This window comes from Mobula hypostoma, chromosome 11 (genome assembly GCF_963921235.1).
Source record: "Mobula hypostoma chromosome 11, sMobHyp1.1, whole genome shotgun sequence".
In the NCBI taxonomy this organism is placed as follows: Eukaryota; Metazoa; Chordata; class Chondrichthyes; order Myliobatiformes; family Myliobatidae; genus Mobula; species Mobula hypostoma.
Genome location: NC_086107.1, coordinates 667,607 through 955,964, shown reverse-complemented (window position 1 = coordinate 955,964; position 288,358 = coordinate 667,607). Strand labels below are relative to the sequence as shown.

General features: G+C 47.4%; 3 protein-coding genes across 5 annotated transcripts; 1 reads left to right on the top strand and 2 right to left on the bottom strand.

Moving 5' to 3' along the window:
* Positions 1-1,107: 1,107 nt before the first annotated feature.
* Positions 1,108-60,831, top strand: LOC134353541 (interferon regulatory factor 3-like). 2 transcript variants are annotated; one of them, XM_063061548.1, is made up of 10 exons: positions 1,108-1,313; positions 10,271-10,436; positions 26,177-26,363; positions 26,450-26,565; positions 31,829-31,889; positions 34,343-34,480; positions 37,136-37,261; positions 45,687-46,055; positions 55,688-55,800; positions 58,159-60,831. In XM_063061548.1, exons 2-10 carry the CDS (start codon positions 10,272-10,274, stop codon positions 58,318-58,320), a joined length of 1,437 nt encoding a protein of 478 aa, XP_062917618.1. In that variant the 5' UTR covers positions 1,108-1,313; position 10,271; the 3' UTR covers positions 58,321-60,831. The 2 variants fall into 2 exon arrangements, with proteins under 2 accessions (XP_062917618.1, XP_062917617.1); XM_063061547.1 differs by lacking the exon at positions 1,108-1,313 and adding an exon at positions 6,898-7,639.
* Positions 60,832-76,593: 15,762 nt separating this feature from the next.
* cdhr5b (cadherin-related family member 5b) lies at positions 76,594-200,863 on the bottom strand. 2 transcript variants are annotated; one of them, XM_063061545.1, is made up of 20 exons: positions 200,666-200,863; positions 169,158-169,330; positions 161,220-161,270; positions 133,582-133,671; positions 131,412-131,498; positions 131,022-131,132; positions 117,926-118,090; positions 117,761-117,851; positions 117,004-117,098; positions 114,683-114,889; positions 108,398-108,517; positions 107,524-107,596; positions 98,171-98,422; positions 95,669-95,920; positions 93,168-93,419; positions 90,667-90,918; positions 88,164-88,415; positions 87,083-87,268; positions 83,649-83,812; positions 76,594-78,388 (listed from the first exon to the last, which is right to left on the bottom strand). In XM_063061545.1, the coding sequence occupies exons 1-20, from the start codon at positions 200,769-200,771 to the stop codon at positions 77,927-77,929; spliced, it is 3,441 nt and encodes a 1,146-aa protein (XP_062917615.1). In that variant the 5' UTR covers positions 200,772-200,863; the 3' UTR covers positions 76,594-77,926. The 2 variants fall into 2 exon arrangements, with proteins under 2 accessions (XP_062917615.1, XP_062917616.1); XM_063061546.1 differs by lacking the exon at positions 87,083-87,268.
* Positions 200,864-240,484: 39,621 nt separating this feature from the next.
* On the bottom strand, positions 240,485-278,503 carry LOC134354210 (secretin-like). Its single transcript, XM_063063104.1, has 5 exons — positions 278,449-278,503; positions 270,796-270,887; positions 251,270-251,374; positions 242,160-242,243; positions 240,485-240,795 (listed from the first exon to the last, which is right to left on the bottom strand). Exons 2-5 carry the CDS (start codon positions 270,879-270,881, stop codon positions 240,693-240,695), a joined length of 378 nt encoding a protein of 125 aa, XP_062919174.1. The 5' UTR covers positions 270,882-270,887; positions 278,449-278,503; the 3' UTR covers positions 240,485-240,692.
* Between the last annotated feature and the right edge of the window lie 9,855 nt (positions 278,504-288,358).

Genomic DNA, 288,358 nt, shown 5'->3' with positions numbered 1-288,358 from the left:
TCCTGTTTTCGGGGATGTCTGTGAGGAACAAGAGTTTCGGGTGTATACTGTACACTGTTCTCTGGTTTTATCTGGAACGATGGTGAATTGGCCTGAGATTAGGTTGCTGGGATAGCTGAGCTGTAAGGGCCTGTGCCACACTATCTCTAAATAAAAATAAAATTCACGCTGGTGAGGCTGAATCTGGACAGAACGGCTGAGTTCACTCACTCTGCCATAAGAAAGGTGACGTTAAACTAAAAGGTGCAGGAGAGGTTTTTGCCAGGAATCTCAGATGTAAGGGGATGGATTTGATTCCTTGGAGCAGAGGAGAGGTGATAAAATCACGAGGGGTTTAGGGAGGGGAAATAGGTACAGTCCTTTCCTCAGGGTTGGGGAACGAAGAAGCAGAAAGCACAGGTTTAGGAGATTTAACAGGACCCAGAAGGGCAGCTTTTTCATGCTGGAGGGGCGAATGTATGGATTGAGCTGCCAGAGGAAGTGGTTGAGGCAGGAAATCTAACAACATTTAAAATAAATTCAGATAACTGTATAGATAAGAAAGGTTTAGACAATAGGACTATGAGACATGGGGCAAATTAGGCCATTCAGCCCATCAAGTTGACTTTGCCATTCAATCATGGCTGATTTATTTTCCTTCTCAGTTCCACTCTCCTGCCTTCTTCCTGTAACCTTTGACCTGACTTAGACTATAAGACATAGAAGCAGGATTAGGCCATTTGACCCATCGAGAGTTGGGCCCAGTTTAGAGAGATTATAGTTCAAATGTCAGCAAAAGGGACTAGTTTAGAGAATCGGGTCAGTATGGAGGAATTGGGCCGAAGGGCCTGTATCTGAGCTGTCTGTCTGTATGGCTGCAGAAAGTGTGGTGGAGAGGGCAGGCATCTTCAACCGTCTTTTTGTTCGTTTCAGTAACTTTTCTCGAAGCTGGAGCTATCTCTTATTGCTGGTGGATGGGTGGACAGTCTTGTAGGGTTAATCACACAACTGTGTCTCCTACCGCCAGGAGATAACATTATCTTACACAACACCACATGGTGATTGCCGGAGCAGCTGCTGGGCGAGTAAGAGGTCTTATCTCCAGACCCCCGGCAGGGCAGACCTGTCCCACACACTTTGCTGTACAGCTTCTACCCCGCTGTTTACTGGACTCCTGAACGGACTCCTTGTATGGTAACAGAGAACCATATTTGTTACACGGCAGTGTAGCGGTTAGCGTAACACTGCAGCCTGAGCTCAACTCTACCACCGTCTGTGAGGAGTGTGTACGTTCTTCCTGAGACCACGTGGGTTTGCTCCGGTTTCCTGCCACAGTGAGTTAACTGGTCATATGGGTGTTACTGGGCAGCGGGGGCTCGTTGGGTTGGAGGGCCCGTTACTATGTAGTAGAGAAGTCAAAGCCAGCATAAAAGCCAAAGAGAAGGCATATAATAGTGCAAAAATCAGTGGGAAGTTAGATGCCTGGGAAGCTTTTAAAAACTAACAGAAGGAAACTAAAAACGTCATGAAGAAGGAAAAAAGGGAATTACGAAGTAAGCTAGCCAATAATATGAAAGAGAGTACCAGAAGTTTCTTCAGATGCATAAAGTAAAAGGGAGACGAGAGTGGATATCACACCGCTGGAAAACGATGCTGGAGAGGTGGTAATGGGGGACAAGAAAATGACAGACAAACTGAATAAGTATATTGCATCAGTCTTCACTGTGGAAGACACTTGCATTGTGGTGCGAGTTCCGGGTGTCAGGAGGAAGAAGTGTGTGAAGTTGCCATAACCAGGAAGAAGGTTCTTGGGAAACTGAAAGGTCTGAAGGTAGATAAGTCACCTGGACCAGATGGCGTACAACCCAGAGTTCTGACAGAGGTGACTGAACAGAATGTAAAGGTATTAGTAATGATCTTTTGAGAATCACTAGATTCTGTAATGGTTCTGATGACTGGAAAATTGCTAATGTCACTCCACTCTTCAAGAAGGGAGAGAGGCAGAAGAAAGGAAAATTTTGGCCAGTTATTCTGACTTCAGTGGTTGGGAAGATGTGCTAAGGATAAGGGCTCAGGGCACGTGATAAATAGGCCACAATCAGCACAGTTTCCTCAAAGGAAAATCTTACCTGACAAACCTGTTGGAATTTTTTGAAGAAATAACAAGCGGATAGACAAAGGAGAGTCGGTGGATGTTGTATATTTGGATTTTCAGAAGGCCTGAGCTCATGGTATCACAGGAAAGATTCTAGCATGGGTAAAGCAGTGGCTGATTGGCAGGAAGCAAAGAGTGGGAATAAAGGGAGCCTTTTTGGACTGGCTGCTGGTGACTAGTGGTGTTCCACAGGGGTCTGTGTTGGTACTGATTCTTTCTATGCCAAGTCAAGTCTGTTGCCAATGTGGAAGGTAGGTGGAGGGGCAGGTAGTTTTAAGGAAGTAGAGAGTCTACAGTAGGACTCAGACAGATTAGGAGAATGGGCAAAGAAATGGCAGATGGAATACAGTGTTGGGAAGTGTATGATTATGCACTTTGATAGAAGAACCAAAAGGGTAGCCTATTTTCTAAATGGAAACTAAATTCAAAAATCTGAGGTGCAAATGAGCTTGGGAGTCCTTGTGCAGGATTCCCTAGAGGTTAATTTGCAGGTTGAGCCTGTGGTGAGGAAGGCAGATGCGACGTTAACATTCATTTCAAGAGGACTAGAATATAAAAGCAAGGATGTAGCAAGGGGGCTTTATAAAGCACTTGGTGAAGCCTCAATTTTTAAAATTCATTTATGGGATGTGGGCATCACCAGCTAATCCAGCATTCATTGCCCATCCCTAGTTGCCCTTGAGAAGGTGGTGATGAACTGTCTTCTTGAACCACTGCAGTCCCTGAGGTGTAGGTACACCCACAGTGCTGTTACGGAGGGAATTCCATGATTTTGACCCAGCGACAATGAAGGAACAGTGACATGTTCCAAGTCAGGATGGTGAGTGACTTGGGGGAGGGGGTGGATTTCCAAGTGGTGGTTTTCCCAGGTATCTCCTGTTCTCGTCCTTCTAGATGGTAGTGGTCATGGGTCTGGAAGGTGCTGCCTTTGGGACTTTGCTGTGTTGTTGCAGTGCATCTTGTAGATAGTACACACTGCTGCAACTGTCCGTGGATGGTGGAGGGAGGGATTGGATGCTTCTGGAAGGGGTACCAATCAAGTGAGCTGCCTTGTACTGGATGGTGTCGAGCTTCTCGAGTGTTGATGGAGCTGCTCTCATCCAGGTGAGTGGTGAGTATTCCATTACACTCCTGACCTGAGCCGTGTAGATGGTGGACAGGCTTTGGGGAGTCAGGAGGTGATTTACGTGTCACAGGATTCCTAGCCTTTGACCTGCTCTGGTAGTTTACATGGCTAGACCAGTATTGTGAACTTGGAGTATTGTGAGCAATTTTCGGGCCCCTTATATTAGAAAGGATGTGCTGACACTGGAGAGAGTTCAAAGGAGTTTCACAAAAATGATTCCAGGATAGAAAGGCTTGTCATATGAAGAGTGTTTGATGGCTCTGGGCCTGTATTCACTGGAATTCAGAACAATGAGAGGGACCGCAGCTATTTACAATATACATTAATGATTTAGATGAAGAGATTAAAAGTAACGTTAGCAAATTTGCAGATGTCACAAAGCTGGGTGACAATGTGAAATGTGAAGAGGATGTTATGAAAATGCAGGGTGACTTGGACAGGCTGGGTGAGTGGGCAGATGCATGGCAGATGCAGTTTAATGTGGATAAATGTGAGGTTATCCACTTTGGTGGCAAGTACAGGAAGGCAGATTACTATCTGAATGGTGTCATGTTCGGAAAAGGGGAAGTACAACGAGATCTGGGTGTCCTTGTTCATCAGTCACTGAAAGTAAGCATGCAGGTACAGCAGGCAGTGAAGAAAGCTAATGGCATGTTAGCCTTCATAACATGGGGAGTTGAGTATAAGAGCAAAGAGGTCCTTCTGCAGTTGTACAGGGCCCTAGTGAGACCCCACCTGGAGTATTGTGTACAGTTTTGGTCTCCAAATTTGAGGAAGGACATTCTTGCTATTGAGGGAGTACAGCGGAGGTTCACAAGGTTAATTCCCGGGATAGCGGGACTGTCATGTGTTGAAAGACTGGAGCGACTGGGCTTGTATACACTGGAATTTAGAAGGCTGAGAGGGGATCTTATTGAAACATATAAGATTATTAAGGGATTGGACACGTTAGAGGCAGGAAACATGTTCCTAGTGTTGGGGGAGTCCAGAACCAGAGGCCACAATTTGAGAAAAAGGAGTAGGCCATTTAGAACGGAGTTGAGGAAAAACTTTTTCACCCAGAGAGTTGTGGATCTGTGGAATGCTCTGCCCCAGAAGGCAGTGGAGGCCAATTCTCTGGATGCCTTCAAGAAAGAGTTAGATAGAACTCTTAAAGATAGTGGAATCAAGGGATATGGGGAGAAGGCAGGAATAGGGTACTGATTGTGGATGATCAGCCATGATCACAGTGAATGGTGGTGCTGGCTTGGAGGGCTGAATGGCCTACTCCTGCACCTACTGTCTATTGACTTTATTGAAGCTTATCAAATGGTGAAAGGCCTTGATGAGTGGATGTGGAGAGAATGTTTCCTATCGTGGGAAAATCTGCGACCAGAGGACACAGCTTCAGAATGGAGGGGCGTCCTTTTTAAACTGGAGAAGGGAAGGAATTTCTTTAGCCAGGGAGTGGTGAATCGGTGGAATTCATTGTTACAGGCAGCTGTGGAGGCCAAGTCTTTAAGCATATTTAAGGCAAAGGCAGATAAGATTCTTGATTGGTCAGGGCATGAAGGGATATGGGGAGAAGGCAGGAGAGTGGGGCTGAGAGGGAAAATGGATCAGCCATGATGAGATGGTGGAGCAGACTCGATGGGCCAAATGGCCTAATCCTGCTCCTATTATAACAATTTACAGTAAGAAGCATATATATTTTTTAACATAGTTAAATTAAAAGTAGTGCAAAAAAGAGGAATAAAGAGAAGTAGCGAGGGGGCGTTCAAGAGTTCATTGTCCATTTAGAAATTGGATGGCAGAGGGAACGAAGCTGTTCCTGAATCATTGAGTGTCTGTCTTTAGGCTCGTGTATGTCCTCCCTGGTGCCAGCAGTGAGAAGAGGGCGGGTCTCGGGGTGATGATAAATGCTGCCTTTTTGTGGCATCGCTCCTGGTTACTGGGAGACTAGTATGATGGAGCTGACTGAAGTCTCAAATTTCTACAGCTCGTTTTGACCCTGTGCAGTGCGCCCCCCCCACCCCACCCCACCCCACCCCACCCATACCAGATGGTGATGCAGTCAGTTAGAATGCTCTCCACGGTACATCTGTAGGAATTTGTGAGTGTCTTTGGTGACATACCAAATGTCCTGAAACTCCTGATGAAATTTAGCTGCTGTCATACCTTCTTTGTGGCTGCATCGATACGTTGGGCCCAGGACAGATCCTCAAAGGTGTTGACATCGAGGAGCCTGGAACTGCTCACTCTTCCACTTCTGATTGCTCGATGGGGACTAGAGTGTGTTCCCTCAACTTCCCCTTCCTGAAGTCCACAATCAATTCTTGGTCTGACTGACGTTGAGTGCAGGGTTGTTGCTGCAAAGCCACCTAACTAGCTGGTGGGATACAGTGTACGGAAGTGCACGGTCATGCAATTTGGTAGAACGAATAAAGGCGTAGACTACTTTCTAAATAGGGAGAAAATTCACGAACATGAGATGCAAAGGGAGTCCTTGTGCAGGATTCCCTAAAGGTTGGCTTGCAGTTGGAGTCGCTGGTAAGGAAGGCAAATGTAATGTTAGCATTCATTTCGAAAGGATTAGAACGTAAACGCAAGGATGTAATGCTGGGGCTTTATAAGGCATTGGCCAGACCACACTTGGAGTATTGTGAGCAGTTTTGGGACCCCTATCCAGGGAAAGATGTGCTGACATTAGAGAGGGTCCAGTGGAAGTTCACAGGAATGATTCTGGGAATGAAAGGGTTAGTGTATGAGGAGTATCTGATGACTGTACTTGAGTTTTGACGAATGGGGGGGCATGTATTAAAACCTATTGAATACTGGAAAGCCTACGTAGAGCGGCTGTGGAGAGGATTTTTTTTTCCTCAAACAGGGGAGACTCGGACCAGAAGGATTCAGAATCAACAGATATCCATTTAGAACGAAGATGAGGAGCAATTTCTTTAGCCAGAGGGTGGTGAATCTGTGGACTTCACCATGGAGGCCAAGTCGCTGAGTATTTTTAAAGTGCAGGATGATAGGCTCGCGATTAGTCGGGGTGTCAGAGGTTATGGGGAGATGACAGGAGAATGGGGTTGAGAGGGATTATCAATCAGCCATGATGGAATGGTGGAGCAGACTGGATGGACCATATGGTCTAATTCTGTTCCTATGTCTCATGGTCATAGCCTCTCAATTTACCTTGTTGTGGTCTTGCACTTCATCATCTAACTTTTCTGGCAGGTTTTGCAGTTTATTCTGCGTTGTAACACACAAAATGCTAGAGAAACTCAGCAGGTCAGGCAGAATGTTTACTTCATCCCTCCTCCTCTACCCACCTTGCTTCACCTACGACCTTCTAGTTTGTCTCCTTCCCCTCCCCTCACAGTCTCGTCTCCTTTCCTTTCCAGTAGTGGGGAAGGGTCCCAGTCCGAAAGGTCGATTGTTTATTCGTTTCCCCAGGTGCAGTCGTTCCTGCTTAGTTCCTCCAGCATCTTGTGCCTGTTACTGGAGATGTCCTACATCTGCAAAGCTCCCTATCTTTCTGATTCCTTCTGAAGCCAGGCCAGTTGACGCGTGGCTCCAGTCTGGAGAAGACCAGGTGATAGGGATGTCACCTACCTGAAGAACGTCAGTGTTTTGCCTTCTGTAAATTCCCATATTGCTGTTGTGGGGTTTCCCTCTGCGGCTAATAATAAAGATCTCAGATGGGTTTGGTTAGAAAATTGTGCTCCCCGGAGTGGGTGAAGTTGAGCAGGAAGTAATTTAGAGGGATGCGACCCGCCCTCCCCATCACCTGCCAACTCGTACTCCTTCCCCTCCACAGAAGCTGCCTGACCTGTTGAGTTCCCCAGCATTTTGTGTGCGTTGCTCTGGATTCCCAACATCTGCAGAATCTCTATTGTCTGGCAACGCTTGTTTTCGGAGGGCAGAGTTTCGGGGAAATTTCCAATCACGCATGTGATTGGAGGGATGGATTTCAGTGGAAGCGTGTGATTGGAAGGATGGGTGTTCGAGGAGGCTTGTGATTGGAGGGATGGTTGTACAGGACGCGTGTGATTGGAGAAGAAATAGATTGGTAAACTTGCGATATTATTGCTGAGGTGGTCGTTCGGCCGGGCGATTCTGTCCGGGGGAAGCCCGTGCTCCCTTTACCCTCCTCGACCCGCAGGCCTGGGGCTGGAGGAGACGCTTCGCTCTGATAGGAAATAGAAACCAGACGCGGAGCCTGTGGGCCGGCTCATGTGATTTCCAGGAAAGGGGCGGCGCGGCTGCCCAGAGCGCCGGGGGAGGAATCTCCACCGCCCGCAGACCGAGGCGAGGGAGCCGCCTTTCGAATAAAACCCGCCGCTCGGGGCTGGGCTGCAGACAGAGCTGCTCACACTCTGCTGGATGGGGAAGCAAAGGTAGGGAGAATGAGGGAGTAGCGAGAGGGTTACGTAGTTCAGGACGAGGATCGGACGAGGGGAGCGGAGGAGGGGGTGGATAGGACGAGGGGTGAATAGGAGGAGGGGTGGATAGGACGAGGGGAGAGGAGGAGGGGTGGATAGGACGAGGGGAGAGGAGGAGGGGTTGGATAGGACGCGGGGAGCGGAGGAGTGGAGCGGAGGAGGAGGGGTGGATAGGACGAGGGGAGCGGAGGAGGAGGGGTGGATAGGACGAAGGGAGCAGAGGAGGAGGGGTGGATAGGACGAGGGGGGCGGAGGAGGAGGGGTGGATAGGACGAGGGGAGAGGAGGAGGAGGGGTGGATAGGACGAGGGGGGCGGAGGAGGAGGGGTGGATATGACGAGGGGAGCGGAGGAGGAGGGGTGGATAGGACGAGGGGAGCGGAGGAGGAGGGGGTGGATAGGATGAGGGGAGAGGAGGAGGGGTGGATAGGACCCAGGCAGAGGAGGAGGGGTGGATAGGACGAGGGGAGCGGAGGAGGAGAGGTGGATAGGACGAGGGGAGAGGAGGAGGAGGGGTGGATATGACGAGGGGCGCGGAGGAGGAGGGGGTGGATAGGACGAGGGGAGAGGAGGAGGGGTGGATAGGACGAGGGGAGCGAGGAGGGGGTGGATAGGACGCGGGGAGCGGAGGAGGGGTGGATAGGGAGCGGAGGAGGGGGTGGATAGGACGCGGGGAGCGGAGGAGGGGTGGATAGGACGAAGGGAGCGGAGGAGGAGGGGTGGATAGGACGAGGGGAGCGGAGGAGGAGTGGTGGATAGGACGAGGGGAGCGGAGGAGGAGGGGTGGATAGGACGAGGGGAGAGGAGGAGGAGGAGGGGTGGATAGGACAAGGGGAGCGGAAGAGGAGGGGTGGATATGACGAGGGGAGCGGAGGAGGAGGGGTGGATATGACGAGGGGAGCGGAGGAGGAGGGGTGGATAGGACGAGGGGAGCGGAGGAGGAGGGGGTGGATAGGATGAGGGGAGAGGAGGAGGGGTGGATAGGACCCAGGCAGAGGAGGAGGGGTGGATAGGACGAGGGGAGCGAGGAGGGGGGTGGATAGGACGCGGGGAGCGGAGGAGGGGTGGATAGGACGAAGGGAGCGGAGGAGGAGGGGTGGATAGGACGAAGGGAGCGGAGGAGGAGGGGTGGATATGATGAGGGGAGGGGAGGAGGAGGGGTGGATAGGACGAGGGGAGCAAGGTAGAGGGGGTGGATAGGACGAGGGGAGCGGAGGAGGAGGGGTGGATAGGACGAGGGGAGCGGAGGAGGAGGGGTGGATAGGACGAGGGGAGCGGAAGAGGAGGGGTGGATGTGACGAGGGGAGCGAAGGAGGAGGGGTGGATAGGACGAGGGGAGCGGAGGAGGAGGGGTGGATAGGACGAGGGGAGCGGAAGAGGAGGGGTGGATAGGACGAGGGGAGTGGAGGAGGAGGGGTGGATAGGACGAGGGGAGCGGAGGAGTGGAGCGGAGGAGGAGGGGTGGATAGGACGAGGGGAGCGGAGGAGGAGGGGTGGATAGGACGAGGGGAGCGGAAGAGGAGGGGTGGATAGGACGAGGGGAGTGGAGGAGGAGGGGTGGATAGGACGAGGGGAGCGGAGGAGTGGAGCAGAGGAGGAGGGGTGGATAGGACGAGGGGAGCGGAGGAGGAGGGGTGGATAGGACGAAGGGAGCAGAGGAGGAGGGGTGGATAGGACGAGGGGGCGGAGGAGGAGGGGTGGATAGGACGAGGGGAGCAGAGGAGTGGTGGAAACATGGCTCGTAACTCAGTGCAGCACACACAAAGTGCTGGAGAACCTCAGCATCTGTGAGTAGGAGCATTTCAGTCCGAGACCCTGAGGGGAGGGAGGAGGTGCGGTAATTGCTTGTTCAGTGGACTTTGTACATGTGAAGTGTGTATCTGTCCTCACCTCCCCAAACCACCCCCGACTCTGCCCTCTTCCCCCCCCACTCTACCCCTGACCCCTCTCCCCCCACTCTCCCCTCACCCCTCTCTCCCCTCACCCCTCTCTCCCCTCACCCCTCTCTCCCCTCACCCCTCTCTCCCCTCACCCCTCTCCCCCCCACTCTCCCCCTCACCCCTCTCCCCCCCACTCTATCCCTCACCCCTCTCCCCCCCACTCTCCCCTCACCCCTCTCCCCCCCACTCTACCCCTCACCCCTCTCCCCTCTCCCCCCCACTCTCCCCTCACCCCTCTCCCCTCTCCCCCCCACTCTCCCCTCACCCCTCTCCCCCCACTCTCCCCTCACCCCTCTCCCCCACTCTCCCCTCACCCCTCTCCCCCACTCTCCCCTCACCCCTCACCCCTCTCCCCCCCACTCTCCCCTCACCCCTCTCCCCCCCACTCTACCCCTCACCCCTCTCCCCCCCACTCTACCCCTCACCCCTCTCCCCCCCACTCTCCCCCTCACCCCTCTCCCCCCCACTCTCCCCTCACCCCTCTCCCCCTCACTCTACCCTCACCCCTCTCCCCCCACTCTCCCCTCACCCCTCTCCCCCCCACTCTCCCCTCACCCCTCTCCCCCCCACTCTCCCCTCACCCCTCTCCCCCCACTCTCCCCTCACCCCTCTCCCCCCCACTCTCCCCTCACCCCCCCCCATCCCCAGGATGAGCCAACAGAAGCCGCAGTTGCGACCATGGCTGATTGCGCAGATCGACAGTGGCCGCTACCAGGGTCTTTGCTGGATTAACGAGGAGAGGAACATGTTCCGCATACCCTGGAAACATGCGTCCCGTCACGACCTGTCTGAGCACGACTACCGCATCTTCAAGGTAGGGAGGAGGAGGGCTGGTTACACCTGGACTAGGAGAATGTCCAATGTTCCCCTTGCTGGCTCTCCCTCCCTCCAGCCTGGGGCACCCCCAAGGACGATCATACCTTTTGTGGGGAGCCCACAGATACTGCCCGGTTTATCAGATTAGGAGAGGCACAGACAGAGTAGACACAGTATCAGTTTCCATGGTTGAAATGTCTAATACCAGAGGACGTGTAGTTAAGGTGAAAGAGGGTAATTTCAGAGGAGATGTGTTTTTTACACAGAGTGGTGGGAGCCTGGGATGGTGGTAGAGACAGATACATTGGAGACTTCTAAGAGGTTTAGATAGACTCTTGAATGTGAGGGAAATAGCAGGATATAGTTTAGTTGGCCATTTGATTACTAATTTAATTGATTCGGCACAACATTGTGCAGAAGGGCCTGTTCCTGTACTGTTCTATGTTCCATGCAATTTAAGTTGGTTTATTTCTAAACTTTCCCATTCTGATGCAGAGAAGTTGGTCGCCTTAGCAAACTTCCTTTCCCTCGAGACACTCTTGCATCCACTGAGGTAGGCAGTATTTTCTGTTTCTATCTCTATCTCTCAGCGCAAGTCCCCAAGCCGAGGCATGTTTGTTTGTTGCTGGTGTCATGAGTTGATTTTCCCCAGTGCAGTTCAAGTGCCTGGTGCTTGTCCCAAGAATGAGCGCACTTCCTCTCCAAGCCTGTGGCACAAAGGAGAAGATGCCTTTTGGAAAGTCAAGGCTGCGTAGAACAGGCAGGAGGGGATGCAATGGGCGTAGGTCATAGAACAGTGCAGCACACGGGCAGGTCTTTTGGCCCAAAATGTTGTGTGGCCAACTTCTGCCTACACAATGCCCAGAACCCTCCATTTCCTCCACATTCATGTATCTGTCTAAATGTCTCTTAAAAGTCTTTAATGTTCTTGCCTCCACCACTACCCCAGGATGTGCGTTCCAGCCATCCACCACTCTCTGTATAATTAAACTTGCCCCTCACATCTCCTTTGAACTTCCCCCCTCTCACATTAAATGCATGACCTCTGGTATTAGGCATTTCAACTCTGGGAAAAAGATGCTGTCTACTCTGTCTATGCCTCTCATAATCTTATAAACCCCTATTGGATCTCCCCTCAGTCTCCAACCCTTCTGAGAAAACAACCCACATTTGTCCAGTCTCTCATGATAGCACATGCCCTCTAAACCAGGCAGCATCCTAGTCAACCTCTTCTGCACCCTCTCCAAAGCTCAACATCCTGCCTATAATGGGGTGACCAGAAGTGGATGCAAATGGTCTGACTAGAGTTTTATAAAGAGAGGAGCATAGTTCATTGACAGCAGTGTCACAGCTGGTCCTGACGAAGGATCTCAGCCCGAAAGGTCAACTGTTTGCTCTTGTCTGTAGATGCTACCTGACCTACTGAGTTCCTCCAGCGTTTTGTGTGTGTTGCTCTGGATTTACAGCATCTGCAGATTTTCTTATGTTTGCCGCAGGTAGTCAGGTGGGGAGTAGGCGTTTAGCACATTGACCTTCATCAGCCAGGTGCTGAGTCTAGGATCTGGGACATTATGCTGCTGTTGTACTCGTCACTGATGTGGTTTCACTTGGAGTTTGCACAGTTGTTGTCACCCTGTTGTTGGAAGGATGTGGTTAAACTGAAAAGAGCGTGGAGAAGGTTTATGAGGATGTTGCCAGGACTCAAGGGCCTGAGTTACAGGGAGAGGTTGGCCAGGCTAGGGTTAGGGTCTTTATTCCCTGGAACGTGGGAGAATGGAGGACGACCTTAGAGAAGTGTTTAAAGTTATAAGATGTATCAGTGAGGAGGATGGTAACAGTCTATTCCCCAAGAAGTGTTGTCCAAACCTAGGAAACACAGATTTGAGATGTGTGGGAAAGATTTAAAGCGAACCTGAGGGGCAACTTTTCACACAGTGAGATGGTGAGTGTATGGAACGAGCTTGTTTCGGAGAACTTGGAGGGGTAGGGATTGGACGGATATGGGCTGAACACAGGAAGTTGGAAGTAGCTTGGCACAATGGTCAGTCGGGACTGGTTGGGCCAAAGGGTCTGAAGCTGTGGTATATTGCTCTGTGACTCGAACTGCGTTTATGTCCTTGAGGGCAGATAGGCCATTGCTGGTGATGGGTTGGGCAGTTTTGACAAGCTGCTGGTTTGAGGGAGGGAGGGGTGCCGGGTAGAGGGAGCTCATTCAGTGTATCTGCGCTCTGACCCCATCACCAATCCTGCTCTCTGCTTTTCATTCGCTGCCTTCCCATATCTCCAAGCTTTTCCATACCATTGACATTCCCAGCACAGGGTGACTGCTCCACCAGTATCTCCGGACGGGGGTCACAGTTACCAGAAACTGGATTGGACCCACCATAGAAAGGGTGGTAATGAGGAAGTGAGACTCTATAGACGGCAGGTGAGAACCATGTCTGTGGACCTGGACAGGGCAGTGAGAGATTGTGGCAAGGTTGGGTGATGGAAGAGCTTGCTGATCGACCCCGGAATGAAGGTGGGAAGAGCAGGCATTGTGAGAGCTGACTGGCCTATCCCCGGTGACTAGACTGCCTTGGTCCATGCTCCTTGCATCTCCAGCAACTGCAGCTGAGCCACAGCCTGAGTTTTGGGCGGTGTGATAGGGAGGAGGATTTGGATGGCTTGGGCGAGGGTTTCAGTGAGGCTTGTTTGGGTGGGGGTGTTCGGGACGGTGCGTTCGGTGGGGGGGGTTTGGGACGGTACATTCAGTGAGGGGGGGTTTGGGATGGTGCATTCAGTGTGTGGGGAGTTTGGGACGGTGCGTTCGGTGAGGGGGGTTTGGGACAGTGCGTTCAATGTGGGGGTTCGGGACGGTGTGTTCGGTGGGGGGGGTTTGGGACGGTACGTTCGGTGGGGGGGGTTTCAGGGCTGTGTGTTTGGTGGGGGGGGTTCGGGACGGTGCGTTGGGTGGAGGGGGTTTTGGGGTGCTGCGTTTGGTGGGGGGGTTTGGGGTGACGTGGTCAGGGGAGAGTTTCAGAACACTATTCGGTGGGGGGGTTTAGGGTGACGTGGTCAGGGGAGAGTTTCAGAACATTGTATTCGGTGGGGGGGTTTGGGGTGACGTGGTCGGGGAGAGTTTCAGAATATTCGGTGGGGGGGTTTGGGGTGACGTGGTCAGGGGAGAGTTTCAGAACACTATTCGGTGGGGGGGGTTTGGGGTGACGTGGTCAGGGGAGAGTTTCAGAACATTGTATTCGGTGGGTGGGTTTGGGGTGACGTCAAGGGAGAGTTTCAGAACACTATTCGGTTGGGGGGTTTAGGGTGATGTGGTCAGGGGAGAGTTTCAGAACACTATATTCGGTGGGGGGGGTTTAGGATGACGTGGTCAGGGGAGAGTTTCAGAACATTGTATTCGGTGGGTGGGTTTGGGGTGACGTCAGGGGAGAGTTTCAGAACACTATTCGGTGAGGGGGTTTAGGGTGACGTGGTCAGGGGAGAGTTTCAGAACACTATTCGGTTGGGGGGTTTAGGGTGACGTGGTCAGGGGAGAGTTTCAGAACACTATATTCGGTGGGGGGGTTTAGGGTGACGTGGTCAGGGGAGAGTTTCAGAACACTATTCGGTTGGGGGGTTTAGGGTGACGTGGTCAGGGGAGAGTTTCAGAACACTATATTCGGTGGGGGGGGTTTAGGGTGACGTGGTCAGGGGAGAGTTTCAGAACACTATTCGGTGGGGGGGTTTGGGGTGACGTCAGGGGAGAGTTTCAGAACACTATTCGGTTGGGGGGTTTAGGGTGACGTGGTCAGGGGAGAGTTTCAGAACACTATATTCGGTGGGGGGGTTTAGGGTGGCGTGGTCAGGGGAGAGTTTCAGAACACTATTCGGTGGGGGGGGTTTAGGGTGACGTGGTCAGGGGAGAGTTTCAGAACACTATATTCGGTGGGGGGGTTTGGGGTGACGTGGTCAGGGGAGAGTTTCAGAACACTATATTCGGTGGGGGGGTTTAGGGTGACGTGGTCAGGGGAGAGTTTCAGAACACTATATTCGGTGGGGGGGTTTAGGGTGACGTGGTCAGGGGAGAGTTTCAGAACACTATTCAGTGGGGGGGTTTAGGGTCACGTGGTCAGGGGAAAGTTTCAGATCACTATTCGGTGGGGGGGTTTAGGGTGACGTGGTCAGGGGAGAGTTTCAGAACACTATATTCGGTGGGGGGGTTTAGGGTGACGTGGTCAGGGAGAGTTTCAGAACACTATATTCGGTGGGGGGGTTTGGGGTGACGTCAGGGAAGAGTTTCAGAACACTATTCGGTGGGGGGGTTTGGGGTGACGTGGTCAGGGGAGAGTTTCAGAACACTATATTTGGTGGGGGGGTTTAGGGTGACGTGGTCAGGGGAGAGTTTCAGAACACTATATTCGGTGGGGGGGTTTAGGGTGACGTGGTCAGGGGAGAGTTTCAGAACACTATTCGGTGGGGGGGTGTGGGGTGACGTCTGGGGAGAGTTTCAGAACACTATTCGGTGGGGGGGTTTAGGGTGACGTGGTCAGGGGAGAGTTTCAGAACATTATATTCGGTGGGGGGGTTTAGGGTGACGTGGTCAGGGGAGAGTTTCAGAACACTATATTCGGTTGGGGGGTTTAGGGTGACGTGGTCAGGGGAGAGTTTCAGAACACTATATTCGGTGGGGGAGTTTGGGGTGACGTGGTCAGGGGAGAGTTTCAGAACACTATATTCGGTGGGGGGGTTTAGGGTGACGTGGTCAGGGGAGAGTTTCAGAACACTATTCGGTGGGGGGGTTTGGGGTGACGTGGTCAGGGGAGAGTTTCAGAACACTATTCAGTGGGGGGGTTTAGGGTGACGTGGTCAGGGGAGAGTTTCAGAACACTATATTCAGTGGGGGGGTTTAGGGTGATGTGGTCAGGGGAGAGTTTCAGAACACTATATTCGGTGGGGGGGTTTAGGGTGACGTGGTCAGGGGAGAGTTTCAGAACACTATATTCGGTGGGGGGGTTTGGGGTGACGTGGTCAGGGGAGAGTTTCAGAACACTATATTCGGTGGGGGGGTTTGGGGTGACGTGGTCAGGGGAGAGTTTCAGAACACTATATTCGGTGGGGGGGTTTAGGGTGACGTGGTCAGGGGAGAGTTTCAGAACACTATATTCGGTGGGGGGGTTTAGGGTGACGTGGTCAGGGGAGAGTTTCAGAACACTATTCAGTGGGGGGGTTTAGGGTCACGTGGTCAGGGGAAAGTTTCAGATCACTATTCGGTGGGGGGGTTTAGGGTGACGTGGTCAGGGGAGAGTTTCAGAACACTATTCGGTGGGGGGGTTTGGGGTGACGTGGTCAGGGGAGAGTTTCAGAACACTATATTCGGTGGGGGGGTTTAGGGTGACGTGGTCAGGGGAGAGTTTCAGAACACTATATTCGGTGGGGGGGTTTGGGGTGACGTCAGGGGAGAATTTAAGAACACTATTCGGTGGGGGGGTTTGGGGTGACGTGGTCAGGGGAGAGTTTCAGAACACTATATTCGGTGGGGGGGTTTAGGGTGACGTGGTCAGGGGAGAGTTTCAGAACACTATTCGGTGGGGGGGTTTGGGGTGACGTCAGGGGAGAGTTTCAGAACACTATTCGGTTGGGGGGTTTAGGGTGACGTGGTCAGGGGAGAGTTTCAGAACACTATATTCGGTGGGGGGGTTTAGGGTGACGTGGTCAGGGGAGAGTGTCAGAACACTATTCGGTGGGGGGGTTTGGGGTGACGTCAGGGGAGAGTTTCAGAACACTATTCGGTTGGGGGGTTTAGGGTGACGTGGTCAGGGGAGAGTTTCAGAACACTATTCAGTGGGGGGGTTTAGGGTGACGTGGTCAGGGGAGAGTTTCAGAACACTATATTCAGTGGGGGGGTTTAGGGTGATGTGGTCAGGGGAGAATTTCAGAACACTATATTCGGTGGGGGGGTTTAGGGTGACGTGGTCAGGGGAAAGTTTCAGAACACTATTCGGTGGGGGGGTTTAGGGTGACGTGGTCAGGGGAGAGTTTCAGAACACTATTCGGTGGGGGGGTTTGGGGTGACGTGGTCAGGGGAGAGTTTCAGAACACTATATTCGGTGGGGGGGTTTAGGGTGACGTGGTCAGGGGAGAGTTTCAGAACACTATATTCGGTGGGGGGGTTTAGGGTGACGTGGTCAGGGGAGAGTTTCAGAACACTATATTCGGTGGGGGGGTTTGGGGTGACGTCAGGGGAGAGTTTCAGAACACTATTCGGTGGGGGGGTTTGGGGTGACGTCAGGGGAGAGTTTCAGAACACTATTCGGTTGGGGGGTTTAGGGTGACGTGGTCAGGGGAGAGTTTCAGAACACTATATTCAGTGGGGGGGTTTAGGGTGATGTGGTCAGGGGAGAGTTTCAGAACACTATATTCGGTGGGGGGGTTTAGGGTGACGTGGTCAGGGGAAAGTTTCAGAACACTATTCGGTGGGGGGGTTTAGGGTGACGTGGTCAGGGGAGAGTTTCAGAACACTATTCGGTGGGGGGGTTTGGGGTGACGTGGTCAGGGGAGAGTTTCAGAACACTATATTCGGTGGTGGGGTTTAGGGTGACGTGGTCAGGGGAGAGTTTCAGAACACTATATTCGGTGGGGGGGTTTGGGGTGACGTCAGGGGAGAGTTTCAGAACACTATTCGGTGGGGGGGTTTGGGGTGACGTGGTCAGGGGAGAGTTTCAGAACACTATATTCGGTGGGGGGGTTTAGGGTGACGTGGTCAGGGGAGAGTTTCAGAACACTATATTCGGTGGGGGGGTTTAGGGTGACGTGGTCAGGGGAGAGTTTCAGAACACTATTCAGTGGGGGGGTTTAGGGTCACGTGGTCAGGGGAAAGTTTCAGATCACTATTCGGTGGGGGGGTTTAGGGTGACGTGGTCAGGGGAGAGTTTCAGAACACTATTCGGTGGGGGGGTTTGGGGTGACGTGGTCAGGGGAGAGTTTCAGAACACTATATTCGGTGGGGGGGTTTAGGGTGACGTGGTCAGGGGAGAGTTTCAGAACACTATATTCGGTGGGGGGGTTTGGGGTGACGTCAGGGGAGAATTTAAGAACACTATTCGGTGGGGGGGTTTGGGGTGACGTGGTCAGGGGAGAGTTTCAGAACACTATATTCGGTGGGGGGGTTTAGGGTGACGTGGTCAGGGGAGAGTTTCAGAACACTATTCGGTGGGGGGGTTTGGGGTGACGTCAGGGGAGTGTTTCAGAACACTATTCGGTTGGGGGGTTTAGGGTGACGTGGTCAGGGGAGAGTTTCAGAACACTATATTCGGTGGGGGGGTTTAGGGTGACGTGGTCAGGGGAGAGTTTCAGAACACTATTCGGTGGGGGGGTTTGGGGTGACGTCAGGGGAGAGTTTCAGAACACTATTCGGTTGGGGGGTTTAGGGTGACGTGGTCAGGGGAGAGTTTCAGAACACTATTCAGTGGGGGGGTTTAGGGTGACGTGGTCAGGGGAGAGTTTCAGAACACTATATTCAGTGGGGGGGTTTAGGGTGATGTGGTCAGGGGAGAATTTCAGAACACTATATTCGGTGGGGGGGTTTAGGGTGACGTGGTCAGGGGAGAGTTTCAGAACACTATTCGGTGGGGGGGTTTAGGGTGATGTGGTCAGGGGAGAATTTCAGAACACTATATTCGGTGGGGGGGTTTAGGGTGACGTGGTCAGGGGAGAGTTTCAGAACACTATATTCGGTGGGGGGGTTTGGGGTGACGTCAGGGGAGAGTTTCAGAACACTATTCGGTGGGGGGGTTTGGGGTGACGTCAGGGGAGAGTTTCAGAACACTATTCGGTTGGGGGGTTTAGGGTGACGTGGTCAGGGGAGAGTTTCAGAACACTATATTCAGTGGGGGGGTTTAGGGTGATGTGGTCAGGGGAGAGTTTCAGAACACTATATTCGGTGGGGGGGTTTGGGGTGACGTCAGGGGAGAGTTTCAGAACACTATTCGGTGGGGGGGTTTGGGGTGACGTGGTCAGGGGAGAGTTTCAGAACACTATATTCGGTGGGGGGGTTTAGGGTGACGTGGTCAGGGGAGAGTTTCAGAACACTATATTCGGTGGGGGGGTTTAGGGTGACGTGGTCAGGGGAGAGTTTCAGAAATCTATATTCGGTGGTGGGGTTTAGGGTGACGTGGTCAGGGGAGAGTTTCAGAACACTATTCAGTGGGGGGGTTTAGGGTCACGTGGTCAGGGGAAAGTTTCAGATCACTATTCGGTGGGGGGGTTTAGGGTGACGTGGTCAGGGGAGAGTTTCAGAACACTATTCGGTGGGGGGGTTTGGGGTGACGTGGTCAGGGGAGAGTTTCAGAACACTATATTCGGTGGGGGGGTTTAGGGTGACGTGGTCAGGGGAGAGTTTCAGAACACTATATTCGGTGGGGGGGTTTGGGGTGACGTCAGGGGAGAATTTAAGAACACTATTCGGTGGGGGGGTTTGGGGTGACGTGGTCAGGGGAGAGTTTCAGAACACTATATTCGGTGGGGGGGTTTAGGGTGACGTGGTCAGGGGAGAGTTTCAGAACACTATTCGGTGGGGGGGTTTGGGGTGACGTCAGGGGAGAGTTTCAGAACACTATTCGGTTGGGGGGTTTAGGGTGACGTGGTCAGGGGAGAGTTTCAGAACACTATATTCGGTGGGGGGGTTTAGGGTGACGTGGTCAGGGGAGAGTTTCAGAACACTATTCGGTGGGGGGGTTTGGGGTGACGTCAGGGGAGAGTTTCAGAACACTATTCGGTTGGGGGGTTTAGGGTGACGTGGTCAGGGGAGAGTTTCAGAACACTATTCAGTGGGGGGGTTTAGGGTGACGTGGTCAGGGGAGAGTTTCAGAACACTATATTCAGTGGGGGGGTTTAGGGTGATGTGGTCAGGGGAGAGTTTCAGAACACTATATTCGGTGGGGGGGTTTAGGGTGACGTGGTCAGGGGAGAGTTTCAGAACACTATATTCGGTGGGGGGGTTTAGGGTGACGTGGTCAGGGGAGAGTTTCAGAACACTATATTCGGTGGGGGGGTTTGGGGTGACGTCAGGGGAGAGTTTCAGAACACTATTCGGTGGGGGGGTTTGGGGTGACGTCAGGGGAGAGTTTCAGAACACTATTCGGTTGGGGGGTTTAGGGTGACGTGGTCAGGGGAGAGTTTCAGAACACTATATTCAGTGGGGGGGTTTAGGGTGATGTGGTCAGGGGAGAGTTTCAGAACACTATATTCGGTGGGGGGGTTTAGGGTGACGTGGTCAGGGGAGAGTTTCAGAACACTATTCGGTGGGGGGGTTTAGGGTGACGTGGTCAGGGGAGAGTTTCAGAACACTATTCGGTGGGGGGGTTTGGGGTGACGTGGTCAGGGGAGAGTTTCAGAACACTATATTCGGTGGTGGGGTTTAGGGTGACGTGGTCAGGGGAGAGTTTCAGAACACTATATTCGGTGGGGGGGTTTGGGGTGACGTCAGGGGAGAGTTTCAGAACACTATTCGGTGGGGGGGTTTGGGGTGACGTGGTCAGGGGAGAGTTTCAGAACACTATATTCGGTGGGGGGGTTTAGGGTGACGTGGTCAGGGGAGAGTTTCAGAACACTATATTCGGTGGGGGGGTTTAGGGTGACGTGGTCAGGGGAGAGTTTCAGAACACTATTCAGTGGGGGGGTTTAGGGTCACGTGGTCAGGGGAAAGTTTCAGATCACTATTCGGTGGGGGGGTTTAGGGTGACGTGGTCAGGGGAGAGTTTCAGAACACTATTTGGTGGGGGGGTTTGGGGTGACGTGGTCAGGGGAGAGTTTCAGAACACTATATTCGGTGGGGGGGTTTAGGGTGACGTGGTCAGGGGAGAGTTTCAGAACACTATATTCGGTGGGGGGGTTTGGGGTGACGTCAGGGGAGAATTTAAGAACACTATTCGGTGGGGGGGTTTGGGGTGACGTGGTCAGGGGAGAGTTTCAGAACACTATATTCGGTGGGGGGGTTTAGGGTGACGTGGTCAGGGGAGAGTTTCAGAACACTATTCGGTGGGGTGGTTTGGGGTGACGTCAGGGGGGAGTTTCAGAACACTATTCGGTTGGGGGGTTTAGGGTGACGTGGTCAGGGGAGAGTTTCAGAACACTATATTCGGTGGGGGGGTTTAGGGTGACGTGGTCAGGGGAGAGTTTCAGAACACTATTCGGTGGGGGGGTTTGGGGTGACGTCAGGGGAGAGTTTCAGAACACTATTCGGTTGGGGGGTTTAGGGTGACGTGGTCAGGGGAGAGTTTCAGAACACTATTCAGTGGGGGGGTTTAGGGTGACGTGGTCAGGGGAGAGTTTCAGAACACTATATTCAGTGGGGGGGTTTAGGGTGATGTGGTCAGGGGAGAATTTCAGAACACTATATTCGGTGGGGGGGTTTAGGGTGACGTGGTCAGGGGAAAGTTTAGAACACTATTCGGTGGGGGGGTTTAGGGTGACGTGGTCAGGGGAGAGTTTCAGAACACTATTCGGTGGGGGGGTTTGGGGTGACGTGGTCAGGGGAGAGTTTCAGAACACTATATTCGGTGGGGGGGTTTAGGGTGACGTGGTCAGGGGAGAGTTTCAGAACACTATATTCGGTGGGGGGGTTTGGGGTGACGTCAGGGGAGAGTTTCAGAACACTATTCGGTGGGGGGGTTTGGGGTGACGTCAGGGGAGAGTTTCAGAACACTATTCAGTGGGGGGGTTTAGGGTGACGTGGTCAGGGGAGAGTTTACACTATATTCAGTGGGGGGGTTTAGGGTGATGTGGTCAGGGGAGAGTTTCAGAACACTATATTCGGTGGGGGGGTTTAGGGTGACGTGGTCAGGGGAGAGTTTCAGAACACTATATTCGGTGGGGGGGTTTAGGGTGACGTGGTCAGGGGAGAGTTTCAGAACACTATATTCGGTGGGGGGGTTTGGGGTGACGTCAGGGGAGAGTTTCAGAACACTATTCGGTGGGGGGGTTTGGGGTGACGTCAGGGGAGAGTTTCAGAACACTATTCGGTTGGGGGGTTTAGGGTGACGTGGTCAGGGGAGAGTTTCAGAACACTATATTCAGTGGGGGGGTTTAGGGTGATGTGGTCAGGGGAGAGTTTCAGAACACTATATTCGGTGGGGGGGTTTAGGGTGACGTGGTCAGGGGAAAGTTTCAGAACACTATTCGGTGGGGGGGTTTAGGGTGACGTGGTCAGGGGAGAGTTTCAGAACACTATTCGGTGGGGGGGTTTGGGGTGACGTGGTCAGGGGAGAGTTTCAGAACACTATATTCGGTGGTGGGGTTTAGGGTGACGTGGTCAGGGGAGAGTTTCAGAACACTATATTCGGTGGGGGGGTTTGGGGTGACGTCAGGGGAGAGTTTCAGAACACTATTCGGTGGGGGGGTTTGGGGTGACGTGGTCAGGGGAGAGTTTCAGAACACTATTCAGTGGGGGGGTTTAGGGTGACGTGGTCAGGGGAGAGTTTCAGAACACTATATTCAGTGGGGGGGTTTAGGGTGATGTGGTCAGGGGAGAGTTTCAGAACACTATATTCGGTGGGGGGGTTTAGGGTGACGTGGTCAGGGGAGAGTTTCAGAACACTATATTCGGTGGGGGGGTTTAGGGTGACGTGGTCAGGGGAGAGTTTCAGAACACTATTCGGTGGGGGGGTTTGGGGTGACGTCAGGGGAGAGTTTCAGAACACTATTCGGTGGGGGGGTTTGGGGTGACGTCAGGGGAGAGTTTCAGAACACTATTCGGTTGGGGGGTTTAGGGTGACGTGGTCAGGGGAGAGTTTCAGAACACTATATTCGGTGGGGGGGTTTAGGGTGACGTGGTCAGGGGAGAGTTTCAGAACACTATTCGTTGGGGGGGTTTGGGGTGACGTCAGGGGAGAGTTTCAGAACACTATTCGGTGGGGGATTTAGGGTGACGTGGTCAGGGGAGAGTTTCAGAACATTATATTCGGTGGGGGGGTTTAGGGTGACGTGGTCAGGGGAGAGTTTCAGAACACTATATTCGGTTGGGGGGTTTAGGGTGACGTGGTCAGGGGAGAGTTTCAGAACACTATATTCGGTGGGGGAGTTTGGGGTGACGTGGTCAGGGGAGAGTTTCAGAAATCTATATTCGGTGGGGGGGTTTAGGGTGACGTGGTCAGGGGAGAGTTTCAGAAATCTATATTCGGTGGGGGGGTTTAGGGTGACGTGGTCAGGGGAGAGTTTCAGAACACTATTCGGTGGGGGGATTCAGGGTGGCATGTTCGGCGGCGTGGTCGGGATGATTTCAGTGTGGTGCGTTCATTGGGTTTTTAGGGTTTGCTGGAGGGTGGTGCAGGCTGGCGCGGGTGGGGGTGTGTGGGTGGGCTTCAGGAGGCGTGATTGATCAGTTACGTTATCTGAGTGCTGCAAGAACCGCAGGATTGGTCATGGGGGGTGAGGGTGTGACATCGACCCCTACACCGTCCAGGAGGTTTACAGTTCTGGCTGTGGGAGGTGCTGACTGCAGGGAAGATGAGCAAGCTGACCCCAGCACTGTAGGAGCCGGAGGAGTCCATTTGGCCCATCATACTCTGTCCTGCTAGTCTTCTACCTGACACCAGCCCCACAATACCCAGCATGCATGTGTCTTTATATACAGTATAGTATATATATGCATATGTATTTTATATCATTGTAATTAGTACTGTATATTTTACGTACTGTACTGTTGCTGCAAAAGAGGAGCTGAGGAGCAATGTTTTCACACAGATGAGAGAGACATCGAGCAATACAGCAATGATACAGGCCCGTGGCCCAGCTGGACTTTGCTGACCCCAGGGTCCACCCATATAATGCCTCTTGATCCCATTTCCTGTGTTCAGCCCATATCCCGCTTGGCCCTGTCTTAAATTAGACTATCGTGTCTGCCTCGTTCCATACATGCGCTACGCTCTGAGTGAAAAAGTTTTCATCAGGGCTCAGTTTTGTTCCCTATAAACATTTACATGGATTAGGAATTTGCTGAGGTGTGTTGGTCAGGGTGTGACATGCAACAAACAGCAATATTCAACGATGATAGAGAATTATTTAAAAAAAGTAGTTAGAGGTTAAAGTACAGATCTGGTTGCCGTTTCTATAGCTTTTGGTTTTTACAGGATGGCCTTGCTGGCCCCATGTCCAACCCTCCTCCTTCCACAGCCGGGCTTGGCGGAGTTATAAATACCAGCAGGTGTTTACAATGTCAACCGTGTTATAAAAAGTAATTTAAAGTGACAGAGGGAACCAGCAGAGGCCCCCACCCCTGTGATAGTGTCTCCCTGTGCGACCACACCTGGACCTGGTCAGGTCTGTACTGGAGCCATTGTCAGTTGAACATGCAGGTACAGGTTGTTATGAAGAAGTCAGGTAGCTGAGTGGAAGGGTTATAAGACCATATGATATAGGAGCAGAAGTAGTCCATTCGGCCCATCGAGTCTGCTCTGCCATTCAATCATGGGCTGATCCAATTCTTCCAGTCATCCCCACTCCTCTGCTTTCACCCCATACCCTTTGATGCCCTGGCTAATCAAGAACCTATCTATCTCTGCCTTAAATGCACCCAATGACTTAGCCACCACAGCCTCTCGTGGCAACAAATTCCACAGATTTACCACCCTCGACTAAAGTAATTTCTCTTCATATCAGTTCTAAATGGACGTCCTTCAATCCTGAAGTCTGGGCCTAGACTCCCCTACCATGGGAAATAACTTTGCCATATGTAATCTGTTCAGGCCTTGTAACTTTCAGAATGTTTCTGTGAGATCCTCCCTCATTCTCCTGAACTCCAGGGAATACAGCCCAAGAGCTGCCAGACGTTCCTCATATGGTAACCCTTTCATTCCTGGATCTTCTCTGAACCCTCTCCAATGTCAGTATATCCTCACCCAACAGGACAAACAACCAATGTGTAAAAGACAATGAACTGTGCAAATACAACAAGAAATAAGTAAGCAATAAATATGGAGAGCTGAGATGAGAAGGCCTAATTTGGAGTATTGTGTGCAGTTCTGGGCACCTCCCTACAGGAAAGATGAAAATCAGGTTGAAAGAGTTCAGAGAAATTTTACAAGGACGTTGCCGGAACTTGAGTGATAGGGAAAGATTGAATCAGTTGTGCTCCTGGAGCAAAGGAGAATGAGAGGAAATTTGATAGAGGTATACGAAATTATCAGGGGTGTAGATAGGGTAAATGCAAGCAGACTTTTTCCACTGAGGTTGGGTGGGGTACAACTAGAGGTCATGGGTTGGGTGTGAAAAGTGAAATATTTAAGGGGAACCTGAGGGGAAACTTCTTCCCTCAGAGTGTGGAACCAGCTGCCAGTGCAGGTGATGTATGCAGGTACAACAGCAATATTTCAGAAAAATTGGGATAAGAATCAGATTTATTATCATTATCATACAATATGTTTTGCGACAGCACTGTAGTACAAACACAAACATTGTTATAAGTTATAAAAATGTATGGTGTGGAAGAGCAGTACTGAGGGAGGGTCACACTGTTGGAGCTCTCTCCCTAAAACTGAAAACTTGCTGTAAAATTGCCAAAGAATGGTCTTGGAGACGGCCGGAGGACTTTGAGAGTGTGGAGTATCAGCTTGGCGGTGGACTGAACCAGTTTCTTTGGGAGAGTTTGTTTCGGCGAAGTCGCTCGGTGCTGAGTGGTGAATGCAGCTGGCATTTTGTCAAGGTTCACGTCTGACTTTGCCAGGAGCAGAGACAGATTTATTCCGTTGGTAACGGTGGAAAACCGCTCCGGTTCACAGGGCGGTTAGGTGAAAAGGATTTTGGAGCAGCGGATGGGCCGGGAAAAAGCTTTCGTCTTTTTGCAACTTCCGCGCAGATGGCGCTGAGGGTTCTTCTAACACCGCATGGATTTCCCCGCCTGCCCACTCCCTCTCCCCCTCATCCCACCCCGTTTTGTTCCTGAACCGTTTCTCTTTGACGGTTTGCTGGTATTCTGGTGGGTGTAGACTGTTCGACTGTTTCCCCAGCAGTACTGTTTGAACTGCGCCATGGCCTAGTGCAGTTCCAAGATGGCACGGCCTAAGTCCTGTGCGCAAACTGCGTAGTGAGCCACCTGTTCAAGCTACTGACTTTAAAGAGCACTGTACAGTGTACTGTGCCTACTTCAGTTGGTAGGCATGTCGCCGGAAAGGCCATGGTGGCAGGGACTGTTGGAGGCCGTCAGGGAGATTGCTGCAGTAGCGGATTTGAACGGGAAAACTCTGTTTTATTTGAAGTCACTGCGGGATGTGTTTCCCCTGTACACTGGGGACCTGGGGTGGATGGTGTTACATCGGGCAGTACCGTACAACAGGTTTTTGAGCAGGTTCACTGACACCCTGTCCACCTGTCCATCCTGTGCCCGAGGGGAGTCAGTCTACAGCACTTATACGAAGTGTGAGAGGTTGCAGCCCCTGTCTGAGTGTCTGAAGGGGCTTCTGCTCAGGTTCTGGTTACACTTCAGCCCGCACCCCTCACATACGGGCACCCAGTACGGTGGGGGGTGGAGGGAGCATGCGGTCACAGTGGGTACAGTGGGGGAGCTCCAGGCCAGTGGGTCCCCCAAGGAACTGACCATTTTATAGACAGTAGAAATCAAATTTTAATTTGAATTATGCTTGTTCTTGTCAATACTGCATGTTTGTACTTTGTGTATTTCTTGTGTAAATAAACGTTAATAGTTTTGTGGGGGGGAAAGGGGTGACGCTGAGGATGTGTGGATGCAGAGAATTTCCCTGATCTTCGCAGGACTGGGCTATTGCCAGCGGGAAGTTCACCGGACAGAATGCCAGTGACCCTCCCAAGTGGAAAGCCAACTTCCGATGTGCCCTCAACAGCAACGAGTCGTTCAAGAAGAAGGCTGACAACTCAAATGATTCTTCTGATCCACACAAAATCTACTGTATCGTGAACCACAACCCGGTTATGGCTTCAGGTATGGTCCCCCCCCCACCACCACTTCGACAAGAGTTGACTGGGCTGAGTGGTGGCACCAGGGTGAGCGTTGTGTTCTCGTTACAGGGGTGCGCGTTGGAGCCGCAGAGACAGATGACGAGCTGGACTCGATTCTGTACTTCAGCCCCGGGACGGAGCCTGGGCAGCCTAACTTTAACCTGCTGCCTGACCCCTACGCACAGGTAGGTGCTCGTCACATACTGTCCCGCCCTGTCCACTGCCACTCCCGTTTCACCGCTTCCGTGGCCTGCCCCGCCGCGTCCTCAGCACGGAACTTTCCTGGGTGCCATCCCTCCCACGCGGCGACCCTTCCTCAGAACTGTTCCTTCTTTTCACAAATGTGCAAAACGATATTCAAGTACAAAAGACATACAAAGCTTAGGGTTACCATACGGTTACTGAATTGAAATTAAAATACAGCTATAGGAATCGATAATGCACACAATTCCCTGCTTGGCCACCGTTCTCAGAAATCCCCCATTGAACCCAAATGATCACATGCTCCCTCTCCGAGGCCGCCTTGGCACAGATGTAGAACTGGACGAGGGGCAGAGCATTGGACAGCCCACTGCCTGGACCCACGAAAGGCCATCTTGGCCAGGTCTAAGAGCAAGCCTACCAGGACATCCTCTGAGCGACCCCCCACCCCACCCCACCCCGACTGGGTGACCATAAACCAGGAGCCTGGGACTGAAGTGCAGCCAGAACTTGAGGAGCAGCCCCTTCAGATATTCACACGGGCTGCAACCCCTCACATCCATGGGGGCATGGTACATTGACTCCTCCTTTCCACAGACAAGACAGGTGGACAGAGTAACAGTGAAGCTGCTCGGGAATCTATTACACGGTACTGCCCTGTACAAAACCCCTCCGCCCCAGGTCCCCAATGTACAGGGGAATGACCCCTGCACAGACAGACTTCCGCTGGTGGCCTCCCTCACTGCCTGATGGTAAGCCAGGCTGCCACAGTGTGCCCGGACGGCAGGCGAGGGCACTGAAGTGAGAAATATGCAACGGAAGCCCGTACGAGAACCATCTCGACACATCGTGGAACGGCATGGCGGGCATCTGTGAGACAGCTCACGCTATGTGGGACCAGCTTGCAAAGGAGATCTCGAGGTTTGGGTCCGGCAGAGTGGGGAGCCACCACACACCCCTGAGCTACCCTCCACACCCACTGTGGCAGGATGGGAAACGACCTTCCCTGTGGCATGAGCTCTGCCCCCTGTGGGTGCAGGAGTACTGTGACCAGGAGAGGCCTCGCAGGAGCTCCCAGTAAAAACTCTGGCGCAGTGGAGTGGTGTAGTCACCGCTCATCACCTGACCTTTCTGTGGACCGTAGGAGTCAGTGTACTGTGAGACCTCCCCCACAGGCTACAACCCTGCCACAAGTAACCCCACTCACCAGCATCAATCCCCTCCTCAGCAGATGGACTCTGAGCAGTCAGCTCCCCCCGGGGTGAATCATCCCCCTTAGACAGCCCGCTTGGCAGGGCATCCATCAAACCGGAGGCTACAAGCTCAGGGGATGCACAGAGCAAGTCTCTTTCCATGGCCCCTGAGTAATGAGGCCATCCTCCAGCTCTGGGATGTGCTGGGAAGATATTCTTCCCCTATCTTCGGAATCAGAAGATGCATGTCTCTTCCTTTCTGTAGCTCCGATGTGGGGAGTTCTGCTGACCTCCATTTCGGTGGAACTCTTGGGCCTCATCACCAGATCCTCCCTCCCAGCCTCTCCAGGCCCTTGCTGAGCCACCCAGGCTGGGGCTAAGGGAAGGCCCTGGCTCCTCCTCATGTGGCGGAGAGGCCTAGAGATTTTTCTTCTTCGTCTTCGCTTTCCTGCCCTTTACCTCAACCCATCCCTCCTTGCCAACTGTGCCACACTTGTCCCCAGTGACATTGAGGGAGAGTGCAGAGCGCACACCAGCACGTAGCATGCAGGGTATTGAACTGAACTTTATCAATAACCTTGCTTGTACAGTGTGTGAACTGCTCCCATGTGGGACTGGCTAAATCAATGGCACAGGGTTAACAATATTAACTACTACTACATCTCCCCTTCTTGGGGAAAAAGAAAAGCCAGGTATATACTCCTTGTCCATAGAACAGCATTGAAATTCTAGTCACTGAAATTGAGTGATTCAGCTCACTTCACCCATAGTATGTAACCTGAGCTCCTTACTTAAACAAAAGACATTATAACTCTCTCTCTCTTTGTTTTCATTCCTTTTCACCAATTCCTTTTTTTCCAAGAACAGTCTCATTTTGTGAAAAGTTTTCAAAGTTTAAAACTCTTTTTAAAAAAGCACAGAATCTAATGGAGGTCTGGATAGACTACCTGAACACACCGGCAAAGTGAGAGGATTATTCTGCCGCTTTCGTCACTTGCCCTAAGCCATCAGGCTATGGAGTATATCTCTGTGGCAGAACAGATAAACAACCTGATCTGGTGTAGGTTCCTGGCAGTGTTGGAGCGAATAAAGATTTGTGAACAAGTGTGTCCACCTCAGGTAAGTGGTTCTCGTCATCAGGCCACTCTAATTCTTCCTCTACCTTTCATAGACTTTGAAGACACATGAGCGCACGCCTGTTCCACCTGATGTCACCTCGTGATGTTCTGTGACAAATGATGGTGGTGCATGCTGCCCGACTATTGTTCCTTCGGTGAACTGGTCTGACACCCAAACAGCTTCACCACTCCTGAGCGGCGACAAAGATTTTGGTCTGTGTCTGAGACTGTGCATTCTCTTCATTTTCTCACGTGTGTTGTCTCAAAATGTCTCACTTTGTCTAAGTCTGGTCAGTGAGGTTGGAGAAGGGAAGGGAGAACGGCAGGCTTGATCTCAGTCTCCAGCCCATTGACAGCTCTGATGGACTATAGCTGTTCACAAGAGATGTGGAGCGGTAAGCTTGCAGTGCTTTGTCAGGATCTTTAGCCTTCTGAACAGTTTGCACTGCTTTCTGCTTCTCCATTTGTCTGTGGAGATGTGGACACCTTGTCTGGCATGTCCCGAGTAAAGGCTTTGAGTTCTGAGCAGCTGAGTTGTGGACGTTTGTCTGACACAAGTGTCTCTGGTATTCCATAGCGAGGGAATGCAGCTTTTAGATGCTCTATATCCATGCGGAGGATGTGGGGGACAGCTTGGACACCTCAACATTCTGTTGCTGGTCTACAGTGAGAAGCTATTTCTCTCTTTTCAGCTGCAAAATGTCTGTGCCTGCAACTCGCCATGGAAAGCCTGGGAATTCTGTGGGACAGAGAGGTTCAGCAAGATTGTTGTGCAGTTTTCTGCATGCTTCATGTTGCTTCATGTAATCTCCCAGGCCACCACACGGACTGTCTTGCTCTTAGGCGACACTTTTTGATGCCTTGATGAAATTGGTGGATTTGACTGATGATTTTGGTGTGCACAGAAGCAGGAAAGATGAGTCCAGAGCCCTTTAGCAGCAAACCATCAGGAATGGTGACTGTGTCTCTTTCAAGCCAGTAAGGACCAAGTTTGTGAGCTCCTTTTGAAACAGCTGAACCACCCATGCACACAGTATTGCAAGACCTTGCTGCAATTCTGGTGCTTTTTCAACTCAATGCAAATTTCACTCAGCTTACTTTGTGATGCAGAAAAGCTTTCACATACCTGAGCTAAGTAAATGCTGAGGTCAGAGGCAGCCTCGTCTTGCAGTGGTTAGAGAGTAGGACACCGCTCCCGGCCTCAGCTGGTAAAGTACTCTTCTTTTAGTACCCTGGGCCTGTAGACATCTCCTGTCACTGAGCCTTGTGCAGCGAATCCATCCTTGGATGGAGGAATGCTCTTTACGTGGAATGGAGAGTTGCTGCATCTCCTGCAGTTGGGCATTTTATTTTCCCTGCTCTTTGGTTCACTTGTCTGTTTTATTTGAGTTGAGCTCTACTGTCACCTCGTTCTGACTGCATCCTTCTTTTTGTACAGCTTCTGGCATCGTTTTTGTGCCTGATTCTGCCTGTTGCTGACAAACATTCTCACTCTGCTTGACTTGTAGTACTAGCTTTCTCTAGTGTGAGATTTACCTGCATCTGAAGTCTCTGACAATGTGGTGCGTACTAGCCCAACAACAATCTTATCTCTAATGAGCTCATCTCTCAGAGATTTCCATATGCACAGTTGTCTGACAGGAATACAAAGCTGTGATGAATTCATCTGATTCCTGACTTCCGGAGTTGAACTTTGCCCTCTTGTATATCACATTTTGTTTTTCTGTGAAGTATCACCTCACCCAGAGAATGTAGGTGAGGAAGGAGGTCTACTTCGTGGAGGTGGAGGTGAAGGTGCAATTATGGAAGGCCACTTTCTGTACAGGGCCTGTCACCGGCTCTACTGGCATGAAGATCCCTTCCACAGTTATCCCCCTACTCAGGGCCAGGGACACCTCTCCAGCGGACAGGAGGTAGAAAGGCGACTCTTGCTGCATCTTACCGATCCCAATAATGCTCTCATCCTCACCCACAGACGCAGCCAGGTGAGCCAACTTCTACTCAGCACTCAGGGATGCAGCAATATCACATTGCCCCACACTTCACAGAGTTACCAGTGAAAGGTGGTGGCTCCTCGGGAGCTCGTTCACCAGAAGCTACGGCTCCTGCTACGGAACTTGGTCTCACAATTTTGGAGCTGCAGCCGGCCATGTTAAAGCCCCGGTCAGTCAGAACTTAAACACCACTGAATTAACTCAGTCACAACGCATCAGTCTTACGAAGAACAGTTCTGGGAAGAGAGAAAGGATAGGACTCTCTTCCAGACAGGCAGGGATTCTGTGTGATGAGGCTCCAGTGCAGCAGGGCTAGTCCAGTGTTCCTCAGTCCAAGGATTCAGCACAAAGCTATTCGCCTGGTCATCCCGGGCGCAGTACTCCAAATGTTAGAGGGTTTACCGATGTTAACAGCTAGGGAAGGAAGTCCGTCCCAGCTCCCAGTAAAAGTTGCTTCACACACTTCGGAAGCTACTGGCCACTGTTGCTTCCACAGCCTGAGCACAGACTTGGTGAAGCTGAGCAAAGCAGCCTCCTCCAAGAAGAAACTGCTGTAGTTGGTAATCTGCGGAAGATTAGACACCTCTCTCTGACACCTTCCTCTGTCCTCATCACCGTTCCTCAGGGTTTATTCCCAAAATAAGTCCAGTTCTTTTCCTGAGAGCTCACATACCATAGTCTGTCTCACAGTGTGGCCCTCCCTCAGTCCTCCCCGCCCCCCGGCACCATAAGCGTCATCCCAGGTCTCAATGGTTTAATCGGATCTTGACCCCAGGTTTACGGTGTGAGTGAGTGAATGATGCATCATGCCCTCTCCCTCCTCGTGTCTGGGGAACAGTGGTACTTTGGGGGTGGGGAGCAGTACGTTGCCCTTGTGTTGCGGGCGGGGGGGGGCGTTGTTGGGCACAGACTTCATGGTGACTGCGCCGTCCTGTTGAACAGGAACCTGTGGAAGATGTGATGCCACACTTTGGGTTGATGAGTTTGTCGGACAGTCCTCAAGGTAAGTGTTGCTTTGCTTTACTTGCAGATATGGAAAATGTGCTGAAAGCACCAGCAGTTAATGGGCGGGGGTGACTGGGGCAGAGGGTTTGTACATTTTATTTAGTTAGAGATGCTGTTCAAAACAGGCTGTCACTGACCAGTGTAACCCCAGCCTGATCACAGAACCATTACAGTGACCAATTAACCTTCCAGCTGGACTGTGGGGAGACCGCGGAATACCCGGAGGACCCGCATGCACAATGTGATACATTTCAGTCAGAATGGAGGAGCAGACTCGATGGGTTGAATGGCCTAATTCTGCTCCTGTGTCTTACTTTCTTTCCCAGTGTTTCTGTTTGAGGTTCCTTCCCTGAATGCTGAGTGAGAAAAGGCATCGAGCATACACCCGGCAGCCCCAGAGCTGCCCAGTCTGTCTGTGGTCGCTGGGCTGACAGTGGCTGGGACGGTGGTGTCACTGCCTGGTCTGAGTGAGTGACCGCTACCACGGTCAATCCTACCTGAACTGGAATGAAAGTGGCAAAAGGCAGAGAGGGAGAATGAAGGTGGAATCCATCAGTGGCCTGGCCAGTGTTTATCGCCCTTCCCCAAATGCCCCTGAGGAGGGGGTGGTGAGCCGCCACTCTGATCTGCTGTGTTCTATCTGGGGAAGGAATTTCCGGTGCTGTTGGGGAAGGAGTTCCAGGGATTAGGACCAGTGATGGTGGAATTCTCACCCTTCACCCTGACGGTAATATGCTACCCAGTGTGGGAGTCTGATGTTCTTTCAGATGTCAGGAAAGGGGTACAAAGTATAAAGATGAGGAAATTTGCAGGTGCTGGAAATTCAAGCAACTCACATCAAAGTTGCTGGTGAACGCAACAGGCCAGGCAGCATCTCTAGGAAGAGGTACAGTGGACCCTTCGTCAGGACTAACTGAAGGAAGAGATAGTAAGAGATTTGAAAGTGGGAGGGGGAGGGGAGATCTGAAACGATAGGAGAAGACAGGAGGGGGAGGGATGGAGCCAAGAGCTGGACAGGTGATTGGCAAAAGGGATATGAGGCTGGAGAAGGGAGAGGATCATGGAATGGGAGGCCTAGGGAGAAAGAAAGGGGGAGGGAAGCACAGAGGATGGAGAGCAGGCAAGGAGTTATAGTGAGAGGGACAGAGAGAGAGAAAAAAAAGGGGGGGAGGGAGGAAATAATAAATAAATAAATAAATAAATAAATAAATAAATAAGGGGCGGGTTAAGAAGTTCACCGATGTGTGGAGATCTGTGGGTCAGTGGGACCGGACAGTTTACTGATTTGAGGAGTGTGGAGATCTGTGGGTCAGTGGGACCGGACAGTTTACTGATTTGAGGAGTGTGGAGATCTGTGGGTCAGTGGGACCGGACAGTTTACTGATTTGAGGAGTGTGGAGATCTGTGGGTCAGTGGGACTGGACAGTTTACTGATTTGAGGAGTGTGGAGACCTGTGGGTCAGTGGGACTGGACAGTTTACTGATTTGAGGAGTGTGGAGATCTGTGGGTCAGTGGGACCGGACAGTTTACTGATTTGAGGAGTGTGGAGATCTGTGGGTCAGTGGGACTGGACAGTTTACTGATTTGAGGAGTGTGGAGATCTGTGGGTCAGTGGGACTGGACAGTTTACTGATTTGAGGAGTGTGGAGACCTGTGGGTCAGTGGGACTGGACAGTTTACTGATTTGAGGAGTGTGGAGATCTGTGGGTCAGTGGGACTGGACAGTTTACTGATTTGAGGAGTGTGGAGATCTGTGGGTCAGTGGGACTGGACAGTTTACTGATTTGAGGAGTGTGGAGATCTGTGGGTCAGTGGGACTGGAAAGTTTACTGATTTGAGGAGTGTGGAGATCTGTGGGTCAGTGGGACTGGACAGTTTACTTATTTGAGGAGTGTGGAGACCTGTGGGTCAGTGGGACCGGACACTTTACTGATTTGAGGAGTGTGGAGACCTGTGGGTCAGTGGGACTGGACAGTTTACTGATTTGAGGAGTGTGGAGACCTGTGGGTCAGTGGGACTGGACAGTTCACTGATTTGAGGAGTGTGGAGATCTGTGGGTGAATGGGACCGGATAGTTTACTGATTTGAGGAGTGTGGAGATCTGTGGGTGAATGGGACCGGACAGTTTACTGATTTGAGGAGTGTGGAGATCTGTGGGTGAATGGGACCGGACAGTTTACTGATTTGAGGATTGTGGAGATCTGTGGGTGAATGGGACTGGACAGTTTACTGATTTGAGGAGTGTGGAGATCTGTGGGTCAATGGGACTGGACACTTCACCGAAGCATCTGTGTTGGTGCTCTAATGCTCTTTGACTGTGAGTTTCTGAATGTTTGGCTGTGTGCCTCTGTGCGTTTGTCTGATTTCGGAGACCTGCGTTGCTCTCTGTCAGCTTGTCCTTTCCCACTAGGTAGGTGTAACCTTGTATCCGCTTTGTGTTTCCTGTGCAGACCAGCTGGATCCTGGCACTGGGCACCCACCAAACTTCTACACCCAGACTGCAGATGTTCCTGGCGTCAGTCACCTGCCCCTGGGTGCTGCCCCTCAGGAGGCAGCCAGCCAGATCCCCCCTCATGCCTCCTTACCAGGTGAGGTCACGGCTGGTGGCAGTGGTGGGGCGAGGGTCGGAGATGAATGGGGTCGCCAGATTTGTGGATCCATCGGTGGAGAGTGTCTCACTCTCTGTCCCCTTGCACCTTCTCATCTCTCTGCACCCCACCAAACATCCTTGCCCCACTCAAACCCCTGCCCACATCCCCAGCAACATTGCATTGTCATTGGAGACAGTCCAGAGGAGGTTCACAGGAATGATTCCTGTAATGAAAGGGTTAATGTATGAGGAGCATTTGATGGCTCTGGGCCTGTACTCACTGGAGTTTAGAAGAATGTTGGGGGGGGGGAGATCTCACTAAAACTTATCGAATATCAAAAGGTCTAGATAGAGTGGTTGTGGAGAGGATGTTTCCTATATTGGGTCAGTCTTGGAAAAGAGGGCACAGCCTCAGAATAGAGAGAATCCATTTAGAACAGAAATGAGGAATTTCTTTAGCCAGATGGTCATGAATTTGTGGAATTCATTTCCATGGACAGCTGTAGACACCTAGTCATTGGGTATTTTTAAAGTGGAGGTTGACAGGTTCTTGATTAGTAAGGGCAAAGGTGATAGGGGAGAAGGCAGGAAAATGAAGTGGAAAGGGATAATAAATCAGCCATGATGGAATGGCAGAGCAATTCTGCTCCTCTGCCTTGTGGCCTCATGGACTAACAGAATGTTTGAGGAACTCAGCAGGTCAGGCAGCATCTATGGAGGGGTGTAAAGAGCTAACGTTTTGGGCCGAGAATCTTTGTTAGGACTGAAAACCCACATTGTGTCTCTCACGTTTAATTGGAAAGATAACCAAAAGGTAAAGGTGGTGGGCAAGATCAGCACTAGGTCGTGGGCCGAAGGGCCTGTACTGTGCTTGACTCTTCTGTCAGTCAGTGGTTGGGACTGGAGAGTTGTCATTCAGATCAGAGACCTGCAACCAAGGCCACATGACACGGGTCGCTGCTGGGTCCTCTGGTCAACCAAGGCCACGTGACACGGGTCGCTGCTGCCTCCTCTGGTCAACCAAGGCCACGTGACACGGGTCGCTGCTGGGTCCTCTGGTCAACCAAGGCCACGTGACACGGGTCGCTGCTGGGTCCTCTGGTCAACCAAGGCCACGTGACGTGGGTCGCTGCTGCCTCCTCTGGTCAACCAAGGCCACGTGACACGGGTCGCTGCTGGGTCCTCTGGTCAACCAAGGCCACGTGACACGGGTCGCTGCTGCCTCCTCTGGTCAACCAAGGCCACGTGACACGGGTCGCTGCTGGGTCCTCTGGTCAACCAAGGCCACGTGACACGGGTCGCTGCTGGGTCCTCTGGTCACCTAAAGAATACTAGTGATTGGATGACAACATTGTTAATCTTGTTAGTAAGTTTCTGCGGAGGGTCAGAGGCTGAGGGGAGATCTGACAGAGGTTTATAAGATTATGAGAGTTGACAGACAGTATCCTTTTCCCAGGGTTGAAATGTCTAAACAGAGGTCATGCATTTAAGGTGAGGGGGTAATTTCGATGGAGATGTGAGTGGCGAGATTTTTTACACAGAGTGGTGGGTGTCTGGAATGCACTGCCTGGGGTGGTGGTAGAGCAGATAAGTTAGAGACTTTTTAGAGACCTTTAGATTGGTAGATGAATGTGAGGAAAATGAAAGGATCTGGACATTGTGTAGGCAGAAGAGATTAGTTCAGTTGGCCATTTGATTACTAATTTAATTGGTTTGGCACAACATTGTGGGCCGAAGGACCTGTCCTGGGCTGTAATATTCTATGACCTAAGTTTGCAGGTGACAGACATGGTGTACTGGACAGTGAAGAGGGTTGTCTGAGATTACAACAGGATCTGGCTCAGCTGGGAAAGCGGGCAAGGGGATGGCAATGGAATGTGATACATTTCAGTCAGTTAAATGTACACGTGAACAGCAGGGCTCTGGGGAGTGTTGTAGAACAGGTAGATAAATATATTTTAATTAATATATATTGTATTTTAATATGTTCAATAATGTTTTATTATCTTTGGTTGTATATACGTACAATCAGATAACAAATAGCTTGAACGTGAAAATAGTTCCCTGAATGTAGTGATACAGGCAGACAGGGCAGGGAAGCTGTTTTGGCGTGCTGACCTTCAGTAGTCAAGCAGAATGGTTGGGGTCAGCTGCTGGTGGCAGCACACGGAGACCCTCCAGCTGGGATGGGAGGGGCTGTCGTTTCCTGCCCGCTCACAGGGAGGGAAGATCATCCCCTGCTAGGATGGGAGCGGGAGGGGTGCTTGTCACCTCCTGCCAGGGTGAGGGAGGGGGTATTGTCTCCTGGTGGAGTGGTTTTAGTTGGGGGGGGTAGACGTGGCTGGCTGGAATGGTGTTGGGGAGTGGATTATAGCCAGCCCGAGCAGGCAGGAGCGGGGAGGGTGTGGCATTGTGGGTGGCCAGGGCAGGGTTGGATGTCGCGGCTGGGTTCGTTGGCGGGCAGGATGGCGGCTGAAATTTGCGGGCAGGAGTTGGGGGGGGGAGCTTGCCAGAGCGGGATGGGGTGATGCTGTCGGTGGCTGGGGTAGGGTTGGATGTGGGTGGTGGGGTCGTAGCTGGATGTTTTGGGCAGAAGTGGGGTAGTGTCACCATCTGGAACACACACAGCTGACGTTTGTCTTTTTCATTCCAGAACAGCGATGGGAGCCGGTGCCAAACCTTAGCCAGAACGGACCCCTGCAGGTTCCTGCTCCGGTGGGCAGGCAGCCCCCAAGCCAAGGAGCACCCTCTGGGGCAGAGGGCCATCTGTCTTCTCAGCGTACGTAGAACTCGTCACCGTGCCGACTAAACTGAACCATCAGCCCTGATGGAGTTGTAATGTTACACAGCACAGAAACAGGTCCTTCGGCTCAGCTAGTCCGAGTGGCCAGATATCTGGTCACATTTGACCCATATCCCACTATACGTGGGGTGTCACGGTGGCGTGGCAGCTAGTGTGATGCTATTACAGCTGGAGGAGTAGGAGTTCAGAGTTCAATTCCGGTGCCCTCTGTAAGCAAGTCTGTAAGTTTGTTCCTGTGTGTGTGCGTGTGTGTGTGCGCGCGCACATCTGCTTTCCTCCCACATACCAGTTGGAAGGATAATTGGTGATTTAAATGTCCTGTGATTGAGCCAAGATTAAATAGGTGGGTTGCTGGTCGAGTCGGAGGGGCCTGATCTACACTGTACCACTAAATAAATAAAGTTACAGGCCCTTCGGCCCAACTCAATCATGCCAACCAATTTACCTAACAATTAGCCCCATTCAGAGCCCTTTGGCCCATCTAGTCCATGCTGAAAACCATTTAAACTGTCTACTCACGTGGATCTGCACCAGGACCATAGACCTCCATACTCCTACCATCCATGTACCTATCCAACTCCTCTTGCATGCACCACTTGTGCTGGCTGGCAGTGCATTCCACACTCTCAGGACCCTCTGAGTGAAGAAGTTCCCCTCATGTTCCCTTAAACTTATCATCTTTCCCCTTTAACCCATGACCTCTGGTTGTAGTCCCACCCAATCTCAGTGGAAAAAGCCTGCTTGCATTTACCCTATCTATACCCATCATAATGTTGTACACCTCTATCAAATATCACCTCAATCTTCTGCGTTCTAAAGAACAGAGTCCTAGCCTATTCAATCTGTCCTTGTAACTCAGGTCCTCCACACCAGCAACACCCTTGTAAATTTTCTCTGCACTCTTTCAAGCTTGTTTACATCTTCCTGTAGGTAGGTGACCAAAACTGCACACAATACACCAAACTGGACCTCAGCAACATCTTATACAACTTCAGCATAACGTCCCATCTCCTGTACTCAATACATTCATTTATGAAGTCCAGGTGCCCAGACTTTCTTTATGACCCTATCTATATGTGACACCACTTACAGTGAATTATGCACCCGTATTCCTTGATCCCTTTGTTCTTTCACACTCCTCAGTGCCCTACTGTTCTCTGTATAAGATCTACCCTGGCTGGTACTACCAAAGTGCCACACCTTGTCTGCATTAAATTCCATCTGCCATTTTCCACTAAGTATGTTTTAAATATCTCTGCAATGGCCCTGGCAATTTCTGCACTTGTCTTCCATAGGGTCCGAGGGAATACTTTGTCAGGCCCTGGGGATTTGTCCACCCTGTTTTAACTCGGGGGTAGCAAACAGCACCTCCTCTGTAATCTCTGCAGGGTCCATGAAGTTGCTGCCGCTTTGTCTCACTTCTGTTGACTCTGTGTCCTTCTCCTGAGCAAATACAGATGCAGGGAATTCATTTAAGATCTCCCCCATCTCTTTTGGCCCCACTCATGTATTGCCATTCTGGTCTTCTGGAGGAGCAAATATGTCCCTTGCTTTCTTTTTGACCTTTAGATATTTGTAGAATATCTGAGGATTCTCCTTCACCTTGTTTGTTAAAGCAATTTCATGCCTCCTTTTAACCCTCCTGATTTCTTTCTTAGGTGTTTTCTTGCATTTCTTGTACTCTATAAGCATCTCATTTGTTCCTACTTGCCTACACCTGCTATGCACCTCTTTTTCTCCAAACCAGGGCCTCAATATCTCTTGAAAACCAAGATTCCCGACACTTGTTGTCTTTACCTTTTATTCCTACGTCTTATGGTCTTTTTCTGAAAGGCACATACAAGCTTTGTACTCTCAAAAGTTTGTTCTTGTGAATCTCCTGCATTCCAACTACACCTTTGCCAGAAAACAGCCTGTCCCAGTCCACACTTGCCAGATCCTTTCTGATACTTTCAAAACTGACCTTTCTCTAATTTAGAATCTCAACCTGCTTTTTGTGTATTTATTTGAAACTAATGGTATTGTGGTCACTGGATGAAAAGTGTTCCCCCACACAAACTTCTGTTGCAGATCCAGAATTGCACTCTGTCTCACTGGGACTTCTACCTATTGATGAAGCAATTTCCCTGAACACATCTGACAAAACTCTATTTCATCCAGTCCCTTTGCAGTATGGATAACAATTTGCTGCACATCCCGCTGAAGATTTGCTCTGTGTGTGTGTGTGTGTCCAAGTGTATTATAACTGTTATTATTGTACCTGCCTTGACCACTTCCTCTGGCAGCTCATTCCATACGTGGGCCATCCTCTGAGTGAAAGCCTTGCCCTCAAGTCCCCTTTAAATCTTCCCATTCTCACCTTGTGTCTGTGCTCTCTAGCTCTAGACTCCCCTACCCCGAGGAAGGGATTTTATAAACCTCTAAGGCCACCCCTTGGCCCTCTTCACTCTGGAAAACCTCTCCTTGTAACTCCAGCCCTTCAGTCTGGGCGGTGTGTTGTGAATCTTTTCTGCACTCTTTCCAGCCTAATGATATCCTATCCTCAGCTGGGTTACTAGGAGTACAAAGTTCAGAGTGTTTATAATCAAACTACATATATCTCACCATATACAACCCTGAGATTCATTTTCTTGTGGGCATTCACAGTAAATCCAAGAAGCACAATAGAATCAGTGAAAGACCACACAACAGGACAGACGAACAAATGTGCAAAACACAGCAAACTGCAATTACAAAAAGAACAAGAAAAATTAGTAATAAATAAATAAACAATAAATATGGAGAATCTGAGATGAAGAGTTGTTGAAAGTGGCCCATAGGTTGTGGGAACAGTTCAGTGATGGGGTGAGTGAAATTATCCCCTCTGCTTCAAGAGCCTGATGGTTGAGGGGTAGTGACTGTCCTGAACCTGGTGGTACTGGTTCTGAGGTTCCTATACCTTCTTGCCAATGGCAGAAGTGAGAAGAGAGCATGGCTTGGGTGGTGGGGATCTCTAGAGCTCAGTGGCCAGAACTGTAGACGACATTCCAAATGTAGTCGAACTAATATTTTTGGGACCTTCACATGGTATCCCAATTCCTGCACTTACTGTCAAAGCTGAAGAAGAAACGCATATCAAAAACCTCTTCACTATCCTTCCACCTGGAACTATGTACCTATACCCATAGGTGCCTCAGTTCTACAACCCTTCCGAGAGCCATGCTGTTCCCCGGTTTAGCTCCCATACTTATCCAAGTTAAATTCCTTCTGGTGTTCCTCTTTTCACTTCCCACTTGATCACTATCCCATTTCTAATCTCAGACAGCCACTTTCTCTGCTGACTACACCATCACCTGCAAACTTTCCACATCACCTACGTGCTTATTGTGATTGTTAATGTATATGAGAAACATCAGAGGGCTTGGCACTGATCCCCCATGACACAGCACTGTTTACAGATCTCCAATCTGAAAACACTTCCACACTTGCCCTTCACTCTAACAGGACCATGTGTGTCCAAAACTCTGTGTCTCACTTTAAATATCTCCCACGTTTCCCTTCATCTTCAAAGAGCTTTTCCCAGTTGCCTTTTGTGAGGTTTTTGCATGATATCTCCAAAATTAACCACTTTAGAATTTGAACGTGGACTGGTCTGATCTTTCTCCCCGTAGAGATACTGGAGATAGCAGGGTTGGCATCTGGACCAACAGTCTGAGGGAGGAGCTCAGCTTCTGTGGAGCGGGGTGTGGGGAGAACATTTTGTGTTGGGTTGAAACCCTTTATCGGGAGCCATCCCACCCAGGGGTGGTGGTGAAGTGTATCAGGATATGAACATCCAACATAAAACCATAAGATATAGGAGCAGAAGTAGGCCATTCAGCCCATCGAGTCTGCTCCGCCATTCAATCATGGCTGATCCAATTCTTCCAGTCATCCCCACTCCCCTGCTTTCACCCCATACCCTTTGATGCCCTGGCTAATCAAGAACCTATCTATCTCTGCCTTAAGTACACCCAATGACTTAGCCTCCGCAGCTGCTCGTGGCAACAAATTCTGCAGATTTACCACCATCGGACTAAAGTAATTTTTCCGCATCTCTGTTCTAAATAGACGTCCTTCAATCCTGAAGTCGTGCCCTCTTGTCCTTGAATCCCCTACTATATATCTTTGCCATATCTAATCTTTTCAGGCCTTTAACATTTAGAATGTTTCTATGAGATCCCCCACCCCCCATTCTCCTGACCCCCAGAGAGTACAGCGCAAGAGCTGCCAGACGTTCCCCATACGGTAACCCTTTCATTCTTGGAATCATTCTTGTGAATCTTTTCTGAATCTCTCCAATTTTGATATATCTTTTTTAAAATAAGGAACCCAAAACTGCACACAACACTCCAAGTGTAGTCTCACAAGTGCCTTATAGAGCCTCAACATCACATCCCTGCTCTTATATTCTATACCTCTAGAAATGAATGCCAACATTGCATTCGCCTTCTTCACACCGACTCAACCTGAAGGTTAACCTTTAGGGTATCCTGCACAAGGACTCCCAAGTCCCTTTGCGTCTCTGCATTTGAATTCTCTCCCCATCTAAGTAATAGTTTGGCCGTTTATTTCTTCCACCAAAGCAGATGACCATACAATTTCCAACATTGTATTTTATTTGCCACTTCTTTGCCCATTCCCCTAAACTATCTTAAGTCTCTCTGCAGGCTCTCTGTTTCCTCAACTCTACCTGCTCCTCCACCTATCTTTGTATCATCAGCAAATTTAGCCACAAATCCATTAATCCCATAGCCCAAATCATTGACATACATCGTAAAAAGCAGCGGTCCCAACACCGACCCCTGTGGAACTCCACTGGTAACCGGCAGCCAGCCAGAATAGGATTCCTTTATTCCCACTCTCTGTTTTCTGCCGACCAGCCAATGCTCCACCCATGCTAGTAACTTCCCTGTAATTCTATGGGCTCTTATCTTGCTAAGTAGCCCCCTATGTGGCACCTTGTCAAAGGCCTTCTGAAAATCCAAGTACACCACATCTACTGCATCTCCTTTGTCTACCCTGCTTGTAATTTCCTCAAAGAATTGCAGTAGGTTTGTCAGGCAAGATTTTCCTTTCATGAAACCATGCTGGCTTTGGCCTATCTTGTCATGTGCTTCCAGGTACTCCGTAATCTCATCCCTAACTATCGATTCCAACAACTTCCCAACCACTGATGTCAGGCTAACAGGTCTATAGTTTCCTTTCTGCTGCCTCCCACCCTTCTTAGATAGCGGAGTGTCATTTGCAATTTTCCAGTCATCCGGTACAATGGCAGAATCTATCGATTCTTGAAAGATCAATGTTAATCTCTCCAGCTACTTCCTTCAGAACCCGAGGGTGCATTTCATCAGGTCCAGGAGATTTATCCACCCTCAGACCATTAAGCTTCCTGAGCACCTTCTCAGTTGTAATTTTCACTGCACAAACTTCACTTCCCTGATACTCTTGAATGTCTGGTATACTCCACTGTGAAGACTGATGCAAAGTATGCGTTTCAGTTCCTCTGCCATCTCTGCGTCTCTCATTACAATATCTCCAGCGTCATTTTCTATTGGTCCTCTGTCTATCCTCAAACTCTCTTTTACTCTTTATATACTTAAAAAAGCTTTAAGTAATTTCTTTGATATTAGTCGCCAGCTTCCTTTCATAATTCATCTTTTCCTTCCTACTGACCTTCTTAGTTTCCTCCTGCAAGTTTTTTAAAAGCTTCCCAGTCCTCTGTCTTCCCACTAGCTCTGGCTTCTTTGTATGCCCTCTCTTTTGTTTTCACTTTGACTCTGACTTCACTTGTCAGCCACGGTAGTGTCCTTCTTCCATTCGAAAATGTCTTCTTATTTGGAATAGATAGTCTTACACTTCCCTCATTTTTCACAGAAACTCCAGCCATTGCTGCTCTGCTGTCCTCTTTGCTAGTGTTTCTTTCTTTGTTAGTGTTTCTTTCTAGTCAACTTTGACCAGTTCCCCTCTCATGCTATTGTAATTTCCTTTATTTCACTGAAATACTGACACATTGGAATTTAGCTGCTTCTTTTCAAATTTCAATGTGAACTCGATCATATTGTGATCACTGTTCCCTAAGGGTTCCTTAACCTTAAGCTCTCTTATCACCTCCGGATCATTGCCCAACACCCAATCCAGCACAACCAATCCCCTACTGGGCTCAACAACAAGCTGTTCTAAAAAGCCGTCCCTTAGACATTCTACAAATTCTCTCTCTTGAGGTCCAGTACTGGCCTGGTTTTCCCAATCCACTTTCATGTCAAAATCCCCAACGATTATCATGACATTCCCTTTCTGACATGCCTTTTCTATCGCCTGCTGTAATTTGTAATCCACATCCTGGTTGCTGTTTGGAGGCCTGTATACAACTGCCATTAGGGTCCTTTTACCCTTGCCATTTCTTAACTCAACCCATAGAGACTCTATACCTTCCGATCCTATGTCATCGCTTTCTAATGATTTAATATTATTTCTTATACACAGGGCCACACCACTCCCTCTGCTTACTAACCTATCTTTCCGATACACCGTATATCCTTGGACGTTCAGCTCCCAATGGCAGCCATCCTTTAGACAAGTTTCAGAGATGGCCACAATGTCGTACTGGCCAATCTGTAGCTGAATTTCAAGATCATTCATTTCATTTCTTATGCTGTGTACATTCAAATATAACACTTTCAGTCCAGTATTTGTTGCTTTCTATTTTAACCACATCACACCTCTATTGCCCTGTAACTGATCCCATTGACTGTGATTATGCCTCATCTCCTGCTTGCCCTCTCTATCACCTCTGTTGCACACTATCTTTGATTCATTTCTGTTATCCCCTTCCTCAGCCCTATCACTCAATTTCTAATCCCCCTGCCAAATTAGTTCAAACCCTCCTGAACAGGTCTATTAAACCTGTCTGCTTGGATATTGGACCCCTTTGGGTTCAGGTGTAACCCGTCCTTTCTGTACAGGTTGTACCTCCCCCAGAAGAGGCCCCAATGATCCAGGAATCTGAAGTCCTGTCCCCTACACCAGTCTCTCAGCCACGCATTAATATACCTGATCATGCTATTCTTGCACTCACTAGCACATGGCACAGGCAGCAATCCTGAGATTACTACCCTAGAGGTTCTGCTCTTCACCTTCCTACCTAATTCCCTGAATTCTCTCTTCAGGACCTCCTCCCTTTTTCTACCTATGTCATTGGTAACAATGTGTACCAAGACTTCTGGCTGTTTACCCTCTCCCTTTAGAATACTGTGCACCCAATCCGAGACATCCCGTACCCTGGCACCTGGGAGGCAACACACCATGCGGGTATCTCTATCTGGCTGACAGAACCTCCTGTCTCTTCCCCTCACTATGGAATCCCCTATAACCAGCACATTCCTCATCATCTTCTCTCCCTCCTGCACCATGGAACCAGGCTCAGTGCCAGAGACCTGATCGCCGTAGTCGTCCTCTGTCAGGTCACCCCCCCCCCCCCAACAGCATCCAAAACGAGATGATGATTACTGAGGGGGATGGCCACGGGGGTGCTCTCTACTATCTGAGCTCTTCCCATCCCGTCCCTGACAGTCACCCACTTATCTAACTCCTGCAGCCTTGGGGTGAGTAACTCCCTGTAGCTCCTCTCTATCTCCTGCTCACTCTCCCTAATAAGCTGCAGGTCATCAAGCCGCAGCTCCAGATCCCCAACGCGGTCTCTCAGGAGCTGCATCTTGGTGTGCCTGGTGCAGATGTGGCCATCTGGGTGACTGGAAGATTTCCAGAATTCCCACATCTGTCACCCAGAGCAAAGTACTAACCCTACAGACATGTTCTTTATTCCTCCAAAAAAAATGCAAGGAAAAAAAAAAATGAAGTCCACTTACCCACTTAGCTCGCTGAAGCCTTGGCAGTTACCTATTCACCAGATCACCGTCCGGGAGATGCATCACCGCCAGGACTATACGTCACCTCTGAAGCTCCTTTCCTGTAGCTGTCCAGTTTCTCAACAAAACCCATTTAGGTGTAATATCCTAACGGTCCCTGAAGAGCATCCGTTAAATAGCATCCATTCACGGTCCCTGCAGGGCATCCGTTAAATAGCATCCATTCACGGTCCCTGCAGGGCATCCGTTAAATAGTCTTTCCTGCTGTCCTTCGCCTGTTGATTATTATTGAGTTTCTTCATAGTGCACATTTATTTAAGTCTGATTATTGACAATTGTGCTAATTATCGATGCCTCATGGCTGTTTGTATTATTATTTTGGATATTGTTGGTTGCTATTGTGTTGTTACAGTATTGCCCTGTGTTTTTTGCTTGGCATTGAACCACAGTCAATTCTGGTCTGGTCCGTTTCACGTACTGGCAATAAAGTGTTTCCTCTCTCCCTCTTGTTGCAGTCCCCAGTGACCTGGACATCACTATCTATTACAGAGGCAAGCAGGTCCTCCAGACCACGGTCACCAACAGCGTTGGCTGCCGCCTGTACTTCCAGCAGGAGGATGAGAGTTTTGCTCACTTGCAGCAGATCAAGTTCCCGGGCACGGATGACATTTCTGATTACAAGCAGAAGGACTTCACTGTCCGCCTGCTGACCAACATGGAGGGTGGTGTGCTGCTCTGGCACCGGGCTGGCGATCTGCTGGCCAAACGGCTGGGCAAATGCCAGGTCTTCTGGGCTAACGGGGACGTCGGCACCAACGATGAGTCCCAGAAACTCAACCGCGATGTGACGACCAGGATCTTCTGCCTGAAGGATTTCATTCGGGGTGAGATGTCCACGTGTCCCGGGCCAGGCCGGGAAAGAGTCTTGGCTTCCTCAGTGTTTCTGACGGAGAGGGGAGTGGGTATCTCCGGGAGAGGAGGGAATACAACACTCATTCCCTTTCTTCTTTGGCTTGGGGCACCCCCAGCCCTGAGTATAGAGTGGTGTATCAAAATCAGGTTTATTATCATTGATATATGCTGTGAAATTTGTTGTTTGTGGCAACAGTAGAGTACAAGACTTAAAAAAAATAATCACCACTTCAATTCCAATACCCATGTCCATGGCCTCCTTTTCTGCCAAGATGATGCCGCTGTCACGTTGGAGGAGCAACACCTCATTTTCCCGTCCAGGTAGCCTCCAGCGTGAACATTGATTTCTCTAACCTCTGGTAATCTTTTCCCTCCCCCTCCCCTCTTCTTCAGTTCCCGACTCTGGCCTTCATCTTGCCTCTTCTCCTTACCTAGCTATCACCTCCCCCGGTCCCTCTCCTCTCTACCCTCCTCTCCTATCAGATTCCTTCTTCTTCAGCCCTTTAGCTTTTCCACCTGTCACATCCCAGCTTCTTACTTCAAGCCCCTCCCCCCCCGCCTGACTTCACCTATCACGTTCTAGCTTGTCCGCCTTCTCCTTCCTCCACGACCTTATTCTGGCCTCTTCCCCCTTCCTTTCCCACCCTGACGAAGGGTCTTGGCTCGAGATGTTTATTTTCCCTCCACAGACGCTGCCCGACCTGCTGAGTTCCTCCAGCATTTTGTATGTGGTGGTCTGGATTTCCAGCGTCTGCAGAATCTCTCGTGTTTATAAAAAGTACTGCAAGTTACAGTATGAGAGTGAGATAGTGAGGTGGTCATGGGCTCAGAGATGGGATGGCGGAGAGGAAGAAGCTGTTCCTGAATCGCTGAGTGTGAGTCTCCGCACTCCTGTAACTCCTCCCTGATGCTAGTGATGAGAAGAGGGCATGTCCTGGCGGATGGGGATCCTTAGTGATGGATTCCTGCTCTTCGAGGCATCGCCTTTGGTAGGTGCTGGATGCTGGAGAGGCTAGTGGCCGTGATGGAGCCAGTTGAGTTTACAACCCTCTACGGTAGGAACGTTGCTGGGAATCAATCCTGTCTGTCCGCACGTTCTCCCTGTGACCACGTGGGCTTCCCTTGCATACTCCGGTTTCCCCCCACGTCGGAAAGACATGCTCATTAAACTTCTGCGTAGATGAAAGTGAAAAGGTGTTGTTGGACATGTGTAAGAGAGGAGGATTGGAATTATTACTGTCAGACGTACAGAGATGCAGTGAAAGGATTGTCTCGCACGCAGATCAGATCATTGAGGCAGAGCAAGGGAAAACAACAATGCAGAATAAAGTGTAACAGTTACAGAAAGAGTGCAGTGCAGGCAGGCAATAAGGTGCGGATCAGAAGAGGTGGATTGTGAGGTGGAGTCCATCTTAGCGTACCAGGGAACTGTTCAGACAGTGGGGTAGAACCTGCCCTTCAGTCGGTACGTACTTTCTGCTGATAGGAAAGGGGAGGAGAGGGAATGTTCGGGGTGGGTGGGGTCTTTGATTATGCTGGCTGTTTGAATGGGACTGCGCTGCGACCTGATGGGCCAAATGGCCTCTCTTCACATTGACATCAGTGAGAGAGACGGTGGGGGGGGGTGGGTGGTGTGGTTCATTGACTGATACGCACTGGGATGTAGGAGGTGGGTGGCACCAGTCTAGGCCACGTACCCTTGGTTTATCCAGGAGTTCCTCCCTCTTGCACCCTGGGTATGCTAGGTTGTGGCATAGTCAGGTCACCTGTCAAAAGCTGGAGACACCCCCCAACCCTCCCTACTGGTTGGCTGTGACAATCCTCAGCTGCTCCCACCGCCCTGAACAAAAATAAACCCCAGCACCCCCAACACAGCTGGCCAGAATCCTCCGAGTTGAACCAGCCCTTCATGTTGTCCCCAGGTGTGGCAAATGAAATACAATGTTGGAAAATGCATGGTCGTGCACTGTGGTAGTAGAAGTAAATGTGCGGACTATTTTCTGAACAGGGAGGAAATCCAAAAATCTGAGATGCAAAGGGACTTGGGAGTCCTTGTGCAGAACACCCTAAAGGTTAACTTGCAGGTCGAGTCGGTGGTGAGGAAGGCAAATGCAATGTTAGCATTCGTTTCAAGAAGTCTAGAATACAAGAGCAGGGATGTGATGCTGAGGGTTTGTAGGGCACTGGTGAGGCCTCACCTTGAGTATTGTGATCAATTTTTGGGCTCCTCATCTGAGAAAGGATGTGCTGGCATTGGAGAGGGTCCAGAGGAAGTTCACAAGGATAATTCCAGGAATGAAAGGGATATCATACGAGGAACATTTAATGGTTCTGGGTCTATACTGACTAGAATTTAGAAGAATGAGGGGGGGAATCTCATTGAAACCTTTCAAATGTTGAAAGGCCGAGACAGAGTAGATGTGGAAAGGATGTTTCCCATGGTGGGGGAGTCTAGGACAAGAGGGCACAGCTTCAGGATAGAGGGGTATCCATTTACAACAGAGATACGGAGAAATTTCTTTAGCCAGAGGGTGGTGAATCTGGGAATTTGTTGCCACATGCAGCTGTGGAGGCCAGGTTGTTGGATGTATTTAAGTCAGAGATTGCTAGGTTATTGATTAAACATGGCATTAAAGGATAGGGGGAGAAGGCCGGTAAAATGGGGCTGAGCAGGAGAAAAAAAAGGATCGCCGTGATTGAATGGTGGAGCAGACTCGATGGGCCAAATGGCCTAATTCTGCTCCTATGGCTTCTGGTCTTATTGAGGCTCCAAACAGTCCCAGGGATTGAGGGGACAACCTTGCAGGGATCAGACTGTTCCAAGATACGGTACATAACGTTGTTATAGGAGGTGATTTTAACTTGCCACATATTGATTGGGACTCCTATACTGTAAAAGGACTAGATGGGATTTTTTTCAGCGTGTCGCATCAGGCAGTCAGCCATTCTTGTCTGGTGTGTGGTGTCAGGATTGGTCTCCTTTCGGATTAACCGGGTCACGATATGAACGTTCCTGACTCAACCCTTTTTCTTTTATGAGGCCGAGTGGCTAGCTCGACGCTGAACCCGGCACGGATGGAAAGCGTGCTCAGGGGGTAGCCCGACGTGGATTCGAACTCGGGAGCCTTCGCTCCGGAGTCTGGCGCTGATGCCATTGCGCCACCAGCCGGCCAACTAGATGGGGTAGAATTTGTCAAGTGTGATGAGGAACATTTCCTTGATCAGTACGTAGAAGTCCCAATGAGAGTATACAATACTTGATCTGCTATTAGAGAGTGAGACAGAGCAGATGACAGAAGTTCGAGTCGGGGAACACTTTGCATCCAAGTGATCACAGTGCCATTAGTTTCAAAATAAATCATCATCATCATCAGGTTCCATGCCCAGTTTGAGCTTTGACTGCCATGGCCCACACACTCCTGTTTCGGGTCAAGTGGATCAATTCATTGGTATTCATTTCCAGTTCTCTGGCTGCTGTCTCCATCATCATTTGTCTTTGTCTTCCTCTTGCTTTCTTCCCTTCAATCTTGCCCATAATTACTGTGCATTCTAACTCCTCTTTCCCAATCACATGTCCAATGAAGTTACATTGCCTTTTCATGATCTCATACATTATTTCTCGTTTTGTGTTTGTTCTGCTCATCACATCGTTGTTAGATATTCGTTTTGTCCATGATATTCTTTGCATCCTCCTCAAAAACCACATCTCTGCTGCTTCAATTCGTTTCCTTATGTTACTAGATATTGTCCAACATTCTGAGCCAAATAACATAACTGGATAAACATAACATTTCAGTGCTCTGAGGTGGGTTGTCATGCCTAGTTTAGTATTGGTCAGTATACTCTTCATTCTCGTAAAGGTGTCTTTTGCTATCCCTATTCTTCTTTTGATGTCCAAGTCACACCTGCCATCTGATGTCACCCAGCTTCCTAAGTAGCAAAAGTTCTTTACTTGTTTTATGTCTTCCCCATTTATTCTCAGCCTGCAGATAGGATTCTCCTTCTTTTTGGATATCACCATATCTTTTTGCAATTGATAGACCCATTTTTGCACTTTCTTCAACAATTATATCAATTAAGTTTTGTAGTTCTTCCTCCGTACTTGCAATTAACACAGTGTCATCCGCATATCTAAAATAACTGATGTTTTCACCGCCAACTTTGATTCCCAAGATGTCTCTTATTTTTGTAATATTGTTTCACTGCACACATTAAATAAATCAGGGGAGAAAACACACCCTTGTCTAACACCTCTCTTGATTTTTTGTAAACTGACTCACTTCTCCATCTATTCTTACAGTGGCAGTTTGTTCCCAGTACAGATTTCTGATTAGATGGAGGTCTTTCAAATCTAGATCTAGAGCTTTCTGTAATATTTCAAATAATTTATTGTGCTTCACTTTATAAAATGCTTTTGTGTAGTCGATAAAACAAACAAATCTCTTTGCACTTGAATAGCTCATTCTGATAGTATCCTTAACATCGATATCACATTTCTTGTACCTTTGTCTTTCACAAAACCACATTGTTCTTTACGTATTTCAGCTTGTATCTTACTTTTAGCTCTTGTCATCAACATTCTTTGATATGACTCATTAAACTTACGGTCCTATGTAATTCACATTCTATTGCTCCAGGTTTCTTAGGAAGAGTGATAAATACCGTTTTTTTTCATCTCTTCTGGTATTATTCCAGTTTCATAAATGTCATTAATTAAATCAGTAAGTTTTTCAATTCCATAATCTTCAAGGGCGATAATTTGTTCTGTTACTAATGCATCAGGACCTGCTGCCTTTCCTTTCTTCATATTATTTATTGCATTACAAACTTCAGATTTTAAAATACTTGGACCTTCAATGTTCTTCTTAATTTCTGGTTTTTCGCCCCGATCGTCTTCAAACAATTACTGAATATAGTCAGTCCATCTGATCATAATCTCATCTTTTTCCATGATAATGGTACCGTCCTTTGCTTTCAAACATCCACCTGCAGAACAGAGGAGCTTTTTACTAGTGATATTCTTGATTTGTTGATGTAACCTTTTTGGATCAGTAATAGGGATTCTTTCTATTTGCTCACATTCCTGGTTTAACCATTCTTCTTTGGCTTTTTGACATAAGCTTTTAACTTTTTTATCTAAGGACTTATATTCTATAGGATTTGCTTTCTTTCATCTCCTTTCTTCCATTAGATTGTTGATTTCATCTGTTGTCCATTTATTCTTTGTGCTTTTTTCTTTTTTAAGAATCACTGAGTTTGCTGATTCTACCAAGGGAACTTTCAGAGAGTTAAACTTCATTTCTACATGATTGCTATCATCTTCAACAGATTCTATTTCTAGACTTTGAAATCTATTCCTTACTTTTTCTTAAATTTTTATCTTAAGTTTTCTTCTTAATTGCGAGTAGTCAAGGGATTGTTGAGGTTTTTGCTTCTTTAATTATTTAAGTTTTACTTTTACATGACATATTACTGGGTTATGGTCACTATTACAGTTTGCACCTGGATATGTTTTGCATTGAGTCACTGAGTTTCTAAATCTTTGGTTTATAGTAATAAGGTCAATTTGATTTCTGGTGTTGTCACCTGGAGTTTTCCAGGTCCACAAGTGTCTTGGATGGTTTTTAAAGTAGGTATTCATAACGACCTGATTATTCATCTTGCACCATTCGACCCATTTCTCACCTCATTCATTTCTTTCCCCTCATCCAAATTTTCCTATGGTATTTCCATCAGCACCTTGTCCTAATTTAGCATTTAGATCTCCCATGACAATAACAATATCTTGTGATTTGCATCCATTCAAGCTCTTCATAGAATTTATCTATATCCTCATTTGTTCCATCTGTTGTTGGTGTATATACCTGTATAATTGTTAAATCAAATGGTTGTCCTCTGAACCTAACAAGGAGCACTCTTTCTGATATTGCCCAATGTCCTAAAACACTTTTTGCCATGTTTTCATCCATAAGAATTCCTATTCCATTAGTATGGGATGTTCCACAAGAATAAATCAATGTTTTATTTCTAATCTGACATGTTCCAGCACCTGTCCAACGAACTTCACTAATTCCCATGTTGTTAATCTTTAGTCTTTCCATTTCATTTATCATATCTGTACTGGGATCCCTTTTCATGATTTTTAAAAATGACCTGGATGAGGAAGTGGAGGGATGGGTTAGTAAATTTGCTGATGACACAAAGGTTGGGGGTGTTGTGGATAGTGTGGAGGGCTGTCAGAGGTTACAGTGGGGTATCGATAAGTGGCAGATGGAGTTCAACCCAGATAAGTGTGAGGTGGTTCATTTTGGAGAGTCAAATATGATGGCAGAATATAGCATTAATGATAAGACTCTTGGCAGTGTGGAGGATCAGAGGGATCTTGGGGTCCGAGTCCATAGGACACTCAAAGCAGTTGTGCAGGTTGACTCTGCGGTTAAGAAGGCATACGGTGTATTGGCCTTCATCAATCGTGGGATTGAATTTGGGAGCCGAGAGGTAATGTTACAGCTATATAGGACCCTGGTCAGACCCCACTTGGAGTACTGTGCTCAGTTCTGGTCGCCTCACTACAGGAAGGATGTGGAAACCATAGAAAGGGTGCAGAGGAGACTTATAAGGATGTTGCCTGGATTGGGGCGCATGCCTTATGAAAACAGTTTGAGTGAACTTGGCCTTTTCTCCTTGGAGCGACGGAGGATGAGAGGTGACCTGATAGAGGTGTATAAGATGATGAGAGGCATTGATCGTGTGGATGGTCAGAGGCTTTTTCCCAGGGCTGAAATGGTTACTACAAGAGGCCATAGGTTTAAGGTGCTGGGAGTTAGGGCATAGTTTTAAGGTGCTTGGAAGAAGGTACAGAGGAGATGTCGGGTAAGTTTTTTATGCAGAGAGTGGTGAGTGCATGGAATGGGCTGCTGGCGACGGTGGGGGAGGTGGATACAATAGGGTCTTTTAAGAGACTTTTATATAGGTACATGGAACTTAGAAAAATAGAGGGCTATGGGTAAGCCTAGTAATTTCTAAGGTATGGACATGTTCAGCTCAGTTTTGTGAGCCGAAGGGCCTGTATTGTGCTGTAGGTTTTGTATGTTTCTTTGTAACTAGATCAGCAAATTTGCAGATGACTCCAAGATCGAGGAAGGCTGTAATGGTCTGCAGCAGGATCTGGACCAGCTGGGAAAATGTGCTGAAAAATGGAAGATGGAATTTAATGTAGACAAGTTTGAGGTATTGCATTTTGGTAGGATCAGTCAGGGCAGGTCTTACACAGTGAATACTAGGGCACTGAGGGGTGCTGTAGAGGAAAGGAATCTGGAAGTATTGGTTTATAATTCACTGAAAGCGACATTCCAGACAGACAGGGTCATAAAGAAAGCTTCTGTCACATTGGCCTTCATAAATCAAAGTATCGACTACAAGAGTCGGGATGTCATATTGAAGTTGTATAAGATGTTTGTGAGGCCTAATTTGTTTTTTTTCGGCGTGTGCCTGCGTGCCTGCGAGTTTGTGCATGTGCGCCTGTGAGTCTGTGATGTCTTTTTCATGGCTGTTTTACAAGGCGCAGAGCGAGAGAGAGACTGTGGCGAACCACTCCTCTCACAGACGTTTTCGCAGTATTTTCCCTTTGTTTTACGAGATCTCGACACTCAACCCGGCACGAATGGAAAGCGTACTCTCGAGCGGACCCGACTAATTTCGAACCCGGGAACCTCCGCTCCCGGGTCCGGCGCCGATGCCGTTGCGCCACCAACCAGCCCGCGAGGCCTAATTTGAAGTATTGTGCGCGGCTTTGGTCACCTACCAAAGCCCACACAGAAAATTCACAAGGATGTTGCTGGGTCTGGAGGAGCTGACTAATAAGGAAAGATTGACTAGGTTAGGACTTTATATCTTAGAATGAAGAAGATTGAGAGGAAATTCAGTGGAGATGTACAGAATTATGAGGGGTTAGATAGGATAAATACAAGCAGTTTTTTTTCAACAGAGGTAGGGTAGGACTACAACCAGAGCTCATGGGTTAAGGAGGAAATGTGAGAAGTTTAAGACCATAAAATATAAGAGCAAAATTAGGCCATTTAGCCCATTGAGTCTGCTCCACCATTTCATCATGTTTGATCCAATTTTCCTCTCAGCCCAGATCTCCTGCTTTTACTCTGTACCCTTCCATGTCCCGACCAATAAAGAATCAATCAACCTTTGCCTTCAATGTACATGAAGACTTGGCCTCCACTGCTGCCTGTGGCAAAGAATTTCACAGATTCACCACTCTCTGGCTAAAGATGTTCCTCCTCATCTCTGTTCCAAAATTATACCCCTCTATTCTGAGGCTGTGTCGTCTGGTGTTAGACTCTCCCACCATAGGAAACATCCTCTCCACATCCACTCTATCAAGGCCTTTCACCATTCGATAGGTTTCAATGAGGTCACCTCTCATTCTTCTGAATTCTAGTGAATACAGGCCCAGAGTCATCAAATGTTCTTCATACGACAAGCCATTCAATCCTGAAATCATTTTCATGAACCTTCTTTGAAACCTAATCAGTTTCAGCCCATCTTTTCTAAGATAAGAGGCCCAAAATTGCTCACAATACTGCAAGTGAGGCCTCGCCAGTGCTTTATAAAGTCTCAACATTACATCCTTGCTTTTATATTCTAGTCCTCTTGAAATGAGTGATAACATTGCATTTGGCTTCCTCTCCACAAACTCGACCTGCAAATTAACCTTTAGGGAATCCTGCACAAAGACTCCCAAGTCCCTTTGCACCTCAGTTCTTTGTGTTTTCTGTCCATTTAGAAAATAGTCAACCCTTTCATTTCTTCTACCAAAGTGCATGATCATACATTTCCCGACATTGTATTCCATCTGCCACTTCTTTGCCTATTTTCCTAATCTAAGTCCATTTGTAGCCTCTTTACTTCCTCAAAACTACCTCCCCTCCATCTGCCTTCATATCGTCTGCAAACTCTGCAACAAAGACAAAGTGTTCTCCCAAATAAACAGCTGCCTCAGCTAACCGGAATCTGCTAGATTTAATCTTTAATCTTTAAAAATAAGCCATGATTGAATGGTGGAGAGGACTTAATGGGCTGAGTGGCCTAACTGCTCCTCTGTTTTGTGGTCTGTCGTGATGTCAGGATGTTGGCGTATGAGGTAGAGCTCGGGTACTGCGCGAGGTTGTAATGTACGGATGTCGGGCGTATGGGGTAGAGCTCGGGTACTGCGCGAGGTTGTAATGTACGGATGTCGGGCGTATGGGGACCTCGGGTACTGAGCGAGGTTGTGATGTCAGGATGTTAGGCGTATGGGGACCTCGGGTACTGAGCGAGGTTGTGATATCAGGATGTTGGCGTATGGGGTAGAGCTCGGGTACTGAGCGAGGTTGTGATGTCAGGATGTTGGGCGTATGGGGACCTCGGGTACTGAGCGAGGTTGTGATGTCAGGATGTTGGCGTATGGGGTAGAGCTCGGGTACTGAGCGAGGTTGTGATGTACGGATGTCGGGCGTATGGTGTAGAGCTCGGGAACTGAGTGAGATTGTGATGTCAGGATGTTGGGCGTATGGGGACCTCGGGTACTGAGCGCGGTTGTTTCTCGTTGCAGGCATAGTTCAGTTTACGGAGCATCGAGACAGGGCCCCGCCGTGTGCTATCTTCCTGTGCTTTGGTCAGCACTTTGTGGGGAGCGAGCAGAGCAAGAAACTCATTCTGGTCAAGGTAAGGATGATTTTTACCTATCCATCCATCGGCGATTCTCTGCACAAATTACCATTATAAAATTTACACAGCAAGATCCCACAGAGCAGCTGGGGAGTGATGGATTTGGGATGGGAGGAGTCTTGTGGCACATAAGCATAGTAAGGAGCTTTAAAGGCATCAGTCAGAGTATTGAGAGCAGCTTTGGCCTCCTTATCTAAGAAAAGATGTGCTGCCATTGGAGACGGACCAGAGGGGGTTCGCAAGAATGATTCCAGGAATGAAAGAGTTAACGTGACTCTAGGCCTGTACCTGCTGGAGTAGAGAGAAATGAGGGAGGTTTCACTGAGATTCCATCGAATATTGAAAGGCCTTGATAGAGTGGATAGGAGCAGAATAAGCTCATAGAGTCTGTTCCTCCATTCCATCGTGGCTGATTTATTACCCCTCTCAATCCCATTCTCCCCATAACCTTTGAAGTCCTGCATAATCAAGAACCTATCAGCCTCCACTTTTAAATGGACCCATTGACTTGTTCTCCACAGCCATCTGTGACAATGAATTCCACAGATTCTCCACCCTCAAGATGAAGAAATGGATGTACCTTATTCTGAGGCTGTGCCCTCTGCTCCTAGACTCCCCCACTCGAGGAAGCATCCACTCAATCTCGGCCCCTCAACGTTCAATAGGTTTCAGCGAGGTTTCCCTCCTCGATCTTCTGAACTCCAGCAGGTACAGGCACAGAACCGTCAAACGTTCCTCTTACCACCATTTCCTCTGGCAGCTCATTCCATGTACACACCATCCTCTGGAACCTAGAACACTGCAGGTTCTTCGACCCAAAATGCTGTGCCATCCTTTTAATCTATCCTGAGATCGATCTAATCCTTCTCTCCTACACTACCTTCCATTTTTCTATCATCCATGTGCCATGCCCAAGAGTCTCTTAAATGTCCCTAATGTATCTGCCTTTGGCACTGACCAATCTGAGTATAAAAATATTTGCTATAAGACTATAAAATATGGGAACAGAATTGGGCCGTTTGGCCGATCATGTTTGCTGAATGGCTGATTTATTATCCCTCTCAGCCCCATTACCTCTGATATGCCACCATCCTTCCCTCCATGTCCCCTTGTGACGTCCTTCCCACAGCAGCGTGACTGAATCAGTACATGGTGCTCACCAAAGTCGGTCAGGTTTATTGTCGTATAAAGGAAGGTGAGAGGTCACCTGATAGAGGTGTGCAAGATGACAAGAGGCATAGGATTTGGAAATTTTCAAGAGGGTGCAGACGAGATTTACCAGGAGGCTGCCCAGATGGAATGTGGGGAGTTGCTCCTCAAACCAGTGTCTGTACTCGCCACAGTAGAGGAGACATGTTGGTATAGCAAAGTTACCCAGTTGGAATTGACTGCCCACAGGGATGTGTGGAGTTGGGGTGATTGGGGGTGTGGTGTTGGTATAGGAAAGGTACTGTCATGTACCCCGTGACGGGTTAAAGATCCAGCAGAAATGGAAAACACTTTGGAGTCCGGTATTGCTGTTAACTAATGGTATTTATTAGTAACTACGCCATACAGTAATATAGATGCAGATATATCAAACAGGTTAGCAATGATTTTATATATATATATATGAAAACCAAGCTTCTTCAAGTCTAGGGGTAAATAGATAGTCTTATGATGATGAGTAAAGTTCAGTTCAGTTCGTGGTATTGAGTTGAGTAGTGATGGAGAGAGGGAGAGATCTGAGTCTTCAGGTGAGCTGATGCCATCGATCTTCCTGTGGTCCTCCGAATTCCTTTAGAAGTCACCGACTGTGACCACACCAAAGGGGACCATTCTTCTATGGTGGAATTATCAACTCAGGCGAGGGTCGGACGCACGAATAACTCCCCACCGGTCACGCCCTGTTCACACTGCAAGAGCCACTGATTGATCCGCCTGATCGATCCTCCAAAACCCACCTTTTCCTGGGGGCACAACAAAGCTCATTCAGTGTCCAAAACCATGTGTCTGTAGGTCTATCATCTGACCTATTTATTTCATCGTGCTGAATACCAACTGTCTCTCAAGTAGCTCCTCCCTTCTCTCTCTGTAAAAACTTACAAGCAGGCAACGTCCTTGTAGAAAGTATAAACAAACTGTGAGCAGTCTTCACCTCTCTCTCTCTTTCATTCTCTCTCTCTTTAATAAGGTGTCTGTGTTCCACAACTCTCTCTCTTGCTTTTAAAAGCACAGTTCATAGGGGTAATTCAGGACCCAGTAGGAATTGAGTGCCCACAGGGATGTGTGGAGTTGGGGTGACAGGGTGGGGGTGTTGAGTGTGGGAGGATAACGGTGTCTGATCTTCCCTTTCGGCTGTTGTTGAACTGACAGGTGATCCCCAAAGCTTGTGAGTTCCTCACTGAGCTTGCCCACCAAGGTGGCGCCTCGTCGCTGAACAGCGAGAATGTCAGCCTGCTGATCTCCAACACAGCATCAGGGGACAGCCTGTACGCCCTTCTCCAGGAGATTGAAGATATGGAGGTGGACCTGTAATCAGGTTTGGAACCTGAGCCTGGGGCCACCATTTTGTTACTGGTTCAGTGCTGGCCTCTGCTCTCCGCCAGACTTCTTTCATTCTTGGGCAGGCGGGCAGGCCGAGATGTGAGGTTGTTCTGCCTGATCTATGTTCTGGAGGGTCAGCTCCTGCCCCTCCCCAGTCCCCTGGGCAGGCGGGCAGGTGTGTGAGGGAGCTCTGCGTCCTGCAGAACCTCTGGATCTGCCCCACAGCTCCCTAGGGACCCTTGCAACTCTCAGGCAGTCGGCCTGCGCACGGTCCCCCTCGCACTGCAGCAGTACTGTTCTCTGGCTAGCTATGCAGTGCATTCCGATGGTAAAAAGGGCCGTCTCCCATCCTGGCTTTGACCTGAACTTGCCCAGCTGTGTGTCCTTGGCGACGGCGGTGCAGACATTTTGCGGGAGAGGGGATGGGGGCTGAGAACAGCTCCGTCTCACGTCTGTCTCTCCCGTGGCTGCTCTGGGCAAGAGCTGGAGCCTGGTGAGAGTTGGCTGTCTACTGACACCTGCAGAGATGGAAGTGGACATCTCCGTTCCCATTCCGCCACTTTTGTTACTCAAAACATTTATTAAAATCCAGGAAGCAAAGTTGCCAGCGTCTCTCTAATTCAACCATCTGGTCTAAGGCTCTGAGCCTGCCTCTGTGAGTCAGAGGGGAAGTGGGGAGAAGGGCACACTATGGTGATAAGGGGTTTGTTAGTCGAGCAGACAGGAGGTTCTGTGGGCGAGAACAAGATTCCCGGATGGTATGTTGTCTCCTGGGTGTCAGGGCCTGGGACATCTCAGACCGAGTCCTCATAATTTTCAAATGGGAGGGTGAACAGCCGAGGCTGTGGTCCATGTAGGTACCAAAGACATGGGTAGGAAGAGTGACGAGGTTCTGCTTAGGAGCTAGGTGCTAAATTGAAGGGCAGGACCTTCAGGGTTGTGATCTCAGGATTGCTGCACATGCCACGTGCTGGTGAGGCCAGAACTAGGAAGATTATACAGTTTAATAGGACTCTGGGGAGTTGGTGTAGGAGGGAGGGCATAAGATTTTTGGATCATTGGGCTCTCTTGCAGGGAAGGTGGGACCTGTACAGAAGGGATGGTTTACCCCTGAACTGGGAGAGGACTGATAGCCTAGTGGGAAGGTTTTGTAATGGTGCATGGTGGGGTTTAAACTAGAGTTGCAGGGGGATGGGAACCAGAGTGCCAGAACGGATAGTGGGGAGGTTGAGAAGACAGATTTGGTAGGACTGCAGACAAAGCCAGGAATCAAAAAGTTAAGCATGGTGCGACCAGTGTCCTGAGCTGTGCGTATTTCAATTTGAGGAGTATTTTAGGAAGGGCGGATGAGCTGGGGGCGTGGATTGACATCTGGAATTATGACATTGTAGCTATTAGTAAGACTTGGTTGCAGGAGGGGCCGGACTGGCAGCTCAATATTCCATAGGATCCATAGTTTTAGACATGACAGAGCAGGAGGGATTAAAGGAGAAGGGGTAGTGTTACTAGTCAGGGAAAATGTCACGGCAGTGCTCCATCAGGACAGACTGGAGAACACGACTAGTGAGGCATTTTGGGTGGAACTGAGAAATAAGAATGATATGACCACGTTAATGGGCTACATTACAGACCACCCAACAGTCCTAGGGATTTAGAACAACAAATTTGTAGAGAGTTCGCAGACTGTTGCAAGAAACATAAGGTTGTTATGGTAGGTGATTTTTAACTTTTCACATACTGACTGGGAATCTCGTACTGTATGTAATGCCCTGGTAAAGGTTTCACTGCTAACAGTGTTTAGATTATTGTTAGAGATGAGGGCTGCTTTAGAATGTGGGCCATCCCATCAGGAGAGAAGGCTGGGGGAGCGGGGTTTTTTTTGCCAAACACCGGTGGGATTTTTGATCTTTGTTCAGCAAGAGATGAGAGAACCGGTGGTAGGGTTCGATCCGGAGGGGACCGTGATTCAATGGAGCCAAGGTGCGGGAGTCCGCTGGGGATCAGTGAATATGACTTTTGGAAGATTTAAGGTCCAACCCGTGCAGATTTGACCATTTAATTATAATGTCCTTCTTGTTTTTTTCTTTTCTCTATTTGGTTGTTAATATTCATAAATATATTTCCTTTAATTATGTATGGCGTGCAGTCTGTTATTTCCTGCGACTAGCTGTAACAGGGCAGCAAATCACACAGCATTCACACAAACCGGGATATGCCATTCTCACAGGTTCAGTGGGACTGGTACGTATACCCTAAACATACGAAGCTGGTGAAAGGTGTGTTTCTCGCCATTGAGTTGGGAGACTGCCAGCAAGGGCTAACGAGTCATTTCCTGAGACAGCTTGGAAGAAAGGGAGTTTCATGTAAAAGGACTAGATGGAATAGAGTTTGTCAAAAGTGTTCAGGAAAGTTTCCTTCATCAGTACGTGGAAGTCCCAGTGAGAGAGCATGCAATGCTGGATCTGCTGTGTGGGAATGAGACAGGGCAGATATCAGAATTTTGTGTAGGGGAACATTTTGCATTTAGTGACCACAATGCCATTAGTTTCAAAGTAAAAATGCAAGGTGATAGGTGTGGTCTGCATGTTGAGATTCTAAATTGGAGAAAGACCACACCTATCTTTTTGCATATTTGCTTTGAAGCTAATGGCATTGTGGTCACTAAATGCAAAGTGTCCCCTGCACACCGCTGTCACCTGCCCTGTCTCGGGCTGTAGGAAGGATGGGCAACCTCGCTCTGGCTCCGTGCTTCAGGGAGCCATTTGGGGGGTGGGGGGAAGATTAGATTATGAGGACACACAGTCCTCTTTTATTGTCATTTAGTAATGCATGTATTAAGAAATGATACAATATTCCTCCGGTGTAATATTACAGAAGCACAGGACAGACCATGACTAAAAAACTAACAAAAACCACATACAGTAATTATAACATATAGTTACAACAGTGCAACAATACATAACTTGATGAAGAACAGGCCATGGGCACGGTAAAAGAGTTCAAAGTTTCTCGAAAGTCCCACATCTCACGCAGACGGGAGAAGGAAGAAAACTCTCCCTGCCATGCCGACCACAGTCCGACTCTGAGTCGTCCGAAAACTTCGAGCCTCTGACCAGCCGTCTGACACCGAGTACCGAGCACCATCTCTGCCAAATGCTTCATCCCCAGCCCCGGCTGCCAGCGGCAGGCAAAGCTGGGGATTTTGGGGCCTTCCCTCCGGAGATTCTCAATCGCACAGTAGCAGTGGCAGCGAACTGGACATTTCAGGAGTTTCTCCAGATGTTCCTCTGTGCTTCTCACGTCTGTCTCCATCAAATCAGAATTGTGCATGGCATCCTACTTACAAATACGATATCATTTCACCGGAGAGGTGCGTGCACTGCATCGTGCCACCATCTTCTCCTTCCCCCCTTAAGAGAAGAGAAATGTAGTAGTGATTGGGGTTGGTATAGTTGGGGGAATAGACACTCTGTCGTGAGGATAGAGTGTCCGGGTGCCTGGGTTTGGGACATCTGACGTGCAGAGCAATTTGCAGTGGGAGGGGAAAGATCCAGTTGTCGTCCATGTGGGTACCAACGACATAGGTAGAATGAGGAAAGAGGTTCTGCTGAGGGAATTTGAGCAGCTGAGGACTAAATTAAAGAGCAGAACCAAAAAGGGGAGATAGTAACCTCTGGATTACTACCTGAGCCATGTGCAAATTGGCATAGGGTCAAAAAGATTAGAGAGTTAAATGTGTGGCTCAAGGATTGGTGTGGGAGAAGTGGGTTTGAATTAATGGGAAATTGGCACTAGTATTGGGAAGGAGGGAGCTGTACCAGTGGGACTGGCTCCACCTGAATCGAGATAGGACCTGGATCCTAGGGAATCACATAACTAAGGTTGTGGATAGGGCTTTAAACTAAATAGTAGGGGGGTGGGTTCAACAGATTGGAGAAGTATGGATAAAGTAAAAATAGTGTGGATAAAGATAAAGAAAAAACAAGATGAAAAAGTGAATTAAGAGTGGAGTGAAGAAAAGTCAAGTGCGAAAGAGAGAAAGATTACAAGATATTAAAAGCACAATGAGTGAAAGGGCACTTTGTCTGAATGCCCGTAGTATTAGAAACAAGGTCAGCGAACTTGTGGCACAAATCAGTACAAAGGGCCACTTAGTGGTCATTACAGAAGCGTGGTTGCAGGGTGGAGAGGATTGGGATTTAAATATCCAAGGATATCGGGTAATATGTAAGGAATGGCATTCAGGTGGGGCAGCGCTCTTAAAGATGAGATCGGGGCGATGGTGAGAGACGACATAAGATATAACATGTAAGGGAGTGAACACAGTATGATTGAATTTCTCATACAAATGGAGGGTGCAATAGTTCAATCTAAAACCAGTGTATTGTGCTTAAACAATAGAGACTACAATGGGATGAGGGAGGATTTGGCTAGTGTAGACTGCGAACACAGGCTATATGGCAGGAAGGTTGAGGAACAGTGGAATACTTTCAAAGAGATTTTTCACGATGCTCAACAAAAGTATATTCCAGTTGAAAGCAAAGACAGTAAGGGTGGGGAGTGCCAGCCTTGCGTAACTATGGATATAAAAGAAAGCATCGAACTAAAAGCTCGAGCATACAAAGTCACCAAGAGTAGTGAGAAACTGGGAGATTGGAAAAACTTTAAAAAGTAACAAAGAACCACTAAGTGAGCAATAAAGAAAGGGAAGCTAGATTATGAAAATAAACTAGCACAAAATATAAAAATGGAAAGTAAAAGTTTTTATAATTATATAAAGCGGAAAAGGGTGGCTAAAGTGAACGTAGGTCCCTTGGAGGACGAGAAGGGGGAACTGATATTGGGTAATGAGGAAATGGCCAAGGCTTTGAATGTCTATTTTGTGTCAGTCTTCACGTTGGAGGACACGTCTAACATGCCAAAGAGAGATGTTACGGATGCGATGGGAGCTGAGCACCAAAGAGGCAGTGCTGAGCAAACCGGTGGGCCTGAGGATAGATGAGTCCCCTGGTCCTGATGGAATGCATCTCAGGGCACAGTTTTAAGCTGCTTGGAAGTGGGTACAGAGGAGATGTCAGAGGTAAGTTTTTTTTACTTAATAGTGAGTGCATGGAATCGACTGCCGGCGACCGTGGTGGAGGTGGATACGATAGGGTCTTTTAGGAGACTCCTGGATAGATGCATTGAGCTTAGAAAAATAGAGGGCTATGGGTAACTCTAGGTAATTTCTAAAGTAAGTACATATTCAGCACAGCATTGTGGGCCGAAGGGCCTGTTTTGTGCTGTAGGTTTTCCATGTTTCACTGTACTGAATGAAATGGCAGAAGTTATAGGAGAGGCTTTGCTGATAATTTACCAAAATTCTCTGGACACTGGGCAGGTCCCAACAGATTGGAAGACAGTGAATGTCGCGCCACTGTTCAAACAAAGATGGAGGCAAAAGGCAGGTAACGATAGGCTAGTTAGTTTAACATCAGTAGTTGGGAAAATGAAGCCATCATTAAAGCAGGATGGAGGCACAACTGTACAAGCACGTGGACATCAGCGAGTTAGACCTCCAGGAAGGATTTAAAAGAAGACAGTTTTATAGAGCGGGTGACAGAGTAGGAGGGCTTTGGTTCAACAGGGCTTCGACTATAACAGGTCGAGTTGAGGTAAGCTACTTGTGAGGAATTGGAAGTATGTGTGTGAAGTTGGTGTTTTGTACTGGGTGTCAGATGTGGGACGCCGAGGAGACTCCCAGCCTCCTGGACGGCCACATCAGCGCGAGGTGCGTCGAGCTGCAGCTCCTTAGGGACCGCGTTAGGGAACTGGAGATGCAGCTCGATGACCTTTGACTGGTCAGGGAGAGTGAGGAGGTGAAAGATAGGAGCTATAGGGGCCTGGGGAGACAGATACAGTGGGTAACAGTCGGGAGAGGGAAGGGCAGGAGTCAGATACTAGAGAGTACCCCAGTGGCTGTCCCCCTTGACTATAAGTACTCCTGTTTGAGTATTGTTGGGGGGGACAGGCTACCTGGGGGAAGGAACAGTGGCTGTGCCTCTGGCACAGAGTCTGGCCCTGTGGCTCAGAAGGGTAGGGAAAGGAAAAGGAAGGCAGTAGTGATAAGGGACTCTATAGTTAGGGGGTCAGACAGGTGATTCTGTGGACACAGGAAAGAAGCACAGATGGTAGTTTGCCTCCCAGGTGCCAGGGTCCGGGATGTTTCTGATCGCGTCCACGATATCCTGAAGTGGGAAGGAGAACAGCCAGAGGTCGTGGTACATATTGGTACCAACGACATAGGTAGGAAAAGGGAGGAGGTCCTGAAAACAGACAACGGGGACTTGGGAAGGAAGTTGAGAAGCAGGACCTCAAAGGTAGTAATCTCGGGATTACAGCCTGTGCCATGTGACAGTGGGAATAGGAATGCAATGAGGTGGAGGATGAATGCGTGGCTGAGGGATTGGAGCAGGGGGCAGGGATTCAGATTTCTGGATCATTGGGACCGCTTCTGGGGCAGGTGTGACCTGTACAAAAAGGACGGGTTGCACTTGAATCTGAGGGAGACAAATATCCTGGCAGGGAGGTTTGCTAAGGCTATTGGGAGAGTTTAAATCAGAATTGCTGGGGGGTGGGAACCAAACTGAAATGACAGATGAAAGGGAGGTTGGCTCACAAATAGGGAAAGCTTGGAGACAATGTGAGAGGGAGGATAGGCAGGTGATAGAGAAGGGATGTGCTCAGACTGATGGTTTGAGATGTGTCTATTTTAATGCAAGAAGCATCATGAACAAAGCGGATGAGCTTAGAGCGTGGATCAGTACTTGGAGCTATGATGTTGTGGCCGTAACAGAGACTTGGATGGCTCAGGGGCAGGAATGGTTACTTAAAGTGCCAGGCTTTAGATGTTTTAGAAAGGACAGGGAGGGAGGTAAAAGAGGTGGGGGTGTGGCACTGTTAATCAGAGGTAGTGTCATGACTGCAGAAAAGGAGGAAGTCATGGAGGCATTGTCTACTGAGTCTCTGTGGGTAAAAGTTGGGAACAGGAAGGGGTCAATAACTGTACTGGGTGTTTTTTTATAGACCACCCAGTAGTAACAAGGACATTGAGGAACAGATGGGGAGACAGATTTTGGAAAAGTGTAATAATAACAGGGTTGTTGTGGTGAGAGATTTTAATTTCCCAAATATTGATTGGCATCTTCCCAGAGCTAGGGGTTTAGATGGGGTGGAGTTTGTTAGGTGTGTTCAGGAAGGTTTCTTGTTTAATTGGAGTAAGGGGGAAAATGAGGCTATCAGGCAGGAACTTGGAAGCATAAATTGGGAACAAATGTTCTCAGGGAAATGTACGGAAGAAATGTGGCAACTGTTCAGGGGATACTTGCGTGGAGTTCTGCATAGGTACGTTCCAATGAGATGGAAAGGATAATAGGTACAGGAACTGTGGTGTACAAAGGCCGTTGTAAATCTTGTCAAGAAGAAAAGAAAAGCTGACGAAAGGTTGAAAAAACTATGTAATGATAGAGATCGAGAAAATTATAAGGCCAGCAGGAAAGAGCTTAAGAATGAAATTACGAGAGCCAGAAGGGGACATGAGGAGGCCTTGGCGGGCAGGATTAAAGAAAACCCCAAGGCGTTCTACAAGTATGTGAAGAGCAAGTGGATAAGACGTCACAGAATGGGACCAATCAAGTGTGACAGTGGAAAAGTGTGTATGGAACCGGAGGAGACAGCAGAGGTACTTAATGAATACTTTGCTTCAGTATTCATTACGGAAAAAGATCTTGGTGATTGTAGGGATGACTTACAGCAGACTGAAAAGCTTGAGCATATAGACATTAAGAAAGAGGATGTGCTGGAGCTTTTGGAAAGCATCAAGTTGGATAAGTCACCAGGACTGGATGAGATGTACCCCAGGCTACTGTTGGAGGTGAGGGAGGAGATTACTGAGCCTCTGGCGATGATCTTTGCATCATCAATGGGGACGGGAGAGGTTCCAGAGGATTGGAGGGTTGCAGATGTTGTTCAGTTATTCAAGAAAGGGAGTAGAGATAGCCCAGGGAATGATAGACCAGTGAGTCTTACTTCAGTGGTTGTTAAGTTGATGGAAAAGATCCTGAGAGGCAGGATTTATGAACATTTGGAGAAGTATAATATGATTAGGAATAGTCAGCATGGCTTTGTCAAAGGCAGGTCATGCCTAATGAGCCTGATTGAATTTTTTGAGGATGTGATTAAACACATTGATGAAAGAAGAGTAGTAGATGTAGTGTATATGGATTTCAGCAAGGCATTTGATAAGGTACCCCATGCAAGGCTTATTGAGAAAGTAAGGAGGCATGGGATTCAAGGGAACTTTGCTTTGTGGATCCAGAACTGGCTTGCCCACAGAAGACAAAGAGTGGTAGTAGATGGGTCATATTCTGCATGGAGGTCGGTGACCAGTGGTGTGCCTCTGGGATCTGTTCTGGGACTCCTGCTCTTTGTGATTTTTATAAATGACCTGGGTGAGGAAGTGGAGGGATGGGTTAGTAAATTTGCTGATGACACAAAGGTTGGAGGTATTGTGGATAGTGTGGAGGGCTGTCAGAGGTTACAGTGGGACATTGATAGGATGCAAAATTGGGCTGAGCAGTGGCAGATGGAGTTCAACACAGAGAAGTGAGACTTGGATAGATTGGAAGAATGGGCAAAGAAGTGGCAAATGAAATACAGCGTTGGAAAGTGTATGGTTATGCACTTTGGCAGAAGAAATAATCCGGCAGACTATTATCTAAATGGGGAAAGAATTCAAAGTTCTGAGATGCAACTGGACTTGGGAGTCCTCGTACAGGATACCCTTAAGGTTAACCTCCAGGTTGAGTCGGTAGTGAAGAAGGCGAATGCAATGTTGGCATTCATTTCTAGAGGAATAGAGTATAGGAGCAGGGATGTGATGTTGAGGCTCTATAAGGCGCTGGTGAGACCTCACTTGGAGTACTGTGGGCAGTTTTGGTCTCCTTATTTAAGAAAGGATGTGCTGACGTTGGAGAGGGTACAGAGAAGATTCACTAGAATGATTCTGGGAATGAGAGGGTTAACATATGAGGAACGTTTGTCCGCTCTTGGACTGTATTTTTTGGAGTTTAGAAGAATGAGGGGAGACATCATAGAAACATTTTGAATGTTGAAATGCATGGACAGAGTGGATGTGGCAAAGTTGTTTCCCATGATGGGGGAGTCTAGTACGAGAGGGCATGACTTAAGGATTGAAGGGCGCCCATTCAGAACAGAAATGTGAAGAAATTTTTTAGTCAGGGGGTCGTGAATCTATGGAATTTGTTGCCACAGGCAGCAGTGGAGGCCAAGTCATTGGGTGTATTTAAGGCAGAGATTGATAGGTATCTGAGTAGCCAGGGCATCAAAGGTTATGGTGAGAAGGCGGGGCAGTGGGACTAAATGGGAGAATGGATCAGCTCATGATAAAATGGTGGAGCAGACTCAATGGGCCGAATGGCTGACTTCTGCTCCTTTGTCTTATGGTCTTATGGTCTAAGTGTGAGGTGGTTCATTTTGGTAGGTCAAATATTCTGGCAGAATATAGTATTAATGGTAAGATTCTTGGTAGTGTGGAAGATCGGAGGGATCTTGAGGTCCGAGTCCATAGGACACTCAAAGCAGCTGCGTATGTTGACTCTGTGGTTAAGAAGGTGTACGGTGCATTGGCCTTCATCAACCATGGAATTGAGTTTAAGAGCTGAGAGGTAATGTTGCAGCTATACAGTACCCTGGTCAGACTCCACTTGGAGTACTGTGCTGAGATCTGGTCACCTCACTACAGGAAGGATGTGGAAACTATAGAAAGGGTGCAGAGGAGATTTACAAGGATGTTGCCTGGATTGGGGAGCATGCCCTATGAGAATAGGTTGAATGAACTTGGCCTTTTCTCTTTGGAGCGATGAAGGATGAGAGGTGACCTGATAGAGGTGTACAAGATGATGAGAGACATTGATCGTGTGGATAGTCAGAGGCTTTTTCCCAGGGCTGAAATGGTTAACACGAGAGGGCACAATTTTAATGTGTTTGGAAGTAGGTACAGAGGAGATGTAAATTGCGTGGAAAAGCAAATTGTGCAGAAGATACGGAGAGTCTGCAGAGAGATATAGATAGGTTAAGTGAGTGGGCAAGGGTCTGGGTGATGGAGCATGATGCTGGTAAATGCTAGGTCATCGACTTTGGAAGGAAAAATGAAAGAGCAGATTATTATTTAAATGGTGAAAGATTGCAGCATGCTGCTGTGTAGAGGGACTTGGGAGTGCTTGTGCATGAATCGCAGAAGGTTGGTTTGCAGGTGCAGCAAAGTGGCATCAACTTCATGAACCTGATAGAGGCTACAGAGGAGGAGGTGTTTGCTGTCCTGAGGTGAATCAGGGTGGATAAATGCCCCGGGCCTGTGTGGAAGACAAGTGCAGAAATTACTGGGGCCCTAGCAGAGATTTTGAAATCATCCTTAGTGATAGGAGAAGTGGAGGGTAACATAAGCGGCGGAAGTGTACATAATTCACAACCACCAACATTGAGTTGGGGGTTCATTTTAAGAGAGGCTGGCTGGTGTGATGATGTAATCATGTGAAGAGTTTTTTAGCGCGCTTTGGTGTTCAGGTTTTGGAATTCAGTAAAATGTGTTATGCTTTTTCTAAAACATAAAAAGCTCACTCTGTTTTATTTGTGAAAGCCTACACAGGTACCAGTGTTGTTCCACTGTTTAAAAAGGTCTCCAAACATAAACCAGGAAATAATAGGCCGTGAGTCTGACATCAGTTGTGTGAAAGTTATTGGAAGGTATTCTAAGGGACCGACTATATAAGTATTTGGATACAGAGACTGATTAAGGATGGTCAGCATGGCTTTGTGCATGGTAAATCATATCTAACAAATAGAACATAGAACATCCCGGGAGTTAACCTTGTGAACCTACACTGCACTCCCTCAATAGCAAGAATGTCCTTCCTCAAATTTGGAGACCAAAACTGCACACAGTACTCCAGGTGTGGTCTCACCAGGGCCCTGTACAGCTGCAGAAGGACCTCTTTGCTCTTATACTCAATCTCCCTTGTTATGAAGGCCAGCATGCCATTAGCTTTCTTCACTGCCTGCTGTACTTGCATGCTTGCTTTCAGTGACTGATGTACAAGAACACCTAGATCTCGTTGTGCTTCCCCTTTTCCTAACTTGACTCCATTTAGATAATAATCTGCCTTCCTGTTCTTACCACCAGTGTGGGTAACCTCACATTTATCCACATTAAACTGCATCTGCCATGCATCTGCCCACTCACCCAGCCTGTCCAAGTCGCCCTGCATTCTCATAACATCCTCCTCACATTTCACACTGCCACCCAGCTTTGTGTCATCGGCAAAATTGCTAATGTTACTTTTAATTCCCTCATCTAAATCATGAATATATATTGTAAACAGCTCTGGTCCCAGCACTGAACCCTGCAGTACCCCACTGGTCACCACCTGCCATTCCGAAAGGGACCCGTTAATCGCTACTCTTCGTTTTCTGTCAGCCAGCCAATTTTCAATCCATGACAGTACTCTGCCCCCAATACCATGTTCCCTAATTTTACCCACTAATCTCCTATGTGGGACTTTATCAAAGGCTTTCTGAAAGTCCAGGTACACTACATCCACTGGCTCTCCCTTGTCCATTTTCATAGTTACATCCTCAAAAAATTCCAGAAGATCAGTCAAGCATGATTTCCTCTTCGTAAATCCATGCTGACTCGGAACAATCCTGTTACTGCTATCCAGATGTGTCATAATTTCATCTTTTATAATTGACTCCAGCATCTTTCCCACCACTGACGTCAGGCTAACTGGTCTATAATTCCCTGTTTTCTCTCTTCCTCCCTTCTTGAAGAGAGGGACAACATTAACCACCGTCCAATCCACAGGAACTGATCCTGAATCTATAGAACATTGTAAAATGATTACCAATGCGTCCACGATTTCTAAAGCCACCTCCTTAAGCACCCTGGGATGCAGACCATCAGGTCCCGGGGACTTATCAGCCATCAGACCCAACAGCCTATCCAACACCATTTCCTGCCTAATATAAATTTCCTTCAATTCATCCATTACCCTAGGTCTTTTGGCCACTATTACATCTGAGAGATTGTTTGTGTCTTCCCTAGTGAAGACAGATCCAAAGTACCTGTTCAACTCGTCTGTCATTTCCTTGTTCCCCATAATAAATTCACCCGCTTCTGTCTTCGAGGGCCCAATTTTGGTCTTAACTATTTTTTTCCTTTTCACATACCTAAGGAAGCTTTTACTATCCTCCTTTATATTCTTGGCTAGTTTACCTTTGTACCTCATTTTTTCTCCACGTATTGCCTTTTTAGTTACCTTCTGTTGCTCTTTAAAAGTTTCCCAATCCTCCGGCTTCCCACTCATCTTTGTTATGTTATACTTCTCTTTTATTTTTATACTGTCCATTACTTCCCTTGTCAGCCACGGCCTCCCCTTAGGATCTTTCTTCCTCTTTGGAACCAACTGATCCTGCACCTTCCACATTATTCCCAGAAACACTTGCTATTGCTGCTCCACTGTCATCCCTGCTAGGGTATTGTTCCATTGAACTTTGGCCAGCTCCTCCCTCATAGCACCATAGTTCCCTTTGTTCAACTGTAATACTGACACTTCCGAGTTTCCCTTCTCCCTCTCAAATTGTAGATTAAAACTTATCATATTATGGTCACTACCTCCTAATGGCTCCTTTACCTCGAGGTCCCTGATCAAATCCGAGACATACCAGTCAGGGACTTGGGCTATATATTTCATTCACTTTGAGATTGTATGTTGTTCTGCTATCATAACAGTTTGTGCTATTTGTGCTACGTGCAGTGTGCCGTGTGCTGTTGGTAATGTGTTTTCTAGCTTGGCCCTGATGAACACTGTATGGTTGAATGATGATTAAACCTGAACGTGAACATTCACCCACCACCTTTCCACACAGTTTGGAGCAAGATGCCCTCTGAACTTCCCTTGTTCCCCTCCACTCCCCCTGTTCCCCACCACCCCAACTTCCTCTAAGCAGTGGGGTTGACTATCTCTCAAAAATGTGATGTCCACAGTTCAGGTACGCACTACAGAGCCTGGCTCGAAGCAGGAACCCTAGACTGCCTGGACCTTCCACAGTTGCAGAAAGCTAGACCATGAGGAGTGTGTCAGGTTTCCCATTGACAGCGAGAGACCTGACTCTCACCCACTGTGTTCTTAATGTAGAAATATGTCATCCAATTCCTGCTCCTAGACTGGACAAACTCTCACAACCTTTATGGAACCAATGTGCAGTGTTGAGAAGGTCATTCGTACATCTGATGTGCATAGACACAGACCTCCACCATGGTCAGTCCCAGGCCTGGCTACAGACCTCCACTATGGTCAGTCCCAGGCACGGCTACAGACCTCCACCATGGTCAGTCCCAGGCATGGCTACAGAACTTCACCATGGTCAGTCCCAGGCACGGCTACAGACCTCCACCATGGTCAGTCCCAGGCATGGCTACAGAACTTCACCATGGTCAGTCCCAGGCCCGGATGCAGAACTCCACCATGGACAGTCCCAGGCCTGGTGCAGAACTTCACCATGGACAGTCCCAGGCCCAGCTACAGAACTTCACCATGGTCAGTCCCAGGCCCGGCTACAGACCTCCACCATGGACAGTCCCAGGCCCGGCTACAGAACTTCACCATGGTCAGTCCCAGGCCTGGTACAGAACTTCACCATGGTCAGTCCCAGGCCCGGCTACAGACCTCCACCATGGTCAGTCCCAGGCCCGGCTACAGACCTCCACCATGGTCAGTCCCAGGCCCGGCTACAGACCTCCACCATGGTCAGTCCCAGGTCTGGTACAGAACTCCACCATGGTCAGTCCCAGGCCTGGTACAGAACTTCACCATGGTCAGTCCCAGGCCCGGCTACAGACCTCCACCATGGTCAGTCCCAGGCCCGGCTACAGACCTCCACCATGGTCAGTCCCAGGCCTGGTACAGAACTCCACCATGGTCAGTCCCAGGCCTGGTACAGAACTTCACCATGGACAGTCCCAAGCCCGGCTACAGAACTTCACCATGGACAGTCCCAGGCCTGGTACAGAACTTCACCATGGTCAGTCCCAGGCCCGGCTACAGACCTCCACCATGGTCAGTCCCAGGCCCGGCTACAGAACTTCACCATGGACAGTCCCAGGCCCGGCTACAGAACTTCACCATGGACAGTCCCAGGCCTGGTGCAGAACTCCACCATGGTCAGTCCCAGGCCCGGCTACAGAACTTCACCATGGACAGTCCCAGGCCCGGCTACAGAACTTCACCATGGTCAGTCCCAGGCCCGGCTACAGAACTTCACCATGGACAGTCCCAGGCCTGGTGCGGAACTTCACCATGGACAGTCCCAGGCCTGGTGCGGAACTTCACCATGGTCAGTCCCAGGCCAGGTGAAGAACTTCACCATGGTCAGTCCCAGGCCCGGCTACAGACCTCCACCATGGTCAGTCCCAGGCCTGGTACAGAACTTCACCATGGTCACAGTCCCAGGCCCGGCTACAGAACTCCACCATGGTCACAGTCCCAGGCCTGGTGCAGAACTTCACCATGGTCAGTCCCAGGCCCGGTACAGAACTTCACCATGGTCAGTCCCAGGCCCGGTATAGAACTTCACCATGGTCAGTCCCAGGCCCGGCTACAGAACTTCACCATGGTCACAGTCCCAGGCCTGGTACAGAACTCCACCATGGTCAGTCCCAGGCCCGGTACAGAACTTCACCATGGTCACAGTCCCAGGCCTGGTACAGAACTCCACCATGGTCAGTCCCAGGCCCGGCTACAGAACTTTACCATGGTCAGTCCCAAAACCGGCTACAGACCTCCACCATGGTCAGTCCCAGGCCCGGTACAGAACTCCACCATGGTCAGTCCCAGGCCCGGCTACAGAACTTCACCATGGTCAGTCCCAGGCCCGGTACAGAACTTCACCATGGTCACAGTCCCAGGCCTGGTGCAGAACTTCACCATGGACAGTCCCAGGCCCGGCTACAGAATTTCACCATGGACAGTCCCAGGCCCGGCTACAGACCTCCACCATGGTCAGTCCCAGGCCTGGTACAGAACTTCACCATGGTCACAGTCCCAGGCCCGGCTACAGAACTCCACCATGGTCACAGTCCCAGGCCTGGTGCAGAACTTCACCATGGTCAGTCCCAGGCCCGGTACAGAACTTCACCATGGTCAGTCCCAGGCCCGGCTACAGAACTTCACCATGGTCACAGTCCCAGGCCTGGTACAGAACTCCACCATGGTCAGTCCCAGGCCCGGTACAGAACTTCACCATGGTCACAGTCCCAGGCCTGGTACAGAACTCCACCATGGTCAGTCCCAGGCCCGGCTACAGAACTTTACCATGGTCAGTCCCAAAACCGGCTACAGACCTCCACCATGGTCAGTCCCAGGCCCGGTACAGAACTCCACCATGGTCAGTCCCAGGCCCGGCTACAGAACTTCACCATGGTCAGTCCCAGGCCCGGTACAGAACTTCACCATGGTCACAGTCCCAGGCCTGGTGCAGAACTTCACCATGGACAGTCCCAGGCCCGGCTACAGAATTTCACCATGGACAGTCCCAGGCCCGGCTACAGACCTCCACCATGGTCAGTCCCAGGCCCGGTACAGAACTTCACCATGGTCAGTCCCAGACCCGGCAACAGAACTCCACCATGGTCAGTCCCAGGCCCGGTACAGAACTTCACCATGGTCAGTCCCAGGCCGGGTGAAGAACTTCACCATGGTCAGTCCCAGGCCCGGCTACAGACCTCCACCATGGTCAGTCCCAGGCCTGGTACAGAACTTCATCATGGTCAGTCCCAGGTCCGGTACAGAACTTCACCATGGTCACAGTCCCAGGCCAGGTGAAGAACTTCACCATGGTCAGTCCCAGGCCTGGTACAGAACTTCACCATGGACAGTCCCAGGCCCGGCTACAGACCTCCACCATGGTCAGTCCCAGGCCCGGCTACAGACCTCCACCATGGTCAGTCCCAGGTCTGGTACAGAACTCCACCATGGTCAGTCCCAGGCCTGGTACAGAACTTCACCATGGTCAGTCCCAGGCCCGGCTACAGACCTCCACCATGGTCAGTCCCAGGCCCGGCTACAGACCTCCACCATGGTCAGTCCCAGGCCTGGTACAGAACTCCACCATGGTCAGTCCCAGGCCTGGTACAGAACTTCACCATGGACAGTCCCAAGCCCGGCTACAGAACTTCACCATGGACAGTCCCAGGCCTGGTACAGAACTTCACCATGGTCAGTCCCAGGCCCGGCTACAGACCTCCACCATGGTCAGTCCCAGGCCCGGCTACAGAACTTCACCATGGACAGTCCCAGGCCCGGCTACAGAACTTCACCATGGACAGTCCCAGGCCTGGTGCAGAACTCCACCATGGTCAGTCCCAGGCCCGGCTACAGAACTTCACCATGGACAGTCCCAGGCCCGGCTACAGAACTTCACCATGGTCAGTCCCAGGCCCGGCTACAGAACTTCACCATGGACAGTCCCAGGCCTGGTGCGGAACTTCACCATGGTCAGTCCCAGGCCAGGTGAAGAACTTCACCATGGTCAGTCCCAGGCCCGGCTACAGACCTCCACCATGGTCAGTCCCAGGCCTGGTACAGAACCTCACCATGGTCACAGTCCCAGGCCCGGCTACAGAACTCCACCATGGTCACAGTCCCAGGCCTGGTGCAGAACTTCACCATGGTCAGTCCCAGGCCCGGTACAGAACTTCACCATGGTCAGTCCCAGGCCCGGCTACAGAACTTTACCATGGTCAGTCCCAAAACCGGCTACAGACCTCCACCATGGTCAGTCCCAGGCCCGGTACAGAACTCCACCATGGTCAGTCCCAGGCCCGGCTACAGAACTTCACCATGGTCAGTCCCAGGCCCGGTACAGAACTTCACCATGGTCACAGTCCCAGGCCTGGTGCAGAACTTCACCATGGACAGTCCCAGGCCCGGCTACAGAATTTCACCATGGATAGTCCCAGGCCCGGCTACAGACCTCCACCATGGTCAGTCCCAGGCCCGGTACAGAACTTCACCATGGTCAGTCCCAGACCCGGCTACAGAACTCCACCATGGTCAGTCCCAGGCCCGGTACAGAACTTCACCATGGTCAGTCCCAGGCCGGGTGAAGAACTTCACCATGGTCAGTCCCAGGCCCGGCTACAGACCTCCACCATGGTCAGTCCCAGGCCTGGTACAGAACTTCATCATGGTCAGTCCCAGGTCCGGTACAGAACTTCACCATGGTCACAGTCCCAGGCCAGGTGAAGAACTTCACCATGGTCAGTCCCAGGCCTGGTACAGAACTTCACCATGGACAGTCCCAGGCCCGGCTACAGACCTCCACCATGGTCAGTCCCAGGCCCGGCTACAGACCTCCACCATGGTCAGTCCCAGGCCCGGTACAGAACTTCACCATGGTCAGTCCCAGGCCCGGTACAGAACTTCACCATGGTCAGTCCCAGGCCTGGTGCAGAACTTCACCATGGTCAGTCCCAGGCCTGGTGCAGAACTTCACCATAGTCAGTCCCAGGCCAGTCCGAAAAAGGAGGAGGCTTGACATGGGGTTAGCAAAACCATCGTGTAAAAGCCCAGAGCTACAGAAATGCCAACAGAAGCTCCAAAGACCTCACCCCTGGAAGAGGGAGGATCTTTGCCCAGAAGACGTATGAAGTCATGTGGTGAAAGCAGAAGCCACAGGGCCAATAAACCTTTGGTCCAGGACAGAGGACTCTGGCAAGGTGCTGTTGGTGGCTTTTGCCCAGCAGCAGTGACAGGCTTCAGGAGAAGCTAGAAACACTACAGATGCTGGAAATCCAGAGCAACACACAAAATGCTGGAGGAACTCAGCAGGTCAGGCAGCATCTATGAACAGGAATAAAGAGTTGACGTTTCCGGATGAGACCTGATGATTTTGTGTGTGTGTGTGTGTGTGTGTGGTGGTGCACATATATGTTGCATGTGGGATGCATGTTGAACTGACGTTAGGTCTGAAGCCATGCCAGATCTCAGCTAATCTCAGCTCCTGTTACACAACTAGCAATTCAAGAGGAGAGCTGTCTCATTAGGAGGTTTATTTGAGATTACAATATTCAGTAACCACAAGAACAAGCAGCATGGTGTAAAACCAGAAAGCATAGGATCAGAATTAGACCAATCGGACCATCGATCATTCTCCATCATTCCATCATGGCTGATTTATTTTCTCCCTCAACCCCATCCTCCTGCCTTCTCCCCAAACCTTTGATGCCCTTACTAATCAAGAACACATTAATTTCTGCTTTAAATATATCCAATAACATTGCCTCCACAACCAGCTGTGGCAATTTATTACACAGATTCACTATCTTCTGGGATTAGTGTGGGGACTGACACAGGACTGTGGGGAGAGACGGGACAGTGGGATTAGTGTGGGGACTGACAGGGTTGTGGGGAGAGAGTGGGACAGTGGGATTAGTGTGGGACTGAAACAGGGCTGTGGGGAGAGAGTGGGACAGTGGGATTAGTGTGGGGACTGACACAGGACTGTGGGGAGAGTGGGACAGTGGGATTAGTGTGGGGACTGCACAGGGCTGTGGGGAGACAGGACAGTGGGATTAGTGTGGAGACTGACACAGGGCTGTGGGGAGAGAGTGGGACAGTGGGATTAGTGTGGGGACAGACACGGCTGTGAGGAGAGAGTGGGACAGTGGGATTAGTGTGAGACTGACAGAGGGCTGTGGGGAGAGACGGGGCAGTGGGATTAGTGTGGGGACTGACACAGGGCTGTGCGGAGAGGACAGGGCAGTGGGATTAGTCTAAAACAGGTTTGAATCAGCGGAGTTTATTAAGCTATTGGTCAGTTAAATTTTTGACACCTATGGAATATTTCAGGTCTTTTTTTTTGAATTTCAAAAGCATAATCATTATTGTTGGAGAATCTGTGAGATGGATCACCAGGGGAGTGTGAGTTAGGAGATCAGTGGGGGCCCATTACAGAGTGCAGTGCCCAGAATGTGTATGTCTGTGTGTGAGCACTGTGTCCGTGCCCCATGTCTTTGGGTTAGACCCTGGGCTGACCACGTCTACTGCATCACCATCTGATGTCGAAAGGCACTGGATCAGGAAAAGCTGCAGGAAGCTGTAAGCTCAGCCTGCTCCATCATGGGCAGCAACGTCCCCAGTATCCAGGACACCTGCAAAAGGCGATGCCTCAGAAAGGCAGCGTCCATCACTAAGGACCCCCTCACACAGGACAGACCCCCTTTTCATCGGGGAGCAGCTGCAGGAACCTGAAGGGACACACTCAGTGATTCAGGAACATTTTCTCCCCACTACGATCAGATTTCTGAAATGACAATGAACCCATGAGCCCCTCATTATTTCCCTCTTTTTCCACTAATTAATTTTTGATCTATATTGCATTATTATAATTTATAGTTTTTTATGTTTTGCAATGTACTACTGCCACAAAACAACAAACTTCATGGCATGTCCCAACGATATTCAACCTGATTTTGATTCCATCACAGATTGGAGTATAAGCCATCATCATCATTGTTGGCATCATCATCATTGTCGGAACCATCCACTCCTTCCTTGTCATCCTCTGGGCTCTCGATCACTCGCTCCTCGTTGGCCTGCGGCTCGATGTCCTCTTTGAACCAGACGGCCTTATAGCCCTCTGCGGTCTTCCTCTCTTTGGTGAGGATGGACTTCATCTCGCCTTCCGTCGTGACCTCCTCCAGTGAGTTCTGAGCAGAGTCATGCCCGGGACTACTGCTGTTCGCAATCGCTCCCAACTTCCCCGGGTTGCTGTCCACGGCTGGTTCCAAGATAGAGTCTAGAGCCCTGGCCGTGACCATGGGCGCGCTCTGCTGTGGTAACTGCTCCGTCTTCAGGGACGATTTCAACGTTTCTTTCACCAGGAAGTCCTGGTTTGTGAGCTGCACTGAGTCACTCTCTGATGAGTGCGACTGTCTGGAAAACTGAAAGAATTTCCATGGAAATTAGTGGCTGAGCTTTGTTTGGGCAAGGCCCCCATCTGCATCTACCAGGTTATTACAGGGGCACACGGAGGGTGAGTAGTCAATCTTTTGCCCAGGGTAGTGTAGTCTCAATCAAGAGGATATGGGATTAGGGTGAGAATCATTGAGCAGAAGCAGACCCTTCAGCCCATCTAGTCTATGCTGAACTCTGAGTTCAAAGGCAATTTATTATCAAAATATATATATGTCACCATATATAATGTTGAGATTCATTTTCTTGTGGACATTCACAGTAAATTGAAAGAAACACAATAGAATCAATTAAAACTACACACACAAGACGGACAAACAACCAATGTGTAAAAGCCAACAAACTGCAAATACAAACAGTAATATAATATAGATATAAAGATAATAAATAAATAACTAAGCAATAAATATTGAGAACCTGAGATGAAGAGTCCTTGAAAATGAGTCTATCGGTTGGGGAACAATTGAGTGTTGGGTGAGTGAAGTTACCCACGTTGGTTCAAGTGCCTATTAATCTGCCTTCTCCCATTAACCTTCACCGGGACCACAGCCCCCCATACGCCTCCCACCCATGTACCCACCCAAACTTTGCTTAAATATTGAAATCAAACCTGCATCCGCCACTTCCACCGGCAGCTCATTCCACACTCTCACCACCCTCTGAGTGAAGATGGTCTCCTTAAACATTTCATCTTTCTTCCTTAATCCTTGACCTCTAGTTCTAGTCTCACCCAACTTCAGTGGAAAAATCTGCTTGCTTTTACCCTATCTATACCCCTCAAGATTTTGTATACTTCGATCAAATCTCTCCTCATTCTCTTCTGCTCCCGGGGAATGATCTAATGGGGATCATAATGGTAATTTCTCCCCCATGGGGTAATGACTATATGGAATGATTTAATGGGGATCATAATGGTAATTTCTCCTCCATGGGGTAGTGACTATATGGAACGGGCTGCCAGAGGAAGTGGTTGAAGCAAGTACACCAACAACATTAAAAAGTCACTTGGGCAGGGACATGGATAGGAGCAATTTAGAGGAATATATGAGGTGCCCAGGGAAGGGTAGCACCTCTGGTGAAGGTGCTTGTTGTGTCTTAAACACAAAATAATCTGCAGATGCTGGGGTCAAAGCAACACTCACACCACGCTGGAGGAACTCAGCAGGTCGGACAGCATCCGTGGAAAAGATAGGTCGACGTTTCGGGCCGGAACCCTTCGTCAGGACTGTAGAGGGAAGGGGCGGAGTCCCTATAAAGAAGGTGGGGGGAGGGTGGGAAAGAGAAGGCTGGTAGGTTCCAGGTGAAAAACCAGTAAGGGGAAAGATAAAGAGGTGGGGGAGGGGAAGCAGGGAGGTGATAGGCAGGAAAGGTGAAGAAGGAATAGGGGAAAACACAATGGGTAGTAGAAGGAGGCGGAACCATGAGGGAGGTGATAGGCAGCTGGGGAGGGGGCAGAGTGACATAGGAATAGAGGAAGGGAGGGGGAGGAATTACCAGAAATTGGAGAATTCAATGTTCATACCAAGGGGCTGGAGACTACCTAGACGGTATATGAGGTGTTGCTCCTCCAACCTGAGTTTAGCCTCATCATGGAAGTAGAGGAGGCCACGGATGGACATATCTGAATGGGAGTGGGGAGCAGAGTTGAAGTGGGTGGCTACTGGGAGATCCTGTCTGTTGTGGTGGACGGAGCGGAGGTGCTCGACGAAGCAGTCCCCCAATCTGCGTCGGGTTTCACCGATGTAGAGGAGGCCGCACCGGGAGCACCGGTTGCAATAGATGACCCCAACAGACTCACAAGTGAAGTGTTGCCTCACTTGGAAGGACTGTTTGGGGCCCTAAATGGTGGCAAGAGAGGAGGTGTAGGGACAGGTGTGTGTCTTGTCTATTCTGGGGCAGCTCATTCAACTTTGGTGTCCACCGGATACTCAGCTCTCACCTGTGACTCCAAGTAGCTGCATGTGACAGTGGCCACACCTTGGCACACCACTTTGATAGGCAGGCTACACTAGGTGAGAGTAGCCATTGGGCCTCATACCCCCATGAGATAGGGACATGCCAGTCCTAGCACACAAAGTCAGCTCTGGCAGACTGGGCGGATGAGATCAGCTGCCAGTGCAGATCCATCTGCAACACTCTGTGGAGATCGAAGGGCATGATGAGGCACAGGAGAGTCGTGGTCATCCACTGCAAGGCCCAGTATGTGACAACTACTCATACCACCGGACCTGGACTTCTGAGGTCGAGAGAGTGGAACCGTTCTAGTGCAACAGCTTTTCCACTTTGAAAAATTTCCCCTCCCAGGTTTCCTGTCATCGTCAGATACGATGGACAACTGTAAGGACAGGGGTTCTCAAGCTGAGGTCCACGGACATCTTGGTTCACATCTTCTACAAGTATGTGAAGAGCAAGAGGACAAGATGTGACGGAATAGTACCAATCGAGTGTGACAGTGGAAAAGTGTGTATGGAACTGGAAGAGATAGCTGAGGTACTTAATGAATACTTTGCTTCAGTATTCACTACGGAAATTGTAGGGATGACTTACAGCGGATTGGAAAGCTTGAGCTTATACACGTTAAGAAAGAGGATGTGCTGGAGCTTTTGGAAAGTATCGAGTTGGATAAGTCACTGGGACCAGAAGAGATGTACCCCAGGCTACTGTGGGAAGTGAGGGATGAGATTGTTGAGCCCCTGGCAATGATCTTTGCATCATCAATGGGGACGGGAGAGTTCTAGGGGATTGGGAGGTTGCAGACGTTGTTCCCTTATTCAAGAAAGGGAGTAGAGATAGCCCAGGAAATTATAGGCTAGTGAGTCTTACTTCAGTGGTTGGTAAGTTGATGGAGAAGATCTTGAGAGGCAGGACTTATGAACATTTGGAGAAGCATAATATGATTAGGAATAGTCAGCATGGCTTTGTCAAAGGCAGGTCGTTCGTTATGAGCGTAATTGAATTTTTTGAGGATGTGGCTAAACGCATTGATGAAGGCAAAGCAGTAGATGTAGTGTATATGGATTTCAGCAAGGCATTTGATAAGGTACCCCATACAAGGCTTATTGAGAAAGTAAGGAGGCATGGGATCCAAGGGGACATTGCTTTGTGGATCCAGAATTGGCTTGCTCACAGAGGTGGTTGTAGACGCGTCATATTCTGCATGGAGGTCAGTGACCAGTGGTGTGCCTCAGGGATCTGTTCTGGGACCTCTACTCTTCATGATTTTTATAAATGACCTGGATGAGGAAGTGGAGGGATGGGTTAATAAATTTGCTGATGACACAAAGGTTGGAGGTGTTGTGGATGGTGCGGAGGGCTGTCAGAGGTTACAGCAGGGCATTGATAGGATGCAAAACTGGGCTGGGAAGTGGCAGATGGAGTTCAACCCAGATAAGTGTGAGGTGGTTCATTCTGGTAGGTCAAATATGATGGCAGAATATGGTATTAATGGTAAAACTCTTGGTAGTGTGGAGGATCAGCGGGACCTTGGGGTCCGAGTCCATAGGACACCCAAAGCAGCTGCGCAGGTTGAGTCTGAGGATAAGAAGGCATACGGTGCATTGGCCTTGATCAACCATGGAATTGAGTTTAAGAGTCAAGAGGTAATTTTGCAGCTATATAGGACCCTGGTCAGACCCCACCTGGAGTACTGTGCTCAGTTCTAGTTGCCTCACTACAGGAAGGACATGGAAACCATAGAAAGGGTACAGAGAGAATTACAAGGATGTTGCGTGGATTGGGGAGCATGCCTTATGAGAATAGATTGAGTGAACTTGGCCTTTTCTCCCTGGAGTGACAGAGGAAGAGAGGTGACCTGACAGAGGTGTATAAGATAATGAGAGGCATGGATCGTGTGGATAGTCAGAAGCTTTTTCCCAGGGCTGAAATGGCTAGCACGAGAGGGCACAGTTTTAAGGTGCTTGGAAATAGATTCAGAGGAGACGTCAGGAGTAAGTTTTTTATGCAGAGTGTGGTGAGTATGTGGAATGCGCTGCCGGCGACAGTGGTGGAGGTGGATAAGATAGAGTCTTTTTACAGACTCCTGGATAGGTACATGGAGCTTCGAAAATAGAGGGCTGTGGGCGACCATAGGTAATTTCTAAAGTAAGTACATGTTTGGCACAGCATTGTGGGCCGAAGGGCCTGTACTGTGCCGTAGGTTTTCTATGTTTGTTTTAATGGTTGGGGACAATGGCATTAGAAACCCCTGCATTAGTGGAATATGAAGCAAATGGGGCAAGGTCAGGAAGGCACCATGGTCAGCATTGACCAGTTGGGTGAAAGGGCCTATTTCTGTGCTCTATGGCGATATCACTAAAATGGAAGTGTTCAACTGTGCTGAAGGTGTGGGGTTGGGACCCATATTATCCATTCTGGGACCTTCCAGAGCTGCCAACCATGCACTAAGGTTTGGCCAACCTGTTGCTGGTTTACCTCCAGTTCCCTGCCCCTGACCACATCCTTGTTCTCTCCACTACACCTAGCCCAAGATTGTAGAGAGGTCCTCATTTGGTCGGGGGCGATCATGGATGTTGCAAACTAGCTGTCTAGGCCAGTACGCAAGCCAGGGGAGTACAATATGGAAAATAAGCTATTGTGCATACAGCAGCTCCTCTTCCCCATCTCCACGCAGCTGATGAATGCAAAAGAAAGACAGAGACCGATACAGTGGGTGTTGACAAAGACAAGTCTCAGAGCTGTATATACTTTGATAATAAATGCACCTTGAACCTTGAGTCAGTTACCAGTCAGCATTAAACTCGATATAGGACTGGCTTAGGGCCTTCGGGGTTCACTCCCGAAGCCTTCTCCAGGAGTGGCTACAGCCACAATGCAGTGGGGGTTTGAGATCGGAGTTTTCCTTCTACCAGATGAGTTGCCAACCACAGCTGACAAGCCCCATCTGCCCGAAGCAAACGGTTTTAAGGTGCTGGTAATCCGTCTTTGCCCTTTCTCCTGTCAGTAGAAATGGTTCCACTGGGCTCAGTAGCTAAGCCACACTGAAGGCCAGGAGCTGGACTTGGCTGTCAGAGGCTCTTTGAGATGTGCACCATTGGGAGCATTTAGTAGTTAATGGGAACTTGTCTCCTGATCTCCACTCCTCCAGCTAAGGGCTCAAAAAGTCCCCACTGATTAACCAGACCCGGCTCCTACCTCCCCCGGTTTCCCTTTCGCTAATGGTTCCAAGATCACCCCGTTCCCCCTCAGGCAGGTACAGGATTGATAACTTACACACTTTAACTGTGCTGCAGTCCTCCGCTTGAGCTTTGCCCATCCGCCGTCCTGGAGGAGAATTCCGATCATAATGATACAGATCAGTAGAAGGAGGGAGAGAGGGACGCCGACTGCCACCATGTGTTTGGCGTCATACAGCAACCGCTGGTGCGCCTGGTTGTCTGCAGGACACAACATAAAACCATTAGACATGGCAGCAGAATTAGGCCATTAGGCAAGTCTGCTCTGCAATTTCATCATGGTTAAATTATAATCCAACTCAACCCCATTCTCCTGCCTTATATATAACCATATAACAATTACAACACAGAAACAGGCCATCTCGGCCCTTCTAGTCCAAGCCGAACGCTTACTCTCAACTAGTCCCACCGACCTGCACTCAGCCCATAACCCTCCATTCCTTTCCTGTCCACATATCTATCCAATTTAACTTTAAACGACTGCATCAAACCTACCTCAACCACTTCTGCTGGAAGCTCATTCCACACAGCTACCACTCTCTGAGTAAAGAAGTTCCCCCTCATGTTACTCCTAAGCTTTTGCCCTTTAACTCAACACATGTCCTCTTGTTTGAATCTCCCCCACTCTCAATGGAAAAAGCCTATCCACGTCAACTCTACCTATCCCCCTCATAATTTTAAATACCTCTATCAAGTCACCCGTCAACCTTCTACGCTCCAAAGAATAAAGACGCAACTTGTTCAACCTTTCTCTGTAACTTAGGAGATGAAACCCAGGCAACATTCAAGTAAATCTCCTCTGTACTCTCTCAATTTTATTGACATCTTTCCTATAATTCAGTGACCAGAATTATACACAATACTCCACATCTAGCTTTACCAATGCCTTATACAATTTCAACATTACATCCCAACTCCTATACTCAATGCTCTGATTAATAAAGGCCAGCATACCAAAAGCTTTCTTCACCACCCTATCCACATGAGATTCCACCTTCAGGGAACTATGCATCATTATTCCTAGATCCCTCTGTTCTACTGTTCTCTGTTCTGCCTTCTCCTTGTAACCTTTGATGCCCTGACTAATTAAGAAACTATCAACCTCTGCTTTAAATATACTCAATGACTTGGCCTCCACATCCACTTGTGTGGCAATGAATTTCATAGATTCCCCACTCTCTGGCTAAAGAAATTCCTCCTAATCTGTTTTAAAGGGACGTCCCTCTCTTCTGAGGCTGTGCTCTCTGGTCCTAGACTCCACCACTATTGGATACATCCTCTCTCTCTTGGCCTTTCAGTATTCAATAGGTTTCAATGTGATCTCCCCTCAGTTTTCTAAGCTCCAGAGACTACTGGCCCAGAGCCATCATACATTGACCATTTCATTGACGGGTGCAGTGTGAGCTGTTGCTGCTCTCCATACGTTTCCCAGCCACTGCACACTGGGCAGCTTTGCTGTTTCCTCTGCCCCTAATCCAGAGGGCCATGTGGCCCCCAGCCCCATGCCACCCCTCAGGGCAGAGTTAGGTACCAGACATGGGCGCAGGGGGGTTCCCGGTGGGCTATGGAAGGAAGGGCAGGTGAGTTGCTAGGACCCATGGGTTTTCCTCAGACAGAAATTGGCTGCTGGGTTTACGGCTGAACCATGGCTGCTGGGTGGGAGGGGTACACTGTGGCAGAGAGCAGTACTAAGGTTATTGCAACTGAACCTGTATCTGTCACTTGTGTTGGCAGCCCGTTCCACACTCTCACGACCCTCTTAGTGCAGAAATTCCCCCTAACATTTCACCCTTCACCCTTAACCTGTGACCTCTGGTAGTCTCAGCCAACCTGAGGGGAGGAAGCTGGCTTACATTCGCCCTATCTATACACTTCATAATTTTGTATATCTCTATAAGATCTCCCCTCATTCTCCTATGCTGCAGGAAATAAAGTCTTAGAGTCATAGAATGATAGAAAAGTACAGCAGAGAAACAGGTCCTTTGGCCCATCTTGTCCATGATGAACCATTAAAACTACTTACTCCCATCAACCTGCACGAGGACCATAGCCCTCCATACCCCTAACATCCATCTACTTATCCAATCTTCTCTGAAACATTGGAATCAAGCTTCCAGGCACTACTTGTCAACTCATTCCATGCTCTCATGACCCTCTGAGTAAAGAAGTTTCTCCTCTTGTTCCCCTTAAATTTTTCATCTTTTACCCTTACCCTATGACCTCTGGTTGTAGTCCCACTCATCCTCAGTGGAAAAAGCCTGCTTGCATTTACCCTATCTTCCGATACATAGAGTGTAAAGGAGAGGCGACAGTGGATTTTGGCTGCTGGAAAACGATGCAGGAGAGATAACAATGTGGAGGACAACAAAATAGCAGAGGAACTGAATAAGTGTTTTGCATCAGTCTTCACTGTGGAAGACTGTAGAAGTTCCAGGTACCAGGGGGCATGAAGTGTGTGAAGATATCATAACTAGAGAGAAGGTTCTTGAGCAACTGAAAGGTCTGAAGGTAGGTAAGTCACCTGGACCAGATGGTGTACAGCCCAGAGTTCTGAAAGAGGTGGCTGAAGAGATAATGAGGACTAGAAACGATCTTTCAAGAAGCACTAGATTCTGGAATGAGTCTGGAAGACTGGAAGATTGCAAATGTCACTCCACTCTTCAAGAAGGGAGAGAGGCAGAAGAAAGGAAATATAGGTTAGATAGATAGACCTCAGTGGTTGGGAAGATGTTGGAGTTGATTATTAAGCACGAGGTCTCCAGGTACTTGGAGGCATATGATATAATAGACTATAGTCAACATGGTTTCCTCAAGAGAAAAACTTGCCTGACGAATCTGTTGGAATTCTATGAAGAAGTAACAAGCAGGATAGACAAAGGAGAATCGGTTGATGTTGTGTACTTGGACTTTCAGAAGGCCTTTGACAAGGTTCCGCACATGAGGCTGCTTAACTGACTATGAGCTCATGGTATTACAGGAAAGATTCTTGTTTGGATAAGGCAGTGGCTGATTAGCATGAGGCAAAGTGTGGGAATAAAGGGGTCTGTGTTGGGACCGTTTCTTTTTACATAATATGTCAATGATTGGATGTTGGAATTATTCGCTTTCTTGCAAAGTTTGCAGATGATATGAGGATAGGTGCAGGCGGTTTTGAGGAAGTAGAAAGGCTACCGAAAGACAGACTGATGAGGAGAATGGGCAAAGAAGTGGCAGATGGAATACAGTGTGGGGAAGTGTATGGCCATGCACTTTGGTAGAAGAAGTGAAAGGTTAACAATTTTCTAAATGGAGAGAAAACACAAAAATGTGAGGTCCAGAGGAATTTGGGAGTCCTTGTGCAGGATTCCCTCAAGGTTAAAAGGAAGGCAAGTGCGATGTTAGCATTCATTTCAAGGGAATAGAATATAAAAGCAAGGATGTACATGGGGCACGGAGTGATGAGTTGGCACAGTGTGATCCCAACTAGCTTACTTGTTACTCCTGGTCCGGAGTCAGGGTGTTTGGTTGATGTAGGTTGGGGTCCAGGGGACTGTCCGTCTGTTCCAGGGCTCCTGGGTGGGTCCTTGGACGTGTGAGCTGACACAGTCCTGGCCGTGTGAGTCACTGGTTCCGATGGTTCGGTTCCCAGAGCTGTTGTTGTTTTCATGGACGGTGGAGCTAGTTTAAAAGGAGCTCACTTTAATAAAGGGAGAGGCAGTGGGGACGGTGATCCTAGAATCTAGTGATGGGTCAGGGATACAGTTCCCGTGTGTGTTCAGCTCTTGCACTATGGTGGGATGGTCCGTGGTGGAACAGGTCACAGCTCCCTGTCACGGCATCTCCACACTGCCATCTACCAGCTAGTCTGTGTGGTTCATCCCTCCCCGCATATGCATGGACCCGCCGGCTCCTTTTGATGAAGCGTCACACTGCGGGGGGGGGCGATGGTACTGAGGGAGGGTCACACTGTGGGAGGGGTGGTACTGAGGGAGTGTCACTGTGGATGAGGGAAGGTCACACTGTGGGAGGGGCGGTACTGAGGGAAGGTCACACTGTGGGGGTGGTACTGAGGGAGGGTCACGCTGTGGGAGGGGTGGTACTGAGGGAGGGTCACACTGTGGGGGGGTGGTACTGAGGGAGGGTCACGCTGTGGGAGGGGTGGTACTGAGGGAGGGTAACTGTGGGTGAGGGAGGGTCACACTGGGAGGGGCGGTACTGAGGGAAGATCACACTGTGGGGGTGGTACTGAGGGAACGTCACACTGGGAGGGGTGGTACTGTGGGAGGGTCATACTGTGGGAGGGGTGGTACTGGGGAAGGGTTACACTGTGGGAGGGGTGGTACTGAGGGAGGGGAGAATCTTAGGGAATGTCACACTGTGGAGTGGCAGTACTGCAGAGTGGGACATCTACCTTGGCTGGACTTGTTCACACAGCTGGGAGACGTGGGAGAAAGTTGGGATGAGCATTGCTGCCGAACTGCCGGTTTCTCAGGAAGTGCCAGGGAAAGGGGTGGTGGACTCTACTAGGGACAAGTGGTGGGGGATTAACACAGTGTGATCCCAACTAGCTTACTTGTTACTCCTGGTCCGGGGTCAGGGTGTTTGGACGAAGATGGCCCAGCTCCTGAGGTGCCCAGATTTGGTGTTGTCCCAATGACCGGAGGTTTGGTTGATGTCGGTTGGGGTCCAGGGGACTGTCCGTCTGTTGTTCCAGGGGTCCTGGATGGGTTCTTGGACGTGTGAGCTGACACAGTCCTGGCCGTGTGGGTCACTGGTTCCGATGGTCCGGTTCCCAGAGCTGTTGTTGTCTTCACGGAGGGTGGAGCTGTTTTAAAAGGAGCTCACTTTAATAAAGGGAGAGGCAGCGGGAAGGGTGATCCTAGGATCCAGTGATGGGTCAGGGATACGGTTTCCATGCGCGTTTGGGTACAGACTGGGCTCTCGCTCCACCGTGGGATGGTCTGTGTTAGAACAGGTCACATTTCCTTGTGATGGTGTCTCCTCAGTCCCATATACCTCCTACTGCTTATGGTCCATCCCTTCCTCTGAATACTCCTGGACTCCCATTCCCACTCGTCACATTGTGGAAGGAGTGCTTCTGAGGAATACTCTCTGCATCTTTCTCAATCCCTGCCAAGGTGGTCTTGAAGCTTTCTGCTTCTTTCTCAATAAAAGAACCAACCAGTTCCCCTCCAGTACCACTCCCACACCTACAGTCTGGCAGAAATAGTCTTTACCCTCAACTATTTCTACTTCAGCTCCTCCCACTTTCTCCAGACTCGAGGAGTGGCCATGGGCCCCAGCTATGCCTGCCTCTTCTTTGGCTACTTAGAATAGTCTATCTTCTAAGCCTTCCCCGGTAATGTTTCCCAACTCTTCCTCCACTACACTGACCACTGCAGTGGCGCTGCTTCATGCACCTACGCTGAGCTCTTCAATTTCATCAGCTTTGCCTCTAACTTCCACCTTGCCCTTAAATTCACTTGGTCCATTTCTGACACCTCTCTCACCTTCCTCAAGCTCTCTGTCTCCATCTCTGGAGACAAATAGTCGACCCACATCTTTTATAAACCTACTGATTTTGACGGTTATCTTGAATATACCTCTTCCCACTTTGTCTCCTGTAAAAATGCTATTCCTTTTTCTCAGTTCTTTCATCTTAGCCACATCTATTGCCTGGATATGGTTTCCTTTCCAGGACATCAGAGATGTCCTCCTTCTTCAAAGAACAGGGTTTCTCTTCCTCTACCATTGGCACTGTCCTTATTCGCATCTCCTCCATTTCCCAAACATCTGCACTCGTCCCATCATGCCACCCATCTTACCAGGGATAGAGTTCCTCTTGTCCTCACTTACCACCCCATGAGTTTCTGCATTCAACACATCATTCTCTGTAACTTCTGCCACTCCAAAGGGATCCTACCACCAAAGATATCGTTACCTTCTCCCCCCTCTCCACTTTCTGCAAGGATCGCTCCTTTTGTGATTCCCTTGTCTACTTGTCCCTCCCCACTAATCTTCCTCCCGCCACTTATCCCAGCAAGCAGCCAAAGTGCTACACTTGCCCAGTCACCTCTTCCCTCACCTCCATTCAGGGCCCCAAACAGTCTTTCCAGGTGAGGTAACACTTCACCTGAGAATCTGCTAGGGTTGTCTACTGTATCCGGTGCTCCCGATGCAGCCTCCTCTATATTGGTGAGACTGGTCATAAATTGTAGGATTACATAATTGAGCAGCTCTGCTCTATCTGCCAAAAGTGGAACTTTCCAATGGCCAAGCATTTTAATTCTGATTCCCATTCCCAATCTGACATGTCAGTCAATGGAACCTCTTGTTCCAAGATGTGGCAGCCTTTGGGTGGAGAAGCAACACCTTCTATTCCACCTAGTGGCATTCCTGCGACCTAATGCCATGAATATCACTTTCTCCTTCTGGTAAAAAAAAAATCCTATCCCTTCCCCTCTTCTATTCCCCACTCTGTCCTCTCATCTCTTCTCCCCTGCCCATCACCTCCCCCTGCGTCCTCTCTTCCTTCCCTTTCTCCTATGCTCCACTCTCCTCTCCCATCAGATTCTTTCTTCTCCGGACCTTTACTTTTCCTACTCACCTGGCTTTCCCTTTCACTTTCTAACTGGTCCTCCTCCCCCTCCCCCCCTCCATTTTATTCTGTCATCGTCCTCTCTTCCTTTCCAGTCCTGGGGAAGGGTCTTGGCCAGAAACATTGTCTGCTTCTTCCTGTCCATAGATGCTGAATAACCCTGCTGAGTCCCTTCAGCATTTTGTGTGTGTTGCTCTTGATTTCCAGCATCTGCAGAGTTTCTTGTGATTTTGAGGAATCGTCACACTGTGGGAAGGGACAATCTTAGGGAACGTCACACTGCTGGAGTGGCAGTACTGCAGAGTGGGACATCTACCTTGGCTGGACTTGTTCACTCAGCTGGGAGACGTGGGAGAAAGTTGGGATGAGCATTGCTGCCGAACTGCCGGTTTCTCAGGAAGTGCCAGGGAATGGGGTGGTGGACTCTACTAGGGACATGTGGTGGGGAATTAACACAGTGCAATCCCAACTAGCTTACTTGTTACTCCTGGTCCGGGGTCAGGGTGTTTGGACGAAGATGGCCCAGCTCCTGAGGTGCCCAGATTTGGTGTTGTCCCAATGACCGGAGGTTTGGTTGATGTTGGTTGGGGTCCAGGGGACTGTCCGTCTGTTGTTCCAGGGGTCCTGGATGGGTTCTTGGACGTGTGAGCTGACACAGTCCTGGCCGTGTGGGTCACTGGTTCCGATGGTCCGGTTCCCAGAGCTGTTGTTGTCTTCACGGAGGGTGGAGCTGTTTTAAAAGGAGCTCACTTTAATAAAGGGAGAGGCAGCGGGAAGGGTGATCCTAGGATCCAGTGATGGGTCAGGGATACGGTTTCCATGCGTGTTTGGGTACAGACTGGGCTCTCGCTCCACCGTGGGATGGTCTGTGTTAGAACAGGTCACATTTCCTTGTGATGGTGTCTCCTCAGTCCCATATACCTCCTACTGCTTATGGTCCATCCCTTCCTCTGAATACTCCTGGACTCCCATTCCCACTCGTCACATTGTGGAAGGAGTGCTTCTGAGGAATACTCTCTGCATCTTTCTCAATCCCTGCCAAGGTGGTCTTGAAGCTTTCTGCTTCTTTCTCAATAAAAGAACCAACCAGTTCCCCTCCAGTACCACTCCCACACCTACAGTCTGGCAGAAATAGTCTTTACCCTCAACTATTTCTACTTCAGCTCCTCCCACTTTCTCCAGACTCGAGGAGTGGCCATGGGCCCCAGCTATGCCTGCCTCTTCTTTGGCTACTTAGAATAGTCTATCTTCTAAGCCTTCCCCGGTAATGTTTCCCAACTCTTCCTCCACTACACTGACCACTGCAGTGGCGCTGCTTCATGCACCTACGCTGAGCTCTTCAATTTCATCAGCTTTGCCTCTAACTTCCACCTTGCCCTTAAATTCACTTGGTCCATTTCTGACACCTCTCTCACCTTCCTCAAGCTCTCTGTCTCCATCTCTGGAGACAAATAGTCGACCCACATCTTTTATAAACCTACTGATTTTGACGGTTATCTTGAATATACCTCTTCCCACTTTGTCTCCTGTAAAAATGCTATTCCTTTTTCTCAGTTCTTTCATCTTAGCCACATCTATTGCCTGGATATGGTTTCCTTTCCAGGACATCAGAGATGTCCTCCTTCTTCAAAGAACAGGGTTTCTCTTCCTCTACCATTGGCACTGTCCTTATTCGCATCTCCTCCATTTCCCAAACATCTGCACTCGTCCCATCATGCCACCCATCTTACCAGGGATAGAGTTCCTCTTGTCCTCACTTACCACCCCATGAGTTTCTGCATTCAACACATCATTCTCTGTAACTTCTGCCACTCCAAAGGGATCCTACCACCAAAGATATCGTTACCTTCTCCCCCCTCTCCACTTTCTGCAAGGATCGCTCCTTTTGTGATTCCCTTGTCTACTTGTCCCTCCCCACTAATCTTCCTCCCGCCACTTATCCCAGCAAGCAGCCAAAGTGCTACACTTGCCCAGTCACCTCTTCCCTCACCTCCATTCAGGGCCCCAAACAGTCTTTCCAGGTGAGGTAACACTTCACCTGAGAATCTGCTAGGGTTGTCTACTGTATCCGGTGCTCCCGATGCAGCCTCCTCTATATTGGTGAGACTGGTCATAAATTGTAGGATTACATAATTGAGCAGCTCTGCTCTATCTGCCAAAAGTGGAACTTTCCAATGGCCAAGCATTTTAATTCTGATTCCCATTCCCAATCTGACATGTCAGTCAATGGAACCTCTTGTTCCAAGATGTGGCAGCCTTTGGGTGGAGAAGCAACACCTTCTATTCCACCTAGTGGCATTCCTGCGACCTAATGCCATGAATATCACTTTCTCCTTCTGGTAAAAAAAAAATCCTATCCCTTCCCCTCTTCTATTCCCCACTCTGTCCTCTCATCTCTTCTCCCCTGCCCATCACCTCCCCCTGCGTCCTCTCTTCCTTCCCTTTCTCCTATGCTCCACTCTCCTCTCCCATCAGATTCTTTCTTCTCCGGACCTTTACTTTTCCTACTCACCTGGCTTTCCCTTTCACTTTCTAACTGGTCCTCCTCCCCCTCCCCCCTCCATTTTATTCTGTCATCGTCCTCTCTTCCTTTCCAGTCCTGGGGAAGGGTCTTGGCCAGAAACATTGTCTGCTTCTTCCTGTCCATAGATGCTGAATAACCTGCTGAGTCCCTTCAGCATTTTGTGTGTGTTGCTCTTGATTTCCAGCATCTGCAGAGTTTCTTGTGATTTTGAGGAATCGTCACACTGTGGGAAGGGACAATCTTAGGGAACGTCACACTGCTGGAGTGGCAGTACTGCAGAGTGGGACATCTACCTTGGCTGGACTTGTTCACTCAGCTGGGAGACGTGGGAGAAAGTTGGGATGAGCATTGCTGCCGAACTGCCGGTTTCTCAGGAAGTGCCAGGGAATGGGGTGGTGGACTCTACTAGGGACATGTGGTGGGGAATTAACACAGTGCAATCCCAACTAGCTTACTTGTTACTCCTGGTCCGGGGTCAGGGTGTTTGGACGAAGATGGCCCAGCTCCTGAGGTGCCCAGATTTGGTGTTGTCCCAATGACCGGAGGTTTGGTTGATGTTGGTTGGGGTCCAGGGGACTGTCCGTCTGTTGTTCCAGGGGTCCTGGATGGGTTCTTGGACGTGTGAGCTGACACAGTCCTGGCCGTGTGGGTCACTGGTTCCGATGGTCCGGTTCCCAGAGCTGTTGTTGTCTTCACGGAGGGTGGAGCTGTTTTAAAAGGAGCTCACTTTAATAAAGGGAGAGGCAGCGGGAAGGGTGATCCTAGGATCCAGTGATGGGTCAGGGATACGGTTTCCATGCGTGTTTGGGTACAGACTGGGCTCTCGCTCCACCGTGGGATGGTCTGTGTTAGAACAGGTCACATTTCCTTGTGATGGTGTCTCCTCAGTCCCATATACCTCCTACTGCTTATGGTCCATCCCTTCCTCTGAATACTCCTGGACTCCCATTCCCACTCGTCACATTGTGGAAGGAGTGCTTCTGAGGAATACTCTCTGCATCTTTCTCAATCCCTGCCAAGGTGGTCTTGAAGCTTTCTGCTTCTTTCTCAATAAAAGAACCAACCAGTTCCCCTCCAGTACCACTCCCACACCTACAGTCTGGCAGAAATAGTCTTTACCCTCAACTATTTCTACTTCAGCTCCTCCCACTTTCTCCAGACTCGAGGAGTGGCCATGGGCCCCAGCTATGCCTGCCTCTTCTTTGGCTACTTAGAATAGTCTATCTTCTAAGCCTTCCCCGGTAATGTTTCCCAACTCTTCCTCCACTACACTGACCACTGCAGTGGCGCTGCTTCATGCACCTACGCTGAGCTCTTCAATTTCATCAGCTTTGCCTCTAACTTCCACCTTGCCCTTAAATTCACTTGGTCCATTTCTGACACCTCTCTCACCTTCCTCAAGCTCTCTGTCTCCATCTCTGGAGACAAATAGTCGACCCACATCTTTTATAAACCTACTGATTTTGACGGTTATCTTGAATATACCTCTTCCCACTTTGTCTCCTGTAAAAATGCTATTCCTTTTTCTCAGTTCTTTCATCTTAGCCACATCTATTGCCTGGATATGGTTTCCTTTCCAGGACATCAGAGATGTCCTCCTTCTTCAAAGAACAGGGTTTCTCTTCCTCTACCATTGGCACTGTCCTTATTCGCATCTCCTCCATTTCCCAAACATCTGCACTCGTCCCATCATGCCACCCATCTTACCAGGGATAGAGTTCCTCTTGTCCTCACTTACCACCCCATGAGTTTCTGCATTCAACACATCATTCTCTGTAACTTCTGCCACTCCAAAGGGATCCTACCACCAAAGATATCGTTACCTTCTCCCCCCTCTCCACTTTCTGCAAGGATCGCTCCTTTTGTGATTCCCTTGTCTACTTGTCCCTCCCCACTAATCTTCCTCCCGCCACTTATCCCAGCAAGCAGCCAAAGTGCTACACTTGCCCAGTCACCTCTTCCCTCACCTCCATTCAGGGCCCCAAACAGTCTTTCCAGGTGAGGTAACACTTCACCTGAGAATCTGCTAGGGTTGTCTACTGTATCCGGTGCTCCCGATGCAGCCTCCTCTATATTGGTGAGACTGGTCATAAATTGTAGGATTACATAATTGAGCAGCTCTGCTCTATCTGCCAAAAGTGGAACTTTCCAATGGCCAAGCATTTTAATTCTGATTCCCATTCCCAATCTGACATGTCAGTCAATGGAACCTCTTGTTCCAAGATGTGGCAGCCTTTGGGTGGAGAAGCAACACCTTCTATTCCACCTAGTGGCATTCCTGCGACCTAATGCCATGAATATCACTTTCTCCTTCTGGTAAAAAAAAAATCCTATCCCTTCCCCTCTTCTATTCCCCACTCTGTCCTCTCATCTCTTCTCCCCTGCCCATCACCTCCCCCTGCGTCCTCTCTTCCTTCCCTTTCTCCTATGCTCCACTCTCCTCTCCCATCAGATTCTTTCTTCTCCGGACCTTTACTTTTCCTACTCACCTGGCTTTCCCTTTCACTTTCTAACTGGTCCTCCTCCCCCTCCCCCCTCCATTTTATTCTGTCATCGTCCTCTCTTCCTTTCCAGTCCTGGGGAAGGGTCTTGGCCAGAAACATTGTCTGCTTCTTCCTGTCCATAGATGCTGAATAACCTGCTGAGTCCCTTCAGCATTTTGTGTGTGTTGCTCTTGATTTCCAGCATCTGCAGAGTTTCTTGTGATTTTGAGGAATCGTCACACTGTGGGAAGGGACAATCTTAGGGAACGTCACACTGCTGGAGTGGCAGTACTGCAGAGTGGGACATCTACCTTGGCTGGACTTGTTCACTCAGCTGGGAGACGTGGGAGAAAGTTGGGATGAGCATTGCTGCCGAACTGCCGGTTTCTCAGGAAGTGCCAGGGAATGGGGTGGTGGACTCTACTAGGGACATGTGGTGGGGAATTAACACAGTGCAATCCCAACTAGCTTACTTGTTACTCCTGGTCCGGGGTCAGGGTGTTTGGACGAAGATGGCCCAGCTCCTGAGGTGCCCAGATTTGGTGTTGTCCCAATGACCGGAGGTTTGGTTGATGTTGGTTGGGGTCCAGGGGACTGTCCGTCTGTTGTTCCAGGGGTCCTGGATGGGTTCTTGGACGTGTGAGCTGACACAGTCCTGGCCGTGTGGGTCACTGGTTCCGATGGTCCGGTTCCCAGAGCTGTTGTTGTCTTCACGGAGGGTGGAGCTGTTTTAAAAGGAGCTCACTTTAATAAAGGGAGAGGCAGCGGGAAGGGTGATCCTAGGATCCAGTGATGGGTCAGGGATACGGTTTCCATGCGTGTTTGGGTACAGACTGGGCTCTCGCTCCACCGTGGGATGGTCTGTGTTAGAACAGGTCACATTTCCTTGTGATGGTGTCTCCTCAGTCCCATATACCTCCTACTGCTTATGGTCCATCCCTTCCTCTGAATACTCCTGGACTCCCATTCCCACTCGTCACATTGTGGAAGGAGTGCTTCTGAGGAATACTCTCTGCATCTTTCTCAATCCCTGCCAAGGTGGTCTTGAAGCTTTCTGCTTCTTTCTCAATAAAAGAACCAACCAGTTCCCCTCCAGTACCACTCCCACACCTACAGTCTGGCAGAAATAGTCTTTACCCTCAACTATTTCTACTTCAGCTCCTCCCACTTTCTCCAGACTCGAGGAGTGGCCATGGGCCCCAGCTATGCCTGCCTCTTCTTTGGCTACTTAGAATAGTCTATCTTCTAAGCCTTCCCCGGTAATGTTTCCCAACTCTTCCTCCACTACACTGACCACTGCAGTGGCGCTGCTTCATGCACCTACGCTGAGCTCTTCAATTTCATCAGCTTTGCCTCTAACTTCCACCTTGCCCTTAAATTCACTTGGTCCATTTCTGACACCTCTCTCACCTTCCTCAAGCTCTCTGTCTCCATCTCTGGAGACAAATAGTCGACCCACATCTTTTATAAACCTACTGATTTTGACGGTTATCTTGAATATACCTCTTCCCACTTTGTCTCCTGTAAAAATGCTATTCCTTTTTCTCAGTTCTTTCATCTTAGCCACATCTATTGCCTGGATATGGTTTCCTTTCCAGGACATCAGAGATGTCCTCCTTCTTCAAAGAACAGGGTTTCTCTTCCTCTACCATTGGCACTGTCCTTATTCGCATCTCCTCCATTTCCCAAACATCTGCACTCGTCCCATCATGCCACCCATCTTACCAGGGATAGAGTTCCTCTTGTCCTCACTTACCACCCCATGAGTTTCTGCATTCAACACATCATTCTCTGTAACTTCTGCCACTCCAAAGGGATCCTACCACCAAAGATATCGTTACCTTCTCCCCCCTCTCCACTTTCTGCAAGGATCGCTCCTTTTGTGATTCCCTTGTCTACTTGTCCCTCCCCACTAATCTTCCTCCCGCCACTTATCCCAGCAAGCAGCCAAAGTGCTACACTTGCCCAGTCACCTCTTCCCTCACCTCCATTCAGGGCCCCAAACAGTCTTTCCAGGTGAGGTAACACTTCACCTGAGAATCTGCTAGGGTTGTCTACTGTATCCGGTGCTCCCGATGCAGCCTCCTCTATATTGGTGAGACTGGTCATAAATTGTAGGATTACATAATTGAGCAGCTCTGCTCTATCTGCCAAAAGTGGAACTTTCCAATGGCCAAGCATTTTAATTCTGATTCCCATTCCCAATCTGACATGTCAGTCAATGGAACCTCTTGTTCCAAGATGTGGCAGCCTTTGGGTGGAGAAGCAACACCTTCTATTCCACCTAGTGGCATTCCTGCGACCTAATGCCATGAATATCACTTTCTCCTTCTGGTAAAAAAAAAATCCTATCCCTTCCCCTCTTCTATTCCCCACTCTGTCCTCTCATCTCTTCTCCCCTGCCCATCACCTCCCCCTGCGTCCTCTCTTCCTTCCCTTTCTCCTATGCTCCACTCTCCTCTCCCATCAGATTCTTTCTTCTCCGGACCTTTACTTTTCCTACTCACCTGGCTTTCCCTTTCACTTTCTAACTGGTCCTCCTCCCCCTCCCCCCCTCCATTTTATTCTGTCATCGTCCTCTCTTCCTTTCCAGTCCTGGGGAAGGGTCTTGGCCAGAAACATTGTCTGCTTCTTCCTGTCCATAGATGCTGAATAACCTGCTGAGTCCCTTCAGCATTTTGTGTGTGTTGCTCTTGATTTCCAGCATCTGCAGAGTTTCTTGTGATTTTGAGGAATCGTCACACTGTGGGAAGGGACAATCTTAGGGAACGTCACACTGCTGGAGTGGCAGTACTGCAGAGTGGGACATCTACCTTGGCTGGACTTGTTCACTCAGCTGGGAGACGTGGGAGAAAGTTGGGATGAGCATTGCTGCCGAACTGCCGGTTTCTCAGGAAGTGCCAGGGAATGGGGTGGTGGACTCTACTAGGGACATGTGGTGGGGAATTAACACAGTGCAATCCCAACTAGCTTACTTGTTACTCCTGGTCCGGGGTCAGGGTGTTTGGACGAAGATGGCCCAGCTCCTGAGGTGCCCAGATTTGGTGTTGTCCCAATGACCGGAGGTTTGGTTGATGTTGGTTGGGGTCCAGGGGACTGTCCGTCTGTTGTTCCAGGGGTCCTGGATGGGTTCTTGGACGTGTGAGCTGACACAGTCCTGGCCGTGTGGGTCACTGGTTCCGATGGTCCGGTTCCCAGAGCTGTTGTTGTCTTCACGGAGGGTGGAGCTGTTTTAAAAGGAGCTCACTTTAATAAAGGGAGAGGCAGCGGGAAGGGTGATCCTAGGATCCAGTGATGGGTCAGGGATACGGTTTCCATGCGTGTTTGGGTACAGACTGGGCTCTCGCTCCACCGTGGGATGGTCTGTGTTAGAACAGGTCACATTTCCTTGTGATGGTGTCTCCTCAGTCCCATATACCTCCTACTGCTTATGGTCCATCCCTTCCTCTGAATACTCCTGGACTCCCATTCCCACTCGTCACATTGTGGAAGGAGTGCTTCTGAGGAATACTCTCTGCATCTTTCTCAATCCCTGCCAAGGTGGTCTTGAAGCTTTCTGCTTCTTTCTCAATAAAAGAACCAACCAGTTCCCCTCCAGTACCACTCCCACACCTACAGTCTGGCAGAAATAGTCTTTACCCTCAACTATTTCTACTTCAGCTCCTCCCACTTTCTCCAGACTCGAGGAGTGGCCATGGGCCCCAGCTATGCCTGCCTCTTCTTTGGCTACTTAGAATAGTCTATCTTCTAAGCCTTCCCCGGTAATGTTTCCCAACTCTTCCTCCACTACACTGACCACTGCAGTGGCGCTGCTTCATGCACCTACGCTGAGCTCTTCAATTTCATCAGCTTTGCCTCTAACTTCCACCTTGCCCTTAAATTCACTTGGTCCATTTCTGACACCTCTCTCACCTTCCTCAAGCTCTCTGTCTCCATCTCTGGAGACAAATAGTCGACCCACATCTTTTATAAACCTACTGATTTTGACGGTTATCTTGAATATACCTCTTCCCACTTTGTCTCCTGTAAAAATGCTATTCCTTTTTCTCAGTTCTTTCATCTTAGCCACATCTATTGCCTGGATATGGTTTCCTTTCCAGGACATCAGAGATGTCCTCCTTCTTCAAAGAACAGGGTTTCTCTTCCTCTACCATTGGCACTGTCCTTATTCGCATCTCCTCCATTTCCCAAACATCTGCACTCGTCCCATCAGTGGGGATAGTGATTCTAGGATCCAATGATGGGTCATAGAAACATAGAAAACCTAGAGCAGAATACAAGCCCTCCGGCCCACAAAGCTGTGCCAAACAGGTACTTACTTTAGAAATTACCTAGGGTTACCCATACCCCTCTATTTTCCTAAGCTCCATGTACCTGTCCAGGAGCCTCTTAAAGACCCTATCGTAGCCGTCTCCACCAACGTCGCCAGCAACCTAAAGAAAGGGTGCAAAGGATATTTACAAGGATGTTGCCTGGATTGGGGAGCATGCCTTATGAGAATAGGTTGAGTGAACTCGGCCTTTGCTCCTTGGAGCATAGAAACATAGAAAACCTACAGAACAATACAGGCCCTTTGGCCCACAAAGCTGTGCCGAACATGTCCTTACCTTAGGACTACCTAGGCTTACCTATAGCCCTCTATTTTCCAAGCTCCATGTATCCATCAGAGAGTCTCTTAAAAGACCCTATCATTTCCGCCTCCACCATCGCCACCGGCAGCCCATTCCACACACTCACCACTCTCTGCATTAAAAAAAACTTATCTTATACACCTCTATCAGGTCACCTCTCATCCTCCGTCACTCCAAGGAGAAAAGGCTGAGTTCACTCAGTCTATTCTCATAAGGCATGCTCCCCAATCCAGGCAACATCCTTGTAAATCTCCTCTGCACCCTTTCTATAGTTTCCACATCCTTCCTGTAGTGAGGTGACCAGAACTGAGCACAGTACTCCAAGTGGGGTCTAACCAGGGTCCTATATAGTTGTAACATCTTGGCTCTTAAACTCAATCCCATGGTTGATGAAGGCCAATGCACAGTATGCCCTTTTAACCACAGAGACAACCTGCGCAGCAGCTTTGAGTGTCCTATGGACTCGGACCCCAAGATCCCTCTGATCCTCCACACTGCCAAGAGTCTTACCATTAATACTATTTTCTACCAACATATTTGACCTACCAAAATGAACCATCTCACACTTACCTGGGTTGAATTCCATCTGCCACTTCTCAGCCCAGTTTTGCATTCCATCAATGTCCCACTGTAACCTCTGACAGCCCTCCACACTATACACAACACCCCAAACCTTTATGTTATCAGCAAATTTACTAACACATCCCTCCACTTCCTCATCCAGGTCATTTATAAAAATCACAAAGAGAAAGAGTCCCAGAACAGATCCCTGAGGCACACCACTGGTCACTGACCTCCATGCAGAATATGACCTGTCTATACCCACTCTTTGCCTTTTGTGGGCAAGCCAGTACTTGATCCACAAAGCAAGGTCCCCTGGGATCCCATGCCTCCTTACTTTCTCAATAAGCCTTGCATGGGGTACCTTATCAAATGCCTTGCTGAATTCCATATACACTATATCTACTGCTCTACCTTCATCAACGTGTTTCATCACATCCGCAAAAAATTCAATCAGGCTCGTAAGGCACGACCTGCCTTTAACAAAGCCATTCTGTCTACTCCTAATCATGTTATTCCTCTCCAAATGTTCATAAATCCTGCCTCTCAGGATCTTCTCCATCAACTCACCAACCACTGAAATAAGACTCACTGGTCGATAATTTCCTGGGCTATCTCTACTCCCTTTCTTGAATAAGGGAACAACATCTGCAACCCTCCAATCCTCTGGAACCTCTCCCATCCCCATTGATGATGCAAAGATCATTGCCAGAGGCTCAGCAATCTCCTCCCTTGCCTATAATCCACAGTAGTTTGGGGTACCAGAGACTTATCCAACTTGATGCTTTCCAAAAGCTCCAGCACATCCTTTTATTTAATGTCTATATGCTCAAGCTTTTCAGTCCACTGTAAGTCATCCCTACAATCACCAAGATCTTTTTCCATAGTGAATACTGAAGCAAATTATTCATTAAGTACCTCTGCTATCTCCTCTGGTTCCATACACACTTTTCCACTGTCACACTTGATTGGTCCTATTCTCTCATGTCTTATCCTCTTGCTCTTCACATACTTGTAGAATGCCTTAGGGTTTTCTTTAATCCTGCTCACCAAGGCCTTCTCATGGACCCTCCTGGCTCTCCTAATTTCACTCTTAAAGTCCTTATAATCTTCTGGATCTCTATCATTACCTAATTTTTTGAACCATTCATAAGCTTTTCTTTTCTTCTTGACTGGATTTTCAATAGCCTTTGTACACCACGGTTCCTGTATCCTACCATCCTTTCCCTGTCTCATTGGAACTTATCTATGCAGAACACCACGCAAATATCCCCAAACATTTACCACATTTCTGCCATACATTTCCCTGAGAACATCTATTTCCAATTTTTGCTTCCAAATTCCTGCCTGACAGCTTCTTATTTCCCCTTACTCCAATTAAACGCTTTCCTAACTTGTCTGTTCCTATCCCTCTCCAATGCTATGGTAAAGGAAATAGAATTGTGATCACTATCTCCAAAATGCTCTCCCACTGAGAGATCTGACACCTGACCAGGTTCATTTCCCAATACCAGATCAGGTACAGCTTCTCCTCTTGTAGGCTTATCTACACATTGTGTCAAGAAACCTTCCTGAATACACCTAACAAACTCCACACCATCTCAACTCCTTGCTCTAGGGAGATGACAATCAATATCTGGGAAAATAAAATCTCCCAACACAACAACCCTGTTATTATTACATCTTTCCAGAATCTGTCTCCCTGTGTGCTCCTCAATGTACCTGTTACTATTGGGTGGTCTATAAAAAACAGCCAGTAGAGTTATTGACCCCTTCCTATTTCTAACTTCCACCCACGGAGACTCCGTGGACAATCCCTCCATGAGTTCCTCCTTTTCTGCAGCTGTGACACTATCTCTGATCAGCAGTGCCACACCCCCACCTCTTTTGCGTCCCTCCCTGTCCTTTCTGAAACATCTAAAGACTGGCACTCTAAGTAACCATTCCTGCCCCTAAAGCCCCAAGTCTCTGTAATGGCCACAACATCATAGCTCCAAGTATTGATCCACTCTCTAAGCTCATCTGCTTTGTTCATGATGCTTCTTGCATTAAAATAGACACATCTCAAACCATCGGTCTGAGTGTATCCCTTCTCTATCACCTACCTATCCTCCCTCTCGCACTGTCTCCAAGCTTTCTCTATTTGTGAGTGAACCACCTCTTCCCCAGTCTCTTCAGTTTGGTCCCCCCCCACCCCCCAGCAATTCTAGTTTAAACTCTCTCCACTAGCCTTAGCAAACCTTCCCACCAGGATATTGGTCCCCCTCGGATTCAAGTGCAACCTGTCCTTTTTGTACAGGTCCCGTCTGCCCCAAAAGAGGTCCCAATGATCCAGAAATCTGAATCCCTGCCCCCTGCTCCAATCCCTCAGCCACGCATTTATCTTCCACCTCACTCTATTCCCGAGGTCAGGGATACAGTTCTCGTGTGTGTTTGGGTACACACTAGGCTCTCATTCCACCATGGGATGGTCCATGTTGGAAGAAGTCACAGCTCCCTGTGACAGCATCTCCACACCCCAGTCTACCCCTGGATCTTCCTGCCCTTACTGTCGTTCACCTCCCACCTTCAATATTCCAGGATTTTACCTCTCAAAGACCTCGATGAATATTTCTCCATCCCCTTGGTTTCCACTCATTGGATATTGTCATTGTTCAGCAGAGGCTCTATTTATAGTGTTTATGTCCCTTCAGCCCAACCAGTCATACCAGCCCATTTAATGCCTCTAGTCCTAATTTCTGGCATTCAGCCCATTTCCCTCTAAGCTCCTCCCCTCTTCTCTGATGATACTATTGAACCTGCCTCAACCACTTCCTCTGGCAGCTCATTCCATACACTCATGACCCACTGTGTGAAACATTGTCCCTCAGTTCTCTTTTAAAACTTTTCTCTGAACCAATGTCCTGTTGTTTTTAACTCTATCTACCCTGGGGGAGGTGGGGCTCATCAGCCTAGGACAGCAGCCCGCCTAGGAGAAGGAAAACTCTGATGTTAAACCTCTGCCGCCTTGCAGCCATTTTCACTCATGGGAGAGGCTTTGGGAGTAAACCCAGAGGAAGAAATCTAGAAACACACATCAAAGTTGCTGGTGAACGCAGCAGGCCAAGCAGCATCTGTAGGAAGAGGTGCAGTCGACGTTTTAGGTGCAGTCGGTGTTTCAGGACGAAGGGTCTCGGCCTGAAACGTCGACTGCACCTCTTCCTACAGATGCTGCTTGGCCTGCTGCGTTCACCAGCAACTTTGATGTGTGTTGCTTGAATTTCCAGCATCTGCAGAATTCCTGTTGTTTGGAAGAAATCTAGAGCTGGGATCCCTAAGGCAGTTTGATGTTGTTTACAACTTCACTCTGGCAACCTCTGCGACGACACTGGTGACAAGCGGTATCAGTGCTCGCCCTTCCCTTGTACTACACCAGTGACATTGAGAGGTGGATCCCACTGCATGGGCAACAGCCAGTTCTTCAAATCTTCACACCCAGGCTTGTGCCCTGGAGAGGACACAGTCCATCAGAGGCACTAACCCATGAATCCCTGGGATCAACAGCGGCCTTCTACTACCCTGGGGAGAAGACTGTCATTGTTACCCATCTCTGGCTCTGATAATTTTAAACATTTCTATTTGGTTTCCCCTTGTTCTCTTAGATTACAAGGAATAAAGATCTAGGCTGGACCGTCTCTTGCTAAAGCTCAAGACCTCCAGTCTTGGCAACAACCTTGTTAATCTTTCCAGGTCAACTACATCTTTCCTCCCATATTAGCGTAACACAAATAGTGCGCAGTGTTCCAAGTGTGGCCTCACCAACACAAATAGTACACAGTTGCATGTGTGGCTTCACAACGATTTGTGCGACTAGAACATGATATCTTAACTCCTACACTCAATGCCCTGACTGATGAAGGACAGTGGGCCAAATGCCTTTCTCATCACTTTGTTTCTATGTCATATTGCTTTAGTGAATTATATTTTTGTGATATTGCTTTAGTGATCTTTGTTTCTACGTGATTTGCTTTGGTGAACTTTGTTTCTATGTGATTTGCTTTAGTGAACTTTGTTTCTATGTGATTTGCTTCAGTGAACTATAATTTTGTGATATTGCTTTAGTGAACTGTGCACTTGTAATCTTCAGTGCCTCTGTTCCTTTACACTTTTTACTGCCCTAGACTGGTAGTGTAAGTTCTACACTGGCCTGACTTTCTGAGCAGGTTCTGCAGATGAGGGAACAAGCTCTCCACAGCACGGGCCAGCCAGAGAATGGGACGGGAGGACATGGCAGATTTGTGAGAGGGCACAGTCTCCATGGGGAGGTTCCTGAACCCTGGGGAGGAATGATGCGCCCATTACCTGGGGGGGGGGGGTACTGTTGACATTGGAACCCCAGTAATCAATCTAGAGAATGATGGGTCAGTTCGTGGCTTTGTTGGTGCTTGGGTTGTAGTTGTCACTGTGCCTGGTGATAGGTAAAGATTAGTTAACTAAAGCAGACAGAATCTGGAGAATAAAAAGCAGTTTGCAATGGGAGGGTGAAGAGGCTTGTAACAGAGGGCCTACATAACAGGACGTGAGTAAGTAGGCCTGTGTAATGGAGAACCTGCGAAACTGTGTAATGGATGACCTACATACCAGGGTGGTAGGTGGAGAGGTTTGTAACGGAGACTCTGTGTAACACAGGGACCGTGTCAAGGAGAACTTAGTACTTCATCGGTTGGTCCCTACACCATGTGGTGATGTGACTGGTTTTGGAAGCTGTGTTAACTAAAGAGAATGTCCCCTTTCCCAACCATGGAATTGCACGGCATTGTGGAGAGCGGTTCGCATTCTGGTCTGGTCAGACTACTCCAAAAGGTAGGCAACGCTCCCTCAGTACCACCCCTCTCACAGTGAGACCCTCCCTCAGTACCGCCCCTCTCACAATGTGACCCTCCCTCATTACCACCCTCACACAGTGTGACCCTCCCTCAGTATCACCCCTCCCACAGTGTGACCCGCCCTCAGTACCACCCCCCCACAGTGTGACACTCCCTCAGAACCATCAGTCTACCCTACCCGACCCTCTCTGCAACTGGAAATTAACCTCTGACGAACCGTCTTCTGGAGGAAATGTGGACTCTATTAGTTCGTCTGCAGATGCTGCCCATTTTGATGAGGTTTTCATAGACTCCTCGTCATTGAAACAGGGTCTTTGGCCCTTCTTGTTAATGCCAGCTCTTCCCCAGTGAGCTCGTCCCATTTCATCAAAAGGGCCCTCGTTAAAGACTTCACCAAAGTCCTCTTTGGCAAGATCCTCTACCCTCTCCATATCTGCCTTCTCCTCATCTCTCCTCTTCTACCCTCCCCTCATCTACCTTCTCCTCTTCTACCCTCCCCTCATCTACTCACTCCTCATCTAACCTCTCCTCATCTACCCCTCCTCGTCTACCATCTTCTCATCTGTCCTCTCCTCATCTGCCCTCTCGTCATAACACTCTTATCATCTCTGCTCATCTGCACTCCCTTCAGCTACCCATTTCTCATCTCTCTGCAACTCTCCTCTTCTACCCTCTCCTCACCTCATCTACCCACTCCTCATCTGCCCTCTCCTCATTTCTCCACATCTGCCCTCTCCTCATCTACCTCATCTACCCACTCCTCATCTCTCCTCACCTATCCTCTCCTCATCTGCACTCTCCTCAGATCTCCTCCTCTACCCTCTCCTCTTCTTCCCTCTCCTCATCTACCATCATTATCCTCACTATATCTGCCCTCTCCTCATCTACCCTCTCCTCATCTGCCCTCCCTTCATCTGCCCTCTCCTCATCTACCCTCTCATCTACTGTCTCCTGGTTACCCTCTCCTCATCTACACTCTCCTCATTATCCTCTTCTCATCTATCCTCTTGGTTACCTCCTTGAGGAATGTCAAGAGATTTGTCAGACATGAATTCTCACACACAAAGTTGTGCTGAATGTCCTAAATCTGACCCTGTCTCTCCAAATGTTGGTCGTTCCTCTCCTTCAGAATCCCCTGCAGCAATTTGCCCACCAGTGATGTCAGACTCACTGGTCTGTGGTCTCCTAGATTATTTGTGCTACCCTTTTTGAACAATGGTAACGTTTAGTCACTCTCCATGTCTCTAGAAATTTACCTATGGCCTGTGATGAAAAACTCCCCCATGTGGGGTCCCAAACCCGGCTGTGAAAGGAGGAGGAACGGGTATGAACTCCCCATGGACAGTCCCAAACCTGGCTGTGAAAGGAGGAGAGTTGGGTATGAACTCTCCATGGACAGTCCCAAACCCGGCTGTGAAAGGAGGAGGAACGGGTATGAACTCCCCATGGACAGTCCCAAACCCGGCTGTGAAAGGAGGAGGGTTGGGTACGAACTCCCCAAGGACAGTCCCAAACCCGGCTGTGAAAGGAGAAGGGTTCAGCATGGGGCTAGCAACCCCATCCTGTAAAAACCCAGCACTACAGAAGCACCAATAGAGGTTCCCAAGACCTCATCCCTGGGAGAGGAAGGACCTTCAACGGGCTACACCTTGAATAACTGAAGGACTGTCCCAGGACTCTGGCCAGCTGCTGTTGGCAGCCTATGCCCCAGTAGGGTGATGGCTTATGAAGAAGAAGTGATGAAGCAAGTATCTCTGTAGGGGACTCCATAGTTCCTTCTCTTGCATCCCACAAGGTTTGGGAATGCACCAGGTCACAACCTGGAGATTTTTCCTGCTTAATGCAATTTAAGGCCTTTCTGCTAATTTGTATGTGGTCCATGACATCACCAGTAATTAATCCAATTACCTTTTATGGTAATAGCTTAAGAAAAATATTGATAACAAATCTCCCCACATCCTTTGGTTCCACACAGGCAGTCAGACCAACCTTTATGTGATCCATTCTCTCTCTGCCAACCACTTTCATATCCCTATGGGATTGCCTTTTTCTACCATTGGGTTCTACCCCTTTCTGGCTTTAACTCAGGTTTCTGGTGTCTGCAGGGTCCTGAGGTTCACAATGTTGGTCAATCCCACCATGGCCAGGGCTGGCACACTACCTAAATGTGGGAGGTGCACGTCTAACACCCCAGCCATTCAAAGAGTCAATGAACAGACCAGTCAGAGCCCACCAGTGTGATGCCCCTTGAAGTATAATGAGCCCACTCACCATCAGGACTGGACACCAGCAAGTCAATCATGGCCGAACATTTGTCTCCCTGGGCTACGTCCATTGCAGTCACCTGCAGATACAATACGCCGGGTCACGCAGCACACCAGGGCCATTTGTCAGTAAGGTGAGGGCTGAAGGGTGAGGGGGGTTATGTTTTGTAACCTCTAAAGATTAAATGGAGGAAAATGAGGCTGTAACTCCCGTTTACATGAAGCCAGGCACGCATGTGTAATGTAGAAGTGTGATGACCTATGCAATTCATGTATAACCCATGAATAATTATTTAAAAGATGAAGAATGCTTAATCAAATAACATAGACACAAGAATACTCAAATACCATTGAAATATTAAATACACAGCAAGAGGTGAGGTTGAGTGGTGAGGGGTGGTGTTGAGGGTCAGAGGATGGAGGGGTGGGAGGGAAGAGAAAGAGAGGTGAGTGCTGGAGGAGGGAGGGTTGAGAGGCAGTAGGGAAGTTGGGGGTGGAGGAGAGGTGAAGAGGTAGGGGTAAGGGGTGGAGGAGGGAGGGGGTTGGGGCAGAGAGGAGGGAGGAGGGAAGTGTGATGAGTGGAGGAGGGAGGTGTGAGGGGTCGAGGTGGGTGGAGTGGGGTGTGAAGGATGAGGAGTGGAGGAAGGGGCATTAGCTGGATGGAGGAGGGGGAAGGGAAGGGTGAGAGGTGGAGGAGGGAGGTGGAGGGGTGAGGGTTGGGGCAGTGGGGAGGTGGAAGGGGTGGAGGAGGGAGGGTGTAAGGATTGGGAGGTGGGAGAGGTGAAGGATGGAGGAGGGTAGGGTGAGGGGAGAGGGGCAGTTGTTAGGATTGCTGTAGGAGAGGTGGGGAGACGTTTATGGAAGGGTGGGGACTGTCCTACCGTGATGTTGTACTGGCTCTGCGCTGCTGTCAGGAGGACTTTGGTGAAGATCAGTCCAAATTCAGTGATGGTGAACAGATCAGATGGGCTGAGGGAGTATTTCAGGAATGGGCTTTCCTTCTGTGGAGGGAGAACAACTCAGACTGATGATCCCACAATCCCATGTCAGAATCCCACGATCACACATCACCCATGTCACACGCACACTCACCCCGAGTCCACATCAGAAACTCCTTCACCCCGAGTCCACAGTAGAAATTCCCTCGACCTGTATCCACGTCAGAAACTCCCTCAACCCGGTCCATGTTAGAAACTCCCTCACTCTGGGTCTACACCAGAAACTACCTCACTCCCAGTCCATATCAGAAAGTCCCTCGACCCAGTGCACGTCAGAAACGCCCTCACCCCAGATCCACGTCAAAAACACGTTCACCGCAGGTTCACACCAGAAACACCTTGGTAAAGGTAGATGACAAAAATCTTGAATTTGAAATGTGTCATTTGCATCCATGCCCAACACAGTTAGAGGAATGTGTTGTGTGCAGCCCGCATGTGTCTCCACGCTTCTGGTGCCAACAGAGATGCCCACAACTTACTCACCCTAACTGGCTCATCTTTGGAATGTGGTTTGAGGCAGTAGTGCAGAGAGGAAATCCCTCTGGTGAAGGGGAGACCATACAAAACCCTTCCAGACAACAGCCAGAATGAACCTACACTACTTGTGCTATAACGGCCTCTCACTAATCACTTCGCTAATTTAAAAGCCTCATTTAGAATCTGCTTCCAGCACCTCCCCTGGCATCATGTTGCAGAGACACCTGCAGGCTGAGGTGCTGTTTAAAGAGGTACTGCGGTAAGCAGGGACATGACGAAGCGAAGGTTCTCGTGCCTTGTGTTCATCCTCCCTCATGGGCATCAATGATTATGGGCAGAAGAGAGGAAAATGGGGTTAAAAAGGAAAATACATCTGCCATAATTGAATGGTAGAAAAAAATTCGATGGGCCAAATGGCTGAATTTTGCTCTTATGTCCAATGGTCTCATGGTCTTATAATCTAACTCTCTATCCATCTGTCTCTGCATCTGCAGCAAGTTTGGTCGTAGTCCACACAGTGCGTTCCGTAGCCAGTGTGACAATTGTTCATCAGAATCAGGATTAGTTGAAACTTGTTGTTTTGTGGCTGCAGTACATTACAATGTAGAAAATCAATATAAATTAAATGCAGTATAAATTAGTACATAAAGAGAACAAAAATGTCCATGGGTTCACTGTCCATTCAGAAACCTGATGGCAGAGGGGTTGAAGCTGTTCCTGAAACACTGAGTGTGATTGTTCAGACACCTGAGCCTCCTCCCTAATGGTACAGTGAGAAGAGAGCACTTTCTGGGTGATGGACAACGCCTCGTGAAGATGTTCTTGATGTCAGATCTCAGGCGCTGGTCTAAGTGACATTACACGATTCCCACCCCCCGCCTGTGCCAACACATTTCCCAAACATGGGCTTTCACTGTTCAAAAGAGCACCTTAACCAATGCCTTCAGGCAGTCCCAATACACTACATCTACTGGTTTGCCTCTACACATACTGGTTGTTACGGGGTGTAACTTCAAGCAACTCGAACAAATTGTTCAAAAGCAGTTTCTCTTTTGTTAAGCTATTTCAATTCTGCCTTATTGTTTTTGTCATTTTACAAGCATTCTTCCCTTTTCTGCTCAGCAAGGATTCAAGCAGTTTTCCTGGGGACAGACATTAGGTTAATTGGCCTAACATTCCCTACTCTCCTTCTCTTCTTTCCACCAACAGTAACATAGGAGATTCTGCAGATGCTGGAAATCCAGAGCAGCACACATAAAATGCTGGTGGATCTCAGCAGGTCAGGCAGCATCTATGGAGGGGAATAAACAGTCATCATTTCAGGTTGACAGACTTCCTTTCCAGTCCTGATGTTGCCTGACCTGTTAACATCGAGCATTTCGCGTGTGTGTTGCTCTGACATTTCCAGTTTTCCAATTCCCCAGAATCCAGGGAATTTTGGTACATCAGAGCCAACCCCAAAACCATCACCATAACCACTCCCTGGTTGCAGGCCACTAGGCTGGAGAATTTTTGGGCCTTTGGTCCTGTTACTGTGGCCTGTTTCTGCTCTGTTTGTGATGGAAAGGGTAGAGATCCATCCCTCCCTCCCTCCCTCCCTCCAGCCCTTCACTATTGGGACTGTTCAGTTCCTCTGCTGCCAAATCCAACCCAAGATAATTACTTCAAAACTCTGCCGTTTCTTGGTTTGCCCTCACTAATTCCCTACTCACTCTCTGAAGGAACAGTGTTGATGGGAGCAGGAGCCGGACTGAGATTGGGATCTGATTAGGGCCTGGACTGGGATCAGGATCAGGGTCAGGATCGGAACTGGGATGAGGACGAGCAGCAGGGAAGGAAATAGCATTGCGATTAGAGAGGGTGTTTGAACTGAGACCAGGGTAAAGATCGAAATAAGGATCAGAATCAGGAACAAGGATGGGATCAGGATTGGGAACTGAGTTGGGAAAGGTGTCAGGGTTTGGATCAGGGGAAGGGTTGGGTCTGGAGGGAGTGCAGACTTCGTTAGCTTTCTATAGGGGTGTGGTGGAGACTGCATCACAGCCTGGTATGGAAACACCGATGCCCTTGGATGGAAAACCCTACCGAAAGTAATGGACACAGCCCAGTCAATCATGGGTAAAGCCTCTTCAACATTGAGCACATTCACATGGAGTGTTGTCACAGGAAAACAGAAATCCATCACCAGGGACCCTCGTCACTCAGGACATGCTCTTCTCACTGCTGCCATCAGGAAGAAGGTATAGGAGCCTCAGGACTCGCACCACCAGGTTCAGGAACAGATGTTACCCCTCAACCACCAGGCTTCTGAACCAGAGGGGATAACCTCACTCAACTTCACTCGCCCCATCACTGAACTGTTCCCACAACCTATGTACTCTCGTTCAGGGACTCTTCATCTCATCTTCTCAGTATTTATTGCTTATTTATTTATTTATCTATTTATTCTTTTGCATTTGCAGTTTGATATCTTTTGCATACTGGTTGTGTGTCTGTTCTGTTGGGCCTTTCATTAGTTCTGTTATGGTTATTGGATTTATTGTGAATGCCCACAAGAAAATGAATCTCAGGGTCCTCTGTGGTGACATATATGTGCTTTCATAGAAAATAGGTGCAGGAGTGGCCATTCGGCCCTTCGAGCCTGCACCGCCATTTATTATGATCATGGCTGATCATCCAACTCAGAACCCCGCCCCAGCCTTCCCTCCATACCCCCTGACCCCCGTAGCCACAAGGGCCATATCTAACTCCCTCTTAAACATAGCCAATGAACTGGCCTCAACAGTTTCCTGTGGCAGAGAATTCCACAGATTCACCACTCTCTGTGTGAAGAAGTTTTTCCTAATCTCGGTCCTAAAAGGCTTCCCCTCTATCCTCAAACTGTGACCCCTTGTTCTGGACTTCCCCAACATCGGGAATAATCTTCCTGCATCTAGCCTGTCCAATCCCTTTAGGATCTTATACGTTTCAATCAGATCCCCCCTCAATCTTCTAAATTCCAACGAGTACAAGCCCAGTTCATCCAGTCTTTCTTCATATGAAAGTCCTGCCATCCCAGGAATCAATCTGGTGAACCTTCTTTGTACTCCCTCTATGGCAAAGATGTCTTTCCTCAGATTAGGGGACCAAAACTGCACACAATACTCCAGGTGTGGTCTCACCAAGGCCTTGTACAACTGCAGTAGTACCTCCCTGCTCCTGTACTCGAATCCTCTCGCTATAAATGCCAGCATACCATTCGCCTTTTTCACCGCCTGCTGTACCTGCATGCCCACTTTCAATGACTGGTGTATAATGACACCCAGGTCTCGTTGCACCTCCCCTTTTCCTAATCGGCCACCATTCAGATAATAATCTGTTTTCCTATTTTTGCCACCAAAGTGGATAACTTCACATTTATCCACATTAAATTGCATCTGCCATGAGTTTGCCCACTCACCCAACCTATCCAAGTCACCCTGCATCCTCTTAGCATCCTCCTCACTGCTAACACTGCCACCCAGCTTCGTGTCATCTGCAAACTTGGAGATGCTGCATTTAATTCCCTCATCCAAGTCATTAATATATATTGTAAACAACTGGGGTCCCAGCACTGAGCCTTGCGGTACCCCACTAGTCACCGCCTGCCATTCTGAAAAGGTCCCGTTTATTCCCACTCTTTGCTTCCTGTCTGCCAACCAATTCTCCACCCACACCAATACCTTACCCCCAATACCGTGTGCTTTAAGTTTGCACACTAATCTCCTGTGTGGGACTTTGTCAAAAACCTTTTGAAAATCCAAATATACCACATCCACTGGTTCTCCCCTATCCACTCTACTAGTTACATCCTCAAAAAATTCTATGAGATTCGTCAGACATGATTTTCCTTTCACAAATCCATGCTGACTTTGTCCGATCATTTCACCGCTTTCCAAATGTGCTGTTATCACATCCTTGATAACTGACTCCAGCAGTTTCCCCACCACCGATGTTAGGCTAACTGGTCTATAATTCCCCGGTTTCTCTCTCCCTCCTTTTTTAAAAAGCAGGGTTACATTAGCCACCCTCCAATCCTCAGGAACTAGTCCAGAATCTAACGAGTTTTGAAAAATTATCACTAATGCATCCACTATTTCTTGGGCTACTTCCTTAAGCACTCTAGGATGCAGACCATCTGGCCCTGGGGATTTATCTGCCTTCAATCCCTTCAATTTACCTAACACCACTTCCCTACTAACATGTATTTCACTCAGTTCCTCCATCTCACTGGACCCTCTGTCCCTTACTATTTCTGGAAGATTATTTATGTCCTCCTTAGTGAAGACAGAGCCAAAGTAATTATTCAATTGGTCTTCTATGTCCTTGCTCCCCATAATCAATTCACCTGTTTCTGTCTGCAGGGGACCTACATTTGTCTTTACCAGTCTTTTCCTTTTTACATATCTATAAAAGCTTTTACAGTCCGTTTTTATGTTCCCTGCCAGTTTTCTCTCATAATCTTTTTTCCCCTTCCTAATTAAGCCCTTTGTCCTCCTCTGCTGAACTCTGAATTTCTCCCAGTCCTCAGGTGAGCCACCTTCTCTGGCTAATTTGTATGCTACTTCTTTGGAATTGATACTATCCCTAATTTCTCTTGTCAGCCACGGGTGCACTACCTTCCTTGATTTATTCTTTTGCCAAACTGGGATGAACAATTGTTGTAGTTCATCCATGCAACCTTTAAATGCTTGCCATTGCATATCCACCGTCAATCCTTTAAGTGTCATTTGCCAGTCTATCTTAGCTAATTCACGTCTCATACCTTCAAAGTTACCCCTCTTTAAGTTCAGAACCTTTGTTTCTGAATTAACTATGTCACTCTCCATATTAATGAAGAATTCCACCATATTATGGTCACTCTTACCCAAGGGGCCTCTCACGACAAGATCGCTAATTAACCCTTCCTCATTGCTCAAAACCCAGTCCAGAATAGCCTGCTCTCTAGTTGGTTCCTCGACATGTTGGTTCAAAAAACCATCCCGCATACATTCCAAGAAATCCTCTTCCTCAGCACCTTTACCAATTTGGTTCACCCAGTCTACATGTAGATTGAAGTCACCCATTATAACTGCTGTTCCTTTATTGCACACATTTCTAATTTCCTGTTTAATACCATCTCTGACCTCACTACTACTGTTAGGTGGCCTGTACACAACTCCCACCAGCGTCTTCTGCCCCTTAGTGTTACGCAGCTCTACCCATATCGATTCCACATCTTCCCGGCTTATGTCCTTCCTTTCTATTGCGTTAATCTCTTCTTTAACTAGCAACGCCAGCCCACCTCCCCTTCCTTCATGTCTATCCCTCCTGAATATTAAATATCCCTGAACGTTGAGCTCCCATCCCTGGTCATCCTGGAGCCATGTCTCTGTGATCCCAACTATATCATAATCATTAATAACAATCTGCACTTTCAATTCATCCACCTTATTACGAATGCTCCTTGCATTGACACATAAAGCCTTCAGGCGCTCTTTTACAACTCTCTTAGCCCTTATACAATTATGTTGAAAAGTGGCCCTTTTTAATGCTTGCCCTGGATTTAATCGTAATAAATTTTCTTTGACCTCTGCAGGAGAGCCAGTGTTGCCAAAGTGGTGGCGAGGGCGCCTCAGGGACAGTGTCAGTGGGTAGACAATGGCAGTCGAAAGTTGGCCTCAGTGGACTTACATTGGGATAGTCCTGGTCCTGAGCCTTCACGCTGAGTGGCACGGTGCTGGATCCTCGCTTAGTGATGATGCTCCCCTTCGGTGAGTTGGCTTGGATGGACCCAGAGTACACATTGTGTGGAAACTCGGGTGGGTATCGGTTGACGGGCAACACTGCCAGGGTGACGCTGGTCGTGGTGTATTTGTAGGGGTTGTCCGCCTGCTTGGCCTGGGGAATGGAACAGTATGGTTAGACCTCTGGCGTCACAGTCTGAGAGCCATTCCCCAGATTCCTGCATCCTCCTCCCCGAGCCCGGGCAGACAGTGAGCGCTGGGCGCCATCAGTGAGGCTGGTGTCGGAAACCCAAACAACAGAGCAACTGGTGCACAAGCTCAGTGGATTGGACAGCCTTCGGGAGAGAGGAGGGTCAATGAGTCGGTTCAAGACCCTTTGCCTGGTGTTCTGTACGTCCGCTGGCCAGAGGTAGGACATTAGTATGAGGACTATGTGGTGGCTCTGGGCCTGCACTCATTGGAATTTAGAAGAATGAAAGGGGATCTCATTGAAACCTATCGAATATTGAAAGGCCTAGATAGACTGGATATGGAGAGGATGTTTCCTATAGCTCGGGAGTTAGGACCAAGGGCACAGTCTCAAAATAGAGGGATATCCATTTAGAACAGAGATGAGAAGGAATTTCTTTAGCCCAGAGGGTGGTAAATCTGTGGAATTCATTACTGCAGATGGCTGTGGAGGACAGTCATTGTGTATATTTAAAAAAGATATTGATAGGTTCCTGATTAGTCTGGGCATCAAAGGATATGGGGGGAAGACTGGGAAATAGAGTTGAAGTGGATAAAAAAATCAGCCATGATGGAATGGTGGAGAGTACTGGATGGGCTGAATGGCCCAGTTCTGCTCCTATGTCTTATCAGGCGACCCCTGGAGCTTGGCCAAAGGAGAGATCCCCCAGCTTCAACCGGACAAGGCCAATCACTGAACCTTGACGATCTCAACACACAACTCAGCTGGAGCTTTGCTTACCACTGTGGGGGTCCACTATGAGAATACTTTATACTTTATTGTCGCCAAACAATTGGTACTAGAACGTACAATCATCACAATGATATTTGATTCTGCGCTTCCCACTCCCTGGATTACAAATATTAAATATTAAAAATAGTAAGCATTAGTAAATATTAAAAATTTAAATTATAAATCATAAATAGAAAATAGAAAAATGGAAAGTAAGGTAGTGCAAAAAAACCGAGAGGCAGGTCCGATTATTTGGAGGGTATGGCCCAGATCCGGGTCAGGATCCGTTCAGCAGTCTTATCACAGTTGGAAAGGAGCTGTTCCCAAACCTAGCTGTACGAGTCTTCAAGCTCCTGAGCCTTCTCCCGGAGGGAAGAGGGACAGAAAGTGTGTTGGCTGGGTGGGTCGTGTCCTTGATTATCCTGGCAACACTGCTCCAACAGCGTGCAGTGTAAAGTGAGTCCACAGACGGAAGATTAGTTTGCGTGATGTGTTGCGCCGTGTTCACGATCTTCTGCGGCTTCTTTCGGTCTTGGACAGGACAACTTCCATACCAGGTTGTGATGCACCCTAGAAGAATGCTTTCTACGGTGCATCTATAAAAATTAGTGAGGGTTTTAGAGGACAGGCCAAATTTCTTTAGTTTTCTCAGGAAGTAAAGGCGCTGGTGGGCCTTCTTGGCAGTGAACTCTGCTTGGTGGACCATGTCAGGTCGTTTGTGATATTGACCCTGAGGAACTTAAAGCTTTTGACCTGTTCCACTTGCGCACCACCGATGTAAAATAGAAACTATGGGAACAGCACGAACACAGGGGTGGGACTCAGGGAGTTTGGTTTTCATTTGGTAACTTGAGATGGTGGTGTGTATAGGCCCAATTATTGCAGCATCTTACATCAGTGCAAGGTGTATAAAAGCGATGCGGTTAGAGGGCTTGGTGGTCATTTTTGTTGGGGCTTCTCCGAACTCCGGTTGTGGACAATGCAGAACTTTGGGCCTTCTCACTGCAGCGTTTAGAACAGGAGCGAGTGAGAGGGGCTGTGCACATCCAGGTAAGCATTTTAAAGCTTAGTCTGTTCTGTCTGAATAAATGCTGTTTTGTAATTCAAACTAGATCATTGGTATTTGTGTCCTTCTGTCTGACTGAGTCAGATCTGAGAAACTATTGTATTAACAAAACATTAACTGGAAGAGCCTGAGGATGTGGTTGGGGTTCTGTGACCTGGGAAGGCAAAGACCCTCCAAAGGCCGCAGTTGGCGGAGATTACTAGTGCCCACTGGGTCACTGCAGAGCTGCGCGCTCACCTACCAGGATGGTGAGTGTGACCAGTCCGCTGCTGTTGATAGCTCTGGTCATGGTTAACGTGCCATCATTCGCATTGATCCAGAAGGCGCGGTGGTTATCTGTAAAACAAGGCCAGAGAGTGAGTGAGCTCTGTTGGCAGTGGCCCCAGGCACAAGAGCTCTACCTGCCCAGCCTCCAGGCAGGGAGCTGACCAGCTGACACAACCGTGGGCACCTCATGGTCACATAGGGTGAGCTGCAGTCACACTCTGGTCAGTGGTCGTCACACTCTGGTCAGTAGTGGTCACTTTGTGGTCAGTTGTGGTCATTCTGTGGGGCTTAGTGGTCACCTATGTCACAGCACGGTCTCACAATATGACAGATGTGGGCACACCGGTTATGTGATGTCATCTTCATACACCCCTGGACACACTCGGATAGGTGTGTGCACCCCGAGACAGATGCGGCCCCCCCCAGACAGATGAGGGTACCCCAGGACAGATATGGGCACCCCCCAGACTGATGTGGGTACCCCAGACTCCTCCAGACAGATCTAGGCACTCAGGCAAATGTGGGCACTCCCCAGACAGATGTGGGCACTCCTGGACACACCCGGACAAATGTGGCACCCCTGGAGTGCTGTCATCTCAGCATTTTGACAGTATTGGATAGACAGCCCAGTAAGAGTCAGTGAGAGGCCAATAATTTCAGCAAATAGCAGTGACCTAAAAGACCGAGTGGCCTCATTCTGTGTCCCCGGTTATTGAAGTGTGAGAACTCACCGCTGACAATCTGGTACAGGATGGTGGCATTGATTCCTGTGTCCCCGTCCACAGCCAGGATATTGTGTGGCTTGAGGCTCAGAGGGCTGCTCTGGAACAGAGAGGAGAGGGGAGTGAGTATGATGAGGGGTCAGCAAGATGTGGGGAGTGCAGCGTCAGTAATACCTCTGTCTGGTACTGGTTGATGCTTCCGCTGTACTTTGCGTTCAGGCAGAGGCTGGAATCCGTCAGGGTTTGGCATGGCTGAAACACTGGCGGTTTGTTATCCTTGTCGATGACATGGACTGTAATGGTCACGGAATCACTGATGTTTACGCTGTTGGCCGTTTCCTGTAACAATCAGAAGAAAGTAACCTTCAAATCCCATGGGGGCTTACATCATCAACTACTTGCCCTCGAAAGGGGTTAGTTTTTCAGTTTTTAAAAAATTTACTTTTTAACTGATTCAGCACAACATTGTGGGCCAAAGGACCTGTTTCTATGCTATACTGTTCTATCTTCTAACCCTCCCCACTGTGTGACCCTCCTTCAGTACCACCCCTCCCACAGTGTGACCCTCCCTCGGTACCACCCCTCCCACAGTGTGACCCTCCCTCAGTACCAACCCCCCACAGTGTGACCCTCCCTCAGTACCACCCCTCCCACAGTGTGACCCTCCCTCTGTACCACCGTTCCCTCAGTGACCCTCCCTCAGTACCACCCCTCCCACAGTGTGACCCTCCCTCAGTACCACCCCACCCACAGTGTGACCATCCCTCAGAACCAACCCTCCCTCAGTGTGACCCTCCCTCAGTACCAACCCCCCACAGTGTGACTCTCCCTCTGTACCACCCTTCCCTCAGTGACCCTCCCTCAGTACCACCCCTCCCACAGTGTGACCCTCCCTCTGTACCACCCTTCCCTCAGTGACCCTCCCTCAGTACCACCCCTCCCACAGTGTGACACTCCCTCAGTACCAGCCCTCCCACAGTGTGACCCTCCCTCTGTACCACCATTCCCTCAGTGACCCTCCCTCAGTACCACCCCTCCCACAGTGTGACCCTCCCTCAGTACCACCCCACCCACAGTGTGACCATCCCTCAGAACCAACCCTCCCTCAGTGTGACCCTCCCTCAGTACCAACCCTTCCACAGCGTGACTCTTCCTCAGTATCTCTCATCCCCACGATTTGACCCTCCTTCAGTGTGTCCCTCCCTCAGTATCATCCCTCCCGTAGTTTGACACTCCCAAGCAATGGCCTTAGATCATAAGGACATAGAATAGAATTAGTTCAATCAACCCACGAGCCTGCTCCACCATTTTATCATCGCCGTTTGTTACCCCTTTCAACCCCATTCTCCTGGCTCCTCCCTGTATTCTTTGACATCCTGACTGAGGAGTAACTTGTCACCTCAGATATAAATAAATCCGATGACTGGGCCTTCTCAGCCGACTGCATTAATGACTTCCACACGTTTACCATACTTTGGTGAAAAAAATTCCTCTTCACCTCTGTTCTAAAGGGATGTTATTGTATTCTGACACTTTCCCTTCTGGTCTAAGGTTCCCCCAAGGTAGGTAACATGCTTTTCCATGTTCACTGTATCTAGACCTGAGGAACCAGAGTGGACAGTGGTGCTCAAAGGCCACAATGAAGGACCACTGGTTTTCACAGGGATCGGTGATAGACCAGTGGTGTTCACAGGGATCGAGGATGGGCCCAATCTTGTTTGCCACAGTTATCAATGATGATAATGTAGTTGGTTGTCAGGACGTTTGTTGACACAAGTAAAGTGGAGACACAAGGCTGCAGATACTGATGTAATCCCCTGCTATGCTAAGAAAGGTGGTTTTTTCATAGCAGAGTCCAATAGTTGTTAGCGAGGAGCTAACGGCCCACATTTCCAGAGATGCTCAATAAAAGGTGTTTTATTGAAATGTGAGATAACAGACAATCAGCTGGAAGAACCTGTGGCTCAAGCTGTATCCCATAGATTTTCCACCTGAAACATCAACAGTTCCCTCCCTCGACCTGCTGAGTTCCTAGCAGACTGTTTATTGACGTGAAATTGGTGGTGAGTCAGGCAAAAGTAAACAAATAGGACCAACTGGATTGACATGTTGGCTAGCAGCCAAAAAGGACCGAAGGGCCTGTATCCTCTTTGTATAACTTTATAACACCGAGGTGAACAGAAGAAATAGGAACAGGAGTAGGCCATCTGGCTCATCGAGTCTGCTCCACCATTCCTCAGCACTACCTGCTCCTCCACCTATCTTTGTATCATTGGCAAATTTAGCCACAAATCCATTAATCCCACAGTCCAAATCATTGACATACATCGTAAAAAGCAGCGGTCCCAACACCAACCCCTATGAAACTCCACTGGTAACCGGCAGCCAGCCAGAATAGGATCCCTTTATTCCCACTCTCTGTTTTCTGCTGATCAACCAACGCTCCACTCATGCTGGTAACTTCCCTGTAATTCCATGGGCTCTTATCTTGCTAAGCAGCCTCCTGTGTGGCACCTTGTCAAAGGCCTTCTGAAAATCCAAGTACACCACATCTACTACATCTCTTTTGTCTACCCTGCTTGTAATTTCCTCAAAAAATTGCAGTAGGTTAGTCGGGCAGAACTTTCCTTTCACGAAACCATGCTGGCTTTGGCCTGTCTTCTCATGTGCCTCCAGGTACTCTGTAATCTCATCCCTAACTATCGATTCCAACAACTTCCCAACCACTGATGTCCTCTGCCACTCGCCAGTCTCTGTGTAAAAAACCCTATCCCTGATATGTCCTCTGTACCTACTTCCAAGCATCTTAAACCTGTGCCCTCTCATGCTAGCCATTTTCACCCTGGAAAAATGCTTCTGACTATCCACATGATCAATGCCTCTCATCATCTTATACACCTCTATCAGGTCACCTCTCATCCTCCGTCAGTCTCATAAGGCATGCTCCACAATCCAGACAACATCATTGTAAATCTCCTCTGCACCCTTTCTATGGTTTCCACACCCTTCCTGTAGTGAGGTGACCAGAACTGAGCACAGTACTCCAAGTGGGGTCTGACCAGGGTCCTATATAACTGCAACATTACCTCTCGGCTCTTAAACTCAATCCCATGATTGATGAAGGCCAATGTACAGTATCCTTTCTTAACCACAGAGTCAACCTGCGCAGCAACTTTGAGTGTCCAATGGACTCGGGCCCTAAGATCCCTCTGATCCTCCACACTGCCAAGAGTCATAAGAAATAGGAGCAGGAGTCGGCCATCCGGCCCGTCGAGCCTGCCCTGCCATTCAATAAGATCATGGCTGATCTGTCCGTAAACTCAGCTTCATTTACCTGCCTTTTCCCCATAACTCTTAATTCCCTTACTATGTAAAAACCTATCTAACTGTATCTTAAATATATTTAGTGAAGAAGCCTCAACTGCTTCCCTGGACAGAGAATTCCACAGATTCACCACTCTCTGAGAAAAACAGTTTCTCCTCATGTCCGTCCTAAATCTTCTCCCCTGAATCTTGAGGCAATGTCCCCTAGTTCTAGTCTCACCTACCAATGGAAACAACTTTCCTACTTCTAGTTTATCTATCCCTTTCAAAATTTTGTATGTTTCTATAAGATCCCCTCTCATTCTTCTGAACTCCAGAGAGTATAGTCCCAGGCGACTCAATCTCTGCTCATAGATTAACTCCTTCGTCACTGGAATCAACCTTGTGAACCTCCTCTGCACTGCCTCCAAAGCCAGTATATCCTTCCTCAAGTATGGAGACCAGAACTGCACACAGTACTCCAGGTGCGGCCTCACCAGTACCCTGTATAGTTGCATCATGACCTCCCTGCTCTTGAATTCAATCCCTTTAGCAATGAAGGCCAACATTCTGTTTGCCTTCTTATTAACCTGTTGTACCTGCAAGCCAACTTTTTGCGATTCATGAACAAGCACTCCCAAGTCCCTCTGCACAACAACATACTGCAATCTTTCACCATTTAAATAATAATCTGCTCTTCTATTATTACTTCCAAAGTGGATGATCTCTCATTTACCAACGTTGTATTCCATCTGCCAGACCTTGGCCCACTCACTTAACCTATCTATATCCCTCTGCAGACTCTCCACATCCTCTGTACAATTTGCTTTTCCACTCAGTTTAGTGTCATCAGCAAATTTTGCTATGCTACACTCAGTCCCCTCTTCTAAATCATCAATGTAAATGGTAAACAGCCGTGGGCCCAGCACCGACCCCTGCAGCACCCCATTCACCACTGACTGCCAACTGGAGAAACACCCATTTATACCAACTCTCTGCCTTCTATTGGTTAACCAATTGATTATCCATGCCAATACACTTCCTCCGACTCCATGCATCTGTATCTTATTTATAAGTCTCTTGTGCTGCACCTTCTCGGACGCCTTCTGGAAATCCAAGTATACAACATCCACCTGTTTCCCTCTATCCACTGCACTCATTATGTCTTCAAAGAACTCCAGTGAGTTTGGAAAACAGGACCTGCCCTTTCTGAATCCATGCTGCATCTGTCTAATGGAACCACTCCTTTCTAAATGTTTCACTATTATAGTCATAGTCATAGTCATACTTTATTGATCCCGGGGGAAATTGGTTTTCATTACAGTTGCACCATAAATAATAAATAGTAATAGAACCATAAATAGTTAAATAGTAATATGTAAGTTATGCCAGTAAATTATGAAATAAGTCCAGGACCAGCCTATTGGCTCAGGGTGTCTGACCCTCCAAGGGAGGAGATGTAAAGTTTGATGGCCTCAGGCAGGAATGCCTTCCTATGACGCTCTGTGCTGCATCTCGGTGGAATGAGTCTCTGGCTGAATGTACTCCTGTGCCCACCCAGTACATTATGTAGTGGATGGGAGACATTGCCCAAGATGGCATGCAACTTAGACAGCATCCTCTTTTCAGACACCACCGTGAAAGAGTCCAGTTCCATCCCCACAACATCACTGGCCTTACGAAAGAGTTTGTTGATTCTGTTGGTGTCTGCTACCTTCAGCCTGCTGCCCCAGCACACAACAGCAAACATGATAGCACTGGCCACCACAGACTCGTAGAACATCCTCAGCATCGTCCGGCAGATGTTAAAGGACCTCAGTCTCTTCAGGAAATAGAGATGGCTCTGACCCTTCTTGTAGACAGCCTCAGTGTTCTTTGACCAGTCCAGTTTATTGTCAATTCGTATCCCCAGGTATTTGTAATCCTCCACCATGTCCACACTGACCCCTTGGATGGAAACAGGGGTCACCGGTACCTTCGCTCTCCTCAGGTCTACCACCAGCTCCTTAGTCTTTTTCACATTAAGCTGCAGATAATTCTGCTCACACCATGTGACAAAGTTTCCTACCGTAGCCCTGTACTCAGCCTCATCTCCCTTGCTGATGCATCCAACTATGGCAGAGTCATCCGAAAACTTCTGAAGATGACAAGACTCTGTGCAGTGGTTGAAGTCTGAGGTGTAAATGGTGAAGAGAAAGGGAGACAAGACAGTCCCCTGTGGAGCCCCAGTGCTGCTAATCACTCTGTCGGACACACAGTGTTGCAAGCACATGTACTGTGGTCGGCCAGATAGGTAATCAAGAATCCACGATACCAGGGAAGCATCCACCTGCATCGCACTCAGCTTCTCCCCCAGCAGAGCAGGGCGGATGGTGTTGAACGCACTGGAGAAGTCTAAAAACATGACCCTCACAGTGCTCGCTGGCTTGTCCAGGTGGGCATAGACACAGTTCAGCAGGTAGACGATGGCATCCTCAACTCCTAGTCGGGTTGGTAGGCGAACTGAAGGGGATCTAAGTGTGGTCTGACCATTGACCGGAGCAGCTCCAGAACAAGTTTCTCCAGGGTCTTCATGATGTAGGAGGTCAATGCCACCGGTCTGCAGTCATTGAGGCCGCTGGGGCGCGGCGTCTTCGGCACAGGGACAAGGCAGGACGTCTTCCACAGTACAGGAACCCTCCGGAGCCTCAGGCTCAGGATGAATACATGGCGAAGTACTCCACATAGTTGAGGGGCACAGGCTTTGAGCACCCTGGTACTGACACCATCCAGTCCTGCAGCCCTGCTCGGGTTGAGACATTTCAGTTGTCTTCTCACCTGTAGAGCTGTGAAGCCTACCGTGGTGGTTTCATGTGGGGAAGGGGTATAGTCTTGAGAGCAGGGTGGGGGACTGTGAGGAGGGGTAGGAGGAGAGAGTGGAATATGTGTTGTTTGGGGGCCGAAAACAGATGGCTCATCTGTGGGATGGACAGGGGCCACAATGTCAAATCTGTTAAAGAACAGGTTAAGCAACACACATAAAAGTTGCTGGTGAATGCAGCAGGCCAGGCAGCATTTCTAGGAAGAGGTGCAGTCTATGTTTCAGGCCGAGACCCTTCGTCAGACTTTTATGTGTGTTGCTTGAATTTCTAGCATCTGCAGAATTCCTGTTGTTAAAGAACAGGTTAAGTTCGTTGGCCCTGTCCACACTGCCTTCCGCTCCTCTGTTGCTAGTTTGCTGGAACCCAGTGATGGTCCTCATCCCCCTCTTCCTTAATGACAGCTTCAAGTATTTTCCCGACTACAGATGTTAAGCTAACTGGCCTATAGTTGTCCATCTCTTGCCTACATCCTTTTTTAAAAAGTGGCATGACATTTGCTGTCTTCCAATCTGCCGGGACCTGCCCAGAGTCTAGAGAGTTTTGATAAATGATTACCAACGCATCTACTATAACCTCCACCAATTCCCTCAACACCCTGGGATGCATCCCATCAGGTCCAGGGGACTTATCTACATTCAGGCCCTCTAGTTTGCTCATCATTATCTCTTTAGTGACAGTGATCTTATCGAGGTCCTCACCTCCCATTTCATCCATAACATTCTTTGGCATATTAGACGTGTCCTCTACCATGAAGACCGAAACAAAATAGTCATTCAATGCCTCAGCCATTTCCTTATCACCCAGTATCAATTTCCCCTTCTTGTCTTCCAAGGGACCTACGTTGACTTTAGCCACCCTCTTCCACTTTATATATTTATAAAAACTTTTGCTATCTGTTTTTATATTTTGTGCTAATTTACTTTCATACTTTATCTTCCCTTTCCTTATTTCTTGTTTAGTTGTTCTTTGTTGCTTTTTAAAGTTTTCCCAATCCTCCAGTCTCCCACTACTCTTTGCGACTTTGTACACATGAGCTTTTAATTTGATACTATCTTTTATTTCCTTAGTTATCCAAGGCTAGCTCTTCCCACACTTACTGTCCTTACTTTTGACTGGAATATACCTATGTCGAGCACTATGAAAAATCTCTTTGAAAGTATTCCACTGTTCCTCAACTGTCCTACCAAATAGCCTGTGCTCCCAATCCATATTAGCCAACTCCTCCCTCATCCCATTGTAGTTTGCCCTGTTCAACTATTTCATCCTCCATCTGTATGTGAAATTCAATCATATTATTATCACTCTTTCCAAGAGGATCCCTGACTACAAGATCGTTAATCTTACCTGCCTCATTGCACAGGACTAGATCTAAAATAGCATTTTCCCTTGTGGGTTCACTAACATGCTGCTCAAGAAAGCCATCATGGATGCATTCTATGAAATCCTCCTCAAGACTTCCTTGACCAACCAGATTCACCCAATCTATGTGGAAGTTAAAATCCTCCATGACAACTTTGACAACTGCCATTCCATTCTTACAGGCCTCAGTTACTTCTTGGTTAGTTGCCTCTGCCACGGCAATATTGTAATTAGGTGGCCTATAGACAACTGCCACCAGTTATTTTTTTCCCTTTGCTATTCTTAATTTCTTCCCAGATGGACTCAACATTCTGCTCCGTAGATCTTATATCATCTCTCACAATCGCCCTAATCTTATCCTTAATTAAGAGCGCCACCCCATCTCCTTTGCCTTCCTGCCTATCTTTCCGTATTACCTGATACCCTTGGATATTTAATTCCCAGTCATCTCCACCTTGCAACCAGGTTTCTGTAATGGCTACTAAATCATATGCCTTGGTACTAATCTGTGCCAGAAGTTCACTAACCTTGTTTCTAATACTACGGACATTTAGATAAAGTGCCCTTATGCTCATTGTCCTCCTAGAATCTAGTGACCTATGCGATTTTTGCTTTTTACTTTTATGCACTCTACTCTTACTTTTTTCTTCACTAACTCTAGCTTTGGTCTCTGCATCACTTCCCTCTTCTTTTCTGTGTGGGTTCCATCCCCCTGCCATATTAGTTTAAAACCTTCCCAACAGCACTAGTAAACAATCTCCCTAGGACATTGATCCCAACCCTGCCCAGATGTAGACCGTCCGGATGGTACTGGTCCCACCTCCCCCAGAAGTAGTTTCAATGCCCCAAGAATCTGAAACCCTCCCTCCTGCACCACTGCTCAAGCAACATATTCATTCTAGCTATCCTGCTATTCCAACTCTGGCTAGCACGTGGCACCGGTAATAACCCTGAGATTATTACCTTTGAGGTCCTACTCTTGAGGTGGCTTTCTGAGAGTGTATAACTCGCCCATATCCCCCAAACCTTGCTTATTCATTCAACTCACCAAGTGTCCTAAAGTCTGTGATGGAACCCAATACCTCTGGTAGATCGTCCAAACTGCTCACCTACATCTGGGTGGAACACTTACCCCTCTGTTCCCTTATAAATCTTACCCTCTCAACCTTACCTTAACCCCTCTAGTGTACCCTGGATAACATACTGTAATCATCCATCTTATCTGCGCACCTCATGAGTTTATAAACCTCTCTCATAGAAACATAGAAAATAGGTGCAGGAGTAGTCCATTCGGCCCTTCGAGCCTGCACCGCCATTCAGTATGATCATGGCTGATCATCCAACTCAGAACCCTGTACCTGCCTTCTCTCCACACCCCCTGATTCCTTTAGCCACAAGGCCCATATCTCACTCCCTCTTAAATATAGCCAATGAACTGGCCTCAACTGTTTCCTGTGGCAGAGAATTCCACAGATTCACCACACTCTGTGTGAAGAAGTTTTTCCTCATCTCGGTCCTAAAAGGCTTCCCCTTTATCCTTAAACTGTGACCCCTCGTTCTGGACTTCCCCAACATTGGGAACAATCTTCCTGCATCTAGCCTGTCCAATCCCTTTAGAATTTTATATGTTTCAATAAGATCTCCCGTCAAACTTCTAAATTCCAGTGAGTATAAGCCTAGTCGATCCAATCTTCCATCATATGAAAGTCCTGCCATCCCAGGAATCAATCTGGTGAACCTTCTTTGTACTCCCTCTATGGCAAGTATGTCTTTCCTCAGATTAGGGGACCAAAACTGCACACAATACTCCAGGTGTGGTCTCACCAAGGCCTCGTACAACTGCAGTAGAACCTCCCTGCTCCTGTACTCGAATCCTCTTGCTATGAATGCCAGCATACCATTCGCCTTTTTCACCGCCTGCTGTACCTGCATGCCCACTTTCAATGACTGGTGTACAATGACACCCAGGTCTCGTTGCATCTCCCCTTTTCCTAATCGGCCACCATTCAGATAATAATCTGTTTTCCTGTTCTTGCCACCAAAGTGGATAACCTCAGATTTATCCACATTAAATTGCATCTGCCATGAATTTGCCCACTCACCTAACCTATCCAAGTCACCCTGCAGCCTCTTAGCCTCCTCCTCACAGCTAACACTGCCGCCCAGTTTCGTGCCAGCCGCAAACTTGGAGATGCTGCATTTAATTCCCTCGTCTAAGTCATTAATATATATTGTAAACAACTGGGGTCCCAGCACTGGGCCTTGCGGTACCCCACTAGTCACTGCCTGCCATTCTGAAAAGGTCCCATTTATTCCCACTCTTTGCTTCCTGTCTTCCAACCAATTCTCTATCCACATCAATACCTTACCCCCAATACTGTGTGCTTTAAGTTTGCACATGTTCCTCCTCAGCCTCCTTCGCCCCAAGAAAAATGGTCTCAGCCTTTCCATCTTCCACTATAAAATCAAGTGGCCAATCCCAGCAATATCCAATTAAATCATTCAGTCCCTAAGATATAGGAGCAGAATTAGGTCGTCTGACCCATCAAGTCTACTCCATCATTTCATCATGGCTGATTCAAATACCTTCTCAGCTAAATCTCCTGCCTTCCCCTATATCCCTTCATGCCCTGACTAATCAAGAATCTATCAACCTCTGCTTTAAATGTATCCAAAGACTTGGCCTTCACAGCTGCCAGTGGCAACAGATTCCTCCGATTCACCACTCTCTGGCTAAAGAAATTCCTCCTCATCTCCATTCTAAAAGGATGCCCCTCTATTCTGAGGCTGTGTCCTCTGGTCTTAGACTCTCCCATCATAGGACACATGCTTTCCACATCTGCTTTTTCGAGGTCTTCCAACATTTGATAGGTTTCAATAAGGTTCTCCCTCATTCTTCTGAATTCCAATGAACTCAGGCCCAGAGCCAACAAATGCTCCTCATATGACAAGCCTTTCAATCCCGGAATCATTTTTGTGATGTCAACACATCCTTTCTAAGATAAGGGGACCAAAACAGCTCATAATACTCCAAGTGGGGCGTCACCAGTGCTGTATAAAGTCTCACCATTACAATCTTGCTTTTGTATCCTAGTCCTCTTGAAATGAATGCTAACATTTCAGTACTTTCTCCAGCTTATCACATCCTTCCTACAGCCAGCAAAGGTAAAACTGTGCACGGTACCTGAGGTGTGGTCTCACCAATGTCTTCTACAGGTGTAACATGACTTCCCAGCTCTCATACTCAGTGCCCTGACTGATGAAGGCAAGCACAACAGACACCTTCTTCACCTGTGGCAACACTTTCAGAAACCACGTACCTTTGCCCCGATATTTCTACAACACTCCTCAAGGCCCTCTCATTTATTCTGCAAGTCCTGACTTGGTTTCACTGTACACTGAAAGATATTTGTTGGATGATTAGCTTTCTTTGTCACATGTCCATCGAAACATTGAAATATACAGTACAGTGAAATGTGTCAATGACCATCAGAGTCTGTAAGTGTCCCCATACTTCCGGTGCCAACACACTAACGTTAACCTGTATGTTTTTGGAAAGTGGGAGAAAACTGGAGTACCTGGCGGAAGCCCACGTGGCCACAGAGAGAATGTACGAGCTCCTTACAGGTGGCGGTGGGAATTGAACTCCAGTTGCTGGTACTATAAAGTGTTGTGCTAACCACTACAGTACTGAGCCGCCCACCCACTTGTTTGAGTTAAATTCCATCTGCTGCTTTTTGGTCACTTTCCCTCTTAGCCTAGATTGTGTTGTAACCTCAGACAACCTCCTGCTCTGTCCACTACATCAGCAACTCTGGTGTTATCAGCAAACTTTCCGACACTCTCATCCAGGTAGTCAATATACTGTAGATGGCAAATCAGCCCTGTGGCACAACACTAGTCACAGACTTTCAATCTAAAAAACACTCCACCACCCACTGTCACCCTCTGATATCAGACACCAAGCCGATGACACAAAGCAGGGAGGCAGTGTGAAATGTGAGGAGGATGTTATGAGAATGCAGGGTGACTTGAACAGGCTGGGTGAGTGGGCAGATGCAGTTTAATGAGGATAAATGTGAGGTTATCCACGTTGGTGGTAAGAACAGGAAGGCAGATTATTATCTAAATGGAGTCAAGTTAGGAAAAGGGGAAGCACAACGAGATCTAGGTGTCCTTGTACATCAGTCACTGAAAGCAAGCATGCAAGTACAGCAGGCTGTGAAGAAAGCTAATGGCATGCTGGCCTTCATAACAAGGGAGATTGAGTATAAGAGCAAAGAGGTCCTTCTGCAGCTGTACAGGGCCCTGGTGAGACCACATCTGGAGTACTGTGTGCAGTTTTGGTCTCCAAATTTGAGGAAGGACATTCTTGCTATTGAGAGAGTGCAGCGTAGGTTCACAAGGTTAATTCCCGGGAGGGCAGGACTGTCATATGTCGAAAGATTGGAGCGACTGGGCTTGTATACTCTGGAATTTAGAAGGCTGAGAGGGGATCTTATTGAAGCATATAAGATTATTAAGGGATTGGACACGCTGCAGGCAGGAAGCATGTTCTCGCTGATGGGTGAGTCCAGAACCAAAGGCCACAGTTTAAGAATTAGGGGTCGGCCATTTAGAACGGAGTTGAGGAAAAACTTTTTCACTCAGAGAGTGGTGGATATATGGAATGATCTGCCCCAGAAGGCTGTGGAGGCCAAATCTCTGGATGCTTTCAAAAAAGAGATGGATAGAGCTCTTAAAGATAGTGGAATCAAAGGTTAAGGGGATAAGGCAGGAACTGGATACTGATAGTGGATGATCAGCCATGATCACAGTGAATGGCGGTGCTGGCTCGAAGGGCCGAATGGCCTACTCCTGCACCTATTGTCTATTGTCTATTGTCAAGCCAGTTTTGTATGCAATGACCAGCTGATCTTGGATTCGATGTGGTCTCCCAGTTACAGCCACGGACCCTGCTGCAGCCTTTCAGGTGGACTGCACAGCAAAGCCAGCAAGTGTGCTCGTGAATATGTACGTGTCAGCTAATCATTGCACTATGGCGGTATTTTTCTCCCTTCTCTTTGTTGTAGCGCTTATCATGACTTGAGCAAAGCACAGCAACGTTACACTGCCTGCTTGCATTGGGCTTTGCCTGTGAAGTTGGACTATCGAGTCAACTGATGCTGAAGACTAGCGCTGTTCATTGTATATTTAGATATTCATTTCAGCCGCAATGTCGGCATCTAGTTTATTGTTTGAGAGTCTTAGTTAATGGCTCTGTTTAACTGAGTGTTTATTGTTTTACTTTCCCTTAAAATCCTGTTTGTATTAAAGTCTGTGAACTATCGACCTTCTTTATTCTCTTTCTCTCTGCACTTGGACCATATCCCCCACCCTGTCATCTTGCTAAAGACTACATAGACAATGTCCTCCACCCTGTCATCTTGCTAAGGACTATGTAGACAATATCCTCCACCCTGTCCTATTGCTAAAGACTATGTCCTCGACCATGTCATCTTGCTAACCACTTCAGAACGCTCAGTCATATTTGCGAACACCTTTTCCACACATGCCCCCTAACCAGCCCTTGCCTTTCCAAAATGGAGGTGCAGTAGGTCCTGTTTCGGAATGAGTAAATTTCTCACCAGTACTATCTGGCTTAGCAGCCTGCAATTCCCTGGTGGGTTCTTGGACTTTCCTGAATTAGCCAACTCTTGTCATTTCTCAGACTTCTGGTCACCTGCACCCTAACTCTCAGCTCTCACCTTGGCATTCAGAATCAGTGTCAGCATCGTTTCCTTCTCATAGTCCAAGGCTTTTGCTAAGTAGATCAGAGGCGAGTTCTCTGACTTCAGGAGGAAGAAATTTGCGCCGTCCTGAAGGAGAGGAGGTACGGTATTATGGGATGTAGTGTGTAGGTGAAGGCTGTGAAGGAGAGGAGGTACGGTGTTATAGGATGTGTGTAGATGAGAATTGTGAAGGAGAGGAGGTACGGTATTATGGGATGTGTGTAGGTGAGGATTGTGAGGGAGAGGAGGTATGGTGTTATGGGATGTAGTCTGTAGGTGAGGGTTGTGAAGGAGAGGAGGTACGGTGTTATGGGATGTAGTGTGCAGCGGAGGAGTGGGTTTACATTGGGAGGATGACACACTCACTGTGTTGTTGTCCAGGCTGTAGAAGATAGGGTCCTGGTCCAAATCGATGGCTGTCACATATTTCCAGGACTGACCCACGGGGAACAGCTAGAAGAAGGACAAAAAATGTGTACTACTCTCAGTCTCCATCACCCCCCTCAGCTTCCATTAACCCCTCAGTCTCCATCACCCCCTCAGCTTCCATTAACCCCTCAGCCTCCATCACAGCCCCTGTCCCCCTCACTTACTGATCCCCTCACTCACTGATCCCCCTCACTCACTGATCCCCCTCACTGATCGTCTACACTCATTGTTTCTCTACTCTTTATGATATTTTAGGACCATAACTCCATCAGACATGTGAGGCACACTAGGGCCGTCATTCTATTGAGACAGCACCGCCATTCAATCATGGCTGAACCTTTTTATCCCCTCCTCAGCTGCACTCGTTGCCTCCGCCTTGTAATCTTTGATGGCCTGGCTATCAAGAATGTATTCATTTCTGTTCTAAATCCCCCTGTGACCTGGCATTCAAAGCTTTCTGTGGTTACAAATTCCACAAATCCACCAGCCACTGTCTCAAGGATTTTCTCCACATCTCTGTTTTCAACGGACACCCCCATATCCTGTGAATGTACCCATTTGTCCGAGACTCTCCCACCATGGGAAACATTCTTTCCACATCTACTCTGTCTAGGCCTTTCAACATTTGAAAGGTTTCAATGAGATCCCCCTCATCCTTCTGAATTCCAGCGAGTACAGGCATAGAGCTATCAAACGTGACTTGTATTCTAGATTTGAAACGAATGCTAACATGGCATTTTGCTTTCCTCACCCAGCACCGACTCAATCTGCAAGTTAACCTTCAAGGTGTTCTGTACAAAGACTCCCAAGTCACTCTGCATCTCAGATTTTTGGATTTTCTCTCCTTTTAGAAAATAGTCTGCACATTCATTTCTTCTACCAAAGTGCATGACCATGCATTTTCCAGCATTTAAGACAGATTAGGAGAATGGGCAAGAAATTCGTATTTCATTTGCCAATTTTTTGCCCATTCTCCTAATCTGTCTAAGTCCTTTTGCATCCTACCTGTTTCCTCAACACTACCTGCCCCTCCACCAATCTTTGTATCATCCGCGAACTTGGCAACACAGGCATCTATTCCATCACCTAAATCATTTATATACAGCATAAAAAGAAATGGTCCCAACACCGATCCCTGTGGAACACCACTAGTCGCTGGAAGCCAACCAAAAAAAGGATCCTTTTATTCCCACTCCTTGCCTCCTACCAATCAGCCAATGCTCTAAACATACTCGTAACTTTCCCGTAATACCATGGGTTCTTAACTTGGTAAGCAGCCACATATGTGGCACCTTGTCAAAGGCCTTCTGGAAATCCAAATACACAACATCCCCTTTATCTATCCTACTTGTTATCTCCTCAAAGAATTCCACCAGGGTAGTCAGACAAGATTTTCCCTTAAGGAAACCATGCTCACTTAGTCCTATCTTGTCCTGTGTCACCAAATACTCCATCACCTCATCCTTAACAACTGACTCCAACATCTTCCCAACCACTGAGGTCAGGCTAATTCGTCTATAGTTTCCTTTCTGCTCCCTTCCTCCTTTCTTAAAGAGTGGAGTGACATTTGCAATCTTCCAGTCCTCTGGCACCATGCCAGTCAATTGATTCTTGAAAGATCATTACTAATCCCTCCACAATCTCCTGCACCCTGACACCACCTACCCAATTCACCCACAGATCTCCCTCCACCACAGCAATGCCTACACCCTCACACCACCTACCCAATTCACCCACAGATCAGTCCATCTACATCTGACATTCTATCCTACACATCCCACCACCATACAATGTTTTATCATTCTGCCTTTTCCCACAGTTTGCCAACTCGTCTAAGTCCTGATCATCGATAACCCTCCACTTATACATCAGAACATCCCTCATCCTCTCACTCCCTACAGCACCCCCTTTACATCCCAGGCCCTCATACGCCGCAATTAATACACATCCCGACATTGACAACCCCGCGCACACACACAATTACACCCACTCTGTCGCCCGCACTCCAATAAAAATGCAGACTCCATTTCCCCTGGGAACGCCCTGCCCCACAGTCTTGGTGCTGACCCACGACCCCTGCCCTCAGTGGCACAGAGAGAGGTATTACCTCACTGATGTTTGCATCCAGCTTGTTCTTGGGGAATGTCGGTGTGTTGTCATTGACGTTCGTCACCTCCAGATAGAAAGAGAGCTTGCTCTGTAACAGAGGATGAACTCCCAGTGAGACTGGCGCTCTGTGGGTCAGTGCACAGCCAGAGGGACCCCGGCTGTGGGAAGGATCAGTGGCAGAGCATCCATTTTCACAGCCTGGAATTACAGCTCTGAGGTTGGGGCAGGGAAGGAAATGCCCCCTCACCTCCCATCACTGTGACAGTATTCATTCAGCTCCCCTCTGCACACAGTGTGACTGTCACTCAGCAGCACCCCTCCCACAGTGTGACCCTCCCTCAGTAGCACCCCTCCCTCAGTGTGACCCTCCCTCAGTAGCACCCCTCCCTCAGTGTGACCATCCCTCCCACAGTGTGACTCTCCCTCTGTACCACCCCTCCCACCGTGTGACCCTCCCTCAGTACCACCCTCCCACAGTGTGATCCTCCCTCAGTACCACCCCCTCCCACAGTGTGACCCCCGCCCCCTCTCTCTACACCACTTTCTGTAAAATCCAGAGCTGCAGAAACGCCAAGAGAAGCTCCAAAGACCTTAACCCTGGGGGAGGAAAGATCTTCAGAGCTGGGCGAACCACTGAAGAGTGGACCAAGACAGAGAATTACGGCAAGTGGCTGTCCCTTTCGGGATAACGAGCAGAGAAAGAAGGACAGATAGTAGAAATGCACAGAATCTAATGTCCAGGAGAGGGAACTGAAAACAAGCTCAATATCAGAGGAGAAAAATTGAGTAGGCAGCTGAGATGCGGCTTCTCACAAAGAAGGGCAGTACACTGTATGGAACGAGATTCTCAGATATTGGGGAGGACACTGTATGGAACGAGATTCTCACAGGGAACGAGGAGAACACTGTATGGAACAAGATTCTCAGATATTGGGGAGAACACTGTATGGAACGAGATTCTCAGATATTGGGGAGAACACTGTATGGAACGAGATTCTCACGGGGAACGGGGAGAACACGGTATGGAACGAGATTGTCACAGAGAATGGTGGGTACATTGTATGCAATGAGATTCTCACAGAGAATGGGGAGTTCACTGAATGCAATGAGATTCTCTCTGAAGATGGGAGTACACTGTATGGAACGAGATTCTCACAGGGAATGGAGAGAACACGGTATGGAACGAGCTTAGAAACCATAGAAACCATAGAAAAACTACAGCACAGAAACAGGCCTTTTGGCCCCTCTTGGTTGTGCTGAACCATTTTCTGCCTAGTCCCACTGACCTGCACACGACCATATCCTTCCATACACCTCCCATCCATGTATCTGTCCAATTTATTCTTAAATGTTAAAATAGAACGCACAATTACCACCTCATCTGGCAGCTCATTCCACACTCCCACCACTCTCTGTATGAAGAAGCCCCCCACTAATGTTCCCTTTAAACTTTTCTCCCCTCACGCTTAACCCATGTGCTCTGTTTTTTTTCTCCCCTTGCCTCAGTGGAAAAAAGCCTGCTTTCATTCACTCTATCTATACCCATCATAATTTTATATACCTCTATCAAATCTCCCCTCATTCTTCTACGCTCCAGGGAATAAAGTCCTAATCTATTCAACCTTTCTCTGTAACTGAGTTTCTCAAGTCCCGGCAACATCCTTGTAAACCTTCTCTGCACTCTTTCAACCTTATTAATATCCTTCCTGTAATTTGGTGACCAAAACTGAACATAATACTCGACATTCGGCCTCACCAATGCCTTATACAACCTCATCATAACATTCCAGCTCTTATACTCAATACTTTGATTAATAAAGGCCAATGTACCAAAAGCTCTCTTTACGACCCTATCTACTTGTGATGCCACTTTTAGGGAATTTTGTATCTGTATTCCCAGATCCCTCTGTTCTACTGCTCTCCTCAGTGTCTTACCATTTACCCTGTATGTTCTACCTTGGTTTGTCCTTCCAAAGTGCAATACCTCACACTTGTCTGTATTAAACTCCATCTGCCATTTTTCAGCCCATTTTTCCAGCTGGTCCAAATCCCTCTGCAAGCTTTGAAAACCTTCCTCATTGTCCACTACACCTCCAATCTTTGTATCATCAGCAAATTTGCTGATCCAATTTCCCACATTATCATACAGATCAATGATATAGATGACAAATAACAATGGACCCAGCACTGATCCCTGTGACACATCACTAGTCACAGGCCTCCACTCTGAGAAGCAATCCTCTACTACCACTCTTTGGCTTCTTCCATTGAGCCAATGTCCAATCCAATTTACCACCTTTCCATGTATACCTAGCGACTGAATTTTCCTAACTAACCTCCCATGTGGAACCTTGTCAAAGGCCTTACTGAAGTCCATGTAGACAACATCCACTGTCTTCCCTTCATGCACTTTCCTGGTAACCTCCTCGAAAAACTCCAATAGATTGGTCAAACATGACCTACCATGCACAAAGCCATGTTGACTCTCCCTAATAAGTACCTTTCTATCCAAATGCTTGTAGATTCTGTCTCTTAGTACTCCCTCAAATAACTTACCAACTACCGGCGTCAAACTTACTGGTCTATAATTTCCCGGATTACTTTTTGATCCTTTTTTAAACAATGGATCAACGTGAGCCATTCTCCAATCCTCCGGCACCTCACCCGTAGACACCGACATTTTAAATATTTCTGCCAGGGCCCCTGCAATTTCAACACTAGTCTCCTTCAAGGTCCGAGGGAATACCCTTTCAGGTCTTGGGGATTTATCCACTTTAATTTGCGTCAAGATAGCAAGCACCTCCTCCATTTCAATCTGTACAGTTTCCATGATCTCACTATTTGTTTCCCTTAATTCCATAGACTTCACGAAGTGAAGAAGTGAAGATGCGTCCTGACGAAGGGTCTCGGCCTGAAACGTTGACTGCACCTCTTCCTAGAGATGCTGCCTGGCCTGCTGCATTCACCAGCAACTTTTATGTGTGTTCCATAGACTTCATGCCAGTTTCCCTAGTAAATACAGACGCAAAAAACCCACTTAAGATCTCCCCCATTTGTTTTGGTTCCGCACATAGCCGACCACTCTGATCTTCAAGAGGACCAATTTTATCCCTTACAATCCTTTTTCTCTTAATATACCTGTAAAAGCTCTTTGGATTATCCTTCACTTTGACTGCCAAGGCAACCTCATGTCTTCTTTTAGCCCTCCTGATTTCCTTCTTAAGTATTTTCTTGCACTTTTTATACTCCTCAAGCACTTTATTTACTCCCTGTTTCCTATACATGTCATACAACTCTCTCTTCTTCTTTGTCAGAGTTGCAATATCCCTTGAGACCCAGGGTTCCTTATTCCTATTCAATTTGCCTTTAATCCTGACAGGAACATACAAGCTCTGCACTCTCAAAATTTCTCCTCCTAAGGCTTCCCACTTACCGATCACATCCTTGCCAGAGAACAACCTGTCCCAATCCACGCCTTTTAGATCCTTTCTCATTTCTTCAAACTTGGCCTTCTTCCAGTTCAGAACCTCAACCCTAGGACCAGATCTATCTTTATCCATGATCAAGTTGAAACTAATGGTGTTATGATCACTGGAACCAAAGTGCTCCCCTACACACACTTCTGTCATTTGTCCTAACTCGTTTCCTAATAGGAGATCTAATATTGCATCCCCTCTATATATATTGGTACCTCTATATATTGATTTTGAAAACTTTCCTGAACACATTTCACAAACTCTAACCCATCTAGACCCCTAACAGTATGGGAGTCACAATCAATATGTGGAAAATTAAAATCCCCTACCACCACAACTTTATGTTTCCTGCAGTTGCCTGCTATCTCTCTGCAGATTTGCTCCTCCAATTCTCGCTGACTATTGGGTGGTCTATAATACAACCCCAATAATGTGGCCATACCTTTCCTGTTTTTCAGCTCCACCCATAAGGACTCAGTAGACAAGCCCTCTAATCTGTCCTGCCTGAGCACTGCTGTAACATTTTCCCTGACAAGCAATGCCACCCCCCACCTTTCGTTCCTCTGCCTCTATCACATCTGAAACATCGGAACCCTGGAATATTAAGCTGTCAGTCCTGCCCCTCCTGTAGCCAAATTTCACTAATTGCTATAACGTCATAATTCCACGTGTCAATCCACGCCCTCAACTCGTCTGCCTTCCCCGCAATACTCCTAGCATTGAAATATATACACCTCAGAAGATTTTTACCACCACTCACAACCTTTCTATTTGCTTCTCACAGAGGATGGGGAAAACACTGTATGGATCGAGATTCTCACAGCGGCTGGGGAGAACACTGTATGGAATGAGATTCTCACTGAGAATGGGGCGTACACTGTATGTGTGACAAAAGAACCAGTTATCAGAAGATTGATGCCGATAAGAGGACAATGGGGGAACCTTCAAGAGATGTTAATGAGAGACGAGAGGGATTAACGGAAAGGAGACACAGTTCCGAGTATTGTCAGAGACCGGGGCTTTGAACCCTGAACTGTTCGATGGACAGGCGATACCCCAGCAGGGGGATAAAAAGGGACAGGTTCACTAAGGCAATGGACACACGACTCCACGAGGTAGCGAGACCCTGAAAGCGGTGTGCCCCCCCCCCCCACTAGTTGGTGGGAGTTGTTGGAGGTCTGGCCGCGGAACCAGCCATAGACGCACAGGGTAGAAAGGTACGGATCGGCGGGAACCTGGTGTGTGTGTCCACCCTTGCCTGGGTGCCAGGTTCACCGCAGAAGAACAATCGTATCTGGAATGGAGGGGTCACAGTCGGTGACCTCAGAAGACATTACAAAGGGCTCACCCGAAAGCTGACTGCGAGGAATATCGAAGGTCTGGTTGGAATCCGATTTGAATATTCATTCGTTCTCTCTCTTCCCCCACCCCCCGCCGCCGCCCCCAACGGCATAACAGCGATTACTGTGAACTGAACTGAACTCAATTGAACTGAACTTTGCGTCACTTGAAACTGGTCATTTACCCCTAGACTGCGATAGAGCTTGATTGATCCTATTATCCTAGTTCTGTGTACATGTGTGTTTATCATTGCTGAACTGTTGCATTTATTATCCTTTTGATTAGAGTACTGTGTTGCTTATTTCTTTAATAAAACTTTCTTAGTTCCAGTAATCCAGACTCCAACTAAGTGGCCCATTTCTGCTGGTTTGGCAACCCAGTTACGGGGTACATAACATAATAACATAAGTGGGGGCTCGTCTGGGATTTCCAATGCTAAATTTGGGACGGCGTAAATTGATTGGGTTAAAATTCCCGAAAGAAAGAAAAGGCAAACAGCAGAAATGGAGATTGAGGGATTTCTAAAGGCGCCGATCTTGGAGGCATTAGACGATGCCAGGAAAGTGGAATTGGCAGCTGTGGCCAAACGGTTGAATCTTGTTAAGGGGAAGTCGACAATGAGGAGAGAGGAGATACACAGAGCTATCGTAGAGCACTATGTATCTAAAGGTGTGTTTCCCCAAGGGGAGCTGGAGGTGATATCTATGGGAAAACCTGGTGGAGACGCAGTACAGGTGCAGATTGAAAAACTGAGACTCGAGCACGAGTTCCGGGTACGGCAGCTAGAACACGAAGAAAAACAGTTAGAACGACAACGAGAAGAGAGAGAGAGACAGTTAACGGCAAGAGAGAGAGAGGCACAAACAGTTGGAGCGAGAAGAGAAACAGGGGGAAAGGGAATTCGAGCTGGAGAGGTTAAAGATAAGGGCAGAGCAGGGGCCCATGCCAAACCAAGGTGGAGGGTTCAGGGCGATCCAGGAGGTTAGGCTGGTTCCCCCATTTGACAATACCGATGTGGATCGGTACTTTCTCCATTTCGAAAAAGTTGCTGCAAGTCAGGTCTGGCCGAGGGATAAGTGGTCTGTTTTGCTTCAGAGTGTACTTAAAGGGAAAGCCCAACAAGCTTACTCGGCTTTGTCCGCGGAAGATGCCCAGAGGTATGAGGTGGTGAAAGAGGCCATCCTCAGGATTTATGAGTTGGTCCCGGAGGCATATCGGCAGAGGTTCCGGAATGTGAGGAAGCAGTGGGACCGCACGTATTTAGAGTTTTCCCGTGAGATGCAGACATATTGTGAGCGTTGGTGCGCCTCGAAATGGGTAGATGGGGATTATGACAGACTGCTACAGCTGATCCTGATTGAGCAGTTTAAAGGTTGTGTCCCTGACGGTATGAGACCCTACCTAGATGAGAAAGAGGCAGACACTTTAGCCGCAACTGCTAAGTTAGCGGATGAGTACGCGTTGACACATAAAACGAAGTTTGCCCCGAGTAAAGGCTACCAGAAGGGTAGTCAGGACGGCGGGGAGAGTCCGCCAGAAAAGTCAGAAAGTAAACCGGGGACTAGTGAGAAGGATAAGGTAGACCGGGAGCAGTCTGGTAGGAAGTCTCCTGGGGTGGTTTGTTATAATTGTGGGAAAGTCGGACACTTTGCGTCCAGGTGCTTTGCCCCAAAGAAGGGAGAGGAAAAGGCGGCGTTTCCGACTAGCTGTATTGAGCTGGTAAGCAAACCGCTAGGAGAGGAGAGGGCTAACAAAGTTCCGGAAGGGCGCGAGAGGTTTATCTCGGCCGGATTGGTCTCGGTGAAGGAGGGGTTAAACCCAGTTCCAGTGCGGATCTGGAGAGACACGGGAGCGTGTCAGTCATTGATAGTAAAGAGTGTGTTAGAGTTTAGTTCAGAGACCCAGACTGGGGAGGTCAGGGTTAAAGGCATTGGGCAAGGGACTGAGGCAGTACCCTTGCACCAGATACACCTAAAAAGCGACTTGGTCTCTGGACGGTCATGATAGGGGTGAGGCTCGAACTACCGATGAAAGGCGTGGAGATCTTGCTCGGTAATGACCTCGCCGGCGGGGAAGTGTATCCGGCAGTAAAATTGACAGGCCCGCCTGCCAGCATTGAGGCCCCGCCCATGGACTCACAGGTTTATCCCGTTTGCGCAGTGACTCGGCGCATGTCCAGAAAGACTGCTGAAATAGCTCTAGCTGGGACGTTTCTACCAGCCTTGTACCAGGAGGGAGTGAGGAAATTGAGGTAGATTTATCATTGGAAAGGAGGGAATTTGTGCAGGCGCAGGATCGAGACGAGGAGCTGATGGTTTCGGCGGGGACAGCTCTCTCTGAAGCAGAGTTGAGGGGAGAGCCAGTGGGCTGTTGTGTGGAGGAGGGAGTGCTAAGGAAGAAAGGGAGACCAAGTACAGTGCCCGCAGATGAGAAATGGGGGATGGTACCAAAAATTTATGGGGATGAGATTCTTAACCTGGCCCACAAGATACCCCTCGGTGGACATTTTGGGGGGAGGAAAACAGTCGTCGGAATCATGAAAGAGTTTTACTGGCTGCACAGGAGGAAGGATGTGATTGACTATTGTAGACGTGAGTTAACACAGTTATTGGCTATTAACATGTTAAAAGCTCACCACGATCAGAAAACAGATCTAGCTGGTGATATCACGAAAATAATGAGGCTAGGGTGACACCTGATAAAGGGAGGGCCCATTTTGAAAAGATAAGTGTGGTGCTGACCAGATGGGAGAAGTCTATCGTTTTGGCCAGCTTGGCTGATAAGGTCTCTCCCTTAATCCCCGAACAAAGCGAGCTAGTTAAACGGCACGCACACGGATGTCCGAACGTCACGGTACATGGGATGGTTGTCACGTCAGGTCAGCCTAGTGAGCAACACCCCTATAGAATAATTAATTCAGTGTCAAAAGGGCTAAAGAACACAGAAGTGTATATTGGCGATGTAGTAGTCTGGAGTGACACGTGGGAGGAACACATTATGGCGGTAGAGAAGCTGTTTAAATGGCTGTCTGAAGCCAGCCTGACAGTGAACCTCACAAACAGTGAGTTCGGCCGCCCGAAGGTCACTTATCTAGGATTTGTGGTAGGACAGGGGCAGCTGGCTCCGATGCAAGCTAAGGTGCGGGCTATCTCTGAAGTCCCCACCCGACAGACAAGAGAGCCCTGAGAAGGTTCTTGGAGATGGTGGGGTACTATCGGAAGTTTCGCAGAAAAAAACAACTTTGCAGATGGTACCCACCCTCTTACTAAGCCCTTGCCAAAGAATGCTAAGTTGGTATGGGACGACCCTTGTTATCTGTGTCCAGGGCGAAAACCACCGAGACGTTATACTGATCACAATTCATTAGTGTTTTCGGCCACTATGAAGTTTGCTAAATTGGAGCCTGGTTTAGAGGATTATTAAAATAACGCATATAAAAGGAACAGAAAATGTGATTGCTGACTGTCTGTCAGATGTTGACAACTTAAAAGTCTCTGTATTAGCTGAAAAGCTGATAAACATGTATATTTGTGTTTATCTGATTGTGTATTCATGACTATATTTTTATCCCGGTAAAAATCCTTTGAAGTGTAAGGGGTGTGACAAAAGAACCAGTTATCAGAAGATTGATGCCGATAAGAGGACAATTGGGGGAACCTTCAAGCGATGTTAATGAGAGACGAGAGGGATTAACGGAAAGGAGACACAGTTCCGAGTATTGTCAGAGACCGGGGCTTTGAACCCTGAACTGTTCGATCGACAGGCGATACCCCAGCAGGGGGATAAAAAAGGGACGGGTTCGCGAAGGCAATAGACACACGACTCCACGAGGTAACGAGACCCTGAAAGCGGTGTGCTCCCCCCACTAGTTGGTGGGAGTTTTTGGAGGTCTGGTCGCGGAACCAGCCATAGACGCACAGGGTAGAAAGGTACGGATCGGCGGGAACCTGGTGTGTGTGTCCACCCTTGCCTGGGTGCCGGGTTCACCGCAGAAGAACGATCGTATCTGGAATGGAGGGATCACAGTCGAGGTGACCTCAGAAGACATTACAAAGGGCTCGCCCGAAAGCTGATTGCGAGGAATATCGAAGGTCTGTTTGGAATCCGATTTGAATATTCATTCGTTCTCTCTCTTCTCCCCCCCCCCCCGCCGCCCCCAACGGCATAACAGTGATTACTGTGAACTGAACTGAACTCAATTGAACTGAACTTTGCGTCACTTGAAACTGGTCATTTACCCCTAGACGGCGATAGAGCTTGATTGATCCTATTATCCTAGTTCTGTGTACACGTGTGTTTATCATTGCTGAACTGTTGCATTTATTATCCTTTTAATTAGAGTACTGTGTTGATTATTTCTTTAATAAAACTTTCTTAGTTCCAGTAATCCAGACTCCAACTAAGTGGCCCATTTCTGCTGGTTTGGCAACCTAGTTACGGGGTACGTAACATATGGAATGAGATTCTCACAGAGAATGGGAAGCGCACTGCATGGAACGAGCTGTCACAGAATGGGGTGTACACTGTATGGAATGGGAAGTCTGTCCGGTTTGGGTTTTTTCAGAAGTTAAGTCTGTTAATAAATTTTGTATTATTTCTCTTCTTGGTTGTTCAATTCCTCTATTCTTAACCAATTTAACTGATAATTTTGTAGTTAAACATTCTTTAAGGATTTGGTTACAATTTAGAAAATTCTTTAGGTTATTTGGTTTTTCACTCTCTGGTACCATTTTTTCTAATTTTTTTTAGACAATAGGTGCAGGAGTAGGCCATTCGGCCCTTTGAGCCAGCACCGCCATTCACTGTGATCATGGCTGATCATCCACAATCAGTATCCAGTTCCTGCCTTATCCCTATAACCTTTGATTCCGCTATCTTTAAAAGCTCTATCCATCTCTTTCTTGAAAGCACAGAGACTTCGCCTCCACAGCCTTCTGGGGCAGAGCATTCTATATATCCACCACTCTCTGGGTTAAAAAGTTTTTCCTCAACTCCGTTCTAAATGGCCTACCCCTTATTCTTAAACTGTGGCCTCTGGTCCTGGACTCACCCATCAGCGGGAACATGCTTCCTGCCTCCAGCGTGTCCAATTCCTTAATAATCTTATGTAAGGGGGTTTCGACTTTTATGTTACGGCGGAGGCTAATTAAAATGGCGTCTTTGTTATGTTAATCTGGGGAATGCGGCTTTGTTGTGTTAAACACTGAGAAAGTTTGTGCTAGCAGCTTGTTTTGGTTTAGAGCGTGATAAGAAATATGTTATTAACCAATTGGGATAGTTGTTATGTTTTTGGTGTATTTGTATGCGCAGGGTTTTGGGGGAGAAGGCGGGAGAGCGAGACAGAGGATGGACCAGGTGCTGTGATGTCCGCTAACGGGGTCGGACCCCGAGGATGGTATTCAGCGAGGTGACGGAGACGGACTCGTGTGGAGCGTCTAGTCGATCACCGTTGGTGGTCCCAGGCGGCCGGTCGAGGTAGTCTGTGGGGTCGCAGGGTGAAAAAGAAGGTCCTTGAGCTCCAACTGTTTTGTGCACGAAGAGATTGAACTTTGATGTGTGGCACCTTTTATTTTCCTTTTATATTTTATTCTCTCTTAATTATATAGTTCCAGTAATATCTATAAACTGTAAATCATTTATTTGCACCTGGTGTATTGTCTGTTATTTGGGCAGGGTGGGGGGGGGGAGCTACACTTATATGTTTCAATAAGATCCCCTCTCAGCCTTCTAAATTCCAGAGTATACAAGCCCAGTTGCTCCAATCTTTCGACATACGACAGTCCCGCCATCCCGGGAATTAACCTTGTGAACTTACGCTGCACTCCCTCAATAGCAAGAATGTCCTTCCTCAAATTTGGAGACCAAAACTGCACACAGTACTCCAGGTGTGGTCTCACCAGGGCCCTGTACAGCTGCAGAAGGACCTCTTTGCTCTTATACTCAATTCCCCTTGTTATGAAGGCCAGCATGCCATTAGCTTTCTTCACAGCCTGCTGTACTTGCATGCCTGCTTTCAGTGACTGATGTACAAGAACACCTAGATCTCGTTGTGCTTCCCCTTTTCCTAACTTGACTCCATTTAGATAATAATCTGCCTTCCTGTTCTTACCACCAAAGTGGATAACCTCACATTTATCCACATTAAACTGCATCTGTCATGCATCTGCCCACTCACCCAGCCTGTTCAAGTCACCCTGCATTCTCATAACATTTCACACTGTCACCCAGCTTTGTGTCATTGGCAAATTTGCTAATGTTACTTTTAATTCCCTCATCTAAATCATTAATATATATTGTAAACAGCTGCGGTCCCAGCACTGAACCCTGCGGTACCCCACTGGTCACTGCCTGCCATTCCGAAAGGGACACGTTAATCGCTACTCTTTGTTTTCTGTCAGCCAGCCAATTTTCAATCCATGTCAGTACTCTGCCCCCAATACCATGTGCCCTAATTTTGCCCACTAATCTCCTATGTGGGACTTTATCAAAGGTTTTCTGAAAGTCCAGGTACACTACATCCACTGGCTCTCTCTTGTCCATTTTCATAGTTACATCCTCAAAAAAATTCCAGAAGATTAGTCAAGCACGGTTTCTCCTTCGTAAATCCATGCTGACTCGGACCGATCCAGTTATTGTTATCAAGATGTGTCGTTATTTCATCTTTCATAATTGACTCCAGCATCTTTCCCACCATCTACGTCAGACTAACCGGTCTATAATTCCCTGTTTTCTCTCTTCCTCCCTTCTTGAAGAGAGGGACAACATTAGCCACCCTCCAATCCACAGGAACTGATCCTGAATGTATAGAACATTGGAAAATGATTACCAATGCATCTACGATTTCTAAAGCCACCTCCTTAAGTACCCTGGGATGCAGACCATCAGGTCCTGGGGACTTATCAGCCTTCAGACCCAACAGCCTATCCAACACCATTTCCTGCCTAATATAAATTTCCTTCAATTCATCCATTACCCTAGGTCCTTCGGCCACTATTACATCTGGGAGATTGTTTGTGTCTTCCCTAGTGAAGACAGATCCAAAGTATCTGTTCAACTCATCTGCCATTTCCTTGTTCCCCATAATAAATTCACCCGCTTCTGTCTTCAAGGGCCCAATTTTGGTCTTAACTATTTTTTTCCTTTTCACATACCTAAAGAAACTTTTACTATCCTGCTTTGTATTCTTGGCTAGTTTACCTTCATACCTCATTTTTTTCTCCGCGTATTGCCTTTTTAGTTACCTTCTGTTGCTCTTTAAAAGTTTCCCAATCCTCCGGCTTCCCACTCGTCTTTGCTATGTTATACTTCTTCTCTTTTATTTTTATACTGTCCATTACTTCCCTTGTCAGCCACAGCCTCCCCTTACTCCCCTTAGGATCTTTCTTGCTCTTTGGAACGAACTGATCCTGCACCTTCCGCATTATTCCCAGAAACACTTGCCATTGCTGTTCCACTGTCATCCCTGCTAGGGTATTGTTCCATTGAACTTTGGCCAGCTTCTCCCTCATAGCACCATAGTTCCCTTTGTTCAACTGTAATACTGACACTTCCGAGTTTCCCTTCTCCCTCTCAAATTGTAGATTAAAACTTATCATATTTTAAACCTTTTTTGACTGATGTAGTTTTTAAAGAGTGGAATAGACTATTAAATGTTTTCAAGATCTGTTTGCTGGAAAGTGTCTTTTCTCATTTGATCAACTATATTAAATATAATCTTCGTAAAACTCAGTTTTTTAGATATTTACAAATTAGAGAATTCTTGTGTTCTCAACTTTATACATTTCCTAAATGTCCAGATACAATTTTTACTTTGAAACCTTTTTATAATGGGTCTATTTTTAATATTTATAGTATGTTGTTGGCATTGAGAAACATTCTGTTAGACAAAATTAAAAACCTCTGGGAACATGACCTACAGATTTCAATTGATGAGGATACTTGGAATGAAATTTTTAAACTTGTTCACACCTCTTCATTATGCACGCGTCACTCTCTTTTACAACTTAAAGTGGTTCATAGAGCCTATATGACTAAAGATAAGCTCTCTCGTTTTTACTCAGATTTTTCTCCATACTGTAATAGGTGTAATGTTGAAGAGGCCTCTCTAATTCATATGTTTTGGTCCTGCCCGCGACTTGATAAATTTTGGAAAGAAATATTTCAAACCTTCTCAGAGCTTTTTAAAGTAAACTTTAAACCCAACCCTCTAACTGCCTAGTTTGGCATTGTTGGAGGAAATGATTTTACTCTTAAGCCGAATGATTTGCATATCTTGCCTTTTATTTCTCTTGCAGCCAGAAGAGTTTTGTTGCTTAAATGGAAAGATGCCGCTCCACCTACTCATGCCCATTGGTTGATTGATGTTGTGTCATGTTTAAATCTAGAGAAGATTAGGTGTTCTATTTCTATACCTAGATCAGATTTTTTCACATTATGGGAACCCTTTTGGAACTGCTTTCTCAATTTTCGATTTGGTCAGCAATGATGATGGTTATTATATGTTTGAATTTACGACTATATGTTAGAGATTATTTTTTCTTTTCTTTTAACCAAACAGCTGTTTGTTTTTGTTTTTTTTTCTCTCTTTTCTTTCTATTTTGTTATAGGGTTTTGATTTTGCTTCAGATTAGAATAAAATATACCTTTACAATATTATGATTAATTTACTATACATAGTTATGGGGAAATTCAATCTTGTTTCTGTTCCATAATATCACAATGTATTTTCTATTCGTCTATGCAAGGAATTAATAAAAATATTGAAAAAGAAGAAAGAAAATTGGAGTACACTGTATGGAACGAGATTCTCACAGAGAAAGTATTAATGACGATGCAATAAACACATTTAAAAGGCCTTTCTATAGGTGCATAGATGCGAATTATTTTGAAATATTTGGGCCAAACACGAATAAATTTGATGAGCAATCTTGGTCGGTATTGACCCCAATGGACCGAAGGACCTATTCTGTACTGTTGATGTTGATGTCATCCTCTGTGAAGGAAAGTGACAGGATCTGGGCATTCTTGTGGTAGTCTATGGGTTAATGCTATGCCACTCAGTTAGCCAATCCCTCCTGGGAGGAGTTCACATACTTTACAAGCATGGTTTGCACTAAAGTTCAGTTGAATATCCTGCAGCCTGGCGTCCTGGTTTGTCCTACACTATTCCTCAATAACGAACTGAACTTGATGTCAGAAGTATTTGATCGTCACTGAATTTGGTCCTCTGACCAAATGAAATCCACAACAATGAAATTCTTTATAGTAAGTACAGTATATATCTAGGTAAAATATCCAAAGTCTTATCAACTTAAACCGCCTATGATAATTTGCTCAGTGAGTGACACCTGGCCAGGATTGCTAGGCAATGCCTTTCAGCTTCACTGATACATTGTAATAATCTGTGGGCCACTAGCTCGGGTAATTGCACAGAGTCACAGACACAGCAGAGAAGTCAGTCAAACTCTCAGGGAGTGAAAGGAAGATTTTTATAATGCAAATAAATAAAATAATAGAAAACAAAGAGGCAGGAGAATGTAGTAAACACCTGCGGGTCACAGATCTGTCAGTGGGACAGTGACCACCGCTCCCTGGCCTTTAGCATTATCATGGAAAAGGATAGAGTCAGAGAGGACAGGAAAATTTTTAATTGGGGAAGGGCAAATTATGAGGCTATAGGGCTAGAACTTGCGGGTGTGAATTGGGATGATGTTTTTGCAGGGAAATGTACTATGGACATGTGGTCGATGTTTAGGGATCTCTTGCAGGATGTTAGGGATAAATTTGTCCCGGTGAGGAAGTTAAAGAATGGTAGGGTGAAGTGAGGTGGAAAATCTAGACAGGTGGAAGAAAGCAGCATACATGAGGTTTAGGAAGGAGGGATCAAATGGGTCTATTGAGGAATATAGGGTAGCAAGAAAGGAGCTTAAGAAGGGGCTGAGGAGAGCAAGAAGGGGGCATGAGAAGGCCTTGGCGAGTAGGGCAAAGGAAAACCCCAAGGCGTTCTTCAATTATGTGAAGAACCAAAGGATGACAGGAGTGAAGGTAGGACCTATTAGAGATAAAGGTGGGAAGATGTGCCTGGAGGCTGTGGAAATGAGTGAGGTCCTCAATGAATACTTCTCTTCAGTATTCACCAATGAGAGGGAACTTGATAATGGTGAGGACAATATGAGTGAGGTTGATGTTCTGGAGCATGCTGATGTTAAGGGAGAGGAGGTGTTGGAGTTGTTAAAATACATTAGGACGGATAAGTCCCCGGAATATTCCCCAGGCTGCTCCATGAGGCGAGGGAAGAGATTGCTGAGCCTCCAGCTAGGATCTTTATGTCCTCGTTGTCCACGGGAATGGTACCGGAGGATTGGAGGGAGGCGAATGTTGTTCCCTTGTTCAAAAAAGGTAGGAGGGATAGTCTGGGTAATTATAGACCAGTGAGCTTTACATCTGTGGTGGGAAAGCTGTTGGAAAAGATTCTTAGAGATAGGATCTATAGGCATTTAGAGAATCATGATCTGATGAGGGACAGTCAGCATGGCTTTGTGAAGGGCAGATCGTGTCTAACAAGCCTGATAGAGTTCTTTGAGGAGGTGACCTATAGATGAGGGTAGTGAAGTGGATGTGATCTATATGGATTTTAGTAAGGCATTTGACAAGGTTCCACACAGTAGACTTATTCAGAAAGTCAGAAGGCATGGGATCCAGGGAACTTTGGCCAGGTGGATTCAGAATTCGCTCGCCTACAGAAGACAGAGAGTCATGGTGGAGAGAGTACATTCGGATTGGAGGGTTGTGGCTAGTGTTGTCCCACAAGGATCAGTTCTAGGACCTCTACTTTTCGTGATTTTTATTAACGACCTGGATGTGGGGGTAGAAGAGTGGGTTGGCAAGTTTGCAGACCACACAAAGGTTGGTGATGCTGTGGATAGTGTAGAGGATTGTTGAAGATTGCAGAGAGACATTGATAGGATGCAGAAGTGGGCTGAGAATTGGCAGATGAAGTTCAACCTGGAGAAGTGTGAGGTGGTACACTTTGGAAGGACAAACTCCAAGGCAGAGTACAAAGTAAATGGCAGGATACTTGGTAGTGTGGAGGAGCAGAGGGATCTGGGGTTACATGTCCACAGATCCCTGAAAGTTGCCTCACAGGTAGATAGGGTAGTTAAGAAAGCTTATGGGATGTTAGTTTTCATAAGTCGAGGGCTAGAGTTTAAGAGTCGCAAGGTAATGATGCAGCTCTATAAAACTCTGGTTAGGCCATACTTGGAGTACTGTGTCCAGTTCTGGTCACCTCACTGTAGGAAGGATGTGGAAGCATTGGAAAGGGTACAGAGGAGGTTTACCAGGATGCTGCCTAGTTTAGAGAGTATGGATTATGATCAGAGATTAAGGGAGCTAGGGCTTTACTCTTTGGAGAGAAGGAGGATGAGAGGAGACATGATAGAGGTATACAAGATATTAAGAGGAATAGATAGAGTGGACAGCCAGCGCCTCTTCCCCAGGGCACCACTGCTCATACAAGAGGACATGGCTTTAAGGTAAGGGGTGGGAAGTTCAAGGGGGTTATTAGAGGAAGGTTTTTTACTCAGAGAGTGATTGGTGTGTGGAATGCACTGCCTCAGTCAGTGATGGAGGCAGATACACTGGTGAAATTTAAGAGACTACTAGACCGGTATATGGAGGAATTTAAGGTGGGGGGCGTTATATGGGAGGCAGGGTTTAAGGGTCGGCACAACATTGTGGGCCGAAGGGCCTGTACTGTGCTGTCCTATTCTATGTTCTATGCAGTGCCTACATCTACTTCCCCATTCAGGCCTCCTGCGACATTTGATTTCTCTAAACCAGGGGACTTTGAGAGATGGCTCAGATGCTTTGAGAAATTTAAGGTGGCAAGCAATCTCACTCAGGTTTCAGAAGAGCAGTAAGTAAGCACACTGATATACTGCATGGGGGACAAATGAGATAACATCATGGATGGATTAGGACTGACAAAGGCTCAGGAAAAGGAGTACAAATTCAAAGAGTATTTCACTGCAAAGCAAAATGCAATATATGAGAGGGAACAAGGTGCAGTCAGAAAGTCTTCAGAATGAGGTGACAGTAGAGCTCAGCTAAAGCAAATCAGACAAGTGAACCAAAGAGAAGGGAAAATGTCCAACTGCAGGAGATACAGCAAGTCTCCATTCCACATCAAAGAACTCTGTCCAGCAAAACAAGTGAAACCCTGAATGCCAGTGTCACTCAAAGGCGTTTCTTCAGGAGGTCAAAGAAGACCATGATTCAGATGGAGAGAGAGCTTTCCTTGGGGCTTTAGATTCAAACAGACAAGGCTGGTGTATTATTGTTCAGTTGCAAAATGAAGAAATGATGTTCAAAACTGACACTGGGGCAGACGTCACAGCCATCCCTGAATGTTTGTTCACATAACCTGCAGAGAACGGGCATTATATGAAACCCAACAAAGAACGTGCTGATGGGGCCAGGGAAACATAAGCTCTGAGTGAAAGGAATGTTTACTACTTCCATCCATAAAAATCAGAAACAATTAGAGAGGATGTCTATTTTGTTCAGAATCTCTCCTCACCACCACTGGGATGACATGCCATCAAGAAGCCGAACGTCTTTGCAAGGATGGATTCGCTGCACAATGTTCAGTGGGAAGAGATGTTCACAGGCCCAGGGTACTGAAAGAAAAGTACTTTACCAGCTGAGGCCGGGAGCAGTGTCCTGCTCTCTAACCACTGCAAGGCGTATACCAGTCCTTTGCTAAACAAAGTCAAAACTAAACTCGAGAGAATGGAGGTGCTTGACATCATAAGTAAAGTGAATGGTCCTACTGACATTTTGCAGGCATTGTTCTTGTTCCAAAGCCAGATGGCACAGTGAGGATCTGTGTTGATCTAACAATATTGAATAATGCAGTGAGGTGGGAGAAGCTTATTCTGCCCTCTGTTGAGCACACATTCAGGCAGAGCAAAGTTCTTCACCAAACTAGATGCAAACTCAGGTTTCTGACAGATCTGCTTAGCTCCTGAGTCACAGAAGGTCACAACCTTCATCACACTATATGGATGCTTTGCCTTCAAGAGACTCACTTTTGGTATCTCATCAGCCCCTGCACTCTTTCAGATGAGACCCATTGCCTCAGCTTGTTCATAGAATTTTTTGAGGATGTAATTAGTAGAGTGGATAGGGGAGAACCAGTGGATGTGGTATATTTGAATTTTCAAAAGGCTTTTGACAAGGTCCCACACAGGAGGTTAGTGTGCAAACTTAAAGCACATGGTATTGGGGGTAAGGTATTGATGTGGATAGAGAATGTTACGAGAATACACATAAAATTAAGATGTTTGCTGGCCTGGGCTAGCATCAGTGGCATCAGCAGTTGGTCTGCCACCTGCCCTCAGGGGAAGGAGAGATAAGGAACAATGGAGCAGCGTCTGGAGATGTGTAATGAAGGGACGTGGGAGAGAGAGAGCTGTCTGGAGCGGCTCCCCCTTTGAACCCTGAGCTGTTTGAAGTGATGGACAGGCGATACCCCAGCAGGGGGATAAAAAGGGACAGGTTCGCTAAGACAGACACACACGCCACCCGAGGTAACGAGACCCTGGAAGCGGTACGCCTCTCACGAGTGGGTGAGAAGTATCAGACAACGACCAGGGTGGAAAGGTACGATCAGCGGGAACTCGGTGTGTGTCCGCCCTTGCCTGGGTGCCGGGTTCACTGCAGAGGATCGACCGCATCTGGAGGAGGGGTCACAGTCGGTGACCTCAGGTGACATCACCAAGGACCCGCCCAAAAAGTTGCTTGTGAGCCATCCAGCCGGTCTGTGAGTGAAGCCGTTCTGAATGATCAGTTGTTCCTGTTCTATCTCTCTCTTCCCCCACGTTGTCCATCGCCATGGCAACGATTACTGCAAATTGAACTTTGAGTCACGTTGAAATGTGGTCATTTACCCCTAGACAACGATAGAGCTTGATTGATGCTGTTATCTTAATTCTGTGCACATGTGTGGTTAACATTGCTGAACTGTTGCATTTATTATCCTTTCGATTACTGTGTTGCTTGTTTCTTTAACAAAACTTTCTTAGTTCTAGTACTCCAGACTCCAACTGAGTGATCCATTTCTGCTGGTTTGGCAACCCAGTTACGGGGTACGTATCATAAGTGGGGTTCTCGTCCGCGATTTTGAACGCTAAATTTGGGACGGAGTAAATTGATTGGGTTAAAATTCCCGAAAGAAAGAAAAGACAAACAGCAGAAATAGAGGTTGAGGAATTTATAAAGGCGCCGACCTTGGAGGCATTAGAGGATGCCAGGAAATCGGAATTGATAGCTGTGGCCAAACAGTTGAATCTTGCTAAGGTGAAGTCGACAATGAGGAGAGAGGAGATACACAGAGCTATTGTAGAGCACTATGTATCTAAAGGTGTGTTTCCCCAAGGTGAGCTGGGGGTGGTGTCTATTGAAAAACCTGCTGGAGACGCGGTACAGGTACAGCTTGAAAAACTGAGACTCGAGCACGAGTTCCGGGTACGGCAGTTAGAACACGAAGAGAGAGAAAGACAGTTGGAGAGAGAAGAGAAAGAGAGGGAATGGGAGCGAGAAGAGAGAGGGAAACAGAGGGAAAGGGAATTTGAGCTGGAGAAGTTAAAGATAAGGGCCGAGCAGGGGCTCGTGCCGAACCAAGGTGGAGGGTTCCGGGCGACCCAGGAGGTTAGGCTGGTTCCCCCATTTGACGAAACCGACGTGGATCGGTACTTCCTCCACCTCGAAAAAGTGGCTATAAGTCAAGAATGGCCGAGGGATAAGTGGATTGTTCAGAGTGTACTGAAAGGGAAGGCCCAAGAAGCTTACTCAGCTTTGTCCGCGGAAGATGCCCAGAGGTATGAGGTGGTGAAAGAGGCCATCCTCAGGATTTATGAGTTGGTCCCGGAGGCATACCGGCAGAGGTTCCGGAATGCGAGGAAGCAGTGGGACCGCACGTATTTGGAGTTTGCTCGTGAGATGCAGACATATTGTGAGCGTTGGTGCGCCTCGAAAGGGGTAGAGGGGGATTATGACAGACTGCTACAACTGATCCTGATTGAGCAGTTTAAAGGTTGTGTTCCTGACGGTATGAGACCCTACCTCGATGAGAAAGAGGCAGCCACGTTAGCCGCAACTGCTAAGTTAGCGGATGAGTATGCGTTGACGCATAAAATGAAGTTTGCCCCGAGTAAAGGCTACCAGAAGGGTAGTCAGGACGGAGGGGAGAGTCCGCCGGAAAAGTCAGAAAGTAAGCCGGGGACTAGTGAAAAGGATAAGGTAGAGCGGGAGCAGTCTGATAGGAAGTCTCCTGGGGTCGTCTGTTATAATTGTGGGAAAGTCGGACACTTTGCGTCCTGGTGCTTTGCCCCAAGGAAGGAGACGGGGAAAGGAAAAGCGGAAATTTGGAATGGCTGTATCGAGCTGTTAAGCGAACCGCTAGGGAAGGACAGGTCTGAAAAAGTCCAGGAAGGGCGCGAGAGGTTTATCTCGGCCGGATTGGTGTCAGTGAAGGAGAGGTTAAAACCAGTTCCAGTGCGGATCTGGAGAGACACGGGAGCGTGTCAGTCACTAATACTGAAGAGTGTATTAGAGTTTAGCTCAGAGACCCAGACTGGGGAGGTAGAGGTCAAAGGTGTTGGGGAAGGGACAGAGTCAGTCCCTTTGCACCAGATACACTTACAGAGCAACCTGGTCTCTGGACTAGTCACGATCGGGGTGAGGTCCGAATTACCGATGAAAGACGTGGAAGTCTTGCTCGGTAATGACCTCGCCGGGGGAATCGTGTTCCCAGTCGTGAGATTGACAGGTCAGCCTGCCAGCATTGAGGCCCCGCCCATGGACTCACAGGTTCATCACCGGCCCGCGATGGTGAATTTGGCTGAAACATTTCTGCCAACCTTGTATGAGACAGGGTGTAGTGAGATAAGAGGTAGTGAGGGAGCTGGGACGGACGTAGCAGTAGCCAGGAAAGAATTTGTGCAGACAGAGGAGCGAGACGAGGGGCTGATCGTTTTTGCCGAGACCGCTCTCTCTGACACAGCCTTGACAAGCTATTGTGCGGATGAAGAAGTGCTAAGGAAGAAAGGGAAATCAAGTACAGCATCCGCAGATGAGGAGTGGGGGGTGGTGCAAAAGAGCTATGGGGATGAGGTTTTTAACATGGCCCACGAGGTACCCCCCGGTGGACATTTTGCGGTGCTGGAGGAAACAGTTGGTGGAATCATGAAAGAGATTTACCGGCTGCCCGGGGGAAAAATGTTATTGATCATGACCGACGCGAACTGAGACGGTCACCGGCTTTTGATATGCTAACAAACCTAGTCGGTGTTAGCGTGGAAATCAATGAAGCTAGGGGCCCCCTGATAAGAGGAAAAAACCATTTTGAAAAGATTAGGATGGGATCGGTCAGATGGGAGAAGGCTATTGTTTTGGCCAGGTCTACTGATAAGGTCTCTCCCTTAATCCCCGAGGAGTAATTAAACGACTCGCACCCATGTGTTTGATTGTCCCGAGGAAATGCAAAGAACTGGGACGTTGGGTGATTGTGGTTACAATAGGGCAGCCAAGTAAACAACACCCATATTTTTTGAGTAATTCAGTGACTAAAGGGCTGATGAACACAGAGGTGTGTATTGGCAATTTAATACGGCTGTCTGAAGCCAGTTTGATAGTGAACCTTGAAGAAATGAATTCGGCCACACGAGGGTCACTTACCTGGGAATTGTGGTGACACAGGGGCAGCTGGCAGTGATGCAAGCTACAGTGCAGGCTATCGCTGACCTCCCAACCCCGACAGACAAGAGGGCCCTCAGAAGGCTTTTGGAGATGGTGGGGTACTGCAGGAAGTTTTGCAATAACTCTGCGGTCAATACCCGTCCCCCTCCTACTAAGCCCTTGCGAGAGAAAATTGAGTCGGAATGGGACGACCGTTGTTGTTGTGGTCCGGGACAAAACCAAATGAGAGGTTACATTGGTCGCAATTCATCAGTGTTTTTGGCCACTATGAAGTTTGCTGACAACAGGAATTCTGCAGATGCTGGAAATTCAAGCAACATATATCAAAGTTGCTGGTGAACGCAGCAGGCCAAGCAGCATCTATAGGAAGAGGCGCAGTCGACGTTTCAGGCCGAGACCCTTCGTCAGGACTAACTGAAGGAAGAGTGAGTAAGGGATTTGAAAGCTGGAGGGGGAGGGGGAGATGCAAAATGATAGGAGAAGACAGGAGGGGGAGGGATAGAGCCGAGAGCTGGACAGGTGGTAGGCAAAAGGGGATACGAGAGGATCATGGGACAGGAGGCCTAGGGAGAAAGACGGGGGGGGTGACCCAGAGGATGGGCAAGAGGTATATTCAGAGGGACAGAGGGAGAAAAAGGAGAGTGAGAGAAAGAATGTGTGCATAAAAATGAGTAACAGCTGGGGTACGAGGGGGAGGTGGGGCCTAGCGGAAGTTAGAGAAGTCAGTGTTCATGCCATCAGGTTGGAGGCTACCCAGACGGAATATAAGGTGTTGTTCCTCCAACCTGAGTGTGGCTTCATCTTTACAGTAGAGGAGGCCGTGGATAGACATGTCAGAATGGGAATGGGATGTGGAATTAAAATGTGTGGCCACTGGGAGATCCTGCTTTCTCTGGCGGACAGAGCGTAGATGTTCAGCAAAGCGGTCTCCCAGTCTGCGTCGGGTCTCACCAATATATAAAAGGCCACATCGGGAGCACCGGACGCAGTATATCACCCCAGTCGACTCACAGGTGAAGTGATGCCTCACCTGGAAGGACTGTTTGGGGCCCTGAATGGTGGTAAGGGAGGAAGTGTAAGGGCATGTGTAGCATGCTTTGATGAAGTTTGCTGAGTTGGAGCCTGGTCTAAGGGATTATTAATAACATGTGTAAAAGGAACAGAAAATGTGATGACTGTCTGTCAAGGTGTTGACAGCTTCAAACTCGCTGTGTTAGCCAAATAGCTGATAAAGATGTATATTGTGTATGTATCAAATAATGTAGTCATGTTTGTAATTTTTACCTCCCGGTAAAAATCCTTAAAGGGGGGAAGTGTTACGAGAATACACATAAAATTAAGATGTTTGCTGGCCTGGGCTAGCATCAGTGGCATCAGCAGTTGGTCTGCCACCTGCCCTCAGGGGAAGGAGAGATAAGGAACAATGGAGCAGCGTCTGGAGATGTGTAATGAAGGGACGTGGGAGAGAGAGAGCTGTCTGGAGCGGCTCCCCCTTTGAACCCTGAGCTGTTTGAAGTGATGGACAGGCGATACCCCAGCAGGGGGATAAAAAGGGACAGGTTCGCTAAGACAGACACACACGCCACCCGAGTAACGAGACCCTGGAAGCGGTGCGCCTCTCACGAGTGGGTGAGAAGTATCAGACAACGACCAGGGTGGAAAGGTACGATCAGCGGGAACCCGGTGTGTGTCCGTCCTTGCCTGGGTGCCGGGTTCACTGCAGAGGATCGACCGCATCTGGAGGAGGGGTCACAGTCGGTGACCTCAGGTGACATCACCAAGGACCCGCCCAAAAAGTTGCTTGTGAGCCATTCCGCCGGTCTGTGAGTGAAGCAGTGTTCTGAATGATCAGTTGTTCCTGTTCTATCTCTCTCTTCCCCCACCTTGTCCATCGCCATGGCAACGATTACTGCGAACTGAACTTTGAATCACTTTGAAATTTGGTCATTTACCCCTAGACAACGATAGAGCTTGATTGATGCTGTTATCTTAATTCTGTGCACATGTGTGGTTAACATTGCTGAACTGTTGCATTTATTATCCTTTCGATTACTGTGTTGCTTGTTTCTTTAATAAAACTTTCTTAGTTCTAGTACTCCAGACTCCAACTGAGTGATCCATTTCTGCTGGTTTGGCAACCCAGTTACGGGGTACGTAACAAGAATTGGTTGGCAGACAGGAAGCAAAGAGTGGGAATAAATGGGACCTTTTCAGAATGGCAGGCAGTGACTAGTGGGGTCCGCAAGGCTCAGTGCTGTGACCCCAGTTGTTTACAATATATATTAATGACTTAGATGAGGGAATTAAATGCAGCATTTCCAAGTTTGCGGATGACACGAAGCTGGGCGGCAGTGTTAGCTGTGAGGACGATGCTAAGAGGATGCAGGGTGACTTGGATAGGTTAGGTGAGTGGGCAAATTCATGGCAGATGCAATTTAATGTGGATAAATGTGAGGTTATCCACTTTGGTAGCAAAAACAGGAAAACAAATTATTAACTGAATGGTGGCCGATTAGGAAAAGGGGAGGTGCAACGAGACCTGGGTGTCATTATACACCAGTCATTGAAAGTGGGTATGCAGGTACAGCAGGCGGTGAAAAAGGCAAATGGTATGCTGGCATTCATAGCAAGAGGATTTGAGTACAGGAGCAGGGAGGTACTACTGCAGTTGTACGAGGCCTTGGTGAGAACACACCTGGAGTATTGTGTGCAGTTTTGGTCCCCTAATCTGAGGAAAGACATTCTTGACATAGAGGGAGTACAAAGAAGGTTCACCAGATTGATTCCTGGGATGGCAGGACTTTCATACGATGAAAGACTGGATCGACTAGGCTTATACTTGTTGGAATTTAGAAGATTGAGGGGGGATCTTACTGAAACGTATAAAATCCTAAAGGGATTGGACAGGCTAGATGCAGGAAGATTGTTCCCGATGTTGGGGAAGTCCAGAACGAGGGGTTGCAGTTTGAGGATAAAGGGGAAGCTTTTTAGGACCGAGATGAGGAAAAACTTCTTCACACAGAGAGTGGTGAATCTGTGGAATTCTCTGCCACAGGAAACAGTTGAGGCCAGTTCACTGGATGTATTTAAGAGGGAGTTAGATATGGCCCTTGTGGCTAAAGGGATCGGGGGTATGGAGGGAAGGCTGGTACAGGGTTCTGAGTTGGATGATCAGCCATGATCATACTGAATGGCGGTGCAGGCTCAAAGGGCCGAATGGCCTACTCCTGTACCTATTTTCTATGCCGGCGATATTAAACTTGATTCTATGCTGCCCCACTGAAGTCATATCTGCATACCTCGACTCTGTTTTATCCCCCCGGTTCAGTCCTTTCCTTCCTACATCCACAACACTTCACACACTCTGGATCTTTTCAGTGATTTCAATTCCCTGGTCCGTCATCATCTCAGTTTCACTATGGATGTCCAGTCCTTATACACTTCCATCCCCCACCTGGAAGGCTTCAAAGCTCTCCGTTTCTTACTGGACACCAGACCCAACCAGTTCCCCTCCACCACCACTCTCCTCCACCTAGCAGAACTTATCCTCACTCTAAATAATTTCTCCTTTGACTCCTCCCTTCAGACTATGGGAATTCGCATGGGTTTCAGCTCTGTCTGCCTTTTCGTCGACTACGTGGAACAGTCCACATTCCTAGCCTACACTGGTGACCATCCCGCACTTTTCTTACGCTACATCAATGACTGCATTGGTGCTGCTTCCTGTATCCGTGCTGAACCCATTGACTTCATCCACTTTGCCTCCAACTTCCAACCTGCCCTCAAATTTACCTGGCCCATTTCTGACACCTTCCTCCCCTTTCTCGATCTCACTGTCTCTATCTCTGGATACAGCTTATTCACTGATGTCTATTATAAACCCCAGACTCTCACAGCTTCCTGGACTATACCTCTTCCCACCCAGTTACCTGTAAAAACGTTATCTCCTTCCCTCAATTTCTCTGTCTCCGCAGCATCTACTCTCATGATGAGGCTTTTCATTCCAGAATGAAGGAGATGTACTCCTTTTTCAAAGAAAGGGCCTTTCCTTCCTCCACCATTAACGCTGCCCTCAACCACATCTCCACAGACAAATGGAGAAGCAGAAAGCAGTGCAAACTGTTCAGAAGGCTAAAGATCCTGACAAAGCACTGCAAGCTTACCGCTCCACATCTCTTGTGAACAGCTATAGTCCATCAGAGCTGTCAATGGGCTGGAGACTGAGATCAAGCCTGCCGTTCTCCCTTCCCTTCTCCAACCTCACTGACCAGACTTAGACAAAGTGAGACATTTTGAGACAACACACGTGAGAAAATGAAGAGAATGCACAGTCTCAGACACAGACCAAAATCTTTGTCGCCGCTCAGGAGTGGTGAAGCTGTTTGGGTGTCAGACCAGTTCACCGAAGGAACAATAGTCGGGCAGCATGCACCACCATCATTTGTCACAGAACATCACGAAGTGACATCAGGTGGAACAGGCGTGCGCTCATGTGTCTTCAAAGTTCATGAAAAGTAGAGGAAGAAATAGAGTGGCCTGATGACGAGAACCACTTACCTGAGGTGGACACACTTGTTCACAAATCTTTATTCGCTCCAACACTGCCAGGAACCTACACCAGATCAGGTTGTTTATCTGTTCTGCCACAGAGATATACTCCATAGCCTGATGGCTTAGGGCAAGTGACGAAAGCGGCAGAATAATCCTCTCACTTTGCTGGTGTGTTCAGGTAGTCTATCCAGACCTCCATTAGATTCTGTGCTTTTTTAAAAAGAGTTTTAAACTTTGAAAACTTTTCACAAAATGAAACTGTTCTTGGAAAAAAAGGAATTGGTGAAAAGGAATGAAAACAAAGAGAGAGAGAGTTATAATGTCTTTTGTTTAAGTAAGGAGCTCAGGTTACATACTATGGGTGAAGTGAGCTGAATCACTCAATTTCAGTGACTAGAATTTCAATGCTGTTCTATGGACAAGGAGTATATACCTGGCTTTTCTTTTTCCCCAAGAAGGGGAGATGTAGTAGTAGTTAATATTGTTAACCCTGTGCCATTGATTTAGCCAGTCCCACATGGGAGCAGTTCACACACTGTACAAGCAAGGTTATTGATAAAGTTCAGTTCAATACCCTGCATGCTACGTGCTGGTGTGTGCTCTGCACTCTCCCTCAATATCTGAGCACAACAGGCTTAAATCTCTTGTTTTCACTCAAGGTACAACGTAACATTTATTCAGTTCCAGCCACCTTATTACAGGAAGGAGGTGGAAGTTTTAGAGAGGGTACGGAGGAGATTTACCAGGATGCTGTCCGAATTAATGAGCATGTTTCATGGTGAAAGCTTTTCTCTTTGGGGAGAAGGAGGACGAGAGATGACTTGATGGAGATGTACAAGATGATACGAAGCGTAGATCGAGTGGACAGTTAGAAACTTTTTCCCAGGGTGGAAATGGCTAATATGAGGGTTATAATATTAAGTTGATTGGAGGAATGGGGGGGTGGTGGATGTCAGAGGTAAGTTTTTTACAGTGTGAGTGGTGGGTGTGTGGAATGCTTTGCTGGAGCAGTAGAAGCAGATACATTAGGGATATTTAAGGGACTCTTAGTTAGGCAATGGATGACAGAAAAATGGAAGGCTATGTAGGAGGAAAGAGTTAGATTGATATTGGAGAAGGTTAAAAGTTTAGCATAGAATTGTAACCTGCACTGTTCTATTCTATAACCTCCAGCTCTGCCCCTACCCCAGGATTTGTGTCTGTGTCCCAAGCCCTCTATGTTCTATAACCTCCAGCTCTGCCTCCTACCCCAGGATGTGTCTGTCCCAAGCCCTCTATGTTCTATAACCTCCAGCTCTGCCCCCTACCCCAGGATGTGTCTGTGTCCCAACCCCCCAAACATGTGCTGCCCATCATTTGAATTCACACCACTGAATATCACTCTACTGTTCATCTGTGGTGTTCACGTCTGCAGCCCAGCCAGTAGCGCATATCAATGCTCATGTCATCGTGCCTACCTCTAATTTGGAATTAGATGGTCAGTGACCGAGAACAGAGCTTCCTGTACCTTGTCTGGGCCACACAGCAGTGAGATGATGATCACTGGGTCTTGCATCGCCTGGAGAAGATTAAACACAGGAGAGCAGATCAGAGATGATAGTAAATGTCAGTCACAAACCTACACCACGGCTAACCACAGTTAACCAGGGTTAACCATAGCTAACCACAGTAAACGAGGGCTCACTGCCATTAGCCAGGTCAACTACAGTTAACTGCAGTGGCTAACCACATTAAACTAGGTCTAACCATATTCTTAATTGCTAATTACAGTAAAGCACATCTTACACAGCTCGAGGTGCGTGCTTCACTGCACACTACCCTCTACAGCAGCCACACCTCTCAAACCAGTGAGATCTGAGTATGCAACTCGCTGCTGATATATCATGCACACACACTTGCATGCAGTTATATACACACATGAACAGATGTGCGCACATGCATGCACAGATATACACACATGCACGCACAGATATATACACATACGGCAGCACAACACAGCTTGCAGCGGCCACTCCAGTGAATGATATCTGTTATCTATCAAGTAGGGGGCCGTGCACAATCCTGTTTTGATGGAGACAGATGTGAGAACACGGAGGAACATCTGGTGAAACTTCTGAAATGCTTGTTTCACTGCCACTGCTACTGTGTGTTCCAGAATCTCCGGAGGGGATCCCTCTTGCTATATACACACTTGCATGCACAGATATATATACACATGCATGAACAGATATACATACATGCACAGATAAATACACATGCACAGATATACACACATATAATCACAGATACATATATAGAAACATAGAAAACATAGAAACATAGAAAATAGGTGCAGGAGTAGGCCATTCAGCCCTTCGAGCCTGCACCTCCATTCAGTATGATCACGGCTGATCATCCAACTCAGAACCCTGTACCAGCCTTCCCTCCATACCCCCGATCCCTTTAGCCACAAGGGCCATATCTAACTCCCTCTTAAATATAGCCAATGAACTGGCCTCAACTGTTTCTTGTGGCAGAGAATTCCACAGATTCACCACTCTCTGTGTGAAGAAGTTTTTCCTAATCTCGGTCCTAAAAGGCTTCCCCTTTATCCTCAAACTGTGACCCCTCGTTCTGGACTTCCCCAACATCGGGAACGATCTTCCTGCATCTAGCCTGTCCAATCCCTTTAGGATTTTATAGGTTTCAATCAGATCCCCCCTCAATCTTCTAAATTCCAACGAGTATAAGCCTAGTTCATCTAGTCTTTCATCATATGAAAGTCCTGCCATCCCAGGAATCAATCTGGTGAACCTTCTTTGTACTCTCTCTATGGCAAGTATGTCTTTCCTCAGATTAGGGGACCAAAACTGCACACAATACTCCAGGTGTGGTCTCACCAAGGCCTTGTACAACTGCAGTAGTACCTCCCTGCTCCTGTACTCGAATCCTCTTGCTATAAATGCTAGCATACCATTCGCCTTTTTCACCGCCTGCTGTACCTGCATACCCACTTTCAATGACTGGTGTATAATGACACCCAGGTCTCGTTGCACCTCCCCTTTTCCTAATCGGCCACCATTCAGATAATAATCTGTTTTCCTGTTTTTGCCACCAAAGTGGATAACTTCACATTTATCCACATTAAATTGCATCTGCCATGAATTTGCCCACTCACCTAACCTATCCAAGTCGGCCTGCATCCTCTTAGCATCCTCCTCACAGCTAACACTGCCGCCCAGCTTCGTGTCATCCGCAAACTTGGAGATGCTGCATTTAATTCCCTCATCCAAGTCATTAATATATATTGTAAACAACTGGGGTCCCAGCACTGAGCCTTGCGGTACCCTACTAGTCACTGCCTGCCATTCTGAAAAGGTCCTGTTTATTTCCACTCTTTGCTTCCTGTCTGCCAACCAATTCTCTATCCATATCAATACCATACCGCCAATACTGTGTGCTTTAAGTTTGCACACTAATCTCCTGTGTGGGACCTTGTCAAAGCCTTTTGAAAATCCAAATATACCACATCCACTGGTTCTTCCCTATCCACTCTACTAGTTACATCCTCAAAAAATTCTATGAGATTCGTCAGACATGATTTTCCTTTCACAAATCCATGCTGACTTTGTCCGATGATTTCACCACTTTCCAAATGTGCTGTTATCACATCTTTGATAACTGACTCTAGCAGTTTCCCCACCACCGATGTTAGGCTAACCGGTCTATAATTCCCTGGTTTCTCTCTTCGTCCTTTTTTAAAAAGTGGGGTTACATTAGCCACCCTCCAATCCTCAGGAACTAGTCCAGAATCTAAAGAGTTTTGAAAAATTATCACTAATGCATCCACTATTTCTTGGGCTACTTCCTTAAGCACTCTGGGATGCAGACCATCTGGCCCTGGGGATTTATCTGCCTTTAATTTACCTAACACCACTTCCCTACTAACATGTATTTCCCTCAGTTCCTCCATCTCACTGGACACTCTGTCCCCTACTATTTCTGGAAGATTATTTATGTCCTCCTTAGTGAAGACAGAACCAAAGTAATTATTCAATTGGTCTGCCATGTCCTTGCTCCCCATAATCAATTCAGCTGTTTCTGTCTGTAGGGGACCTACATTTGTCTTAACCAATCTTTTTCTTTTCACATAGCTGTAAAAGCTTTTACAGTCAGTTTTTATGTTCCCTGCCAGTTTTCTCTCATAATCTTTTTTCCACTTCCTAATTAAGCCCTTTGTCCTCCTCTGCTGAACTCTGAATTTCTCCCAGTCCTCAGGTGAGCCACTTTTTCTAGCTAATTTGTATGCTTCTGCACAGATATAAATGCACAGATATATACACACATGCTTGTACAGATATGTACACACATGCATTCACAGATTTGCAAACATGCACAGTTATACACAAATGCATGCAGAGATTTACTCGGAGAGCTTCACAGGTGTTCCATGTCATTCCAGCAGCCCAATAACTGGTGGGAGCAGCGCAGAGAGGAGTAATAAAAGTACAGAAGGGACAAGTGGAGTGGCCATTATTGGGAGTGCTTTGCAGGTGTCTGGTATCACTCCACCAGCCCAAACAGTGGTGGGAGCAGCACACAGTGAGGGAGTTTCCCATAGGTCAGTGGGAGCAGCGCAGAGAGCATTAAATAAAAGTACAGAAGGGACAAGTGGAGCGGCTGTTGTTGGGAGTGGGCCAGTTGTGTGAGTGGGACGGTCAGGCTTTGGCTCAAAGATGGCTTCAGCTTGGAAGAGTTGTTAGCTCTGGGTAAGTTGTCCAGGTAAGATTCTGATAAATTTCCCAGAGGCTCCCAGGGAACTACATCTGTTTGAAGTGCATTCAGCTGCAACTCCTTGAAGACTGTTTTTGGGATCTGGAGCAGCAGATGGATGACCTTCAGTTTGTGCAGGAGACTGAGGAGGTTATTGATCGGAGTTACAGGGAAGTAGTCACCATGGGTCCATGATGCAGAAGGGAAAGAGGGGAGCGGTAGTGATAGGGGACTCAATAGTCAGGCAAGAGATTCAATGGACGTGAACAGGACACCCGGATGGTATGTTGCCTCCCAACTGCCAGGGTCAGGGATGTCTCAGATCAAATCCACAACATTTTAGAGAGGGAGGGAGAGCAGCCCGATGTCGTAGAACATATTGGTACCAACGACATAGGAAGGAAAAGCAATGAGGTCCTGAAAAGTGAATTTCGAGAGCCAGGTAGGAAGCTGAGAAGCAGAACCTCCAGGGTAGTAATTTACGGATTGCTGCCTGTGCCATGTGCCAGTGAGGGTCCTTACTATAGAAATTACCTAGTGTTACCCATAGCCAATAGGCTGGTCCTGGACTTTCCTGGCATAATTTACATATTACTATTTAATTATTTATGGTTTTATTACTACTTAATTATTTATGGTGCAAGTGTAACAAAAACCAATTTCCCTCGGGATCAATAAAGTATGACTATGACTATGCCCTCTACTTTTCTAAGCTCCGTGTACCTGTCCAGGAGTCTCTTAAAAGACCCTATCGTATCTGCCTCCACCATCGTTGCTGGTAGCCCATTCCATGCACTCACCACTCTCTGCATAAAAAACTTACCCCTGACATCTCCTCTGTACCTACTTCCAAGCACCTTAAAACTGTGCCCTCTTGTGTTAGTCATTTCAGCCCTGGGAAAAAGCCTCTGACTATCCACACAATCTATGCCTCTCATCATCTTATACACCTCTGTTAGGTCACCTCTCATCCTCCATCGCTCCAAGGAGAAAAGGCCGAGTTCGCTCCACCTATTCTCATAAGGCATGCTCCCCAATCCAGGCAACATCCTTGTAAGTCTCCTCTGCACCCTTTCTATGGTTTCCACATCCTTCCTGTAGTGAGGTGACCAGAACTGAGCACTTCATGTGGGGTCTGAACAGGGTCCTGTATAGCTGCAACATTACCTCTCGGCTCCTAAACTCAATCCCACGATTGATGAAGGATCTTTCTTAACCATAGAGTCAACCTGCGTAGCAGCTTTGACTGTCCTATGGACTCGGACCACAAGATCCCTCTGATCCTCCACACTGCCAAGAGTCTTACAATTAATACTATATTCTGCTATTATATTTGACCTACCAAAATGAACCACCTCACTTACCTGGGTTGAACTCCATCTGCCACTTCTCAGCTCATTTTTCCATCCTATTGATGTCCCGCTGTAATCTCTGACAGCCCTCCACACTATCCACGTCACCCCCAAACTTTGTGTCATCAGATTATTGGGTATGATGTTGCGACCATCACTGAATTGTGGCTGAAGGATGGTTGTAGTTGGGAGCTGAGTGTCCAAGGTTACACATTGTATCCGAGGGATAGGAAGGTAGGCAGAGGAGGTGGCATGGCTCTGAATGGCATCAAATCAGTGGAAAGATGTGATATAGGACAGAAGATGTTGAATTCTTGTAGGTTGAGTTAAGAAACTGAAAGGGTAAAAGGACACTGATGGCAGTTATATACAGGCCTTCAAACAGTAACTGGAATGTGGACTACAGATTACAATAGGAAATAGAAAAGGCATGTCAAAAGGGCAATATTATGATGGTCATGGGAAATTTTAACATGCAGGTTGATTGGGAAAATCAGGTTTGTAATGGATCTCAAGAAAGTGGATTTGTTGAATGCCTATGAAATGGCTCTTTAGAGCTGTTTATCATTGGGATCAACTATACTGGAGTGAGTGTTATGTAACGAACTGGAGGTGCTTAATGTAAAGGAACCCTTGGGAGACAATGATCACAATATGATTGAGTTCAACTTGAAATTTGATGGGGAGAAAGCAGGGTCTGACGTAGCAGTATTTCAGGAGAATAAAGGAAATTATAGTGGTATGAGAGAGGAGTTGACCAAAGTAAATTGGAACGAGATGCTAGCAGGGATGACAGCAGAGCAACAATGGCTTGAGTTTCTGACAAAAATAAGGAAGGTGCAGGATGGATGTATTCCAAAACCAAAGGAATGCTCAAATGGCAAAATAGTACAACCGTGGCTGACAAGGGAAGTCAAAGTTAACGTACAAATGTAATTGCAAAAGAGAGGGCATACAACAAAGCAAAAATTAATGGGAAGACAAAGGATTAGGAAGCTTTTAAAAACCAACCAAAAGCAACTAAAAGTATCATTAGGAGGGAAAAGATGAAATATGAAAGCAAGCCAGCAACCAATATCAAGGTGGATAGAAAAGGCTTTTTCAAGTATATAAAAAATAAAAGAGAGATGAGAGTGGATATAGGAAATGAGGCTGGAGAAATAGTAATGGGGAACAAGGAGATGGCAGATGAACTAAATTAGTATTTTGCATCAATCTTCACTGGGGAAGACACTAGCATGGTGCCAGATGTTGAAGGGTGCGAGTGAAGAGAAGCGCAGTTACTATTACAAGGGAGAAGGTGCTCAAAAACTGAAAGACCGAAGGGTACATAAGTCACCCAGAGCAGATGAACTGCACCCTAGGGTTCTGAAAGATGCAGGGGTAGAGTTTGTGGAGGCATTAGTAATGCTCTTTCAAGAATCATTGGACTTTGAAATGGTTCCAGAGGACTGGAAAGTTGCAAATGTCACTCTACTCTTTAAGAAAGGAGGGAGGCAGCAGAAAGGAAATTATAGACCAGTTAACCTGATCTCAGTGGTTGGGAAAGTGTTAGAATCAATTGTTAATAATGAGGTTATGGAGTACTTGGTGACACAGGACAAGATAGGACAAAGTCAGCATGGTTTCCTATTGGAAAGATCTTGTGTGAAAAACCTGTTGGAATTTTTTGAGAAGATTACAAGTAGGACAGATAAAGGGAATACAGTGGATGTTGTATATTTGGACTTCCAGAAGGCTTTTGACAAAGTGCCACACATGAGGCTGCTTACCAAGTTAAGAGCCCATGGTATTACAGGAAAGTTACTAACATGGTTAGAGCATTGGCTGATTGGTAGGAGGCAGTGAGTGGGAATAAAAGGATCCTTTTCTGGTTGGCTGCCAGTGACTAGTGGTTTTCCGCAGGGGCAGATGTTGGGACTACTTCTTTTTATGCTGTATATAAATGATTTAGATGATCGAATAGATAGCTTTGTTGCCAAGTTTGCAGATGATACAAAGATTGGTGAAGGGTCAGGTAGTGTTGCGGAAACAGGAAGACTGCAGAAGGACTTAGACAGATTAGGAAAATGGGCAAAAAAGTGGCAAATGAAATACAATGTTGGAAAATGTATGGTCATGCACCTTGGTAGTAGAAATAAATGTGTAGACTAGTTTCCAAACAAGGAGAAAATCCAAAAAATCTGAGATACAGAGGGACTTGGGGGTCCTTGTGCAGAACACTCTAAAGGTTAACTTGCAGGTTGAGTCGGTGGTGAGGAAGACAAATGCAATGTTAGCATTCATTTCAAGCGGTCGAGAATATAAGAGCAGAGATGTGATGCTGAGGTTTTATAAGGCAGTGGTGAGGCCTCACTTTGAGAATTGTGAACAATATTGGGCTCCTTATCGAAGAAAAGATGTGCTGACATTGGAGAGGGTACAAAGGATGATTCCAGGAGTGAAAGGGTTATCATACGAGGAACATTTGATAGCCCTGGGCCTGTACACATTGGAATTTAGAAGGATGAGGGGGGCTCTCATTGAATCCTTTTAAATGGTTAAATGCCAAGACAGAGTAGAAATGGAAAGGATGTTTCTCATGGTGGGGGAGTCCAGAAGCGGATGGCACACCCTCAGGATGGAGGGGTGACCATTTAAAACAGAGTTGTGGAGAAATTTCTTTAGCCAGAGGGTGGTGAATTTGTGGAATTTGTTACCACAGGCAGCTGTGGAGGCCAAGTCATTGGGTGTACTTAATGCAGAGATTGATTGGTTCTTGATTGGCCACTGCATTAAAGGTTACAGGGAGAAGGCCAAGGAGTGGGGCTTAAGAGGAGAAAAATAAAAGGATTAGCCAAGACTGAATAGCGGAGCAGAGTCAATGGGCCAAATGGCCTAATTCTGCTCCTATGTCTTATGGTCTTATGGACAGACAGACAGACACACACACACACATAGAGTCACACACAAACACACATGCACACATACATATTTACACACACACACACACACACAGCAACAGAGACATATACATACAGATACAGACGCACACAGAGAAACATGCATACAGAATCACAAACACTGATACACACATTTCGACACATGCACAGAAACACATGTAGGCACACGTAGACACACAAACTCAAAAACACTCACAATCGTATGGTCTGGTGCCTCACCCTCCTCACCATCTGGACTCCTGTCTGAAGGTCCCTTTCAGAGTTTTTCTCCCCAGATCAGTTTCGGTGCTTGTCAGCGTGGACACTATGCACCTCCCATTTCCCTGTGACTCTCTAGACTGCAACCAAAGCTGTTCATTGTCTGGCATGAGTCTACATTGACTGCTGTTCAGTAACTACCTCGAAGTCCAGAGTTCTTGATAACTGCAATGTGTCTCCATCCACACGAACTATATCAGCGACGCTCTGTGGCAAGATGGAGACGGGCTGTTTCGTTATTGTGATATTACTGATGACTTCTCCTGGTAGGTTATTCTCCTCCATTTTAATCAGAGGCTCAGGAACACAACATTCTGAAGGAGGAGAAACAAATTTTTACAAGTTCCAGTCAGACAAACCACTTCCACTGCAAAGGATGAAAAGCCAGCAGTTGCTGAACATCTGCATAAATAGCTGAAAACACCCAGGAGGTCAGGCAGCATTTGGGGAGACAGAAACAGCTCCCTACCTTCCTCCCTTTCCTCCCTACAGGCTCCACGTTCCAGCAAAAGTCCAGGAGGACAGGCGGCATCTGCAGAGAGAGACAGCTCAACATCTTTCCCTCCCCCCACTCTGCTTTCCACAGGGAGCGCTCCCTACGCGACTCCCTTGTCCATTTGTCCCCCCCATCCCTCCTCACTGATCTCCCTCCTGGCACTTATCCTTATAGGCGGAACAAGGGCTACACATGCCCTTACACTTCCTCCCTTACCACCATTCAGGGCCTCAGGCAGTCCTTCCGGGTGAGGCGACACTTCACCTGTGAGTCGGCTGGGGTGATATACTGCGTCCGGTGCTCCCGATGTGGCCTTTTATATATTGGCGAGACCCGACGCAGACTGGGAGATCGCTTTGCTGAACACCTACACTCTGTCGGTCAGAGAAAGCAGGATCTCCCAGTGGCCACACATTTTAATTCCACATCCCATTCCCATTCTGATATGTCTATCCATGGCCTCCTCTACTGTAAAGATGAAGCCATACTCAGATTGGAGGTACAACAACTTATATTCCATCTGGGTAGCCTCCAACCTGATGGCATGAACATCGACTTCTCTAACTTCCACTAATGCCCCACCTCCCCCTCGTACCCCATCCGTTATTTATTTTTATACACACATTCTTTCTCTCACTCTCCTTTTTCTCCCTCTGTCCCTCTGACTATACCCCTTGCCCATCCTCTGGTCCCCCCCCCATCTTTCTCCCCAGACCTCCTGTCCCATGATCCTCTCATATCCCCTTTCCCAATCACCTGTCCAGCTCTTGGCTCCATCCCTCCCCCTCCTGTCTTCTCCTATCATTTTGGATCTCCCTCTCTCCCTCCCACTTTCAAATCTCTTACTAACTCTTCCTTCAGTTAGTCCTGATGAAGGGTCTCGGCCTGAAACATTGACTGTACCTCTTCCTAGAGATGCTGCCTGGCCTGCTGCGTTCACCAGCAACTTTGATGTGTGCAGCTCCCCAGCTTCCTACTTTCCTCCCTACAGAATCTGAGACACACATCCCCACCCTAGCCACCCCCCATTTCCCTTGCAGCACCACAGCTGCAGAGGGTTTTAACTCAGTCAGATCCATCATGGGCACAACCCCCCAGTTATCAAAGTCGTTTCCATAGGCGAAGGTGGCGTCCATCACTAGCCAGGACACAACCTTTGGTCATTACTCCCATTAGGGTGGATGTACAGGAGCCTGAAGACAAACACCTAATGCTTTAGGAACTGGTTGCATCACTCTCTGGTCTGGATGGACTAATTCACAGGATCTGAAAAAGCTGCAGAGGGTTTTAACTCAGTCACATCTATCATGGTACTAGTCTCCCCAGCATCAAGGACATCTTCAAAAGGCAGTACCTCTAAAAGCTGGAATCAATCAGTGAGCATGCCCATCAACCAGGCCATGCCCTCTTCTCATCAGGAAAGAAGTACAGGAGCTTGGAGACACACACTCGATGGATCAAGAAAAGCTTCTTTCCTTCCACCGTCAAATTTCTGAATGGACAATGAACTCATGAACTACCTCACAATTTTGATCTCTTTTTTCAGTATTTATTTTTATATGTCTTGTTATAACCCGCCCTACTCACTTTACACCTATGACTGTACAGCTCCAACGCCATATACAAGTTTGCTGATGACACTTGAATTCTAGGGGGACCAATACCCTGGCAGGGAGATTTGCGAGGGCTACTGAGGTGACTTTAAACTAGAGTGGTTGGGGGGTGGGAATCAAATTAAAGAGGCCAGGCGAGAGGAGGTTAGTTCACAACAGGGGGATGGGAACAAGTGCAGAGAGACAGAGGGGTGTAAAATGAGGGTAGAGCAAAAAGTAGTAAGGTGAAAAGTAAAAGTGGCAGGCCGGCAAATCCAGGGCAAAAATCAAAAAGGGCCACTTTACAACATAATTGTATAAGGGCTAAGAGTGTTGTAAAAGCAAGCCTGAAGGCTTTGTGTGTCAATGCAAGGAGCATTTTTAACAAGGTGGATGAATTAAAAGCGCAGATTGTTATTACTGAATATGATATAGTTGGAATCACAGAGACATGGCTCCAGGGTGACCAAGAATGGGAGCTCAACATTCAGGGATATTCAATATTCAGGAGGGATAGACATGAAAGGAAAGGAGGTGGGGTAGCATTGCTGGTTAGAGAGGAAATTAACGCAATAGAAAGGAAGTACATTAGCTGGGAGGATGTGGAATCGATATGGGTAGAGCTGCAAAACACTAAGGGGCAGAAAACGCTGGTGGGAGTTGTGTACAGGCCACCTAACAGTGGTAGTGAGGTTGGGGATGGTATTAAACAGGAAATTAGAAATGCGTGCAATAAAGGAACAGCAGTTATAATGGGTGACTTCAATCTACATATAGATTGGGTGAACCAAATTGGTAAGGGTGCTGAGGAAGAGGATTTCTTGGAATGTATGCAGGATGGTTTTTTGAACCAACATGTCGAGGAACCAACTAGAGAGCAGGCTATTCTGGACTGGGTATTGAGCAATGAGGAAGGGTTAATTAGCAATCTTGTCGTGAGAGGTCCCTTGGGTAAGAGTGACCATAATATGGGGGAATTCTTCATTAAGATGGAGAGTGACATAGTTAATTCAGAAACAAAGGTTCTGAACTTAAAGAGGGGTAACTTTGAAAGTATGAGACGTGAATTAGCTAAGATAGACTGGCAAATGACACTTAAAGGGTTGACGGTGGATATGCAATGGCAAGCATTTAAAGATCGCATGGATGAACTACAACAATTGTTCATCCCAGTTTGGCAAAAGAATAAATCAGGGAAGGTAGTGCACCCGTGGCTGACAAGGGAAATTAGGGATAGTATCAATTCCAGAGAAGAAGCATACAAATTAGCCAGAAAAAGTGGCTCACCTGAGGACTGGGAGAAATTCAGAGTCCAGCAGAGGAGGACAAAGGGCTTAATTAGGAAAGGGAAAAAAGATTATGAGAGAAAACTGGCAGGGAACATAAAAACTGACTGTAAAAGCTTTTATAGATATGTGAAAAGAAAAAGATTGGTTAAGACAAACGTAGGTCCCCTACAGACAGAAATGATTATGGGGACCAAGGACATGGCAGACCAATTGAATAATTACTTTGGTTCTGTCTTCACTAAGGAGGACATAAATAATCTTCCAGAAATAGTAGGGGACAGAGGGTCCAGTGAGATGGAGGAACTGAGGGAAATACATGTTAGTAGGGAAGTGGTGTTAGGTAAATTGAAGGGATTAAAGGCAGATAAATCCCCAGGGCCAGATGGTCTGCATCCTAGAGTGCTTAAGGAAGTAGCCCAAGAAATAGTGGATGCATTAGTGATAATTTTTCAAAACTCTTTAGATTCTGGACTAGTTCCTGAGGATTGGAGGGTGGCTAATGTAACCCCACTTTTTAAAAAAGGAGGGAGAGACAAACCGGGGAATTATAGACCGATTAGCCCAACAACGGTGGTGGGGAAAATGCTGGAGTCAGTTATCAAAGATGTGATAACAGCACATTTGGAAAGCGGTGAAATCATCGGACAAAGTCAACATGGATTTGTGAAAGGAAAATCATATCTGACGAATCTCATAGAATTTTTTGAGGATGTAACTAGTAGAGTGGACAGGGGAGAACCAGTGGATGTGGTATATTTGGATTTTCAAAAGGCTTTTGACAAGGTCCCACACAGGAGATTAGTGTGCAAACTTAAAGCACACAGTATTGGGGGTAAGGTATTGATGTGGATAGAGAATTGGTTGGCAGACAGGAAGCAAAGAGTGGGAATAAACGGGACCTTTTCAGAATGGCAGGCAGTGACTAGTGGGGTACCGCAAGGCTCAGTGCTGTGACCCCAGTTGTTTACAATATATATTAATGACTTAGATGAGGGAATTAAATGCAGCATCTCCAAGTTTGCAGATGACACGAAGCTGGGCGGCAGTGAGGTGGATGCTAAGAGGATGCAGGCTGACTTGGATAGGTTAGGTGAGTGGGCAAAGTCATGGCAGATGCAATTTAATGTGGATAAATGTGAGGTTATCCACTTTGGTGGCAAAAACAGGAAAACAGATTATTATCTGAATGGTGGCCGATTAGGAAAAGGGGAGGTGCAACGAGACCTGGGTGTCATTGTACACCAGTCATTGAAAGTGGGTATGCAGGTACAGCAGGCAGTGAAAAAGGCGAATGGTATACTGGCATTCATAGCAAGAGAATTTGAGTACAGGAGCAGGGAGGTACTACTGCAGTTGTACAAGGCCTTGGTGAGACCACACCTGGAGTATTGTGTGCAGTTTTGGTCCCCTAATCTGAGGAAAGACATTCTTGCCATAGAGGGAGTACAAAGAAGGTTCACCAGATTGATTCCTGGGATGGCAGGACTTTCATATGATGAAAGACTGGATCGACTAGGCTTATACTCTCTGGAATTTAGAAGATTGAGGGGGGATCTTATTGAAACGTATAAAATCCTAAAGGGATTGGACAGGCTAGATGCAGAAAGATTGTTCCCGATGTTGGGGAAGTCCAGAACAAGGAGTCACAGTTTGAGAATAAAGGGGAAGCCTTTTAGGACCGAGATTAGGAAAATCTTCTTCACACAGAGTGTGATGAATCTGTGGAATTCTGTGCCAAGGAAACAGTTGAGGCCAGTTCATTGGCTATATTTAAGAGGGAGTTAGATATGGCCCTTGTGGCTACGGGGGTCAGGGGGTATGGAGGGAAGGCTGGTACAGGGTTCTGAGTTGGACGATCAGCCATGATCATACTGAATGGCGGTGCAGGCTCGAAGGGCCGAATGGCCTACTCCTGCACCTATTTTCTATGTTTCTATGTTTTCTATGACACCACTGCTGTGGACTGTATCAAAGCTGGTGATGAATCAGCATAACAGGAGGGAGACTGAAAATTTGGCTGAGTGGAGTAATAACAACAACCTCTCACTAATGTCAATAAGACCAAGAAACTAATTGTAGGCTTCAGGAGAGAGAAACCAGAGTTCCATGAGCCAGTACTCACCGGAGGATCAGAGGTGGAGAATGTCAGTAACTTTAAATTCCCGTATGTTACAATCTTAGAAGAGCTGTCCTAGACCCATCATATAATTGTGAAAAAAGCATGATAGCGCCTCTACTTCCTCAGGAGTCTGCGAAGATTTGGTATGCCATCAAAAACTTTGGCAAACTTCTATAAATGTGCAGTGGAAAATGTGCTGACAGGCTGTATTTCCCCCTGGTATGGGAACTCCAATGCCTTTGAGCAGAAAATCTTACAAAAAGTAGTGGATTCAGCCCAATACATCACGGGTAAAACCCTCCCAACTATTGAGCACGTCTACATGAAAAGCAGCATCCATCATCAAAGATCCTCACCACCCAGACCATATTCTTTTCTTGCTGCTGCCATCAGGTAGAAGGTACAAGAGCCTTAGGACTCACACCACCAGGTTCAAGAACAGTTACTACCTCTCAACCATCAGGCTCTTGAATAAAACAGGATAACTTCACCCATTAATGACATTTTTGTCTTGTTATTTCATGCTCTTGTTATTTTTGCCATCTGATTTCTGAATGGACATTGAACCCATGAAGAATACCTCACTACTCTTCATTTCTGTTTTTACACGATTTCATATATACATACTTACTGTAATTCATAGTTTTTATTCTATATTATCATGTATTGCATTATACTGTTAACAAATTGCAATGTTCACAACATATTCCAGTGATATCAAATCTGATCCTGATCCTGATGATCATGTTACAATGCTTTCTTGTTGCTGTTTGGCATGATTTGTTCGTGTTTTTTGTGTGTGGGGAGCTTGGGGTTTCATGTTTTTCTTTGAATGACTTCCATGCTTTCTGTGTTTCGTGGCTATCTGGAGAACACAAAACTCAGAGATGGATACTGCTACAGGATCAGGTTTAATATCACTGGCATATGTCATGACATTTGTTATCCTTATATTAAATAATTAGTGCAAAAAAAAGGAAATAAGCAAAGTAGTGAGTAATGTTCATTCAGAAATCCGAGGGCAGAGGGGAAGAATCTGTTCTTGAATTGCTGAGTGTGCGCTCGCCATGGTAACAATGCGAAGAGTGCAAGTCCTGGGTGCTGGGGGGGGGGGGGTTCTTTAACGATGGACACCGCCTTTTTGAGGTACCACTCCTTAAATAAGTATTGGATGCTCGGGTTGACTAGTTTAACAACTCTTTGCAGTTTACTTCGATCCTGTGCAGTAGACCCCCTCCCTCCATACCAATAGGTGATGCAGCCTGTCAGAATGCTCTCCACAGTGTAAGTAGAAATTTTAGGTGACAAACCAAATCTCCCCAAAGTCCTGATGAAATATAGCCACTGTCTTGCCTTCTTTATAACCGCATTGATATCTTGGGACCAGGTTAGATCCTCAGAGATATTTATACCCAGGAACTTGAAATTGCTCACTCTCTCCACTTCTGATCCTTCTATGAGGTTTGGTTCATGTTCCCTCATCTTACCCTTCCTGAAGTCCACAATCAGCTCTTTGGTCTTACTGATGTTAAGTGCAAGGGTGTTGCTGCGACACCACTCCAGCAGTTGCCATATCTCTCTCCTGTACGCCCTCTCATCACCATCTGAGATTCTGCCAATAATGGTATCATCAGCAAATTTATAGATGACATTTGATCAGAATTGTTTCTTAGCTGTTGAAATAGCCCTCCACAAGTTATATCTGTTCTTTTTTACAGACCTGGGTTGCCAGACTTGAATCCCACAGATCTCCCTCACAGCAGACTGCAGCCTCCTGATTTATCCATACCTCTTGATTTGGGTAGTACAGTCAGTTCTCATAAGCACACACTCATCCACACAGGTTTTAAAGAAGCTGGTAACAACTGTGACATATTCATTCAGGTCCAAAGATGAATCCCTGAATACAGTCCAGCCCACCAATTCAAAACAGTCCTGTAAGCACTCCTGCACTTCCCTTGTCCAAGCCTTTTTGGTTCCCATTGCTGGTGTTGCAGTCTTCAGTCTCTGCCTTTTCTCAGGGAGTAGAAGCACAGCCAGGTGGTCAGACTTTCCAAACTGGGCATGTGATAGCACAGTAAGCATTTTTGATGTTGGTATAACAGTGGTCCAGTGTGTTGGTTCCTCTAGTCCTACAAGTGATTTGTTGGAAATAATTATTAAGAGACATTTTCAAGCTGGCCTGTTTAAAATCCTGCAGAATGATGGGGAAGGCATCAGGACAGGCAGATAGTCAGATACTTTATTGATCTCAAAGGAAATTACAGTGTCCCAGCGGCATTATAAGTGCACAGATATACAAATAATAGAACAGAAGTAAGAAAGAATGAAAAATAAGTTACCTCAAACAGTCCAACAGGAGGGGCTCATCATTTCCCAGCTATAAGTTAACTGATTATATAGCCTCATGGCTGAGGGTAAGAATGACCTTATATAGCGCCCTTTGGAGCAGCGTTGTTGTCTTAGTCTATTATTGAAATTGCTCCTCTGTTCAGACAAGGTGGCATGCAGAGGGTGAGAAACATTGTCCAGAATTACCAGGATTTTCTGGAGGGTCCCTTGTTCTACCACAGCCTCCAGTGTGTTCAGTTTGACTCCTATAACAGAGCCAGCCTTTCTAATCAGTTTATTGAGCCAGCATAAGAAATAAAATGGACGATCTTGAAATTCAGCTACAGATTGGCAAGTATGATGTTGTGGCCATCTCTGAAACTTGGCTAAAGGATGGCTGCCATTGGGAGCTGAACATCCAAGGATATATGCTGTACCAGAAAGATAGGTTAGTAGGCAGAGATGGTGGTGTGGCCCTGTGTATAAGAAAAAATATTAAATCATTAGAGAAGGATGACATAGGATCAGAAGGTGTAGAGTCTATGGATTGAGTTAAGAGATAGCAAGGGTAAAAGGACCCTAATGGCAGTTGTATACAGGTTTCCAAACAGCAACCAGGATTACAATTACAACAGGAGATAGAAAAGGCGTGTCAGAAGGACAATGTCATGATAATCGTTGGGGATTTTAACATGAAAGTGGATTGGGAAAACCAGGTCAGTACTGAACCTCAAGAGACAGAATTTGTAGAATGTCTAAGGGATGGTTTTTTAGAACAGCTTGTTGAGCCCACTAGGGGAACGGCTGTGCTGGATTGGGTGTTGGGCAATGATCCAGAGGTGATAAGAGAGTTTGTTAAGGAACCCATAGGGAACAGTGATCACCATATGATTGAGTTCACTTTGAAATTTGAGAAGGAGAAGCTAAATTCCAATGTGTCGGTATTTCAGCAGAATAAAGAAAATTACAATGGCATGACAGGGGAACTGGCCAAAGTTGACTGGAAAGGGACACTAGCAGGAAGGACAGCAGAGCAGCAATGGCTGGAGTTTCTGCGAGAAATGACGGAAGTATAAAACAGATCTATTCCAAATAAGAAGAAATTTTTGAATGGAAGAAGGACACTACTGTGGCTGACAAGTGAAGTCAGAGTCAAAGTAAAAGCAAAAGAGAAGGCAAACAAAGAAGCCAAAGCTAGTGGGAAGATAGGGGATTGGGAAGCTTTTAAAAACTTGCAGAAGGAAACTAAGAAGGTCATTAAGAAGGAAAAGATGAATTATGAAAGGAAGCTGGTGACCAATGTCAAAGAACAGAAGGCAAAGAGTGATAGTAGATGTGTCATATTCTGCATGGAGGTCAGTGACCAGTGGTGTACCTCAGGGACAGGGGTGGTGCTAAGGTGGTGCTAGCTGGTGCTGTAGCCCCAGCAGAAATCGCAATAGCACCAGCGTAGCACCACCAAGAAATTAACTGAAATTTCACATACAAATTGCAGCTGCTTTGCTTTCTCTGCATAGTTTTGAATACAGCTTGTTTCTCCAGTTGATCTAGTGAAACAGTGCCCCCAATTACCACAGCACCCACGCAGCAATAAAGTTATAAACTCTGTCAGATCCACCCCACACTTCTGCTTATTCGTTCGTTGTCAGTGTCTTGCCGTTGCTGTCCTCAGATCAGTTAAGCTGATTGAAGATCACTTAAGGTGGTGATGTCACTCACTCTCACTCACGTGAGAGATTGATAGTATACATCCAGACGCAGATCCATGGTCTCGCGAGACTATCGGATGCACCACACACACACACAGACACACACACACACACACACACTGTGATTTTACAAGCTAGCATGGGCCTGGCACATGCATTATTTTGGCCGGCATGAAAAACGGATCTATTTTTAGTGAGTAAGCGACCTCATCCAGAGGAATCAGTGGTGTCTCAGCCTAAGCATGTCTTAATTGAAAGTGACATGCAGAAGGAAGTAAGTGGGGATGAGGATGACAGCGGTTCATCGAAGGAGTGTGAGGGCGAAGTAGAGGAACAAGAAATGGAGCAGGATTCGGAAGAGAACGTGGATGAAGCTGCTCTGAGTGCTAGTGGGAATATTGTTAGCGATGTCAGCCAGCAGCCTGAGGAAGGACCCCGTTGGCCAGCATTGAAAAAGTACCCTTCACTGCTCGCAACAGTTTGGCAATCAGCAAAGGAGTTTTATTCGTGGCTGATTTGACCGACTGGATATTCGATCACGAAAGATCCTACGTTTTGCTTTGCATGCAGGCATTTCCTGTCTAGAGGACATGGGTTCCATTCTGAGTCTACCTTCACTGTCACCGGTTACTGCAACCGGTGGAAAGCTACAACAGCTTTCAAAACCCACCATGAAAATGCAGCTCATAAGTTTGCTATGGAGGCACGGTCCGAATTCAGATTTAGAAAACAAGACAGTTCAAGATTGGGAAATATGCTTGACAAAGGACATGCAAAGATTGTCCAAGAAAATCCTGAGTATATGAGAGCTGTGGTTGAGTCTCTAGCAAGGACAGACAGTGAATGACACAGTGGAATTTCTAGCTCCAATGATACCCTACCGCGATGTATTTATAGATTTATACAAACTAATCTGCATATCACTTACTCTGCCTGTGGCATCTGCCTCATGCGAACGGAGTTTCTCTTGTCTCAGACGCCTCAAAATCTACCTGAGGAATAGCAGCAGCGATGCTCGGAACAGCAACTTGGCTCTGTTGGCCACAAACAGCCGAAGGACCAAAGCACTTGACATCCAGAAAATCATTGATGCTTTCACCACCAATCACAACAACAGAGGGATTGTGCTTCTCTAAAGACATCAATGGTGAGTGCAGTTGATTTTTTTAAAATTTGGGCCAAGACTAATGCTGATTATTATTATTATTTTGTGGTGGATACCCTATAGTCCTTACGTTTCCTGCAAATATTAAAATATTACATTTACTGCTATTAAGCCTACTGGTTTTGCTTAGACTTCCAAGCGGTGATTCTGTTGTTTTTGTTTCAAATTCAGTAGCCAAATTAATTGAGGTATTGCATGGTCAGAGTACGATTTGTCCAACTCCTGGTAAAGCCTTGCATCTATTGTTTGCCTTGTTTAACTTCAATAGCGGTGTATATTTTGGCATTGTCTGTCTATGTAATGTGAATAGCAGTGGACATTGTGGGTTAGTGTTGTGTTTTTCAGTTGAAAAGCACGTATTTGATGCTGATTGCGGGATTGGTGCGTGATTCATGTTGTGCGCTGTGGGTCGGATGCTCTGTTGGTTTGTTTGTTTATGTTCTGTGTAGCCTGGGTTGTCTCCGATGCTGTTGACACTGTCACAGTTCACTTCTATATTATATCTATCAATTGCTGTTGCTTGTGAATCAACAGAGGCATTTATAGTAGGCACATAATGCTTGAAACTGACTTTTGAATGCCACACATCTGACCTTGCGAATACATATTACCATAGGGTACATCCCTCAGCACAATCACTGAATAATTCAGCCCCACTGTAGCACCAGCAAGAAAAAATCTCTGGCGCCACCACTGCTCAGGGATCTGTTCTGGGGCCCCAATTCTTTGTGATTTTTATAAATGACCTGGATGAGGAAGTGGAGGGATGGGTTAGTAGATCTGCTGATGACACAAAGGTTGGGGGTGTTGTGGATAGTGTGGAGGGCTGTCAGAGGTTACAGCGGGACATTGATAGGATACAAAACTGGGCTGAGAAGTGGCAGATGGAGTTCAACCCAGATAAGTGTGAGGTGGTTCATCTTGGTAGGTCAAATATGATGGCAGAATATCATATTAATGGTAAGACTCTTGGCAGTGTGGAGAATCAGAGGAATCTTGGGTCTGAGTCTATAGGACACTCAAAGCTGCTACGTAGGTTGCCTCTGTGGTTAAGAAAGCACACGGTGCATTGGCCTTCACCAATCATGTGATTGAGTTTAGGAGCCAAGAGGTAATGTTGCAGTTATATAGGACCCTGGTCAAACCCCACTTGCAGTACTGTGCTCAGTTCTGGTCACCTCACCGCAGGAAGGATGTGGAAACCATAGAAAGGGTGCGGAAGAGATTTACAAAGATGTTGCCTGGATTGGGGAGCATGCCTTATGAGAATAGTTTGAATGAACTCGGCCTCTTCTCCTTGGAGTGACAGAGGATGAGAAGTGACCTGACAGAGGTGTATAAGATGATGAGAGGCATTGATCATGTGGATAGTCAGAGGCTTTTCCCCAGGGCTGAAATGGCTAACACAAGAGGGCATAGTTTTAAGATGCTTGAAAGTAGGTACAGAGGAGATGTCAGGGATAAATTTTTTATGCAGAGAGTGGTGAGTGCGTGGAACAGGCTGCCGGCGACAGTGGTGGTGTTGGATACGATAGGATCTTTTGAGAGACTCCTGGACAGGAACATGGAGTTTGAAAAATAGAGGGCTATGGGTAACCCTAGGTAACTTCAAAGGCAAGGACATGTTCGGCACATCTTTGTGGGCCGAAAGACCTGTATTGTGCTGGAGGTTTTCTATGATTCTATGTCAAACATACTGAAAGCTTTTTCAAGTATACAAACGGTAAAAGAGAGTTGAAGGTAGATACAGGACCAATAGAAAATGACATTGGAGATATTGCAATGAGAGATGCAGAGGTAACAGAGGAACTGAATATGTATTTTGCATCAGTCTTCTCAGTGGAAGACATCTGCAGTATACCGGACATTCAAGAGTGTCAGGGAAGTGAAGTTTGTACAGTGAAAATTACGACTGAGAAGGTGCTCAGGAAGCTTAATGGTGGATAAATCTCCTGGACCTGATGGAATGCACCCTCAAGTTCTGAAGGAAGTAGCTGGAGAGATTGTGGAGGCATTAACAATGGTCTTTCAAGAATCGATAGATTCTGGCATTGTCCTGGATGACTGGAAAATTGCAAATGTTACTCCTCTATTTAAGAAGGGTGGGAGGCTGTAGAAAGGAATCTATAGACCTGTTAGCCTGACATCAGTGGTTGGGAAGTTTTTGGAATTGATATTTGGGGATGAGATTACAGAGGCACGTAACAAGATAGGCTAAAGCCAGCATGGTTTCCTGAAAGGAAAATCCTGCCTGACTAACCTATAGCAATTTTTGAGGAAATTGCAAGCAGGGTGGACAAAGGAGATGCAGTAGATGTAGTGTACTTGGCTTTTCATAGAAACATAGAAAACTTACAGCACAATACAGGCCCTTTGGCCACAATGATGTGCTAAACATGTACATACTTCAGAAATTACCTGGGGTTACCCATAGCCCTATATTTTTCTAAGCTCCATGTATCTAGGAGTCTCTTAAAAGACCCTATCGTATCTGCCTCCACCACCGTTGCCGGCAGCCCATTCCACACACTCACCACCCTCTGCATAAAAAACTTACCCCTGACATCTCTTCTGTACCTACTTCCTAGCGCCTTAAAACTGTGCCCTCTCGTGTCAGCCATTTCAGCCCTGGGGAAGAAGTCTCTGTCCGTCCACACAATCAATGCCTCTCATCATCTTGTACACCTCTATCAGATCACCTCTCTACACCACTCCAAGGAGAAAAAGCCAAGTTCACTCAAACTATTCTGATAGGGCATGCTCCCTAATCCAGGCAACATCCTTGTAAATCTCCTCTGCACCCTTTCTATAGTTTCCACATCCTTCCTGATGTGAGGTGACCAGAACTGAGCGCAGTCCTCCAAGTGGAATCTGACCAGGGTCCTATACAGCTGTAACATTACCTCTTGGCTCTTAAACTCAATCCCATGGTTGATGAAGGTCAATGCACCGTATGCCTTCTTAACCACAGACTCAACCTGCGTAGCAGCTTTGAGTGTCCTATGGACTCGGACCCCAAGATCCCTCTGATCCTCCACTCTGCCAAGTGTCTTACCATTAATACTATATTCTGCCATCATATCTGACCTACCAAAATGAACCACCTCACACTTATCTGGATTGAACTCCATCTGCCACTTCTCAGCCCAGTTTTGCATGTTATCGATGTCCCGCTGTAACCTCGAACAGGCCTCCACACTATCCACAACATCCCCAACCTTTGTGTCATCAGCAAATTTACTAACCCATCCCTCCATTTCCTCATCCAGGTCATTTATAAAAATCACGAAGAGAAGGGGTCTCAGAACAGATCCCTGAGGCACACCACTGGTCACCGACCTCCATGCAGAATATGACCCATCTACAACCACTCTTTGCCTTCTGTGGGCAAGCCAGCACTTGATCCACAAAGCAACTTCCCCTTGGATCCCATGCCTCCTTACTTTCTTAATAAGCCTTGCATGGGATACCTTATCAAATGCCTTGCTGAATTCTATATACATTACATCTACTGCTCTACCTTCACCAATGTGTTTAGTCACATCCTCAAGAAATTCAATCTGGCTCGTAAGGCACGACCTGCCCTGACAAAGCCATGCTGACTGCTCCTAATTATATTATGCCTCTTCAAATGTTTATAAATCCTGCCTCTCAGGATCTTCTCCATTAACTTACCAACCACTGAAGTAAGTCTCACTGGTCTATAATTTCCTGGGCTATCTCTACTCCATTTCTAGAATAAGGGAACAACATCTGCAACCCTCCAATCCTCCAGAAACTCTTCCATCCCCATTGATGATGCAAAGATCATTGACAGAGGCTCAGTAATCTCCTCCCTCACCTCCCACAGTAGCCTGGAATATAGCTGCCAGAAATAGTGGTTGCAGTGGGCACATTAGCCACATTTGGTGAGTTATCATTTCAGAGTCAGTGACCACAGCTCCCTGGTCCCTACCATAGCCTTGGAGAGAAACAGGAATAGACAGTATGGGAAAGTACTTAATTGTGGGAGGGGGGACAAATTACGATCCTATCAGGCAGGAACTTGGCAGCATAAACCGGAAGTGGATGTCCTCAGGGAAATGCACAATGGAAGTATGGAAATTGTTTTGGGAGCACTTGCATGGAGTTCTGAATGGCATTTTCTATTTGAGGCAGGGAAAGGATGATGGGGAGAAGGCTCAATGGAACAAGAGATGTGGAATATCAATTTAGGAGGAAGAATGAAGCCCACAGTACCTCAGATTTAGCAAGGATCAGACAGGGCTCTTGAGTGTTAAAGGGTAGCCAGGAAGAAGTGCAGAAGTGGACCTAGAAGAGCTAGACGGGAAAATGGGAACGCCTTGGCTCATAGGATTAACAAAACCACAAAGTTGTTTTACACATAGATGAAGAGAGAAAACTAGATTGAGTGTAGGGCCAATCAGGGATAGAAGAGGAAATGCATGCCTGGAGTCAGAGGAGGTAGGGGAGGCCCTTAATGAATACTTTGCTAGTGGCCAGAACATTAATGAATGTGAAGCCAGTGTAGAACAGGCTGATGTGCTGCAACACACAGAGTATGTGTTGGAACTTCTATAAACATTAGAATAGAGAAGGCCCCAGGGTGGGACCGGATACACCCAGGTTACTACAGGAAACAAGGGAAGAGATTGCTGCCTCTTTTTCAATCATCTTTGCACCCTCACTGCCACAGGGGTGATTGGAGAGTGGCAAATGGTACTATTCTGTTTAAGAAAGAGAATAGGGATGTTCCTGGGAATTTGACATCAGTGTGCCTTACTTCAGTGATGGGTAAACTATTGGAGAGGATTCTTTAGACAGCATTTACAAGTATTTGGAGAAGCATAGACCGATAAGGGATAGTTAACATGGCTTTGTGAGGGGCAGGTTGTGTCTTACAAGTCTGAAAAAATACTTTGACCAGCAGCCAAACCAGACATCAGATGATTGGAGAGGAGGGACTTCAGTCAGATCCACTGCTCAAGGCAGGAGTGGGTCGCGACAGAATAACAGAGCTTTGACCTGTGACCAATCGGCATGTGGGATTGATTAGTAAAAGCAAATTAAAGGAAAGCAGGGGCAATCTCAGCGGTCATTGTGCAGTGGCTATCGTCTGGGTGGACAGAATCAGAATGGTGATCTTGAGGCTTTAGGGAAGAGAAGCTTCACTCAGAGAAACCAAAGGAAAGAAAGGCTCAAGTTTTTTTGTTCTCTTCTTCATATCTACTCAACTAGGACAGTGGGGATGCCAGGCAAGATAGCTCCTCTTATGGGATGTGGGAAGGCAGGGAGATGAAATAGTGGACGAACTAAATAAGTATTTTGCAACAGTCTTCACTGTGGAAGACACCAGCAGCATGGCAGAAGTTCCATGTGTCAGGGGTCATGAAGTGTGTGAATTTACCATTACTAGAGAGAAGGTTCTTGGGAAACTGAAAGGTCTGAAGATAAATATGTCACCTAGGCCAGATGGCTACACCCCAGAGTACTGAAAGAGGAGGCTGAAGAGATTATGGAGGCATTAATGATGACTTCCAAACCCAGTCAAGAATCACTAGATTCTGGACTGGGTTTGGAAGACTGGAAAATTGCAAATGTCACTCCACTCTTCAAGAAGGGAGAAAGGCAGAAGAAAGGAAACTATAGGCCAGTTAGTCTGACCTCAGTGGCTGGGAAGATGTTGGAGTCAGCTATCAGGGATGAGGTGCCAAGGTACATGAAGGCACATGATTAATAGGCCACAGTCAGCATGGTTTCCTAAGGGGAAAATCTTGCTTGACAAACCTGTTGGAATTCTCTGAAGAAATAACAAGCAAGATAGACAAAGGAGAATCAGTTGATGTTGTGTACTTGGATTTTTAGAAGGCCTTTGATAAGGTGTCACACATGAGGCTGCATAACAAGCTACAAGCCCTGGTATTAAAGAAAAGATCCTAGCATGGATAAAACAGTGGTTGATTGGCAGGAGACAAAGACTGGGAATAAAGGGAGACTTTTCTGGCTGGCTACCAGTGACTAGTAGTGTTCCACAGGGATCCGTGTTAGGTCTGATTGTTTTTACGTTATACGTCAATGATTTAGATGATGGAATTGATGGCTTTCTTGCAAAGTTTGTAGACAATATCAAGATAGGTGGAGAGGCAGGTAGTTTTGGGGAAAGACCTTATGGTCTTTGAAGCAGTGACGAAGCAGGTTTACGAAGGTCAAGCGGTGGATGTGGTATACATGGATTTCAGTAAGACATAGAACCATAGAAACTACAGTACAGAAACAGGCCTTTTGGCCCTTCTTGGCAGTGCCGAACCATTTTCTGCCTAATCCCACTGACCTGCACACAGACCATATCCCTCCATACACCTCCCATCCATGTATCTGTCCAATTTATTCTTAAATGTTAAAAAGGAACCTGCATTTACCACCTCGTCTGGCAGCTCATTCCATACTCCCACCACTCTCTATGTGAAGAAGCCCCCCCTAATGTTCCCTTTAAACTTTTCCCCCCTCACCCTTAACCCATGTCCTCTGGTTTTTTTCTCCCCTTGCCTCAGTGGAAAAAGCCTGCTTGCATTCACTCTATCTATACCCTTCATAATTTTATATACCTCTATCAAATCTCCCCTCATTCTTCTACGCTCCAGGGAATAAAGTCCTAACCTATTCAACCTTTCTCTGTAATTCAGTTTCTCAAGTCCTGGCAACATCCTTGTAAACCTTCTCTGCACTCTTTCAACCTTATATATATCCTTCCTGTAATTTGGTGACCAAAACTGAACACAATACTCCAGATTCGGCCTCACCAATGCCTTATACAACCTCATCATAACATTCCAGCTCTTATACTCAATACTTTGATTAATAAAGGCCAATGTACCAAAAGCTCTCTTTACGACCCTATCTACCTGTGATACCACTTTTAGGGAATTTTGTATCTGTATTCCCAGATCCCTCTGTTCCACTGCACTCCTCAGTGCCTTACCATTAACCCTGTATGTTCTACCTTGGTTTATTCTTCCAACGTGCAATACCTCACACTTGTCTATATTAAACTCCATCTGCCATTTTTCAGCCCATTTTTCCAGCTGGTCCAAGTCCCTCTGCAGGCTCTGAAAACCTTCCTCACTGTCTACTACACCTCCAATCTTTGTATCATCAGCAAATTTGCTGATCCAATTCACCACATTATCATCCAGATCATTGATATAGATGACAAATAACAACGGACCCAGCACTGATCCCTGTGGCACACCACTAGTCACAGGCCTCCACTCTGAGAAGCAATTCTCTACTACCACTCTTTGGCTTCTTCCATTGAGCCAATGTCTAATCCAATTTACCACCTCTTCATGTATACCTAGCGACTGAATTTTCCTAACTAACCTCCCATGCGGGACCTTGTCAAAGGCCTTACTGAAGTCCATGTAGACAATATCCACTGCCTTCCCTTCATCCACTTTCTTGGTAACCTCCTCGAAAAACTCCAATAGATTGGTCAAACATGACCTACCATGCACAAAGCCATGTTGACTCTCCCTAATAAGTCCCTGTCTATCCAAATGCTTGTAGATTCTGTCTCTTAGTACTCCCTCCAATAATTTACCTACTACTGACATTAAACTTACTGGCCTATAATTTCCCGGATTACTTTTCCATCCTTTTTTAAACAACGGAACAACATGAGCCACTCTCCAATCCTCTGGCACCTCACCTGTAGACAGCGACATTTTAAACATTTCTGCCAGGGCCCCTGCAATTTCAACACTAGTCTCCTTCAAGGTCCGAGGGAACACCCTGTCAAGTCCCGGGGATTTATCCACTTTAATTTTCCTCAAGACAGCAAGGACCTCCTCCTTTTCGATCTGTACAGTTTCCATGATCTCACTACTTGTTTCCCTTAATTCCATAGACTTCATGCCAGTTTCCTTAGTAAATACAGACGCAAAAAACCTATTTAAGATCTCCCCCATTTCCTTTGGTTCCGCACATAGCCGACCACTCTGATCTTCAAGAGGACTAATTTTATCCCTTACAATCCTTTTGCTCTTAACATACCTGTAAAAGCTCTTTGGATTATCCTTCACTTTGACTGCCAAGGCAACCTCATGTCTTCTTTTAGCCCTCTTGATTTCTTTCTTAAGTATTTTCTTGCACTTCTTATACTCCTCAAGCACCTTATTTACTCCCTGATTCCTATACATGTCATAAAACTCCCTCTTCTTCTTTATCAGAGTTGCAATATCCCTTGAGAACCAAGGTTCCTTATTCCTATTCACTTTGCCTATTCCTATTCACATTTGAGAAGGTTTCACGTGATAGGCTCATTCAGAAATTCAGAAGGCATGGGATCCAAGGAAACCTGTCTGTGCGGATTCAGAATCGGTTTGCCCATAGGAGGCAGAGGATGGTTGTAGATGGAGTGTATTCCGCCTGGAGGTCAGTGACCAGTGATGCTTTGCAGGGATCTTCTCTGGGATCTCTGCTGATTGTGATCTTTATAAATGACTTGGGTGAGGAAGTGGAGGGGTGGGTTAATAAGTTTTTAAAGGACATGAAGGTTGGTGGTGTTGTGGATAGTGTAGAAGATGTTGTAGGTTATAATGGGACATGTCAGAATCCAGAGCTGGGCTATGAAGAGGCAGATGGAGTTCAATCTGGAAAAGTGAATCACTTTGGAAGATCAAATATGAATGCAAAGTTTAGGATTAATGGCAGGATTCTCAGCACTGTGGAGGAACAGAGGGATATTAGGATCCCTGTCCATAGATTCCTCAAAATTGATGCACAAGTTGACAGGTTTGTTAAGAAGGCTTATGGTGTGTTGGCCTTACACAAAACCCTGGTCAAAGCACACTTGTAGCATCATGTTGAGTTCTAGTTGCCTCACTATAGGAAGGCCGTGGAAGCTTTAGAGAAGGTACAAAGGAGATTTTCCAGGATGCTGCCTGGATCTGAGAGTATGTCTTATAAGGAAAGGTTGAGTGAGTTAGGGCTTTTCTCCTTAGAACGAAGGAGGATGAGAGGTGACTTGATAGAGGTGTACAAGATAAGAGGCATAGTTGGAGTGTGTATCCAAATGCAGAGGAATGTCTCTAGGGATGGCAAGTAGTAGTTATGAATAGAGTTCCAACAAAATATATGAAATACTTGAATTCAAAATTAGTGCAAAAAGAGAAATAATAATGTTTTTAAAAGTGAGGTTGTGTTCATGGGTTCAATGTCCATTCAGAAATCAAATGGCAAAGGGGAAGAAGCTGTTTCGGAATCAGAGTGTGTGTCTTCTGAAGGTAACAATGAGAAGAGGGTATGTCCTGGTGGTGGGGTCCTTAATAATGAATGCCACCTTTCTAAGGCAGCACTCCTTGAAGATATCTTCAAAACAATGGAGGCCAGTACCCATTGACAGAGCTGACTAATTTTATAATTTTCTGTAGCTTCTTTCAATCTGTGGGGTAGACACCCCCACCCCCAATACCAGACAGTGATGCAGGCAGTCAGATTACTCTCCACTGTACATCTAGAGAAGTTTTCAAGTGTTTTTAGTGACAAACTAAATCTCAAACTCCTAATAAAATACAGTCACTGACTTGCCTTTATTGCTGCAACAATATGTCGGGTCCAGGTTAGATACTCAAGGAAAACCTACAGCACAATACAGACCCTTCGGCCTACAAAGCTGTGCCGAACACGTCCTTACCTCAGAAATTACCTAGGGTTATCCATAACCGTCTATTTTTCTGCGCTCCACATACCTGTCCAGGAGTCTCTTAAAAGACTCAATTGTATCTGCCTCCAGCACGTCACCAGCAGCCCATTCAACGCACTCACCACTATCTGCATAAAAAACTTATCCCTGACATCTCCTCTAATACCTACTTCCAAGCACATTAAAACTGTGCCCTCTCGTGCTTGCCATTTACGCTCTGGGAAAAAGCCTCTAACTATCCAAATGATCAATGCCTCTCATCATCTTATACACCTCTATCAGGTCACCTTTGATCCTCCGTCGCTCCAAGGAGAAAAGGCCGAGTTCACTCAACCTATTCTCATAAGGCATGCTCCCCAATCCAGGCAAATTCCTTGTAAATCTTCTCTGCACCCTTTCTATGTATCCGCCTCCAGTACGTCACCAGCAGCCCATTTAGAGCGATCAGCAGCACTGGGGCTCCACAGGGGACTGTCTCGTCTCCCTTTCTCTTCACCATTTACACATCGGACTTCAACTACTGCACAGAGTCTTGTCATCTTCAGAAGTTTTCGGATGACTCTGCCATAGTTGGATGCATCAGCAAGGGAGATGAGGCTGAGTATAGGGCTACAGTGGGAAACTTTGTCACATGGTGTGAGCAGAATTATCTGCAGCTTAATTTGAAAAAGGCTAAGGAGCTGGTGGTAGACCTGAGGAGAGCTAAGGTACGGTGACCCCTATTTCCATCCAGGGGGTCAGTGTGGACATGGTGGAGGATTACAAATACCTGGGGATACGAATTGACAACAAACTGGACTGGTCTAAGAACACTGAGACTGTCTACAAGAAGGGTCAGAGCTGTCTCAATTTCCTGAGGAGACTGAGGTCCTTTAACATCTGCCAGACGATGCTGAGGATGTTCTATGAGTCTGTGGTGGCCAGTGCTATCATGTTTGCTGTTGTGTGCTAGGTTAGCGGCTGAGAGTAGCAGACACCAACAGAATCAACAAACTCATTCGTAAGGCCAGTGATGTTGTGGGGATGGAACTGGACTCTCTCACGGTGGTGTCTGAAAAGAGGATGCTGTCTAAGTTGCATGCCATCTTGGTCAATGTCTCCCATCCACTACATAATGTACTGGTTGGACACAAGAGTACATTCAGCCAGAGACTCATTCCACCGAGATGCAGCACAGAGCGTCATAGGAAGTCATTCCTGCCTGTGGCCATCAAGCTTTACAACTCCTCCCTTGGAGGGTCAGACACCCTGAACCAATAGGCTGGTCCTGGACTTATTTCATAATTTACTGGCATAATTTATATATTACTATTTAACTATTTATGGTTCTATTACTACTTATTATTTATGGTGCAACTGTAACAAAAACCAGTTTCCCCCGGGATCAATAAAGTATGACTATGACTATGACTATGATTATTCCACGCACTCACCACTCTCTGCATAAAAAACTTATCCCTGACATCCCCTCTGTACCTACTTCCAAGCACATTAAAATTGTGCCCTCTCGTGCTTGCCATTTGCGCTCTAGGGAAAAGCCTCTGACTATCCACATCCTTCCTGTAGTGAGGCGACCAAAATTGAACACAGCACTCCAAGTGGGGTCTGACCAGGGTCCTATATAGCTGCAATATTACCTCTCAGCTCCTAATATCAATCCCATGATTGATGAAGGCCAATGCACCGTATGCTTTCTTAACCACAGAGTCAACCTGCGCAGCAGCTTTGAGTGTCCGATGGGCTCAGATCCCAAGATCCCTCTGATCCTCCACCATTAATACTATATTCTGTTATCATATTTGACCTACCAAAATGAACCACCTCACACTTATCTGGGTTGAACTCCATCTGCCACTTCTCAGCCCAATTTTGCATCCTATCAATGTTCCGCTGTAACATCTGACAGCCCTCCACACTATCCACAACAGCTCCAACCTTTGTGTCATCAGCAAATTTACTAACCCATCCCTCCAATTCTTCATCCAGGTCATTTATAAAAAATCACAAAGAGAAGGGGTTCCAGAACAGATCCCTGAGGCACACCACTGGTCACTGACTTCCATGCAGAATATGACCCATCTACAACCACTCTTTGCCTTCTGTGGGCAAGTCAGTTCTGGATCCATAAAGCAATATCCCCTTGGATCCCATGCCTCCTTACTTTCTCAGTAAGCCTTGCATGGGGTACCTTATCAAATTCCTTGCTGAAATCCATATACACTACATCTACTGCTCTACCTTCATCAATGTGTTTAGTCACATCCTCAAAAAATTCAGTCAAGCTCATAAGGCATAACCTGTCTTTCACAAAGCCATGCTGACTATTCCTAATCATATTATGCCTCTCCAAATGTTCATAAATCCTGTCTCTCAGGATCTTCTCCATCAACTTACAACCACCGAAATAAGACTCAGTGGTCTATAATTTCCAGGGCTATCTCTACTCCCTTTCTTGAATAATGGAGCAGCATTCGCAAACTTCCAATCCTCTGGAACCTCTCCCATCCCCACTGATGATGCAAAGATCATTGCCAGAGGCTCAGCAATCTCCTCCATCGCCTCCCACAGTAGCCTGGGGTACATCTCGTCAGGTCCCGGAGTCTTATCCAGCATGATGCTTTCCAAAAGCTCCAGCACATCCTCTTTTTTAATATCTACATGCTCAAGCTTTTCAGCCCTCTGCAAGTCATCCATACAATTACCAAGATCCTCTTCCATAATGAATACTGAAACAAAGTACTTATTAAGTACCTCTGCTATCTCCTCTGATTCCATACACACTTTTCCAGTGTCACACTTGATTGGTCCTAGTCTCTCACGTCTTATCCTCTTGCTCTTAACAAACTTGTAGAATGTCCTGGAGTTTTCCTTAATCCTGTCCAACAAAGCCTTCTCATGGCCCCTTCTGGCTCTCTTAATTTCTTTCTTGAGTTCCTTACTGTTAGCTCTCTATCATTACCTAGCTTTTTGAACCTTTCATAAGTTCTTCTTTTCTTCTTGACTAGATTTACAACAGCCTTTGTACACCACGGTTCCTGTACCCTACCATCCTTCCCCTGTCTCATTGGAATGTACCTATGCAGAACTCCACGCAAATATCCCCTGAACATTTGCCATACTTCTTCCGTACATTTCCATGAGAACATCTGTTTCCAATTTATGCTTCCAAGTCCTGATGCCTGATAGCTTGATATTTCCCCTTACTCCAATTAAATGCTTTCCTAACTTGTCTGTTCCTATCCCTCTCTAATGCTATGGAAAAGGAGATAGAATTGTGATCACTATCTCCAAAATGCTCTCCCACTGAGAGACCTGATACCTGAACAGGTTCATTTCCCAATACCAGATCAAGTACAGCCTCTCCTCCTGTAGGCTTATCTACATATTGAGGCAGGAGGAGAAGATGGTGGCGCGACGCAGCACGCGCAGCTCTCCGGTGAAATGATATCGTATTTGTAAGTAGGATGCCATGCACAATTCTGATTTGATGGAGACAAACATGAGAAGCACAGAGGAACATCTGGAGAAATTTCTGAAATGCCCAGTTCGCTGCCACTGCTACTGTGCGATTGAGAATCTCCGGAGGGAAGGCCCCAAAATCCACAGCTTTGCCTGCTGCTGGTGACCAAGGCTGGGGTCGAAGCGTTCGGCAGAGATGGTGCTCGGTACTCGGTGTTGGAGGGCTGATTGGAGGCTCGAAGTTTTCGGATGACTCAGAGTTGGACTGTGGTCGGGCATGGCAGGGAAAGGTTTCTTCCTTCTCCCGTCTGCGTGAGATCTGGGACTTTCGAGAGACCTTGAACTTTTTTACTGTGCCCATGGCCTGTTCTTCATTAAGTTATGGTATCGTTGCACTGTTGTAACTGTATGTTATAATTATGTGGTTTTTGTTAGTTTTTCAGTCTTGGCCTGTCCTGTGTTTCTGTGATATCACACCGGAGGAATATTGTATCATTTCTTAATGCATGCATTACTAAAAGACAATAAAAGAGGACTGCGTATCCTCATAGTCTAATGAAACCTTCTTGGACACACCTAACAAACTCTACCCCATCTGAACCCCTTCACTCTAGGGATATGCAATCGATATTTGGGAAATTAAAAACTCCCACCACGACAACCCTGTTATTATTACACCTTTCCAGAATCTGTCTCCCTATCTGTTCCTCGATGTTCCTGTTACTATTGGGTGGTCTACAACAAACACCCAGTCGAGCTATTGACCCCTTCCTGTTCCTAATTTCCACCCGCAGAGACTCCGTAGACAATCCCTCCATGGCGTCCACCTTTTCTGCAGCCGTGATACTATCTCTGATCAACAGTGCCACGCCCTCACCTCTTTTCCCTCTCTCCCTGTCCTTTCTGAAACATCTAAAGCTTGGCACTCAAAGTAACCATTCCTGCCCCTGAGCCATCCAAGTGACAATAGACAATAGACAATAGGTGCAGAAGGAGACCATTCGGCCCTTCGAGCCTGCACCGCCATTCAGAGATCATGGCTGATCATCTACTATCAATACCCGGTTCCTGCCTTGTCCCCATAACCCTTGATTCCCCTATCCATAAGATACCTATCTAGCTCCTTCTTGAAAGCATCCAGAGAATTGGCCTCCACTGCCTTCTCAGGCAGCGCGTTCCACACCTCCACAACTCTCTGGGAGAAGAAGTTCCTCCTCAACTCTGTCCTAAATGACCTACCCCTTATTCTTAAACCATGCCCTCTGGTACTGGACTCTCCCAGCATCTGGAACATATTTCCTGCCTCTATCTTGTCCAATCCCTTAATAATCTTGTATGTCTCAATCAGATCCCCCCTCAATCTCCTTAATTCCAGCATGTACAAGCCCAGTCTCTCTAACCTCTCTGTGTAAGACAGTCCGGACATCCCAGGAATTAACCTAGTGAACCTACGCTGCACCTCCTCCACAGCCAGGATGTCCTTCCTTAACCCTGGAGACCAGAACTGAACACAATACTCCAGGTGTGGTCTCACCAGGGCCCTGTACAAATGCAAAAGGATTTCCTTGCTCTTGTACTCAATTCCCTTTGTAATAAAGGCCAACATTCTATTAGCCTTCTTCACTGTAATGGCCACAACATCGTAGCTCCAGGCACATGAATTGCCACCCAAGAACATGAATTGCCCGCTCTGCCCACTTCTGATCTGTCTATGAGGATTGGTTTGTGTTCTCTCCCTCATCTTACCCTTTCGGGAATCCACTATCAGCTCTTTGGTCTGACTGATATTGAGGGCAAGGTTGTTGCTGCGACACCATTACACACAAGGAATTGCAGAGTTGTGTACACAGCTAAGCAGCCTGCCCTCCATGGAATTTCTCTGCACTTCTCACTGCCTAAGTACTACTACTACTACGTCGACTCAGGCCTAGGGGGCTGGCATCAGGCATGATGATGGACTTTTCACTTCTCCCTCTCCCTCATCAGTGTGTTCACTTCATCTACATTAGCCACACCACTGTCTTCTAGCAGCGTGTTGACCATGGTCTTGGGAGGGCGCCCAGGGTTCATCCTCCCGTCCTTGGGCTCCCATATGATGATTAGGCCGGCAGGTAGCTCGGGGTGGCGTAGACAGTGCCCTGCTAGTTGCAGTCTTCTCACCTCGATTTTAGTGGAGAGCATCATGGAGCTCGACGTTCGTCATGTGCAGTTGCCAACTCACGTAAGAGCCATCCGGAGCATTCGTGTATAGCAACTTGAGATTTTCGCACAGTCTTGGTGAGTGTCCACGTCTCGCATCCATACATGAGAATGGATTCTATGACTGTTATGGAAATTCTCTTTTTAACCCCTCTGGTCAGGTTCGACTTCCAGATTTCCTTCATGTTATTCATAGCCCTGCACGCCAGCGCCTTCCATATCTTTATGTCCTTCTCCGAACTCATCATTCTTGACTCGAGGTACTTGTAGTCAAACACTTTCTGCCTAAGTAAAGCCACCAAAATTATCAAGAAACATTCCCCCCCACCCCCGGACATTCTCTCTTCTCCCCTCTCCCATTGGGCAGAAGAAACAAAAGTCTGAAAGCACGTCCCATCAGGTTCAAGCACCGCTTCTATCCCACTAGTGTCAGATTATTATAATCTTTCACCTTATTACCTTATTGCATTGCACTTTCTCTGTGACTAACACTTCTGGAAGCTTTAGAGACGGTGAAGAGGAGATTTACTAGATGCTGCCTGGATTAGAGAGTATGTCTTATAAAGAAAGATTGAACAAGCTAGGGTTTTTCTCTTTGGGGAGAAGGAGAATGAGGGATGACTTAAAAGAGGTCCACAGGATGATAAGAGGCATAAGTGTGGACAGCCAGAGATTTTTTTCAGCATGGAAATGGTTAATACAAGGGGGCATTATTTTAAGGTAATCAGAGAAAAATATTGGGCAGGGTGATGTCAGAGGTAGGTTTTTTTACACAGAGAGTGGTGGGTGGCCGGAATGTGCTACTAGGGTTGAGGGTAGAGGCAGATACATTAAGGCATCTTTGTTGACTGTACTGACCTTGGAAGCAGTTAACTTTTTAGCTGTATCAGGCTGAACCAAGAATATTTAATAGTAACCATTGAGAGTTCTGCTGCTACACGAGTCGCCCCGAGGGGCCCTAAATGTACGACAACTCTGGCAGGGTTTGCAAGACATTACTTCCTACAAAGCAAAACCTAATAACATGAATGGCAGTGATGCTTCATTATCAGATGAACTCAAAGCTTTCTATGCCCACTTTGAAAGGGAGAATACAACTACAGTTGTGAAGATCCCTTCTTCACCTGATGACCGTGTGATCTCTGTCTCAGAGGCCGACGTTAGGCTGTCTTTAAAGAGGGCAAGGTGGAAGGTCCCGATGGAGAACCTGGTAAGGCTATGAATACTTGTGCCAACCAACTAGCGGGAGTATTCAAGGATATTTTCAAGCTCTCACTGTGAAGGGCGGAAGTCCCCACTTGCTTCAAAAAGGGAACAATTATACCATGCCTAAGAAGAATAATGTGAGTTGCCTTAATGACTATCGCCCGGTAGCACTCACATCTGCAGTGATGAAATGCTTTGAGAGGTTGGTCATGACTAGACTGAACTCCTGCCTCAGCAAGGACCTGGACACATTGCAATTTGCCTATCACAACAATAGGTCAACAGCAGATGCAATCTCAATGGCTCTGCATACGGCTTGAAACCACCTGGACAACACATACACCTATGTCAGGATGCTGTTCATCGACCATAGCTCAGCATTTAATACCATCAATCCTGATTGAGAAGTTACAGAACCTGGGCCTCTGCACCTCCCTCTGTACTTGGATCCTCGACTTCCTAACTGGAAGACCACAATCTGTGCTGATTGGTGATAACATATCCTCCTTGCTGACGATCCACTCTGGTGCACCTCAGGGGTGTGTGCTTAGCCCACTGTTCTACTCTCTATATACCCATGACTGTGTGGCTGGGCATAGCTCAAATACCATCTATAAATTTGCTGACGATACAAACATTGTTGGTACAATCTCAGGTGGTGATGAGAGGGTGTACAGGAGTGAGATATGCCAACTAGTGGAATGGTGCCACAGCAACAACCTGTCACTCAACGTCAGTAAGACGAAAGAGCTGATTATGGACTTCAGGAAGGGTAAGACGAAGGAGCACATACCAATCCTTAAAGAGGGATCAGAAGTGGGGAGAATGAACAGTTTCAAGTTCCTGGGTGTCAAGATCTCTGAAGACCTAACCTGGTCCCAACATATCAATGTAGTTATAAAGAAGGCAGGACAGCAGCTGTATTTTATTAGGAGTTTGAAGAGATGTGGCATGTCAACAAATACACTCAAAAACTTCTATAATGTACTGTGGAGAGCATTCTGACAGGCTGCATCACTGTCTGGTATGGGGAGGGGGTAGCTACTGCACAGAACCGAAAGAAGCTGCAGAGGATTGTAAATCTAGTCAGTTCTATCTTGGGTACTAGCCAACAAAGTACCCAGGAAACCTTCAAGGAGCGGTGTCTCAGAAAGGCAGTGTCCATTATTAAGGACCTCCAGCACCCAGGGCATGCCCTTTTCTCACTGTTACCATCAGGTAGGAGGTACAGAAGCCTGAAGACACACACTCAGCAATTCAGGAACAGCTTCTTCCCCTCTGCCATCCAATTCCTAAATGGACATTGAACTCTTGAACACTACCTCATTTTTTAAATATATATTTCTATTTTTTGCATGATTTTTAATCTATTCAATATACATATACTGTAATTGATTGATTTATTTATTATTTTTTCTTCTAGGTTATGTATTGCATTGAACTGCTGCTACTAAGTTAACAAATTTCATGACACATGCCAGTGATAATAAACCTGATTCTGATTCTGACACAATAGAGCAAAATTTCAGTCCACAGGATGTTGCAATATAAAAGGTGGACAAAATCGAAAAGGATGAATACAGGACTGATGGTATTATATTTTGAATGTACATGGAATTAAGGTCTATGAACGTAGCAGTTACAGATTGTCATGTATGATGTGGGCTTCACTAAATCATGGCGATAAAGGATTATAGCTGGGAGCTTAATGTCCAAGGATACACATTGTATTGAAAGGACAGGCAGGTAGGCGGATGGAGTGGTGTTGTTCTATTGGTAAAAAAAGAGAGCATTGGCTGATTGGCAGAAAGCAAAGAGTGGGACTAAAGGGAGCCTTTTCTGGTTGGGTCTGTATTGGGACCAACTCTTTTTAGGTTATATGTCAATGACTAGGATAATGGAATTGATGGCTTTGTTGCAAAGTTTGCAAACAATATGAAGCTAGGTGGAGAGGCAGGAGGTTTTGAGGAAGTAGAGAGGCTTCAGAAGGACTTAGACAGATTAGGAGAATGGACAAAGAAGTGGCAGATGGATTCGAGCGTTGAGAAGTGTATGGTCACGCACACTGCTGGAAGAAATGAAAAGGTTGACTATTTTCTAAATGAAGATAAAATTCAAAAATCTGAGGTGCAAAGGGACTTAGGAATCCTTGTTCAGGATTCCCTAAAGGTTAATTTGCAAGTTGAGTCACTGGTGAGGAAGGCAAATGCGATGTTAGCATTCATTTCAAAAGGACTAGAAGATAAAAGTAAGGATGTAATGCTGAGGCCTTAATAAGCCTACATCTCACATTAAAACTCCATTACAGACTACAGCACCAATTTGTTAGGGAATATGGTCAAATATTTCCCCCTTTTTATCACCCCATTCCTGTCTACTATAGGCCATCCACTACACAACTAATGCAAACGTAACACACACACACACACACACACACTCACACACACACTGCAGTTGCAAATTAATCGCTCATAAACGGGGAGCTTTTCGACAGGGATATCTGCTGCATTTTAACGTGCAGGCAAAGCACCTTTCATGCGGTTTTCAAACAGCCAGAATGCTACAATTGGCATCTTTACACACTCACTCGCAGGCCTGGACGAAGTACACCTTCTGATCCCACTCGCTTTAACAAAGATTGCTACAATGTTAAAGGGGAGAGGAAAGGGGAAAAGGAGAGGCCTCACAGAGTATTGTGAGCAGTTTGAGTCTCTTATCTTTGAAAGGATGTGCTAACACTGGAGAGGATTCTAAGGAGGTTCTGAAAATGATTCCAGGATTGAACGGGTTGTCATATGAAGAGCGTTTGCTGGCTCTGAACCTGGAATTCAGAAGGATGAGGGGTGAGCTATTTGAAACAATCAAATGTTGAAAGTTCTCGACGGAGAGGATGTTTCCTCTGGTGGGGAGTCTAAGATCAGAGGACAAAGCCTCAGAACAGAGTTTGTCCTTTTAGAACAGAGATGAGATGATGAATCTGTGGAATTCATTGCCACAGTCAGCTGTGGAGGCCAAGCCTTTACATTTATATTAGGCAGAGGTTGATAGATTCTGGATTGGTCAGGTCATGAAGGAATACAGGGAGAAAGCAGGAGACTGGGGCTAGGAGGGAAAATGGATCAGCCAAAATGAAATAGTTGCCAAGAGTGGTGGTTGAGTTACATTAGGGACATTTAAGAAACTATTAGATAGGCACATGGTTGAGAGACAAGCAGAGTGCTGTGGAGAAGCAAGGAGTTAGATCGATTTGAGAGTAGATTAAAAGTTCAGCACTGCAGCTGAGAGGCAGAAGGGTCTGTACTGTGCTCTATTGTTCTATCTTCTATCTTTATTCTGCATTCGGTTGTTATTTCCCGATGCACTGTAGATCTGTATGAACAGTGTGCAAGACAAGATTTTTACTGTATCTCTGTACATGTGACTATCATAAACCAATTCTTATTTCATTAAACTGGGTTTTATGAAACTGTTAGATAACTTCCTGGTCCAAGGACTCAGTGCTTTGCCTTAATAAAGGCAAACATGATGTACCCTTCTTCATCCTTTCCTCCTCCTTACCAGAGAACTGGCTACTTTTGCTGCCATCAGTGTTCCCTTGTATTTTTCAGTCTGCTGTGTGCTCACTGCTCAGGAGACTTCACAATACAATGTTCCATGCACCACTCAACATCAGCGAAGCAATACAGAGGAAAACCAGCTTAATCTGATGTTTGCTTCACTTCCCCATTATTGTCCCCATCACAGAAATTACCCATGTAAAAACAGTAGGGCCAGGTCATTTCTCTCTCCTTCTCCGTCCTGATGGAGGATCCTGGAAACAGAATGCTCCCTCTCTCTCTGTTTCTGTATCTCTCTCTCTCTGACTATATCTCACTCTCGTTGTTTCTCTCTCTCTCTCTCTCTCTTTCTCTCTCACCCTATCCCTCTCTGACCCTGTCTCTCACTCTCTCTCTCTGTTTCTGTCGGTTTCTCTCCCCCTCTCTCTCTCACTCTCTCCCACTCCCACTCTATTACTTCTCACTCTCACTTTCTCCCTCTCTTCCATTATCCCTCTCCCCATCCTTATCACTCCCTCACTGTCATGCTCTCTCTCTCACTCACTCACTCTCTCTCACTTTCTCCCTCTCTCCCATTCTGCATCTCCCTCCATCTCACTCTCTCTCTGCCCCTCTATCCTCCTCCTATGTCACTCTCTGTCTCACTCTCTCCCTCTCTCTCTCTCTCCCTCCATTTCTGTCCCCCTGTTCTTGCTCTTGGTCTCTGTCTCGCTCTCCTTCACTGCCTCTCTCTCACCAGAGACTCCCCCTGAACCGCTGAGTGTTTCCAGCATTTTCTGCTTGTAAATAAAGCACGCCCACGCAAATAAGAGAGTGGAGTTTACCTCTGTACGCAGAGCAGCTTTCCAAAGAGGCAGCCTTCAGCAGAGGGGCTATGAGCAGCAGCAGTACTGAGAGATGGAACCCACGAAGCCTGGGGAACGAGTCCATTTGGACCACCAGGCACTGAGGCACACACCCCAAGCCACTGCTTCGAAAGCTAATCTCTCACTGTGTCTGACGGATCTGGGTGTAGACGCCAATCACAGTACTACTGCAACCTTTGCTTTGTGAGCTCAGAGTTTATTCTGGCTCCTTCCAATGAGCCATGGCTCTGCCATCAGTCATAAAAGCTGATTGCATGTTCCACAGAGACCTTTGACACAGAGCCGATCAGTTTCTGCCTCTCTGAAAATTGACAGATGAACTCCCCTGATAGAAGCTTTACTTCCTCCTCAGAATGTCCAGGTACTGTCTGTAGACAGAGACACTGGACACAGGACTGGGTTTGACCACACCCTCCTCCTGTCCATTGACTCCTGCTCAAGCAACACTTTAACTCTTTCACCCTTGCTTTGGAGTTTATTTATTGAGATACAGCTCAGAACAGACCCTTCCAGCCCTTCGAGCCACACCACCTAGCAATCCTCCAATTTAATTTGAGCCTAATCATGAGACAATTTACAATGACCAAGTTACCTACTAACCAACACATCCTTGGACTGTGGGAGGAAACCAGAGCACCCAGAGGAAACCCATACATCATGGAGAGAATGTACAAGCTCCTTACAGGCAGCGTTGGGACTGAACATTAGTCGCTGGTTCTGTAAGCAGCTCTTTTCCATGGATGCTGCCTGGCCTGTTCAGTTCCTCCAGCATTTTGTGTGTGCCACTCTGGTAATGTAAAATGTTGTGCTCACCACTATGCTACTCTGCCACCCTGTCCTGTCCTGTCCTGTCCTTAAACAAGAAGCCTTCTTTCACGCTGTATCAAACTCAGGAGACATGGGATCTCTATTTGGCCATTCGGTCCATTGAGTCTGTTCCAGCATCCCATCATGCCTGATTTATTATCCCCCTCAAGTCCATTCTCCTGCCTTCTCTCTGTAAACTGTGACGCCCTGAATTATCGGACCCACCGTTGGTCAGCACTGACCATGGATGTTACATGAAGATAGATAGATACTTTATTGATCCCAAAGTGTGACAGCAGCATTACAAGTGCACAGATATACAAATATTAGAAGAGAAGTAGGTTATTATGAATAACTAAGAGATTGTTATTATGAAAAGATATAATGTAATTGGTCATTTTAAAAAATCATTTTTGACCTTTTATATATACTTTCTTGTACTCTGTTTTCTTCTATGTAGAAACTAATAAAAATATTGGAAAGAAGAGAAGTAGGAAAGAATAAAATAAGTTACCTTAGAATTAAGATGTACAAGTTTTACAAGTCAAAGGTTACAAGATCACTTCACCAGCTGTAGGTTGACTCATCATAAAGCCTAATGGCCAAGAGTAAGAATAACCTCATATCGTGCTCTTCAGAGCAGCACAGTTGTCTTAGTCTATAAGTGCTCCTCTGTTTAGCCAACGTGCCAAGCAGAGGATGAGAAATATTATCCAGAATTGCCAGGATTTTCTGGTGTCCTTTATTCTACCACAGTCTCCAAAGTGTCCAGTTTGACTCCCACAACAGAGCCAGGTTTTCTAATCAGCTTATTGAGCCTGTTGGCATCACTCGAGTTGGTGCCATTGCCCCAGGACACCACCACATAGAAGATTGCACTGGCAACAACAGACTGGCAGAACATGTGAAGAAGAGGTCTTCATACTCCAAAGGACCTCAGTCTCCTCAGGAGGTAGAGGCGATTCTGGCCCTTCTTGAACACAGCCTCTATGTTGGTGCTCCACTCAAGTCTTTTGTCCAGGTGCACCCCCAGGTACTTGCAGGTCCTCACCACAAGGGGGATATCAGAGGTAAGTTTTTCACACAGAGACTGATGGGTATGTGGAATTCACTGCCAACGAAGGTGGTTGAGGCGGATACAATAGAGTCTTTTAAGAACCTCTTAGATTGGTACATGGAGCTTAGAAAAATAGAGGGCTATGCAGGAGGAAAATTCTAGGCGGTTTCTAGAGTAGGTTACATGGTCGGCACAACATTGTGGGATGAAGGGCCTGTAATATGCTGTAGATTTATGTTTCTATGTTTAATGAGAGCTGTATGGTATTGAAGGCACTAAAAAAAATCAAAAAACATGGTCCTCACAGTGCTGCCCTGCTTATCCAAATGGGAGTAGGTTCTGTTCAGCAGGTAGATGATAGCATCGTCAACTCCAATGTGCTCCTGGTAAACAAACTGCAGGGGATTGAGAGCTAATCTGACTAGGGACCAGAGGTGAGCCAGGACCAGCCTCTCTAGGGTCTTCATGATGTGTGAGGTCTAGGGCCACTGGACAGTAATCATCCAAGACTTTTGTTTGGCCCTTCTTGGGTATTGGGACCACACATGATGTTTTCCACACAGTCAGGACCCTTTCCAGGCTGAGACTCAGGAGAAGGCCAATGTAAAGAGAGGAGCAAGTGGTGATTGATGGACTGAGGAGGGTATAAGATGACAAGCTAGGGGAGGGAGATGGAGCTGGAAGATAGAGAATAGACAATGAGAAGCAGCAAGGTGGGTTGGGCCAGTGTGAATGTGGAGAGGAGCTGCTGGAGGAACACGATAGACTCCCAGTGCACTACACTGATAAGAAAAGGAGGTGAGAGCGGGAACCATTAGAGGAGAGGTGAGATCAGAACCAGGCAGAGGAGTATAGGGAAGATGGCCGGTAGGATGGAGATGGTGGCGTATTCGAACATAATGGCCACTTGGGGAACAAACAAAGGGTTTTTTCTTTGTTAAATGTCAGGACAATAACAAAGTAATGCTGGACTCCAAGGACTTCAGGTACTGCAGCTCTATCCCAGCAGTGAGCTGCTCATTGGCCGAGGAGCTGGACTGGGTGTCGGAAGAGCTGGATGATTCACACTGTGTTGCTGCCTGCTACAGGAAGGCGTCGAGCGCATTGACATTGGCACGTGAAGATGGCATGCAGTATAACCGTCGGCAACTTCTTGGACATTTCTCTTGCGATTGTAAGACCCTGTTGGACATTGTTGTGTGACAGATGGCAGAGGAGCTGCATGGCGTCAGTTGTAGCAAGGACTAGGTCTCAAGCCGTGGGCTTCCCTGCTGCTGCCATCTAGGAGAGGAGATGCCATGGGCAGTGTAGCATGGTGTCCATGCTTGGTTGGGTGCTGGCCTCTCCTGTCAGTGCTGTCCTCCATTGTTCAATCAGTGGAATGATGGGGTGGAACATGTGTGCCCGCGCACTGCCAGGAACTGTACCATCAATTTGCGGGACATGCTGTTCATTGAGTTGGCTATACATATACTTTTTTGCATTACTATGTTTTTTGCTTGCTGTTTTGAATGTACTGTATATGTTTCGCTCTTGGCCCCAGATTCATTCAGCTGTGGCGATGTATGGTTGAATGATAATTAAAACTTGAATTTGATTTGATTTGATTTCTGGTCTTATGGTCTAATTTACCCCACTCCAACTTAAGACCCTCCTGCAAGGACCATATCTATATCCTTACCTATAGCTGTCCTGAAAGTTAAGGAGCTATGCTCAGTGTTCCTTATCTGCTCACCCATTTTAATGCAAATAAGTGCCAGGTGTTTCACTTTGGTTGGATCAACCAGGGTAGGCCTTACACAGTGAACGGTCGGGCACAGAGGAGTGCTGAAGAACAAAGGGATCTGGGAATACAGGTACATAATTCATAGAAAGTGATGTCACTAGTAGATAGGGCCGTAAAGAGAGCTTTTGGCATGTTGGCCTTCATAAATCAAAGTATTGAGAACAGGAGGTGGAATGTTGTGCTGAAGTTGCATAAAACATTAGTGACGCCTAGTTTCGAGAATTGTGTGTAGTTTTGGTCACCTACTACAGGAAATATGTAAATAAGGTTAAAAGAATATAGAGAAAATTTACAAGGATGTTGCTGGCTTGGAGGATCTAACAAAAGATTGTATAGGTTATAACATTATAGATAAATAGATACTTTATTGAACCCAAAGGAAATTAAAGAGTCACAGTAGCAGTATACCTAACTATTGCTGAATCATCAGAGAATTTCTGCAGATGACATGACTCAGTGTTGTATCTAAAGTCCGAGGTATACAGAGTAAACAGGAAGGGAGCCGATACAGTCCCCTGTGGGGCCACAGTGCTGCTTATAGCCTTGGAACGTAGAAGATTAGAGGGTGATTTGATAGAGGTATATAAAATTATGAGGGGTATACATAGGGTAAAAGCAAGCAGGGTTTTTCCACTGGAAAGAGAAAATTTGCAGATGCTGGAAATCCAAGCAATATAGAACATAGAACATAGAACAGTAAGCACAGTACAGGCCCTTCGGCCCATAACGTTGTGCCGACCCGTAACCCCTGCCTCCCATATAACCCCTGAACTTAAATTCCTCCATTTACCTGTCTAGTAGTCTCTTAAATTTCACTAGTGTATCTGCCTCCACCAGTGACTCAGGCAGTGCATTCCACGCACCAACCACTCTCTGAGTAAAAAACATTCCTCTAATATCCCCCTTGAACTTCCCACCCCTTACCTTAAAGTCATGTCCTCTTGTATTGAGCAGTGGTGTCCTGGCGAAGAGGCGCTGGCTATCCACTCTATCTATTCCTCTTAATATCTTGTATACCTCTATCATGTCTCCTCTCATCCTCCTTCTCTCCAAAGAGTAAAACCCTAGCTCCCTTAATCTCTGATCATAATCCATACTCTCTAAACCAGGCAGCTGTCTGTCTAGGTACCATATCCGATGTGGACTTTGGTGACCATGGTTTTCCATATAGATCTATCCTTCGTTTTTTGGATGACTTCCATTTCCTCGATGTGTAGCCACCTGGCTAGGCTTTTGATGTACATAAACTGAGGTCTTCCTCTAGGTTTGCTCCCCTCAATCTCTCCAGAGAGTATGAGTTTTTCTAGTTCATCTTTCTGCATGATGTGTCCTAGGAATCTGAGTTGTCTTTCTCTTATTGTTGGTAAGAGTGATCGAACTGCTCAGAACTTCTGAGAATTTCTTCATTTGATGTGTGTGTGGTCCATGATATTTTTAACATTCTCCTGTAGAACCATAATTCAGCTGCTTCGAGTCTCTTTTCCATTGCTGGAGAAATGGTCCAGCATTTACTTCCATAAGTCAGGATAGACTAAGTATAGCACTGTAGTAATTTGTTTTTAGTGTATGGGCTCATCTTTCTATCTGTTAATATGGTCTTCATTTTTTGGAAAGCTTCTGTCGCCATTGCTATTCTGTATTTGATATCTGTGTCGCACCTGCCATCACTTGTTATTAGGGTGACAAGATATTTGAATTTGTTGATTTGTTTGCATTTCCGATCTTGATCACACATTGTGGGATGTTTGTCTTTCTGAAGATGACCATGCTTTCTGTCCTCTTGGTGTTGATTGAGAGGCCTCTGCAGTGTAGAGTTCTGGTGCAGTGTGTTGAGACTCTGACTAAACACCAAGTTAGACCGAAGCCAATGAAGACAGAGTCGTAGTAAGGTTAACCATTTACTGTTCACTCTTCCACATTAACATCGTATGGTGAAAATTGTTGATAAAAAAATACAAACATATACAGCGTCTGTTTCATTCTGGAGACCAGGCGCGCTCTCTGCTTTTAGCGAGAGTCTCCAGCCGCCCCGGGTAGCGCGCGAGGGGGTCGCGTCAAATCGCCATCGGGCTCGAGCCGACCGCGCGTTTGAAATTGAAAAGCCGGCACGCGCGCCGCTCCGGGGTCCCGTCAAAGCGCGATCGGGCTCGAGCCCACCCCCAGACATCCCACCTCTCCCGGAACTTCCGGGAGTCTCCCGGATATTAATAGTGGCTCCTTGATGCCCGCAAATTATATACAATATCACGGAAATCAATTTTTTGAGAGAGAGAGAGAGAGGGAGAGAGAGAGAGCGAGAGAGCGAGAGAGAGAGAGAGAGATAGATAGATAGATAGAGATTGCAGAGTGTTCCAGAAGAAAATAAAACGGACGTCACCCCGGACTACACTAAAGTGTACCCCTGCCTAATAGGGGTCAACATAATGACAGTGTTGCTCGCTGCACTGTTTGCAACAGTGACTTTTCTATTGCCCATGGTGGGTTAAGACTGTAAAAGACATGTTGAGGTGAGTTTAACAGGTGTCATTCATTCATTAGCATAGCTAACGTTATTTAAACTAGCTGGCTAGCTGCTAAGGAGCTATTCTATTGCAGACATCCCACCTCTCCCGGAAGTCTCCTGCAAATTGATGGTGCTACCTCCCTGAAATAAGTTTTTGCAGGGTGAGATGTCTGCACCCCGCGTTTGAAATTGAAAAGCCGGCACGCGCGCCGCCCCAACCGCCGCTTTCCTGACAGAAACCACAATAATATTTTTACTTCAGATACTTTCTTATGAACTGACGGCGTTGCTTCCACAATGTTTCTCCGTGGGTAGAGACGGACATGGCGCCCGCCTTCACACCTTCCCGAACCGAGAGGCGGCGACGTCATCGCATGCCGCGATATACCACAGGCAATGAATTTACCTTTGTTATACTACAACCTAATTATCAACCTTTAACTTTAACTAGAAAATAGTTACAAACAAATCATTTAAAACGTAGACCCAACAAAGTCAAATAAATGCCTTAGGGCAACACAATCTCTTCCTGGCCTTTGTAAGGTCACTGTAAACATGGTATAGAACTTTAGTCTCTAGATCAGTCTTTAGGTAGAAGTAGAACGACCTCTGTAACTGGTCTCAGGTTTCCTTTTCAGAGTTCGTTGTAAAGATGTGAACCAGTTGACTGCCTGCTCTTTGTTGTTTGGCGAGCACTGGCATGGTTCTCTGAACGGTAGTGGGGTGACCCAGTTGTTTGTTTCATCTCTAAAGACCTTTGTGTCCATTATTTTTAAGATGATGTTTTCCACCTATGGAGCAAATTTATTATTCTGCTTAGTTTGAGCGAAGACTAACTGTCCCAGTGTCTTCTCAGTTACTTTACTATGTTCGTGCCTTTGTTGTGCTTCCTTGATACATGCAACACTGGTGGAGGGCTGAGAAATTGAATGGTGGCCTCTCTCTAGCATGTTAGTCTTGAGCATGTTAACTGTCGGTTAAACCAGGCAGCATCCTGGTAGATCTCCTCTGTACCCTTTCCAATGCTTCCACATCCTTCCTATAGTGAGGAGACCAGAACTGGACACAGTACTCCAAGTGTGGCCTAACCAGAGTTTTATAGAGCTGCATATACACAAAATGATGGAGGAACTCAGCAGGCCAGGCACCGTCTATAAAAAAGAGTACCATCGATATTTGAATGCTGTCTGCGGAGTTTCTCCAGCATGTTGTGTGTGTTGCTTTTTCCACCCAAGTTGGGTGGAACTACAAGTAGAAGCAGTCCCACCCAACATTTCAAGGATGAAAGGAGGAGAAGATGGCGGTACGACGCAGCTTGCGCGGCCACTCCGGTGGTGATGTCTGTTATCTGTCAAGTAGGGTGCTGTGCACAATCCTGATTTGATGGAGACAGACGTGAGAGAACGGAAGAATATCTGGAGAAACTTCTGAAATGCCTCTTTCGCTGCCACTGTTAGTGTGATCCTGAATCTCCTGAGGGGAAGGCCCCGAGTCCTCGGCTTTGCTTGCTGCTCGGCAGCCAGGATGGGGTTGAAGCGCTCGGCAGAGATGGTGCTCGGTGCTCGGTGTCGAAGGGCTGGTCGGAAGCTTGAAGTTTTCGGACGGACTCAGAGTCGGTTGTGGTCGGGAGCTTCTAATGCATCGGCAAGTTTGTCGGTGCCTGGAGGTTTATGACAAAGAGAGTTTCTCCCTTCTGCCACCTGCTATTGGGGACTATCAGGAGTCGATCGGAGCTTTGAAACTTTTTACTGTTCCCATAGTCTGCTCTTTATCAAATTATGGTATTGCTTTGCACTGCTGTAACTATATGTTATAATTATGTGGTCTTGTCAGTGTTAGTCTTTGGTTTGTCCTTTTTTTTGTGATATCACTCTGGAGGAGCATTGTATCATTTCTTTATGCATGCATGCATTTCTAAATGATAATAAATGAGGACTGAGTGTCCTCATAATCATAATCATATCATAAGTTTAAGGACAATATGAGGGGAAACTTCTGCACTCAGAGGGTGGTGAGAGTGTGGAACGAGCTGTCACTGCAAGGGTGTATACAAGCTCAATTTCAATATTTAAGCAAAGTTTGGATAGGTACATGAACTGTAGGGGTACAGAGGCCAATGCAGGTAGATGGGCGTAGGCAGTTTAAATGGTTTTGTACGGAATAGATGGCCCAAAGGGCCTGCTTCCTGCTGTATTTTATCTGACTGTGACTCCATGACAGACACCAAGAGATTTCCTTCTCGTCAGCTCACAATAAAATGTCAGAAACCAGGTAAATGCTGCTCAGAATCTTCACTGTTTTTGATCAGTAATCAGTAACAAAAACTGAATTACAGAAATATTCTCCTAAATGTGAGCATGAAGTGTGAATTACACAGAGAGATTAAACCACGTAACCCACAGCCAGCAGATTCATAAATGAGAGACAGATGGTGAATGACACAGAAGCTCTCATTACATCGCACCTTTTCTGAAGGAAACTATGGTTTATTAATCGAGTAAAGGTAGAGGATGCCCACCCAGAAGGTTCGAAAGCCATACGAATATGTCCCATTCTGGATAATGTGCCTGTGGAGAAATGAAGATGATTTCGAGCAATATCCAGCACCGATGTACAGATTGTATGTGTCACCGTGGGCAATGTGGACCTCAGCACCCATGGTCTCTCCAACACGTCCATTACACAATGGCAAGGCCAGCATACATCGCCACCCCGATCACTGCCCCTGAGAACGTAGGGGTGTACTGCCTCTTCCATCCACTTCAGTCCTTCTGCTGAAGGCACACCCAATGCCTGTCTCCCCCAACACCTTCCACTTTGACCCCTCATGCCTCCCAACCATCTCCCCTCTCCCAACACCACTCTCCCCTCCATTGCTCTAACCACATTAACCCCCTTCCCCCAACTCTCTCCCCACTCTCAACACCCTCTCACCACCCCTCTGCCCACATTAATATCCATCCCAGACCTTCTCCCCTCTGAGCACATTAACCACCTCCCTCCACCCCTCTCCTCTTTCTCAACACCATTCTACCCTGCCCCTCTGACCACATTAATCCCCTTCTCCGAACCCTCTTTCCTCTCCCAACATCCCTGTGCACACACTAACATCCATCCTGACCCCTCCCCCCATTCTCACCACCGCTCTCCCCATTCTCACCACCCCTCCCCCCGTTCTCACCACCCCTCCCCTTGCTCTTATACAAGGGCTCATAATTTTCATATGATTGGAGAAAAGCCTAGGGGTGGGATGTTTTGTTTTCAGAGGGTGGTGAGTGTATAGAACGAGCTGCCAGGCTTGGTGGTGGAGGCAGATACCACAGGGACATTTAAGTGTCTTAGGTACATGGATGACAGAAAAATGGAGGGCTATGTGGGAGAGAAAGGTTAGATTGGTCTTGGAGTAGTTTAAAAGGTCGGCACAACATTGTGGGTACAGGGGCCTGTACCATTCATTCTATGTTGTAACACACCTGCCGCATGAGTTCATTTAGGAAATCGTGTGTGATTTGGCTGCTCAACTCCTCACTGACATCAGCACAAAGTTTGTACCTGCAGAGAGAACACAGAACACAGAACCCAACAGACACTCTCCAAACAGGCTAAGGACTGGCAGCTCAATATTTAAGGATGCTGATGATCCAGGGGTGACAGGAAAGAGATATGGGTGGAGTGGGGTGTAGCCTTTTTGACAAGGGAGTACCTAACGACAGTACTTAGACATGCAGTCCTTGAGGAATCCTCCTGTGAGTCCATATGGGTAGATTTAGAATGAAGGGTGGGCCTCTCTAAGGGGACTGTTTATAGTCGAGCCGAATTTTAAGAATAATAGGATTGCATTCACGGGAGATTTTAAATTCCTGATATTAAGGCATTCCTGAGTTGAAATCTGTGAGACGTGTCCGGGAAGGTTTCCTGAATCCTGAATCAATATACAGTGGACCCTATGGGGTAAGGGTGCTGACAGAGTACAAGGCAGGGCAAGTAACTGACTCAGGATCAGGATCAGGATCACTGACTTGTTGTGAAATTTGCTGTCTGTCTTGCAGCAGCAGTACAGTGCAATGCGTACAATATACTAAAGTGAGAAATATATATTCAGAATGATAAATAAGTAGTTCAAAATGCGAACAAAAATTGTGAGTTTGTCTGCATTGTCCATTCAGAAATTTGATGGCAGAGGGGAAGGAGCTGTTCCGAAAACGTGGAGTGAGGGTCGTCAGCTTCCTTGCTGATGGTAGGAATGAAGAGAGCATTCCCTGGGTGGTGGGGGTCATTAATAGTAGATGCTACCTTTTGAAAAAGTCCTCGATGCTGACGGGGTGGGGAGAGGTGCTAATGCCCATGTTGGACTGGCTGAGTTTACAGCTTTCTGCAGCTTTTTCCGATCCTCTGCAGTGGCCTCTTCCCTCCCTACCAGACAGCGATGCAAACAGTTAGAACACTCTCCACAGTATGTCTGTACCAGCTGCCGACGGCTCAAGTTGAGATGCTCCCTCAGTACAAACCCTCCCCTAGTGTAACACCTCCACTCTAACCCCTTACCTTGTCTCCTCAGGCTGTGCTTCAGACCCAGCAGTGCAGTCATAATCAAGAGACAGATTCCTGTCAGAACAAGTGTCACCTTCATCCTTCCCTGAAAGGAAGTGCTGAACGCAGGACAGAGTTGGTGCCCCTCCTCTCCTCGGGCTCTCGCTCCACCAGCAGGCACCCCAGTACCAGAGCCAGCCCGGTCCCAGCCTGCACTGTCTGATCAGTAACGAGTAACTAGCAGCCGCCTTCAGTACTGTGAGTGAATGTGTCAAAGGTAAAACACAGGGGATGGTGCAATTGCAGAAAATGTTCAGCAACGCGCTCAAAATGCTGGAGGAACTCAACAGGTCAGGCAGCATCTACGGAGGGAATAAGCGGTTGATGTTTCAGACCTAGGCTCTTCATCAGGACTGGAAAGTAAGGGTAAATGTGTTTGTAAGCAGTAAGCTCTGTAGTAGTATTCAGCACCTGCACACTGATGCTTATATGTTCAACACTTTCAAAATGCTGCAGGAGTTCAGCAAGACCATATGACATAGGAGTAGAATTAGAGAGTGCTCCGCCTAGTCAATTCCTCTCCATAGATACTGCCTAACTTCAGAATCACGTTTATTATCACTAACATATGTCGTGAAAATTGTCATTTTGTGGTCACAGTAAATTGTGGAACATTAAATATATTATAAATTATATGAAATATTTATTAAGCAAGATAAATTAGCGCAAGAGTGAGCAAAAATAGTGAGGTAATGCACCTGGGTCCATTGTCCGTTCAAATATCTGGTGGCAGTGGAGAAGAAGCTGTTCCTAATACGTTGAGTGCATTTTCTTCTGAAGATGTCCTCAGTGCTGTGGAGGCTCGTGACTATAATGGACTGACCATGTATGCAACCTCTGCACCTTTCTCTGACCCTCCATTCCAGTATGGAATGATACAACCAGTCAGAATGCTTTCCAGGGTGCATCTGTAGAAATTTGCTGGAGTCTTTAGTGACATCCCAGATCTCCTCATCTCCTAATGCACCACAGACACTGGCGTTCAGTCTTTGTAATTGCTTCATTATGTTGGCCCAGGGTAGATGTTCACAGACGTTGACACTCCTGCAGCTCTATCTATCCAGAAGACTTGCTGAGTTTCTCCAGCATTTTGAAGTGGGAAATGTCCAGATGCTGACTGTAAAAGGAGCCTCTTGCTCCACAAATACAAATACACACTCAGTAGATGGTAACATCAGTCTGTGAACGAGATGCCTCTCGCTTCTTGCTCAGCCCAGCACAGGCAGCAGAGCATAGAGCATAGAACATAGATCAGTACAGCACAGGAACAGGCTATTTGGCCTGCAATATTGTGCCAACCAGCTAAAAAGCAAATCAAAAACATCCACTTATCCCTCCAACCTACACAATGCCAATATCCCTCCATCTTCCTTTCATCTATGTGCCAACCTGAACATCTCATAAAAGGCTCTAGTGCATTTGTCTCTACCACCATACCAGACTCTCTGAGTAAAAAACGCATCCACGACTCTCTGAGTAAAAAACTTACCCCTCACATGCCCTTTGAACCTACCCATCTCACTTTGTAGTATTAGACATTTCAACCCTGGGAAATAGATACTCCCTGTCTACTCATAATCTTGTAAACCTCTATCAGATCTCTCTTCAGCCTCTGACGCACCAGAGAAAACAACCCTCGCCTTTCTGGCCTCTCATGATAGCACATGCCCTCTAAACCAGGCAGCATCTTCATAAACCTCTTTGGCACCCTCTCCAAAGGCTCAACATCCTTCCTATAGTAAGGCGACAGGAACTGCATGCAGTACTTCAGATGTGGCCTAACCAGAGTTATATAAAATGGCAGCATAATCTCTTGACCTTTTGAATTCAATGCCTCGACTAATGAACGCAAACATTCCATAAGCCTTCTTAAGCACCTTTTTGACCTGTGTAGCCATTTTCAAGGAGATATGAACTTGGACCCCAAGATCTTTTGACCTGCCCCTCCTACTTTAGGCTATTAGACATTTCAACCCTGGGAAATAGATATTCCTTTTTAAACTCTACCTATGCCTCTCATAATCTTATAATTCCTATCCAATGTCCCCTCAGATTCCGCCGCTCCAGAGAACACAATGCAAGTTTATCGAACCTCTCATGATAGTATCCTGAAAAAACGCTTCCACACCTTCTCCAAAGCCTCAACATCCTTCATGGAGTGGGGCGACCAGAAACCTACGCAGTACTCCAGAGGTGGCTTAACCAGAGTTTTATAAATTTGCAAAATAATATCTTAACCTTTGAACTCAATACCTGGACTAACAAAATGCTCATGTATCCTAGCCTTAAGAATTTTCTCCAGCAATTACCCTACAACTGACATGAGACTCACTATCCTATTGTTCCCAGGATTTACCCTTGTTCCCTTCTTAAATAGTGGTACACCATTAGCCAGTCCACTGGCACCTCGCCTGTGGCTAGAGAGGACGTGAAGGTACTGGTTAGGACACAGAAATCTCGTCCCTTGTCTCCTTCAATGACTTGAGGTAAATCCCATCAGGCCCTGGGGACTTACACACCTTAATACTCATTATTGCTCCTTCTTGGCCTCGAAATGCCCAAACTTATTTACACACTCCTTCCTGATCTCCTGGTCCTCCATACCATTTTCCTTGGTAAATACTGAAACAGTGTACTCATTAAGTACCTCACTCAGATTCTCTGCATCCAAGCAGATTGTTCTCCCCCTTTGTCCCACACTCTCTCTAGATATAGAAACATAGAAACATACAGCACATTTCAGGCCCTTCGGCCCACAAAGCTGTGCCAAACATGTCCCTACCTTAGAACTGCCTAGGCTTTACCCATAGCTCTCTATTTTTCTAAGCTCCATGTACCCATCCGGGAGTCTCTTAAAAGACCCTATCGTTTTCACCTCCACCACCGTTGCCAGCAGCCCATTCCACACACTCACCATTCTCTGCGTAAAAAGCTTACTCTGACATCTCCTCTGTACCTACTTCCAAGCACCTTAAAACTACACCCTCTTGTGCTAGCCATTTCAGCCCTGGGGAAAAGCCTCTGACTATCCACACGATCAATGCACGATCAATTATCTTGTACACCTCTATCAAGTCACCTCTCATCCTCCATTGCTCCAAGGAGAAAAAGCCGAGTTCACTCAACCTATTCTCGTAAGGCATGCTCCCCAGTCCAGGCAACATCCTCGTAAATCTCCTCTGCACCCTTTCGATGGCTTTCACATCCTTCCTGTAGTGAGGCGACCAGAACTGAGCACAGTACTCCAAGTGGGGTCTGACCAGGGTCCTATATAGCTGCAACATTACCTCTCGGCTCTTAAATTCAATCCCATGATTGATGAAGGCCAATACACCATATGCCTTCTTAACCACAGAGTCAACCTGCGCAGCAGCTTTGAGTGTCCTATGGACTTGGACCCCAAGATCCCTCTGATCCTCCACACTGCCAAGAGTCTTATCATTAATGCTATATTCTGCCATCATATTTGACCTACCAAAATGAACCACCTCACACTTATCTGGGTTGAACTCCATCTGCCACTTCTCAGCCCAGTTTTGCATCATATCAATGTCCCGTTGTAACCTCTGTCAGCCCTCCACACTATCCACAACACCTCCAATCTTTGTGTCATCAGCAAACTTACTAACCCATCCCTCCACTTCCTCATCCAGGTCATTTATAAAAATCACAAAGAGAAGGAGCCCCAGAACAGATCCCTGAGGCACACCACTAGTCACCGACCTCCATGCAGAATATGACCCGTCTACAACCACTCTTTGCCTTCCGTGGGCAAGCTGGTTCTTTGGTTCTGGATCCACAAAGCAATGTCCCCTTGGATCCCATGCCTCCTTACTCTAATGTATGTATAGAATGCCTTGGGATTCACCTTAATCCTACTTGCCGAGGACTTTTCATGGTCCCGTCCGGCTTTCCTAATTCCCTTCTTTAGTTCTTTTCATCTTCTTTATACTCGTCAAGTGCTTCATTTTATTCTAATTTCTGAAGCTTTATATACTTTTCCTTTTTCATCTTGACTAAATTCATCACCTCTCTGGACAACCAAGGTTCACTTACCTTTCCATCCCTGTCCTTCCCTCTAACAGGAACATACCTTTCCTGTACTCTAAACTCCCTCCACATGTCTGATATGGACTTGTCAGATAAAAGGTGTTTTCAATTAACTCTTCTTAGTTCCTGCCTAATGCCCTTGCAACTTGCCCAATTCTAATTTAAATTTTTCCAGCAAGAACCATACGATCTTTATCTATAACTATTCTGAAGGATAAGGAGTTGTGGTTACTGTTCCCTAATTGCTCACCCACTGGATGGTCAGCCACCTGGCCAGGCTCATTACCCAACACCAGGTCCAGTCCTCTCCTTGGAACATCTACCTATTGATTTAAGAAGCCTTCCTGGATACACTTAACAAATTCTGCCTATCTAAACGCTTTGCACTAGCTCTGTCCTGCCAAAGGGTTTCGGCCCAAAATATCGACTGCACTCTTTTCCATAGATACCACCCGGCCTGCTGAGTTCCTCCAGCATTTTGTGTGTGTTGCTCCACTAAGGAGGTCCCAGTTTATATTAAAGTTGAAATCCCCCATGACAACAACCCTATTATTTTTACACATTGCCTTAATCTGATTACAAATGTTCCCCAGTGTCCCGGTGGCTATTCGTGGGTCTGTAGTACAATCCCATCAGTGTGTTTGCACCCTTCTTATTCTTGAGTTCCACCCAAATAGACTCAGTGTCTGATTCCTCCATCATGTCTCCTCTCGGTGCAGTTGTTGATATTGTCCCTGTTTAGTAGCGCAACTCTCACCCCTTCTTTTACCTCTATCTTTTCTAAAACTTTGAAAACCTGGTACATGAATCGTCCATTCCTGCCCCTCTCTCAACCAAGTTTCAGTAATGGCTACAACATCGTAGTTCCATGTACTGATCCAAGCTCAAATTTCACCACACTTACCCATCATACACCTAGCATTAAAATGTACACTCTTCAAATTATCCAACCTATCATACCAGTTATTTAGATTTTGCCTTTTACTACTTTCCCTGATACCTACCTTCTGGTCTGATCCTTCCATTACAGATCTGGGACTCTGATTCCCAGATCCCTGTAAAACTGGTTTAAACTCTCCCAAGTAGCATTAGTAAACCTTGCGGCCAAGATGTTGGTTCCCTTCCTTTTCAGGTGCAACCTGTCCCTCTTGTACAGGTCACCCCTTCCCCAGAAAAGGTTCCAATGATTTGAGAACTTGAAACCCTGTCCTCTGCACCATCTCAGCAGCAGAGGACTCATTCATCCATACTATCACCCCATTCCTACCTGCACTAGCCCTGCCCGCCACACAGGGAGTAATTCAGAGATTACAACCTTGGACGTCCTTCTCTTCAGCCTCATTCCTAACTCTGTATACTCCTGTGTAGGCCCTCTTCCCCTTCTCTGCCCATGTCACTGGTGCCAATATGCACCACGATCTCTGGCTGTTCAGATTCCCCCCTTGAGAATATCCAACAGCCACTCTGATACATCCTGGACTCGAGCATCCGGGAGGCAACACGTCATCCTGGTGACACTCACAACACGCTGGAGGAACTCAGCAGGTCAGGCAGCATCCGTGGAAAAGATCGGTCAACATTTCGGGCCGGAACCCTTCGTGAGTGTTGCTTTGACCCCAGCGTCTGCAGATTATTTTGTGTTTACATAATCCTGGTGTCTCTTTTGTGGCCACAGAATCTCCTTTTTTTAAATAAAACCTTAGAACATTACAGCACAGAAACAGGCCTTTTGGCCCTTCTTGGCAGTGCCGAACCATTTTTCTGCCCAATCCCACAGACCTGCACCTGGACCATATCCCTCCATACACCTCTCATCCACGTACCTGTCCAAGTTTTTCTTAAATGTTAAAAGTGAGCCCGCATTTACCACCTCATCTGGCAGCTCATTCCACACTCCCACCACTCTCTGTGTGAAGAAGCCCCCCCCCCATGTTCCCTTTAAACTTTTCCCCCTTCACCCTTAGCCCATGTCCCTTGGTTTTTTTCTCCCCTTGCCTCAGTGGAAAAAGCCTGCTTTCATTCACTCTATCTATACCCATCATAATTTTATATACCTCTATCAAATCTCCCCTCATTCTTTTACGCTGTCCCCTTAACTATTAAGTTATTTCTACAGCAGTTTGATCAGGGCACGACTGTGCAAGCGCGTGGATGTCAGCCAGTGAGAACAGCAAGAAGAGTTTAAAAGGAGACAGCTTTATAGAGTGGGTATCTGAGAAGCAGGCGACAGAGTAGGAAGGCTTTGGCCGAATGGGGCTTCAGCAATAAGGGGTCGAGGCGAGGTAGGTTGCCTGTGTAGAATACAAACAGGAAGTATGTGTGTGAGGCTGGTGTTCTGTGTTTGGTGTCAGATGTGGGACGTCTGGGAGACTCCCAGTCTCTCGGATGGCCACATCTGCTCCAGCTGCAGCTCCTTAGGGACCATGTTAGGGAACTGGAGGTGCAGCTCAATGTCCTTCGTCTGGTCAGGGAGAGTGAGGAGGTGATAGAGAGGAGCTATAGGCAGGTAGTTACACCGGGGCCTCGAGAGACAGAGAAGTGGGTAACAGTCAGGAGAGGGAAGGGCAGGAGTCAGATACTAGAGAGTACCCCAGTGGATGTACCCCTGAACAATAAGTACTCTTGCTTGAGTACTGTTGGGGGGAACGGCCTACCTGGGTGCGCCGGTCATGCATGCAGCCTGTTACAGCCGTTCCGACTAGTTTTCTTACTTTTTTCTTCTTACTTTTTAAACTTACGTTATTTGTTGTATTTTTTTCACAGTAACACGTTGAAGCTGCACCCTCTGAAACATGCTGGTAGAGAGAGTTTTCTTTGGGTTTTTAGCGCTGGAAATAGTTACATTCCGACACGTCACATTAGCATGGCAGCAGTATGGTTGCATTGTTTATTCCAGGGACCAGCTGATTGAGCTTACGCTGGCCGGTATAGCAAACAGAGTGGCGGACACCCCGGCTGAAATCTGGAGGAAAACACACAGAGGATGCAGAGGGGGATCAAAAAGATGAGGAAAGAGGACCGGGTTGAGACAACAGAGACTTATGGAGAAGAGGAGTTCTCCACTTGGACTGCACGTGGACATACCCGACCAAAACTTTCCATGGAGGGCTTCCAGACCGTTCGGAAGTACACTGAGAGCGGTAAGCGTAAAGGAGTTGGGGGCTTGCTGTTCTGGCTAACAATAGATGGAGCAATCCTGGTCATATTATGATCGAGGAACGTGTTTGTAGCCCGGATATTGAACTTTTTGCTGTTGGACTCTGGCCATATTTCACCGAGATACAACACTGAACGTCATGGAGGTTGTTCCTGCCTGTGGCCATCGAACTTTGCAGCTCCTCCCATGGAGGGTCAGACATCCTGAGCCATAGGCTGGTCCTGGACTTATTTCCATCTGGCATAGTTTGCATATTGTTGTTTGATTGTTTGTGGTTTTGTATTGCTATACTTATGCTCTATTCTTGGTTGGTGCAGCTGTAACGAAACTCATTTTCCCTCGGGATCAATAAAGTATATCTATGTCTATGTCTATGTCTAAATACTGGCTGAAGGATTGGAGCAGGGGGCAGGGATTCAGATTTCTGGATTATTGGGGCCTCTTCTGGGGCAGGTGTGACCTGTACAAAAAGGATGGGTTGCACTTGAAGCCGAGGGGGACCAATATTCTGGCAGGGAGGTTTACTAAGGCTACTAGGGAGAGTTTAAACTAGGATTGCTGGGGGTGGGAACCAAACTGAAGAGACAGAGGAAGAGAGAAAGCTTGGATACAGTGTGAGAGGGAGGATAGATACTGTGCTCCTGGATAGGTACATGAAGCTCAGAAAAATAGAGGGCTATGGGCAACCCTAGGTAATCTCTAAGGAAAGGACATGTTCAGCACAGCTTTGTGGGCTGAAAGGCCTTTATTGTGCTGTAGGTTTTCTATGTTTCTATGTTCCTAAGTCCCCGATAACTACCGCACAGCGTGGCTTTACCCTTTCTTGTCGTGCCTGGCTGCTATGGGCGTGTTCTGATGAGTCAATACCCCCCAGTAGTATCCAAAGCACTGTGAGGAATGGGCACAAGGAAGCCCTGCCCTGACTTCCTATTCCCCTTACTTCTCCTAGTGGTCACCTATCTACTGCCTGAAACCTGTACTCGGGCTGTGACCACCTTTTTAAAAGTCTCATCTATAACATCTTCCGCCTCTCAAATGACCACTCCCCTCTCAGGCACACTCCCAGGATCCACAGCTGATCTACTCCTGGGAGTCAGTGATGCCTGGCGGTCATTCTGCCGCCGTGGGTGACCGCGGTACTTGAAACCCACAACTGGGCACCAAGTGTACAGGGTCCAACAACAAGGCGGGTCTGGACATCTGTATACAGGCTCAGTATGCATACTCGAATACACACACACACACACACACACATACAAACAAACACACACCACACACACACACACACACACATACATACAAACACACAAACACACACCACACACACATACACACAGAAACACACACACACCCACACACAGGCACAGACACACACACACACACACACACCACACACACACATACACACAAACACACCCCACACACACACACACACACACACACACACACACACACACAAACACACCACACACACACACACACACACACACACACACACAAAAAACACAGAAACACACACACACCCACACACAGGCACAGACACACACACACACACACACCACACACACACATACACACAAACACACCCCACACACACACACACACACACACACACACACACAAACACACCACACACACACACACACACACACACACACACACACAAAAACACAGAAACACACACACACCCACACACAGGCACAGACACACACACAAACACACACCACACACACACACATACATACAAACACACACCACACACACACACATACATACAAACACACACCACACACACACACACACATACACACAAACACACACCATACACACACACACACACACACACACAAACACACACACACCCACACACACGCACACACACAGAGTCCTGAAACACACGGCAGAGTCACAGACAGGGTTATGGTCTGAAACTCTGGAATACCCACTGTTAATCTCACTATCTCCCTGTCAATCTGCCTTTACCTCCCACTGAGCATATTAAAATATCCCCCTCCTGCTTGTTCCCTTACTCACTCTCTCATGCACCCCTCGCATACCTGCCTCAGCACCTGTCACACACACATGTACTCCAGACTCACCTTGTCTCTTGTCACGACAGGTCTGGTATACTGGTTTTCACTGGTGCTTCAGCTCTCATAAGTATTACCTCTTCTCTGGATAATGATTGGCCTCTAGTATTACTAAATGACAATAAAAGAGGACTGCGTGTCCTCATAATCTAACCTAATCTATCTATTAATCTGAGTACAGCAAATAATTCAACTCGGAGATGTTCCAGTGAGTGAATCGCAAAAAGCCAGTCAGCAGGTCCAGCGTGTCTGGCCATCAACAGCATGCACTCTGCTCTACCTCCAATGTGTTTTATCCTTCCTTCGCAAATTCAGCCAGACTCACGAGGCTCGACCTGGCCCTCACAGTGTCATGCTAACTATTCCTAATCAGACCATGCTTCTCCAGATGCTTGTCAGTCCTCTCCCATCACTGATGTGAGACTCACTGGTCTATAATTCCCAGGAAAGATTCTGGATTGGTCAGGGAATGGAGGGATATGGGGAGAAGGCAGAAGATTGGGGCTGAGAGGAAAAATGGATCAGCCATGATGAAATGATGGAGCAGACTTTATGGGCCAAATGGCCTAGTTCTGCTCCTATATCTTATGGTTTCATAGTCTTATAGATGATCCTTGAAAAATGGAACATTTGCCTTCCTTCAATCCTCCTGAGGCCTGTGAGGATGCAAAGAATATTGCGAAAGACACAGCAATCTCCTCTGTCACTTCCCGTACTAACCTGGGGTATATCCTGTCCAGGCCTGTGGATTTATTTATTCAAATATTTTTCAAAAGTTCCAACATGTCCTCTTTCTTATCTTTAACACGTCCCTGCTCAATAGTGTATTTGACATTGACGCCACTTTCATCAGTGTCCCTCTCATTAAAAACTAATATTGCATCTGCCTTCCTTACCACCAACCCAACCTGCAAATTAACCTTTAGGGAATTCTGCACAAGGACTCCCCAGATTCTTTGTAACTCATATTTTTGAGTTTTCTCGTTTAGAAAATAGTCTATGCTTATATTTCTTCTACCAAAGAGCATGAACATGCATTTCCCAACACCCTATTCCAGTTGCCACTTCTTTGCTCATTCTCCTAACTTGTTCAAATCCTTCTGCAGCTTCCCTGCTGCTCTTATAGTCATAGTCATAGTCATACTTTATTGATCCCGGGGGAAAACTGGTTTTCGTTACAGTTGCACCATAAATAATAAATAGTAATAAAACCATAAATAGTTAAATAGTAATATGTAAATTACGCCAGGAAATAAGTCCAGGACCAGCCTGTTGGCTCAGGGTGTCTGACCCTCCAAGGGAGGAGTTGTAAAGTTTGATGGCCACAGGCAGGAATGACTTCCTATGACGCTCTGTGTTGCATCTCGGTGGAATGAGTCTCTGGCTGAATGTACTCCTGTGCCCAACCAGTACATTATGTAGCAGATGGGAGACATTGTCCAAGGTGGCATGCAACTTGGACAGCATCCTCTTTTCAGACACCACCGTGAGAGAGTCCAGTTCCATCCTCAAAACATCACTGGCCTTACGAATGAGTTTGTTGATTCTGTTGGTGTCTGCTACCCTCAGCCTGCTGCCCCAGCACACAACAGCAAACATGATAGCACTGGCCACCACAGACTCGTAGAACATCCTCAGCATCGTCCGGCAGATGTTAAAGGACCTCAGTCTCCTCAGGAAATGGAGACGGCTCTGACCCTTCTTGTAGACAGCCTCAGTGTTCTTAGACCAGTCCAGTTTCTTGTCAATTCGTATCCCCAGGTATTTGTAATCCTCCACCATGTCCACACTGACCCCCTGGATGGGAACAGGGGTCACCGTACCTTAGCTCTCCTCAGGTCTACCACCAGCTCCTTAGTCTTTTTCACATTAAGCTGCAGATAATTCTGCTTACACCATGTGACAAAGTTTCGTACCGTAGCCCTGTACTCAGCCTCATCTCCCTTGCTGATGCATCCAACTATGGCAGAGTCATCAGAAAACTTCTGAAGATGACAAGACTCTGTGCAGTAGTTGAAGTCCAAGGTGTAAATGGTGAACAGAAAGGGAGACAAGACAGTCCCCTGTGGAGCCCCAGTGCTGCTGATTACTTCTTCCTCAACTCTACTTGCCCCCCCCCCCACCTATCTTCTTGTCATTCACAGACTTGGCCACAAAGCTTTTTCTTCCATCATCCAAATCATTGAGATATAACTTAAAAGGAAGTGGTACCAACACCGAGCCCTGTGGATGACGCCAGTCAGCAGCAGCCAATCAGAAAAGGCACCCTTTATTCCCGCTCTTTGCCTCCTGCCTACCAGCCAATATTCCACCCAAGCTGGTACCCTTCCTGTAATGCCACACATCTCTTATGTTGCTAAGCAACCTCATGTGCGACACCTTGTCAAAGGCCTTCTGAAAATCCAAGTACACAACGTCCACTGATTCTCCTTTGTCTGTCCTGATTGTTATTTCCTCAAAGAATTCCAACAGTTTTGTGAGGAAAGATTTTCCCTTCAGGTAACCATGCTGATTACAGACTATTTTACCACGTGCCTCCAATTTCTCCGAAGCCTCATCTTTAACAATCGACTCCAACATCTTCCCAACAATTCTTCTGCCTCCCTCCTTTCTTGAAGAGTACAGTGACATTCGCAATTTTCCAGTCCTCTGGAATCATGCCAGAATCTAGTGATTCTTGAAAGATCATTATTAATGCCTCCACAATCTCTTCTAGAAACCTGGGGTTCTGTCTATCTACTCCAGGTGACTCAACTACCTTAAGTCCTTATTCAGTTCCTCCACCATTTCCTTGTTGCCTATTACTACCTCAATTAAGGAATCATACCTAAAGTGTGCTTCCTCCTTTCTCCTGATTGGATATTCCACTTTGCTTATTTTTCACCCTACAATCCTTTCACTGCCTCAATGCAACAAAACTATCCAGAACACCACAGAAACATAGAAACATAGAAAATAGGTGCAGGAGTAGGCCATTCGACCCTTCGAGCCTGCACCGCCATTCAGTACGATCATGGCTGATCATCCAACTCAGAACCCTGTACCTGCCTTCTCTCTGTACCCCCGATCCCTTTAGCCACAAGGGCCATATCTAACTCCCTCTTAAATATAGCCAATGAACTGGCCTCAACTGTTTCCTGTGGCAGAGAATTCCACAGATTCACCACTCTCTGTGTGAAGAAGTTTTTCCTCATCTCAGTCCTAAAAGGCCTTTATCGTCAAACTGTGACCCTTCGTTCTGAACTTCCCCAACATCGGGAATGATCTTCCTGCATCTAGCCTGTCCAATCTCTTTAGAATTTTATACATTTCAATCAGATCCCCCCTCAATCTTCTAAATTCCAACGAGTATAAGCCTAGTCGATCCAGTTTTTCATCATATGAAAGTCCTGCCATCCCAGGAATCAATCTGGTGAACCTTCTTTGTACTCTTTGTATGGTTTGTATTTGTACTCTTGAACCTTCTTTGTATGGTAAGGATGTCTTTCCTCAGATTAGGGGACGAAAATTGCACTCAATACTCCAGGTGTGGTCTCACCAAGGCCTTGTACAACTGCAGTAGTACCTCCCTGCTCCTGTGCTCGAATTCTGTTGCTATGAATGCCAGCATACCATTCGCCTTTTTCACCGCCTGCTGTACCTGCATGCCCACTTTCAATGACTGGTGTACAGTGACACCCAGGTCTCGTTGCACCTCCCCTTTTCCTAATCGGCCACCATTCAGATAATAATCTGTTTTCCTGTTCTTGCTACCAAAGTGGATAACCTCACATTTATCCATATTAAATTGCATCTGCCATGAATTTGCCCAGTCACCTAACCTATCCAAGTCACCCTGCATCCTCTTAGCATCCTTCTTACAGCTAACACTGCCGCCCAGCTTTGTGTCATCCGCAAACCTGGAGATGCTGCATTTAATTCCCTCGTCTAAGTCATTAATATATATTGTAAACAACTGGGGTCCCAGCACTGAGCCTTGCGGTACCCCACTAGTCACCGCCTGCCATTCTGAAAGGCAGCAACTACGATCTCCCTAAACAAACTCTCCCTAAACAAACTGTATTTCTGATGTGAATTTCTCTGAGAATATCTGGTCACAGTTTAGACCATAAAAGTTTAAGATACAGGAGCAGAATTAGGCCATTTGGCCCATCGAGTTTGCTCTGCCATTTTACCATGGCTGATCCATTTTTCCTCTCAGCCTCCATCTCCTGCCTTCTCCCCATATCCCTTCATACCCTGACCAATCAAGAATCTATCAACCTTTGCCTTAAATATACATAACAACTTGGCCTCCGCAGCTGCCTGTGGCAAAGAATTCACCACTCTCTGGCTAAAGAAATTCCTCTTCATCTCCTTTCTAAAAACATGCCCTTCTATTCTGAGACGGTATCCTCTGGTCTTAGACATTCCCACCATAGGGAACATCTTCTCCACATCCACTCTATCAAGGACTTTCACCATTTGATAGGTTTCAATGAGGTCACCCTCCTTCCTCTGACTTCTGGTGCTGTCAAACGCTCTTCATATGACAAGCCATTTAATCCTGGAATCATTTTTTGTGAACCTCCTTTGAACCCCCTCTAGTTTCAGCACATCCTTTCTAAGATAAAGGGCCCAAACCTGTTCACAATGCTCCAAGTGAGGCCTCACCAGTGCTTTATAAAGTCTCACCATTATATTCTTGCTCTAATAGTCTAGTCCTCTTAAAATGAATGCTAACATTGCATTTGCCTTCCTTACCACAGATTCAACCTAAAAATTAACCTTTAAGAATCCTGCACAAGGACTCCAAAGTTCCTTTTCACCTTAGTCTTTTGTATTTTCTCTCCATTTAGAAAATAATCAACTCTTTCATTTCTTCAACCAAAGTGCATGACCATACACTTCCATTTGCCCATTCTCCTAATATGCCTAAGTCCTTCTGTAGCCCGTCTACTTCCCCTCCACCTATCTTCATATTGTCTGCAAACCTTGCAACAAGCAATTTAATTCCATCATCCAAATCATTGACATATAATGTAAAAAGAATCAGCCCTAGCACACACCCCTGTGGGACAGCACTAGTCACTGGCAGCCAGTCAGAAAAGGCTCCTTTTAGACCATAAGATAGGAGCAGAATTAGGCCATTCAGCCCATCGAGTCCACTCCACCATTCCATCATAGCTGATCCCATTCAACCTCATACACCTGCCCTCTCACCGTATCCCTTGATGCCCCAACCAATCAGGAATCTATCCACTTCTGCTTTAAATATACCCACTGACTTGGCATCTATTGCAGCCTGTAGCAGAGCATTCTGCAGATTCACTACTCTCTGGCTAAAAAAATTCCTCCTTACCTCTGTTGTTAAAAAGTCAGCCCTCAATTTTGAGGCTGTGCCCTCTAGTTCTAGACACCCCCATTACAGGAAACATCTTCTCCACATCCACCCTATCTAGTTCTTTCAATATCTGGTAGGTTTCAATGAGATCCCCACGTATTCTTCTAAATTCCAGTGAGTACAGGCCTAAAGCTACCAAACGCTCCTCATATGTTAACCCTTTCATTCCCAGACTCGTACTTGTAAACCTCCTCTGGATTCTCTCCAATGACAACACATCCCAAAACTGTTGACAATACTCCAAGTGCGGCCTGACTAGTGTCTTATAAAGCTTCAGCATTATTTATTTGTTTTTATATTCTATACCCCTTGAAATAAATGCCAACATTTTATTTGTCTTCTTTACCACAGACTCAAACTGTAAATTAACCTTCTGGGAGTATTGTACGAGGACTCCTAAGTCCCTTTGCGACATTATATGCCCTTTCTTTTGCTTTTATGCAGTCCCTAACTTCCCTTGTCAGCCACGGTTGCCTACCCCTGCCATTTGAGAACTTCTTCCTCTGTGGGACATAGCTATCCAGTGCTTTGTGAACTACTCCCAGAAACTTCCGCCACCTCTGTTCTACTGTCATCCCTACCAGTATCCCCCTCCAATACACTTGGGCAAGCTCCTCTCTCATGCCTCTGTAATTCCCTTTATTCCATTGCAATACTGATACATGTGACTTGTGCTTTTCCCTCTCAAATTTTATTTCCACTTTTTGCCTCCTGCTAATCGGCCACTGTTTTAACCATGCTAGAATCTTTCCTGTAATACCATGGGCTCATAGCTTGTTAAGCAGCCTCATGTGGCAACATTGTCAAAGGCCTTCCGAAAATCTACATACACAACACCAACCGACTCTCCTTTGTCTATCCTGCTTTTTGTTTCTTCAAAGAGTTCCAACAGAATTGTCAGGCAAGATTTTCCCTTGAGGAAACCATGCTGACTATGGCCTATTTTATCATGTGCCTCCAAGTACCCTGAGATCTCATCCTTAATAATGGAGTCCAACATCTTCCCAACCACTGAGGTCAGGCTAACTGGCCTATAGTTTCCTTTTTTCTGCCTCTTTTCTCCTTCAAGAGTGGAATGACATCAGCAATTTTCCAATCTTCCAGAATCATTCCAGAATTTAGTGATTCTTAAAAGATCACTACGAATGTCTCTACAATCACTTCAGCCATGTCTTTCAGAACCCTGGGATACACACCATTTGGTCCAGGTGACTTATCTAACTTCAGGCCTTTCAGTTTCCCAAGAACCTTCTATCTCGTTATGGTAACCTCATGACCCATGACACCTGGAACTTTCACCAAACTGCTAATGTCTTCCCCAGTGAAGACTGATGCAAAATACTTATTCAGTTTGTCTGCCATTTCATGGTTCCCATTACTACCTCTCCAGCATTGTTTCCCAATGGTCCAATTCCACTCTCACTTCTCTTTTACACTGTACGTATCTGAAGAAACTTTTAGTATCCTCTTCAATATTATTGGCTAGCTTACTTTCATGTTACATCTTTACCTTCTTCATGACTTCTTAGTTGCGTTCTGTTGGATTATAAGAGCTTCCCAATCCTCTAACTTCCCACTAATTTTTGCTCTATTATATGCCCTCTCTTTGGCTTTTACGTTGGCTTTGACTTCTCATGTTAGCCACAGTTTTGTTATCTTTCCTTTTGAATTCTTCTTCTTCTTTGGGATGTATACATCCAGTGCTTTCTAAACTACTGCCAGAAGTTCCAGCCATTACTGCTCTGCCGTCATCCCTGCCAGTGTTCTCCTCTGTAATACTGAAACACCTGACTTTAGCTTCACCTCAGGTTTCGGGTGGATTCAATCATATTATGATCACTTATCCCTAAGGTTTCTTCTAACTTAAGCTCTCTAATCAATTCTAGTTCATTGCACAACAGCCAATCCAGAATAGCTGTTCCCCTAGTGGGCTCAACTGCAAGCTGATCTAAAAAGCAGATTCTGGCAGTTTTGGCAGTCGGACTGTGCAATCAAGTCAATCAAGATTTGAATAGCTCAGCAGAAAGCAGTTCTTCTTCTTCTTCTTCTTCTTCTATTTCTGGCAGTTTAGACACAACTAGGCATATTACTGCCCTCTGCAGGACGTATAATTAATTATAGAACTTCAAGGAACTCAAATTCTCGAATACAACCTAGTCTCACGTATGAACTGAATAGTAAACTCTTCAATCAGATATTGGTTCTCTTGATGGCCAAACAAAGATTTAATAGAAGTCGTGATACATGTTGGTACCAATGACATAGGCTGGAAGAGGGATGAGGTCCTGAAGTGTGAGTTTTGGGAACTAGGCAGAAGGCTGAAGAGCAGGACCTCAAGGTTGACGTTCTCAGGATTGCTGCCAGTGCTACGTGACAGTGATGGTAAGAATTGGAGGAGATGGCAGTTGAATGCGTGGCTGAGGAGTTGGTGCAGGGGGCAGGGTTTTAGATTCTTGGACCATTGGAATCTCTCCTGGGGAAGGTGGGACCTATACAGATTGGATGGGTTGCACCTGAACTCAAGGGGGAGCAATATCCTTGCAGGTAGGTTTGCTAGCATGGTTTGGGAGGGTTTAAAATAATTTGCAAGGGGGATGGGACCCAGAGCGATAGAGCAGTGAAAGAAGTGCATAGAGTAATGCCAGATCTAACATACAGAGAGGCTTTGAGGAAAGAGAAGCAGAATAAACGGAATAAAGACAGTAAGGTAGAAGGGCTGAAATGTGTGTACCTCAGTGCAAGAAGCATCAGGAACAAAGGTGATGAACTCACAGCTTGGATACATACATGGAATTATGATGTAGTGGCCATTACAGAGACTTGGCTGGCACCAGGGCAGGAATGGATTCTCAACATTCCTGGATTTCAGTGCTTTAAAAGGGATAGAGAGGGGGAGAAAAGGGGAGGAGGGGTGGTATTACTAGTCAGGGATACTATTACAGCTACAGAAAGGGTGGGTAATGTAGCAGGATCCTCTTTTGAGTCAGTATGGGTGGAAGTCAGGAACAGGAAGGGAGTAGTTGCTCTATTGGGGTATTCTATAGGCCCCCTGATAGCAGCAGAGATACCGAGGAGCAGATCGTGAGGCAGATTTTGGAAAGGTGCAAAAATAACAGGGTTGTTATCATGGGTAACTTTAACTTCCCTAAATATTGATTGGCACTTGATTAGTTCCAAGGGTTTAGATGGAGCAGAGTTTGTTAAGTGTGTCCAGGACAGATTCCTGTCACAGTATGTTGACAGGCCGACTTGGGGGAATGCCGTACTAGATCTAGTACTAGGTAATGAACCGGGTCAGGTCACAGATCTCTCAGTGGGTGAACATCTGGAGGACAGTGACCACTGGCCTTTAGTATTATCAAGGAAAAGGATAGAATCAGAGGGGACAGGAAAATTTTTAATTGGGGAAGGGCAAATTATGAGGCTATAAGGCTAGAACTTGTAGATGTGAATTGGGATGATGTTTTTGCAGGGAAACGTACTATGGACATGTGGTCGATGTTTAGGGATCTCTTGCAGGACGTTAGGGATAAATTTGTCCTGGTGAGGAAGATAAAGAATGGTAGGGTGAAGGAACCATGGGTGACAAGTGAGGTGAAAAATCTAGTCAGGTGGAAGAAGGCTGCATACATGAGGTTTAGGAAGCAAGGATCAGATGGGTCTATTGAGGAATATAGGGTAGCAAGAAGAGAGCTTAAGAAGTGGCATGAGAAGGCCTTGTGAAGAATAAAAGGATGACAGGAGTGAAGGTAGGACCGATTTGAGATAAAGGTGGGAAGATGTGCCTGGAGGCGATGGAAGCGAGCGAGGTCCTCAATGAATACTTCTGTTCGGTATTTGCCAATGAGAGGGAACTTGATGACAGTGAGGACAATATGAGTGAGATTGATGTTTTGGAGCATGTTGATATTAAGGGAGAAGAGGTGTTGGAGTTGTTAAAATACATTAGGACAGAAAAGTCCCCGGGGCCTGACGGAATATTCCCCAGGCTGCTCCACAAGGCGAGGGAAGAGATTGCTGAGCCTCTGGCTAGGATCTTTATGTCCTCGTTGTCCATGGGAATGGTACCGGAGGATTGGAGGGAGGTGAATGTTGTCCCCTTGTTCAAAAAAGGTAGCAGGGATAGTCCGGGTAATTATAGACCAGTGAGCCTTACGTCTGTGGTGGGAAAACTGTGGGAAAAGATTTTTAGAGATAGGATCCATGGGCATTTAGAGAATCATGGTCTGATCAGGGACAGTCAGCATGGCTTTGTGAAGGGCAGATCATATCTAACAAGCCTGATAGAGTTCTTTGAGGAGATGACCAGGCACATAGATGAGGGTAGTGCAGTGGATGTGATCTATATGGATTTTAGTAAGGCATTTGACAAGGTTCCACACGGTAGGCTTATTCAGAAAGTCAGAAGACATGGGATCCAGGGAAATTTGGCCAGTGAGATTCAGAATTGGCTTGCCTGCAGAAGGCAGAGGGTCATGGTGGAGGGAGTACATTCAAATTGGAGGGTCGTGACTAGTGGTGTCCCACAAGGATCTGTTCTGGGACCTCTACTTTTCATGATTTTTATTAACGATCTGGATGTGGGGGTAGAAAGGTGGGTTGGCAAGTTTGCAGACGACACAAAGGTTGGTGGTGTTGTGGATAGTGTAGAAGATTGTCGAAGATTGCAGAGAGACATTGATAGGATGCAGAAGTGGGCTGAGAAGTGGCAGATGGAGTTCAACCCGGAGAAGTGTGAGGTGGTACACTTTGGAAGGACAAACTCCAAGGCAGAGTACAAAGTAAATGGCAGGATACTTGGTAGTGTGGAGGAGCAGAGGGATCTCGGGGTACATGTCCACAGATCCCTGAAAGTTGCCTCACAGGTAGATAGGGTAGTTAAGAAAGCTTATGGGGTGTTAGCTTTCATAAGTAGAGGGATAGAGTTTAAGAGTCGCGATGTAATGATGCAGCTCTATAAAACTCCGGTTAGGCCACACTTGGAGTATTGTGTCCAGTTCTGGTCGCCTCACTATAGGTAGGATGTGGAAGCATTGGAAAGGGTACAGAGGAGATTTACCAGGATGCTGCCTGGTTTAGAGAGTATGCATTATGATCAGAGATTAAGGGAGCTAGGGCTTTACTCTTTGGAGAGAAGGAGGATGAGAGGAGACATGATAGAGGTGTACAGGAGAGACACAGGAGCGTGTCAGTCACTAATACTGAAGAGTGTATTAGAGTTTAGCTCAGAGACCCAGACTGGGGAGGTAGAGGTCAAAGGTGTTGGGGAAGGGACAGAGTCAGTCCCTTTGCACCAGATACACTTACAAAGCAACCTGGTCTCTGGACTAGTCACGATCGGGGTGAGGTCCGAATTACCGATGAAAGACGTGGAAGTCTTGCTCGGTAATGACATCGCCGGAGGAATCGTGTTCCCAGTCGTGAGATTGACAGGTCAGCCTGCCAGCATTGAGGCCCCGCCCATGGACTCACAGGTTCATCACGGGCCCGCGATAGTGAATTTAGCTGAAACATTTCTGCCAACCTTGTACGAGAAGGGGGTAGAAAATGGAAAGAAAAAAGGTAGTGAGACAAGAGGCAGTGAGGGAGCTGGGACAGACGTATCAGTAGCCAGGAAAGAATTTGTGCAGATGCGGGAGCGAGACGAGGGGCTGATGGTTTTGGCAGAGACAGCTCTCTCTGACACAGCCTTGACAAGGGAACTAGTAGGCTATTGTGCAGAGGAGGAAGTGCTAAAAGGGAAATCAAGTACAGTATCCGCAGATGAGGAGTGGGGGGTGGTGCAAAAGAGTTATGGGGATGAGGTTTTTAACATGGCCCACGAGGTACCCCCCGGTGGACATTTTACGGTGCTGGAAGAAACAGTTGGTGGAATCATGAAAGAGATTTACCGGCTGCCCAGGGGGAAGAATGTTATTGATCATGACCGATGGGAACTGAGACGGTCACCGGCTTTTGATATGCTAACAAACCTAGTTGGTGTTAGCGTGGAAATCAATGAAGCTAGGGGCCCCCTGATAAGAGGAAAAAAACATTTTGAAAAGATTAGGATGGGATCGATCAGATGGGAGAAGGCTATTGTTTTGGCCAGGTCTACTGATAAGGTCTCTCCCTTAATCCCCGAACAAAGCGAGTCTTTAGAAGAAGTAATTAAACGACTCGTACCCGTGTGTTTGATTGTCCCGAGGAAATGCAAAGAACTGGGACGTTGGGTGATGTCTGTTACAATAGGTAAACCTAGTAAACAACACCTATATTTAATGAGTAATTCAGTGACTAAAGGGCTGATGAACACAGAGGTGTGTATTGGCAATTTAATACGGCTGTCTGAAGCCAGCTTGATAGTGAACCTTGAAAAAAAATGAATTCGGCCACACGAGGGTCACTTACCTGGGAATTGTGGTAACACAGGGGCAGCTGGCAGCGATGCAAGCTACAGTGCAGGCTATCGCTGACCTCCCAAACCCGACAGACAAGAGGGCCCTCAGAAGGCTCTTGGAGATGGTGGGGTACTGCAGGAAGTTTTGCAATAACTCTGCGGTCAATACCCGTCCCCCTCCTACTAAGCCCTTGCGAGAGAAAACTGAGTCGGAATGGGACGACCCTTGTTATTGTGGTCCGGGAAAAAGCCAAATGGGAGGTTACATTGATCGCAATTCATCAGTGTTTTTGGCCATTATGAAGTTTGCTGAGTTGGAGCCTGGTCTAAGGGATTATTAATAACACGTGTAAAAGGAACAGAAAATTCGATGACTGTCTGTCAAGGTGTTGACAGCTTCAAACTTGCTGTGTTAGCCAAATAGCTGATAAAGATGTATATTTGTGTATGTATCAAATAATGTATTCATGTTTGTAATTTTTACCTCCCGGTAAAAATCCTTAAAGGGGGGAAGTGTGACGAGAATACACATAAAATTAAGATGTTTGCTGGCCTGGGTTAGCATCAGTGACATCAGCAAGTGGTCTGCCACCTGCCCTCAGGGGAAGGAGAGATAAGGAACAATGGAGCAGCGTCTGGAGATGTGTAATGAAGGGACATGGGAGAGAGAGCTGTCTGGAGCGGCTCCCCCTTTGAACCTTGAACTGTTTGAAGTGATGGACAGACGATACCCCAGCAGGGGGATAAAAAGGGACCGGTTCGCTAAGGCAGGACACACGCCACCCGAGGTAACGAGACCCTGGAAGCGGTACGCCTCTCACGAGTTGGTGAGAAGTATCGGACAACGCACAGGGTGGAAAGGTACGATCAGCGGGAACCCGGTGTGTGTCCGCCCTTGCCTGGGTGCCAGGTTCACTGCAGAGGATCGACCGCATCTGGAGGAGGGGTCACAGTCGGTGACCTCAGGTGACATCACCAAGGACCCGCCCAAAAGCTCCTTGTGAGCCATCTCGCCGGTCTGTGAGTGAAGCCGTTCTGAATGATCAGTTGTTCCTGTTCTCTCTCTCTCTCCCCCCACGTTGTCCATCGCCATGGCAACGATTACTGCAAACTGAACTACTAAACTGGACTGAACTTTGAGTCACTTTGAAATTTGGTCATTTACCCCTAGACAACGATAGAGCTTGATTGATGCTGTTATCTTAATTCTGTGCACATGTGTGTTTATCATCGCTGAACTGTTGCATTTATTATCCTTTCGATTACTGTGTTGCTTGTTTCTTTAATAAAACTTTCTTAGTTCTAGTACTCCAGACTCCAACTGAGTGATCCATTTCTGCTGGTTTGGCAACCCAGTTACGGGGTACGTAACAGGGGTTATATGGGAGGTAGAGTTTAAGGGTCGGCACAACATTGTAGGCCGAAGGGCCTGTACTGTGCTGTGCTATTCTATGTTCTATAATGACGGAAAGTTCTTTCTCAGACTGGAGGACTGAGTGTGATGGCGTGTCTCAGGTGTGAGTACTAGGCCTATAGCTGTTCAGTATCTACATCTATGTTGAACATGGTGTGGAGGCTTGTATTGGCTGACCAATAGTGTGTTGGACAGATTGGACTGGCTACCAATAATGCATTGGACAGATTGGATTGGCTGCCTAATGCTGTGGTGGACAGATATACTTTATACTTTATTGTCGCCAAACAATTGGTACTAGAACGTACAATCATCACAGCGATATTTGATTCTGTGCTTCATGCTCCCTTGATCACAAATATTAAATATTAAAAATAGTTTAAATTAGTAAATATTAAAATTTTAAATTATAAATCATAAATAGAAAATAGAAAAATGGGAAGTAAGGTAGTGCAAAAAAACTGAGAGGCAGGTCCGGATATTTGGAGGGTACGGCCCAGATCCGGGTCAGGATCCGTTCAGCAGTCTTATCACAGTTGGAAAGAAGCTGTTCCCAAATCTGGCCGTACGAGTCTTCAAGCTCCTGAACTTTCTCCCAGAGGGAAGAGGTACGAAAAGTGTGTTGGCTGGGTGGGTTGTGTCCTTGATTATCCTGGCAGCACTGCTCCGACAGTGTGCGGTGTAAAGTGAGTCCACGGACGGAAGATTGGTTTGTGTGATGTGCTGCGCCGTGCTCACGATCTTCTGCAGCTTCTTTCGGTCTTGGACAGGACAGCTTCCATACCAGGTTGTGATGCACCCTAGAAGAATGCTTTCTACGGTGCATTTATAAAAATTAGTGAGGGTTTTAGGGGACAGGCCAAATTTCTTTAGTTTTCTCAGGAAGTAAAGGCGCTGGTGGGCCTTCTTGGCAGTGAACTCTGCTTGATTGGACCAAGTCAGGTCATTTGTGATATTGACCCTGAGGAACTTAAAGCTTTTGACCAGTTCCACTTGTGCACCACTGATGTAAATGGGGTCGTGCAGTTCGTTACTCCTTCTGAAGTCAACAACCAATTCCTTCGTCTTGCTGACGTTGAGGGATAGGTTATTGTCTCCGCACCATGCCACCAGGTTCTTAATTTCCTCTCTGTACTCAAACTCATCATTACCCAAGATACTGCCTACAATTGTTGTGTCATCAGCAAACTTATATATTGAGTTTGATGGAAACTTGGCTTCACAGTCATGGGTGTACAGTGAGTACAGCAGGGGGCTGAGTACACAGCCTTGTGGGGCACCGGTGCTCAGAGTGATTGTAGAGGAGAGCTTGTCCCCTATTTTTACAGCCTGGGTCCTGTCTGTGAGGAAGTTGAAGATCCAGCTGCAGATCTGAGTGCTAAGGCCCAGGTTCCGAGGTTAGGAATCAGTTTATTTGGAATGATGGTATTAAAGGCAGAGCTGTAGTCAATGAAAAGGAGCCTTACGTATGCATCTTTATTCTCCAGGTGTTCTAAGGAGGAATGTAGGGCCAGAGAGACGGCATCTGCCATTGACCTGTTGCTCCGGTATGCGAATTGCAAAGTGTCGAGGTTGACCAGTAGGCTGAGGTTGATGTGTGCCATAACCAATCTCTCGAAGCACTTCATAGCAATTGATGTGAGAGCCACAGGTCGATAGTCATTTAGGCATGCCACCTTGCTCTTCTTTGGCACTGGGATTATCGTTGCCTTCTTAAAACACGAGGGGATCTTAGACTGAAGCAAGGAGCAGTTGAAGATATCAGCAAACACTCCAGCTCGCTCGCTTGCACAGGCCCGGAGAACACGTCCTGGGACGCCATCTGGGCCCGTTGCCTTCCTTGGATTTATCTTCAGAAAGGCCCTTCTAACGTCCTCCTCGGTGACGATGAATCTCGATGCCGCCAGGTCCAGTTCATCCGGAGGGAGCAGGACACTCTTCTGTTCGAATCTTGCGTAGAATACGTTAAGTTCGTCAGGAAGAGAAGCGCCACAGTTATTGATATTTCCAACCTTTTCTTTGCGCCCAGTGATCTCATTTAGACCCTGCCATAGTCTACTGGCATCCCTCTGGTTAGCCTGTGCTTCCAACTTAGCTCGGTACTGCCTCTTGGAGCCCTTAATGGCTTTCCAGAGTTCACGCCTGGATTCCGTGTAGCGACTGGTATCCCCGGACCTAAAAGCCGCAGCTCTAGCCTTTAAAAGGGACTTGACCTCATAATTCATCCAAGGTTTCTGGTTAGGGAATACCCGGATCGTCTTGCGAGACACACAGTCCTCCATACATTTCCAAATAAAGTCCATGACAGCTGAGGCATACTCATCGAGGTTAGCTGCTGAATCCTTGAATACTAACCAGTCCACCGATTCAAAGCAGTCACGGAGGACCTCATCCGCTTCCTCCGTCCAACGTGACACCACCTTTGACATCGTGACCACCTGCTTCAGTTTCTGTTTGTAAGCCGGGAGGAGGAATACGGCCTGATGGTCCGATTTTCCGAAGTGAAGTCGTGGGACGGAACGGTAGGCATCCTTGACTGCTGTGTAGCAGTGGTCAAGTATATTCGGGCCTCTAGTGGGGCAGGAGACATGTTGGTATAACTTTGGCAGCACCTTTCTCAGGTTGACCTGGTTAAAGTCCCCGGCTGTAATGAGATTGAATTGGCTGCCTAATGCTGAGGTGGACAGATTGGATTGTGTCAAAGACAGGTTTGGTTACTTTTTTATGTTTTCTGTTACTTCATGTCTGCGCTGGTGTCTCTATGGTGACCTGTGGTTAAAAATTAGATACTCAGTGTCCGTGAGCAAAACTTGCTGTACCTTGTCTGGGTCACAGAATAGTGAGATGATGAACACTGGCTCTGTCATCACCTGGAGAAAATTGGACGCAGGAGAAGGTGGGCAGCCAGAGGTAGTAGTACATGTTGGTATAAATGTCATAGAGAGAGAGAAAGAGAGAGAGGGAATGGATCATGCACACTGAATATCAGGAGGGAAATCAGCACCTGTGGGACAGTAGTCACTGGACTACTCCCTGTGCCACGTGCTGGTGGGCGTAGATGGATTACAGCGTGGGATTTTGTTGTGTTGCTCTGTAAGCCGTTCCCATCTGCGTGTGTTTGACCCACAAACTCTCTCCATATACTTATCTAGATGGCTTTTAAATATCATAAATATTATCGCGTTAACCGGTATTCGTGGTAGACCATTCCAAATACGTACCACCCTTTTTGTGAAGAGCTGCCCCTAATATCCTATTAAATCCCTCACCTCTGATCTTAAGCCTATGTCACCTTGTATATAGCACCCATCCCTGGTAAAAAAAGATGATGTGCTTTCACCCCATGATCTTACACACTTCTCTCACGTCGTCCCTCAATCTCCTACTTTCCATAGAACTAAGTCCTAATCCTTGTCTTCCCCACTGCTTTTCTTTAACTCAGGATCCCAGGACCAGGAAACACCCTGGTAAATCTTTTCTGCACTCTTTCTAGCTTATTAACATCTTTCCTACAACAGGGTGACCAAATCTGTCCACAGAGCTGCAAGTGGGGCCTCACTGATTACTTCTACAACTGCAGCATTACTTCCCGACTCCTACACTTTGTTCCATGACTGATGAAGGGCAGAACAGCTCCCTTACCATCTGTCTACTTGTGACAGCACTTTCAGTCAACTGTACATATGCATTCCTAAGTCCCTGTGTTCCATAAGCCCCCTACCAATCTCTCTACGCAATGGTCTGGTATCCCAAAATGCCACAACTTTAAACAATCTATGGATGTGGACCAAACATCCCTCTGGTCCTCCACACTGCTAAGTATCCTGCCATTAACTTTTGTTTTTGCTGCAAATTCAACCTTCCAAACTGAATCACTCCACACTTTTCTAGATTCAATTCCATCTGACAATTCTCAGCCCAGCTCTGCATTCGGTCAATATCCCATTGTAATCTATGACTATCTTCTGCACTATCCACAACACCACCAATCTTCATATCATCTGCAGATTTACTAACCCACTCTTCCACTTCCTCTTCCAAGTCATACATAAAAATCACGAGGAGCAGGGGTCGCAGAACAGGTCCCTGATCCCTGTGGAACACCACTGTTCACCAACCTCCGGGCCGAAAATGCTCCATCTACAACCACACTATGGGAAAGCCAATTCTGATTCCACACAGCCACATTTCGCTGGATCCCATGAGTCTTGCCTTTCTGAATGAGTCTATCATGAGGAAGTTTATCTAATGCATTGCTAAAGCATTCACTCCTCTACCTTCATTAATATATCTTGTCACATCCTCAAAGAATTTAATCAGAATCATGAGGCTAAACCTCCCCTCGCAATGCTATGCTGACTATACTAATCAAACTGTGTTTCTCTAAATTATCATAAATCTTCTCTCTAGCAACCCTCTCCAATAGTTTGCCCATCACTGATGTAAGACTCACTGGTCTATAATTCCTAGGAAAGATTCTTGATTAGTCAGGGCATGAAGGGATACGGGGAGAAGGCTGGAGATTGGGGCTGAGAGAAAAAATGGATCAGCCATGATGAAACGATGGAGCAGACTTGATGGGCCAAATGGCTTAATTCTGCTCCTATGTCTTATGGTTTCATAGTCTTATAGATTATCCCTATTACCTTTCTTGAAAAATGGAACATTTGCCATCCTCCAATCCCCCTATGAACTGTGAGGATGCAAAGGTTATCATGAAAGGCATGGCCGTCTCCTCCATCACTTTCCGTAGTTACCTGGGGTGTATCCTGTCCTGTCCAGGCCCGTGGATTTATTTATTCAAATACTTTTCAAAAGTTCTAACACATCCTCTTTCTTATCTTTAACATGTTCCTGCTGAATTGTGTACTTGACATTGACGCCACTTTCATCAGTGTCCCTCTCACCAATGAATACTGAAGTACAGTATTTGTTACAAACTCCCTGACCTCCTCTGAATCCAGGGACATGTTTACCTCCTTTACCCATGACTGGTCCTAAACCTCCACTAGTCGTCCTCAAACCTGTCAGAAATGTATAGAAGCCCTTGGTGTTTTTCATAATCCTATTCACCTAGGCCTTGTCATTTCTGGAGAAGGGTTTTGAATCTTTTTTTCCACTCAATTACACCCAGGATAACTTATAGCAATTAAGGCCTCACAATACTCCAAGTGAGATCTCACCAGTTCCTTATAAAGCCTCAATATTATATCTTTTATTTTATACTCTAGTCCTCTTGAAATGAAAGCTAACAATACATCTGCCTTCCTTACCACTGACTCAACCTATTAACCTTTAGAGGATCCTACATGATCACCCAGGTCTCTTGGCACCTCAGTTTTCTCGTGGTTTAGAAAATAATCTATGCTTTTATTCCTTCTACCAAAATGCATGACCGTGCATTTCCCAACAGCCTATTCTATTTGCCATTTCTTTGCCCATTCTCCCAATCTGTCCAAGTCTTTCTGCATCTTCTCTGGTTCCTGAACACCACCTGCCCCTCCGCTTATCTTCATATCATCCACAAACTTGGCCACAAAGATATCAATGCCATTATCCAAGTCATTGAAATATAACATAAAAAGAATCGGTCCCAACACAGACACATAACACCAGAAGAGATAGGAGCAGAATGAGACCATTTGGCCCACGAGTCTGCTCTGCTATTTCTTCATGGCTGATCCAATCATCCTCTCGGCCCCAGTCTCCTGCCTTCTCCCCGTATCCCTTCATGTCCCCAACCAATCTATCAACCTCTACCTTAAATATACATAAAGACTTGGCCTCCACAGCTGCCTGTGGCAAAAAATTCCACAGATTCATCACTCTCTGGCTAAAGAAATTCCTCCTTACCTCTGTTGAAGGTGCAACGGAGGTTTAGAGGAGGTTCACCAGGTTGATTCCAGAGATGAGGGGGTTAGACTATGAGAAGAGATTGAGTCACCTGGGACTGTACTCACTGGAATTCAGAAGAATGAGAGGAGATCTTATAGAAACATAGAAAATTATGAAAGGAATAGATATGGTAGAGACAGGAAAGTTGTTTCCACTGGTAGGTGAGACTAGAACTAGGGGACATAGCCTCAAGATTCGAGGAGTAAATTTAGGATGGAAATGAGGAGGAACTGCTTTTCCCAGAGGGTGGTGAATCTGTGGAATTCTTTGCCCAACGAAGCAGTGGAAACTACCTCAGGAGATATATTTAGACAAGGTTGGACAGATTTTTGGAATCCATTGCGACAGGCGGCTGTGGAGATCAAGTCATTGGGTATATTTAAAGCAGAGGTTGATAGATTCTTGATTAGTCAGGGCACCAAAGATGACGGCCTAATTCTGCTGCTATGTTTTATGGTCTTATTTGGTTGTACGTGGCTTATATGCCTCAAAACCTTCCCCGTTCAGAGGGTCTTGCTGCAATTAGGCACTGGTGCAGATTGAAGTTTGTCACAGGAAATTTGTTGAGATAGATGAGTGTCCATTGCTCAAAGTCTACTGACAGATACCAAGAGATTTCCTTTGTGTAGGCTCACAATAAAATGTCACAATGCAGAAAAATGTTGCTCAGAATCTTTACTGTTTTCTTTCAGTAACATTGCAGGAATATTCCCCTTGACATGACCATTAAGCGTCAGTTACACAGAAAGGTTAGTGTAGAGTTATACAACAAAATCCACAGCCCACTGATTCATAAAGGGGAGACAGATGGTGAATGACACAAATGCTTTCATCTCTGACACCATCTCCAGATCGAATGCTTGCGGTTGGTTAACTAGATGGGGTGGAGTGGGAGCCCATTCTGTCTCATATCGCCCATCATCTGAGTGAAAATGGGACACAGAAGCTGCGCTTCATTCACTTCCGTTTCAGAAAGGCTGTGGAGAAACAAAGATGGTTTAGACCAATGATCAGCACTTGACGTGCAGACAGTGTGAGACACTGTGGGCAGCATGAACCTCACTCACAGGTGAGGGCACCAGCCTCTGGTGCAACTGCTTTCCCCTGGAGTACATGGACCCCAGCCTCCTTTCCCAGTTCACACCAGCCTGCCCCCACACCACAGATAGTTGCCAGCCCACGGTAGGAGAGGGACTCGACTGAAAACCCTGGGCTAGGGCATGGTCTAGGCTGTTTCATTGGGGTGGGCTGGGCTGGGCTGGGGTGTCAAATCCCTCTCCCACCACCTCTAGGAATACCCTGTCTCAGCCTGGCTCACAAGTCCTTTAGCTTGAAAACATTGGGAACTCATGGGTGATCAGAGCAACTGCAGCAACAAGGAGTATCTCCAATTGTCCCATGGTCTCTCCAACATGTCTGTTACACCATGGCATGGCCAAAATCCATTATTCCCCCACTCATAGCCCTAAGAAGGCGAGGGGTGAGCCATCTTGATGATCGACTGACTGCATTCTTTCAGGTGAAGGTACTTTGACTGAGCTGTTGGGTAGGGTGTTCCAGGATTCAGACCCAGTGACGATGAAAAAATGGCGGTATAGTCCCACTTCAGGAGTGCCTTTGCACATCACCCTCAGTGTCATCAAAGCAAGGTGACTGATCATGGTCTTCAGGTTGGGTAGGAAGTACAGCACCCTATCTCTATGAATAGTGCTGAGCTGGAGAAGGTGGGAAGGGGAAGGGGGAACAAGGATGTGCGGAAGCTGGAAAGGGGAAGGGAGGTGGGAATGGGGAAGAGGGAGGTGGAGAAGTTGGGAAGGGGAAGGGGACATGGGGAAGAGGCAGTTGGGAAAGAAGGGATGGGTGAAGGGGGAGTTGTGGAGGGGTTAGCTGGAGAAGTTGAGAAGGGGAATGGGGAGGTGGAAGTGGGAAGGAGGCAGGGGAAGGTGGGAATGGGGAAGTGGAGGTGGGAATGCAAAGGGGAGGTGGAGAATGTGGGAGTGGGGAAGGGGAGGTGAATGTGTGAAGTGGGGGGAATGGGGTACACTGCCCTGCCTGTATTAATGTTGCTGAAGTGGAGTGGATATGGAGCTTTCGGTTCCTGAGTGTAAATCTCACCAAGAATATGTCCTGTTTACACAACATGGACATCACGGCCAAGAAACCTGCAGGTGATAGTGTTTCTATTCTGAACAAAATTGGCACAGGACGGTTGACCCTTTTCCAATGTTTGGCCAGATGGTGGCCGAACAGTCATTACGCAAACTTTCTCCAGATACTGGGGCTGACAACATTTTTCAGTCAAACACATCGGTAGAACTTACTGCACAAGTTTACCCTTTACCTGTTAGTTAATAGTTTTGTGCGGATCCAGTTGAGACAGAACACGTTCCTTCCGTTCTCATCAGCCACGATATTCTGTTCATAACTGCAAATGTTGAGTGCAGATTGCTTAGTGGTTTGGTTGTCACTGGTTGTCTGACCGCTGTTAACTTAACAGCAGTACAGCACAGGAACAGGCCAGCCGGCTCACCGCGTTTGTGCTGTTTATGAAGCCAATCAAAACTAATCCTTTCTGCATGCACATGGCCTATGGTACTGTGCACAAGATGCTGGAATGCTAGAATGCCCAGAACTTTTGCACAGTACTGTAGTAATTTTATGTATTGCACTGTACTACTGCCACAAGAAAAACTAATTTCATGACGTATGTGAGCGATGATAAACCTGATTCTGATATGGATCTCTATTGTGGACCGAGAGTGGGAAGGGGGCAGGGAGAGGGGAATCACATTTAGGAAAAGGCGAAGGGCGAGGGGAGGGAGCGGGAAACACCAGAGAGACATTCTGTAATGATCAATAAACCAATTGTATGGAATCAAGTGACCTTGCCCGGTGTCTCAGGGCTGGGTGTGTCTGCACCCACAGCACCAGACCAACCACTGGAACTCCTTTTCTACCACCTATCCAACACCCCTCCCATGGCACTTCACCCTCACCACTTTCTACCACTTGTCCAACACCCCTCCCATGGCACTTAACCCTCACCATTTTCTACCACTTGTCCAACACCCCTCCCATGGCACTTCACCCTCACCATTTTCTACCACTTGTCCAACACCCCTCCCATGGCACTTCACCCTCACCATTTTCTACCACTTGTCCAACACCCCTCCCATGGCACTTCACCCTCACCATTTTCTACCACTTGTCCAACACTACTCTTGTGGCACCTCACCTCACCATTCCCGTCATCCTTTGCTCCTGCCAGATTTTAAAACTTTCTCTCCACTCCACGTTGACAAGTACAATTCTGTGCAAAAGTCTTAGGCACCTTAGTTATATATGTGTGCCTTTGACTTCCGCGCAGTACTGTAAAATCCCTCCATTGCCTGTCTGTCCATGTGTTTGTCTAAATGCCTCCGAAATGCCACTATCATATCTGCTACCACCACCAACCCTGCAGGACAATTCGAGACACCCATCACAGTCAGTGTGAAAGAAATTTCTTGCACACCTCCTTTGAATATTCTTCCACTCAACAAAAACATTGTCTGTCGACTCTATCTGTGCCTCTCGTAATCGTGTTATCCTCGATCAGGTCTCTCTTCATCCTCCGCCTCTCCGGAGAAAACAACCCAAAATTTGTCAACCCTCTGCTTATAGCTCTTGTCCACTTATCCACATCCAATATCTTACGTACTCTCCCAAAAGGCTCCACATCGTTCCTGTAACAGGGTGACCAGAACTGCACACATTACTCCAGAATGTTCTACGGAGCAGTGTGATTTCTTGCACTTTATATCAGGAATAGAGATGGAATGTGAGGGAAGATGACCAACTTGAAAGAAACAACTGGGGACGCAGTTCTCCTGCCTAGAGTGTCGAACATCGCAGCAGAGACCTGGTCTGGCTCCCAACTCGGTGATGATAACCAAAGGCAGCTATCTGGCTCACTCACATAGAGTGAACTACTTTCAAGTGAAAAAATAAACCTCAGGATCAGCAAAGAAAACAGCTTGTGACCGACTTCAGGAAGGTGGAATGGATCAATGGGGAATGGGACATATTGCTCTGACTATATCAATGGGAATGGGACATACAACTCTGCCTGTATCAGTGGGGAATGGGGCATATTGCTCTGATTGTACCAATGGGAATGGGACATACAACTCTGCCTGTATCAATGGGGATTGGGGTTGACTGCTCTGACTGTATCAACGGGAATGGGGCATACCAGTTTGACTGTATCAATGAGAGTGGGGCATACCACTCTGTCTACATCAATGGGGAATGAGCATACCAGGCTGATTGTATCAATGGGGAATGGGCATACCACTCAGACTGGATCAGTGGGGAATTGGGCATACTGCTCTGAATGGATCCGTATGGTGTGGTGGCGAAGGTGGGAATTGGAAAGGGGAATGTGGAGATTGTGGAATTGGGAAGGGGTGGTAGTGAAGGTGGAAGTAGGGAAGTGAAAGTTGGAGATGTGAACCGGATAGGGGGAGCTGGAGGTGGAGAAGGTGGGATTGTGGAAGGGGGAGGTGAAGAAGCTGGGAAGGAGGAGGAGGTGGAGAAGTTTGGAACATGGAAGGGGAGATGGATAAAGTGGGAATGGGAAGGGAGAGGTGGAGAAGGAGGTAATGGGGAAGGGATGGTGGTTTATTGGATGCGGAAGAGGAGGTGGAGAAGGTGAAAATGAGGAAGGTGGACAGGAAAGGTGGAGAAGGTGTGAAGGGGTAAGACAGAGTTGAAGAAGTTGGGGATGGGAATGGTGAGGTGCTGAAGGTTGGAATGGGGAATGAGAAGGGGAGGTGGAGAAGGTGGAAATGGGGAAGGTGGAGAAGGCAGAGAAGGGCGAAGGGAGAGGTGGTGTCATTGGGGAAAGGGAAGTGGAGAAAGTGGGATTGGGGAAGGGTAATATGCGGAAGGTGGGAATTGGAAAGGGGAGATGGAGAAGGTGGGAAACAGGATGGGGAAGTTGGCAAAAGTGCGAATGTGGAAGGCAAGGGAGAAAGGTGAGAAGTGGAAAGGAGGAGATGGAGAAGTTGGGAAGGGGGAATGGGGAGTTGGAGAAGTTTGCTAGCCTTTGGTTCCTCTGTGGAAGATCACATGGAAATTATGGCTAAGTGAGCGCATTCTACTTCTTCAGAAGCCATAAGACCATAAGATGTAGGAGCAGAAGCAGGCCATTTAACCCATCGAGTCCGCTTCGCTATTCAATCATGGGCTGATCCAATTCTTCCAGACATCCCCATTTCCCTGCCCTCTCCCCATATCCTTTGAATCCCTGGGTATTCAAGAACCTATCTATCTCTGCCTTAAATGCACCCAATGACTTGGCCTCCACAGCCATGGCAACAAATTCCACAGATTTACGACCCTCTGAATAAAGTAATTTTTCCGCATCTCAGTTCTAAATGGACGTCCTTCAATCCTGAAGTCGTTCCTTCTTGTCCTAGAATCCCCTACCATGAGAAATAACTTTGCAATATCTAATCTCTTCAGGCCTTTTAACATTTGGAATGTTTCCATGAGATCCCCCGTCATTCTCCTGAGCTCCAGGGAATACAGCCCAAGAGCTGCCAGACGTTCCTCATATGGTAACCCTTTAATTCCTGGAATCATTCTTATGAATCTTTTCTGAACCCTCTCCAATGTCAGTGTATCCTTCCCAAAATATGGAGCCCAAATCTGCACACAATACTCTAAGTGTGGTCTCACGAGTGCCTTATAGACCCTCAACATCACATCCCTGCTTTTATATTCTATATCTCTAGAAATGAACTGGACAACGGGGTGACCAGTTGACCAACGGGGTGAGAGAAGGGTAGTGCAGTCTGATGTGACCAGAATGAACATTAAATTTTCCTGAATGCTATTGGTATCGCTTTGCTTTGGAAACTGAAGTAGAAAATCTGTTTATTAAAGAAGAACGACGCATAGCAAAGCAGATATAGTTCCTCCTCATTTAATGAAGGACACTTTTGATGGCATCATTTCTGGTTTATCTGCCACCCTTGTGCCTCTCGTTGTCATTCTGGAGGCGTGCAGTCCTTTCATCCCCCGTCTCTTCATCTCTTCTGTTTGTTCTTTGTCTCTGATCCTGGAGACGTGCATACCTCTCCTCCTCTGTCTCTTCTTCTCTCATCTTTCTTTGTCCTGACTCTTTGATCCTGGAGTCATGCGGCCCTGGCCTCATCCGATTCTTGTTCTCTCCCTCTCCTTGCCGCTTCCCGACGATGTTTGGCATCATCTCTTAACCATAATGTCCCCCTTCCCTTTCCATGCAGCATAATTAGGCTGCCTATTTTTTTTACCCTAATGCTGGATAGAAGATACGAAGCAGTGACACAAAAGGATGCTGATTATTCTTGATGATGTGGTTAGCGCTCTCCTAAGTGGACGTGATATAGTCATGCAAACATGAGGAAATCTGCAGACACTGGAAATTCAAGCAACACACTCAAAAAATGCTGGTGAACACAGCAGGCCAGGCAGCATCTATAGGAAGAGGTACAGCTGACGTTTCGGGCCGAGACCCTTTGTCAGGACTAACTGAAAGAGGAGATAGTAAGAGATTTGAAAGTGGGAGGGGGAGGGGAGATCTGAAATAATAGGAGAAGACAGGAGGGGGAGGGATGGAGCCAAGAGCTGGAAAGTTGATTGGCAAAAGGGATTCAAGGCTGGAGAAGGGAGAGGATCACGGGACGGGAAGCATAGGGAGAAAAGGGAGTGGAGCCCAGAGGATGGAGAGCAGGAAAGGAGTAATTGTGAGAGGAACAGAGGGAGCAAAAAGAAAAAGAGAAAAAAAGGGGGGGAAGAGAGAGAGAGAGAGAGAGAGAGGAAGAGGAATAAATAAATAAATAAATAAATAAATAAATAAGGAAGGAAAGAAGGAAGGAAGGGAGGGAGGTGGGGCATTAATGGAAGTTAGAGAAGTCAATGTTCGTGCCATCAGGTTGGAGGCTACCCAAACGGAATACAAGATGTTGTTCTTCCAACCTGAGTGTGGCTTCATCTTTACAGTAGAGGAGGCCGTGGACAGACATATCAGAATGGGAATGGGACGTGGAATTAAAATGTGTGGCCACAGGAAGATCCTGCTTTCTCTGGCAGACAGAGCATAGGTGTTCAGTGAAACGGTCTCCCAGTCTGCGTCGGGTCTCGCCAATACATAGCAGGCTGCACCGGAAGCACCGGACGCAGTATATCACCCCAGCCGACTCATAGGTGACATGTCACCTCACCTGGAAGGACTGTCTGGGGTCCTGAATGGTGGTGAGGGAGGAAGTGTATGTGTAAGCACTTGTTCCGCTTACAAGGATAAGTGCCGGGGGGAGATCAGTGGGAAGGGATGGGGGGGGACGAAGGGACAAGGGAGTCGCGAACGGAGCGATCCCTGCGGAAAGCGGGGGGGGGAGGGAAAGATGTGCTTAGTGGTGGGATCCTGTTGGAGGTGGTGGAAGTAACGGAGAATTATATGTTGGACCCGGAGGCTGGTGGGGTCCGGTATACTGCAGACGTCTTCCACTGTGAAGACTGATGCAAAATACACATTCAGTTTCTCTGCCATCTCTGCATCTCTCATTACAATATCTCCAGTGTCATTTTCTATTGGTCCTATATCTACCCTCAACTCTCTTTTACCCTTTATGTACTTAAAAAAAGATTTTGGTATCTTCTTTAATATTAGCCGCCAGCCTCCTTTCATAATTCATCTTTTCCTTCCTAATGACCTTCTTAGATTCCTTCTGCAAGTTTTTAAAAGCTCTCCAATCTTCTGTCTTCCCACTTGCTCTGGCTTCCTTGTATGCCCTCTCTTTTGCTTTTACTTTGACTCTGACTTCACTTGTCAGCCACGGTAGTGTCCTTCTTCCATTCGAAAATGTCTTCTTATTCGGAATAGATAGTCTTACACTTCCCTCATTTTCTGCAGCAACTCCAGCCATTGCTGCTCTGCTGTCCTTCCTGCAAATGTCCTTTTCTAGTCAACTTCAGCCAGTTCCCCTCTCATGCCATTGTATTTTCCTTTATTCCACTGAAATACCAACACATTGGATTTTATCTTTTCCCTCTCAAATTTCAATGTGATCTCGATCATATTGTGATTACAGTTCCCTAAGGGTTTCTTAACCTTAAGCTGTCTTATCACCTCCGGATCATTGCACAACATTCAATCCAGCACAGCCAATCCCCTAGTGGGCTCAACAAATTCTCTCTCCTGAGGTCCAGTACTGGCCTGGTTATCCCAATCCACACTCATGTTAAAATTCCCAACGATTATCATGACATTGCCCTTCTGACATGTCTTTTCTATCTCCTGCTGTAATTTGTAATCCACATCCCGGCTGCTGTTTGGAGTCCTGTTTACAACTACCATTAGGGTCCTTTTACCCTTGCCATTTCTTAACTCAACACATAGAGACTCTCTCTACACCTTCCAATCCTATGTCATCTCTTTCTAGTGATTTAATATTATTTTTTGTACACGGGGCCACACTACCCCCTCTGCCTACTAACCTATCTTTCCGATACACCGTATATCCTTGGACGTTCAGCTCCCAATGGCAGCCATTCTTTAGCCAAGTTTCAAAGATGGCCAGAATGTCATATTTGCCAATCTATAGCTGAATTTCAAGATCATCCATTTTATTCCTTATGCCGTGTACATTCAAATACAACACTCTCATTACAGTATTTGTTGCTTTCTGATTTAACTGCACCGTGCCTCTATTGCTCTGTAACTCATCCCACTGGTTGTGTTTATGCCTCATCTCCTACCTGTTCTTCCTATCATCCCTGTTGCACACTGTCTTTGATTTATTTCTGTTTTCCCCTTCTTCAGCCATATCACTCTGGTTCCCATCCCGCTGCCAAATTAGCTTAAACCCTCCCTAACAGCTCTATTAAACCTGCCTGCTTGGATATTGGACCCCTTTGGATTCAGGTGTAACCTGTCCTTTTTGTACAGGTCGTACCTCCCTCAGAAGAGGCCCCATGATCCAGGAATCTGAAGTCCTGTCCCCTACACCAGTCCCTCAGCCACACATTAATACGCCTGATCATGCTATTCTTGCACTCACTAGCACATGGCACAGGCAGCAATCCTGAGATTACTACCCTAGAGGTTCTGCTCTTCAACTTCCTACCTAATTCCCTGAACTCTCTCTTCAGGACCTCCTCCCTTTTTCTACCTATGTCATTGGTACCAACGTGTACCAAGACTTCTGGCTGTTCACCCTCTCCCTTCAGAATACTCTGCACCTGATCTGATACATCCCGAACCCTGGCACCTAGCAGGCAACACACCATGCTGGCATCTCTATCAGGCTGACAGAACCTCCTGTCTCTTCCCCTCAGTATGGAATCCCCTATGACTACCATATTCCTCATCTTCCCCTTTCCCGTCTGCAGCACGGAACCAGGCTCACTGCCATGGAAATTTGCCCAGTCCCTGAATCCCCTCAGCAAACTTTGTTGATGCATGATCTATGGTGGTGTATATCACTGAAACGTTCCTCCCTTCCATAGACTTCTTGTATATTTCCTCAGAAATCAACCAAAATAAATGCCTCTCCTTCCTCAAAGAATCTCTTTTCTCCCCCTCACATTGAGCAGAAAATATAAAAGCTGAAAGTAGACACCACCAGACTCAAGGATAAAATTCGCAAAGGGATCAGTTGTACTCTAAAGCTGAACTTGTGATTTCTCTCTGTCTCTCGTCTGTAACGGTATGTGGCCTGCACAGCCCTCTCTGTGTAAGTGTAAAACTAATTCTGCAATCCATTATTTTCCATTTTCTAATACCTCCCATGAGGGGAAGGTACGTAACACCCACACCAGGACCATCAGACTCAAAAACAGTTCCTTTCCCCAAGCAGTAAGGCTGATCAACACCTCCACCCATTAACTTCACACCCCCAACCACCACTACTTTATCATTTCCTGTCAGAGTCTCTTTATGTACAGACACTCCTGTCCTCAGCGTCACTTTATGGACATAAATCAATCTATGTATACAAGCTATCATATGTATTTATTTTTGTTGTATTGTTTATTCTTGTGCTGCATCAGATCCTGAGTAACAATTATTTTGTTCTCCGTTACATTTGTGTGCTGGAAATGATATTGAACAATCATGAATCTTGGTGATTGTACCGACAGAGTATGGCAGGCAAACCAAAGTTTCTCACCGTATCCTCCTACACATGCTAACAATAAACAAGTTCCCAGCAACAACAGACGAGGAATGGACACAAACCCACAGCACTAATGGGGTTTCAATTATAGTCCTGGCAATTCTGCTCAGGAATTAAAGCCACACCCTCCCCTCCACAGGGCAGCTTGTCTGCAGTGGAATACCCAGGTTCCAGTTCCAGTTGCCTCAATACAGGAAGGGTGTGGATCCTATAGGGAGGCTGCAGAGATTTACCAGGATGCTGCCTGGATTAGAGAGCGTGATTTAAGAGAAAATCTTGAGTGAGCTGGGGTTTTTCTCTTTAGAGCAAAGGAGGATAAGAGGCAAGATTGAGTGGACAGTTGGAGAATTTTCTTCTCCCAGAGCACAAATAGCTAATACAAACAGGTATCATTTTCTGGTTATTCAAGGAAAGTATGGAGGGCGGGGTGATATCAGTGATAGTTGTTTTCACACAGAGTGGTGAGTGTGTGAAATTCTCTGCCGGGTGGTAGAGACAGATACACCAGGTTTAGAATCAGAATCAGGTTTATTTTCACTGGCATGTGATGTGAAATTTGTTAACTTAGCAGCAGCAGTTCAATGCAATACATAATATAGAAGAAAGAAAAAACACAAAATAAAATAATAATAAATAAATACATAAATTACAGTGTACATATATTAAATAGTTTTAAATCATGCAAAAAACACAAGTAATGTATATTAAAAGAGTGAGGCAGTGTCAAGGGTTTAATGTCCATTTAGGAATCGGATGACAGAGGGGAAGAAGCTATTTCTGAATTGCTGAGTATGTGCGTTTAGGTTTCTGTACCTCCTACCCGATGGTAACAGTGAGAAACGGGCATTAGCGACATGGAAGAGACACACAGATGATAGAAAGGTGGAGGGCTGTGTGGGAGGGAAGGGTAAGATTGATCTTAGAGCAGGTTAAAGGGTTAGCACAGCATCATGTTACCGTGGTTCCTGAGGTGTTGTCCCTCGCAGTGAGCGGTTGGGCTGGGCACTGAGGTCACTGAGGCTGTGATGGAAGGGGGTTAACTGCTGAGTGTCCTCACTGAAGAAGAGATCCTCACAATCAGGACAGGCATTCCGCACCTCCCCTCCCTCCACCTCGCTCCATCCCCACCTCTCTTCCAACAACTCATTCTAATTCCCCACCCCTCACACAACCGTAACCCCACCCTATGGCTCCACTTCCCTTGCCTGTCATCCCCCCTCACCCCTCCCAGTCTCATTCTCTCGCACACCTTCTCCGAGACACGCCGAGTTTCTTCAGAAACTCTCTGGCAGCGATCTGTAAGCGCATCTTGCTGAGTTCACTGGTGAGGATCCCATCAGCATGCCTCTTGTGTCTGCAGGTAGAACAAAGAACACAGACCACAGGGCATCCTCAGTACTACCAACACAGAGTGTGACCCTCCCTCAGTACCACCCCTCCATCAGTGACCCTCCCTCAGTCCCACCCCTCCCACACTGTGACCCTCCCTCAGTACCACCCCTCCCACAGTGTGACCCTCCCTCAGTGACCATCCCTCAGTACCACCCCTCCCTCAGTGACCCTCCCTCAGTACCGTCCCTCCCTCAGTGACCCTCCCTCACTGACCATCACTCAGTAACATCCTTCCCTCTGTGACCCTCCCTCAGTACAACCCCCTCCCTCAGTAACACCCCCCCACAGTGTGACCCTCCCAGTCTGACCCTCCCTCAGTGACCCTCCATCAATACCATCCCTCCCTCAGTAACACCCCTCCCTCAGTAACACCTCTCCCTCAGTACCAGCCCTCCCTCAGTACTACCCCTCCCTCAGAGCCTCTCCCAGTGTGACCCTCCCTCACTACCCCAATTTTTTTCCAAAACTATAGAGTTCATTCACACAAAAACACACTAAGTACAAACATTCAGTATTTACAAGACAGCAATAAAATTCAAATTAAAATAAATTTATTACTGTCTATAAAACAGTCAATTCCCTGGGAGACCCACCACTCCCAGAAATCTCCCACTGTATCTATGGTGACTGCATGCTCCCTTTCCAAGGGCAATCGGACACAAACATACCCCCTGGAAGAGGGACAGGCTGTCGGCCCTGGCAGAGCCCCTGACTGCCCGCTGCCTGGAACTGTGAGTGGCCATCTTGGCCATGCCCACAGGAGACCCTCCTTGCGATCCACCCCCCACCGTACTGGGTGCCCGTATGTGAGGAGTGCGGGGCTGAAGTGTAACCAGAACCTGAGCAGAAGCCCCTTCAGACACTCAGACAGGGGCTGCAACCTCTCACACTTCGTATAAGTGCGGTAGACTGACTCCCCTCGGGCACAGGATGGACAGGTGGACGGGGTGTCAGTGAACCTGCTCAAAAACCTGTTGTACGGTACTGCCCGATGTAACACCTTCCACCCCAGGTCCTCAGTGTACAGGGGAAGCACCCCTGTATAGAGAGACTTCCACTGGGGACCTCCTCCGCTGCCAGATGGTGAAGCAGACCATCAAAGTGAGTCTGGTCAGCAGATGAAGGCGAGGAAATGGAAGGTGTGCAAGAGAGCCATACAAGAACTGCCTCAGCCTGGCATGGAAGGGCATGGTGGGTATCCCAACAAGATGGCTCACGTTATCCTGAGGCCTGTGTCTGATGTGCATTTCTGGCTGAACAGGTGTTAGCATTAGCTGGTCGGTGGTACAGTGGCTTCAGCACCGGACTTCAAGGCGAGCGGTCCTGGGTTCGAATCCGGCCGAAGCATGCTGTCTCGGAGGCTGGTCACTGTACAGGTATCTCTGCAGGGTCCTGAGGCAGAGAAAGCGCATCACCAGCCCATGCTGTCTCGGAGGCTGGTCACTGTACAGGTATCTCTGCAGGGTCCCCGGCGGAGAGACGTCAGCTGGGTGAGCACACACACCAAAAACTGGCCGCCCTCCACACTCTGGACTGCTGCAGAGACCCAATGCCTCCTGCTTCCCCAGAAGAAGTCCACCAGCCTCTTCTGGATCCTGGAGACAAAAGCAGTGGGCAGGACTAAAGTAGTTAGCCGATACCAGATAATGGAGGTGACCAGCTGATTTATAACTAATGCCCTTCCCTGGAATGAGATTGCACAAAGGAGGCCCAACCAGCATCCCAGCCGAGCAAAGATTTTTGTCTCCAAGTCATGTCAGGTTGCTAGCCAGGCCTGCTCTGTGGAACGTAGGCAGAGGAGATGTGTGTTGCTCTCAACCTCTCTGGTAGGCAGCCCACCTGCCACTGACCCCTCAAGAAGCCCACACTCTTCTCCCAGTTGACCCCTGCAGAGGATGCAGCTGAGTAGATCTGCTGGCAGTCTCACATCCTCTGCAAGTCAACAGGTTTGGTGACCATGAGGAGGAAGTCATTGGTGTAGAACCAGACCTGTTAACCTCTTACAGAGAAGGCACTCATACAAATGGAGGGTGCAGGAGTTTGATCTAACACCAGTGTATTGTGCCTAAACAATGGAGACTACAATGGGATGAGGGAGGATTTGGCTAGTGTAGACTGGGTACACAGGCTATATGGTGGGACAGTTGAGGAAAAGTGGAATACTTTCAAAGAGATTTTTCACGGTCCTCAACAAAAGTACATTCCAGTTAAAAGCAAGGACAGTAAGAGTGGGGAGAGCCAGTCTTGGATAACTAAGGAAGTAAGAGAAGGCATCAAACTAAAAGCTCATGCATACAAAGTCGCCAAGGGTAGTGAGAAAGTGGAAGATTGGGAAGATTTTAAAAAGCAACCAAGAACTGCTAAGTGAGCAATAAAGAAAGGGAAGCTAGTGGTGCAGAAGGAAAGAGAGAGAAGAGGGGAGTGGTAGTGATAGGGGACTCGACAGTGAGGGGAACAGACAGGAGATTCTGTGGACGTGAACGGGACACCCGGATGGTATGTTGCCTCCAAAGTGCCAGGGTCAGGGATGTCTCGAATCGTGTCCACAACATTTTAGAGGGGGAGGGAGAGCAGCCCGATGTCGTAGTATATATTGGTACCAATGACATAGGAAGGAAAAGCAAAGAGGTCCTGAAAAGTGAATTTAGAGAGCCAGGTAGGAAGCTGAGAAGCAGGACCTCCAGGGTAGTAATTTCTGGGTTACTGCCTGTGCCACGTGCCAGTGAGGGCAGAAACACGATGATCTGGCAGATAAATATGTGGCTGAGAAGCTAGTGTAGGGGGCAGGGCTTCAGGTTCTTGGATCATTGAGATCTCTTCTGGGGGAGGTATGACCTGTTCAAAAGTGACGGGTTGCACCTGAACCCGAAGGAGACCAATACTCTCATGGGCAGGTTTGTTACAGCTGTTGGGAGAGTTTAAACTAACTTGGCAGGGGGGGTGGGAACTGGAGTGAAGGGACTCAGGATAGGATGGATGATAAAAAAGTAAAGATAGCGTGCAGTCAGACTGTCAGGAAGGGCAGGCAGGTGATGGGACTTGGTTGCAGCCAACAGGCTGAGTATCAAATCATTAGGGATGCAGTTAGAAAGGACAGCAAATACAGTACTCAAGGTATTTTATCTAAATATGCATAGTATAACAAATAAGGTGGATGATCTTGTTGCAATATTACAGATTGTCAGGTATGATATTGTGGCCATCACTGAATCATGGCTGAAGAATGGTTGTAGCTGGGAGATCAATGTTCAAGGTTGTACATTGTATCGGAGGGATGGGAAGGTAGGCAGAGGGGGTGGCATGGCTCTGCTGGTAAAGAATGGCTTCAAATCAGTAGAAAGATGTGACATGGGATCGGAAGATGTTGAATCCTTGTGGGTTAAGTTAAGAAACTGCAAAGGTAAAAGGACGTTGATGGCAGTTATATACAGGCCTCCCAACAGTAGCTGGGAGGTGAACCACAGGTTACAACAGGAAATAGAAAAGGTGAGTCAAAAGGGCAGTGTTATGGTAGTCATGGGAGATTTTAACATGCAGGTCGATTGGGAAAATCAGGTTGGCAAAGATCTCAAGAGAGTGAGTTTGTTGAATGCCGAAGAGATAGCTTTTTAGAGCAGTTTGTTGTTGAGCCTACTAGGGGATCAGCTATACTGGCCTGAGTGTTATGTAATGAACTGGAGGCACTTAGGAAGTTTAAGGTAAAAGAACTCTTAGGAACCAGTGATCACAACATAATTGAAATCAACTTGAAATTTGATAGGGGGAAAGTAAAGTCTGATGTAGCAGTATTTCAATGGAGTAAGGGAAATTACAGTGGTATGAGAGAGGAGTTGGCCAAAGTAAATTGGAAGGACCTGCTGGCAGGGATGTCAGCAGAGCAACAATGGTGTTAGTTTCTGGGAAAAATGAGGAAGGTGCAGGACATGTGTATTCCAAAAATGAGGAAATACTCAAATAGTAAAGTAGTATAACCGTGGCTGACAAGGGAAGTCAAAGCTAATGTAAAAACAAAAGAGAGGGTATACAACAAAGCAAAAAATAATGGGGAGATAGAGGAATGGGAAGTTTTTAAAAATCTACAGAAAAGCAACTAAAAAAAACATTAGAAGGGAAAAGATGAAATATGAAAGCAAGCTAGCAAATAATATAAAAGTAGATAGTAAAAAATTTTTCAAGTATGTTAAAAATGAAAGAGAAATGAGAATAGGTATAGGACCGCTAGAAAATGAGGCTGAAGAAATAATAACGGGAGACAGGGAGATGGCTGCTGAACTGAATAAGTGTTTTGCGTCAGTCTTCACTGTGGAAGACACTAGCGGTATGTCTGATCTTGCAGTGTGTGAAGGAAGAGAAATGAGTGCAGTTACTATTACAAGAGAGAAGGTGCTCAAAAGGCTAAAAGACCTAAAGATACATTAGTCACCTGGACCAGATGAACTGCATCCTAGGGTTCTGAACGAGGTAGCGTTGGAGATTATGGTGGCATTAGAAATGATCTTTCAAAAATCATTGGATCATGGTGCCAGAGGACTGAAAAATTGCAAATGTCACTCCACTCTTTAAGAAAAGAGGAAGGCAGCAGAAAGGAAATTATAGACCAGTTAGCTTGACCTTGGTGGTTGGGACGATGTTAGAGTCAATTGTTAAGGATGAGATGATGGTGACGCAGAACAAGATAGTACAAAGTCAGCATGGTTTCCTTCAGGGAAAATCCTGCCTGATGAACCTGTTGGAATTCTTTGAAGAGATTACAAGTAAGATAGATAAAGGGGATGCAGTGGATGTTGTGTATTTGGACTTTCAGAAGGCCTTTAACAAGGTGTCACACATGAGGCTGCTTACCAAGTTAAGAGCCCATGGTATTACAGGAAAGTTACTAACATGGCTAGATCATTGGCTGATTGTTAGGAGGCAGTGAGTGGGAATAAAAGGACCCTTTTCTGGTTGGTTGCCAGTGACTAGTCGTGTTCCACAGGGGTCGGTGTTGGGACCACTTCTTTTTATGCTGTATATAAACGATTTAGATGGTGGAATAGATGGCTTTGTTGCCAAGTTTGCAGATGATACATAGATTGGTGGAGGGGCAAATAGTGTTGAGGAAACAGGTAGGATGCAGAAGGACAGACAGATTAGGAGAATGGGCAAGAAAGTGGCCAATGAAATAGAATATTGGAAAATGCATAGTCATGCACTTTGGTAGTAGAAACAAATGTGCAGACTATTTACTAAATGGGGAGAAAATCCAAAAATCTGAGATGCAAAGGGACTTGGGAGTCCTTGTGCAGAACACCTTGAAGGTTAACTTGCAGGTTGAGTCGGCGGTAAGGAAGGCAAATGTCATGTTAGCATTCATTTCAAGAGGTCTAGAATACTAGAGCAAGAATATGATACTGGTAAGGTGCTAAGTGAGGCCTCACCTTGAGTATTGTGAACAATTCTGGCCCCTCATCTTAGAAAATATGTGCTGGCATTGGACAGGGTCCAGAGGAGGTTCACAAGGATGATTCCAGGAATGAAAGGGTTATCATATGAGGAATGTTTGTGGGCACATGGCCAAGTGGTTAAGGCATTGGACTAGCAATCTGAAGGTTGTGAGTTCGAGCCCCAGCCGAGGAGCGTGTTGTGTCCTTGAGCAAGGCACTTAACCACGCAGTGCTCTGCGACGACACTGGTGCCAAACTGTATCAGCCCTTGCCCTTCCCTTGGACAACATCAGTGTCGTGGAGAGGGGAGACGCAGCATGGGCAACTGCCAATCTTCCATACAAACTTGCCCAGGCCTGTGCCCTGGAGAGTGAAGATTTTCCAGGCACAGATTCATGGTCTCACAAGACTAACAGATGCCTTTGAAATTTGAATGTTTGATGGCTCTGGGTCTGTTCTTGCTGGAATTCAGAAAGATGAGGGGGATCTCATTGAAACCTTTCGAATGTTGAAAGGACTAGACAGAGTAGATTTGGAAAGGATGTTTCCCATGGTGGGGGAGTCTAGAACAAGAGGGCACAGCTTCAGGATAGAGGGGCGCCCTTTCAAAACAGAGATGTGGAGAAACTACTTTCGCCAAAGGGTGGTGAATTTGTGGAATTTTTTGCCACATGCAGCTGTGGAGGCCAGGTCACTGGGTGTATTTAAGGCAGAGATTGATAGGTTCTTGATTGGACATGGCATCAAAGGTTACGGGAGAAGGCTGGGAACTGGGGTTGAGGAGGAGATAGAAAAAAGGATCAGACATAATTGTATGCGGAGCAGACTTGATGAGCCAGATGGCCTAATTCTGCTCCTATGTCTTATGGTCTTATGCTATCTTTATGAAAATAAACTAGCACAAAATATAAAAATGGGTAGTAAAAGTTTTCATAATTATATAAAGCTTAAAAGGGTGGCTAAAGTGAATGTAGGTCCCTTGGAAGACGAGAAGGGGGAATTGATATTGGATAATGAGGAAATGGCTGAGGCTTTGAATGACTATTTTGTGTCGGTCTTCATGGTGGAGGACACGTCTAACGTGCCAAAGAGAGATGTTATGGATGAGATGGGAGGTGAGAGGCAGTGCTGAGCCAACTTGTGCGCCTGAAGATAGATAACGCCCCTCATCCTGATAGAATGCATCCCAGGGTACTGAAAGGAATGGCAGAAGTTATAGTAGAGGCTTTGGTGATAACTTACCAAAGTTCTCTGGACTCTGGGCTGATGGCGAATGTCATGCCACTGTTCAAAAGAGGATGTAGACAAAAACAGGTAACTATAGGCAGTTCATTTAACATCTGTAGTTGGGAAAATACTTGAAGCTGTCATTAAAGAAGAAATAGCGAGGCATCTGGAAAGAATTGGATCCATCAGGCAGACCCAGCATGGATTCAGCAAAGGTAGGTCCTGTTTGACAAACTTACTGGAGTTCTTTGAGGACATAACAAGCACAGTAGATAGAGGGGAACAGATGGATATTATTAACTTGAAATTCCAGAAGGCATTCGATAAGGTACCGTATAAAAGACTTATCCATAAGATAAGGATGTATAAAGTTGGGTGTGATGTATCAGCATGGATAGAGAATTGGTTAACCAATACAAAGCAGAGAGTTGGGATACATAGAAACATAGAAACATAGAAAATAGGTGCAGGAGTAGGCCATTCGGCCCTTCAAGCCTGTACCGCCATTTATTATGATCATGGCTGATCATCCAACTCAGAACCCCGCCCCAGCCTTCCCTCCATACCCCCTGATCCCCGTAGCCACAAGGGCCATATCTAACTCCCTCTTAAATATAGCCAATGAACTGGCCTCAACTGTTTCCTGTGGCAGAGAATTCCACAGATTCACCACTCTCTGTGTGAAGAAGTTTTTCCTAATCTCGGTCCTAAAAGGCTTCCCCTCTATCCTCAAACTGTGGCCCCTCGTTCTGGACTTCCCCAACATCGGGAACAATCTTCCTGCATCTAGCCTGTTCAATCCCTTTAGGATCTTATTACGTTTCAATCAGATCCCCCCTCAATCTTCTAAATTCCAACGAGTACAAGCCCAATTCATCCAGTCTTTCTTCATATGAAAGTCCTGCCATCCCAGGAATCAATCTGGTGAACCTTCTTTGTACTCCCTCTATGGCAAAGATGTCTTTCCTCAGATTAGGGGACCAAAACTGCACACAATACTCCAGGTGTGGTCTCACCAAGGCCTTGTACAACTGCAGTAGTACCTCCCTGCTCCTGTACTCGAATCCTCTCGCTATAAATGCCAGCATACCATTCGCCTTTTTCACCGCCTGCTGTACCTGCATGCCCACTTTCAATGACTGGTGTATAATGACACCCAGGTCTCGTTGCACCTCCCCTTTTCCTAATCGGCCACCATTCAGATAATAATCTGTTTTCTTATTTTTGCCACCAAAGTGGATAACTTCACATTTATCCACATTAAATTGCATCTGCCATGAATTTGCCCACTCACCCAACCTATCCAAGTCACCCTGCATCCTCTTAGCATCCTCCTCACTGCTAACACTGCCACCCAACTTCGTGTCATCCGCAAACTTGGAGATGCTGCATTTAATTCCCTCATCCAAGTCATTAATATATATTGTAAACAACTGGGGTCCCAGCAGTGAGCCTTGTGGTACCCCACTAGTCACCGCCTGCCATTCTGAAAAGGTCCCGTTTATTCCCACTCTTTGCTTCCTGTTTGCTAACCAATTCTCCACCCACACCAATACCTTACCCCCAATACCGTGTGCTTTAAGTTTGCACACTAATCTCCTGTGTGGGACCTTGTCAAAAGCCTTTTGAAAATCCAAATATACCACATCCACTGGTTCTCCCCTATCTACTCTACTAGTTACATCCTCAAAAAATTCTATGAGATTCGTCAGACATGATTTTCCTTTCACAAATCCATGCTGACTTTGTCCGATCATTTCACCGCTTTCCAAATGTGCTGTTATCACATCCTTGATAACTGACTCCAGCAGTTTCCCCACCACCGACGTTAGGCTAACCAGTCTATAATTCAAACAACAGGAATTCTGCAGATGCTGGAAATTCAAGCAACATACATCAAAGTTGCTGGTGAACGCAGCAGGCCAAGCAGCATCTATAGGAAGAGGCGCAGTCGACGTTTCAGGCCGAGACCCTTCGTCAGGACTAACTGAAGGAAGAGTGAGTAAGGGATTTGAAAGCTGGAGGGGGAGGGGGAGATGCAAAATGATAGGAGAAGACAGGAGGGGGAGGGATAGAGCCGAGAGCTGGACAGGTGATAGGCAAAAGGGGATACGAGAGGATCATGGGACAGGAGGCCTAGGGAGAAAGACGGGGGGGGTGACCCAGAGGATGGGCAAGAGGTATATTCAGAGGGACAGAGGGAGAAAAAGGAGAGTGAGAAAAAGAATGTGTGCATAAAAATGAGTAACAGCTGGGGTACGAGGGGGAGGTGGGGCCTAGCGGAAGTTAGAGAAGTCAATGTTCATGCCATCTGGTTGGAGGCTACCCAGACGGAATATAAGGTGTTGTTCCTCCAACCTGAGTGTGGCTTCATCTTTACAGTAGAGGAGGCCGTGGATAGACATGTCAGAATGGGAATGGGATGTGGAATTAAAATGTGTGGCCACTGGGAGATCCTGCTTTCTCTGGCGGACAGAGCGTAGATGTTCAGCAAAGCGGTCTCCCAGTCTGCGTCGGGTCTCACCAATATATAAAAGGCCACATCGGGAGCACCGGACGCAGTATATCACCCCAGTCGACTCACAGGTGAAGTGATGCCTCACCTGGAAGGACTGTTTGGGGCCCTGAATGGTGGTAAGGGAGGAAGTGTAAGGGCATGTGTAGCACTTGTTCCGCTTACACGGATAAGTGCCAGGAGGGAGATCAATGGGGAGGGATGGGGGGGACGAATGGACAAGGGAGTTGTGTAGGGAGCGATCCCTGCGGAATGCAGAGAGAGGGGGGGAGGGAAAGATGTGCTTAGTGGTGGGATCCCGTTGGAGGTGGCGGAAGTTACGGAGAATAATATGTTGGACCCGGAGGCTGGTGGGGTGGTAGGTGAGGACCAGGGGAACCCTATTCCTAGTGGGGTGGTGGGAGGATGGAGTGAGAGCAGATGTACGTGAAATGGAGGAGATGCGTTTAAGAGCAGAGTTGATAGTGGAGGAAGGGAAGCCCCTTTCTTTAAAAAATGAAGACATCTCCCTCGTCCTAGAATGAAAAGCCTCATCCTGAGAGCAGATGCGGCGGAGACGGAGGAATTGTGAGAAGGGGATGGCGTTTTTGCAAGAGACAGGGTGAGAAGAGGAATAGTCCAGATAGCTGTGAGAGTCAGTAGGCTTATAGTAGACATCAGTGGATAAGCTGTCTCCAGAGACAGAGACAGAAAGATCTAGAAAGGGGAGGGAGGTGTTGGAAATAGACCAGGTAAACTTGAGGGCAGGGTGAAAGTTGGAGGCAAAGTTAATAAAGTCAACGAGTTCTGCATGCGTGCAGGAAGCAGCGCCAATGCAGTCGTCGATGTAGCGAAGGAAAAGTGGGGGACAGATACCAGAATAGGCACGGAACATAGATTGTTCCACAAACCCAACAAAAAGGCAGGCATAGCTAGGACCCATACGGGTGCCCATAGCTACACCTTTAGTTTGGAGGAAATGGGAGGAGCAAAAGGAGAAATTATTAAGAGTAAGGACTAATTCTGCTAGACGGAGCAGAGTGGTGGTGGAGGGGAACTGATTAGGTCTGGAATCCAAAAAGAAGCGGAGAGCTTTGAGACCTTCCTGATGGGGATGGAAGTATACAGGGACTGGACATCCATGGTGAAAATAAAGCGGTGGGGGCCAGGGAACTTAAAATCATCGAAAAGTTTAAGAGCGTGAGAAGTGTCACGAACATAGGTCGGAAGGGATTGAACAAGGGGTGATAAAACAGTGTCGAGGTATGCAGAAACGAGTTCGGTGGGGCAGGAGCAAGCTGAGACAATAGGTCGGCCAGGACAGGCAGGTTTGTGGATCTTGGGTAGGAGGTAGAAACGGGAAGTGCGGGGTGTGGGAACTATAAGGTTGGTAGCAGTGGATGGGAGATCCCCTGAGCGGATAAAGTCGTTGATAGTGTGGGAGACAATGGCCTGGTGCTCCTTGGTGGGGTCACGATCGAGGGGTAAATAAGAGGAGGTATCCGCGAAGTTGTCGCTGTGCCTCGGCAAGGTAGAGGTCAGTACGCCAGACTACAACAGCACCCCCTTTATCAGCGGGTTTAATAATAAGGTTAGGATTAGTGCGGAGGGAGTGGAGAGCAGAGCGTTCTGAAGGAGTGAGGTTGGAATGGGGACAAGGTGCGGTGAAGTCGAGACGGTTGATGTCCCGTCGGCAGTTGGCAATAAAGAGATCCAGAGCAGGCAGAAGACCAGAGCGGGGTGTCCATGAAGAAGAGGAGGGTTGAAGACGGGAGAAGGGGTCATCGGTGGGGGTAGAAGAGTCCTTGCCGAAGAAGTAGGCTCGGAGACGGAGACGGCGGAAGAAAAGTTCCGCATCGTGGCGAACACGGAACTCACTGAGGTGTGGGCGAAGGGGGACAAACGTGAGGCCCTTACTGAGAACAGAGCGTTCTGCATCCGACAGTTGAAGGTCGGAGGGGATGGTAAAGACCCGGCACGGATGAGAGCTGGGATCAGAGGGGGGAGGGGGGAGGCTGGGGGTGTCAATGGAGAGGGGAGGGTTGGGGTGAGAGGAAGATGGAGCCTCTGAGGGCCCAGGAGTTGACGGTGGGATCTGAGGAAGACGGGGTTGCAGAGTGGTGGTGGGGGAAGGGGAGACGGGAGTCACAACAGCAGCACATAAAGACCCGGCCTGGAGTTCAAGGCTGGAGTCGCAGTTAAGCTCCCTACACAACTCCCTTGTCCATTCGTCCCCCCCATCCCTCCCCACTGATCTCCCTCCTGGCACTTATCCGTGTAAGCGGAACAAGTGCTACACATGCCCTTACACTTCCTCCCTTACCACCATTCAGGGCCCCAAACAGTCCTTCCAGGTGAGGCATCACTTCACCTGTGAGTCGACTGGGGTGATATACTGCGTCCGGTGCTCCCGATGTGGCCTTTTATATATTGGTGAGACCCGACGCAGACTGGGAGACCGCTTTGCTGAACATCTACGCTCTGTCCACCAGAGAAAGCAGGATCTCCCAGTGGCCACACATTTTAATTCCACATCCCATTCCCATTCTGACATGTCTATCCACGGCCTCCTCTACTGTAAAGATGAAGCCACACTCAGGTTGGAGGAACAACACCTTATATTCCGTCTGGGTAGCCTCCAACCAGATGGCATGAACATTGACTTCTCTAACTTCCGTTAGGCCCCACCTCCCCCTCGTACCCCAGCTGTTACTCATTTTTATGCACACATTCTTTCTCTCACTCTCCTTTTTCTCCCTCTGTCCCTCTGAATATACCTCTTGCCCATCCTCTGGGTCACCCCCCCCCCCCGTCTTTCTCCCTAGGCCTCCTGTCCCATGATCCTCTCGTATCCCCTTTTGCCTATCACCTGTCCAGCTCTCGGCTCTATCCCTCCCCCTCCTGTCTTCAGTCTATAATTCCCCGGTTTCTCTCTCCCTCCTTTTTTAAAAAGTGGGGTTACATTAGCCACCCTCCAATCCTCAGGAACTAGTCCAGAATCTAACGAGTTTTGAAAAATTATCACTAATGCATCCACTATTTCTTGGGCTACTTCCTTAAGCACTCTAGGATGCAGACCATCTGGCCCTGGGGATTTATCTGCCTTCAATCCCTTCAATTTACCTAACACCACTTCCCTACTAACATGTATTTCGCTCAGTTCCTCCATCTCACTGGACCCTCTGTCCCTTACTATTTCTGGAAGATTATTTATGTCCTTCTTAGTGAAGACAGAACCAAAGTAATTATTCAATTTGTCTGCCATGTCCTTGCTCCCCATAATCAATTCACCTGTTTCTGTCTGCAGGGGACCTACATTTGTCTTTATCAGTCTTTTCCTTTTTACATATCTATAAAAGCTTTTACAGTCCGTTTTTATGTTTCCTGCCAGTTTTCTCTCATAATCTTTTTTCCCCTTCCTAATTAAGCCCTTTGTCCCCCTCTGCTGAACTCTGAATTTCTCCCAGTCCTCAGGTGAGCCACTTTCTCTGGCTAATTTGTATGCTTCTTCTTTGGAATTGATACTATCCCTAATTTCTCTTGTCAGCCACGGGTACACTACCTTCCTTGATTTATTCTTTTGTCAAACTGGGATGAACAATTGTTGTAGTTCATCCATGCAACCTTTAAATGCTTGCCATTGCATATCCACCGTCAATCCTTTAAGTGTCATTTGCCAGTCTATCTTAGCTAATTCACGTCTCATACCTTCAAAGTTACCCCTCTTTAAGTTCAGAACCTTTGTTTCTGAATTAACTATGTCACTCTCCATCTTAATGAAGAATTCCACCATATTATGGTCACTCTTACCCAAGGGGCCTCTCACGACAAGATCGCTAATCAACCCTTCCTCACTGCTCAAAACCCAGTCCAGAATAGCTTGCTCTCTAGTTGGTTCCTCAACATGTTGGTTCAAAAAACCATCCCGCATACATTCCAAGAAATCCTCTTCCTCAGCACCTTTACCAATTTGGTTCACCCAGTCTACATGTAGATTGAAGTCACCCATTATAACTGCTGTTCCTTTATTGCACACATTTCTAATTTCCTGTTTAATACCATCTCCCACCTCACTACTACTGTTAGGTGGCCTGTACACAACTCCCACCAGCATCTTCTGCCCCTTAGTGTTACGCAGCTCTACCCATATCGATTCCACATCTTCCCGGCTTATGTCCTTCCTTTCTATTGCGTTAATCTCTTCTTTAACCAGCAACGCCACCCCACCTCCCCTTCCTTCATGTCTATCCCTCCTGAATATTGAATATCCCTGAACGTTGAGCTCCCATCCCTGGTCACCCTGGAGCCATGTCTCTGTGATCCCAACTATATCATAATCATTAACAACAATCTGCACTTTCAATTCATCCACCTTATTATGAATGCTCCTTGCATTGACACATAAAGCCTTCAGGCGCTCTTTTACAACTCTCTTAGCCCTTCTACAATTATGTTGAAAAGTTGCCCTTTTTAATGCTTGCCCTGGATTTGTCGGCCTGCCACTTTTACTTTTCTCCTTTGTACTTTTTGCTTTTACCCTCACTTTACACCCCTCTGTCTCTGCACTGGTTCCCATCCCCCTGTTGTGAACTAACCTCCTCACGCCTAGCCTCTTTAATTTGATTCCCACCCCCCAACCATTCTAGTTTAAAGTCACCTCAGTAGCCCCCGCTAATCTCCCTGCCAGGATATTGGTCCCCCTAGGATTCAAGTGTAACCCGTCCTTTTTGTACAGGTCACGCCTGCGCCAAAAGAGGTCCCAATGATCCAAAAACTTGAATCCCTGCCCCCTGGTCCAATCTCTCAGCCACGCATTTATCCTCCACCTCATCGCATTCCTACATGGGTGTTTCTCTGGTTGGCAATCAGTGGTGAGCGATGTGCTGCAGGGGTCGGTGCTGGGCCCACAACTGTTCATGATATACATTAATAGTGTGGAAGAGGGGACTGAGTGTAATGTATCTAACTTTGCTGATGACACTAAATTGTGTGGAAAAGCAAATTGTGCAGAAGATACAGAGAGTCTGCAGAGGTTAAGTGAGTGGGCAAGGGTCTGGCAGATGGGGTACAATGTCCATAATACCAGGTCATCCACTTTGGAAGGAAAAATGAAATAGCAGGTTTATTATTTAAGTGGTAAAAAATTGCACCATGCTGCTGTGCAGAGAGACTTGGGAGTACTTATGCATGAATCACAAAAGGCTGGCATGCAGGTGCAGCAGGCTATCACAAAGGCAAATGGATTGACAGGGCAGGTGGCCTACTCCTGCTGCTATTTCTTACATTCTAACGTTCTTACGTACAGGAATGACTTCATACAAACAGAGTACAACTACCCCAACATGGGGCACCCCGACACAACGCCTCCCACAAAACACAAGGTTGCTGTCAATAACTTTAATGAGGCACTCTGCAGCAGTGTACAACAGTTGGACGTGGGCCACAAAATATAGCATGACCCGAACGCTCATAGAGTTTCAAAAAGGTACTCGTAGTCCACCTTGTCAAATGCCTTCTCCTGGTCAAGGGAGAGAAAAGCAACTGATAGACCAGTCTCTCGGCACAGGTAGATCAGATCCTGGAAAAGGTGGATATTGTCCCGGTTGGACCGTGTAGGACTGGACAGGGTGGACCACTTGAGCCAGCACGGAGCCCAGTGATTAGCCGTTGCCTGGGCAAAGATCTGGTACTCCGCACTGAGGAGGGATACTGGGCACCAACTCCGCTGGTTATGGAGATCCCTCTTCTTGGTCATCAGGGTCACGACTGCTCTGCACCAGGAGAGGGGCATCTCACCCGTCGCCATTCTCTCCACAGTACCCCTGTATAATCAGTCCCTCGGATGTCCCAGAAGGTCAACCCATCTAGTCTCAGGGACTTGCCTCTCTGCAGCTGGTTGAGGGCACTGGTTAGCTCCACCAAAGACAGCAGAGCATCTATCTGTTCAGCACTCTCATGGCTAGTTCTCGGTAAGTCTTCCCCCAGAGCCCCGTGTGCATCCTCACTGCACAGATCGGGTGAGAATAGAGCCTGATAAAAGAAATGGATCTCTGCGATAACCTAGCTGGATCCACGATGAACGGGCCATCCTCTGTCACCAGCTCCACGAGCTGCCCCCGGTCACTCTTCCTCTTCTCGAGAGAATCGAAGAAGGCCGCGGCATGGTCCAGATCCCGAACCATTTGGACCCATGACCTCACAAATGCGGTCTGGGATCTCTCGAGCTGCAAAGCTTCCTTCTTCCTGGTGGTACTCATCCCAGAGGGCCGGATGTCCAGTGGTCAGTCCTCACCAGGACTCTGGTTGATCACCTGCTTCTCAAGCCAATCGATCCCGGGCATTAGCCCACATCCCACCAGAGCCTCAGGAAGGGGAAATTCCCCTGTTCTTCCTGCTGGAGTGAATCCTGGAAACGGCCGTCCTCCAGCAGCCAGTGGTTGAAATGCCAGTACTGTACGCGGACCCCACCCGTGCAGGCAGTGCAGTCGGCGTATGACCGGCTGCATGGAGACAGCCAACACTAGGGAGACGTGCAACTTGGAAATGTACAGTTTATTGATCTACAAGCCTCCACTCCCTCTGTACCTCCTTGAGAAAGCTCAAGAGTCAGTGTGAAGTTCTCCATCAGATGTCGACCAAGTCAAAGGACATGACCAGCTCCCTTAACTTCCACACCGATGTTCCAGTATTCTGGGAACCTGCACGATCCCCCTCCTTGATGGCGCATTGAAGTTACCTCCCAGGATGACACCTCACAATGGTTTATGGACCCTAGCAACGCAGACACCTCTCGAACAGGCGCAACTGCATCGGACCGGGCTCAGGGGCGTACACATTGACGAAACGCTGTCCTGGCGCTCGGTGAAGTGAAGCAGGCAGCCTTGCACGAGTTCCTGAACCTTCCATATTTCAGGCTGATGGCCACTCCGGTGGACGTGGCTCATGTTGATCTCCCCCCTCACCATTCCAGGAGCCAGGTGGATTTGTCTCCGGGAACAGTGCGAGTTTCCTGCAGGAAGCTCGCCGCCTTTCTCCTGTCCCAGAGGACAGAGAGATGATGGAATTTGTGGAGCCCTCCTACCACCATTTACGTTAAAGGTAGCAACACGTAACTTCATGATGCACCTTACTGAGACCCCTCACCAGAGCCCCACAGAGAAAGAGCAGAGCCTCCTTCAAGCCCTCTCCTAACCTCACCCTACAACCCTTCATTACCGATTCTTAAACGGGCACCTCACCTCTCTCTGTGAGTCACTTCAGCTCCCTTCCCCTTCTGCTGAAGAGCAGTGTGTACGGACTGAACAGCCTCTTGCAGACCCAACTAGATGTCCGTGGCCAGCTGGGCCTTGCAAGGTTTCCCCCAGTAGTCCCTCGCAAACTGTCAGATCTCCTCCACAGAGGTGGGCTGTGACACGGTGCTGGGGTCAAGGAAGTCTGCCACCTCGGCCTCAAAAAAGGCCCCCTCTTCCCCCTCTCAATCCCGCACTCTCGTCACCCTCCAAGCAGTCATCGTCTGCACCCGACATGACTACCTCACTCCTCACTGTAGCCCTGATGGGAGACCCACCACAGGCACTACCCCAGCCCCCGGGCCAGTAACAGAGGGAGACCCCACCATCCCTGGATCCAGAATCCCTCAGCCAGGATATGAGCCTCCACACCCTTGTCACCCCCTGCGGAATCAGCACCAGGAGAGTCCCCTCCCTCCAAACCCCCCGGGACACACTTCCTCTGACCAGCTGCACGGGACAACAATCCAGGGTTGCTCCAGTTCCCCTCGTGGACTAGACGCTCCCCAGCAGGGTGCCGAGCCTCAACTGAGGCAGCCATCTTGGAAACTAATCCCACTGGTGACTCTGTACCCACAGATGACCCCTGTTCAATAGGGTTTAGCCCCCCCCCGGGGGAATGCGCTCTCTGATTCTACCTCCCCACACGGCCCCTCTACAGTGCCGCTGCTCACCAGCCCGGAGGATACATCTTCAGGAGATGCCACCCTAGCAGGGCCCTGGTACAACAGGGCTATCCTCCAGCTTTGGGGAGACGTACTCCTTGCATACAGCCTTTACTGGGGGTAAAGCTCCCTCCTCTTGTGGCCTTTGATCTCCAGGCTCAGAGGACACATTCTTCCACCGTTTCAGGCTGTGGATACCCTGAGCCACGCTGACCTCCATTTTGGGAAGCGTCCTCAGTGTTGGGCACTACTTCCCGTCCCCTGACTTCTCCAGGCCCTTGCTGTTTCTCAGGAGCATCAGGACCCTCTGGGTTTTGTTCAACAGCATCCAGCTGCTCCTTCTCCTGGGGAGAAGACTTCAGATGTTTCTTCTTTTTCTTCACCTTCCTACCCTCATTGTCATCCATGCAACACCGATCCCTGACTTCCACAGCTTACCAGCACAGGGGGTCAACAGGGGGAGGAACAGTGGTGGGGCTTGGGGGGATGGAGAAGGCCAGCGGTATCTCCGTGCACATCTGAGGTGGAGTTGTCAGCCTGGCGGCTTGGGTAATTCTTTCAAACATGCCTAAACTCTTTACAGGCGTGACACATCGGCCCAGGGGATGGTGTAATAATACCCCTCAAATTCCACTTGAAAGTGTACCTCCAGCTGCATAAGCGGGTAGCACTGAAAGGTGAGAAGGAAGTCAAAAACCCCAGAGGTGCCCTGTGCTGCATTGGAGAGTGCAGGTGAGGCGGGAGGGCCTTGTCAGGAGAGTATCACCATCTACATGGGGGCCAACACCCACCTGAAAATCTTCCCCACTCTTAAACCCTACTCAGGTCCAGAAACACATCTCTTGCTGGCCTCAGATAGAAAATAGTCTTCCCATTCAAAACCACAGACACAATAATGTATTCACAGTCCTTAACAGTCTCTGCCATGGTTTTTAAAGCACCATTCCTCCTGACTGAAGTAGCTAGAGTACATTTTTCAGTCATTAATTGGAAAGAGTGACCCTTTTTGCCAGCTGTAGCTCCTCTGCCCACAGGTTCTGCATATGACTGCAGTGCCCGCGTTCTGGAGCAGCAAACCATCGTGATGGTCTACATAGTCCGAAATTCAAAACCACCACGGGATTTTACACAGTTCTACACAGTTCTACACCCAGTGGGACATCAGCAAATAGCCTCACAAAGAAATGTTCAGAGAGGGGAGGGGAGTCCGTATGGTGTTAAAACCTCAGCACCATTCATGCTGCTGCGAAAATGAAGACTTCTCCCATTCTTCCTCCAGCCACTCTAAACTCCAAAGTCCTCTTCCCCCAGGTGCCCTAGGCTAGGCACTCCAAACAGGAACAGTGTGACCCTACCTCACAGAACAAAATAAATCTGTCCCCACTCCCGACAAAGTTTAGACTTGAACTTTGGCAATCCACCAGCTGCAGCCACTGCTCAGCACTCACGAGACATGGACTGAAAACTGCACCAGAGCTCTACCAGAAAAGAAAACTGTTCCAAGATGATGCTCCAGACTCCCAAAGCCGCTGACGGTCTCCAAAACCATTCTTTTGTGATTCTGTTGCAAAATTTTCAACTTTCAGAGAGAGAGCTCTACCAGTGTGAAACTCTCTCAGTACACCCCTAACCCTAACCTAACCTTCCCTCAACACTGTTACTCAGCACACCCCTCCCTCAGTACCGACCCTCCCTCAGTGTGACCCTACCTCAGTACCACCCCTCCCTCAGTGTGACCCTACCTCAGTACCACCCCTCACACATTGTGACCCTCCCTCAGTACCGACCCTCCCTCAGTGTGCCCCTACCTCAGTACCACCCCTCACACATTGTGACCCTCCCTCAGTACCACCCCTCCCACACTGTGACCCTCCCTCAGTACCACCCCCTCCCACAGTGTGACTCTCCCTCAGTACCACCCCTCCTACAGTGTGACCCTCCCTCAGTACCACTTCTCCCACAGTGTGACTCTCCCTCAGTACCACCCCTCCCACACTGTGACCCTCCCTCAGTACCACCCCTCCCTCAGTGTGACCCTCCCTCAGTACCGCCCCTCCCACAGTGTGACCCTCCCTCAGTATCACCCCTCCCTCAGTGTGACCCTCCCTCAGTACCGCCCCTCCCACAGTGTGACTCTCCCTCAGTACCCCCCCAACAGTGTGACCCTCCCTCAGTACCACCCCTCCCACAGTGTGACCCTCTCTCTGTACCACCCCTCCCACAGTGTGACCCTCCCTCTGTACCACCCCTCCCACAGTGTGACCCTCCCTCAGTAGGTCTCTTACCTTGTCTGCTGTGGCTGTGCGTCAGAGCTCATTAGTACGGTCATAGTCAAGAGACAGATTCCCGCCAGAACTGGCGTCACCTTCATCCCTCTCTGAAAGAAAGCGGTGATGCAGGACAGAGTTGGTGCTCCCTCCCTTTCTTGGGCTCTCCCTCCATCAGCAGGGACCCCGGACCCGCCCAACAGACCAACGTGACATGTAACAAGCAAAACTTCGGTGCCAAGACTCTTTTTTCCAGACAGTACTCGTGTCTTCAATTTTTCCTTCCAGGAGTCTCTCACGCTGTCCTTCTCACTCTCCATCTACCTCAACCCCTGACACCGCTTATCCTCCCAAACCTTACAACCAACCACCACCCCATGCTCAGTGTGGATGTGGAGAAGACATTTCCTACAGGAGGGGTGTCTAGGACCAGCTGGCAGAGCCTCAGAGTAAAGGGACATCAACTAAGTCTGCTGGTCCCTGCACACCAATCCATCCAACAACTGTGCCATGGAATGTTTCTTTGGTTCCGAGAGATTAAACTGAGCGAGATCCAGTAACTGCCCCTCCCCAGTAAACACAAATCTCCAGCACTCATCCCCTACCTCATTCCACGCAGTCCTCCAGCAATCCACCCCCCCAGTAAACACTGTTCTCCAGCAATCCACCCCCGAGTCCACACAGTTCTCCAGCAATCCACCCCCGAGTCCACACAGTTCTCCAGCAATCCACCCCCACCAGTCCACACAGTTCTCCAGCAATACACCCCCCCCAGTAAACACTGTTCTCCAGCAATCCACCCCCACCAGTCCACACATTTGTCCAGCAATACACCCCCCAGTCCACACAGTTCTCCAGCAATCCACTCCCCCAGTAAACACTGTTCTCCAGCAATCCACCCCCCAGTCCACACAGTTCTCCCGCAATCCACCCCCACCAGTCCACACAGTTCTCCAGCAATACACCCCCCCCCAGTAAACACTGTTCTCCAGCAATCCACCCCCCCAGTCCACACAGTTCTCCAGCAATCCACCCCCACCAGTCCACACAGTTCTCCAGCAATACACCCCCCAGTCCACACAGTTCTCCAGCAATCCACCCCCCCAGTAAAAACTGTTCTCCAGCGATCCACCCCTCCAGTCCACAGTTCTCCAGCAATCCACCCCCCTAGTCCACACAGTTCTCCAGCAATCCACCCCAACCAGTCCACACAGTTCTCCAGCAATCCACCCCCACCAGTCCACACAGTTCTCCAGCAATCCACCCCCCAAGTAAACACTGTTCTCCAGCAATCCACCCCCCCAGTCCACACAGTTCTCCAGCAATCCACCCCCACCAGTCCACACAGTTCTCCAGCAATACACCCCCCCAGTAAACACTGTTCTCCAGCAATCCACCCCCCCAGTCCACACAGTTCTCCAGAAATCCACCCCCCAAGTAAACACTGTTCTCCAGCAATCCACCCCCCCAGTCCACCCAGTTCTCCAGCAATCCACCCCCACCAGTCCACACAGTTCTCCAGCAATACACCCCCCCAGTAAACACTGTTCTCCAGCAATCCACCCCCCCAGTCCACACAGTTCTCCAGAAATCCACCCCCACCAGTCCACACAGTTCTCCAGCAATCCACCCCCCCAGTAAACACTGTTCTCCAGCGATCCACCCCTCCAGTCCACAGTTCTCCAGCAATCCACCCCCCTAGTCCACACAGTTCTCCAGCAATCCACCCCAACCAGTCCACACAGTTCTCCAGCAATCCACCCCCACCAGTCCACACAGTTCTCCAGCAATCCACCCCCCAAGTAAACACTGTTCTCCAGCAATCCACCCCCCCAGTCCACACAGTTCTCCAGCAATACACCCCCCCAGTAAACACTGTTCTCCAGCAATCCACCCCCCCAGTCCACACAGTTCTCCAGAAATCCACCCCCACCAGTCCACACAGTTCTCCAGCAATCCACCCCCCCAGTAAACACTGTTCTCCAGCAATCCACCCCCCCAGTCCACACAGTTCTCCAGCAATCCACCCCCCCAGTCCACACTGTTCTCCAGCAATACACCCCCCAGTCCACACAGTTCTCCAGCAATCCACCCCCCCAGTCCACACAGTTCTCCAGCAATCCACCCCCACCAGTCCACACAGTTCTACAGCAATCCACCCCCCCCAGTAAACACAGTTCTCCAGCAATCCACCCCCCCAGTCCACACAGTTCTCCAGCAATCCACCCCCCCAGTAAACACTGTTCTCCAGCAATCCACCCCCCCCAGTCCACACAGTTCTCCAGCAATCCACCCCCACCAGTCCACACAGTTCTCCAGCAATACACCCCCCAGTCCACACAGTTCTCCAGCAATCCACCCCCCCAGTAAACACTGTTCTCCAGCAATACATAGAAACATAGAAACATAGAAAATAGGTGCAGGAGTAGGCCATTCGGCCCTTCGAGCCTGCACCGCCATTTATTATGATCATGGCCGATCATCCAACTCAGAACCCAGCCTTCCCTCCATACCCCCTGACCCCTGTAGCCACAAGGGCCATATCTAACTTCCTTTTAAACATAGCTAATGAACTGGCCTCAACAGTTTGCTGTGGCAGAGAATTCCACAGATTCACCACTCTCTGTGTGAAGAAGTTTTTCCTAACCTCGGTCCTAAAAGGCTTCCCCTCTATCCTCAAACTGTGACCCCTCGTTCTAGACCTCCCCAACATCAGGAACAATCTTCCCGCATCTAGCCTGTCCAATCCCTTTAGGATCTTATACGTTTCAATCAGATCCCCCCTCAATCTTCTAAATTCCAACGAGTACAAGCCCAGTTCATCCAGTCTTTCTTCATATGAAAGACCTGCCATCCCAGGAATCAATCTGGTGAACCTTCTTTGTACTCCCTCTATGGCAAAGATGTCTTTCCTCAGATTAGGGGACCAAAACTGCACACAATACTCCAGGTGTGGTCTCACCAAGGCCTTGTACAACTGCAGTAGTACCTCCCTGCTCCTGTACTCAAATCCTCTCGCTATAAATGCCAGCATACCGTTCGCCTTTTTCACCGCCTGCTGTACCTGCATGCCCACTTTCAACGACTGGTGTATAATGACACCCAGGTCTCGTTGCACCTCCCCTTTTCCTAATCGGCCACCATTCAGATAATAATCTGTTTTCCTATTTTTGCCACCAAAGTGGATAACTTCACATTTATCCACATTAAATTGCATCTGCCATGAGTTTGCCCACTCACCCAACCTATCCAAGTCACCCTGCATCCTCTTAGCATCCTCCTCACTGCTAACACTGCCACCCAGCTTTGTGTCATCCGCAAACTTGGAGATGCTGCATTTAATTCCCTCATCCAAGTCATTAATATATATTGTAAACAACTGGGGTCCCAGCACTGAGCCTTGCGGTACCCCACTAGTCACCGCCTGCCATTCTGAAAAGGTCCCGTTTATTCCCACTCTTTGCTTCCTGTCTGCTAACCAATTCTCCACCCACACCAATACCTTACCCCCAATACCGTGTGCTTTAAGTTTGCACACTAATCTCCTGTGTGGGACCTTGTCAAAAGCCTTTTGAAAATCCAAATATACCACATCCACTGGTTCACCCCTATCCACTCTACTAGTTACATCCTCAAAAAATTCTATGAGATTCGTCAGACATGATTTTCCTTTCACAAATCCATGCTGACTTTGTCCGATCATTTCACCGCTTTCCAAATGTGCTGTTATCACATCCTTGATAACTGACTCCAGCAGTTTCCCCACCACCGACGTTAGGCTAACCGGCCTATAATTCCCCGGTTTCTCTCTCCCTCCTTTTTTAAAAAGTGGGGTTACATTAGCCACCCTCCAATCCTCAGGAACTAGTCCAGAATCTAACGAGTTTTGAAAAATTATCACTAATGCATCCACTATTTCTTGGGCCACTTCCTTAAGCACTCTGGGATGCAGACCATCTGGCCCTGGGGATTTATCTGCCTTCAATCCCTTCAATTTACCTAACACCACTTCCCTACTAACATGTATTTCGCTCAGTTCCTCCATCTCACTGGACCCTCTGTCCCTTACTATTTCTGGAAGATTATTTATGTCCTCCTTAGTGAAGACAGAACCAAAGTAATTATTCAATTGGTCTGCCATGTCCTTGCTCCCCATAATCAATTCACCTGTTTCTGTTTGCAGGGGACCTACATTTGTCTTTATCAGTCTTTTCCTTTTTACATATCTATAAAAGCTTTTACAGTCCGTTTTTATGTTCTCTGCCAGTTTTCTCTCATAATCTTTTTTCCCCTTCCTAATTAAGCCCTTTGTCCTCCTCTGCTGAACTCTGAATTTCTCCCAGTCCTCAGGTGAGCCACTTTCTCTGGCTAATTTGTATGCTACTTCTTTGGAATTGATACTATCCCTAATTTCTCTTGTCAGCCACGGGTGCACTACCTTCCTTGATTTATTCTTTTGCCAAACTGGGATGAACAATTGTTGTAGTTCATCCATGCAACCTTTAAATGCCTGCCATTGCATATCCACCGTCAATCCTTGAAGTGTCATTTGCCAGTCTATCTTAGCTAATTCACGTCTCATACCTTCAAAGTTACCCCTCTTTAAGTTCAGAACCTTTGTTTCTGAATTAACTACGTCACTCTCCATGTTAATGAAGAATTCCACCATATTATGGTCACTCTTACCCAAGGGGCCTCTCACGACAAGATCGCTAATTAACCCTTCCTCATTGCTCAAAACCCAGTCCAGAATAGCCTGCTCTCTAGTCGGTTCCTCGACATGTTGGTTCAAAAAACCATCCCGCATACATTCCAAGAAATCCTCTTCCTCAGCACCTTTACCAATTTGGTTCACCCAGTCTACATGTAGATTGAAGTCACCCATTATAACTGCTGTTCCTTTATTGCACACATTTCTAATTTCCTGTTTAATACCATCTCCGACCTCACTACTACTGTTAGGTGGCCTGTACACAACTCCCACCAGCGTCTTCTGCCCCTTAGTGTTACGCAGCTCTACCCATATCGATTCCACATCTTCCCGGCTTATGTCCTTCCTTTCTATTGCGTTAATCTCTTTTTTAACCAGCAACGCCACCCCACCTCCCCTTCCTTCATGTCTATCCCTCCTGAATATTGAATATCCCTGAACGTTGAGCTCCCATCCCTGGTCACCCTGGAGCCATGTCTCTGTGATCCCAACTATATCATAATCATTAATAACAATCTGCACTTTCAATTCATCCACCTTATTACGAATGCTCCTTGCATTGACACATAAAGCCTTCAGGCGCTCTTTTACAACTCTCTTAGCCCTTTTTAATGCTTGCCCTGGATTTGTCGGCCTGCCACTTTTACTTTTCCCCTTTGTACTTTTTGCTTCTACGCTCACTTTACACCCCTCTGTCTCTCTGCACTGGTTCCCATCCCTCTGTTGTGAACTAACCTCCTCACACCTAGCCGCTTTAATTTGATTCCCACCCCCCAACCATTCTAGTTTAAAGTCACCTCAGTAGTCCAGCGATCCACCGCCACCAGTCCACACAGTTCTCCAGCAATACACCCCCCAGTCCACACAGTTCTCCAGCAATCCACCCCTCCAGTAAACACTGTTCTCCAGCGATCCACCCCCACCAGTCCACACAGTTCTCCAGCAATCCACCCCCCCAGTCCACACAGTTCTCCAGCAATCCACCCCCACCAGTCCACACAGTTCTCCAGCAATCCACCCCCCCCAGTAAACACAGTTCTCCAGCAATCCACCCCCCCAGTCCACACAGTTCTCCAGCAATCCACCCCCCCAGTAAACACTGTTCTCCAGCAATCCACCCCCCCAGTCCACAGTTCTCCAGCAATCCACCCCCACCAGTCCACACAGTTCTCCAGCAATACACCCCCCAGTCCACACAGTTCTCCAGCAATCCACCCCCCCAGTAAACACTGTTCTCCAGCAATACACCCCCAGTCCACACAGTTCTCCAGCAATCCACCCCCCCCAGTCCACACAGTTCTCCAGCAATCCACCCCCCCAGTAAACACTGTTCTCCAGCGATCCACCCCCCAGTCCACAGTTCTCCAGCAATCCACCCCCCAGTCCACACAGTTCTCCAGCAATACACCCCCCAGTCCACACAGTTCTCCAGCAATCCACCCCTCCAGTAAACACTGTTCTCCAGCGATCCACCGCCACCAGTCCACACAGTTCTCCAGCAATCACCCCTCCAGTCCACACAGTTCTCCAGCAATCCACCCCCCCCCCACAGTACACACAGTTTTCCAGCATTCCCCCTGGCCCACTGGCTGGAAGGACAGATCAGGGATGGGAAGATCCAGGAGGGGCAGATCGGGGAGGGGAAGATCCAGGAGGGGAAGGTCCAGGAGGTGCAGATCCAGGAAGGCAGATCGGGGACAGGAAGGTCCAGGAGGGGCAGTTCAGAGAGGGGAAGATCCAGGAGGGGCAGATCGGGGAAGGGAAGATCCAGGAGGGGCAGATCAGAGAGGGGAAGATCCAGGAGGGGCAGATCAGAGAGGGGAAGATCCAGGAGGGGCAGATCAGGGAGGGGAAGGTCTAGGAGGGGCAGATCCAGGAAGGCAGATTGGGGAGGGGAAGGTCCAGGAAGGGCAGATCGGGGAGGGGAAGATCCAGGAGGGGCAGATCGGGGAGGGGCAGATCTGGGAGGGGAAGATCGGGGAGGGGCAGATTGGGGAAGGGAAGATCCAGGGGGGGCAGATAGGGGAGGGGAAGATCCAGGAGGGGCGGATCAGAGAGGGGAAGATCCAGAAGGGGCAGATCAGGGAGGGGAAGATCCAGAAGGGGCAGATCGGGGAGGGGAAGATCCAGGAAGGGCAGATCGGGGAGGGGAAGATCCAGGAGGGGCAGATCGGGGAGGGGAAGATCCAGGAGGGGCAGATAGGGGAGGGGAAGATCCAGGAGGGGCGGATCGGGGAGGGCAAGGTCCAGGAGGGGCAGATCAGGGAGGGGAAGGTCCAGGAGGGGCAGATCGGAGAGGAGAAGGTCCAGGAGGGGCAGATCGGGGAGGGGAAGATCCAGGAAGGGCAGATTGTGGAGGGGAAGATCCAGGAGGGGCAGATCGGAGAAGGGAAGGTCCAGGAGGGGCAGATCGGAGAAGGGAAGGTCCAGGAGGGGCAGATCAGGGAGGGGAAGATCCAGGAGGGGTAAATCAGGGAGGGGAAAGTCCGAAAAGGGCAGATCAGGGTGGGGAAGATCAAGGAGGTTCAGATCTGGGAGAGGTTTGTCTGGTAAGCTGAATTTTCTCCTGCATATGCCCAACTTTCCAGCCCCAGTCACTCTCTCTTCTCCTTTGTGCCCCACAATTTCCATTTCTTTTCACAGACCTGATAGGGGTTTGCATATTCAGTGAGGCATGGATAAGGTAGAGCGTCCCAGTGGTGGAATGTCAAATATCAGAGAGCATGCAGTAAAGGTGAGAGCGGGAAAGACTGAAAGCGCATTCTCGGGGTGTTTTTTCACACCAAGAGTTCTGGGCGCCTGAAATGAGCTGCCAGGAGAGGTAGTGAAAGCATACAGATGAACAGGCAGAGAATGCAGATTGTCATCACAGACAGTGTGAACGAGATGAGCTTGTTCCTCTGTTATATGGTTGTATGTTCTAGATCTTGGTACCTGTCTCACTTCCAGCCCACACTCACCTTGCCAAGTTAACAACAGTCTGGGGCAATGGTTTTCAGTTGACTTCAGCTTCTTGTGTTTGGCAGTTTCCCAGTCGTTTACACCTCTTATACATTGCCTGTTCACTGAGCTAGTTAATGATTGTTCATCTGACCATATCATTTAACTCAAATCAGAATATTTCAATCATCCTGTCACCTGTGTGATTTCATTTACATTTTCTAATGGGAAATGAGATCCACTCTTTACTTTGTAAGATTAATTTTGTCATCATCATGTTCCCATTTTAAATCAAAGTCTCTTTTCCCTATTATTGCTTTCACCCAAGCCTTTTTTAATTTCCCTTCTCCCTAATTTGTATGTGTTTACTTCTGAAGTGTAATTCATCAGAGATTAGATAAAATCATATTATTTGGAGATAATACATTATGGCTTATTGGAAACTGCTCTGATGATTAGAAATTGGTGATAGTTCTTCCTTAATGCAGATGGAGGTGTTAACTGCCTTATGGCTGGTGTTTATGGCAGCAATGAAGCTTCTCCATTTCTGTCTATCCTTGGCCATCTTTACTATTGTGCCCCATGTGTGGTTCAGGGGCCACACCTCTGCCTCTAAGGTACAATGCCAAGTTGTCTTGGTCTCCTGGGATTCCTTCATCCTGAGGAAGATTCTTCATTGCTGTTTCTGCAACAGTTATTTTATGACCAGTCAGGGTTGTTGGCCTGAACAGAACCCCTGAACCTGGAGGACCGGTGGACCACTCTTAGTCTGGCCTCTACCCTTTGACCTGTTTGACATGGGCGACCCTAAGACCGTAAGATATAGGACCAGAATTAGGCCATTCGACCCATCAAGTCTGCTCCATCATTTCATCATGACCGATCCTATTTTCATCTCAGCCCAATCTCCTGCCTTGCCCCTGTATCCCTTCATGCCATGACCAATCAAGAATCTATCACCTTCTGCCTTAAATATACATAAAGACTTGGCAATGAGTTCCACAGATTTATCACTCTCTGGCTAAAGAAATTCCTCCTCATCTCCATTCTATAAGGATGCCCCTCTATTCTGAGGCTGTGTCCTCTGGGCTTAGACTCTCCCACCACAGGAAACATCCTCTCTACATCCACTCTATCAAGGCCTTTCACCATTCGATAGGTTTCAATGAGATCACCCCTCATTCTTCTGAATTGTAGTGAATACAGGCCAGAGCCATCAAACACTCTTCATATGACAAGCCATTCAATCCTGGTTTTCATTAACCACCTGTGAACCCTCTCCAGTTTTAACACTTTCCTTATAAGATAAGGGGCCCAAAACTGCACACAATACTGCAAGTGAGGTCTCACCAGTGCCTTATAAAGTCACAACATTACATCCTTGCTTTGATTCGGAGCAAGAAGGCTGCGAGTGAACGGCTGATTTCTGCAACGAAGGGAGTTTTTACTACTCGGGGTAAAAGAGAGGCAAGACTACGCAGGCGCATGACGTCAGTGAGTACAGCGCAAAAGGTTTAAAAAGAAGACTGCCATATCCAGCAGGCAGCGGAGTGAGAGGCAGCAGAATGATAGGGCTTTGGCTCAACTGGCTTAGGCGGTAACGGGATGAGGTGAGGTAGGTTTACTGGTGTTATTTGCAGAAAGGAGGAAGTATGTGTGTGAGGCCAGTTTTCTGTGCTCGGTGTCGGATGTGGGAGGTCCTGGAGTCTCCCAGTCTCCCGGATGGCCATATCTGCATCAGGTGCGTCGAGCTGCAGCTCCTAAGGGATGGAGTTAGGGAACTGAAGATGCAGCTCGATGACCTTCGTCTGGTCAGGGAGAATGAGGAGGTGATAGAACGGAGTTATAGGTGGGTAGTCACACTGGGGCCACAGGAGACAGACAAGTGGGTCACAGTCAGGAGAGGGAAGGGGAAGAGTCAGGTACTAGAGAGTACCCCTGTGGCTGTACCCCTTGACAATAAGTACTCCTGTTTCAGTACTTAAACGCAAACAACAGGAATTCTGCAGATGCTAAAAATTCAAGCAACACACATCAAAGTTGCTGGTGAACGCAGCAGGCCAGGCAGCATCTGTAGGAAGAGGTGCAGTCGACGTTTCAGGCCGAGACCCTTCGTCAGGACTAACTGAAGGAAGAGTGAGTAAGGGATTTGAAAGTTGGAGGGGGAGGGGGAGATCCAAAATGATAGGAGAAGACAGGAGGGGGAGGGATGGAGCCAAGAGCTGGACAGGTGATAGGCAAAAGGGGATACAAGAGGATCATGGGACAGGAGGTCCGGGAAGAAAGACGGCGGGGGGGGGACCCAGAGGATGGGCAAGAGGTGTATTCAGAGGGACAGAGGGAGAAAAAGGAGATTGAGAGAAAGAATGTGTGCATAAAAATAAGTAACAGATGGGGTACGAGGGGGAGGTGGGGCCTTAGCGGAAGTTAGAGAAGTCGATGTTCATGCCATCAGGTTGGAGGCTACCCAGACGGAATATAAGGTGTTGTTCCTCCAACCTGAGTGTGGCTTCACCTTTACAGTAGAGGAGGCCGTGGATAGACATGTCAGAATGGGAATGGGATGTGGAATTAAAATGTGTGGCCACTGGGAGATCCTGCTTTCTCCGGCGGACAGAGCGTAGATGTTCAGCAAAGCGGTCTCCCAGTCTGCGTCGGGTCTCGCCAATATATAAAAGGCCACATCGGGAGCACCGGACGCAGTATATCACCCCAGTCGACTCACAGGTGAAGTGTTGCCTCACCTGGAAGGACTGTTTGGGGCCCTGAATGGTGGTAAGGGAGGAAGTGTAAAGGCATATGTAGCACTTGTTCCGCTTACACGGATAAGTGCCAGGAGGGAGATCAGTGGGGAGGGATGGGGGGGACGAATGGACAAGGGAGTTGCGTAGGGAGCGATCCCTGTGGAATGCAGAGAGAGGGGTGAGGGAAAGATGTGCTTAGTGATGGGATCCCGTTGGAGGTGGCGGAAGTTACGGAGAATAATATGTTGGACCCGGAGGCTGGTGGGGTGGTAGGTGAGGACCAGGGGAACCCTATTCCTAGTGGGGTGGTGGGAGGATGGAGTGAGAGCAGATGTACGTGAATTGGGGAAGATGCGTTTAAAAGCAGAGCTGATAGTGGAGGAAGGGAAGCCCCTTTCTTTAAAAAAGGAAGACATCTCCCTCGTCCTAGAATGAAAAGCCTCATCCTGAGAGCAGATGCGGCGGAGACGGAGGAATTGTGAGAAGGGGATGGCGTTTTTGCAAGAGACAGGGTGAGAAGAGGAATAGTCCAGATAGCTGTGAAAAACGCCATCCTCTTCTCACAATTCCTCCGTCTCCGCCGCATCTGCTCTCAGGAGATACGCATATCACCTGTCACCTGTCCTACGCAACTCCCTTGTCCATTCGTCCCCCCCATCCCTCCCCACTGATCTCCCTCCTGGCACTTATCCGTGTAAGCGGAACAAGTGCTACACATGCCCTTACACTTCCTCCCTTACCACCATTCAGGGCCCCAAACAGTCCTTCCAGTTGAGGCAACACTTCACCTGTGAGTCGACTGGGGTGATATACTGCGTCCGGTGCTCCCGATGTGGCCTTTTATATATTGGCGAGACCCGACGCAGACTGGGAGACCGCTTTGCTGAACATCTACGCTCTGTCCGCCAGAGAAAGCAGGATCTCCCAGTGGCCACACATTTTAATTCCACATCCCATTCCCATTCTGACATGTCTATGCACGGCCTCCTCTACTGTAAAGATGAAGCCACACTCAGGTTGGAGGAACAACACCTTATATTCCGTCTGGGTAGCCTCCAACCTGATGGCATGAACATCGACTTCTCTAACTTCCGCTAAGGCCCCACCTCCCCCTCGTACCCCATCTGTTACTTATTTTTATACACACATTCTTTCTCTCACTCTCCTTTTTCTCCCTCTGTCCCTCTGAATATACCTCTTGCCCATCCTCTGAGTACCCCCCCCCGTCTTTCTTCCCGGACCTCTTGTCCCATGATCCTCTCGTATCCCCTTTTGCCTATCACCTGTCCAGCTCTTGGCTCTATCCCTCCCCCTCCTGTCTTCTCCTATCATTTTGGATCTCCCCCTCCCCTTCCAACTTTCAAATCCCTTACTCACTCTTCCTTCAGTTAGTCCTGACGAAGGGTCTCGGCCTGAAACGTCGACTGCACCTCTTCCTACAGATGCTGCCTGGCCTGCTGCGTTCACCAGCAACTTTGATGTGTGCTGTTTGAGTACTGTTGGGGGGGACAGCCTACCTGGGGGAAGCGACAGTGGCCTTGCCTCTGGCACAGAGTCTGGCCCTGTGGCTCAGAAGGATAGGGATAGGAAGAGGAAGGCAGCAGTGATAAGGGACTCTGTAGTTAGCGGGGTCAGACAGGCGATTCTGTGGACGCAGGAAAGAAACTTGAATGGTAGTTTGCCTCCCAGGTGCCAGGATCCGGGATGTTTCAGATCCCATTCAAGATATCCTGCAGTGGGAGGGAGAACAGCCAGAGGTCATGGTACATATTGGTACCAACGACATAGGTAGGAAAAGGGAAGAGGTCCTGAAAAAAGACTGCAGGGAGTTAGGCAGGAAGTTGAGAAGCAGGACCGCAAAGGTAGTAATCTTGGGATTACTGCCTGTGCCACGTAACAGTGAGTATAGGAATAGAATGAGGTGGAGGATAAATGCGTGGCTGAGGGATTGGAGCAAGGGGCAGGAATTCAGATTTCTGGATCATTGGGAACTCTTTTGGGCAGGACGGGTTGCTCTTGAATCCCAAGGGGACCAATATCCTGGCAGGGAGGTTTGCTAACGCTACTGGCAAGAGTTTAAACTAGAACTTTGGGGGTGGGAACTGAACTGAAGAGACTGGGGAAGAGGCTGTTGGCTCACAAATAGAGAAAGATTGCAAACAGTGCAAGAGGGAGGAAAGGGAGGTGATAGAGAAGGGATGCGCTCAGACCGAAGGTTTGAGATGTGTCTATTTTAACGCAAGGGGTGTTGTGAACAAAGCGGATGATCTTAAAGCGTGGATCAGTACTCGGAGATATGATGTGGTGGCCATCACAGAGACTTGGATGGCTCAGGGACAGGAATGGTTACTTCAGGTGCCGGGTTTTAGAAGTGTCAGAAAGGACAGGGAGGGAGGCAAAAGAGGTGGGGGCGTGGCACTGTTGATCAGAGATAGTGTCACGGCTGCAGAAAAGATGGACGTCATGGGGGGATTGTCTACGGAGTCTCTGTGGGTGGAGGTTAGGAACAGAAAGGGGTCAATAACTTTACTGTGTGTTTTTATAGGCCGCCCAACAATAACAGAGACATCGAGGAGCAGATAGGGAAACAGATTCTGGAAAGGTGTAATAATAACAGAGTCGTCGTGGTGGGAGATTTTAATTTCCCAAATATCGATTGGCATCTCCCTAGAGCAAGGGGTTTAGATGGGGTGGAGTTTGTTAGGGGTGTTCAGGAATGTTTCTTGACACAGTATGCAGACAAGCCTACAAGAGGAAAGACTGTACTTGATTTGGTATTGGGAAATGAACCTGGTCAGGTGTCAGATCTCTCAGTGGGAGATAGTGATCATAATTCTATCTCCTTTACAATAGCATTGGCGAGAGATAGGAACAGACAAGTTAGAAAAGCGTTTAATTGGAGTAAGGGGAAACATGAGGCTATCAGGCAGGAAATTGGAAGTTTAAATTGGGAATAGATGTTCTCGGGGAAAAGTATGGAAGAAATGTGGCAAATGTTCAGGGGATATTTGTGTGGAGTTCTGCATAGGTACGTTCCAATGTGACAGGGAAGTTATGGTAGGGTACAGGAACCGTGGTGTACAAAGGCTGTGATAAATCTAGTCAAGAAGAACAGAAAAGCTTACAAAAAGTTCAGAGATCTAGGTAATGTTAGAGATCTAGAAGATTATAAGGCTAATAGGAAGGAGCTTGAGAAGGAAATTAGGAGAGCCAGAAGGGGCCATGAGAAGGCCTTGGTGGGCAGGATTAAAGAAAACCCCAAGGCATTCTACAAGTATGTGAAGAGCAAGAGGATAAGACGTGAAAGAATAGGACCTATCAAGTGTGACAGTGGGAAATTCTGTATGAAACCGGAGGAAATAGCAGAGGTACTTAATGAATACTTTACGTCAGTATTCACTGTGGAAAAGGATCTTGGTGATTGTAGTGATGACTTGCAGCAGACTGAAAAGCTTGAGCATGTAGATATTAAGAAAGAGGACGTGCTGGAGCTTTTGGAAAGCTTCAAGTTGGATAAGTCGCTGGGACTGGATGGGATGTACCCCAGGCTACTGTGGGAGGTGAGGGAGGAGATTGCTGAGCCTCTGGCAATAATCTTTGTATCATCAATGGGGATGGGAGAGGTTCTGGAGGATTGGAGGGTTGTGGATGTTGTTCCTTTATTCAAGAAAGGGAGTCAAGATACCCAGGAAATTATAGACCAGTGACTCCTACCTCAATGGTTGGTAAGTTGATGGAAAATATCCTGAGAGACAGGATTTATGAACATTTAGAGAGGCATAATATGATTAGGAATAGTCAGCGTGGCTTTGTCAAGGGCAGGTCGTGCCTTATGAGCCAGATTGAATTTTTTGAGGATGTGACTAAATTGATGAAGGAAGAGCAGTAGATGTAGTGTATATGGATTTCTGCAAGGCATTTGATAAGGTACCCCATGCAAGGCTTATTGAGAAAGTAAGGAGGCATGGGATCCAAGAGAACATTGCTTTGTGGATGTAGACGGGTCATATTCTGTATGGAGGTCAGTCACCAGTGGTGTGCCTCAGGGATCTGTTCTGGGACCCTTACTCTTCATGATGTTTATAAATGACCCGGATGAGGAAGTGGAGGGATGGGTTAGTAAGTGTGCTGATGCACAAAGGTTGGGGGTGTTGTGGATAGTGTGGAGGGCTCTCGGAGGCTACACCGGGACATTGATAGGATGCAAAACTGGGCTGAGAAGTGGCAGATGGAATTCAACCCAGATAAGTGTGAAGTGGTTCATTTTGGTAGGTCAAATATGATGGCAGAATATAGTATTAATGGTAAGATTCTTGGCAGTGTGGAGGATCAGAGGGATCTTGGGGTCCGAGTCCATAGGATGCTCAAAGCAGCTGTACAGGTTGACTCTGTGGTTAAGAAGGCATACAGTGCATTGGCCTTCATCAACCATGGGATTAAGTTTAGGAGCTGAGAGGTAATGTTGCAGCTATATAGGACCCTGGTCAGACCCCACTTGGAGTACTGTGCTCAGTTCTAGTCACCTCACTACAGAAAGGATGTAGAAGCCATAGAACGGGTGCAGAGGAGATTTACAAGGCTGTCGCCTGGATTGGGGAGCATGCCTGATGAGAATAGATTGAGTGAACTTGGCCTTTTCTGCTTGGAGCGACAGAGGATGAGAGGTGACCTGATAGAGGTGTATAAGATGACAAGAGGCATTGATCGTGTGGATAGTCAGAGGCTTTTTCCCATGGCTGGAATGGCTAACACAAGAGGACACAGGTTTAAGGTGCTGGGGAGCAGGTACAGAGGAGATGTCAGGGGTAAGTTTTTTCTCAGAGAGTGGTGAATGCATGGAATGGGCTGCCGGCAATGGTGGTGGAGGTGGATACGATAGGGTCTTTTAAGAGCCTTTTTGGATAGGTACATGGAGCTTAGAAAAATAGAGGGCTATGGGTAAGCCAAGTAATTTCTAAGGTAAGGACATGTTCGGCACAAATTTGTAGGCCGAAGGGCCTGTGTTGAGCTGGAGGTTTTCTATGTTTCTATATTCTATTCCTCGTGAAACACTAACATTGCAGTTGCCTTCTGCACTACAAACTGAACCTGCAAAAACCTGCACAAGGACCAAGTCCCTTTGCACCTCAGTTTTTTTGTGTTTTCTCTCCCTACCAAAAGCCAAAGCACAAAGCCCCGACTCCAGCCAACAGAGCTCTCCAGGTCATTGGGGCATGCCAGCCTCCCGACCAGAACAAGGTTGTGGCCCTCTTGGAGGAAGGTGTTAACTGAGAAATGGGTTAAAACACCCTGTGACACGATGAGATGATCACGAAGGTTGACGACGGAAAGGTGGTAGATGTGGTGTATATAGAATTATGCGAGGTCTTTGATCTCCACATGGGGGTGGTCGTCGGTGGAGAGAGTCAACAACTTTAAATTCCTGGGTGTTGACAAATTGGATGACTTTTCTGAGCCCAACACATAGATATATGAGCATATATCTGCAGGTGGTGCCGAGCTGCGGGCAGCCTCTGTTTGTGTCCCAGCTCTGTTTTAGTGGCTTTTTAGTATGTTTTTAGTGTTTGGTGGGGTTGGTTTTGGGAAGTTAGTTGTTAGGTTAGGGTTTTAGGGACAGGGATGTGGGGAAATTTGAGTCTTAACTTCCTGCACCACATTCGAAGGACAGCTATGTGAGTGAGAGACATCCATGGCCAAGCCAGTGTGGCTCCCCCAGTCGGCCAGTTCTCAAGCAGGCAGCAGGAACAAGGTCCAATGACTCACTGAGTTTCTGAATCGGTCAGACCAGAGTTCAAGGCCTGGTGATGGTTGATCAGAGGGTTTTGTTGCCAATGTGGGAAAGGAGTCAAATCGAAAGTCTGGAGGTCAAAGCCCATTGGACAGAGCCCCAGGTCTGCGGACCTCTGGAAGTTCACTGGGAAAGCCGAAAGCCTAATGTTTGCATGTCCACATTCAAATCTCAATTCATTAGAGGCTGGAGTGCAAAGGAGATGGACATTCTTGGGGTTAGAGGACTGGAAGGAATATCATGTTCCGCTGTTGTTTGTTGTGTTCTGTTTTGCCGTATTCTGCTAAACACTGTGGGTATTACGCTGGTGCTAGGAGTATAGCAACACACGCAGGCCGCTCCCAGCACGACCTCGGGTGTTTCGGTTGTTAACACATATGACACATTTCACCATATGTCTCGAAGTACATGTGATAAATAAACTTGAATCTTGAATGTTAAATCAAGGTGCAATCATAATGAAAACAAGGTCACACTTTTACTTTCTTAGGAGGTTAAGGGACTTTCAGCTTGTCACCAAACACTAACAAACTTCTACAGCGTCCTGATTGGCTGCATCACAGTCTGGTACATCAACTCACATGCACAGGAAGGTAAGGGAGAGGTGCACTCTGCCCAATACATCATAGGCACATTCTTGCCCACCATCAGTGATATCAACATCTACCGTCAAAGATCTCCACCATCCGGGCCATGCGATCTTCTCGCATCTCCCACTGGGCAGGAGATACAGAAGCCTGAACTCTCACACCATCAGGTTCAAGAACAGATCCTTCTCTTCAACCATTCAGTTCTTGAACCAACCAGCACAACCCTAATTATTACAGTTTAACAACGCTATAACCACGTAAAATCTTAGACCATTACAGCACAGAAACAGGCCCTTCAGTCCATCTTATCCATGCTGGATTATTGCACTGTCTAGTCCCATCAACCCACACCTGGATCAAAGCTCTCCATACCCATCTTAATGCAAATTTCTTCTAAATGTAAAGCAAACCTTCACCCATCACTTCCACTAACTGTTCATTCCACACTCTCACCATTCTCTGAATGAAAAAGTTCCCCTCATGTTCTCATTAAGCTTTTCACCTTTCATGCTTAACCCATAACCTCTAGTTCTAGTCTCAGCCAATCTGAGGGGAAAAAGTCTGCTTGCATTTACCCTGTCTATTAACCTCATAATTTTGTACACCTCCATCAAATCTTCCCTCAATCTTCTATTCATTTCCAGTTCTCTGGCTGCTGTCTCCGTCATCATTTGTCTTTGTTTTCCTCTTGCTTTCTTCCCTTCAATCTTTCCCATAATTACCGTGCATTCTAACTCCTCTTTCCTAATCACATGTCCAATGAAGTTACGTTGCCTTTTCATGATCTCATACATTATTTCTCTTTTTG

Coding starts and splice junctions, on each gene's coding strand:
- LOC134353541 (XM_063061547.1), top strand. Junction 26,364..26,449: donor CAACCCGGTTATGGCTTCAG/GTATGGTCCCCC, acceptor TTCTCGTTACAG/GGGTGCGCGTTGGAGCCGCA. Junction 46,056..55,687: donor CCTGAAGGATTTCATTCGGG/GTGAGATGTCCA, acceptor TTCTCGTTGCAG/GCATAGTTCAGTTTACGGAG.
- cdhr5b (XM_063061545.1), bottom strand. CDS start 200,771: ATGGACTCGTTCCCCAGGCTTCGTGGGTTCCATCTCTCAGTACTGCTG. Junction 169,331..200,665: donor AAGCTGCTCTGCGTACAGAG/GTAAACTCCACT, acceptor CTCCTCCTTCAG/AATGTTGTGTTCCTGAGCCT. Junction 118,091..131,021: donor CACTGATTCTGAATGCCAAG/GTGAGAGCTGAG, acceptor TGATTGTTACAG/GAAACGGCCAACAGCGTAAA.
- LOC134354210 (XM_063063104.1), bottom strand. CDS start 270,881: ATGAAGGTGACGCCAGTTCTGGCGGGAATCTGTCTCTTGACTATGACC. Junction 251,375..270,795: donor GCACAGCCACAGCAGACAAG/GTAAGAGACCTA, acceptor TTCTACCTGCAG/ACACAAGAGGCATGCTGATG. Junction 240,796..242,159: donor ACAAAACTATTAACTAACAG/GTAAAGGGTAAA, acceptor GTTTCTCCACAG/CCTTTCTGAAACGGAAGTGA.